The sequence below is a fragment of the Podarcis muralis genome, chromosome 3, assembly GCF_964188315.1.
Source record: "Podarcis muralis chromosome 3, rPodMur119.hap1.1, whole genome shotgun sequence".
NCBI classification, from domain to species: Eukaryota; Metazoa; Chordata; class Lepidosauria; order Squamata; family Lacertidae; genus Podarcis; species Podarcis muralis.
Window position 1 is genome coordinate 43,934,409 of NC_135657.1, and position 217,912 is coordinate 44,152,320.

Consider the following 217,912-nt stretch of genomic DNA (forward strand, 5'->3'; position numbering starts at 1 on the left):
AGGATTCTCTGTCGCCACAGGCAGAAAAATGTCTCAGGCCCAACAAAATGTGTGGGAGCCAGTCTGCATGGCTTCATAAGAAGAGGAGACACATTCATGGAGGGGATGGTTACCAATGGCTACCAGCCAGGTTGGCTCTGCTCTGTGATGCTTCTGAATGCCAGTTGCTGGGAACCGCAGGAAGGGAAAGGGCTGCTCCTGTGCTCAGATCCTGCTTGCAGGTTTCCCAAAAGGGGCATCTGGTTGGTCACTGTGAGAACAGGATGCTGGACTAGATGAGCCACTGGCTTGATCCAGCAGCAGGCTCTTCTGTTGTATGTATGGTATTTTGGTTGCTATTTTACCCCTAGAAAAGGGAAGGAGCAGGGAAGGTGATGATGGCCACAGAATACAAAACCCTGAACTGACCAGGCGTATTCTGGCATGGAGGTGTTAGTTTTACAACAGTACCTTATCACTTTATCAAGGTCACTTTCCCAGGAAACACCACTTCCTGTAGTTTCCCTCCAGCCCGGTTACCCATTACACGTATACAAATTAAAATAAAATCCAAATTTCCAATTAACATTCAAAATACGCAAATATTTACATTAAAAAGAACACACACAAAAACAACAACAGAATGTCCAGAAAGTGTAAGTAATGACTTATTTTCCCAGGGAAGAGTAGATAGTTCTCACTCATCCAATTCTCTTGAAATGTCTATGAGGAGTTGCAAACAATTGAAGATCCTTATAGTTTCTCTTTTCAGCAAAATATAGACATGTGCAGTCCTTTTGATGTTTCAACCTCTCTGACCTTTTCCAAACTTTGAAGTTTCAGTTTATCTCTCCAAGCATTTTTATAAGCACACCCGGCTTCCAACTTTAAGAAGGTGGCGTCTGGGCTCTGACATGCTGGCACCAACTTCCTAGCGATCTTTGTAGAAATAGTTTCTCCTTTCAAAAAGACACAGGCATATCCAGTCCTTATCAATATTTCAGCTTCCCTAGCCCGTTCCAAACTTTAAAATTCCAACTTATCTATAAGAATATGTACTTTATACATACTTTGAAAACAAACTCAATCTTTTTTAAACCACTCCAGCCAAGGTGTATTCATAATCCACAATTAAGAATCCAGTTGAAGGTAATAAAGAATGAGTTTCAGTTAATTTTTAGTCTCAATGTCACATTAACAGGCAAATATACCATTTATGCCTGCACGTTTATAACACATAAACTGATTTTTTTTTACTGATTGCAGCTGAGTCCAAAGACCATGTAAGACTATACTCAAATCAAGTTACAAAACTCAGGAAGAGATGAAAACTAAGGGTTTAATTTGATAAAAGCTTCATGAGTTAGAGGTGGGGATTAATATAACTGTTCTGGGAGGTAGTTATGAGCATTAGGGGACAGATATTCCTGCTGAGATAGACTGTAAGCAGCATGATCAGAAAGAAATGAAATGTCATGTGCTGGGGCAACCTCTATATACACATATACACACACATATACGTGTGCCCCCCCCCAAAAATCTGGCCCCTTAATACTGTAGAGTAAAAACAATTGTATGATAGAAGCTGCTCAAACGTCTCCTCCCCTTTCTAGAACTCCTTTATTCCACACCCCACACAGATGACCAAGATCACGCTCCAGAAGCAAGCATTTCATATTTAAATGGGAAAGGCAGGTTTATTTTTTTGGTGGGAGGGTAGGATCTGTTCCTAGGGAGTTTTTCCTCCGGGACAAGGCACAAAGAGCACACGGCGCTCCCCCTGTGCAAAGCAAGTTTTGTGAGGCAGGCCATTTTACTATTTCCTCTTATTGCCCCCCACAACGTGTAAACCCATTGGCTGCCCAGCGGAGGGCCTTAGACACTGTAGCTCGAGACTGCCCAGTCTGCTCGGGCACAGGAAGTAGTGAGTCTTCATAACACCAACACACACACACACACCCAACGCCCCAAAATACATAGCGATGTGGTTTTTGTGATTATTTTTAATCCATTCTCTGCACAGCACCTCCATCTATTGCAAGGGGGAGACACAGCCCTGATGCACAGGATTTGGGAGTGGAGGAGGAGGAGGAAGGGGGTTGCTGCTGTGTTGTGGGTTTGGGTGGGGGTCTTTTTGGAGGGGTTGGGGAGGTGTTGAGCTCGTGTCTTTTTAAACGGGAGTGTGCAGGGAGCCGAGCCTGGCTGCTGGAGCCGGCCACGGGGTTGAGGATGGAGCTGCCCACACCTCTGCAGCACCTGCCCAAGGCTGTGGAGCCGAGCCAGGTAGGGAGCGAGATGGGAAGCCGCTTTGTAGCGAGCAGAGGGATTCTCTGCTTCCGGCTGCAGCAGTGGCCAGCGCCAGCATCACGCGGCGCAGCTGTTCCCAGACTCCCGTTGCTGGGCGCCTGAGCCCAGTGACCCTGTTGGGCAGGCGCTGTGGCGCAGGGTGCCACTAAGCCAAATAGAGAAGACGGCCCTGTACAGGGAAGTAGGCAGAGGGCCTTCTCGGTAGTTGCGCCTGCCCTGTGGGCAGGAAATAAACAACTACCTAACTTTTAGAAGATATCTGAAGGCAGCCCTGTATATGGAAATTTTTAATGTTTGATTTTTACCGTGGCTTTACAACCTACTGCCACTACTTCTTGTTAACCAGAATCCTGTGGCCTGCTTTTTCACAACAGGACTTAATTGCAGGACGAGAGACCCGTTTGCAAATTTCATTTCAGAAATTATACACTGGGCATTAGCGGATAAATATTTATGTCTAATCCAATCAAAGCAGAAGTAACTGGCAAAATGATGACACGTCGTGCTGAACAGCAGCAGAATACACAAAAGGTTTCCTTCAAACTTTTTTCCTTAAGGCTTTTTTAATGGCTAAATGGTTTAGCTATATATAGATGCAATGCAACACCACTGATCATTACATGGCCCCAAGGCTAACAAAAAGCAGAGAGTACTAAAAAGAACAAAATGTCACTTCATAAATAGGCAGGTAAGAAGTTCAAGATTTTTCTTTTCTGCCATAGAATAGATGCCACGGAGAATCAGGGTCACTGGTTGATCACGATTTTGCAGAAGTCACAACAGAGCTGAAAAGCCAGTTTGATCTGGTTGCTCTGGAGCTAAAAAAACAACAACCACCCTCTAGCAATATCTCATTTTCTTCCTCCTTGAGTCTTAGTTTATATAGCAAATGCTTTGTTAGAATATGTGAAATCTAAAGTGGTTTTAAATGAAATTTATTTTGAAATAAAGCTAAGGCAACAAAAAGGAAGAACACACATAACAATACTCTTTTAAAAATACTAATAAAGGGAAAGGAAACTTGCCGATGATAGTCCTTGGTAGGTAAACATGTGGTGCACTTGCGAGCAAAACAGTCCAAGGAAAAATTTGTTGTGTTTCAATGTGTAACTAATGTAGCCAAATCATAGTCAGGAAAAACAATTACTGTATACAAGTGCATTTGATTAGAATGTGAACAGAAGCTAGGGACTTCTCCACAGGGGATAAACAGAAACCAGGACACAGTGTCAACTGTTTTAGAAATAGTATTCCTTGCTTTCTGCGTTTGCTGAGTAGTTTTGTAATATCCTCCACTTGAGTTCATCCCCAGTGAAAGTTTTGGGGGGATTAATATTAGTGACATTCAGGTGCAACTAATTTTGAAGAAACTTTCAGGGATGTGCTTCTCTTAAGATGAGGAAGCCAGAGATTTTTAAAAACCAAACCAGGACAAAATGCTTTGCTGCCACTTCAAGCAAAATGATGACGTAGAATGATGACGTCTTTCTCTCTCCAGGAACCCCTCTGGAAATTATGTTATGTCATGACATAGTGCTATTTCCACGGGACATTGTCTACGATTACATTGTCTACGATTACAGAGAGAATGTCACCAGACTACTGTGGGCAGCCAAGCCCAATGGGATAGTGAAGCTGGTGGGCGGAGGCAGTGGCTTTTTCCCAGTGGCAGCACTGTGCTTGTTGGGTTGGGAATGAGGTGACAAGGTCAGGAGAACTCCAGGTTGGTAATGCTGGCCATACGCAGAGCTGTGGTGCTGCCACCACAGAGCTTCCCTGACCTTGCTGACTCCTTGCTCCGTTCCAAAGAGCACACCTCAGCTGGGAAGCACCTCCATTCCCCCACCCCCAGGTAAACAGGGAAGGGCAGCTGGCAAATGAAGTTACACTTTCTTTCTCCTTTGACGTCTCGGAAGTACCACCCTACCCAAACTTTCAATTTTTAAAGAAACCGTGCAGCATTAATTGATTGACCTGTAGTAGTACAGACACAAAGCTGGCAGATTGTATTTATGCAGGCGACCCTGCATAGCTACGTGGAAAAGGAATGTTAAGCTCTGCCTTGCATACAGATAGCACGGCTGTGTTCACACTCCTGTTTACTGTGCACTCGCTGCATTTCTAGTGCTGGGTTTTTAATCTGTATTAACACCTTATCTAATATGGGCAAGTAGCCCGTTTTTTGTTATAAAATACTTGATGCATTGCTTCTCAAACCAGCTTCACACCAGTAAGTCCTTAAGCCGTTCCTAATGTGTCTCTACCCAAGATTTCACCACCTTTGCATAGGGTAGATGAAATATACTTGGAGTCAAGAGTGGATTTCATGCTCTTTATTCAGCTCTGATGTGTACATAAACAGGAATGAATCTGACACGAATGAAGTCGTGTTGATGTGAACAGCTAGGGTAGAAGAGCTGTGAAAAGCACGGGGGGGGGGATAACTTCATTGTGCTCTAAGGTGGTATTGTGAACACTTGCTGGACTTTAGAAGTTGTGAAAGCTTGCTGGACTTTAGAAGTTGAACGGGACCTTGGCACTTTTCCAAATTATTTGTTAGCATCAGAACTTTTAAAAAGAGTGAGCGGGCTTTGGGGATTTATAGCTTCCTCTACCCATAAACTTTATAGCCTGTCTTTTCTGCTAGTCTGGTGGTGTGATTCACAATCGACAACAAATCTGCAGGAAAGGCAGCTGGCTCAACCCAGAGACAAATTCTCCTATGCACATTTCAGTGAGCTAAACAGGGCAGTTCACAACATAAAAATACAAGATAAACACACAAAAGACAAAAACGAGAACAAGAAGCACAAGGACAGGGACAACAACCAACACAAACCAGTAACTCCCACAAACACTTTTAAAGGGGTACTAGTGAAAAGACAGGTGGCAATGCAGCAGTAGCAGCAGCCTAACACTTCAGTTTTTGAAACACTTTTCACCTGTTTGAATGGCTGCAAATACTTGCATTGCAAAATGAATTCTGTTCTGAATCAAAGCAAGAAATACTGTGCCATAAAGAATGCATGAAGTGTCAATCATAGCCTTTCTCTGTCTACTTCCCTAGATCGTAAGGCATTTTGATTTAATACTACCCCAGTCCTCATTCTGCATGTCTGAGGCACTGTATGTGAACAGTTGCTCTGCAGCACAAACCTTTGTATTCACTTTGAGCTACTAATGCACTTGCATTTACATGATGTTCAGATGTTGAAATGAGCAAAAGGATGGCCAGGAGCTGCAAATTAGGGATCCTTTTTTGGCTATATAAATGCAGTACTGATCTCTCGTACAGGAAGTGATCTCTGAGGAAGAAACTCTAGATAACTGCTCAGGATAAATGGCTGAAATATTCCAAAATCTAGAAAGAGAACTGCTGCCCAGGATAGTAACCTTGAGAGAACCATGTCTTGATACTGACTGTATGGGTAAGCCCTGTAAGGACACTTCTGTCTAAATTTACATTCAGATGCCCAATCCCTTGAGTAATCACGTTTTCAGCAAAACTCATAAATATTAAGCCACACATTAAAGGAATTCTGACGTGGTGTGCTACTTTGAGCATTCTACCATGTTATTCCACATAAATAATGAAACAAAAGATGTGTTTCATATCATATCCCAAAGCAAGGCAAAAAGGATCAATTCAATTTACCTCTATCTGGTACAAATTAGTTGGGTTTTTCTTCCCTCTGCTTCTTCTCACAAATAAATCACAAAGATAATGAGTATTGCAAACAAGGCCTTACAGAAGTGAAACTAATCCATATGCATTCCTCATGGGAAATTTAAGATGAGGAAACAGTGCAAGACTAGATTCTGTGGACCAGTCAATGGTGGGCACATTTCAAAGAAGGGCTCCATGTGCTTAAGCCCATGGAAATCAATGACAAATCCCATCTAATTCTCAGTTTGTGGCCATGTTCTTCAGGTCATAGTCTCATAGAGTGATGAGAATAACGGAGGACAAAGCAAGTTGCCTTCCTAATTCAGAGTCTAGAAAATCTCACAACGGCATCCTAAAATTGCAGATCACCCCCACAACATTATTATCTGATTTCATCCTTCAACCTGCACTAACTGCTATGAATGAAATTAGAATGATCCATCCTGTTTTTAAAAAATATAATCATAGGAAGGAAACACATTCATCTAGAACAGGCATCCCCAAACTCGGCCCTCCAGATGTTTTGGGACTACAACTCCCATCAACCCTAGCTAACAGGACCAGTGGTCAGGGATGATGGGAGTTATAGTCCCAAAACATCTGGAGGGCCGAGTTTGGGGATGCCTGATCTAGAATGTTAAGATTTGCTACAGATGTGCAAAATACTCAAATTTTGTGTCTTCTGGAGATGTTCTTGTAGTGTTTACATACATAAATGTTGTAGAACACACCCCAATCCAGTTTTTAAAAGGTGGTCAAGCTGGCTTGTTTAATAACAAAACAAAGTTGTTAAAAACCAATAAAAATAGATCCCCCTGAAAGACAGAATGAAACAGATATGAAACACCAGAGAAGTGGTAGAATGCAGAATACTTTGCTGACAGGTGCTTTGTGGAATGAACACTATGGGAATTTTCAGGCTTGACAGGAGCCTATTTGTGAAAGTTGTGGAATATGTGTGCTATATAAATGGCTATTATCTTATGAAAAACTGCAAGTTATCTAACTACCGTATTTTTCGCTCTATAAGACGCACCAGACCACAAGATGCACCTAGTTTTTGGAGGAGGAAAACAAGAAAAAAAAATATTCTGAATCTCAGAAGCCAGAACAGCAAGAAGAATTGCTGCGCAGTGAAAGCAGCAATCCCTCTTCCTGTTTTGGCTTCTGGGATAGCTGTGCAGCCTGCATTCGCTCCATAAGACGCACACACATTTCCCCTTACTTTTTAGGAGGGAAAAAGTGAGTCTTATAGAGCAAAAAATACGGTAAATCATATGCAGAGTGGACCCATTGGAATCAGTTGTATTGAGTTATTTGTCTTGATTTCAATAGGTCTTTTCTGAGTTTGACTAATGTTGGATATCACCCTGTATAAATACCCCCCCCCCCAAGAAATAAAGATATGGAGGGTTTTATAAACCCCTAGATTTGTACAGAGAGTACCTGCCCTGGCCCTTGGTTGGTTGACTGGCTTCCTTCAAAGTTGACTTTCATGTGTTTTATTTCATATGGAAATAAAACACATTTGCTTGTAGGGTTCTGAATCCTGCTTAGTCAGAGGAAAACAATAAAGTGCAGAGCTCATAGCAGGAACATAAGAGGCTGCCCTATACTGAATCAGAACACTGGTCCATTAAGTTTGGGAATTGTCTACACTGACTGGAAGAGATTATCCAGGGTTTCACTCTGGGGATATTCTCTACCTGAACATACTGGGGATGGAACATGGGGAAATGTTCTGCCACTGAGCTATGACACTTCCCCAATTAACTAGAAACACATTTTAAAGGTTAGATCCCTGAACTGCAATGAATCTTCTAGAAAGACATATGGCTAACTTACCAAAAGAAAACTAAAAATCAATTATTGGTATTCCAAATCATCAATCTTCCCCATGAGAAATTAAGCAATGTGTGTGCTGTGATTTGAGTGTTCAATCACGGAACAGTGAGAAGTTTAGAATATTTCACAAAGCACAACAGACCATCCATACTAATAATAAGTGTTTCAATAACATTTTGTGGTTTTTTTTTTTAATCAAGATATTGCTGTGTGTGTGTACCCAACTCTTCTCTTTGAAACAAGAAGACTCTGTTCAGAAAACATGCGGCACAGATACACATGGAACTCATTAAAATGAAAGCTAATGTAAATTAATCCAGCTGCCTGCTGAGAGCGCAGAGAGGAGAGAATTTGTTTATTTTGCTAATTGGGAAGTATTACAACTTTCCAGGACCTTGGCAAGGACCCAAAGAGCTATTTAGGCATGCCTAAGGGCTTAAATGCCCAGTGAAGTTTTGGACTTTTTTTTTTTTTAAAGAAAACTTCTAATGCAAGGTTGATTAGAAATATGATGCGGTGCGGTGATGTATAAGAGGCACAAACCTAAAGCCCCCTTAACCATGTGATCCTTTGACCACTGAACTTTAAAGCAGCGATCCTACACACTGACATTGGAGTAAATCCCATTAAACTTGATGGAGATTGCTTCTGAGTAGATGTGAATAAGATTACACTGCCAAGGGCATCCAATGACATAGCTATCGTTATCATTATTTACATTTAGACAATTTCCAAAGTCACAACTTGTCAAAAACAAGCAAACCCCATCTTAGGCAGATTATTCATCCTACTTTGTGATTTATGCATTTGTTCAGACACTACCATCAGGTAATCGTTTGTATGAATCAACACAGAAAGAACTTTTGTATCACCCAATGTATTTGGCAGAGTCATCAAGCATAGGGCAATTCAGGTGATGTACACGCAGCATGATTCATCATTGCCTCCATTATCAATGTTCAAAGACGAGTGTCATTCACAAAAGAGGCAACAGCAGGCTTGGGGAAGTATGAAACCTCCCAAAAAGAGCTCAATGAAGATTGAGAGCAGCCATGAATTGAGGAGGGCAAAGTTATGGAATGGCTGGAATTCTGAACAGGAACACTCTACACTGTAACATTTTGTTGCAGTTTTGTGTTCAAATGTGTGTTATAAAATGTGTGCAGGCGTGTTAGTTTGTTTTCTATCTGCCTCTCACTCCAATCAAGTTACACATTTCCCCCTTTTTAGGATCACTGGATAACAGGTGGGGCATAAATCTTCAAAACAAACAAACAAAGTTAAAGAACTGCAAATTACAGGCAATTCCATTGTTCAAAGGCAAATGAGCAATAAATAGTTATAGCTTAGCTAGTTTAATGATGAAATATAGGGTTGAAAAACTGCTCACTGACATCTAACAGTTACAGTGGTGCCCCGCAAGACGAAATTAATTCGTTCCGCAATTTTTGTCGTCTAGCGAATTTTTCGTCTTGCGAAGCACGAAATCCCATAGGAATGCATTGAAAATCAATTAATGCGTTCCTATGGTCAAAAAAAGTCCAAACAAAGCCAAATTTGGTACAACAACAGTTTATTAACTGCTCTTTAAAGTCACATATACTGTAAAGAGCAGTTCAAAAATTGAAGGGAAAATAAATTAACTTTATAAACAAAACATGTCTTTGTTTTTAGACAAAGAAAACAAAGTCGCGAGACGTTTTCGTCTTGCGAAGCAAGCCCATAGGGGAAATTCGTCTTGCGAGGCAAATCGAAAACGGAAAAACCTTTCGTCTAGCGAGTTTTTTGTCTTGCGAGGCATTCGTCTTGCGAGGTACCACTGTATTATGGATTCGTACATCCCAGCACCATGCCTGTTGACTCAAGGAATAAGGCTCAGAGTTCAGAAGCATACACAATGCCTTGATCTTTATAACCTACATAGCAATATTAGGACAGATAAACGAACACACTACGTGTCACATTTATACAAGCCGAGTCACCCTTAATACTTGATAGGAGCAATTCTCTACATACTTGGAAGTCAGCTCCAGCAAGTTGGCTACCAACTTATATGGCTTTAAAAGAAGATTAGACAAATTCATGGAGAAGGCTCTTGATGGCTACTAGCCATGGTGCCTATGCTCTGCCTAGACAGGCTTCTGGTTGGTTACTGTGAGAACAAGATGCAGGACTAGATTCAGTAAGCTCTTATTTCCTAATAGCAGCAGCTACTGCTTCTGATGGCTGCTTCAAGACCAGAGGAAGCTGACTACCAGCTGCTGATAAGAAGGGACAGTGCTATCTTTGTTGTCCTTAGGTCTTTATGTAGAGACTCCCTACAAGGTAAGTGAATGGTTTAACAAAAGTTACTTCTCATGAGGCCCGAGAGCCTGCATAGAATAGCAACAAACCTCTCCAGCCAGGCTACACCTCTCAGTCAGCTCTCCTGGGGCTGGTCTCCTGGGTCGTGTTTCTCTTCAATATAGTGCACTATTGTTGTTGTTTAGTCATGTCCGACTATTCGTGACCCCATGGACCAGAGCACGCCTGGCACTTCTGTCTTCCACAGCCTCCCGCAGTTTAGTCAAACTCATGCTGGTAGCTTCGAGAACACTATCCAACCATCTCATCCTCTGTCATCCCCTTCTCCTTGTGCCCTCAATCTTTCCCAACATCAGGGTCTTTTCCAGGGAGTCTTCTCTTCTCATGAGGTGGCCAAAGTATTGGAGCCTCAGCTTCATGATCTGCCCTTCCAGTGAGCACCCAGGGCTGATTTCCTTAAGAATGGATAGGTTTGATCTTCTTGCAGTCCATGGGACTCTCAAGAGTCTCCTCCAGCACCATAATTCAAAAACATCAATTCTTCGGTGATCAGCCTTCTTTATGGTCCAGCTCTCACTTCCATACATCACTACAGTGGTACCTCGGGTTAAGAACTTAATTCGTTCTGGAGGTCTGTTCTTAACCTGAAACTGTTCTTAGCTTGAAGCACCACTTTAGCTAATGGGGCCTCCTGTTGCCACTGTGCTGCCGCTGCACAATTTCTGCTCTCATCCTGAAGCAAAGTTCTTAACCCAAGGTAATATTTCTGGGTTAGTGGAGTCTGCAACCTGAAGCATATGTAACCCAAGGTACCACTGTACTGGGAAAACCATAACTTTAACTATACGGACCTTTGTCGGGAAGGTGATGTCTCTGCTTTTTAAGATGCTGTCTAGGTTTGTCATTGCTTTTCTCCCAAGAAGCAGGTGTCTTTTAATTTCGTGACTGCTGTCACCATCTGCAGAGATCATGGAGCCCAAGAAAGTAAAATCTCTCACTGCCTCCATTTCTTCCCCTTCTATTTGCCAGGAGGTGATGGGACCAGTGGCCATGATCTTAGTTTTTTTGACGTTGAACTTCAGACCATATTTTGCGCTCTCCTCTTTCACCCTCATTAAAAGGTTCTTTAATTCCCCCTCAGTTTCTGCCAATATAGTGCATACGTTACACAATTGTCCTCATCTACCTTGTGGACTTTCCAGGTTAACTCCTGTGGGCAACAGGGTGTTGGTTGGGCAGATCCAGCCCAGTTCTTCTTGGGTCAAGAGTGCATTAAATGGCAGCATTAAAAAAAAAGTCACCTCCAAACAATCCACCCAGGGATTATTCATCATATATTGCTTGCTTGTCAGCTCCCGAGGGAATATTTAATATAACCTTTAAAAAAAGAGTAGTTCTCCTTTTTATGGATAGGAGCCCAACGCAAAATACAGTATTAACTTTCCAGACAGAGGGCAAGCAACCAGTCTTTCGGCCCATTTACTTCCACACAAACACACCCAGTGCCTGATTTACATATGAACTAAACAAGCTATAGCTTAGGACCCCACTGTCTTGGGGTAAGCTAAACAAGCTATAGATTGGGACCCTACTGTCTTGGGGGCCCCCAAAAAAATTAAAAGAAAAAAACGATGTACATTTCTTAAATATAAGATAAAAAACTAATAAAATAAAACCTACATACAGCAACAGTGTTTTGTGTTGTGTAGGCTCCTATTTGTTATGTGCAAATGGCTTTAGATACCTATTAGGTCCATAAATTACCATATAGCATATATTCAACACAGGAAACAGTGGCAATTTGTTGTTGACAAAGGACAGCTGGACATATAAAGGGCCCCATTACTTTCAGTAGTTTAGGGCCTCATCAAACCTAAATCCGGCCCTAAATACCACCCTTCCCTAACTCGAATTAAATTCTCTCAGGATCGGACTTAAACTCCGACGGCCTGTCGCGCGTGAGAAGAGGAGCTCCTTGGAGTTCTCCCCGCTGAGTTCCCAGCTTCCCGCGCTTCGCCTTCTCCGTGGGGAAACAGTACTAGGCGACTCCACGCGGCGCGCTGGCCCTTCCGAGGAAGGCGCCTCCCGACGCCCCTCGCCAGCTTCTCTTCAGGCGGGCGGGCGGGCGGGCCGGAGGCGGGCCCAGGCCCATGGCCCCTCCCTTCCCCGCCCTTGTGGCGCCAAGAGCGGCCGCGGCGGGAGCGCTTCTTCTGCTGGCTCTCGCACGGACTCGGGCGCGCTCGCAAGAGCCGGGCGCTGCTGCGGAGGCTTCGCGGCGGCGGTGACAGTGGTGGTTGTGGCGACATGTGAGCGGAGTTTTTTGCGCGCCAACGCCGAGCGATGTACTCCGGGAATAGCAGCAGCAGCAGCCTGCAGCTGACGCCGGGGGAGCAGGACTCGGAGCAGCAGCCGGTGCAGCCGCCGGACCCGGCTGCGGGGCCGCCGTTCAGCGCCAGCACCTACGAGCTGCTGGCGCTGCTGCTGGCCACCATCGGCATCCTGGGCTTGTGCAACAACCTGCTGGTGCTGGTGCTGTACGCCAAGTTCAAGCGGCTCCGCACGCCCACCCACCTCTTCCTGGTCAACATCAGCCTCAGCGACCTGCTCGTGTCGCTCTTCGGCGTCTGCTTCACCTTCCTCTCCTGCCTGCGGAACCGCTGGGTGTGGGACGCCGCCGGCTGCGTGTGGGACGGCTTCAGCAACAGCCTCTTCGGTAAGGGGAGCCGCGGGGGGCGAGGGCGCCTCTGGCCATGTGCAGAGAGACGGGGAGAAGGGTGAAAGAGGAACTCGCTATATGCTCTCTCTTTCTCTCTGTGTGTGATTCCAAGTCTCTGATGTTCCCCAAGGATGCAGATCAACACTTTGGTATTTTCAATAAATGAATACTTAGGAGGAAAGAGAAGGGTGCCGTCCCCCTGGCAGCCCATTTCTCCCACTTGCGCCTCCCGGAATAAGGGACTGCCCTTCCTCCAACCAGCTGGCCTCTCTCCTGTAATCCCTTCAGGTCAAGTCCTGTATGGCCTCCTTTTCTTCCCTCCCTTTCCTCGGATTATAATCACCGGACCCATAATGTGGTTTGAGAGTGAGTGCAATCCCCCTCACGTTCTGTCAAAATTAGATGATGCCTCTGAACACGTGCAGAGTTCTCACAGTGCAGTGCTAGGAAATGGAGCTTCTAAGGAATCGGTAACCTGAACGTTATTCTGGCAATATAGGTGTCTTTTGGCTTGAGCTAGAAACTGCCATAAATGCTGCACATCGCCCCCCACCCCACCCCGTCTTATTTTCCACTTCATGTTTGTGTTCCCTATCTGATTCACTATGCATGCTCATTCCTGGTCCTGCAGGTGGTATCACTTTCATTTCACGCCCAACCTTCTGATATGCAGATTTTCTCCTTTCTCGTCTAGCTTCTTTGGGGTGTCTTCCCATCTCATTAGGAAGGGTGGGGGGTAGTTGTAGATCCATGAAGCAAGAATTGTGTAGACCCAGGACATCTCTCTGCAGAACACTAGCTGAGCGATGGTACCTGATCACTTTGGTCTGCAGTGCTGCATGCATGGTTTTGCTTCTTATTTGTACAAGTGGTACTGAGGGTTGTGCGCCAGTTGCCTAGATCTGCAGAGCTTTCAGGCTTATGTCTTTGTGGAAATGTCCTTACATTCCACTTAATGGGACTGAAAATTATCCCGCACTTCATTTTGCCGTGGAAGGCAATCAGTTTTGTAGGTACGTTAGTAACAAGAAAGGGATGCTGCTTGCAAATACAACATTAGGCAAGTCTGGCGGTTTTGAAGTGCTTAGCCTTGTTTATTAAATAAAATAAAAACAAACGTGCTAAATTAGACCACTCTTTAGGGTACCAGAATATATCCTGATGCAAAGTGAAAATTACCATATGTGAATTTGCATAGGATTTTTTTTTTCTGGGGAAAAATCCAGCTCAATTTTTTTTTCCTTCCAGAAAACCCACATCCCTTCATTCCACACAGTTCAGTGGCTGCTTCCTGTGCCCTTTCTAGACCTCCTGTGTACACAATCCCAGGTGTGGGGAACCTTTGACCCCTCCAGATTCTGTTGAACTAACACTCTCATCAACCCCAGCAAGAGTGGCTGATAGCCATGGATGATAGGAATTGTAGCTTAGCATCCTTCGGAGGGGCAAAGGCTCCCAACACTTGCCATTCCCTGTGCCCCATAGATCTAACATTTCTCTCTGACCATCATTCCATTTTACAAACATCCCCATTTTAGCATTACCCCATGAACACCCATCCTTTCACCATATCTTTATTTTGCCAGGAACACATACCATACTTGTATGTGATCTAGGGCAAAAGTCCCCCAAGGAATAACTCTCACCACATTGATGATACCACTGACTTGCATCTGCCTCAATCTGGTCCCCACCTTCCCCACTTAAGTCTTCATTTGCCCACAGGCACCCATAGTTCCTCTATCAATCAGCTTCCATATCATGCACACTGTTTGTAAGTGACCTCTGCAGCTCCTGCTTGACAGCTGAACTTTTGCTTTCCCTTTAAATCCCTACAAAAGCTCATCTTCTCTATGAGCCTTTTGACTTAATTCCTGATTGCCATTCCTAACTGTAGCTGATACCAAAACTTCCTCTCTACCTTTCTATGGCCAGTTATCTGTATTAGGGTGAAAGTTCCTTGCAAGCAGGTGATTGCCTTCTTGTTACCTATTCTACTCTGGAAGGCCCTTGTGTACACTGATGGTGCTGTGTATATCCTACTAATAACAGACTCAAGCTTTGAGGGTAGATCCTCAAGATCAGGCTTGGGGGAACATCAATATTTCCACAGGTTTTAGATGCTTAAACTTTAGGGGGGGAGCTCTTAAGGGGAAGGGAACCCCAAAACAGCCTAATGCTGACTGACTGAGCATCCTCAGTGGCCATGGAATGCTGATTGACAGAATAAAACGGAAAACCAGGTGGATGGAGCAGGAGTGAGGAACCTGGATCCCACCAGATGCTGCTGGGTGATACTCTCTCCCCCCCCCCCCCCCGGACTATTGACTGTGCTGATGGACCGCTGCTTCCTGACCCCAGGAATAGATGGGATGGCTGGCTGGAACCAGAATAGGATCTACTCCGCATTGCCTCATTTTGTTTTTGGTCCCACTTGTAAATAATTTCAGGGCAAAACCACCTGCATCATTCTCCATTTCTTTTCTAATCTGCTACTTCCTTGGTAATTTCACCTTCATTTTTCTCGTCTTTTCCTCAGACCCATCAGGTACGTTCCCACCTCCTTTCATTCATATTTCCTTGCGTTTCTACAGCACCTAGGATGATTCACAACATCAGCGTTCAATCTATTGAGTACGTATTTCCTCATCTTCAGTTGATTCCCCACCCCCACCCCGAAATGAATCACAGGCTGCAGCTGTTGTGATTCAGGTGTCTCTATGAACCAAAATCACACAATTTTGTTTATATGTTTTCCTTCCCGAAGTGGAAAATGGGTGAAACTGCTGAATAACAAATCAAACAATGCTAGTGGAAATTTGCTTCCCCTTCTCTGAAGCCATTTGCAGAGACATTAAACTTCATTTAAATTGGTGTCTTCGGTAGAACGGAGTATGCCTTTTAATTCATTAAAACGCACACACACTCCCAGGTAAGATAGCTATCCCCAGATTTCTTACATTCACTTGACATGCCAGGAGTCTGTAGCTATTTTTGTAGAAAAGCTAAAGGTACGTGCACAAGGAAGCCATTTGTGATGACACATGTACCACATCGCTGGAAAGCAGTCACAACCTCCTCCTAACTCCTGTGTGTTTCTATGCCTGGCGAATTCCTTTTGAAGGAATTTAGGAGCCAAAGCATTTCCATGAAAAGCAGGGCTGGTTTCACAGAGTGGCCCTCCTGGCCTCAGTGTGTGGGTCCCAGACAACACCCCTAACCAGCTCTGCTTTGCACAATCTCTGAGTGTTTTGGCCTGGCTGAAATGTGTCCTGATGGTGCTTCCAGCTTTCCTGGATGGAAGATAGAGAGAGTTGTGTGTGTAGAATCTAGCTTACTGCACAGAGCTAAAATTAACACTTGATGGTTTGCCCACAGTTGCCTCTGACTTTGGCTGCTGCTGGTAGTGGTGGAGCAAGCCGATCAGGCGTCTGGGGCGGCACGCGTGCCCAGCTGCCTGCAGGGGCAGAGCCAGCCAGGGCAGGACATTCTGCGGGGCCTCCTCCCACTCAGCTGCCCTACAGCTGGGGGGTGGGTAGGCAGCGGGCGGACCATTTGGGCAGTGGGGAGCCTGTGTGCACCCAAGCCACCACATCTTTCCCAGGCTCGGGTGTGATGCAGGCCCCGCGGTGGGTGCCGCCTGGCATTTTGTCACCCCCCTCAGTGGTGACACCCGGGACAGACTGCCCCCACTGCACGCCGCTTCCTCCGCCCCTGGCTGCTGGTGTGCAGCCCCCCAAAGATTGTCCCAGAAAGAAATGCAGCCCTTGGGCTGAAAATGGTTTCCCATTCCTGATGAAAAGCCTTATTTTTTAAAAAAGAATGCCAGCAACATGATGGCTGCATGCACATAATATTGGAGGTTTCCGTACCCATGGAATGGATTCCTACGAGGGCTGTTCACACACAGGTGGGCATCACTTGGTTTCTCTACAGTCAGTTATTCTTGGGAATTCAGAAGCTCCACATGATGCATTTGTTGTTTGTGTGTATAGGGAGTGGGGAACCTGTGGCTCTCCAGATATTGGTGAATGCTAGTTCCCATAAGCCCTGCCAGCATGCTCAGTGGTCAGGGTCCCATTGAAACGAATGTGATTTGCACAGACCATCTTCAAGCTCATGTGCAAATAGGTTCTATGGGCCTGCTAATATAGGAACTTAAAGGTGAAGTCCCTGATTCTCACTAAAGGTTATCTGCCCGGGGAAGGCAGCTCAGCTAAGCCTTGCTCCTTCACTCATTCATAATCTATATTCCCAATCCATGTGTCAGCTGGTGCTCATTCTAGGCAAATGCATTTATGGATGTTGTCTTGGAGTGCTGTTGCTTTTACTGCCTTAATTGGAGTTGTCAGCTTTTAAAAAAATGCGGAATGGTACCTAACACTTTAGCCTCAAAAGGACTCAATCTCTTCTTGTACCATACAGAAAAGCACAAATTGTTCTAACGTGCTATTTTCTGCATTGTGGCAAGAAGCTGTCATCTCCAAGCCACAACTCCCTTTAGAATGCATCTCAACTGCTTTTTGACAGTCATATATCGGAAAGGAATTAAGTCTCTTCTTAGAAATCTCATTTTAGATAGAAATCTGACTTCGGATTGTTGATTGGTTGGGATGCAACATTGGCATCTGCCGGAAGTTCAGTTGCCCACTTAAAAGAGGTGCACTCCTTATAGTCCAGGAACATACCATACAGACTGGTGCAAGTTAAGGCTGCGGTTGTAAACACAGTTGCAAAGGGGGTAAACCCAATGGAATGCAGTGGGAGTTGCTTCCAGGTGAGCAGGTGAAGATTTGTGCTCCTTGCCTTTGGAAAATAAGAAAATAAACTCTCTGACTACAGTAATGATAATGTACAGGGATACTGTGGCAGTGCTTTTATAATGAATGCAATTCATATAAACAACAGTTGCAGTGACCCAAGTTTATTCATCTTTCCTTGGTTCCTGGCACATGACTGGGCATTTAAATAATGTTGATTCTGCTCTCGAATATTTGCCATCCGTCTGATGTCTTTTGAGATTAACTTCAGTAAATAGAAGTGGAGAAACACAGCCGGTTTACTCTTTCAGGATATGCTGCAGGGTGTATGGATACCATATTGAATCATTTTTTTAATGAATCATTTTATATGTAATCAGCCATATTGTAAGATGCAACTTGACGGCCAGTGGAGGGAGACAAAGCTTTCATCTTCACATTGAAGACAATTCAAGGACAGTTTTCACTATTATTTTTTCCTTTGAACTTAACTGACATGGGGAACAGCTTCTGTTTGTTTAAGGAAATGTTAATAATTTGAGTTAAAGAGGACTGCAAGGATCCTAACTATCATCCCCACCCAATCTCTTGTGCTAAGGTGGTATCTTCCATGCTGCACTTCTCCCATTCATTAAGTTCCTCATCTCAACTGTTACTCAATTTCTGCAATTCTAAAATCAGTGATCAGCTGCCCCGTGTCAAATGTGCCTTTCTGGCTCAGGGGTCCATTTAGAAAAGGATCCAGGAAGCATAAGCCAGTAAATTAGGTACTGTTAAATAACCAAGTTCTTTCGTAAGGATATAAAGGCCAGTTTTACGAAGTTGTATTTAGAAAGTAGGTCAGTATGTACACACAGGCACAGTGATGCGTAAAATTAACTTTCCCATAGAATTTTTCACTTAGTTGGTTTTTGCAGAGTGGTAGAGCAGCATCTTTACATTGTAGAACGGAAATAGAAAGGTGGACATAGCTGTTCGCTAAATCCAAAATTGAGTCTCCTGCTTTAATGCATTTTTTCCTACTGCCATACAGCTAGAAAATCACTTCTGTTGTGTCACTCTATTCAGGCTTGACTCTGCAGGAGCAGTAAGCTGAGGTGCTGAGGGAGCTAAAAGGTGTTAGAGGGTTGCACAGGCATGCATCTGACACGGCTTTTGGCCCATGGGCTGCATGGCGCACTTTGCTCTATTTACCAGTTGGACCCAACTATTCCTTCAGCTTCTGCTAATGATGCTGGACCTGTCATATGCAGAATCATACTGTTGGCATTGGCTGGCAGTGACTCTCCAGAGTTGCAGACAGGGGCCTTTTCCAGCCGTACCTGGAGATGCCAGGGATTAACCCCGGAACTTTTTGCAAGCGAAGGAGATGCTCTGCTGCTTTCTGGAATTTGGAGGTGGGTGTGGCAAAGTGCATGCAACGCTACTGAGAGAATGAGGAATTAATAACCGCAAAAGGGTTCCGTTCCAAGGTAGCAGGGGAAAGAAAGATCCCTAGGTGCTGTTTGTGTTGCTTGATAAGGAGGTCTGCATCTCAGTTGTGTTCTGTTTTAAAATAAGCTGTTAAGTTCCTTTAGTAAGTAGTCACATCTGTTCTTACTGGAAGCCTGAGGGTACCTCCAATTCTACCACAGGCTTTTCTTTTTTGAAGGCTTCATTTCCAACTTCCAGGGGTGACTTGGGCTGCACTCACATGGCAGCTTATTCCATTTCCCTCCATTCTAAGTTCTGCACTATATTTGAGCTTTCACGTGAAACAAAATGCACTTGCAGAAATATAGCACAAGTTTAGTGCTCATTGCCATCTTATTTGCTTCCAGAAAAAAAGCTTGTACATAGCATGGAAATGCGTGCTAAACTTGCCCTATGTTGTTGTTGTTTAGTTGTTTAGTCGTGTCCAACTCTTCATGACCCCATGGACCAGAGCACGCCAGACACTTCTGTCTTCCACTGCCTCCCGCAGTTTGATCAAACTCATGCTGGTAGCTTTGAGAACACTATCCAACCATCTCGCCCTCTGTCGTCCCCTTCTCCTTGTGCCCTTCATCTTTCCCAGCATCAGGGAAAGTCTTCTCTTCTCCTGAGGTGACCAAATTATTGGAGCCTCAGCTTCAGGATCTGTCCTTCCAGTAAGCACTCAGGCCTGATTTCCTTAAGAATGGAGAGGTTTGATCTTCTTGCAGTCCATGGGGCTCTCAAGAGTCTCCTCCAGCACCATAATTCAAAAGCATCAATTCTTTGGCGATCAGCCTTCTTTATGGTCCAGCTTTCACTTCCGTACAGCACTACTGGAAACATGCCCGATATTCCACTGTATCTCTGGAAATGGCTTTTTTGTCATGTGAAAGCTCAAATATAATGCAGAAATTAACAGTTTGGGAAACTGGAATAAACTGCTATGTGGATGTAGCCTTGAATTGGCATTTCTTTTTGTGCACTAGACTTCATTTTCCCATTCAGCTTCCAGTCAGCGGATTTAAGGTGGCTTACATGTTTGAGCATATCAGGATGCAGATTACAGCGTGTGGCATATCATTTCTTTGCCATGTATCCGGATTGTGACTGATTTCAAAAAATCTGGGCAGTGGGATTGTTAGTAAAAATCTTTCCCTCAGAATCAGTGGTTACTATTAGTTCCATATAATGGTGAGCCAAGAAAAGGTTGTTGCCTCATTGCCTTACTTCCGTGTTGTTCACTTAATATTTGAAGTGAAAACAACTATTTCAAGTATGATGCATGTTGTTCTTCTCTTCAGTGACATTTGTAACCATTGCATGGTCCCTACTTTGTTCTCTTCTTTTGCTAGCTTTTGTTGTTAATGGATGAGACACTGCTTTATTATTATCATCTGAAGAGTGCTTGGAACCAGCATGGTGTATTAATTAGAGGGTTGGACTAGGACTGTGTGGATGCAGGTTCTGGTCCTCAATCAGCCGTGAAGCTTGCTGGGTGCCCATGGGCCAGTCTCCTCATTTGGACGCAATGTGAAACATTATGCCAGTCCTCCTCCAGCATGGCTACAAGGATGAGTTCAAAAGCTTTTGTTTTCATTTTAGGTTAACCGCAGATTGTGACAGCCTGCATACTAGGAGAAACCTGCTCATCTTAACTCTGGCTTGCTAGAACAAATCCAACTTCAGATCCTAGTTTATGAAGCCAACTTGTTTTAAGATCAACCACAGTTTAGAGTGCAAATGACATACTAAACCACAGTTAATCTAAAACATGCTAAATGATGCTGGAGGAGGAGAGGGCAGAGCTTGTGAGCCCACTGGATGATAAGACAGTTACATCTCCAAGGTAGAATCAAAAGGACTTATTCTCTGTTTTGGCAGTGGAGGAAAACATGCCAGAAAGCACAGAAAGCCCTTTGCCCCCCGCCTATGAGCAAGCACCTTTGAGCAGTTGGAGCTATCTGCAGGAAACAGTTCTCCAGCAATGATTTCTGCAGTCAAGTCACTGTGCACTGTAAATAGCTGCCTGGTTACTCTTAAGGACAAGGTGTATTGCAGTTAGAAACTGTTCAGTCTAACGATTTTTGCTTGCAGGAATCAAGTGAAAAGATAACCTATGGAACTAGGCCTGTTTGTCCACTGTATGTAGGGCAGTATTGCAGCCATATGCAGAAATGGATTTCTGTGTGTCCTTTACCCAGGTACTCTGCAGAGGCCTAAGCCATAGCATTAATATGGGGGGGGGGGGAGTAAAGGGATTTCAGAAAAGCCAGGGAAGTCCAGAAGCCAAAGGTAGTGCTCAGTTCTTGACGTACGGAATTTAATTGGGCATGGCTTTCATTGAAGCCTGTAGAGCGCTGCTTGTGTTGGAAGACTGGGCTATATTTAGCTCTGGCATCTCTAAGCCTTGGGAAGCTTTGGAGCATTAAGAGAGGTGCTGGCAGCAAGCCTTGTGCAGCCTTCAATCTTTAAACTAAATGAGCACTGCTCCACCAAGAAGAGGACACTGAGCTCCCCCAAACAAGTGCCAGCTTCTTTTTCTTGGTCGTGATACATATCTAGTTATTCAAACCTTAAGCTAGAGCTCCACATTTCCTAATAATAATTTCAGGCATTTCATAGAATGATAGAGTTGGAAGGGACCCCGAGGAACATCTAGTTCAACTCCCTGTAATGCAGGAATATGCAGCTGTCCCTTATGGGGATCAAACTTGTGACCTTGGCATTGTCAGCAGCACCACATGCTAACCGACTGAGCTGTCCACGGGAGAAAAGCGGTGGGCGAGAGATGATGATTCTTAGCCTTTCCCCCATCTTCTGGTTCTCTCAGGCAACCCCACTGTTTCCCCACTCCTAATCTTGGAATGAGTGTTCTTTGTGATAGTTGTAGGTGGAATAGGGAGAAGTGTCCAGAGGGTGGGGTAGGGGAGGAGAATTGGTGCATGGCGGAATGATTATTCACATCCCGCCATGGCTGCTCCATGCTGGATACAGCAGCAGCTGCTGAATCTCTCTCTGCCATGCATTATTCGAAAGCACTGAAACCAGAGAGGACAGAGATGGCAACACGCAGAGGCAGAGCTGGATGCTTTTTAGGCAACAGCAGGCAGAGTGTGTGGAGCACCCATGGCTTCTCAACGCTGTTGCTTACTGAGAGCTTACTCAACACGGTGTTAGGCACAGCAGCGGAGCCAGTTTGACGCTGCCTCTCGCTTCCTCTCGGTAGGAAGCCAGGTGAACCTGTCTCCAGATTTTGGGCTGGGGAGTTATAAAAACTTGAATACAATCCATAAAGCCACACCTGGACTGCCCTCAATTTTACCCTAACCTTGCCCTCCACCCAATCTTTTAAGAAAAGTTGTAAGTAGCTAAGGGGGCCAGCACTAAAGGCATGGGGGCTTGGAGAGGCAAAGGAAGTACCAAGGGCACTGTTTTGAGACTTGGACTCCCCCTCCCTCCCTTTCTTGCTTCTGTAAGGTGTTTTGCCCTAGCAGCCACAGAGCTGATATTTGTGGTGGGTGCTAGCATCTGGCTATCTATGACAGAATTTTTGTAAGAGTTCTGGGAAGATGCCTTCTTGTCCTTCCAGTTTGCCCTAACAATCTGGCCCTGCACCAAACGGCACCCAGCTAAGATTCATTTTTGGTGCCCCTCCACCCCCAAAGTTGTTCAGCTTTTCAATTTTGTATCACAGTTGTCGCCTATTTCGTGACTTTGGTTTTCCATTTTGTGTGTGTGACTTATCTTTGTCATAGAAGATGATGAACCTGCATGCCGGTATCTGAAATTCTGTGTTTATTCATACCACATGAGCTGTTTGTGCTGCTTCTTTCAGCTGGCGAGTGGAGGGTTGAGTTGATAGACCATGACAGATGCTTCCAAGCATGGGGCTACAGGCAGTCACCTGCCCCTGTGCACTCACCCATGCACAGGGCTAGTTCAGCACATACGAATGAACTGAGAAAAGATGACTCATCTTGACTTCAGCATGTAAAAAGTGGCTGTTTGCATTTGCCTTTACTTAAATTTGAATGCCTGCTTCGTCAAGTGTGCCTTAATCGACTCATGAGCTCCCTACTGGGGCAAGGGGGGGGGGGGGAGAATGTGCATCTTTCCTCATGTAGCAGATGATGCACATGCTTTGAAAACAGAACTTTGGGTTATTTTTTCACATGTTAACATGTTACTGATAGCAAGCAGGCTGCACTGGTTCATGTAGCTGCTTCATGTAAAGTTGGGAAACGGCCCAGACCCGGGGTGCACAACCTTTTCAGCCATGACATTTGATGCTGGCTTGTGTGCATGAGCATGCACACACACACACACACACACACACACACACACACTCCCACTGCGCATGCAGGGATGCCACCATCACTTGCCTCCTCTCAACTCCCCAGGTGGGAGTTGCTAGCAGTTGTGCTTGCCAGGAAAACATGGGGTGGAGCAAGCTAGACAGAGAAGCAGTGGGTGGGGGGACAACTGTGGTCTGAACAATGTTTGCTGTCTAGAACGATCTTTCTATTGACTGGAAGTGCTGTGTTCAAAGAAGGCATCAATAACAGGCACTCTGGTGGTTTTGTTCCATCTGGATCTTATTGCGAGTCCATCAGACTGTCGTGGGACTCCTGCTGAATTCATGCTTCCCTTTTGACTTCCCTTTTACCGTCTGCTGAATAAGCCTTTTCAAAGTGTGTGTGTGTGTAGCAGTAGTGGGTGTCATCACGACAGAGCTTGTCTGAGACTGCTTGTAATCTAATGCCTTTTCTGAATTTGATTATAAGGGGTAATGGTTCTAACATAAGGTTACTGGGTTTTTTGTTTAGTTGTTTTTTTAGCTAACAGGTTATAAGTGATAGGTATTCTTTGACTACTAATAGACCTGTCACCAGCAATAGTTTTCAATGTTTGATGATTTGCTGTGTTTTTATTATTTTGCAAGTCACCTGGAGTGGCTGGGGCAACCCATTCAGATGGGTTGGGTATAAGTAATAAATTACTACTATTATTATTATTAACATAAATTATTTGCTTATTCCGTCAATTGGATGACCATATAGAACTAGGTATACAGAGCAATGAAACAAGCCCCACAAATCACAAGGCTGCATGCAAAACCAGAAAACGTATATTTATTGGCTAGGAAATTCTTATGGAATACTCTCCCTAAGGAAGCTCTCCTGGTAATCTATTCTGTACTAAGTGAAGATGTATTTGTTTTTCCAGGTATTTGGATGTGCACTATTAGTTTGCCTTATAATAGTGATATTTGGTTTTTGTTCCTATTGGGGTGTGTGTGTGTGTTTATTTTTTAAAGTGGTTTTTTGTGGGGGGGAGGGATGAATGATTTTAGCTTAATTGTGTTTTTCTACAAAGTACCGGTACTTTGTTATTACAAAATGCATCTGTGTATTGGGGATAATTTAATAATCTAAACTAAACTTCTTATTTATGTCTCCCTGCAGGAATCGTTTCCATTATTACTCTCACTGTCCTGGCCTACGAACGCTACCTTAGAGTAGTCCATGCAAGAGTGATTGATTTCGCGTGGTCTTGGAGGGCAATCACATATATCTGGCTGTATTCCTTAGCTTGGACAGGAGCACCTCTCCTAGGCTGGAATCACTACACTCTAGAAATTCATGGATTAGGTTGTTCAGTGGACTGGAGGTCAAAAGAGCCCAGCGATTCTTCCTATGTCCTCTTCTTCTTTCTTGGCTGTCTTGTCACACCAGTTGGGATCATGGCTTACTGCTATGGACATATTCTTTATGCGATACGAATGGTGAGTTAATTAAAGCAGTAGCTTTTCTCTAGAATTCAAATGGGCAAATGCAGAGTGATCAAAATGTGATTTATGTGGATAATAATAATGTATTATTTATACCCCGCCCATCTGGCTGGCTTTCCCCAGTCACACTGGGCAGCTCTGAACAGAGTATTAAAAACTCTATAAAACATCAAACATCAAAAACTTGCCTAAACAGGGCTGCCTTCAGTTGTCTTCTAAAAGTCAGATAGTTGTTTATTTCCTTGACATCTGATGGAAGGGTGTTCCACAGGGCAGGCGCCACTACCGAGAAGGCCCTCTGCCTGGTTCCCTGTAACCTCACTTTTCACAGTAAGGGAAGTGCCAGAAGGCCCTCGGTGCTGGACCTCAGTGTCCAGGCAGAATGATGGGGGTGGAGATGTGCTCCTTCAGGTATACTGGGTAGACGCTGTTTAGGGCTTTAAAGGTCAGCACCAACATTTTGAATTGTGCTCGGAAACATACTGGGAGCCAATGCAGATCTCTCAGGACCGGTGTTATATGGTCTCGGCGGCCACTCCCAGTCACCAGTCTAGCTGCCACATTCTGGATTAGTTGTAGTTTCCGGGTCACCTTCAAAGGTAGCACCACATAGAGTGTATTGCAGTAGTCCAAGCGGGAGATAACTAGAGCATGCACCACTCTGGCAAGACAGTCTGTGGTCAGGTAGGGTCTTAGCTGTCGTACCATATATTGATAAGCTGACTGTACACATATTTTCACATCTTGCCTTACTTTTCCTGACAACATTCTCTCGGAAATAGTGCCTCTTATACATGTGGGCAAAATGTAGCAGCTGAATTTGATATCCTTGACTCGAAGGAGCTTTACCTAGTGCACACACATAATCTAGTTTTCATATTTTTCCTAGTAACAGTGTGCAGTGTTACTCTCCTAAAGGGAAATGGAACAAGTCATTGGGCTGTGAATAATGTTGAGGATTTGGGTGGCTGCGCATAATGACCTTGAAACAATTTAATAGGTACTTCTTGCATGTGTCTTCTATAAGATCAGCCCAGTATTGTACTGTTAGGAATAATGTGGTTCCAAGAAAGGCTTAAGAATTGCTATCATTCAGTTCACTTAAAAAAATGCTATCCAAGTAAGCCTGTGAATACGAAGGATATTTACAAAGGAATACATAAAATCAAAATTGATGGAACTTATTTCCAAGTAAGCATGCTTAGTATTGAATTGTTAAACCATTGAAATAGATTGTTCAAGAATTAATAATACAATATTATTACATACTTGTTTGAATAATGCAGAAAGTCACACTAGGTAATTTTACATGTATACAATCACATGTATATGTGTGATTGTAAATAAAATCAATAAATCTATAAAAAATTCTAGTATCGGTAATTACAGGGACTCTATAGGGATTGACATAAAATCATCGCTGTAGCTCAGTACATAGTGAGTTTCTGTTTTTAATGTTTTTGTTGGTGTAACTGAACAATAACGGATAACAAAATGAAGGCTCTGTGGCACCTTATAGACATAACAATTATTATGGCATACATTTTCATGGACAGGAGGTAACTTAATCAGTAGTCTTCAAAATTATTCCATAGATCTGTTAGTCACAAGACCCTGATTTTGCTGCAATGGATTAACACAGCTATTTTTCCAGAAGTCAGGGCATCATCAGAAATCTTATTTAAATGAAGCTGGTGAGAAGGATGATGCTTTGATAATTTTTGAAACGTGGTTAGCTGTCAAATAATAAGACCACTTACAACAACATTCTTCTCTCTGAAGGATTTGGAACTGAATGCTCTTTAAAATATGTGCTGTTTGATTGTTTTTCATTATTTTTCTTTGCAGCTTCGTTGTGTTGAAGATTTGCACACTGTCCAAGTGATCAAGATCTTGAGATACGAAAAGAAAGTAGCTAAAATGTGTTTTTTAATGATGACCACCTTTCTTATCTGTTGGATGCCTTATGCAGTGGTCTCCCTTTTAGTAGCCTATGGGTATGGCCACCTTGTCACTCCAACAGTGGCTATTATCCCATCTTTATTTGCCAAGTCAAGCACTGCCTACAATCCAGTTATCTATATCTTCATGAGCAGAAAGGTAAGCAGCTGAAAAGCAGAGTTACTTACTGAGGCCGAAAGGATCGCATCTAATGCATTACGCAATAGAGGTGGCCTTCCTCCCGACATAAGCACAACATGACAGAAATTACACATAGTATTATCTTGCATCTATGGGAAAATAGGCAAGAAAGGCACAGAAGGCAAGACTGACAGAATTTCTTTGGGGGAGAAAAGGAACAGTGAAACTTGACCAGCATAAAGCTTCCTAGTAACTTAACAACTTTACCACTTGCACCATATATAGGCTCAAAGCATGTCTGGTGGATGTCCTAGTTGCCGTCCTTGCATCCAGGGCACTGATTCATGAGGATGAAGAGGATGTTCTAGGGAACACCTGGAATTGTAAGTCTAGTGTGAGCATACAAGGGAGCCACCCTAGTTATTTGGGTTTCCACCAATTTCAACTCAGGAACATGAAATGAAGCTGAATCACTGGAAGGTTCAGAATGGTAGACAAAAGTGCTTTTTTGCATAGCACATAGTTAAACTTCAGGATTCATTCCAACAGCAGGTAGTGATGTCCATGGATAACTTTAAAAGGGGATTAGAAAACTTAATGGAGGCTAAGGCTATCAGTGGGACGCGGATGGCGCTGTGGGTAAGAGCCTCAGCGCCTAGGGCTTGCCGATCGAAAGGTCGGCGGTTCGAATCCCCGCGGCGGGGTGCGCTCCCGTTGTTCGGTCCCAGCGCCTGCCAACCTAGCAGTTCGAAAGCACCCCCGGGTGCAAGTAGATAAATAGGGACCGCTTACTGGCGGGAAGGTAAACGGCGTTTCCGTGTGCTGTGCTGGCTTGCCAGATGCAGCTTTGTCACGCTGGCCACGTGACCCGGAAGTGTCTGCGGACAGCGCTGGCCCTCGGCCTCTTGAGTGAGATGGGCGCACAACCCTAGAGTCTGTCAAGACTGGCCCGTACGGGCAGGGGTACCTTTACCTTACCTTAAGGCTATCAGTGGGTACTAGCCACAATGGCTATGTTCCGCCCCAACTGTTGGAGGCCATATTCCTCCTTGGATACCAGTTGCTGGAAACTGCAGGAGGGCCAAACTGCCTTGCAAAGCCCACTCTTATGTGAAGTGTGTTACAGTAGTAAAGTCTGGAGGTGACAAGGGCATGGACAACCAAGGCAAGATCTGACTTCTTTAGGAAGGGTTGTGGGTGATTCAAGCTAGTAAAAGGCACTCCTGGCTACCTGCAGCACCCAAACTTCCATTCAGTCCTGTTGTGAAAACAGCAGCACCCCCAAACTTTATCCAGTTCTGTGAAGGACAAGATGAGCACCTCTGCACAGGCTTGCAGGTTCTCCCACCACTACTTCTGCTTTGTCTGGATTAACCTTCAGGTTGTTGTTCTTGTCTAATCCAAAATAGCCTCCTACTACCCGTTTAGAAGTCCACAGGCTATCAGTAGGAAAGAGGTAAAGCTGAATCCCATCTGCATGCTGATGAACCTTCAGCCCAAACTTCTGGATGACTTCTAGCAAGTTCATGTAGATATTAAGTAGCATAAGGGACAGGATGGAACATGTGAAACAGCTAAATGGGATGGAGGCACCCCGTAGACAACTGACAGTGTAGCAGAACCAGTGACAGAAGTTTTCTGGAATATTATGCTATGTACAGATTAGGATAAATTGTGTTGAGGAATTTTCATTGCAAAATTTTTGGCTGCCCTGGGGAGTAATCTAATTTAGCATGTTTATTATACTTCAATTTAGTAAACAAAGTTTAAAAAACTTTGAAATTGCCAGGCTTGCTCCATGACACTTGCCTAATATTGTATTTGCAATTGGCATTCATTCATTGCTGTGAAAGAGTGTACAAAGTTGAAAACTTTCTGTGGAAAAGTAGACCACCAGAAAATATTTCACCCTACACCACTGGGTGGAACAAAAGTCTCTCAATATGACTGTTAGGGTGCCTCTGATCCTTAATGGATTGTCAGTCCCTATCACTTTGCCTCCTAAGCTCAGCCCATGGAGTACAGGAGTATACCATGGCAATTCAGAATTAGATATATAGTAGTGACTTTAGGTGGGCTTTATAAAAGCTACTGAAATATGAGCATGCTAATTCATTCATGGGGATTAAAGAGCGGAGTTTTCCTTTAATAAAATGAAGCAATCATTTTGGCTGTTATCTGTTCTGTTCTGCGCCTGGATCTTGCATTAGCTGCTATTGAAGTCTAAATAGGTTAATAGAAGCAGCTGAAATTCATTATGACTGATGAAGTGCTGTAGATTCCCCCTCCCCGCCCGCCGGCGGATGGTATTATATATGCTAGATATGATCTAATCCATCCTAAGTCAAAGAGAGGCCAGTTTGCATTAATGCTTTTGCACCCATTGAAAAGAAATTCCTTTTGGGGAGCTTTCTTGCTCACCCTTCACCATATGGTTGGTTGATGCAGTGGCCAAACATATGGAATTATCCTATAGTGCAGAAGTAAGAAACCTCTGGATCTCCAGATGTTTTTGGACTCCGACTCCCATTGTCTCTTACCACTGGCCATGGTCAGATGGGATTCGAGATCCATTACCTGGAGGATCACTGGTTCCACCCCATTCCTGTTCTAATGTGTTGGTGCAAATCAAGATTGTCACACGTGCAGATACCTGGTCTGCTGCCAGCATGAAAACTGAAAGTACAGCTTTTCCATGTATGTCTGGGAACCTATTGAAGGAGAGTTATCAAGCCACTGTACTCTAGTGTATCACATGAGTGTAACACTCAGCAGGCTCTGACAACTGATTTTATGTGGCACCTATGTCATTCTGGTATAGGTAGTGTGAAAGTGTCGCTTTCGGAATGACGGGTTTTCACTGCAATTTGCTTCCCTTGCAGTTTCGGCGATGCCTCATGCAGCTCTTCTGTGTCCGCCTCCTGAGGTTCCAGAGGCGCTTGAAAGAAAAGCCAGCAGTAGGGAACGAGAAACCGATAAGGCCCATTGTTGTGTCCCAGAAGGCAGGCGACAGGCCAAAGAAGAAAGTGACTTTCAGCTCTTCCTCAATCATTTTTATTATCACCAGCGACGACACACAGCAGATAGACCACAGCACGAAATACAAGGGCACAAAAATAAATGTAATCCAAGTGAAGCCACTATAGGGGCTCCTGGGATTCGAGCGGACTTCTGCTAACCAAACTGTTAGACTATCTTTGTGGCACAATTAGGAAGAGCAAGCACCGTCTTTCAGAAGCAAGATGTGGAAGTAATTCAGACTGCAATCCTTCGCTTGTGCACCTGAGAATAAGTCCCATTGAAATCATTGGGGACTACTTCCGAGAAGAAAAGTGTAAGATTGCCCTGCCGCCAGCCTCAAGCTCTCTGTAACATGTTAATTGTTGTGGCAGTACTGAAACAATGACACATGGCGGATGGGCGGGTTTTTATTTTATTTTACTTAGAATATTTATTTTTCCATATCATGTCTTGATCACCTACCTACCTATCCCTTGCTGCACTGTACACGAACCAGGGAAATAAAGGAGCTTCTAAAGTAGGCCATAGTTCCTTCAGCAAGGCCTCGCTGATTTCTTTTTAAGCAATGTCTGGTGCTGTATTTTAATATGGTGTGATGTCGCAAGCCGGTTTGAGCCCGTTTGGCAGCCTCAAGCACTTGTCTTGAATTCAGTGTAGGGGTACATATAGGCAGTGGCGGGTTGTTTTTTTTTTGGGGGGGGGGGTTGCAGGCCAAGCTTCCGCCTCAGGTCTGAACAGGTGGCAGCTCAAAAGCAAAATAAATTGGCTCCTAAAGGAAATTGTATCTTAGTGGTGTGGCATTCCCTGCCCCCCCCCCTTAAAAACGGAACTGATTATCTTTGCGAGAGCTGAGATAGTTAGCAACTTGCATCTCCCTTACAGCTGCCCATAAGAAGTGCTTGCGCTGAATATATTTAAGCAGAGAGTGGTAGCGCTTCAGGCAACTGCGAATTCCAAAAGGTGCGTGAACATTTGTTACAAGATGTGGATGATGCTGTAGTGGATCTTCTCTGAGGCGGGCGCAGAAGTTCAAAACGAATGAATGTTTCAAAAGGGCAAACAGTCAAAAGGGCCTAAGGGCCAAACTATATGTGAAGCTGGATTCATGACTGAAATGCTGTGTTTTTATTTTATTACTAACAGTTGGGAGGGGGGATTAACCCTTCTCCCACTGCATTCCCAACAAAAATCATAGTGAGTCCACTATGAGGAGAGGCTGCAGTACTCGTGGTTTCTTTATTTAGAGAAAAGGTGAGTCAGAGATTACATAGCAGACACATATAAAATTATGCATGGTGTGGAGAAAAAGGACAGCAAAAGGTTTTTCTCCCTCATAACCCTAGGATTCATGGACATCCAATGAAGTGCTTGAAATACTGTATACTTACATTACTAGTTTGTATAACTACATACTGAATACAATTAAATAAGGCTAAATATTTAACATAGGAAATAATAAGCAAAAATATATACATTAAAGGAAGGCTACTATAAATATAGCACCCCTTTGCAATAGTCTCTAACACTTGTCATTCTAATGCAGAGAAGTGAGTGGATGGAGGACTTGGTAGTATTGCAAAGCCTTTACTGTGGTGTTTATATATATATAGTTGGAAGCTGCCCAGAGTGGTTGGGAAAACCCTATCAGATGGGCAACATATAAAATTATTATTATTATCTATTATTATCTATTATCTATTATTATTATTATTATTATTATTATTATTATTATTATTATTATTATTAATTATTTATTTTATTTTATTCGGCTTCTAGAAACATTGCATCCTCTCTGCAGGATTCCTATGAGTGAAGTTGAGGCCATACACTGTTGGGTGGAAGGCAAGTTTGCTGTCACCGTAATAGTGCCCCCCAATCACATTGTTTTCCTAACAGGACTGGCTGGCAGTCAGTTACATAGGACAAAGTAAAGGGTGCGCTGGGATGGGAGCAAAGCCTGCTTCCTGTCTCTGGTCACCTCAGCGACTGGGGTCCCAGACACCCTTCTATGTCTTTATCTCTCTGCTGGGTTCTAGCTCTTGGAAAACGGAATCTTGGTAAATGAAAATGTATCTTGTCCTTTACTAACTTTGGTGTTCAGGTTGTGCACATCATTGCTTAGGTAGGCAAACAGCCTACACAACCACAAACACAAGGTCTCAGCAGGCTTGGGAGAACCTCAATGACTGTAGATTTATTTGTTTGTTTATTATATTTATTTATATCCTGCCTTTTTCCTTTACACTGACTCAAGGTGACCTGCAGATGATGATGATGATGATGATAATATAGCAGAGGGAAATTAATCTGAGCCTACTCCCATGCCAAAGTGACAATTATGGCAACTGTACCATACCAGCTCCCTGACATATGTGTGAATTTATAGGGAAAGAGAATCCAAATTAACTGGAAGAAACTAGAATGATGGGAACACAAAGGATCCAGAGTGCTGTTGCTCAAACCACATAAATAAATAGTGCACTGCCTATGTGGGTTAGTTCCTGTGGCTTTGTGGGGAGAAAGTTGATGTATACCACCATCTGCTGGACACCATGAGATAATTAACCCACCCACAGTCTCCTTGTCCTGTGTGGAATATACAGAAACAAGTGAAACCTGCAACGAAATGCTGCAGCGTGTTCTCCTGTTCCAGATATTCCTTTCCTTTCCCTCCTTGTTCTCCAATGCCCTCCCCCAAGTAATCAGCATTCTGTAGCTTCTGAACACACTCAAACTACACTGGGCTGGTTTTTTGTGCTGGCTGTTGACATCCGTCTGTCTCGAGAGACAATGGAGTGCACTTCTGGAAGCAAAGCCAACCACTGGGGAATCACAGCACCTGCTGTGGCTGCAGAGACTGGTAACTTGCATTTGCCACCTTCCACGTTGTTTTTGCTGCGTTGGCAGCACCGAAATGACCTCTCCAGGGGGCAAGCCTGGGCAATGTGTGTATGGAGGTCCTGGGCTGGCCAGATGACAAGACTCCCCTCTTGATCTCACTGATGTGGTCTAAAGGAAAGCAGAGCAATACATTTGGCACCAGCTTGGCTGCAAGAGTTGCTGGAAGGAGGTGTACAAGGTGCCATCCAACCGCCTTTTCTTCTATAAAAATATTTTCCACTTCTTGGGAACCTTGAGGGATTACTCCCCCTGACCCTGCTGAGACCTCCCTTGTATGCCTGGATGGTGCAGTTTGGGCTAGCAGGGATTAGAAGAAGAAGAAGAGTTTGAATTTGATATCCCGCCTTTCACTCCCCTTCAGGAGTGTCAAAGCGGCTAGCATTCTCCTTTCCCTTCCTCCCCCACAACAAACACTCTGTGAGGTGAGTGGGGCTGAGAGACTTCAGAGAAGTGTGACTGGCCCAAGGTCACCCAGCAGCTGTATGTGGAGGAGCGGAGACGTGAACCCAGTTCCCCAGATTACGAGACTAGTACTTGAAGAATTACTATTAGTATGTATTGGAGTAACCAACATTGAGCGCTTCGGCCCTTCATCATCCCTGACCACTGGTAATGCTTCTTGGGAGTCCATACACATTCTGACAGGTTTAGCCACCTCTGCAGAATGCCTCATAATATTACTTACTGGGGATTCAAAGTAGGAGAGGCTGATATAACCTGCTTGCGTGCTTCCCATGGACACCTGGTTGGCCACTGGCAGAACATAACATTGGATGAGATTGGCCTTTAGTCTGATCCAGCAAGGCCCTTCTTATGTCCTTATGGGAGTCTGCAGGAGGGAAGAGTACAGAGACTGGGCCACCAATCACAATAGTCATATCAATAACATCCATATTATATCCCATATAGCCAGCTCCCCTCAAAAAAAGCAACAACAAACATTTGCAGGCTTGCAGACACTTGTGGACTTCTGGGAAAGTTTTGTGGGTGCCAGTCACAAAATGGTTGCAGTGGGGCATTGGAAAAGTAAGAACTCCAGAGTTGAAAAGAAAAAGATCCTCTTCTATTTGCATGATATTAATATGGGATTTCTCCCTTCAAATGTAGGTCTCCAAAAATCATAGCTCTAGCACGTTTGCACCACCATGGCACAAAACATGGATCTCTGGGTTTTTACAATGCACCCCCCCACCAACAAATTAAAGTTAACTTTGATGTCTCTGCCTGACATTATAAAAATTACCAATCCAGTATTTACCAGATCTGCTGTGACACAAAAGCATGGAGCAGGAAGCATGGATCCCGATGGATCTTTGTGTCTTTGCATGGGCCCCTCTCCCGCAAACCAAAGAAGACATCTGTGGACACAGACATGACCTGTGTTTTGATGGCAGTGTTCAGGGTTTCCTTGTAAAAACAATGAAGGTCCATGAGGTTCTGTGCATGTATGAGGCTGAGAGACTGGCTCAAGGTGAACATTCTGGCTAAATGAGGATTTGAACCTTGTCTCCTGGGTCCAAGACTTGAACCAGCCTTTGCCAACCTGGTGCCCTCCAGCTGTTTTGAACTACAACCCCCAGCAGTCCCAGCCAGCAACTAGGATTGATGGGAGTTGTAGTCTGGTGTGTGTGTGTGTGTGTCAGGGCAGAGAAGTGGATGGCGTCAGAATGGTGATGGCTGCTCTCACCACCACGTCACACTAGTTGAATACGGTGCATTTTAAAATTAAACTGGTTTTGAATAGGTGAAAGAAGACAGCGAAGAGGAAAGATACTCTAAAGAAGAGAATCAGTCAATTGTCTGTGGCCTCTGTGCTTAAGGAGGAATTGGAGCAGTTCTCTAAAATGGACGGTGTTCTTTTAGTACACGTGGCATTAGTTAAATCTGTATATTTATTTATTTAGATTGCATTTACATCCTGCCTTTTGCTCTAGGGGAGCTTGAGGTGGTGTCCATGGTTCTCCCCTTCCTCACTGAATGCCCACAACAACCCTGTGAGGTAGGTTTGGCTGTGAGTGACTGACTGGCCCAAGGTCACTCAGTGAGCTTCATGGCTGAGAGGGGATTTGAACCCTGGTCTCCCAGGCCCTAGTCTGGCACTCTAACCACTACAGTACAGTGGCTCTGTAAGGACGTCTGTATGCAGGATTACTGCATTGCAGGGGGTTGGGTATTATTATTATTATTATTATTATTATTATTATTATTATTCCCTGCCCATCTGGCTGGGCTTCCCCAGCCACCCTCAAGGTCCCTTCCAATTCTATGATTCTAAGTATTATCTGTGGAAAATAAATATTACCAGGACTTTTCATGTTCCATAAGTATTTAATTTGATTTAAATTACAGCTGACTAGCAGGACATTTGCAAGAGACATTGGGAAGTTTCTGCACCTTAGTTAATGGTATTTTATCATCTTTTGCTGAGAAACGAATTCTTATAAGGAATGCTTCAGCAAATAACCTTCTGTACTGTGTGCATAAGTAAACTACAGAGAGAGAACTGTTTCTCTCTCTGCCCTCCTCTGGTTCCTGCAGCTCCGCTATAGTCCACACAGACACCTGCGATAACCGCAAGAATGCTATTAAATGTGAATAGTAACAAATTACATCAGATTCCTAGCATGCCGCAGAGTTTACTAAAGTGCAGGATCTCCCTCTAGTGGCAAATGGATCTCATTATAGTAAGCAACAAAATGTGTGACAGGAAGAAAACAAATAAGGTGACCTGCATATTGATTTTCTCACACAAAGCTTGCTCTGATGTTAGACTATACGCAGTCATGTGGTTAGGTTATACAACACTTAGTTTGCTTGTGTGGAGTTCACACATCTTTCCATTAAGTATTTGTTCATCCCACAAATTTCAGTGCCTTTCCCCACTACTCTGCTAACCACAGAAAATGATGTTGTTGCACTAGGGTGACTGGGCACTTTAATCCGTTTTAATTGTGCATATCTAAATGTCTGGTATGCACTTGAATCCCTCCCACAGAATACTGACAGTCTGGAGGCATCAAAGAAGATATCTTTTATTTAGTCATAATTTTCTGGTTTAACACTTTGGATATGTTGGTTTACAGAGGGTGATCTATTTTACTGGTTGGTTTCTAAGTTAGAATATGCTGAAAGTCTAGATACTGTTAAATCCAGCACCAATAACAAATATCATCCCTACTTACAGGCATGTCTAGTCTACCAGTTTCCTGCCGGTCTGAGTCACATATATGATGCATTGGCAAAATTAGAAGAATCTCAAAACCAAGTCCAAATCAACAGCTATCAGAGGATAGTAAGGTAAAGGTACCCCTGCCCATACGGGCCAGTCTTGACAGACTCTAGGGTTGTGCGCCCATCTCACTCAAGAGGCCGGGGGCCAGCGCTGTCTGGAGACACTTCCAGGTCACGTGGCCAGCGTGAAATCGCTGCTCTGGCGAGCCAGAGCCGCACACGGAAATGCCGTTTACCTTCCCGCTAGTAAGCGGTCCCTATTTATCTACTTGCACTCGAAGGTGCTTTCGAACTGCTAGGTTGGCAGGTGCTGGGACCGAGCAACGGGAGCGCGCCCCGCCACGGGGATTCGAACCGCCGACCTTTCGATCGGCAAGCCCTAGGCGCTGAGGCTTTTACCCACAGCGCCACCCGCGTCCCTATCAGAGGATACCAACTGTGAAATAAAAGGTAAAGGTACCCCTGCCCGTACGGGCCAGTCGTGTCCGACTCTAGGGTTGTGCGCCCATCTCACTTAAGAGGCCGGGGGCCAGCGCTGTCCGGAGACACTTCTGGGTCACGTGGCCAGCGTGACAAAGCTGCTCTGGCAAACCGGCACCAGAGCAGCACACGGAAACGCCGTTTACCTTCCCGCTATAAAGCGGTACCTATTTATCTACTTGCACTTAAGGGTGCTTTCGAACTGCTAGGTGGGCAGGAGCTGGGACCGAACGACGGGAGCTCACCCCGTCGCGGGGATTTGAACCACCGACCATATGATCGGCAATGAGAGACAAAAATCAGAACACACTATCTCCATTGAAAATATAGTTTATCATCCATGAAATGGCAAGGCCTGGACTGAATATTGCCAGTGTTCACAGGTATGCATTTATAAGCACATGTAGTGCATCCATCATCACCTCCCTCAGAAAATTAACTTCTGGAGATCTTGACATGGAAACTAAACCCTGCAAAATTACAGCTCTAGCAACTCACACTGGTAACTTTCAATAACCATGCATACCCAAAAGGGAAAAATATGGACGCTATGTGGATAGTGTCATTATATGGTTTAATCACTAGGTGGCACTGGACTTAGTTGTATCTGGGTGGTTGTCAAAGGTTTCCTGTTGCTGTTCTGTTTTTGTTACAGACAATAAAGTTCTCATCTCGCTTTCTGGCTGGTGTGTGGCCTTTATGCCGCAGCTGGTGAATGTTTGGCCCTCTTGATGTTGCTGGACTACAACTCTCAGATTTCCTGACATTGGCCATGCTAATTAGGGCTGATGGAAGTTGGAGTCCAACAACATCTAGCGGACCACCAGTTCCTCACCACAACTCTAAGCCTTCCATGACAGTGATTTACCATGAATAATAACAAGCATGGTAACTTGGGAAATTGAGCATTTGCCTTAGGAAACATGCATCAGAATCACATTATTAGCGTCTCTGTAAATACAACCAAAGTTAGGTGAACCAGGCAGAAACCTTCTGGATTTTCTTCCCTTGCAATATGGGAACACAGGTTTCCTTTACCAGACGTTTTGGCTTCCAAAAAGGCAACAGCTGCTGAATTAAATAAGGATTATGGGCTCGATCCAAAGAGTAGTTTAGTCATTATAAAGCTAGCAGGAGCTGTGTGTGTGTGTGTGTGCGCGCGCTATTGTTTAAAACATCAGAACTATAAATCATTCCTCCTTCAGTGCTAACTAGCAAGCTTCCCATAGGAACAGATTGTCCAATAAAAGCCAATGCTGGCTCCGTGAGCTGGGATGAAGAAGCATTGTTAATTGCCAAACACTCTTTCCTTGCATACCAAAAGGTATTAGGTTCCCCAACCTGGTTTATTTTGTTTTTGTTTCCTGACACTTTTATAAATTCAACAAAATCAATGAATTCTCATGGGACATGTAAAAAAAATAGGCAAGCAAAATGACTGAGGGGATGGAGAGGCTCCCCCATGAAGAAAGATTGCAGCCCCTTCAAGGTAAACTTGTTGAACTGGTCAAACCATTCCCTTTCTTAAGAGGAAACAGTCCTAACTTGCCCATCTCCGTAACTGAAGGGCTGACCATGTTGCCATAGTGACCACTAAGCGATGGTGCTCTCCAGGAGGAGGGGTAGTCATTTCTGTACCCCCTCACCTGACTGGAGATGACATTATCTTGTAAGCAGAAGAACAGCAGTCAGAGCATTTTTTGTGGGAGTTTTTGGCTGGGATAGAAGCTGGACATAATGACTGGGCTTTCCCTGTGGGCTGAATCCAAAGCTATGGCTTTGCTGGGGGTTCTTCCCTGGAAACTTAATGCAGAGGCAAGATCTGCTGGAATGCTAATGCTGTGAGTCTTTTCCTTCCTTCCTTCCTTCCTTCCTTCCTTCCTTCCTTCCTTCCTTCCTTCCTTCCTTCCTTCCTTCCTTCCTTCCTGTACTTAGCTTGTATATAAAGGTAAAGGTACCCCTGCCCATACGGGCCAGTCTTGCCAGACTCTAGGGTTGTGCGCTCATCTCACTCTATAGGCCGGGAGCCAGCGCTGTCCGCAGACACTTCCGGGTCACGTGGCCAGCGTGACAAGCTGCATCTGGCGAGCCAGCGCAGCACACAGAATGCCGTTTACCTTCCCACTGGTAAGAGGTCCCTATTTATCTACTTGCACCCGGAGGTGCTTTCGAACTGCTAGGTTGGCAGGTGCTGGGACCGAACGACGGGAGCGCACCCCGCCGCGGGGATTCGAACCGCCGACCATGTGATCGGCAAGTCCTAGGCGCTGAGGCTTTAACCCACAGCGCCACCCGCGTCCCCTCTTGTACTCTAGATTCAGCACTGAAATCCCTGGAGTCTCTTTGACCAGAGTTTGGGCTGCGTGCATGCCACAGTATCAACGATACGATAATCTTTATTGTCATTGTCCTATACAGAACAACGAAATTGAAAAATCTACATAAGACATTCAAAACCCAACAAGCCTGCTATCCCAGCTATCCCAACCTGGTTAGCTCCCTAAAAACTCTGATACCCCATTTTTAAATACAATATACTCTCATACAGACTCCTTACAATGCGTTTAAAACCAAAATCACATTTGGGTAGAAACTGTTTCTCAGGCATTATCAACCATAACATATGAGATAAAGTGACATGGAAAAGCAACACACACACACACACACACACACACACACACACACACCCTAGGAACACGAATTTGTGAACAGACTCTTATAACCCTGCATGTTTGAGTTCAGTGGGTTCTCCCTCCCCAACATGTGATTATTTTAGTTACCCCATTTTGTGCTCTCTCCAAAGCTGCTTGATTCCCCACTCTCACCCCCTGGCAGGTCTTTTAGAGGACATAAATAGGGCAGAGTTGGGCAAGCATAGTCTACCACTGGGAAATCATTGTCAAGCCCTCTCCTGTTGAGGAAACTGTTCATTGGAAGTGATGGATTTGACACTTATCACATTGCACATTTGTGTGTCACTTTGTGGCACATGCTAATAGGTATTACATATGCAAAGCTTTTGAATAGCTCTATTGGGTAACAGTCCACGTTCCTTGGGATCCCAGTTTTGCTTCATAACAAATCAAGGAAGATTGGCTCCGTCATTGCAAAAGAAAAGAAAAGAAAGTTATTTTGTAGCAGCTGCGCTTTGCTTCACGGAAGGTCTCTAAAATCCTGCTGGAATTAAACATTACAAAATTAAAACTCATCCCAGTAATGAAAAGCAGTGTTTTCTCACACAGACCCAGGCAGTGTGTTGATAGACGCATCTATATAATTGAGCCTTGGAGAAATGGATGTCAATATTCAATTCTGTTTCCGCCCCCTCAGAGACAAAAAAGAATTGTGCCAGCAGAGGTTCCTTCACAGCTCTTGCCATTGTTTTAAAAACTGGTGTGTGTTTTCATTTTCACTTCAAGGACAACCAGGGGCCCACAGCTCTCAAAGATGACCTTTAATATACACAAACCACAATAGACAAGCTACACAGAAAATGCATTATTCAGCCAAGTCCCTATGATCTGCTGTTGACAACCATTTGAAACTTCATAAACCCTCTCCTCCCTTCTCCCTCCTCCATCCATTCACCAACACCAATTCAAAGATCCTGGCTTGTATTAAGCCAAAAAATACCCCATTATGGATCACTGCCTTGCCGTGGCGAAGGGGCTTGAAGAACTCAGAGAAGCTATGAACTATGCCGAGCAGGGCACCCAAGATGAACAGGTCATAGTGGAGAGTTTTGACCAAACATGATCCACCTGGAGGAGGAACCGGCAAGCCACCCAAGTATCCCTGCCAAGAAAACTCCATGGACAAAGACAACAGGCTGTATTTTGTCTCCCTGCTTATTTAACTTATATGCAGAATTCATCATGCGAAAGACTCGGCTGGATGAATCCAGAACTAGCCGGAATTAAGATTGCTGGAAGAAATATCAACAACCTCAGATATGCAGATAACACAACCTTGATGGCAGAAAGTGAGGAGGAATTAAAGAACCTTTTATTGAGGGTGAAAGAGGAGAGCGCAAAATATGGTCTGAAGCTCAACATCAAAAAAACGAAGATCATGGCCACTGGGCCCATCACCTCCTGGCAAATAGAAGGGGAAGAAATGGAGGCAGTGAGAGATTTTACTTTCTTGGGCTCCATGATCTCTGCAGATGGTGACAGCAGCCACGAAATTAAGAGACGCCTGCTTCTTGGGAGGAAAGCAATGACAAACCTAGACAGCATCTTAAAAAGTAGAGATATCACCTTGCCAACAAAGGTCCATATAGTAAAAGCTATGGTTTTCCCAGTAGTGATGTATGAAGTGAGAGCTGGACCATAAAGAAGGCTGATGGCCGAAGAATTGATGCTTTTGAATTATGGTGCTGGAGGAGACTCTTGAGAGTCCCATGGACTGCAAGAAGATCAAACCTATCCATTCTTAAGGAAATCAGCCCTGAGTGCTCACTGGACGGACAGATCGTGAAGCTGAGGCTCCAATACTTTGGCCACCTCATGAGAAGAGAAGACTCCCTGGAAAAGACCCTGATGTTGGGAAAGATTGAGGGCACAAGGAGAAGGGGACGACAGAGGACGAGATGGTTGGATAGTGTCTTCGAAGCTACCAGCATGAGTTTGACCAAACTGCGGGAGGCAGTGGAAGACAGAAGTGCCTGGCGTGCTCTGGTCCATGGGGTAATGAAGAGTCAGACATGACTAAACGACTAAACAACAACAAACCCTCTCCTCCCTCCTCCCTCCTCCATCCATTCACCAACACCAATTCAAAGATCCTGGCTTGTATTAAGCCAAAAAATACCCCATTATAATGTAACATCTGGTTTGATGCCACCTAACAAACCAGGAAAATTTGCTGAGATCAAATCCTGGCTTTTTTCCCTGGTTTTTTGTTTTTTTGTTTTTTAACCCACATGAAGCCAGAATTCATGGAATGCATTCCTTAACACAGATGCTACAGGTAAAAATCATTACTTTTAAAATGTCGTAGTCCTTTTAGTCCTACCCAAAGATACTTTTGCCACAAGATACCTTGATCTTAAATACAGTACAATAAAATAAAGTTGAAACCAGTTATTTCCACCTTATTTTGTCCAACCAGTAATGCAGTCCTATGCATGAAAGAAAATGAGGTTTCACTCTTATGTACAATGGCAACAGAAGCAACTTAGCCCGAAAAAGCCTTACCCTCTCTCCTTCTGTATGCTTTTGGGATTTGAAAAACCAGGTGGCGGGAGTTGGGATACATGAATGATGAGACAAATGCTGCAGGGAATTGAGACTGGTGGTTACAGTAAAGACCACTGTATTAATCGTAGCGGTATAACCTTAGGACATTACCGCTTACTCCACATCCAGCGCACTCCCTCTGCTAGCTTTTGAAGTTGTATTGGCATGATGTTAACCAGAGACAGTGTGGTGTAGGGGTTAGAGAGCTTATCTTGACCTTGGGTCCTCAGATGTTCTTGAACTACAACTGGCCATGATGGCTAGGAATGATGAGAGACTGAGAAATGCTGGGTTAGAGTGTTGGGCTAAGACCTGGGAGCCCAGGGTTCAAATCTCCACTCAATCATGAAGCTCATTCAGTGACCTTGGGCCAGTCACTGCCCCTCAGTCTAACCTACCTTAAAAGGTTGTTGTGGAAAGGAGGAGAACTATATAACACCACATTGAGCTCCTTGGAAGAAAAGTGTGATATAAATAAGATTATTTTTATTATTATTAGATCCTGTAGTTTTTTGACAAATACTGCAAATACCTGTTTCAGTGCTACTAGAAAACTTAAGCCACATTCACTTTGTAGTTAAGAATGGAGCAGATTTTTTGAGACAACTGTTACCCATGTGCAGATGAGCACTCATGCACAATGACAGCTTCATGCGTAGGAGCTGTGTCTGCATGTGAGAGTGACAGAGTTGCAGGGGTGGCAAAACAAAACAAAAAGGTCATCCCAGTCTGGTGAAGACATCTGAAGGCAGCCCTGTTTAGGGAAGCTTTTAATATTTGATGAATCGTTGTATTTTAATATTCTGCTGGAAGCAGTCCAGAGTGGCTGGGGAAACCCAGCCAGATGGACGGGGTATAAATAATAATAACAATTAATAATAATTTTATATATATATATATATATATATATAATCCCCTCTCTGACGTGAACAACACTGCAACACATTGCGAGGAAATGACCATGCAGTCAGGTACTCTGCATGTGGAAGTAAATCCCATTTTCATAAGTGGGAAGAGGTGAAAGAAAACCAAACTCAATGGCCTTTTGGTCTCATCAAGCCTTACAATCAAACTGTTGTATAAATCACCATAGCAATGAATCGGTCATCCCTCTGGGGGAACATTCATAAATCATTGCACCTATAAGGAAGTAAGGAATTTTGACTCATTACCTGCAAGTCACTCCGAAACCTTATCTGCAGCAAATATTTTTGTTGATAAGCAGAGAGTGCAACCAGCAATTCAGTGTAATGCATATGCGTTAAACAAATACACAGACAAAGCAGAAGTGAGGAAGTGGGTTAGGACAGGGAGGAATTGAGAAAGAAGTGTTTTCTTTTATTTTAACAATTTCTGTACCACTTAACTACTATTGTCTCTAAGTGGTGTACAAGGAATACAATTCAGAACAAGTAAAAACCCATTAAAACTTGAAAACCAGGTTTCAGTTAAAATGCCTGCTGGATTAAAAAAAAGTTTTCAGTAGGTGCCAGAATTTCAGCAGGGAGAAGAGCTGTCTGTCTTCAGCTGGAAGGTTGTACCTTAAAACATGCCAGTAGGTTGCAGGATATCAACAGAGGAAAAGCAGCCACCCACAGAGCAGCAGTGGGTGTAGCTCTCCAGATGTTGCTGGACCCAAACTCCCATCAGCTCCAGTCAGTACAGCTAATGGTCAGGGATAATGGGAGTTGTAGCCCAACCAACATCAGGGGACCCACAGGCTCCACATCCCTGCTGTAAGCCAAACCAGGAGCTTTGTGCAGAATAGAACTGGCTCCTGGCCTGTTCTACAGGGTTGGCTTATCCACAAAAGTAAAGGAATTCATTACAAGAAAATTACTGTTGTTGTTTCTTATCTGAACATCCTCTCTCTCTCTCTCTCTCTCTCTCTCTCTCTCTCTCTCTCTCTCTCTCTCTTTCTTTCTTTCCATCCTTCCTCTGCTCACCATGTTGCTAAAACCATAAATGCCTTGCACATTGACTGAAATGGGGGAGTATGCATATACTGTATCACAAATAGAGAAATGTTTTAAATGCAGATCTTTATTCCTAAGTCTCATGAAAAACTACAGGCGTCTCCCCACTTATGCGAGGGTTACATTTCCAGGCACCATAAAGGTAAAGGGGCCCCTGACCATGAGGTGCAGTCATGACCACTCTGGGGTTGTGGTGCTTATCTCGCTTTATTGGCCGAGGGAGCCGGTGTACAGCTTCCGGGTCATGTGGCCAGCATGACTAAGCCGCTTCTGGTGAACCAGAGCAGCACACGGAAATGCCATTTACATTCCCGCCGGAGCGGTACCTGTTTATCTACTTGCACTTTGACGTGCTTTTGAACTGCTAGGACATATATGCAAAATCACATATAGTGGGGAGCACCATCTAAAAAGCCTCTAAACATCATCTAAACCTCCGGAAACCCACAAAAATCCACCAGGCTCCACCATAATCACTCCCTTCAAACCTCCTTTCTCAAACTCCAACTCTCCACAGGCCTCAAAGCTCAGTTCAAAGGCTCCCAGCGCCTTTTCTCACTCTCCCCCCCACTGCTTTTGCAGTTCCCCTGCTCATTTCAGACTATTTTTGAAGGTTAAATTCATACATTTAATTATTTCCCTGCACCACGCTTATATGCGGTCATGCACGAGTCAAAGACATATAAGTGAAGGAACGCCTGTAATTAGGTTTAGAGCTTGTCTGACTGAACTTACTGAAAACCCATGAAGTTATTCTCAACAGAAGACATCAGCATACAGCTTTGCAGTGCTTCCTGGTTTTTGCTACCTTGTCCTCAGGTGCTGCTCTGCCCACAAAGGATATTGGTTAGGTGCTTGCAAAATATGTCAATGAGGAGTTAACACGGAATACCTAACTTACATATTTATGTTAGTAAATGCCCATTACTGTTATCTGCAGCTAAGCATGCTCACAAAGTGTACCTTTCATGTAAGAGGTAAAAAGGCTTGTGGGATTAAGCCCTGCACGCTGCTTGATCATTTTGTTAGCTTTAAGGTTACCACTTTTGTTGAAAAAAAGATTTCCCGAAAGCACTTGCTTTCAGACAGTGTTCTGGAGAACCCCAGGCTCCCTTTGAAGCTCATTGACAAAAGCTCTCTCAAAGACAAGATCACCTTGGTTGGACAATCTGCCTCAAAGGAATGCTTGTTCCGAACAATCAGCCTTCAAGGACCGACCTGAAATTGATCAGAAAATGATTTTCTGAATGTTTTCTTTTTCAAGCTCCTCCAGAACTGTTGGGGAAATTCAGTTCTTATTTGGGAGGAAGCCTCCCCATATTTGCAGTCTGTGAATTTTAGGTGTGACTGCAGATCCAGGGTTAATATTTTCTGGGGAGGCTATTTTAGCTCAGCCCTACAGTCATTCCCTGTTCTGTGCAGCTGCTGGAGAAGGATCATTGTGTTCCAGGATGAGCACTCAGTTACAATAATTGTTTAAAGAACGGAAGGGGACTTTCAAGATCATCTGGCCCACCCCCCCTTCTCAATGCAGGATTTAAAATGCAGCTACAGCAACCCTGACAGATGGCCATTCATTCATCCTTTGCCTAAATAGCTCCAGGGAAAGAGAGACCATCACTTCCCAAGGCGGTCTGTTCCACTCTCAAACAGCTTGGGCCATTCAGAAGTTTCTCCTAATCCTGGACCAAAACCTGCTTCACTATGCCTGTTTCTACCCACACAGGGAATTAGAAGTCCCAATAGGCTTGAACATCACACTTGATGAACCCCGTAGTGTATTCCAGAACAGGGATGGAGAACATTTTGCAGCCCGAGGACCATGTTCCTTTCTGGGCAACATTCTGAGAGCCACATGCCATTGGTGGGTGGAGCCAAGGCAAAAGTGGGCAAGGATCCTGATGCGAATTTTACCTTTACACCCCCTCCCTCCCTCCCTCTGTGTGTGTGTCCTCCATCCAGGGAAGCAAAAAGCATGATCAGAGTTCAGTGACAAATTCCAGAAAGGCATAAAAACTCAAGAGGACTGGTGAGGGATGTGGCCTGGGAAAAGTCTTGAGGACCAGGCAGGAAGGTTTGGAGGGTCAAATTTGGCCTCTGCATCTGAGGTTCCAGAACATTCTCTAACTGTGAGGGAAACATCACTTTCATTTTATTTAGTTAGGGCATTTCCAGCCCACCTTTCCAGTTGTCACAAAGTCCCTCTTTGTTTTGAACAGGGGAGGAGAGCATTTGAAAGCTTCTCGTTCTGTTGAAAAGCTACATTGGAAAGAAGCCACACAACTGGATTCTTATCATTAGGTGGCGCTAGTTTTATTCCTGTGGGAGAGTATCTAACTGATGCTCTCCTAACTGCAATGGCACGTCTCACCTCTGGTAACATCTATTGTTTGGTTTTATTCCACAGACGGGAGCTACTTATCCTGAAAATAATTATACATTTTTCTTGTCCTCTAAAATTCATTCTAAACCGATGTATTTTCTGTGTTTAAATCAGCACTCCGACATCATCGGTAAATGAAATGTTTTGCTTGACTCTTCTCACTCATTGACTTCAGTTGTTTCACATGAATTCTAGCTGGGCAGCCACTACATTTTGTGGGCAAATGTACTTAGGAAAGGCAAGCGGAAAGCAAAACCTGATTCACAAGGCTGCATCAGCTCTTTTTCTCAAAGACTGGTTCAAAATTATGTCTGCCTCCATAGGAAAGCTTTTGGACCAATCCTGGGGTCTTAAGCACTTGGGAAATGTTCTGTGTCAGAGCTACAAGAAACATTTATGAGCAGGATACTGGTTTGAGCAGGCTGCTGATAATGGATCTTTCCTTTAAATAAATGCATATGTCCTGTTCATTCTAACATTATTATGAGGAAGCTTCCTTAAGTACTTTGGAACTCCCTGCCTACTGAAACCAGGCAGGCGCCTTCACTGTATTCATTTTGGCACCAGCTGAATACATTCCTATTTAGGCAAGCCTACCCAGAAGTTCATGGGACATGGGTGGCGCTGTGGTCTAAACCACAGAGCCTAGGGCTTGCCGATCGACAGGGTGAGCTGCCGTTGCTCGGTCCCTGCTCCTGCCCACCTAGCAGTTCAAAAGCACATCAAAGTGCAAGTAGATAAATAGGTACCGCCCTGGCAGGAAGGTAAACGGCGTTTCCGTGCGCTGCTCTGGTTTGCCAGAAGTGGCTTAGTCATGCTGGCCACATGACCCGGAAGCTATCTGCAGAAGAACGCCGGCTCCCTTGGCCTATAGAGCGAGATGAGCGTGCAACCCCAGAGTCATCTACGACTGGACCTAACGGTCAGGGGTACCTTTACTTTTACCTTTACCCAGAAGTTCAGGAAAAAAACCCGTGAGTTGTAATTTATTTTAATCTATTCTGTTGTGGTTTTAACTTTCTTTACGCTTTAAACTATAGTTGTAAAATTTTTAGCGGTTCTGTTATTATGTTATCTTTTTTGTAAACTGCTTTGAGGTTTGTTCTGCAACCAGGCGTTATATAAATTTCATGAAGTAAATAAAGAAATCACAAATAGGAATAATTCCAAAAGCACTTCCCCTAGACCTAAAGACAGTGATTTTTTCTGAGGGGACACAGGGGTAGGCATACTCCTAAACATTTTGTTAATCTTTGTACTTTTGTCCATTTACTGTATTTATTTTTTCCAATGTGAACTATAAAATGGTGATTTTCTTGAGTCAAAATGAGAGTACCCCTAAACATTTTTTTTTAGAAAAAAAAGCACTGCCTAAGGAGATAGGTCGGCCACTGCCCTTTGACTTTCTGATACACACATGGAAAATAAACACTGTTGTTTATGTTTATATAACATGCCTCATGCCTCACTCATGTAGTTGCCTTTCTGGAGCACACCTGAAAGTGTCATGTGATTCTCTGAGCATTGATATGAAATGCCTCTTCAAGTACAAGCTTGTCCATGGCATACAAAATTAAAAACAGAACTGTAAATTCAAAGTGTGTGATATCTTTCCTGCTTATGAACACCTTTGGAAGACTACTTTTCTCACTTTCACCATAGAGTGGTACCTTGGGTTACAGATGCTTCAGGTTACAGACACTTCAGGTTACAGACTCCACTAACCCAGAAATAATACCTCAGGTTAAGAACTTCGCTTCAGGATGATAACAGAAATCAAGCAGAGGTGGTGGTGTGGCAGCAGTGGGAGGCCCCATTAGCTAAAGTGGTACCTCAGGTTAAGAACAGTTTCAGGTTACGGACCTCCAGAATGAATTAAGTTCTTAACCTGAGGTACCACTGTACTTTGAAATAAAACTTAGGAGGGCCATCAGCAGCCCGATCATTTGTTCTATGGGTAAGATCCAGCAGCAGATGGGTGGCCAGCCAGCCTTACGCCAAAATGAAACAGAAGCAGCAGGAATGTGCTTTTGTGCATCAACACGAGAGCAAATGGAAGAAAGTGCATGGTGTGTAGATCAGAGCAATCTGGGTTCCCTGCATGAACTGGCTGTTTGTATCCTATGGATTTGAAAATCTGTCATAAATACAGGCTTGAGATAGATGCCACTCTTGTACTAGGATTTATGAGGTTCCCGAGACTGCCGTTAAGTCAGAAATATATAATCTGCTCCTCAAGTGATTCAATAAAGTGCTTCAATAAAATTCTCCTTGGACAATTCAGTGGACGGAATGTGTTTTGATTGCTCTGGAGGCAGCATGAGAGAGAGCAGGAAGTGGTAGAGGCAAGCTGGACACCATGATCTCTTCATCTCATCCGTCTGTGATTGTATGAGCTCCCTCCCCAAAGGGAAAAGAAAGCCAAGAAAGGGGGTGGGGAGAATATGGAAGCATTAAAAAAAGAACCCACCTCCAATACTGAAATGAGTGCTTGTAAATTATTAAAGCTGAAAGAACTGTGAAATTCCGTTTTTCACAGCTTCATACTGTTTTTTAAGAGCCTTGGGCTTGAAAAATGGAAATCAATGAAGTCAAGTTTGCACTTTTCCTTGTAGTGTCAAAGTGTCAGGGAAGAGCTGTATTGGTTGAAAACCCCTTGGATCCACTTCTCAATTATACCGTGGTTCCTTTATGCTGATGTGTCAGAGACCTTACAGGCAGAAATAAATGACAATGGTATTGATTCTTATATCCCCCACCTTTCTGACAACTGGAGCTGCCTTTGAAAGTTCTGCTTTGGTGGGTGAGAGAAGTGTATGCTTTGCCTTGCTCGTGAAAGTGGGTCATTGCTGGTTAGACTACTGCAATGTATCGTATGTAGCTTTTACCATGACCATTTTTTACTATTGTTAAGTTGTGGGCGAACATATCAGACGACACAGCGATTCTTCCAAAGCAGCTCTTTATTTGTAAGCTGGAACAGAACTGAACTGAGGAGCTCAGTCAGCCTGCTTATATAGAGCTCCACTAGAATGCAACGGTAACCATTTTCTGTAACTAGCCAATCACTGAACGACACATTCGATCCTTCATTTGCATACAAACTATCCAATCACTGAACGTCACTTTCGATCCTTCATTTGCATAACTATCTACAGTATCCCCCTGCTGGCCCAGGGTGAGAACTTCAGTACATAACAAATATGATCATTGGTTTTTTTTTTTACTATGACCATTTTTTACTATGACCATTATGTACTAGCTGGAACAATAAGTACCAGTTGGAGCTAGCTGGAACATTAAGTACTAGCTGGAACTAGTTGGAACATAAAAATTGGCTGCAGGGATAAGGGGTTCAGGATTCAAGGACACAATTTAAGCACTTCTGCTGGCTGTGCAGGTCTGTTTTGCCAGTGTATTCCCTGCATGGTTGATGAGCAGAGGGTTCGGTCCTGCTGGCTGCAGGGGGAACATGCTGGTCCCCGCCCACCAGCTGACACCACCCAAAGGTATTAACTGATGGACAGGTGAGTGTGGTTTGGGGAAAATGGTCCTTTGGGCCAACGTGGACACCATGGCAGGTGTAGATTGTCCCATGGGCTAGAGGTTCCCAACTCCCAATTTAAAGAAAAGCAAGACTCTAGCTACCTAGCCATATTATTGGATTAATAAGCAGACACCTTTGGTGAACTTGGGATGTTCTGAAATCAAGGGTGTGCATCGCAACCAATGCAACTGCAGTATAAAGGGAAATATTACCATGGTTTAAACAAAAAGAGCCCTTTGGCAGCCTTTATCCAGGGCAAGGACAGAATCCACTTGAGTCTACATCAAGTCAAAGGCAAGAGTTGAAATATATTGCAGGTTTTGCAGAAAACGTCCTCTAACCCTCTCTACACTTTATTGTCTAGTGCCCAACCATGATTAATCCTCTGTTTCTCGCCTTGGTATTTTAAACAGAATATGAGAAGGCTGAGCCGGATGTCCAAAACACCAGGCGACAGGAAGACACCAAAAAGCAGCTGTTGTTTGGAATACTTACACGAGAACAGTGTGACCAGGCAGTTAAGCTGAAAAGAAATAATTGGTCCTTCAGACCCCATTTTTAGCAGGAACAGTTGAAATCTCTGGGGAAGAGTGAAGTTGTTTCACACGTTTTTTTCTGACTTGTTGCCCTGGGCCTTCCTCCCTAAGCAGGCTATTTTAATTTATTTATTACATTTTAGATCTCACCTTTCCTTCAAGGAGTTCAAGACGGCATACATCTCACCCCCCCACCCCATATTATCATAACAACCCTGTTGGTTGTAAATCCTTTTGGGCAAGATAAAGTAATTATATATATATATGTCAGGCGGAGACTTGGTGGCTGGCCCAAGGTCACTCAGTAAGCTACATGGCCAAATGGGGATTTGAACCCTGGTCTCCCATGTCCTAGTCTGATGCTCTAGCCACTACACCACACCCAATAGCTCCAGGATGCCAGAAGGATGGCCTTCTCCCTCATGTGTGCCCACATCAGAAGAGGAATCTCTGATCTTCTGCATACCTTGAATTTTGGAAACAGGGCTGGTGGGTACAAGGGGGAATGGGTTCTGTGGAGGAGTATCTGCTTTCCATACAGAAGCTCCTAAGTTCATTCCCCAGTAGTTGGGAAATATTCCTGCGTTGCAGGGAGTTGGACTAGATGATCCTCAGGATCCCTTCCAACGCTATGATTCTATGATGCCACGGCCTCCATTAGGTGAGAGCCAAGAAGCCATCGGCCATCTAGGCTCTTTATCTGGTGTGGTTTCGATGTTCAAAAAATTCACACCTTGTGCACCGGTGCAGAAATGTGCAGTTTCTAGCCATGCCTGCTAGTGTCAATGGAGTGTATCCAAGGTTGGCACCAGGGTTGAAAGGGCACAGGTGGGCATCCCCAGGGCACACAAAGTGAACCTACCAGTGGTGGGCAGTTTGAGGAAGGTGGGAGAATCTGGGAACAGGTGGCAGCACTCAACCCAGGGCTATACATGGAAGTAAGAAGAGGAATTTCTGCCACCATCACATTCATTGCACCAGAACACCTTTGGGCCCTGCCATAATGGCAGCTGCTGCTCACTACAGAGCCAGGCTAAGAACGCCCCCCCCCCTTGAGCCACATTGAGCCTCTGGGGTCAGATGTCCATGCCCCATTCTAGGTGCTGGCACTGGGCCTGAGTGGGTTATGGTGGTTGCAAGTAAAGGTAAAGCACCCTTGGACGGTTAAGTCTAGTCAAAGGCGACTCTGTGGTTGCAGCGCTCATCTCGCTTCAGGCCGAGGGAGCCGGCGTTTGTCCACAGACAGCTTTCTGGGTCATGTGGCCAGCAGGACTAAACTGCTTCTGGTGCAATGGAACACCATGACGGAAGCCAGAGTGCACGGAAATGCCATTTACTTTCCCACCGCAGCGGTCCCTATTTATCTACTTGCACTGGTATGCTTTTGAACTGCTAGGTTGGCAGGAGCTGGGACAGAGCAATGGGAGCTCACCCCATTGTGAGGATTTGAACCGCAGACCTTCCAATCAGCAAGCCCAAGAGGCTCAGTAGTTTAGGTACTGTACATGTGCAGCCGGCATGAGTAACCCCTTTGTGGGGAAGGAGCTCCCTGGCATCTCTAGGTAGGGCTGGGACAAGCTCCTACCTGAAACCCTCAAGAGAGACTGCCAGTCACTGTAGAGAAGAAGAAGAAGAAGAAGAAGAAGAAGAAGAAGAAGAAGAGGAGGAGGAGGAGGAGGAGGAGGAGGAGGAGGAGGAGGAGGAGGAAGAAGAAGAGGAGTTTGGACTTAATATCCCGCCTTTCACTCCCCTTAAGGAGTCTCAAAGCGGCTAACAATCTCCTTTCCCTTCCTCTCCCACAACAAACACTCTGTGAGGTGAGTGGGGCTGAGAGACTTCAGAGAAGTGTGACTGGCCCAAGGTCACCCAGCAGCTGCATGTGGAGGAGCGGAGACGTGAACCCGGTTCACCAGATTACGAGTCTACCACTCTTAACCACTACACCACACTGGCCAATGGTCTGGCTTGGTCTGACATTCACCTCGCTACTCACCACTGCTGTCCTTGCACAAGGTGCTACTTGGCATCCTCAAAACAAAACTCACCAGGGAGGAATGACAAATGTTTGTGATTACTGCAATTCAAAAGCTCTAGTGCTTGCCTCAAACTCCACATGTGCGCTGAGGAATGTCCCATCTACAGAACTCAGTGTTTGCACTGGGGACCACTTCATGTGCCTCAGAACCCTGGATTGAGGTGGACATAAATACGGTACAGTGGTACCTCGGGTTACAGACGCTTCAGGTTACAGACTCCGCTAACCCAGAAATAGTACCTCAGGTTTGCTGAAGAACTTTGCTTCAGGATGAGAACAGAAATCACGTGGTGGTGTTGCGGCAGCAGCAGGAGGCCCCATTAGCTAAAGTGGTACCCCAGGTTAAGAACAGTTTCAGGTTAAGAATGGACCTCCAGAATGAATTAAGTTCTTAACCTGAGGTACCACTGTACTTAACAAGTAATTTACAGAAAGAAGTCTATATTGGCTTAGAAAAGAATGAGCTCTATCTCCTGTTAAGTGAACTGAGCATACTTTCTTGCATGAAGCTCCAATATCACACACTGAATTTCCTGTATGTGCAGGAGGGCTGCCGAATCAGGGATGTTCTCATTAGCGTATTTACCAAAAATCCCCTTTTCAGAAGCAAAACTGTGATGAATCATCGAAAATTACATGCTTTCGCACTGATTAGCCAACGTAAAATCCTGGAACTGCAATTTAAACCTCTCTGCTTCAGCAGAAGCTTGTATAAAAAAATAGATAAATTACTGCAAACATACATGGATCCTTTGCAAGTTTTTTCTAATGATGGGCAAATAGTCTAATTTGACACATTTGCATAAACCATGCACTTGTGTTGGCTGCTTAGTAGTGCTTTTTAAATTTGTCTTCCAGCATTTTTCCTGATTGCTTTGACATCGGGATAAATTATCTATTATTGGGGGAGGGTACCTTTTAGTGGAGTATTACAAATGAGGTTTTAATTGCTTGAAAGCCAGGAAACTCCAGAATAAGCGACACAGCAAATGGAGACAGGGTGCCTTTTAATGTACACAACATTCTGTAGTCACCAGAAGAAAAAAATCAGTGTTGTTTCCAGGAATTGTTACATAGCTCCAGTTACAAGAGGACAAGAAGACATACCAATTGGATAAATTTGTTTCAGTTATTTAGTTTGGTTATTTATTCATTACAAAGAAACTGATTATAAATTTCCCAAGGCAGTTTAGAACTTCATTTAAAAGCAACACCCACACAATATAAAATGTAACTAATCAGTTTTTAACCTACTCACCAGGAATGCCAGCTGGGCCCGGTGAATGTGGGTGCCAGGGGCAATGGGTGCAATGGGTGCATGGCCCTGTTGCTGAAATTTGTGGGTGCCCGGCCCCTTCATGGGGAATTTTGTGGGGCCCAGGGAGCCAGGACTTCTGCTACTCACCTAAAACATTTAGTAGCGGATACATTCTGTGTACCAGGTAATCATTTGGTAATTTCTTACACTTCAACTGCATATATTCGACAAGTTTCTTGCTTTTTTTAAAAAAATCCAGTGGTGCCCCATGCACAGATTCATTTCTGGATTGGCACTTGCATGCCAACCTGGATCACTGTGGCATCATCATTTTTTAATTTGTATACTGTCTTTCTATCTTACAATACTCAAGGCGGTTAACAACAACAACAACAACAACAACAACAACAACAACAATTTATTTATACCCCGCCCATCTGGCTGGGTTTCCCCAGTCACTCTGGGCGGCTTCCAACAAAACACTAAAATACAATAACCTATTAAACATTAAAAGCTTCCCTAAACAGGGCTGCCTTCAGATGTTTACAACCTCACAGTTCTTCCTCCTGGACCTGCTCCCTTATGAGGACTCCTAGGGTCAGAGGATGGGGCAAGGCAGGTGGAAAGAGCTCTTGCCTGATGGAGTCTCTCCCCTCACAGAACCAGGATGCATGATGGTGTAGGGTGAGAAAATTGTGACCACTCCACTCTTCCCTGCTCCTGTTGCTCTAGCAGGAGCTCCGGCATGGTTTGGCTTAGCTTTACATCCAAACCTGAACTTGTAGCTTCCTTCCCCAAAACAAACCATGACCTGTAAGCTAAGAACAAACCTTTGTTACAGCTGATGGCTGAGCTTTCAGCCATGGCTTAGCTCGGGCTTCCTCAACCTCGGTCCTCCAGATGTTTTTGGCCTACAACTCCCATGATCCCTAGCTAACAGGACCAGTGGTCAGGGAGGATGGGAATTGTGGTCCAAAACATCTGGAGGGCTGATGTTTGGGGATGCCTGGCTTAGCTCCTGGTGGCAGGAGACAGCCACAGTTTTCTCATTGTGCACAGTCCAGCTTAGTATTATGTGCAAACCATGCCATTGTCTTCTGCTGGATCTTCATTCCCACCTAGCATTCCATATGTGCTGGATATTTCCATGTTCTTCTGAACCAGCCACGACACCCAAAACCTGTTACGGATGGATAAGTAATAAGTTTACACTTCTTTTAGCAATCACTATGGCACCTGACTTTGAGAACTAAGCTCCTCGATTAGGTACACATTCTTTCGGATCTCATTTCTTTGCAGGGGCGGGGGGGGGGGATATACCTCTTTCACCAAAATGCCAGTTCACAGAAACAGCAAATGAAGTGATAAAATTGTAGCTGTTCAGAACAAAAGAATAATAACAACAACAAAAAACCCTGCACAACTGAATGTTCTTCCATATACGTAAAAACATAGGAAGTTGGAGTGTCGGGGAGCAGTTGTAGCTGACCCTTCTCCCTGAGACACTTCTTTTTTACATGCAGGAAGTATTTTTTTCCCAGGGAGAAACATTCCATAATATGTTTCTGCATATGCAAGCTGAAGTGCCATGGTCTGGGACTAGACATGCAATGGCAAAAAGAAGAACTGCATAGACATGACTGCAAAGCAATTTCCCCAAACCATAGCACATTTTTTTGCATGCTGTTTTGACTAACATACACATCTTTGCTCACACCTTATCTCGATATATGCATTTGTCCACAAATATGTCCTCTCCATAGAGCCAATGGTGTGTCTGGCCCTGAGGATGGGGAGCGTCATTCCAGCCCCCCTCCCCACGTGTCACATGGCCACCTCTTTCACGTGGTTAAAATAAGGTTACCAGATTTATTTTCAGTGAATCCAGGGACACTTTTCAACTTCAGTCGAATTCGGTGGATTTTGTCAGGGGACTGATTTGTAAATCCGGGAACTGTCCCTGGGAAACGGGGACGTCTGGTAAGCTTAGGATAAAATGCAAAAGGAGTGCAGCTGTTCCTCGCTATTCGCCTGCAACAGTGCCATGGGCCAAGAGTTAGCTTCGCCTGCTGAACAGCAGCCTGAAGGGGGAAGCATCCTGCAGCTGATCAGCCTTCACAGAGGAGAAGGCACTGGTGAGAATCAGCTCTCAGCAGCAGTCAGATGCTGGAAACTACACCTGTGGTTCCCAGCTCCGTCTTGCTGCTGCTTGCTCTCCACCTGGACTCTTGGCTCTGTGATCATCTGGATTCCCTGATCTCTGGACTGTCTGACTTTGCATGTAAATTCTGCTCTCAGGCAAGTGTTCTTCAGAGACTCCTAGCCCCTGCTTGCTCAGCAGCGGGACTCGGACGGGGCTACAACAAAAAGAAGAAATGGCAGAAAGCCTGTATTTGGCTGAAAGCATACCCTCCAACGTTTCTCTGATGAAAATAGAGACGCCCTATTCCATAATGATAATTTTACTATTCATACCCCACACATCTTATTGGGTTGCCCCAGCCGCTCTGGGCAGCTTCCAACATATATAAAAACATAATAAAACATTAAAACAAACTTCCCTATGCAGGATTGCCTTCAGATGGTTCGGCTAACTCCATACCCTCCAACATTTCTCCAATGAAAATAGAAACATCCTAAAGAAAAGTGGGACATTCCAAGATCAAATCAGAAACTGGGATGGCTTCTCTAAATCGGGGACGTCCCTGGAAATTAGGGACACTTAGAGCATCACATGAAATCAATCAGGCCTGGTGACAGAGGTCAGACGGGTCAGGCACCAGCAAAGAGTCACAGAGGCTTAGACGGTGGGGGCAAGAAATGGTAACTGGAGTCCAACATCTGATGGACCACAGGGTCTTCACCCCTGGGGATGCCAATGTAATAAGCAAGTTGAAAATAGTTACAATTTCTCATGCTGCTGGAGTCTGCCAACAGACTGCTGCCAACACAAATTATGAAAGTGCTAATATTAATTAAAATCTATTTTCAAGTATATTTCACAGTTTTGAACATGGCAGGAGGAAGTGCCTGTTATTCGTGTGAAGTGTCACACTGTACTCTGGAAAACAGGCAGGTTTTTTTTAAAAGAAACATTTTAAAAAAGAATCTAAGAGTGAGAAAGGATGCCCAGATTGACAAATTAAATACTTGCATTCATTGGAATCCATTCAGAGCAGCTTAGCACTGCTTCCCAAGGGGGTCTCTCTTCCTTATTCAGCTTCCAGGTCCAGGCCTGCCCAGCTTCTGCAGAAGAACAACAGGATGGTCATTTTAATTTATTTGCAACATTTTTGTTCCACAAAAGGTTCTCCAGGCAGTGGCCAGCATTCCCCTCCCGCTGCTTTTACACCAAAATTTACAAAACATACCATGGGATGAAATCAGAAAAAGAAATTGACACATCAGAATAAAAATAAAGGAAAACCAGGAACAGATAAAACAGGAATGCCAATGATTTACAAAGGCTGGGAACTGATTAAAATGCTGCATTTAGAGAATATTGGGGAGAGGGAAAAGACACAGATGGGCCAGAGGATGTTCAAACATGACTTCCCCATGAATCCCATCATGATTTCCCAATGAATCTGAAGAAGATATAATGCATTTTTGTGTTTTTATAATATAAACTGCCCTTTGATTATTGGATGAAGGGTGGTGTATAAATTTAATAAAACAAAATAATTCACAACCCTGCACAAAGTTGGAATTTTGATGGTTTGTCTCCACTGCATAGAGCTGTATTCTAAGCAGGGTTGGGCAATGTGAGCAAATCCAGACAGGCAGCCCTGTGATCTGTTGTAATGTGTGTTGGTCTTTCCACAGGGTGACTCAGAATGGACCCTAATTTAACACATAATTCCAGTGCACAGTTCATAGTAAACTCAGACAGCTGCAATTTGTCTCTGACTGCGGGACAGTGTAGGCAGAGCTTAAGATCAATGCCTGATTCACAGTTATTAACTCAACATCTTACCATAATCCTAGCATCAGGATGTAAGAGAAAGACATCGTTTGAGGGAGAGAAGAATCAAACAGCTTCACAACAGCATTCTTGCAACTGTGACCAATAAATAAATAAATACAGATTGCACACTGAACCGTATGAAATTACGGGTTTCAAAGAGAACAAATGGTTTCTCTTACACTTGTGGTGTGGCAGCAGTGTCAAGCTAGCAGTTATGCCCAACCGTTCCCTGTTTATCTTCTCTAAAATCCTTGCCAGAAAAGGAACCAAGTTGCTCGATATAGAACAAAAGAACTAAGAGGGCAATTAAGCCTATAACCCAAGGACTGCCAATGTGGTACCTCTGGGTGGCACATGTCTTCACAGTGTCCCCATGCCCACTGAAAGTAGGTTTGAAGAACCATTCCACTGTATCCAATAAAAAGGTTGCCATCTGTTTGAATAGCATGTGCGGTGCCTGCAACCAGGGGTTATTTTTATCCAGAACTTGCCAGAACTCAGTTCTGGCACCTCTTGGGTGGATGCCAGAACAAGGGAGGTGTTCATGGTGAGTTCCAGCACCTCTGTTCCTAGACAAATATCACTGCCTACAACAATGGAAGAGGGATGCAGGTGGTGCGGTGGTCTAAACCACAGAGCCTAGGGCTTGCCGAACAGAAGGTTGGCAGTTCGAATCCATGTGACGGGGTGAGCTCCCGTTGCCTTGTCCCTGCTCCTGCCCACCTAGCAGTTCAAAAGCATGTCAAGTGCAAGTAGATAAATAGGTACCGCTCCGGTGGGAAGGTAAACGGCGTTTCCGTGTGCTGCTCTGGTTCGCCAGAAGCGGCTTAGTCATGCTGGCCACATGACCCGGAAGCTGTATGCCGGCTCCCTTGGCCTATAGAGTGAGATGAGCGCGCAACCCCAGAATCATCCGCAGCTGGACCTAACGGTCAGGGGTCCCTTTACCTTTACCTTTACAGCAATGCAAATGTGCTCATGGTTCCCCCCAAATTGTCAACCTCTGCTTTATACACTTATTTGGGACAATGGGGGAGCGTGCCTTTGGCGGTGAAGTCCAACTGTTGGAAGGTTGCAGCATCTGCTGTGGTTGTCAAGACTGGCACTGGAGAGAGATGTTTTGTTGCAGCTGGGGCAGACAAAGGCACCCAGTTGTGCTGCTGCAGATGAGCCACAAGGTTTCTTCTCTCTGCGCTCCTCCCAGAAGTCATTTCTCCTCTGGTCACTGCTATGGATACACGACTTGACTGCCTGTCTCCACGCACTGCAGTCGACTGCAAGGAATTCCCATACGCAGGGCTGGATTTAGGTTTGATGAAGCCCTAAGCTACTGAAGGTAATGGGGCCCTTTATATGTCCAGCTGTTCTTTGTCAACAACAAATTGTTGCTGGTTTTTTGTGTTGAATATATGCTATATGGTAATTTATGGACCTAATAGGCATCTAAAGCCATTTGCACATAACAAATTATGTATTTTATCAAAGTAATTGTTGAACTGAAATACAATTAAGAAGAAGTATATTAATAGTGAAATACAAATAATTATTAAGCTCTAACTTAAAATGATTTTTTATTCATAACAAACTTAATAATGCATTTGGCAATAACAAAAGTTCCTTTAGAAACACAATTTACAAAGACTCATAATTTTTTGGGGGCCCCCAAGAGAGTGGAGCCTTAAGCTATAGTTTGTTTAGCATATACAGTGGTACCTCAGGTTACAGATGCTTCAGGTTACAAACTCTGCTAACCCAGAAATATTACCTCGGGTTAAGAACTTTGTTTCAGGATGAGAACAGAAATCGTGTTCTGGCGGCATGGCAGCAGCAGGAGGCCCCATTAGCTAAAGTGGTACCTCAGGTTAAGTACAGTTTCAGGTTAAGAACGGACCTCCAGAACGAATTAAGTTCTTAACCCGAGGTACCACTGTACATAAATCCGGCACAGCAGGGTTGATGTTTCCAGCCTTCATGCAGACATCTTTGTGACACAGAATTGGTCTGCCATAGGAGTCAACTCCAGGGGGCTGTGGGTATTTGGACACCCATTATAATATAATTTTGGAGGCTAGGCACCCACAAAGCCAGAGAGAGGCAGCCAGCCAGCCTCTGCAGTGCTGCCTTTGAGAAAGAAGCAGTTCAGCTCCATCCTCCGCAGATAGACAGCGAGTCACCCTTTTCCAGGGACAGCTGCAGTCCTAGGGCACTCTTACTTGTAAGTTCTTTGAATTCAGCGAGACTTACTTTGGAGTAAGCATACTTATTGCAGAGGGCTGGTTTTTGTCATCAACTTTACAGAATCATTGCGATGAGGCTGGAGCTGTTTAAAAGGAAGCCCAGGTAAATGACACAAGGTGGGACTGGAAGATAAGATCACTCTGTTCCATTTGGAACAGTTGTATCTTATAATGGTAATGATTTTATCTGGGGGAGTGTTAAATTGTATTTGCAGTTGCTGTAACTCACGTTGGAACCTTATGGTGAAGGTTGGATAAGAAATCTTATTCAATAGATAAATAAGATCAGAGGGGTGGAAGGAGTTGTTTCTGCTTTATATACCACAGAGAAAGAGGGTGAAAGGAGGACAGAGGGCAGGGCAGGGAAAAGCAAAATTTTAATTTTTAAAAAAAGCTAAGCAAAAATTAATGGGAATGCTGTCCTCAATGCTGTCTGATGGTGAGCTGGGACTCTGAGGCCCAAGAATGGCTCTTTCCTCTCACATAAGAGAGGGATGAGAAGGCTCAGATGGTTGTGGCCTTGTGAAGGGTACAACAGAAATGATATAAAGAGTCTATTTAGTACAAGTAATACAACGATTCATATCTCTCTCTCTCTCTCTCTCTCTCTCTCTCTCTCTCTCTCTCCATAAAATGGCTACCACAAGCAACAAAAGGGGTTGGAATGACAAAGTTGAGAGATTTCACTGACAATGCTGAATTTTATAAAGTGATTTGCCGTCTTGCTTACCCACAAATGGATCTTCCATTATGATGCACCGTAGGGTTTTCTTCCAAACATCTAATGATATTCAGGCCTTTTCCCAGCAGTATGGAGTATCAGTACCATTTTTGCTGCACATGGAAGCCATTTGGTGCTGGCACCTCTAGCACTTTTGTCAATGTGAGTATAAGCACCTTTCCTTTCCTTTCCTTTCCTTTCCTTTCCTTTCCTTTCCTTTCCTTTCCTTCCCTTCCCTTCCCTTCCCTTTCCCCTTTCCCCTTTCCCCTTTCCCCTTTCCCCTTTCCCCTTTCCCCTTTCCCCATTCCATTCCATTCCATTCCATTCCATTCCATATAAAAGCACTGATGGCACAAGTGACTAGATAATTATCACCTTTTAAAAAGCACTTAATCAGTACAATGGATGGCCACTGGTACCGGGAATTCCCAAAGCAGATTTTGCTACACCGTCAACATGTCAAGAAGGTGCTTACACCTCTACGCACATTCAATGTTAAAGCACATTCAATAAGATGACGTCTGCCCCAGCGAATTTGTAAGTCCTACTTGGTTGTAGGACACTATCCAGCATAAGCTCTCTATAGATGGGAGCAGCCCTTGCACATTTCCCTTTCATTTCAGTGGCCCAGATTCAATTAACCAGGCATGCTAGCGAAAGACAGCACAAAGGCTCCCACTAGCACAAGGCTTTCTTCCTCTGTCAGGAGAACCACCACATCTGTACTCGGGTGTGGGTGGGTGTCATCTAATCTGCTTGTGATGGCAGAATGATCCAAAGAGTGCAACGTTGGCTTCCTCCCAATGGGATCTGTATAGACCTTTCCACTGAATTGTGCCCCTAGTAAATATGCTTACTTGCTTGTGCTGTCTGCGCCAGATACTATAGCCTGTCCAGATACAATTTTCATCTTCATTTCAATTAATCCCTTGAGTGGCAAGAGAACTGCTGATTCATAAACTGAGATTTATTTGGTTTAGCTCCTAGATAGCATCAAGAAAGCAGTAAATTGGCAACTATGTTTGAAACCCAGCTGAACATATGTACACAGGAAACGCTCTTGGTAAGTCTTAAAAGATATGAATAATCATGAGGACTTCTTCTCTAATTATAATTTGTTTAGCTCTTGAATGCATTTACTTTGATCTAAGGCATTTATCAGTGAATGAAATTATCCAGTTGTCCTCAGGATGGAAAGCTCTGAACTTTTTCAAATGCCTCATGTTTCTCCCAGCCACCTTCTGCCAAAAAGTAGGGGAGAAAAGCCAATAAATTAACTAAATAGAAAGGCTTAGAATTTAAAACATTTTAAAGATGAATGTAAGTACTGTATTTTTCGTCCTGTAGGGCGCACCGGCCCATAGGACGCACCTCGTTGTTTTTTTTTTTTTTTGGGGGGGGGGGGAATTAATAAAAAAAAATTATTCCCCCCCCAGCCGCGGCTGCCGCCCCAAGCCTTACGCACACCTGCCCGAAGCACGGGGCGCCCTCCGGAGGGCTCCCCGTGCTTTGGGCGGCAGGTTGCCGCCCCAAGCCTCGCACACCCGGCAGGACCTCCCACCGGGCGCGCAAGGCTTGCGGACACCCACCCGAAGCACGGGGTGCCCTCTGGAGGGCTCCCCATGCTTCGGGCTGCAGGCTGCTGCCCGCAAGCCTTGTGAGCCCGCGGGAACTCCCGCTGGGCTTGCAAGGCTTGCTGATAGCTACCTGAAGCCTGGAGAGCGAGAGGGGTCGGTGCGCACCGATGCCTCTCGCTCTCCAGGCTTCAGCGAAAGCCTGCATTCGCCCCAAAGGACGCACACAGATTTCCCCTTCATTTTTGGAGGGGAAAAAGTGCGTCCTATGGGGCAAAAAATACGGTATTTGTGTACCACTGGATCTGAAATCGTATATATCTGAATAGTTTTAGTTTTCTTCAATGAATTATTTTCAGTGTTTTTATATACAGCATAAATTGCTTTGAGATGTTTCATAGGAAAGTGGTTAAAAAAGAGAATAAATTCCAATATGCCTACTACAATGTTCCTTGCTGCAGCCAGAAGAAACCCCTCCCTCAAATTCATGGAATCATAGAATTGGAAGGGACAAGGGTCATCTGGTTCAACCCTCTGCAATGCAAGAATCTTTTGCCCAATGTCTCTGAGATTAAAAGGTCTCATGCTCTACCAACTGAGCTATCTCACTTACACACAGAACAATCATAGATACATGGGGGAATAGGCTCATATTGCTGGCCCCGTCCCCAATGCCCCATTCCCAATCTTAGCAAGGATGTCTGCAAAGTGATGTTTTCTGTGCAGGAATATACCACATTTCCCCATGTATAAGACGACCCCTATTTTTTTTAACCCCAAAATTAAGTTGTTTAGCTTTTTTGGGGGTGGGGGAGGTAACTTCCACCAATCGCTGACCCGCCTGCCCGTCACTGCCGATCGATTGCCGCAGCCACTGCCGATCGCACACCTTGTCGCAGCCACCAATTGTCTGCCTGCTCGCTGCCACCAACAGCCCACTTGCCCACTTGCCACAGCTGCCAATCGCCTGTCCAATTGCCGCAGCCAATCACCAGCAGGCCTTGCCGCAGCCGCCAATTACCTGCCCCATCACCGCTGCCAATCTCCTGTTTGCTGCTGCCATTAATTGCACGTCCCCCCTCTGCATTCACTATCCGTGTATAAGATGACACCCAATTTTTGCCTAGTTTTTTAAAGCAAAAAGCATTGTCTTATTCACAGAAAAAATATAGTATATATGTGGACAGCTCTCTGAAAAGTGTTTCTTGGGTGACACAGAATCCGCCACTTCATCCTGTGCCCCTGGTCTCTCTTTGCAGCAGTGGAATGGATGTTTGTATCTGGAGACTTGAGGGAGACAAGACAAGGGTTGTTGTTATTAGTCTGTCCTTTTCTTTTTGTCCCCCCTTGCTATTTGGTGCTTATTTGTGCAAAATGCTCCATCAGAACAAAGGTATCACTATCCACTATGATCATGTACTGTATCTTTAAGTTCCCATCAGGAGAAGAGGATTTAGTAGTGATCTAAAAAAAGAATTAACTTGAGGGTAGGATTGCACCGAGGGTGTCTTGCTTGAGGATCAACACCTGCTTGTAAACCTTGATTTTTACCAGGTTCGAGGATATATCGGTAGGTTGGAGGGATTTGCACGAAAGCCACATACCTGCTGTTTCCTTCCAATGTCTGTGTTTGTGCATGTTGCCAATGAGTCCTTTTTATTAAGTGTCAAGAGAGAGGATGGAGGAAGCACTAATAAAACCATTTTACAGGGAAGTTTATTGACCATGTTGCACTGTAAAAAGAAAAAGAAAAAAACAAGGTAAACCTAGTCAAAATCACACATAAAAAGGAAACAGAGTGGAAAGGTCTCTACCTCCACCTCAGGCCTTCAGCTGGCAAAACCAATATTAACTTTCCGTTCACAGGTGGGAACAAATGCACACTAGCTGCACCCCACCCCATAAAACCTTTATGTCAATCTTCTGCAACACCATATTCCAGTCAGCTATGATGAGGTATAGCCTGCCATGCAGTGGTTTCTCCCAAATCCTTTATTTAGTGGTGGTGATGATGATAAGTGTTCACTCTTTTGACTTTTGGGTTTGATTTACCCTGCTTGAATGACTAAGGAAACCCCCACATTTTGTTTCTTCAGATTATAACCTTGCTTGTGAACCAGCAAAATTCCTTTTTTTTATCATGGCTATCATTTTGTGCAAATTGTTCAAAATCCAGCTTTTGGGAGCCCCAAGATACCAAATGGATCTGCAAGTGTTTGAAGCAACTTGCACCCTCACTGCAAGTGGTTACTCTTAATGGCAATTCCCAGTCAAGGACATTTCATAGAAAGATCTTCACAAAATGTGTTATTCAGGGCTGCTCTCAACACTTCCAGAGGACATCGTCACATATTTCTTTCCTTCTGTGATGCTGCTACAGATCACACACCCATAGGAACAAATAAGAACTTCAGATAGAGTACCTCTTAAGTACCGTATTTTTTGCTTTATAAGACTCATGTTTTCCCTCCTAAAAAGTAAGGGGAAATGTGTGTGCATCTTATGGAGCGAATGCAGGCTGCGCAGCTATCCAAGAAGCCAGAACAGCAAGAGGGATTGCTGAGCAGCGATCCCTCTTGTTGTTCTGGCTTCTGAGATTCAGAATTTTTTCCTCTTGTTTTCCTCCTCCAAAAACTAGGTGTGTCTTATGGTCTGGTGCGTGCTATAGAGCGAAAAATACGGTATAAATAACATTGGATATCACCTGGTGAATTTAGATTAAGTGGCTTAACAGTAAAAGCATTGTTCCGGTCGGTATTGTGAAATTATTCAGCATTTAAGAACTGCAGTGTTTTAAAACTATTCTGAAAGTGCCAGCAGACTGACTTGGGTACTGCAGTGATTCCTTGATTTTATTTTACTTAAAAAAACAATGTTTTTTATGGAAGTCTATATATACACACACTCTTGAGTACAATTCCCTGTCTTCATCTAAAAGTATGAAAGTGGCTAATAAAATCTTTACTGAGTGCACAGGTCCTTTCCTTTCCTCTCCTTTTTTCTTGGTCTCAGAGTGTGCCCTCATTCTGTGAAGGTAGTGCATGCCATATATTATGCCATTATATTCTTTCAGAACCCCATTAGCAGAGTCCAGAATCATTGTTGGTATGTCTTGTACACCCCCCCCGAAAGAGAGAGAGAGAGAGAGAGAGAGAGAGAGAGAGAGAGAGAGAGAGAGAGAGATGGGTTAGGGATGTGCTATTCTATTATCATTCCTCAGTGGGATCCTTCATCCCTTTTCACAGGAAAAGGAATTAGTAATGTTGGCCTCTCTTTGAAGGTCTTTTCTAGCTGCCAATAATTAGCTCTATAGCATTATGTTTCATATATATGTCTCATTTTCCTTTCAACAAAAAAAAATATAGGTAAAGTTTTATGAGCTGTGTAGATAATAATTCAAGATACATAGCCAAACTATTGAGAGGGAAAGATCACTATTAATAGTGAAAGATCATAGGGATAAGTCCTTCTTATGTTATTTCAGATTTCACTATGCAGATTTTACTCTCATGCCTCTTCCTAGGGGAAACTGATATGCAGCTCTGATCCTCCGCTTCAGGGGTGGCCAGCTCACAGCCCATAGATTGAATCCAGCCTGCCAGGGCACAGCAAGTCCCTCAACAGTCCCTGCAGCTTTATCTCACTACACGCTTTGGAGAATGTTCTCTAAAAGACCAGTACTGTACCGTGGTACCTCGGGTTACATATGCTTCAGGTTACAGACTCCACAGCAGCAGTGGGAGGCCCCATTAGCTAAAGTGGTGCTTCAGGTTAAGAACAGTTTCAGGTTAAGAACAGACCTCCAGAACGAATTAAGTTCTTAACCCAAGGTACCACTGTATCTCTCAGCCAGAGGATAAAAAGACTCCTCACTGCCTGGGTGGAGAGCCTCCAGCTACTAGGCCAAATTTGCCCAGCACAGATTCCATTTTGTTTTTGTTTTTTTATTTATAGATATTTTTTATTGCGTTTCTTTTCATAGTTTTGTATATTCCAAACAGTACAGAAAAAACCAAGTACAAGAAACTTTTTTTTTGTTTTTTTTTTAACAAAAGAAAAAGAAAAAACCTTAATAAGGTTATAGATATATAAAAGTTCCACTTTCCGTAAATCCCCATTGGACTTCCCCACACCTTCCAGATCTGCGTTCTTTGTAATAACAATATCAGCAATTTGTTACCTTATTTCAAACCTTATTACAACTTTCAATTATTATGTCTCCGTGTTCAATATATTGTATCTCAATTTTGATACCTTTAAAATAAACATAATATGTTTGGTTCACTTTATCTTCTTTTCTCATTTATCACTTGTTTTACCATTTGCTTAATCATATTTGCTAAAGCATAACATTTCCAATAACATGCACTATCTTAAGATTCATACAACTTATAATATTTTTGCAAATAGTCTTTAAATTTTTTCCAATCCCCCTCAACTGATTCTTCATCCAAATCTCGGATTCTGCCGGTCATTTCAGCTAGTTCCATGTAGTCCATCAACTGCGTCTGCCATTCCTCCAACGTGGGTAAATCTTGTGTCTTCCAGTTCTTTGCAATGAGTATTCTTGCTGCTGTGCTAGCATACATAAACAAAGTTCTGTCTTTCTTTGACACTTTCTGGTCTACCATGCCCAGCAGGAAGGCCTCTGGTTTCTTAGGGAAGGTATACCTAAATACCTTTTTCAATTCATTATAAATCATTTCCCAGAAGGCCTTAACTTTTGGGCAGGTCCACCAGAGATGAAAGAATGTCCCTTCTGCCTCCTTACATTTCCAGCATTTATTATCAGACAGGTGATATATCTTAGCTAGCTTGACTGGGGTCATGTACCACCGGTATATCATTTTCATAATATTTTCTTTCAGGGCACTACATGCCGTGAATTTTATTCCGGTGTTCCATAACCTTTCCCAGTCTTCAAACATAATGTTATGTCCCACATCCTGTGCCCATTTTATCATGGCAGATTTAACTGTCTCATCCTGTGTATTCCACTTAAGCAGCAAGTTATACATTCTCGATAGTATCTTAGTTTTTGGTTCTAGCAGTTCTGTCTCCAATTTCGATTTTTCCACTTGGAAACCAACTTTTTTATCCATTTTAAAAACCTCTTGAATTTGAGCATAATGTAACCAGTCTCGCACCTTATTTTTTAGTTTGTCCTGACTCTGCAGCTTCCAATTGTCTCCAATTTTTTCAATTATTTCCCAATATTTCGGCCATTGGGCCTCCGTATTGGGCCTTTTTCGAGCCTTGGCCTCCATCGGTGATAGCCACCTCGGGGTTTTACTCTCTAATAAGTCTTTGTATTTCATCCAGACTGCAAAAATTGCTTTTCTCACAATATGGTTTTTGAACAATTTATGAACTTTAACCTTGTCGTACCATAGGTATGCATGCCAGCCAAAAGCATTATCAAAGCCTTCCAGATCTAGGACATCAGTGTTTTCTAACAAAAACCAATCTTTCAACCAGCAGAAGGCTGCAGATTCATAATATAGCCTCAAGTCCGGCAGGGCAAACCCCCCTCTTTCTTTCGAGTCAGTTAGTATTTTAAACTTTATTCGGGGCTTTTTGCCCTGCCAGACAAACCTAGATATATCCTTCTGCCATTTTCCGAAGCATTCCACTCTGTCCACGATCTGTAGGGTTTGGAATAAAAATAACATTTTCGGCAATACATTCATTTTTATAGCTGCAATTCTACCTAACAAGGAAAGTTTCAATCTTGACCAAATTTCTAAATCCTTTTTAATTTCCAACCAACATTTTTCATAGTTATCTTTAAATAAATTCAAGTTTTTGGAAGACAAATAAATCCCTAGGTATTTCACTTTTTTAACCACATTTAATTCTGTTTCTCTCTGGAACCCCTCTGTTTCTGTAGATGTCAGATTTTTGGTCAAAACCTTAGTTTTTTGTTTGTTCAACTTAAATCCCGCAACCCGACCAAACTCTGCTATAAGTTCTAACACTCTTTTTGTACTGGGTTCTGGCTCCTGTAGTGTCAAAACTAAATCATCTGCAAAAGCTTTCAATTTATATTGTTTCACTCCGACCTCTATCCCTTGTACCAACCGGTCCTCCCTAATCATGTTCAGCAGCACCTCCAGGACTGAAATAAATAAGAGAGGGGATAGAGGGCACCCTTGTCGTGTTCCTTTTTCAATTTTAAACTCTTCTGTCACCACATTGTTAACTATCAGTTTAGCTTTTTGCTCTGAATAAATTGCCTCTATTCCATTTTCAAACCCCCGTCCCACTCCCATCCCTTCCAGGTTTTTTTTCATAAACATCCAAGAAATGTTGTCAAAGGCCTTCTCCGCATCAATAAAAATTAACACTGCTCTTGTGTTAAGGTTAGTTTGCAAGAGTTCCAAAATGTCAATGATGTTTCTAGTGTTTTCATATAAATGTCTACCAGGGAGAAAGCCTGCTTGGTCCTTGTGAATTACTTCATTTAAGACCTTTTTAAGTCTACTTGCCAAAATGTCTGCAAATATTTTGTAATCCACATTCAGGAGTGAGATGGGACGGTAGTTCTTAAGCTGGGTCTTTTCAGATTCTGACTTAGGTATCAATGTGATGAAAGCTTCTTTCCACGTTTCTTGTGCCCTCTTCCCATCCATGATCTGGTTGCATACCTCCATCAACGGTTGTATCAAGTAGTCCTTCAGAGTCTTATAATATTTGGAGGTAAGCCCATCCGGGCCTGGAGATTTGCCTAGTTGCATACTTTGAATGGCACCTTCAATTTCCTGTGGAGTTATTTTAGAGTTCAAGATTGATCTTTTATCTTGAGTTATTTTTGATAATCCATTTGTCTTTAGGAATTGGTCTATCTCAAGTTCTTTCTGAGGCCCCTGTGCGTAAAGTTCTTTGAAATATCTGTGGAAACACTTCCTAATTTCTTCTGGTTTCTGAACCATTCTCCCTTCAATCTCTAGATTTGTAACTGTGTTTAACTTTTGTCTTTTTTTCAGCTGCCAAGCTAGCAGCTTTCCACACTTATTTGCTGATTCAAACGATCTTTGCTTCATCTGTTTAATTTTCCATTCGATTTCTTGATTTATCAATTTAGAATATTGTGCTTGATGGAATTTGATTTCTCTCAGCACCTCTTTTGACTTTGGGTTGGTTCTCAATTTTTTCTCTCCCTGATGTATCTTCTCCAGTATTTTCTCCTTCTTTCCATTCCAGAGCTTTTTCTTGATTGTGTTTTGTTGTATGAGAAACCCTCTCATAACAGCTTTGCTAGCGTCCCAGATCATTCTTTTTTCTACTGTAGTGTTCAAATTTATCTCAAAGTAGTCCTTTAACGTTTTTTGGGCCTTTTTCACAATCTCTTGGTCTCTTAAAAGGGTGTCATTCATTCTCCATCTGAAGGAACCGGTTTGAGTAAGTCTGAATTCTAATTTCAAAGCGTTGTGGTCAGAGCATGTTTTTGGGCAGATTTCCACCTTTCTGGTCTTGGGTGCCAGCCCTCTAGACGTCCAAATTTGGTCGATCCTTGTCCAAGACAGGTGGGTCTCAGAGAAGAAAGTTCCTTCTTTACCTAGGGGGTTCTTTGTCCTCCATATATCAATCAGATCCAAATTGTCAATCAGTTCAAAAAAGGTTTTCGGCAGTCTGCCATCTGATGTTAGGTTTTGATTTTGAGACTTATCCATATGTGTAGACACCACTCCATTCATATCTCCCATCATTATGATGTTGTTATAGTCCATATAGTCCAGCATAGTCTCATGCAGCTTCTTGAAAAATTCTGATTTCCCGTCGTTTGGCGCATATATTCCTAATATCAAATTTTTTCTCCTTGTGTCTGAATTTCAATCGCCAGAATTCTTCCTTGTTCATCTTTAAATACAAATTTTGGTGCCAGGCTCTCCTTGGCATATATCACCACGCCTCTTTTCTTGACCTTGTCTGATGAAATAAATTCTTGGCCTAGTCTTTTGTTGACTAAGACTTTCCTGTGGAGCCTGGTCACATGGGTTTCTTGTAAACAAATAATGTCCAGTTGTTCTTTCTTCAATATGTGAAATATTTTCCTTCTTTTTTCCGGGGAATTTCCGCCGTTTATATTCCAACTAAGTAGCTGCAGAGACATCCTGTACTATTTTGTTGCACCTAGAGTGGTGTATCTTCTTTATCCTCTGATCCCGAGGGTGTAGAGCCTGGTCCACCTCCAGGCGGTATCCCAGATTGTGGTAGAGGCCAATGTGCTGCTGCTTCTTTTTGGAGATCTTCTCCGTGGTCATGCAGGAACTTTTGTAAGTCCTCTGGTGTTCTTATTTTTACCTTCTTCTGCTTATAAGTAAATGATAGTCCTTGTGGGAACTCCCACCTGTAACGAATTGAGTTGAGTCTCAGCAATCTTGCCAGTTCTGAGTAGGTGGCTCTCAAGTCCAATAACTGTTTTGGTATATCTCTGTAAATTTCCACCCTTCTGTCCTGTATCTCCAGTGAATTTGCAAAGTGTAGGCCTAATATTTTGTCTCTCTCTTCCCTTGATCTCAAAATTATCAAACAATCTCTGGATCTGTCCTTCCTTACCAATCTTCCCAGTCGAAAAGCTGAAACTATTTTAAAATCACTTTCTTCCTTTATGTCCCAGAATTTTGAAAATTCTGTTGTCAAGAATCCAATCAAATCTTCTTGTTCAATTTCTGGAATTGCCCTCAATCTGAGGTTATTCTGATGATTTTTCAGTTCCACCATAGAGAGATAGGCTTGCTGTTCACCAATTTGTTTGTGCAGAGGCAGCACAGATTCCATTTTGGCCCAGGAGGTCACTTTCCTCAAACCACACCGTCCTCAAACTACACCTAGCACATGTGGTATCAGGTGTGGGGCAGGTAGAGGGGCTGGATCAGCTGTGCAACTGAGATCCCCGTGGGGATTTCATGCAGCTGATCTTTGCAGAAAGCGGGGTTGGAATATTTGATTCAGCTGGATTGGCTTAGCAACTGTATTGCGAAGCACTGAGCACAGGACTTGCAAAGTGCTTTGTGCAGCGCTTCCCAGCAGCCAGTTGGTTGCCAAGTGCTTGGGAAACGCTTTGCAAGCCCTGTGCTCAGCACATACCAAGCATAAGGCTGGCAAAGCCCCTCGGATGCTGGGAGGTTGGGAAGTGCTGTGCAAGGAAATTTGACAGGTGGGTGGGACAGTCTACCTGTCAGTCAGCAAGTGGGTTGTTCTGCCCACCTGTCAAAGTTGGCTGCAGGGGTGAGGACAGATAAGGATCTGGCCTGCTGGCCCCAAACATGTTCCCTTTAGGATCTCTAAAGAGCAGGCAGAGGAATTTTTATCTCTGATCTTAGCACTCAGGACACTACAAAGTTGCTGTGGCTTGGTTTTAGCTGCATGGCCAGAAATGATGCCTTGTCAGTACATTTCATTTCTGGTAGGATGGGGGCAGAGGAGAGGCAGACTCTCTTACTGGATAGGCATCACCTTTGCTCCCCTTAGCAATGATTTTTGTGATGGTTGGGAGAGCAGCAACTGAGAGAACTGTCAAGCATTTGGTACTTCCTGGCCCAAGAGACAAAATGAAAATTGGGATAAATGAGCATGTAGTTCAGGCAAACAGGATAAAACAAATAAGAAAACTCCTGGCATACAAATTAATTCTCAAAGGTTGTTGTTGTTGTTGATGATGATGATGAAGTTGTTGTTAATTACTTGCCCTTCACCCTAAGGTCCCTGGATGGGTTACAGTGATTAAATCACAATGTTATAATTTTATAAATACATACATACTGGTTAGTTGGACTAATGGTTGGAGTAGGATCAAGGAGACCTGAGTTCAACTCCTCATTTAATTTGGGCCTCATTTAATTTACATCCTTGTTTAAATTAAATTGCATTGTGTGAAGGCACATGAGGCTAATGCCTTGTTGAAACAAGGTGGTGATCTAGTCAGTGCCTGGATGGGTGGAGGCCTGGAAACTCATGTGCCTTCGATTCCACCATGGAAGAAAGGCGGGATATAATGAAAAAACAGGAATGTCAGTCCATCTCTCTTAGCCCAAACTCCCTCACAGGCTGAAGGCAAAAGGTAACTTGTTACTAATTGGTTTCTTGGTGGAAGGCTGGGACAATAGTGCGATAAATAAATTATCAAGGCATTTAAGAGAAAGAGGTACATCTACATCCTGCTTGGTCATATGCCGCTTCCTCTGAAATATATTGTTTCAAATGCTGAAGAAAAATCAGCAGCCCAGGATTTCCAAACCTCTCAGAGCTGTGGTCATCTAAAAGGTGGTGATTTCTAGGAAAAGAAATGATGTCGATGTCTATTAAAAATAACTGCCTTGTGAAGGGCAACCTTGAAATGTACTCTGATCATTAGACTCCAAACACTTGTAACCTTTCTTAAAGGGCAGAAGGTTATCTGTGTATCTAGTGCAGCTTCCCAGGGCTTCTGACTGTTGCATGCTGGGTGGGATGGGGTGTGTGTGAGAGAAGCAGAACAAACCAGCCCATTTGTTCTTTTAGCTTTTGATGTTGCACCGAAAGAAGCCTCTCAGTCCACACGAAAGTATGATTTCAACTACTTATTTTATCACCATGCCATCTCTTCTTCCTCAGAAGGAGCAGCAGCACAGATACTTTGCCTACAAGGACCACTCAGTCAGTGCTGATAACACCTAGGTCACAAGTTTGATCCCCAACTGGGACATAGTCCTGCATTGCAGGGGGTTGGACTAGATGACTAGATGTGTCCCTTCCAAATCTACAATCTATGATTCTGTGAAAGGTAGTGGAGGTGGTGGCTGTTTGTCAACATATGTTCAAGAAAGTGTTCACTGTTAACAACTCAAATAAAAGCATTCAGCTTGCATGTGTTGTGTGTTACTACCACATGCATCAGGGGTCAGTGAACTTTTTCAGCAGGGGGGCCGGCCCACTGTCCCTCAGACCTTGTGGTGGGCTGGACTATCTATCTATCTATCTATCTATCTATCTATCTATCTATCTATCTATCTATCTATCTATCTATCTATCATCTATCTATCTATATCTATCTATCTATCTATCTATCATCTATCTATCTATCTATCTATCTATCTATCTATCATCTATCTATCTATCTATCATCTATCTATCATCTATCATCTATCTATCATCTATCTATATCTATCTATCTATCTATCTATCTATCTATCTATCTATCTATCTATCATCTATCTATCTATCATCTATCTATCTATCTCTATCTATCTATCATCTATCATCTATCTATCTATCTATCTATCTATCATCTATCTATCATCTATCTATCTATCTATCTATCTATCTATCTATCTATCTACTGTATCTATCTATATCTATCTATCTATCTATCTATCATCTATCTATCTATCTATCTATCTATCATCTATCATCTATCTATCTATCTATCTCTATCTATCTATCTATCTATCTATCTATCTATCTATCTATCTATCTATCTATCATCTATCTATCTATCTATCTATCTATCTATATCTATCATCTATCTATCTATCAGGGGGGATCACCAAATTCCTATGCCCCACAAATAACCCAGAGATGCATTTTAAATAAAAGGACACATTCTACTCATGTAAAAACATGCTGATTCCCAGACTGTCTGCAGGCCAGAATTAGAAGGCGATTGGGCTGCATTGCAGCCTCCGGGCCTTAGTTTGCCTACCCATGACATGCATGCTGTTGTTGTTGTGTATACATTACTGTTGGCTGTGGTGGAGGGAGAAGAGAAAAGGTGGTAGAAATACAAGTTGATCTATCCATCTTCACACAAGACACATTATTTTAGGAGGTGCCTTATTCAAGTGTCTAATATCTATTTATAGATAAGGATTTTCTGCTCATGGCATAGTGCAGCCATATGCAGGTAATCGTAGTTTTAGGTGACATATTCAAGATAAAATGGATTATTTTTCACTTGCCTAATCTGAACCAAGCATTTGCACACAAAATCAATGCAGTTAAAAGAGCTTATGCTTCCCTCCTGTTTCCCCAGTGCTTTTTGCATTGAGTTGGGATTCTTACCCAGGTCCATAGTGACTCAGAGCAACCTGCCCAGAAGATGTGGGGGGGGGGGTAATATGGGGAAACAGTTACATGTTACTAGCAAAGGTGAGCTGTCGTCTGACACCTTAAATAATTGGAAGCCAAGATAAATTTCTAGATTTTCAATCTCAAAGCTCTGTTGTGGCTTCTTGAAGGGTTGACATATCTGCTGTCAATCATTAGCAGATGTCTACATATGGGTACTGCCTCCAAAACAGATGGCTTCCAATGATTGGCTTCTTGAATAGCAGAACCAGAGTGCTCCCATTTGTACTTGATGCCATCTGTCACAATCCTTGAAGTGACAATGTGGTAGAACCTAAGTCTATTCCAGGGTAATGTCTGGGGCTAACACCGTGCTGGTGGATGAAGGTCAGATTCCATGTTGGAGATAGCTGGTGTGTTTGTATCTCCTATGCAAGGAACCTTCAGTTTTGGGGTGGTGTGTAGTCTTTAGCTCCTCCATGGAGTCTGTGCATCAGGCCATTGCTTTGTCCCTGCCAACCTAGCAGTTCAAAAGCACACCAGTGCAAGTAGATAAATAGGTACTGCTGCGGTGGGAAGGTAAACAGAGTTTCCATGCTCTCTGGCTTCTGTCACGGTGTTCCATTGCACCAGAAGTGGTTTAGTCCTGCTGGCCACATGACCCGGAAAGCTGTCTGTGGATGAACGCCAGTTCCCTCGGCCTGAAACGAGATGAGCGCTACAACCCCATAGTCGCCTTTGACTGGACCTAACCATCCAGGGGTCCTTTACCTTTACCTATATCCTGCTCTCTCCAGGCATATCCCTGTTTGTTGGATGCTTAACCATGCAGAGCTCTTTTGCTGGTGTACAGATCACATTCAGAACAGCAATCCACACTCAAGACTGTCTCCCAATGGGGTGGATCTCCCTTGCTATATCGCATTATTTGTCTTTGCCCAACAAAAGGGGCCCCTGCTGAGCTTGATTGGAAGAAAGTCTTTATTGTCTGTAAACCTAAATATTTTCTTAAGGGTGTCAAAAAATGGGCAATTAGTTTTTGAATGAAATATAATAACATGATTAAAATGCTTATTGGCTCTGGGAACAGTAATTTTTAACAGCATGAATAATTATTGTTTTAAGTGCACACTGCAAGCAATAACATGTCCCTGCTAACATCATCTGGATTAAAATCTAGACCCAAATAATGTTAACTATATATTTTTATATTGCTGCTTGTTTTAACAAGACAGATGTATAAAACTGAAGAAAAACTTTATAGGCAAAAGATTTCAAGGATCTTGTTTTTCTGTGAGAGCAAAAAACAGAATCAGGACCAATTCAAATTCTTAAAGGATCCTTTTAAAAAATCCTATTGGAGAATGAAGTTTTCATTTTAAAACTTTAGCAAGAATTCTATGCATTTTATCCTTCTATAAACATACATATGATATTTATCATATTGATACAACTACATTTAGTAGTTGTAGCAATATTATAATTTGTCCAATCATAAAAATAGGACATAAGAACAAGCATTTGATGGGAATAATATTTCGCTCCAGTAAAAGGCATCCATTTTGGCAGAAGTAATTCTGGATTAAATGTCTTTTACTCTTTAGATCAATAAAAATAAATAGGGTGCTGATGCAACTGCAGTTAAACAGTTTTAATTCCCATTGATTAAATTGGAGGTGTTAAGGCTTGAAATCAAATGGATTTATAAGTTCTCTTGTAGCTGGACCACGCTCTGTATTTGACACCATTGATTTGTAATTATGTTTGTCATAATGTCAGAGAATGGCAGTCATGTGTTTTGGCAGTAGCTGCATGTCATATTTATTTACAACCTGTATTATGGGGGAAATTATTTTTGTGTCAATCATAACTTGTAAGTTTTCCTTTAATTTGAGGGCTATAGTTTAACTTTGTGAGCTAAATATATTTGACCTTGTTTTGGGATTGTCATGCTTTCACAAAACCCCAAAATCCAATTCTCATAACCTTTTTGTATCAACATATCCATGGCAAGCAAATTTGGACCTTGACGCTGGGGGAGATTGAGTAAAGGAACGTCCACATTACAGTGAGTTACACCATAGGGATTTTTAAATTGTGTATATTTTCCCCAAATTAAATGATAGCTCCCTTCTCCATCACCAATATGACCTTGTAATTAGATTGTATGATATTCTGATTCTGGTCTATCATGACTCAACTCACTTTGTAAAGGTTTTCAACAATATGATGAGCTGTATTCATGGCACATAGTAGAATATTTACTGGCCTGTTACCATACAGTCTGCACCCCAGGAAGGAAACTTATTCTTTTCTTATATAGCAGCTATGATCAAGAAATGGTATGTTAACTGGCCCTAAATTATGTCCAACAAAACAGAGGTGAAGAACAGAAGGAAATATCTCTACACCATTATGGATGCTAGCCAAATAAATTATTTTGTGGTGTGGCATCTCTTTCCATTTCTGTAGTTCTTTGGGTGCAAAAAAATGTCACATTGTGCTCAAGTAATTATATACCATATATTTAGAGCTAAGAATACAAATATATATCAGAAGGTATTCTTCTGAGAAAAATTGACCTTTCCCTTTTCCTCATGCCTAACGTCACTTTGCAGAATTTTCTTCAATAGTCCCCGGCACCCCACCCCCTGCAGTTGCCATTTCCCACCCATAATGCCCTGGAACCAGGCTAGATCTTGAGCATTGGGGAGGAGGCAGAATGGTGGTTGGGTTGCCAACATAGTCACTTCTGCCATTTGCTTGGGGGCTGGATCCTTAGAAGAAAACAGAAGTTGTGTCACTGCTAGTGGTGAATCCCAACACTGAAAAATTGCTGGGGAAGTCCCCCTTTGCCAGGAGAAACCACTCCCCCCCCCAGCCCCCAGTTTCTCTGCCAACCAATACAGTGGAGAATGTTGAGGAGGCATTTAGACACAACTCTGCTTTGTTTGCCTTAGTCAGCAGGTGGATATTTTATTAGGCCACTCTAAACTGAAATCATGCAAAAACAAGCATACTTCCCCCTCCTAGTTTCTCTCTTGTATTAGACTATATTCAGAGAGATCTACAGAACAGCACAGTGTTGTATATGACATCATCTGGCATTCTGGCATAGAATCAGGTGGTTTTTTTGCAAACCCTGAGGATCAGGTTTCAGTTACAGAATAGAGGAGCTTCTAACCCTCCTATCACATTCAGAGTTTTTGTTGAAAGCCTCAGAAGAAAGGGTGGGTCTTCGCTTGTTTACTCTTAGAATGGACCCTACCCAGCTTCAAAAATAAAAACAACACATTTCCCCCCCCCCCCCATTTCGACATCAGCTGAAAGCAACATAGCTGTCAGCATCAAACTCTTACAACATTACAACCTGAACAAGTGGAGCAAATAAGATAATTGGATGCACTAGATCTGACAGACTACTAAAACGTTATCACACCACGCGTTTGCTGCGTTCCTCAATTATTAGCTAGCAACAAGTTTGGCAAAACTCCTCAGCATTTGCGCCTGGAGTAAAGCGCCAACGTGGAAGATTGAACTGAAGAACTCCCCCTCTACTCCCCAGTGCCAGGCTTGGCAACAGCTTAGTGGGGCTGCTGCAGCCACAGGGAAAGGGAGTGCCTCTGGGCACGCACAGAATGTCAACAACAACAAAAGGCGAGATGTCCCCCCCCCCCCACATTTCGGGGATTGCAGAAGGGCTTTCTGAAGAAAAGGCATCGGAGTCGCGCCTTGAAGTTTCAGCAGCCCGTGCAGCGCACGCCACGGATGCAAAGCGACCTCCTTTCCCACTGCAGCGCCTTCGCAGCTTGGGCTGCTTTAACGCAATTCTACCCCCCCCCCCCGCCGCCCCTTGCTCCGTTCTCCGGGTCCTCATCCTGCCGAAGTCCCCGTCAAGGTTATTGCCCGACCCGCGGGCAATTGCAGGCGCTAGTAGGCGCTCAGTGAGCGCGCGCGCGCGCTTCCCGCTGGGGAGAGAGAGGCGCGCAGCCGCTGCTGGGGAAGCAGCTTGTGCGGCGGAGCAGCAGCAGCACCATTGACGTTCCATTCCCCCACGTGACCGGCGGCCTCGCTCCATTCCAGGGAGGGAGCCTGGCTGCTGCTGCTGCTGCTGCAGAAGCTCTGGGGGAGCCGCAAGCTGTGGAGCAGCGCTGGCGGCCCCAGCCCCCCGGAGCAGCCGCGCCGCCCGCCTTGTTTGTGTGATGAACGAGCCTGGCTCTTGGCCGTCCGCTGCCGGCTGACAGAGACCGCCTCGGGGGCCAGGCAGGCAGGCAGGCGACGAGGAGAGAGCCGCCGCTGCCGCGTGTGACCTTGGCCCAGGAGGTAAAGAGCCCAAGGCGGCGGCTAGCGAGGGAATGTGGGGGGCTGTGTGTGTGCGTGTGCGCGCGTGCCCGCGTTGTGTGTGGAGCCGGGCGCGGGAGGCGCTGTCCGCGGTGCTGAAATCACGCGCCCAGCCTCGGCTCCTCACTGCAGGGCAAAACAAGCCCGCCTGCCATTTGCAGCCATCCGCCCGCTGGCGGGGAAGGCTAGGGGCGCCCGAGCCGGGCTAGTGCCGAGGCCGGAGGGCTGAAGGCGGAACAGTCCTTTTTATTTTTATTCAAGTCTCTGCCATCTCTGAACGGGGTCGCATTCTTCCACGCAGAGTGAGGCAGCGCACGCTCTTCTCGCCGCTGTAGCATTGTAGAGTGGCGAGGGACACCCCCAGGGTCATCTAGTCCGACCCGCTGCAATGCAGGGATGGGTTTCCCGTTGGAGACTCGAACCCACGACCCTGAGGTTCAGAGTCTCGTGCACTACCAGCTGAGCTCTCCCTCCAGTCCAGCAACTGTTTCATGGGGGGGGGGGAGGCACCGGATGGATCCTGCTGGGGAGAGAGAGATGCGCGCACGGCGGCGGGAGGGGGGGAGGATGTTCGACAGGCAGACACGTGTGTGTGCCCGCCTGCGTGTCGCAGAGGGAACGGTTTGCGTTTAATGAGGCACAGAAGGAGCTTCGCCTCCGAGCGAGCAATTAGGAACGGCTGGAGCGGAGGCTGTTCGCTCCTTGACTCCCGGAGCAAAAGGTGGCGGCCAAGTGGCCTGCTTTGGACGGGAGTCGAGGGACCGGCGCTCGCTAGAAGGGTGCCTGCATCGCCTTGGTTCTCCTTAGCACACTGCTGTAGCCTTTCAAAAAATAAAATAAAATAATAATACTCTAAACAGCATTGGAAAAGTGTAGGGTTGCCTTATTTATAGGCAGAGGGGGAAAGGATGAACTGGGTGGCCAAGGGGAAAGGGCTACTTTCCCTCAAGGCAGCAACTGGGGCAAGGTCACAGGGGTGAGTGAAGGTGGCACTTGGAAGTACTCTCTTGGGAAGTCAGAGCTCTTAATCGTCAGCATCCGGAAGGGACCCGCCAAAATCTCTGACTGAGATCACTTTCATTTTCAACAGAGGCAAATTGCACTGCAGAAGACTTGCCAGCAGACCAAACCATTCAGACATGGCACAAGGAAATAATTATGGACAGAGCAGCAATGGGGTGGCTGATGAATCCCCAAATATGTTGGTGTACAGAAAGGTAGGAAGCTTTTAAATATATATATATGTAGAAATAGAGAGAAAGAGACTTGGAGTTTGTGTGTGTGTGTGTGTGTATATATATATATATATATATATATATATATATATGGCACTTAGGCATGCTTTTGCTCTTGATTCCCCCCCCCCCCCCCGCAATGAAACTGGTATTATATAGTGTGAGAGCAAAGCCATGTTGTATAACAATCACTTGATAGCAGTTTTTCAAGTGTAGCTGCTTAACCGTTTGGCATCAAGTTTATTCCAGTGTTGTTTACAGTGAAAAGAGCTTGTTGTATATAGTGGAAAGAGTTATGTGGAAACCCATAATCCCACTCATTCATCATCCATTTTTATGCTATGAAATGACAGCAGTTTGTGGTGGAAGCTTATAAATAATTTGAATATGTGAAAGTGCTCAAGATTACAAAAAAATATACTTATCATTCCTTGCAGATTGGATTCATTTTGCTAGAAGTACTGAAATATCTCTCCAGTTTTAGGTTATTTTTTAATTTGCAAACTTTAGACATATTGCATGGGAAGAACTTCCAGAGCGGTTGTCGAATTAGTTTCTTGAAGTCAAAAGAGCAAGATCTCACCACACCTTATATAGAATTTAAAATATTAAGTCTTTTATTTCCAACAAATCTTAATTTCTGATGCAAAAAAGAAAATGACTAAAAGAGGAAACACCTGTGGTATGTAGCTAGTTGTTATTATTGTATATCTTACATTTCTCCCAACTTGGGTGCCTGACATAAGTTTCCTATTCAAGCTGAGGGGGCATAACATCCATGAAAGACAGCTTAAATTCATTAAATTATCTAACTGCTTTTTGAATACTTCACCTGATACTGGTTACAATCTTTATAAATGAAAATGTCCATGCATAGTTATAGTCAGTGGTTGTTTTTTTTTTAATGTTTAGGGGTACTCTCATTTTGACTCAAGAAAATCACCATTTTATAGTTCAAATTGGTAAAAATAAATACAGTAAATGGACAAAAGTACAAAGATTCACAAAATGTTTAGGGGTGTGCGTCCCCCTGTGTCCCCCCAGAAAAAAACACTGGTTATAGTTTACAAGTAGGTATGGAAACACAGGCAAAATATTATCCAACATTGCTTGGTTCCAAATTTGTAAAGCAACACTGAATGTACACAGGGGGTATGGTGGGTACAAGCAGAGCATTATTTCATTTCTGAAACACTCAAAAGATTAAACAGCAAAAGAGCATGGCAAAATGAAGGTTTAGAAGCAATTTTGCCTTAAGAACATAAGAAGAGCCCTGCTGGATTAGACCAAAGCCCCATCTAGTCCAGCATTCTGTTCTTGCAATAAACCGCAAGATGCCTATGGGAAGCCTACTGCGGAGCAGGAGTCTCCCCAGCTGTGCCCCCCACTGATATTCAGAGGTGCATTACCTCCAATCCCCATCCTAGTTGATAGTCATTACTACAACTTGTAGTAGCAACTGCCCTAGTTTTAACTATGGACTGTGTGAAGAGGTAGTTAACTTTTGTCTGCCTTGAATTTTCCACCATTCAGTTTCGCTGGATGGCCCTGGGTTTTCAGATTATGAGAGAGGGAGAGAAACTTTTCTCTGTCCACTTTCTCCATGCTGTGTATAATTCAACACACTACTGTCACATCTTCCCATAGTCATATCCCCCCCAAACCCCACACCCCTAAAAAGCCTCTAATGTTGTAACCTTTTTCATAGAGGAGGTCCTGCAACCCCTCAGCCATTTTGGTTGCCCTTTTCTAACCTTCTCCAACTCCTTTTCAAGGTGTTGTGACCAAAACTGTACACAGTATTCCAAGTGTGGTTGCATCATTGATTTCTATGACATTATGAAATTGGGAGCTCTCTTTTCAATTATTTGCCTAATGATTCCTAGCCTAGGGTTCACTTTTGTTCACAGCTGCCACACACTGGGTCTATACCTTCATCAGTCTATCCACACAGAGGCCCTGAGGTCTCATTCTCAGTCATTCACTGCTAGCTCAAACCCCCTTAGTGTATATGTTAGATTAGGATTTTTGTCCCAATGATGAGCATCCCTTTACACTTCCTTACATTGAATTACATTTGCAAGTTTAATTTTTAAGAGATCCCTTTTTGTTTTAATGACCATGAACAGTTTAGTATCATCAGCAAACCTGGCCAGCTCACTGCTCAGCCCTAACCCTAGTTCAGATGTGCACAAGTTAAAAAGCACAGGTCCAAATACTGACCCTTGGAAGACTCCACTTTCTATATCCCTCCACCGGGAGAGCTGTCCATTTTTCCTTGCTCTCTGCTTCTGTTCCTCAGTCAGCTACTGATCCACAAGAGGAGCTGTTTTCTTATATCATGACTGCTAAGATTACTGATGAGTCTTTGGTGAGAGATTTTATCAAAAGCTTTTTGAAAGTCTAAGTACACAGTGTCCATTATGCTGCATGACTTTAAAGCTAGGTGCTTTGTGGCAATATTTTTTCCTTATACCGCTACATTTTTGCATACGTTTGGTTCTGCTTCATTGTTGAATCTCTTCCAGAAATGTCTGATGTATTGGAAAGCACAATTATACAGTTCATTTAATAGTTTTCTGGTATGATTTCCAAGAATACACAGCTAACATCAGTGTTTTGATATAACCTTTCACTTCCCTCTGCAATTGCCATTTAATTCCTGTAGATAGAAGGAATTCTTTTTAGAAATACCTCATGACGCACCTGAATATTTGTGGTGATAGAAGGTCTCTGTAAAGGTTTGATGGTTTCATTTATGTTTTAAAAGCACATAGTTTATGACAAAGTACAAATATGATATGGCTGTTGGTATGATAAGATGAAGCTAAGAATATAAGAGGAGAGAGCTGGAGTCAATCTACTTATTCTGCAGAATGAACTAAACCGAACCACAAGTGGGAAGGTCATGTGCTTGAATGCTCCCTCTTATTTTTTAAGTACCCTCTTGTAAAACAAATAGAAAAGATTCCCACTTTCGTGTAGCCATCTCTCTGATGTCCTAGTTCACAGGATGCAGAGAGCTGGTTACATGGGGGCAACATGGGGGCAAAATCACAGTCCCCCCACCAACCTGCTGTCCAAATTTCTACCATCTTATTCTGTGTACGGTGTAGAATAGCTCCTAAAGGACAAACGATTGCACTCTCTCTGTATTTTTGAAAGGTTACAAAATGCTTATTTCAATCATCTCGGCTATGTGTTGCATTTTGTAACTGCAAGGAAAGCCTTCTCTGGTTTCAAAAGTTTAACAAAAAAATGTGCACACCTTATAATTTATCATTGTGCTTAGTGAAAATTTTTTATCGGATCACACTCTGTATTTACAAATGACTATTTATTAATTTAAAATAATTCTACCCCGCCATGTTTTCAAAGGAAATTTAAGGTGGTCAACAGATGAGCATGAGGTTGGTGGTGGTACAATATATATATATATATATATATATATATATATATATATATATATATATCTCCAAACTAAATCCAGTGCAATATAGCATGAATTAAGAAATCCACCAGTCAGTTAAAATAAACAGAGCCTAAGCCAGCACAAAGTTCTTTAATCATCCAAAAGCCTTGTTAATAAAACATGCCTATTTGAGATGCCTGAAAGAATACAATGAAGAGGCCTGAGACATCTTTATTGGCAGAAGGGCTTCCATGGGTGGGCACCCCAGCGGAAGTAGTGCGAAGTCTAGTGGACACCAAACCCACCTCATGAGGTGAGGGGAAAGACAAGAGGAGGTTTCCAATGATGGTAGTCCTTTCCCTTGTAGAAAAATAGCAAGGGGCGCAGTTGAAATGACCCCCCCCCCAGTATCACCCCAAATCTCCCAAACCAGTGGGCACACCTGCACTTCTCTTAGGTATCTCTTGGATGTTGCAGAGAGCAGTTCTAGTCCTGGGCCTGTAGCTGGGGGTGAATGGGATGGGACTGATTACTGCTTGATTCCTGCTCCATGAACACAAAGAGCTGGCCAGCGTCACTTTGGAGCCCCATGTTCTAAGAATTTAGACTGGATTTTTTTAAATGCCTAGACAAGAAGATGAAAACACGCACTAGCATGGTTTCTATGAGCAACTCTCTCAGCTACCCCTTCATAACATGTGTTGACAACTATGTATGGGTTTACATGAGTTCCTCATTCCTAGTGTGATGTTATTTGGGCAAAAAACCAACAACCATATGTCAGTCAATCGTTATGAAATTTCTTCCAAGCTGTTTCCTTCCTTTATCTTCCCGCTTCCTGCCTGCATCTGAGTTCTTAAGTGAAAACCCTCACTTTGGAAAATGGCACATTGCATAGACTTTTCTTCCAGATACTTGCATGCCAGGATACTTGTGCCTTGAGGGTAAGCTCTGTCTTTTAATAGAATGCCAGCTGCATCACTCTCTTAAGATGCCATCCTCATTATAAAATAACAAAAAAAATCATCACATAGTTGTTTTAGGAGAAAACATATGTTCTCTGCTTGCAGTTTGTGACTGGTATGAACAAAATTTTAGAAGTATTTATTTAGTGTTTCAATTATTTTTTTTAAATCCCCCCCACTCCCTGTCAGTAACAGGGAAGAATCTATCTGGATTACTGTAAGACTTTTGTTTAATTGCTTCCAGGCAAATCTTTATTGTATTTTATTCTCTAGCGTTGGTTTAAAGTAGCATGTCAAAAATTATGAACTCTGGCTTTATAGCGTTGTTTCCTGATCTATCAGCTATTCAAGCTTCTCCAATCAAGCTTCTTCAACCTTATCAATTGCAGGATAATGACTCATTAATGGCAACATTGTTAATTTTGACCTTGGTTCACAGTGTTTGGTGCTACCATTCAATACTTGGGCCACAAAACAGCAAAGAACAAGGCACATTTAAATCGACAGAAATCAGCAGGCCCAAGCAGACTTTTATATCACTGCTAAGAGTCTGAATTACAATGGCCAAATGTTTTCATATGTGCAGAGCCAACGCTAGACTGCATGTGTCTCTATATATGAATGGTGTTTGAAATCTGCTGATCTTTCCCCTGTGATAGCACCAGTGGGCTATTTAAGCCCATTGAAGCCAGGGTGGGATCAGAATTATTTCAACCCATAGGAATGTGGGGCTCAAAGCAGGAACTGTGTGAGTCTGGCTTGAGTTCCCTGCTTCCTTTGCCACCAGGACATATAAGGGAAGTGTTAGTGATTTGATGTGGGACACTAGTGTTACAGTCCATAGTGCTTCTGGTTCTGGGAATACCAGATCGTCAATCACAGGAGTCAATCCTGGGAACAGTCATAGCTCAGTGGTAGAGGTCCGTATAGTTAAAGCCATGGTTTTCCCAGTAGTGATGTATGGAAGTGAGAGCTGGACCATAAAGAAGGCCGATCGCCGAAGAATTGCTGCTTTTGAATTATGGTGCTGGAGGAGACTCTTGAGAGTCCCATGGACTGCAAGAAGATCAAACGCATCCATTCTTAAGGAAATCAGACCTGAGTGCTCACTGGAAGGACAGATCGTGAAGTTGAGGCTCCAATACTTTGGCCACCTCATGAGAAGAGAAGACTCCCTGGAAAAGACCCTGATGTTGGGAAAGATGGAGGGCACAAGGAGAAGGGGACGACAGAGGATGAGATGGATGGATAGTGTTCTCGAAGCTACAAACATGAGCCTGACCAAACTGCGGGAGGCGGTGGAAGACAGGAGTGCCTGGCGTGCTCTGGTCCATGGGGTCACGAAGAGTCGGACACGACTAAACGACTAAACAACCAAAAGAGTATATGCTCACATGCAGAATGTTCAGCTCCTCATATCTCAGCCAAAATTTTTGTTTGAACCCTTGGAGAGCTACTGCCAGTCAGTGTAGAGTAGATTATACTGAGCTAGTTGGACCAATGTTCTGAGTCAGGAGAAGGCAACTTCCTGTGTCCCTAAGGGGCACAACATTCTCAGTTCAGCTGCACCCCTTTTGTTTGAGCATCCCATCACAGATGCCAGGCTACGCTGCTTGTCTGCTGCAGCTACTTACTAGCCTTGCACCTGGATGTTTGATATTCTAGGGTATTCACCCCCCACCCCAGTTTTACTTTCTTATGTGCTTCTTATTAGGCACTTGCATATGGTATCCCTCTGGTTATTGTTTCAGTTCCTTGAGCTGACTCAAGTATTTTGTGTATGAAGAAAGCAGGAGGTGAGCCCAATTTTTTGGCAGCTGCTAATCTATACCATCCTGGTCAGCCAAAGATTGGCATTCTTGACTGAAGGAGATCTTCTTTATTTAAGAAATCAATGCAAGTTAGCTTAATGAAGGTATAGTGGGATGGCTGAGGAAACCTGAATGTGTTTACTGAACTTTCAGAATGGATATAAATCTAGATTTTCCGTATTCAGCATCAACCCAACCATCTTCATGGTGAGTGTTATTCGTAGCTGATTAAATTAGTGGGAAATTAGGTCAATGCTAAGTTAAAAGAAAACAAACTTATGTTCCCAGTCAGTAGCTTAGGGGAATTTTAAAAAATGTTTATTTGTGTGTGTGTGTTTTTTTAAAAAAAATACTGCCCTTTGATTTTTAAAAAAGCCAGGGTTGTTTACAATACATCATCAAACAAAAGAAAACAACAAGAGGAGAACAGTTGACAGGCAGTGCTAAAAACAGAAATAAAACAACAGAAATAAAAATATATAGGAAATACATCAAAGTCTGGCAGAAGAAAATATCTTGGCTGGTGCCTCACTGGCTGTGAGTTGTATTGAATGCTGAGTGAGCGGAGTTCCACTCATGCAGTGGGCTTTCCCTTCCTCTTCTTTGCTTGTACAGCCCTTAAGTATGTTCCTGAGGGGTCCCCCAGAGATCTGGAGCAGATTTTGAGGGTGCAGAGGAGGCTGCAGGGGAGAGGAACAGGAAGTTCCATCACATAAGTAGAAGTCTATTGTGTAAGCAGAACTGCAGTGTTGGGTATAAGCCAGTATTTTAGGTGTCAGGTGAACCTTCCTGAGGGTGGAACAAGTTCCACCCTTTTCCCTTGAGACCTGCTCTGTTCAGTGGTGCAGTAGGCAATTTTAGACCTTGGACTTGATAGTCTTTCTCTCCTTTTAGATGGCAAAAGCCATGTGTATTATGTCAGTTGTCAAAGCACCCAACAAGCATTTATCTTCTGCCCAATGCCCGCTGCTAATGCATACTTCTCAATTGCTTCTGCATTCCTGATATGCTAGAGCAAAAAGAACAGCCACAAAACAGTTTGCCAGCCCCGATTAAAAATAAACAAAAACACTCTGAGCATGTTAAACTCACTCAGATCATGGCACCATTGTGGCAGTAGGAATAAAATAAAGTTTGCTTCTAATACCTTCATGCAACAATTTTGGGAATAAGCTTCGCTGGGAATGAGCACCATTTTGTTGCAGAAAAGAATATGCATATTTCAAAAGTAAAAATTATAAAATGAACATTTGTAACCATGCATGAGCCTGGCCACCTGAGTATGATTTTTAAAAAAAAGAAATAATAAGAAAGATAAGATGCGGTTGCCACCAGTATTAGCCTTAGTGGGCCCCAGGATGTTCATGCCATCCCAGGTACAGATGTCAGTCCTATTTGCCACTGCCCACACACTCTGGACAGTCATTTGGGGGCCCTTTAGATTGTGGGGCCCTATACATGGGCCCCTGTGGTTCAGCCATAGCTGCAACGCTGGTGTCATGCGCAGGAAAACAAAGTCAATGGACTTTGCCTAGTTCTGCCTAGTTGTGGCCTATAGCTTTGTAGTATTTCAAGGGCAATGACTGGAAATAGTGTTATCACAGATGGCTTTCCACCTCCATGGTCGAATGATAGCAATGGCCTGCTCCTAGGAGCTATTAAAAATGGTGAAGTGTGTCAGATCACTTGCAAAGACTACTCTAACATGTGCAATGTTATGACTTGGGCAGGTAGACTATGATAGGAGCCAATCCAATACACTGCACAGCACAGCAATGTAGGCCAGTGCTCTTGTACCAGCAAGTGGCACAGCAATAAGTAGACTAGATGATGGTAGATGGTGGATAAGAGCAGAAGGTGAGAATGGCTCATCTGTGCCAACTGGTGGCTTTTTGACTGCAAGAGCATTGGCACTGGGGCTGTGATTGCTTTTGACAGCTACCATACGTTTATGAACTTCTTGCACTTGTAGCCATTTAAACATAAGCAACTGCATGCACAATCAAGGCTATACATAGCTAATATTTATAATGGCAGAGGTGTAATTTTGGTATTATGGTATTATTTCACAGTGACTTTGATATGGAGAAGTAGTTTCCGGGTGCTGTGCAATTGTATCTTATAATTTCATATGGTTAACATGTTACAGCTAGCGTAATAAGTTACTTACCCAAAGTGTTATTTGTATGCGTGTTTATTTTTTGAGGTGGAGTGAGGTTCATGCCATGGAAACATTGACGATCTTGGTAATTGATTATTGCTGTTGTTACTATTAGTTAGATTAATTGCCCGTCTTTCACCATGGGGGTCCCAAGGAGTGCTACAATGATTTAAAAATACAATGTTAAAAATACAGTATAGTTATTCTGCAGTCTGCAGTTATTCATTCATTTCACTGCAACTTGAATTATGTAGCATTCTTTGTGTTCTACAGGATTTTTTCCGTTGTACACACACACACACACACACACACACACACACACACCCCATGTGATGAACCTCTATATTCTGATGTGTCATCCAAAGTATCAAGGACTTTGCACACCTCCTGAGAAAGCAATGTCTTGGGTATTTCTTTTCATTCCACATTCCTAGCATAACCCTTTTCCCACAAAGGTCATTGAGGCAGAACTAGCTAGCTCTTTAACAATGTATGTGCAGAGTCAGTGGAGAGATGAATCTAGTCTGAAAACAAACAAACAAACAAATGGATTGGCCATATAGACCATTGACATTTTAGCTGGTTATTATCTCACTACAGTACTGCACAAAACAGTATCTCTGAAATGAGTACAGATTTTACTGATTTCAGATTCACATAAAAACATAAGGCTTTGCTCTTAGGCTGTGTATTCTGCATACAGTGTGATCCCACTACTGCTGTAGAAAGCAGTGCACGCACAGTGTTAGCCACAATTCGTATCTCTCGTGTTGCTATTATTATTAGTTTATTTAATTTATATACCACCCTTCATCAAGAGACCACAGGGTGGTTTATAACACAAAATGCATAATATAATAATAGTAATAGGGGGTGGAGACAGTGCCCCCCCAGAGCAGTTTCAAACTTAACTGAGAGAAAAATATGACCTAGCTGCACTTTACACTGGTAATAAGTACTCAGCCTTAGTCTTTGTCGCTTGCAACAATCCAGTTAGGTGGCCACAGATGCTGTCCCTCAGAATTTCTCCTCTGCAATGCACTCTGCATTTGCTGTTAACATTTCAATCAGCCAAAGACCTGGTTGAAGAGAAACATTTTTGCCTGGCACCTAAGGGTGTATGACGAAGGCACCAGTCAAACCTCCCTGGGGAGAGCATTCCACAAGGATGCATAAGGTATGACATTTCTGGGCTTTAGGAACATAAACCCCAAATGCCTTCCTTTTGATTTTGCCCTAGCACTAGGCTGAAGAGAAGAATCCTTGGCAGTAGAGATTAGAGTTCCCAAGCAGCTGTACAGCATAGCTGTAGGCATGTCAGGAAGTTTAGCTTGGCTAGTGGCAGCCTACTGTGATTTTATTTGGGTCAAACCCTTATTGAAAAAGAGGCTCCACCAATAAGGAAAAGTCTCCACCACCATTCCTTAGAGATCCTTCATATAGGAGCACATAGAAATATAGAGAATTATCTGTAAAGTGCTGGTGGAATAAAACAAAATCGTCCTCAATCAAATTAACACTTCAAGTTTATAAGTCAATGTTTAATTTTAAAGATCCTATGAGGAGGAGGCAACTGTAAGTTAGAAATCTGCCATGTTAATTGTATATTTGTTTGATCTATTGTCCTCTCAAAATGACCGCTTGCCTCTTCATCTAAACTGTAAATCAGGTATAATAGAAAACCTAGCAATCTAGTATCTTAGCAAGTTCATCCAGTTGTTCCACAAATAGCTCACAAGTTTATTCTTCCATATATATCGCTCTGAGAACTTTTCAGTCCCTAGTGTGGTTATATTGGCATGCTTCCATGGTTAGCTAATATTTTTAGACTGAAATATATATATAGGATTCCCCTCCCCACTTCAGAAAGGTGATGCCTTTTTATCAACAAAATAATCTTGGAATGTGGAGAGAAGCCAAGTGTGTTCAGATGAGGGGATGTAGTTCTTGCCATTATAATGATATCCACAGTCCTGTGAACTTTGGTCTTCCTTTTAAGGATAGTTTTGAGTGACTATTGTCTAAATATGAAAGAATTCTAAAACAGTGATCCACTGTTTCCAACACATTAAAGACAATCCCTGCCCCCATCCGGGGTATCAGTTGGTATGATTTGAGAGGTTTGATGGCAAAAATATGTTAGGAAGCATCCACAACTTTTCCTCTCATATGCAATTTTGTCTGTCTGTCTGTCTGTAGTGTATATATTTCTAGCCAACGGTGTGATTTTTAGCAGAAATTTTACTTGTGGAAGGGAAGTGGAGCCAGGGGTCAATAGGGAAAAGATAAGCAACAGTGTGGACACAGAGGCTTGGTTGGTACCTAGGTTTGGTTACAGGACAGCAAAGGAGCTCATGGTTAGACTAAAGACATCACTGAAAAGGTTTTCTTTGAGGAGTGAGGATTGTGGCATCATGCAGTTTGTTCTGGAAGATGGAGCTGGAAGGACAGAGTCTTATGATGAAGCAGGAGACTTTCAGATAGCTAAAGGTGGTGGAACTGGAGGTGCAAAGTCCATCGGTAGGTATGTTATTAGGATTTAAAGGTAGAGATATAAGCAGGGGAGGCTATAGAGACCACTGAAAGTAAGAATAAGGAACTGAAGGGCATAAGAAGAGCCTTGCTGGATCAAACCAAAGGCTCCTTTAGTTAAGCATGCTGTTTTCACAGTGGCCAACCAGGGGTCTTTGGGAAGCCAACAAGTATAACTTGAGCACATTCACACTCTCCCCACTTTTGATTTCCAGCAACTGGTATTCAGAAGGTAGAGCATAGCCATTATGGCTAAGTAGACTTCACCTCCTTGAATTTGTCTAATCCTCATTGAAAGCCATCCAAGTTGGTGCCCATCTCTGCATCTTGTAGGAGCAAATATGTGTTTCTTTTTGGCTTTATGGAACATACCTTTGTATGTGATAACATGGACAGAATCTAATTAGCATATATGAAATGACTGGCAGACTCTCAGAACTGACTCCATTGGAAAGTACTGTGTTTACATCATGTAAGACAAAATGAATGTGGTTTGAGGCCCATATAGTTGTGATGGCCTTTTAATGCATATAAGCCATTACTTCATTATGAGTCATCATTAATAGCCAAGATTCATTCTGTTATATTGTAAATGAAGTTCCTTTCCAGGCCCAGGACTTTGGTTTAATGTGAGGCTCAGTTAATTCATTTTGCCTAGTGTGGTTGATGTTGCTTCATGAGGTAGAAATTAAAATGATCCAAGTGCCTAAAATTTATTGTAATCTAAAATGTATTTCTGCCTCATAAGAATATTCATTTGGCAAACCCAGGTTCCTTGTATGCTGATGGTTAATGAGTCACAATTAGCCATAATTTAATCATCATGAAAATAAATGTATGCTTTATAGTGCATTTGCATTTAATGAAGTCTGTATCCCAGCCAGAGTGATTGTTATCGTGAAGTATGCCATTCATGAGTTAAATTCTATCCTGATTGTAATTTTTCTCTCATATAAACCACACTATTATTCCTGGAACTTGTAGATTTAATTTTCAACAATAAAACATCTGAAATAGTAGATGTAGAATTTAACCAGATATTATCGCTTGTGAAGCTGGTGTTTGTTCCCTCAACTATATATATTGTATAATCTCATTCTGTTTGTTCCCTCAACTATATATATTGTATAATCAGAATGAACAAATGACTAATTGTTTTTGAGAAATGGGGAACACTAAGAGCCAATCCATTTCCCCTCCAGTCTTCCTAGAAATCACCAAAGCTGAACAGATAGCCATGATAGCTATGCACAATCTCTGGTATCAGAGGCACTAGGCAGTATTTATGCCTATGAATATCAGGCCCCATCTGCACTTTTCATTTAAAGCATTATCAAACATTTTTAAATTCATGGCTTCTCCCAAAGAATCCTGGGAACCATTGCTCATTAAGACCGCCGAGAGTTGGTAGGAGACCCCCTCATAGAGATACAATTCCCTGAGTTCCCTGGGAAAGAAAGATTGATTGTTAAACTACTTTGGAAATTCCAGCTCTTTGTGGAGAACCATTTCTTTCTTTTTCTTTTTTAAAAAGTTGTCTCAGTTAGTGGCCATCACTACTTCTTGTGGCAGCAACTTCTACAATTTAAGTATACATCATGTGGCCAAATATTTTCTTTTGTCTTCCCTGGACATAGTTCAGGATTCACAGTCCCAGTCAATTTCATTGGCTCAGCCAGAGTGCTAGTGTTTCTCTCAATCAATTCTTCCATTCATTTTGTACTTTTTGGTTCCCCCAGTTAGCTCCCCCCCCCCCCGGAAGAAAAAGCTGCAAAACGCTTTAGCCTTGCTGATAGGGTTGGGTAGCTATTCTTTCTTTCTTTCTTTCTTTCTTTCTTTCTTTCTTTCTTTCTTTCTTTCTTTCTTTCTTTCTTTCTGCCAGTGTGGTGTAGTGGTTAAGAGCGGTAGTCTCGTAATCTGGGGAACCGGGTTCGCGTCTCTGCTCCTCCACATGCAGCTGCTGGGTGACCTTGGGCCAGTCACACTTCTTTGAAGTCTCTCAGCCCCACTCACCTCACAGAGTGTTTGTTGTGGGGGAGGAAGGGAAAGGAGAATGTTAGCCGCTTTGAGACTCCTGAAGGGGAGTGAAAGGCGGGATATCAAATCCAAACTCTTCTTCTTCTTCTTTCTTTCTTTCCTTCCCACCTTTTTCCCTAACAGGGGACTTAAGGGGGCTTACAGACAAAATAAGAACAGCTAAAACATAGGGGGAAATCATTAAAGAACAATTAACCATTAATAGAATTATATATATATTCTATTAAAAGTGTACAGAGAGATACATAAAGAAGATAACTAACTTCTTTGCTAATTTTAAATGCCCTTTTATGTTCTTTTTTCCAAATTTACAATAATCCTTTAGAGACATGAGAGTCAAAAGATCTTTACAAGTATTTGAAATGTGGCAGCTGTAAAGGCTTAAATAATGGGACTATGAGGCTTGGCACTATAAATAGCACCATATTTTCAATGAGAACGTGCTCATAATTCAGTCCCTATGCAGTGATAATAAGGTTTAGTTTTACAGTTCTACTTGTGGGTCATGGGCAGTTTCTAGATACCCGTGCCTAGAGAATATGTTGGTGTTTACATCTTCTGCATGCAAAGACAGACTCCATTGAATTGAGTCCACCTACCACAAAACTGATGAAAACATTTAAATATTATTTAATCATTGCTTATAATATAGTCAGTTGCCACATTTTTTTATATAGAGTTCTATAGCCAGTAATTTGTAAATAAACCATCATTCTGGCACTTCATCATAGTAGGTCTGCATTCATCATCCTATTCATCCACACTTTTACAATGTAATTCTATGTGCGTCTACTTAAAAGTAAGTCTTGTTGAGTTCCGTGGGACTTCCTATCTTGCGAGTGTATAGCGGATTGCAATTTAAGTGAAACATTCTGATCAGAGAGCTATTTTTGCACAGTGGGCATAATTATGGGATAAAACATTTTCTGGTTTGCATTTTGCAGGTTGGGGGACAAAGACTTGCTTGCACTTGGAAATACAGCATGTCAAGGACGCAGCTGGGCTTGCTTCCTATGTGCAGAGACTTTTCAGAGGGAGCAACATTCTAGCTTGCATCCCCACCTATAGCTTTAATTTTTTTAAAAAATAGTCTAGTAGAAAGAATGATAAAATGAGATAGTGTAAGACAATGCAACTCTTGTGGGTGTCAGTGGGGACTGTTTGATATGTGAAGAAAGCACACTATTTGCCGTTGTAGTCTCTGTGTCTTTCTCTGCTTCAAATTCCTCCGTGAGGAAAGATGGTGAGAAAAACTGCAGGATACAAGACCCACAGTACAGACCCATCTGCGAAAGCCAGATGGCATCTGCATCCATTTCCCCAGTGCTTTGGTTATTAACACCCCCCTCCCAGCAACACACACTCCATTTCCTCCCAATCACCAAGGGAAAACTCATATGCTGAAATAAGAAAGTACAAGACAGGCACTGACCTTTATTGATGCAATGAAAGTTTTCTTTCTCACACATACTCCCCTCTCCCCAATTTCCACAAATGCTGCCATTCAGATTAAAAGCTTTTGTGAGGATAACCTCCCCTCCCCCCAAATTAAGGATGTCATGAAATACTTTGTTCAGCACTATCAAGTAAAGTCTAGGCTCTGGATTCTGCAACAGATCTAAAAAACCTATTCTTCTCCCCCGCTCCCAACTGAGAAATTTTATATTAAAAGCATGAACAAATCTTTAGAATTTTGTTACATTTTATTCTTATGGGTAGATTTTGGTGCAAATCATTTTGAATAAATGTTTATAGCAGATTAATGCATGAATAGTAGGGGCTTGTGCCTTTTGTTAGCCCAGTTCTACAAATATCATCCATTTTTGAACTTGTTATATAAACTGCTATAAATGGTGGGTGGAAGGGATAGAAGGATCTCTCAGTTTCTCATTTTTCCAATCTTGAATTCAGTTCTTTACATTTCTGCTGCAACGTGTGAATTAATCCCCCCCTTCACTTATCCTTTGTTTGTTTGAATTCTTTTTAGAGAAGCTACCCTGATCCAGTTAGGGGCCATATCCACATATAAGAAGGTTTCTGTAGGTTTTCTGAAGTTACAAACAACTGTTGATTGTGTAGTCCAAAAGCCTTATCCATCAGCCATGACATAGACTTGCCCTGTTCAGTCAATGTTAATTTTGAAAACATACCTAGAGAAAACAAAGTCTGTGATAAAATTCTCATCTCAAGCAAATCCCCTTGTGCCAGATCCTGGACCCTTAGAGGGTAGGACAGATTAAGATTGCTACTAGCACAGCATAGCAACTCATGGGATAGGGCTTTAAGTTTTTATACACTTTCAGCTGCAATATCTCAAGTAACATTCCATGACTTTTTACTCAAAAGTAAGGCTTACAGAGCTCTGTGAATCTTATTTCCTATTGAATGTGTGTAGCCTTGTTAAACCTACTAAACCTTGTCTAAGCAGTGTGTATGTATTTATATACAGCTTAATATTTTTTAAAAATAGTAAGAAAACAACAATGCAACAATATTATAAAAGCACATAAAAATGAGTAAAGGGTCAGATCATATGAATCAGGGAAAGCCTAGGTAAAAACTTACTACAAGGAAGTAAGCTCAGTAGGTCTTCTTGCCCATTAAGTTAAACATGCATACTGCAGAGGATTGCACTCACATCTAATCCTCTGTTTCTTATAATGTGTTTTGAATGTGGTCACTTTCTATTTTTGCTTCAGTTTCTTTTGGCGTCACAGCTGAGGCTCACTCTTCTGTAAAACACAGTCGCTTTCCATAAAAGGGTCCTGTATTCCATGCTGTTTTGCACATGTCAGTTTTTCATCAGAAGAAACAATCTGAAATGTTGTGTTGGTGTTTCCTCCGCTCCAGCATCTGTGATACTTTATTAACATCCTTATGAAATGTTGCATGGCGATCTCTGGGATTTTGATAGCTTAGGCCCAGCCTTTTGAACAACACTGCTGCAAAAAGTTATCTCACTAATGAAATTATTCCAGCAGAGATGCTGATAAGGGTTCTGTTGCACTGCCAGCTCTTTCTAGCTATTGTTGGGAGGCAAAGGCATTCAAACTCCTGACTGCAAATTAAGCCAGCTATGTTTTTCTAAGATGGAGAAGGAAGTTTCAAAAGGAGCATAAGGTGAACCTCTTGCGGTTCAGCTCTAAAATGACCAACTGCTTAGGTTTACAGTACAGTGGTACCTTGGGTTACATACACTTCAGGTTACATACGCTTCAAGTTACAGACTCCGCTAACCCAGAAATAGTGCTTCAGGTTAAGAACTTTGCTTCAGGATGAGAACAGAAATCGTGCTCTGGTGGCGTGGTGGCAGCAGGAGGCCTCATTAGCTAAAGTGGTGCTTCAGGTTAAGAACAGTTTCAGGTTAAGAACAGACCCCCGGAACGAATTAAGTACTTAACCTGAGGTACCACTGTACTAGTCTTTCTTTTCTGTTTGCTTCTGTGCATTTAACACAGAGTTTGACATTTAGCAGGTGAACTTTTTCCTGCAATGGAGTTACTTTGATAGGGAGAAATTGGGCTGCTTATTTTTTGCCTTTTGGATCAGTCACAAGTACAGACCAGGAAAAGATCACTGTTTTCTTGCTAAACTTTTAAGCTGTATGCAATTAAAACAGCATTCTTATTTGTATTTTTTCTCTAGACCAGGTTTCCAGTCCTCAAGAAAATAAGTAAGATTTTGTACCTTTATCTGCTTGAGATAGTTGATATGCTATGTGATATTTCAGTGAGATATAATTAAAGTGTAGAGAAGCACCATTTCTTTACTCAGGAATAAAGCTCACAAATGTAATCTGCAACATGATTTTATGAAAGGCAAACCAGTATCATAAGAGGAAAGAGAGAGGCTGTTTCGAATTGGCTCATGCCCATTTCCTTCCTGAGCTTCTGAAATCTTCATCCTTGAGTGTTTTGTAGGCATGTGCAGTTATTAGAGAGTGGAAGCACTATATCTGGGATAAGAATGCTGAGGTAGAAAAAAAATGAATTTTCAGCCCTGGTATGAAGAAATATGTGTAAGAAATGGGGTCAGGAAAAGCTTAGGAAGAGTGGTTTGTTTACAAAGGTGATCTGATGCTATATGACAGAGATATAAATGTTGTTAGACTTCATCAGCACCAGTTAGCATCACCAATGATCAGGGATGATGGAAGTTGTAGTCCTGCAGCATTGGAAGGACATGACATTGACTATCCCTAATGCAGGGGATAGGAATGTTGTGGTATTATAAGCCTTGTAAAAAGGGGGATGTGGAGATTGTAGCTTCAGAGAAGCTTCTGTTCTTTCGAATAAAAAAAAGAATTGTGAATTTAACCAGGTCTGTGGCTATTTTTGAACCTCAGCAACTGCAGCATTTAGAGCGGTAGCCGTTGTCAACAGCAAAAATAAATCAAGTGCCTGCCCTGGACAAAAAGAAAATAAAAGCAGACTCAGATGCAGCAGCGGGGAAGCCAATGCTACCTCTCTCCCAGCCATAGCTTTTGTGTTGGTGTGTTTGGAGATGTAGCTGAAGAGACTGTCGCAATACATGTGTCATTAGTTCTTAAGGGGCAGATGAATGAAGAGTTGGTCACGAGCCACTGTAATTCATTTTTTCAAGGTTGGGTGTCCAGCTGCCACTGCGAGGAGAAAGCAATGTTTATGTTCATTAACTAAGCAGTAGATCTTTGAGGAATTGCAAAGCACTATTTTCAGAATAGCAGAACAGCAGCATTAGCAGGTAAAGGAGGGGAGCTGGCTGTCTTCCACCCACTAATCAGTACTTGCTGATCTACCAAGAGACACAGCAAGGAGATGAGTCTCCCCTCTAAAGACTTTTAATAAATGCAACACTTCATTTCTGGGCAACACCGTTTCCTTTTTTGGTCCTAGAATAGGCACTAGCTGTTGCCATTAACACTGAATAAAAGTCCCTTGATTGGGGTTCTAGCAGAAGAAATGGAAACGGTCCCCCCTGCTCCAGCCTCATGGCCTTACGAGTGCTGATTTCCTTTACTGAGCCTTTTCAGTTCTCATCATTAGACAAAGTATTATAATATGCTTTGATGTCCTGTTAATTCACTGTATCTATTTTGGGGCACTTTCCGAAATGGACAAACTATTGAATTGCATTATATAGCTCTTGCCGCCTGAAAGCTGCCTTTGAAAACGAGCTGTTTCTAGTTATAAGGTTGTGGGGAAGTCAGACACATGAATAAACATTGGCCAGGCTGTCCATCCAAATGTAGAAATCCCTGGAGGATGCCATGAAGGTGGAGCAGGTCACTCACAGCCAAGCAGGCTCACTGAGCAAGTACACAGGCAGGGCTGGCTGCTAAGGAGGTTATTTGTTCTGACAGCAGTTTGGTATTCCTTACGGTAGTGATGTCAGCACATTTAGATTGTGTGGAGCTTGGTGGATGCCCCACCCACAATGGGAGATGAGTTGGCCTGAGAGCTGGTGACTAGCCTAACCTCACACATGAGCTTCATGGCCAAGTAGGGATTTGAACCCTAGTATTTCAGGTTCTAGCAGGGCTAGGCAAAGGCATTTTGGCACTTTTGTGTGCTCACCTCACCAGTGAAGAAGGGGTGAGTGACGATCTACATTAGGAACAAGTGGGGAGTGAAGATCTATATTGGGAACAAGGGGTGGGGTGAGGTGAGGAATCAAAGCAACTTTAACTGATGGTTGAAGTGGGATTCAAAGGCCGTCATGAGGCTGGGTAGGGGGAATGGGCCTGCTCTGAATCTACTTGGGTGTGTGCAGAGCCCAGGAGATCCCAGAGGGCAGCCTCTGCCATTTCCTCCCTAGGGTTGGAGGAGACCAGCAGTGCCTCCTATTTGCCAAGAGGTAGCAAGGGGGGAGGGGCTGCCAAGGAGGTGGCAGATGTGGCCCCCAAGGAGTGGACCACAGCAACTGCTGTGACAATCAGATTCTCTTGACCCTACTGAGAACTAGCTGAAGTTTCCAAGCTGACTTCAAAGGCGGCCCGACATAGACCACGTTAAAGGTGCCAGGTGCTTCTTATGGGAAGGGAGTTTCACAACCTAGGGGCTGCCACAGAGAATGCTCTCTCCCAGGTGATCACCTGCTGAGCTTCTGAGAGTGATGGAACAACCAAGAGGACACCCTCCAGTCTTAGCGCACAAGAGGGTCTGTAGGGAAGGAGGCACTCTTTTAGGTATTTGGGGCCTGAGTCTACATCTGTGGAACATCTTAAGCCTATGACCATGAAGGTAGAGAATTCCCCCAGCACCACCCTTCTTAAAACTCCCATCAAGGAAGGACAGAAACTACTGTAAAACTGTGGTTCCTCAAACCAACCCAGACAGGTGATCCAGGATACAATTATTGATGGTATTCATAGGTGTTGAGAAGTTCAGGAGAACTAATAGAGTCATCTCCCTCCGCCCACCTCCATTCTCTAGCACTAGACAACCTAGGCTGTTTCCATCCAAAGAGCAGACCTGAAACTGGATAGAAATGGAGCCAAGTAATTGGCCTCTTTTCAAGACCACCTTGGAAGAGGTCATGACTCACTCTAACCACTTGCCTGAAAAAGGCATGTTTGAGACTGGGCAGTAGTTGTCCAAATTAGTCTTCAGAATCAGGCTTCTTCAAAAGTAATGGCAGGAAACCCTTCCTGTTCTGCCCCATCTAATATTGTTTCAAAAGAACACCTTGTCTGCAGATTGCTAGAAAATATCTATACTTCTGGGACTATGTGGCTGCAATATAGATGGCAATCAAAATTGGTTTTCTCCACTGCTTAGTACAACTGAAATGTTGCAGTGCAAATAGCTTTTGGAGCACCCTAACAGGCATAACAGTTCAGCAATAGCAGCTTGCATCACTGCTGGGAGGGATTGGCAGTGCCCCCCGTGTTGAACTTTTTATATTAAAGTAAGAGTTCTGAGCACAGTTGTGACACAGATCTGGCAAGGTTTACCGGATGACGAATGCAGGCATTAAGTGCAGTGTGTAAGGATGTGGGTTGGTGCTGGATTCATTAGTCTCCTTCTGGAATGCTTTTACCATGACAAGAAGGCAATGAAGCAAACTGGGGGTGGTGGATAGATGCTCTTTAGTTCATGTAAAGATGATCTGTTGTTGATTGCTTGCACTTTTAGCAAAAATATTATTTCCTGCTATTTGGTTATGCCATTGCACTTTTTTTCTTTAAAGAAAAGCTCACCTTATTAACTAGGAAGTACATTTGTTCAAGGGACACGGGTGGCACTGTGGTCTAAACCATTGAGCCTCTTAGGCTTGCTGATTGTAAGGTCAGCAGTTCAAATCATTGCAATGGGGTGAGCTCCTGTTGCTTTGCCCCAGCTCCTGCCAACCTAGCAGTTTGAAAGCATACTAGCATGAGTAGATAAAAGTACTGCTGTGGTGGGAAGGTAAATGGCATTTCCGTGAGCTCTGGCACTTGTCACGGTGTCCTGTTGTGCCAGAAGCAGTTTAGTCATGCTGGTCACATGACCTGGAAAGCTGTCTTTGAAAAAACGCCGGCTCCCTTGGCCTTAAAGCAGAGATGAGCGCAGCATGCCATAGCCGAATTCAACTGGACTTAACCACTCAGGGGTCCTTTTTACATTTATTCTCATTGGGGGTGCTCTAATCCTGCAACTACCAGCTATTTGGAAATGGGAGCATCTTTGCCATTGATAATAAAATTATTACTATCATTCTTATTCATTGATTAATTTACATACTGCTCAATGCCAAAATATGGTTTCTAAGTGGTTAAGTGGTTTGAAAGTATAAAAACCAATCATGCAAACATTTAAATACAAACCTCCATAATTAAACTACACAATAAAACAATCCCATTAAAACATAAACATCCATAATTTAAAAATGCAATGAAACAATCTCATTAAAACAGAAGACTTGGGTTGAGAGATCCAGGGAATGCTTGTATCAACAGATGCATTTTCAAAGGCCTGCAGAATGCTGATACAGATGGGGCCTTTTGCATTTTAGCAGGGAGTGCATTCCATGTCACTGTCACCACTGAAAAATCACACCTCTACATCACTGCAAGCCATCACAGGATTAACCAGATTCTATTTGCTGAGGGATGTATTATCTTTCAGGTAACTTAGTCTGGAGGTGTTTAGGGCTTTACATGTAAGTAACAAGACCTTAAAACTGGCCCATTGATTAATAGGCAGCCAGTGCAGATCCTTTGGAACAGCCATGATATATGATATATGTACTGTAAATATATGTTGCGAGTGCTCCAATTGGAGAACAGCCTTTACCAAAGATGTCGTGGACTTTGAAGAAGCACGAACTCAGGGTGAAAAGGAGAAACGAGCTAAGAGGAAGGCACATTTGGCAAACCCTCCCTGTGATCAACTCCCACCTGGAAACCTATGTCCCCACTGTTAAAACAAAAAAAAATTCCTTCCAGTAGCACCTTAAAGACCAACTAAGTTAGTTCTTGGTATGAGCTTTCGTGTGCATGCACACTTCTTCAGATAGCATGCACACGAAAGCTCATACCAAGAACAAACTTAGTTGGTCTTTAAGGTGCTACTGGAAGGAATTTTTTTTGTTTTGACTATGGCAGACCAACACGGCTACCTATCTGTAACCCACTGTTAAAGAATGTGTGGATCCAGAATTGGCCTCCACAGTCACTTACAGATTCACTGTTAAGACCGTTTTCATGACTTGGCTACGAGTGATCACCAAAGAAAAAGACTTTAAGTCCATGTTGAGATAGTTTTTAACCCTGTCACGTTCAGGAACCTTTTTTAGGAGTCAGCAGCTGGAGTACTACTGAAGAACATTCCCAACCCCAAATCTGCTGCTGAGGGACAATATTTGCTGATAATTCACTTTGAGGAGATGGGGTGGTCTAACACACCACTCTACATCACATCCTCAGTGTTTCTTCAGCATTTCTTCCGCTTAGAACTAGTTACTCTCTCCTAGGTTTATGTATATACCAGCAGCGGCTGCCTGTGTCAGGTCCATTATACCACCGGTCAACCTCACTGGTTTCAACTGAACTTCTTATACCCATGTTCGTCATGTGCTTTGATAGTGACCTGCAGGAATCTCTAGCATTCTGGTTCGGCTCAGAGCTTGGGGAAAGCTCTCGGAATATTTATGTAACCCTTAAGCATGAGAGAACTGAAGTGTATTTCTGTGTACATTAGTCAAAGCTGCATTCAAACATGAATTGAAATTAACACTAAAATACTGAAAATTTTTCATACGGATTTTTTCTTTTTTTGCTGTAGAAATGTGGATAACTTAATTTAAGATGAGAAAAATGTAGAACTGAGAAAACCAAAACTGACAGATCTCCCAATCCCTAGATTTTATTAATGTAGGGAACTTGGTTGCCATGTGAGTTTTGATAACTGACCTAAATTTGTTTTTATTACATATTTTCTTGTGTAAAACAAATAAACATGGAAAAGTACATATAGCATCTCCATTTTCCATTCATAGAGTCGTTTTCACAATCTGTTTACATTCGGTATGATACACTGTTGACATAGACATTATGCAGTTGGGGGAAGAGATAGGAGAGAGGTGGAAGGAATAATGATCTTTCGTTCTGATTTAGAACTACCTGTCTCCAAAACTGAGGCCTCTCAGAAGGGAGTGTCTGTGTGTGTGTTTCCTGCCTGCCAATCATCAGGATTCTTCTTGGCCTCTGAAGAGTTTAGCTGTTATTTCCAAGGCTATCTTGAAATTAACTTCAGTAAGCTCAGTTTGTTCTGTCCACTTTAATCAGGAAAAGCTATATTAAATGGTATCTGCTGAAATAGCCAAAAAAGTCAAAGCCGAGAGATTTCTAAAGTAGGACTCTAGAAAAACAAAAACAACCCTTGAAATTTATTTAATCAGGAAGTTGTGTCACACACAATACTTTGTATATTTATTGAGGATAAACTGGCCTTGCTTTTAGGACAGAACATTAAATGGCAGATGCTTACAATTCTAATACCAGATGCCGGTGATGGCAAGGATTTATGACCTAAATACGTTAAAATAATTTCTTCCTTTAAATGCACATTCACGTGACTTCATTGATCTGGGTGACTGGGATGGGGCTTACTGTCTCTGAGTATATTCTGAGTCTTCACTTATATTTTCACTATGAGCAACACAATTGATGAAGATAAATAATCAGATTCTCTCACTTTCTGTAGTTGAGGGGTTTAATCTTCTTTTCACTAAAAAAATTCTTCACTTTTCAAAGGCTACTAGTTAATTACACTGGGTTTATTAAAAAAATGTATGTAACTGTGAGAAAACAGTCTTCATCATAAACTAAACAGATTCAGACACATCAATTTAGTTAGAAATGCTGTTGTGGTAATCAATGTATAATAGGAATTTATCCATCAGGCCAAGATAGAATGACCAGGAAATAAGATAGTACATGGTGGGGCAGGAGGAGAAAGTCCTGTTGTACAAGTGGAAGTTGCTCTGCTCACACAGTTATTTAATTGATGTCATCCTTTATTATGGAGGATAAAAAGAGAGAGTGTGCAACTTTTATTTTAAAAAGCTTTTTGCAGTAGCACACATCAGTATTTAAGACAAAGATTCCCGAAAGGTGGTGGTATGACCCAGGGCTCAGACTCCCCATTCTTGTGGGAAATGGCTATTTGATGTCCCTTTGATGTCCTGTCCTCCTTAGAATTTCCAGCACCAGAGGAACCCAGAAGGCTAACACCTCCCTCGCCTGAAGAGGTTGTGTTGCCCTATTCAGACTTCTAGGACTCCAGCTTAAAAGGCAGCATCAACGTCTTCCACACCACCTGAGTCCAAAGGCTGACTCCCTTTAAGAATAGAGACTCCACTCATCAGGGATGGCTACAAAAAAGGAAGCTTCAGATATCCATCTAGGTGCAACTTGGAGCTTTCCAGGGTGCTGCCCACCTTGTTTCTTTGTCTTTCGGAAGTTGACTTTTGATTTGTCTAACCTTCCTGATTTAGATTCAGGTAGGTAGCTGTGTTGGTCTGACACAGTTGTAATAAAAATAAAAAAAAATAAAAAATTATCCAGTAGCACCTCATAGACCAACTAAGTTTGTTCTGATATAAGCTTCCGTGTCTATAAGGTGCTACTGGACAATTTCTTCTTCTTCTTCCTGATTTAGACTTTTATGTGTTGACTTTCCCTTTGCTGGAACTTGGCCTGTGTTTGACATGACTCTGCTCTGTGGACCAGGACCTGGTGCTAATGTTATCTGACCTGGTGTCCCTGGACTCAGTGTCTAGCACTAGCCCCCACTTGGCTAGGACCCCATCACTCAGCTGGGACAGAAAAGGTTATTGGCCTAAACAAATAAGTGAAGATTGAGCTTCCATAGATATGTCATTGGAGCAGAGCAAAGAACCATGTTAGAGAAATATACAAGTTAAAGAGACAGCAGGCCCATGGCTGCTGCTATTATTTATTTAGGTTTTTTGTTTGTCATTCACCATGAGGTTGCAACAATATAAAAATACAATGTTAAAACAAATGACAGTTGAGAAAATAGGGTGGGTCAGATGTCATTTACATGGCTATACCTGTCTTCTTGGCTCCCTAGTGCCTCTCCCAGCACCTTCCTCTTCCATCCATCCATCCATCCATCCATCCATCCATCCATCCATCCATCCATCCATCCTCCTCCCCCTGGGTCTTGTGTGAGATGCACAGGCACTTTATATGACTGGTTTCTTCAGTTAAATGAAATATTCATATAAGATGAATATTTTATCTTCTGGGCTCTTGACTTCTGGAATAACCCTGTAATTTCTCCTGTGGTAACTGAGGTGCTCAATTCTGCTGATGTACTCTGTTTCCAAGAATGAACTTGGATCAAAGCAGACAAGCCTTGAAAACACTACTTCATCAAAAAAACCCTCTTATGCATATGGTCAGGTGTGCCTCAGTTCTCCAGGCAGTGAAAACTCCAGGGAACACAGAGCATACCCAGGTTCTGTTTCACTAGAGGCTCATGGTGTTTTTGTGATAAATGGTTTTATATGTATGTAGGAGTATATAAACACACACATAAGTGAGCATAAGTGATGTTCCAAATTCACTGGTTCCTATTAGGTTTTTAAGAGCACCACCAGCAGCATAGGATTCTCGCAGAGAGAAACTCAGCTCTCTGTGGGCCTCTCCAGACATCCTTTTCATCACACATTCATTTGTGCTCATGATGCTACCAGGTCAATCACATGCGACCCTGCTTTCAATACTGTTTACATCTGCAAAGGTATTGGGGCACTTGGACTGCTTCATTTCCAATCAATTTGTATTCCATAACTCCCTTCTGAAATCCCATAATTTTTTTTATACCACAAATGTTCTGGCTTATTTTTGTCCTGCTTTTGCTGCACTGTAGCTGCTCTGTGCAGCAATAATGTGGTCACACTGGAGAAGCATCTCCGTACAAACTAAAGCAAAATAAATCCAGCGTGTTGCAAATCACAGTGCACAATACAGCTGCAATCAAGCTCCAGTCTGGAGGGAGCTTTAGTGTCTCCTCACCCAGCCTTCCACTTAGTCTGAATTCAAATCTGCAGACTTATTTTGCATACTTCCCCTTGGGCAGGTGGTGCACCAAAGGATGAGACATCTTCCCACCTTTCTGGACCATTCACAAGTGTAGCAGATGAGCTGATAATGATTAGTTAACAAAGGAACATGTCCTAGCAAAGATCCTTCACTCTCTTACAGTCAGATCTTTTACAGCCTATCACTGGATTCCAAGAGATCCTGTGAGACCCTCCAGACCCATCCCAAGACCTGTAACAATATTGCATGCAATGCACTAATCTGTCTTGGTTCAAAGAATAACCTTTGTAGCTGGAATTGTAGCAACTATGAATAAGGTTTTTCAGTTCTTCCTGACTCAGCATTTCCAGACTCTTAAAGTACTTATTTTTCAAAGGAGCCCCCAGTTAGAGCAGACAAAAACCATACACCAGTCTGTAAATTTTGTCCCCTCATTTGCAGCTTGCCCAAGAGAGCATTATCAAATCTAAGAGGCAGCATTTTAATAATACCTGTTTAAACAAAAGTGCTGTAGCAGGTGAGCAAACACTGATATGATTGCAGTAAGATTCTGTAGGTTGGGTTACAAATATTATCATGTAATGCTTGAGGGGTGTGTTAAAGTCAATTATCTGAAAAGAAATTCTCTGGAAATAGGAACTGCTTCTATCTTTGTGTAACTTTCTCCCCCTCTTTTTTTTAAATAGGAAAAAACGCCTTTTTGTTCTTTCTTCTACTACTTATAGTTACTCTTGATCATAAAAGAAAACTTTGTAGGAGAAACAGGTTTGATGTGGGGTTTAACAGATGAAGGAGGTATGAAAGCAGCAAGGGGGAGAATTGCAGGTGTGAACTGGTGGGCTAGAGTTAGAGGCACTTTGAAGGATTGGTAGATGCTGGACACCTTCCTTCTACACACATTCATGTGCTGCTTATCATTTACATCTTGTTTCCTGTAAACAAAAATGGAAAGTTATGGGTTTTTTGGTGTTTTTTTGTACCTCAGGCAAGTTTATTATATTGATGTAAAAAAAGAAGAAGAAGTCCCATGTGGATTTTCAAGCAAAAAAACAACAACAAAAACTGATTCAGGAAAACAGATTAAAGTGCTTTTCTCCTGACGCTACACACATGGCTTGTTTTGGGACACTGCACTAGCCCAAGGTACAATGGAATTCAACTTGGGGTTGAAAATACCCAGTGAAATTGCCTGTGTCCGTCTCTTTGTTTTTCTTGCAAGTTAAAATTGGTTGCTAGACTGGGCAGCCTAAAATGGAAAATGTAACCAAGTGAGAGAAGTAGGAGCTGGAGGGTAAAGGAAACAGGACAGTCTTGTCTGGGTAACAATAAAAGTAGACTTTGAGGAAGAAGTCATAAGGACCTTAGAGCAGTGTTTCCCAACCTTGTGCCTCCAGCTGTTTTTGAACTACAACTCCCATCATCCCTGACTAGCAAGACCAGTGGCAAGGGATGATGGGAATTGTAGTCCAAAAACAGCTGGAGGCACAAGGTTGGGAAACACTGTCTTAGAGCATAAGAAGATCCCGACTGGATCAGGTCAAGAGGTCTATTTGACCCTGCAATCTATTCCCACAGTGGCTAGTTGGATCCTTATAGGTAGCTCACAAAGCAGTACATGAGCTCAATAGCACTTTCCACACTTGTGGTTCCCAGCAGTGATATTCAGAAGCATGCTACCTTTAACAGGGAGTTAAGGTGTGGTTAAAAAATAAGGAAAGCCACAAATTGAAATAGTCTATCACTTGATTCATTCTCGGGTTTAGAAAGCAATAGAGAGATAAATGTACTGAGCTCCAATAATACATTTTTGCCAGAGCCAACCCTGACAACATTGTGCCTCTGGCTGCCTTTCAAGTTTAGAGTAAAATGGCTCATTGCCTACATGCATATGGATTCCAGGTTTTGCCAAACTGGCTTGTGAAGGATAGGAATAGAAACACCCCACAAAGCTTCATTTTGTGAAGCTGCCAGATGAGTTCTACCATAGATGCTTGCAAAGGACTGCTTTATGAATAGTGATAGCACTGATACAAACTACTCTGGGCTGGAGTTTGTTGCAGTCATTGCTCACTTGGTTACTCATCAAGGCCTTTTCTTTGCTCACTCCTCTTCAAGGTCACCCAGTACATTGTAAGTGCCTGGACATGTCAGTATATCAACTGGTCAGGTTATGACTGGGATCGGCAACCTGGAACCTGCAAAGTCTCTTGTTGGTGCCATGGGGAGGTGCCCTGGACACTCTGAGCTTTCATCTTTAAAAAAGCAAGACACACTTTGTTTGGAAGGAAGTTGTGTGTGTGTGGGGGGGGGGAATGCGTAGGTCTCTTATAAGCAATTTCTGTGAAATGAGAGTGAGTGTGATGTGGCCACCTTCTAGATCAGGAGTTGTCAACCTGGTCTCTACCGCCCACAAGTGGGCGTTTCAGGATTCTAGTTGGGCTCTATGGGGTTCTACGGCACGAGCTAAATCCTCCTTCCATTGAGCACTGGTGGGCAGTAAGGAAATTTTACCATCACGAAAGATGCATTAGTAGATGGTAGGTATAAAAAGGTTGACTACCCCTGTTCTAGATGTTTCCTGGTACTGAATAATTCTCCCTGTTGCTATAAAACAGCACCAGCACCAATGTGTGTGTGTGTGTGTGTGTGTGTGAGAGAGAGAGAGAGAGAGAGAGAGAGAGAGAGAGAGAGAGAAAGAAAGAGTGTAAAATAAATATGTGATCTCCACAATCAAGACCTGGCAGGAGTCTTGTTTCTCCTTCATTCAGAAAAGTGACATAGCAATCTGAAAACGACTAAATTACAACATCATGGGTGCCTTCATTTGGTAAAGACACGGTTGAAGTCTCTGAGCCAGCTCAAAATGCAAAACAGTTGTTCACTAACTCAGTTTCTAAGCAATGTGCAGAGATCAAAGTGGCAATTTTCTCATTTCAGACTCTTAAGCGTCCTATAAGTGACTGCAAGCCCATTTTGGGGCAATTCCTAACCATAGTGAAGTGTATAATGACAGCTCCTATAGCCATGACACCATCAAAAATCCAGAGTCATGCCACTAGGTTTCTGTATATCTTCCTTATCCAACACACTGTTTAAAACTCCACCTTAAAAACACAGAAATACAAAACAAACTACTAATAAAAGGCCACAAGTAAGTTTATGGGGCATGACTGCAATCCTGTGCATTATCTGGGAGTAAGTTCCACTGAACTCAGCAGTGCTTATTTCTACTGTGTAGGTTCAGTTGCCATGTACATTTGCCCCATTTAGCAGAGAAGACAGCTTGGACAACTGCATGGTAGAAGTGCTTCCTTTTTACTTGAGAAGCCATTTTGGATCAAAGCTTCATGTGCAATCTTGTTTATGGATGTTTGGAAGAGGAACGTTTATGTCATTTGCTGCTGAGCAACATATGTCATAATATGTTCCATCTGTTACAAAATCATAAGTGAGCCGCTCGTAGGTTCTATTCCAAGTATCTTGGTATTGCCATCCTGGCTTTCCTTTCGCGTTTGGCGCGCTAATGTTTGAGGCCTCTCGCTCTCCCTCAGCTAAGTTTTCTGCCAAGGAAATTGTAGCAGAGAATCCTCTTGGCGGCTTCATGAGCAATAGGGTGCTGGGCTACTGGTGGCACTCACCTGACCTTCAGCAGCTAAGTTGCTGCTGCTTACCAGAAAGGAGAGCAGGTCAGCCGAAATAGTGGGGAAATTGGCATGGTGCAAATGCACTGGCAGGAGTGCCAGATTGGCTCTGCCACTGCATTTGCGCTGTGCTGGCCTCCCTGCCACCTTGCCCCTCTACCTCCTGGTAAGTAGCAGCCAATCAGCTGCTGGAGGTGAGGTGAGCACCCCCACCCACCACACTGCCGCTACTGTCCATGAGAACAAACATTTAAATTCTGCAGATCTTTTAGATGAGTTGCTCACATTTTCTTGTGGAAAATCGATTTCTATGATGAGGAAAGCCCTGGATCTGGATAACTTGACATGAAGGCAAGTGACTTCTTCATTAATCCTGGCACATGAATCATATACATGCTGCTTTCCTTCAGTGATAAAGCCATGAATCAGAATATGCAATGGTTAACATATACCATGGCAGTAAAAGCAGTAAATCAAAGGTCAGAACATCTAAGTGGTGCTTAATCTTATCAGATAAAAGGTCTTCAACATGGCCTGGAGCTAATTACAGCATATGGTTATTTTATCGATTTGAAACAATGACAGGTCGATATCACAACAAGAAAATACACAGTGTTAAAAAAATTAATTAAATTGGTAGCTGCTATCTGTTTCCTCCTTAGAAAGCTCCCTTCTTGAGGTACTGGGTAGCTGTGATATTCAGTTAAAATCATTTCCTAAATATCCCCGTTGCTATAGCAGCCGGTGCTGATGATGACATTAACATGCAGCGCACTCAGTGGAAAAAGATTTGCTAGCAAGTCATGGAAAATGGTCAAGTTTGTCAGCTTGTTCTCAGCCCACCTACAAAACAGCTCATTATGCAAGATTTTTAAGAAGCAAGGGATTTGTTGTAGCTGGCACAGCCAGAGCTGTGAGAAGGGATGAAAAAGAAGAGGAGAAAGCTACCAAGTGCCTTTACCTCAGGGCAGATTTGCACACATTCTCCCAAGGACTTGTCTTTCTCAGGATGCTGCTGCCCAGCACACAGGCAGGCAACACATGTGCAACGCAAGGTACCATGGCTAGTATCTTAACTCTCACACCTCCTTTTGCTATAGGAGTAGTAGTAGTAGTAGTAATAATAATAATAATAATAATAATAATAATAATAATAATAATAATAAATTTATTATTTATATCCCGCCCATCTGGCTGGGTTTCTCCAGCCACTATGGGCGGCTCCCAACAGAATATTAAAAACACAATAAAACATCAGCCATTAAAAATTTCCCAATTCAGGGCTGCCTTCAGATGTCTTCTAAAAGTCAGATAGTTGTTTATTTCCTTGACATCTGATGGGAGGGTGTTCCTCAGGGTGGGTCCCACTACCGAGAAGGCCCTCTGCCTCGTTCCCTGTAACCTCACTTCTCGCAGTGAGGGAACCACTAGAAGACCCTCGGAGCTGGACCTCAGTGTCTGGGCAGAATGATGGGGGTAGAGATGCTCCTTCAGGTACACTGGGCCAAGGCTGTTTAGGGCTTGAAAGGTCAATACCAACATTTTGATTTGTACTCGGAAATGTACTGGGAGTCAATGTAGGCAGTGTTATATGATCTCGGTGGCCACTCCCAGTCACCAGTCTAGCTGCCGCATTCTGGATTAGTTGTAGTTTCTGACTCACCTTCAAAGGTAGCCCCACATAGAGCACATTGCAGTAGTCCAAGCGGGAGATAACCAGAGCATGCACCACTCTGGTGAGAAAGTCTGTGGGCAGGTAGGATCTTAGCCTGCGTACCAGATGGAGCTGGTAGACAACTGCCCTGGACTTGCACCTCCATGGACAGCTGTGAATCCAAAATGACTCCCAGGCTGTGTACCTGGTCCTTCAGAGGCACAGTTACCCTATTCAGGACCAGGTAGTCCTCCACACCTGCCCACCCCCTGTTCCCCAAAAACAGTACTTCTCTTTTGTCAGGATTCAAGCTCAATCTGTTAGCCGCCATCCATCCTCCAACTGCCTCCAGGCACTCACACAGGACATTCACCGCCTTCACTGGTTCTGATTTAAAAGAGAGGTATCATCTGCATACTGATGAACACCCAGCCCAACTCCCCTGATGATCTCTCCCAGTGGCTTCATATAAATGTTAAAAAGCATGGGGGAGAGGACAGAACCTTGAGGGACCCCACAACTGAGAGCTCAGGGATCTGAACACTCACCACAACACCGTTTTCTGGACACGACCCAGGAGGAAGGAGCGGAACAACTGTATAACAGTGCCCCCAGCTCCCAGCCCCTCTAAATGGTCCAGAAGGATGGTATCAAAGGCCGCTGAGAGATCCAGCAGAACTAGGAAACAGCTTTCACCTTTGTCTCTAGCCCACCAGAGATCATTGAACAGTGCGACCAAGGCAGTTTCAGTCCCATGATGAGGCCTGAATCCCGACTGGAAGGGATCCAAATGGTCTGCATCCTCCAGGTGTGCTTGGAATTGTTCAGCAATCTCCGACATGGTGGGAAGAAACTAGAGCTGCTGTATTAAGCTGCGTAATCAAATGAAGGCTTCAGTCCTTTGCACCACCTCCCCTAGCCCTTGCAGCTTCTCATTTGAGTTGCTGAGGACTGAGATCTTCTACATTGCAAAGCCTATGGCATACTGGTGATTTGCAGCTTATGCTTTTAGAGACAGCTGTAATTCTCCTAAGAAAATTGTACTTTGGCTGAATCTGGTTTGCCAGAGTGTGTACAAACAGATCTGCAGTTGTGCTGTGACTTCTCCCCATGCTATCCAGAGCTTTACAGCAGCTGGAATTGCATCTTCAATGAAGTGACTGAAAAGGTGACCTTTGAGTCTTCTGGTCTGTGTGCCAAGGTGAGCAAGAAGCACATTCATGAACCAGCAGCTTCTAAGGCGAGAGGAAGCCCAAGAGCATTTTTACTGTAAACGTCCATTAACATCCCTCAGCAGGGAAGTAAACATTGCTTGACTGAGCCTTTTACTAGGTCAGAGCAGAGTACGAGGGAGTTTGTGCTCTGCCACCAAAGAACTGTAGTAATTTCTGGAGAAAGCATCAGGGCACACGCCATTTAGGAAAAGAGAAAATAAACATTTAAAAAACCCTCATTTTGTTATCCAGCCACACCTGTTAATTGTCATTTGCCTTTCCTTACTGTATCTGATGTTCAGTGTAACATTAATAAAGAGAGCATAGAGATTAATTAGTTTATGAGAATTTACTCACAGGAAATTAAACACATTTTTGAACTCCATTCTCAAAGATGGTTTCCCATCCTTTTATAGATTAGAGTTGATTTCATTTTAGAAAATACAGTCAGAACTTTGATGCTTGCTGCTCATTATAAAGTTTGATTTTCAAGGAAATGCACCGGCAGTTGATATTTAAGATCTAGATATCCTGTATTGTGTTACACTTCTGAAGGCTCTTTTCTTTTTTTGAAGAACTATACAAATATGGATCAGGGTTTCTCGTAGCTGTGAGAATGTTTAAATGTTTAAGAGATATAGTGTATTGAATAGTCCTAAAGGAATAGGACACTAAATCCAATTCCTTACCTTATCCCTGAAGTTTACAAGGTGACATAGGACTCGGTGTCTCTCAGGCTAACCTACCTCACAGGGTTGTTGTTGTTGTGAGGAGAAAATGAAAAGAAAAAGTATGTTACAAATGTAATGTAATAATTAAAATTCATCTTTACACCTCAGCTCTGCTTGATCATGTGGTAAATCACTGTTGGTGGTGTTATTTATTGATGTATTTTATTTCAGGCATTTATATGCTCCTTAAGACTTAGCATTTCTAAGTGGCATGCATTAAAAATGAGCCATACAGAGAATTAAACAATAAAACCACTTGGGCCCCAAAGAGGAGGTGTGATCTAGTGGATGCACATTCCTCACAGGGTTGCTGTGCTGCCAAAGGAACAGCTGAACTGGGCTTCATTCTCCACAAGACAGCAGTAAACTTCTAGTTATACTGTAGCTATCGCCAGCCTATTCAGAGGCCTAAAAAGTTCTTAATCAGAACATAGGAAGGAATTGAGTATTTTAAAAACATGCTTAGCGGACTAAAGCAGTAATGCCTAGTAAATAATCATAGGTCCTCAGCGCAAAATGGTTGTTTTGCTTAGAGGGACACAATAATGATAACTTTGAACTGAAATATTTGAATGGTGATCACTCTTGCTGCCATGCTGTTCACTTGGTTTGTTATTATTATATTTTGAAATACTGCTTTGTACAAGTACCATATGAAAAATCATAGAAACTGTTTGAAATGGCTGTCCCCCCCTCAAAGTAATAATAATAATAATAGAAACTGTTAGCAGAATTGTATAGTGACTCTCATTGCAAGAGTTTTACTGTAGCACCTATGGTTGCAGAGGAGGCTGCAGTCCTATACCTTCTTACCTGGGAGTAAACCCTACTGCATTTCAGAGAGATGACTTCTGAGTAGACATATCCAGGACTGCAGTGTCAGGGATTTCTTTCTGTTTGAAGTTAACCACTTTCTCTAGTGATCAGTTCAGAGTGTGTCTCTTTTTTTCTTGGTTCATATGTCTATGGAAGACATATAATTGTATGACAGAAAGCAAATTATGTGAAATTTATATATTTATTATTATGCAAATAAAATCCTGCCAAATCTTCATAATACTCTACAAAATAAATCCAATGTTCCACAACCACCGTTTTCTGATTACTACCACTATGTATTACATCAGTTTGTCCATGTCTGTGAGCTGTGGATTTTTCCAGCGAAGAGCCCACACAATTCTGGCCATAATTTATTTAACTTATTTTATTAAATTTACATCATCCCCTTCCTCCCAAAGGAGCCCAGGGGAGCAATTAATAATTAGAAGTTTTCAGGTTATGAAAGCTAATTTATTTTCTTTTTAACATAAATGTATTGTGTATTTCAGGGTTTATGCACTTAGCGTGTAGCACCATATTTCAGGAGGAGGAAGTAAATGAGGGGAATAAAATATAGATAAAGCCACACGGTATCACGTCTTCCTTTTCTCTGCATCAAAAATCCATTCATCTATCAAACCTATTAGAGGAGAACGTTGCTGATTATAGAGGCAGTGTTTTGCAATTTTCCTTGGGACTTGTTTGTTCTTCAGTGTTAACATCTTTTTAACAGATTAAGAGTGCAGCCATAATCCCATGATATAGATAGCTGGCGATGGGAGGGGGAGGTTGTACAATGTCATGTAGTCATATTTCTACCAACCTCTCCCAGTGGACCGGAGTGTTATGAGTGGTGAGGAACTCTACCCTGGTGCATGGGCAGTTTCCCTGTTAGCAGTAGCCAGGAGAGAACCCTGAAACAGGGCATTTGGAGTGGGGTACCAGGATCTTCAAATCCCCTAGGAGATCTGATCCTTCGGCTCCAGCCAGGCTTACTGAATCTTTCACATTTTTGTTTTGTGGATTTCCTCTTGATCGATTCTCCTCTAAATTATATTGGATATTTTTAAGCAGTGAAAAACATTGGTAGCATTGTAATAACATTTGTAATGTGAAATTGACTATGATAAAATAGGGATACATAATAGCTGGGAAAATGATAATATGCAAAACAAACAAACAAAAACTTTTAATTTAAGAACCCATGGGAGGGAGGGAAGGAAGTAGGAAGGTTCAGGGAACCTTGTAATTGGATATATGTAAAGGATAATATGTATAAAAATGTGAAAACTAATAAAAATTTATTTTTTTAAAAAAAAATTAATTGTATTGGATATCTCTGTTTTCAAGGTCTTTGGGGATGTTATGCTCTTGTAACTATGAATTGTATGTTTTGATTAATTGTTTAATGGACCGTTACCTGATATTTTTATATTTGGGTGGTGTGGTGTTATTGAGATGTGTTAACTATTGAGATGTTACCAGCTTATTATTATATTATTTTTTATATTGTAATTTTTGTGTCAGTTTGATGTAAAGCACATTGAGTATATTTGGAAAGGCGGAAATAAATAAAATTGACAATAGACTGATAATTAATTTAGGTGATATTTGTTTATGTATTTATACCATGTTGTTGTATTCCAACTCCTATCAGCTAGTGTTCAAGGATGATGGGAGTTGTAGTGCAGCAACATATGCAACCCCCAAACAAGTTAGACAGCCCTTCGTTATGCAAACATTTCCTTGGTGGCAGACAGACTAATGATGTATTTCTTTAGAAAATGCAATTACTTTCGAACTAGCACAGGTGGAATTAACCAGGTGTACATTCTCAGTGAGAGAAAATGAAGAGCAAACTGAGACAAGTCAAGGTAGCCCCAGGTCTTATTCCGCTAGGAAATCAAAGATTTGCTGTTGGGTACCGAAGCTAATAAGAATCTGGGCTGATCAGATTGATAGTAAATGGGAGGGAAGAGAGCAAATTAAGGCAAAGCACACATGCAGATGGTCTATGGAAGCTGAACCTGCCAGTTCTAATGAAACTCTGCAAAATAGTTTGCATATCCTTTTTGTGTGTCTCTTGCTGTTCCGCAAAATGGTTAACAACAGTTTCAGTGCTGGGGGCTTTGGAGAATCTCTTTGCTCTTAGTATAGCAATGTTATTTAGGCATTCGTCACACATCCTGCTTTTCAAATAGGCCTTAATTTCTGCAGACATAAAACTGTTAGTTCACATTCAGCACTTGATGGAGGTATCGTGGTGGCAATGGCATACAATCTGTAGAGTTTATTGAAAAACATTTTCAGTTTTTCAGAAAGATAAAGCACTTGGTTCATTGTAGCAATTTGTATTTGTGTCTCTCATTTTTATATCTCTTCTCAAAATAGTCCAAGTTTTGCTTCAGATCCATCATAGTACTTCAGTGATGAGGTTTTTTTTCTGGATCAAGAAAGTAATGGCTTTGGGGACTGAAAGGACCAACCCTATTCAAAACATTGTAGTTGGCTGCAAATCTTAAAATCAATGCAATTGACAATAGATAAAAACACCTTAACTTTAAAAATATGGAGTAGTATTCAACAGAGTAGATCCATTGCTTCAATGATTTCCACTTGCGCAACAGAACTACCCTGCCTCTTCTCTCCCTGTATGACCCCAAATCTCTTCTGGGGTTTCCCCTAACCCACCAGAAATATTTGGCAAGGGTGTATGGGGCACAGAGAAGGAGGGGAAGTTGTGTTGTGCAAGTAGAAATCCTTGTGCAAGCTGATCTACTTAGCTGGCTGTTACCCATGATCTGTTTTTGGATACATACATTCTGCTGTGTTCAATAGCAAAGCTTTAGCAGTTTTGGGATGCAATAGACTCTCTTTTATTCAGTTGGCATATTGATGTGATTTCCCCCCTGTTATAATCTCTACATCAGCCATGGTTTTGCTGAAATTCTTCTCCTAATCCTTCAGATGCTCCAGTTTTCTAAGAAAGCAAACATGAGCCACATTGTAATCTGACTTCTGCAAATAATCTGCAACCACTTTAAATTCAAGTTGCACTTCATTAAAAAGATTCAGGCAGAATGTAAAGCCTGTCGATCTGGTGTAGACTACCCCATGCCTCTTCACTCCTTTGCTGAGGCAATACAATTCAGAGGCAATACAATTAATTACAGGCTATGTTGCTTTAACGGCTAAACAACCATGTGTCTTTGGTGAGTGGGACCGACTTCTCAATTCAGCAATTCTGCCTGCTATTTCTCTTTGTAGTGAAATTTAAATGCACCTAAGTATGGGGTACAATTACGTATAGTTGTCGAGAAGACTGAATAAGTTTGCTACAATATCTATACATACTGTATTCTTACAGAGAATTAGATTAATTCTACCTCCTGTAATTCCCTGTGGAAAGAGAAAGGCTTTGGAGCAGGCAAATCAATCCATCCTTTCTAGGTGAGGCCTGCAGAGCAAGAAGATAGAAGTGGGGGCAAAGGGAGAAGGCCTCATAGGCTGGCCTGAAGAGGTGGCTCTGGGTACCTAAAAGAGGCAACTCTGATGGACCTCTTCCCTGGAACACTATCCCTTTGCAGGAGAGCCTAAGGGTGGAGAGATGGACTCAGTCAGGTGAGCACTGAGTGTATGCAGGTGTATAAGCAGCTTTCTTTTTCATTAGCACCAACACTCATCCATTCTTGTAACACACCCGGTGTGACTAAATGACACCACACCAGTATCAGGCGGGAACTGGACTCTTCCATTAAAGATACATTTCCACATACCACAGGCCTTTTCCATGGCCTCCTCTTTTTCTCTCTGCCCCATCCCATTTCATGCTGTTCACAAGCAGTCATTGGCAGTGGCGTAGTGTGGGTTGTCAGCACCCGGGGCAAGGCAAGTAATTTGCGCCCCCTAACCCGTGGATTTGCGCCCCCTAACCTGTGGATTTGCCCTAACCCCAGATGTTGCGCCCGGTGCGGCCGGCCCCCCCTGCACCCCCCACGCTACGCCACTGGTCATTGGCAGCCAGCGACTCTCTCCTCTTTTGCAAGCTGTCCACACTTCTGAGCTGCTTCTGCCTCCTCTATCTTGATGCTGCTTCTGAAATCTTCCCCACCTCCTGCCTCCTGCATGCCAGCTATGCCTTTCCCATTGCACCTCTCTTCTGTACTGCCCAAGGGCTATAGCTCAGTGGTAAGAGCAACTCCCTTACATGCAGAAGGTCCCAGGGACAATCATTGGCTTCTCCAGCGAGGACTTGGAAGGACTGGAGAGCTGCTGCCCATCAGTGCAGACAATACTAAACTAGATGGCATGTCTTGATACAGTGCTGCTTCCCTGATGCTTCCCCCATGGCTCTTAGCTCAGATTATTACGGCACAAACAAGAGAATGCTTTTCTTTTGGTTATGGCATGCATTGACACAGCGTCCTATCATTTAGGCTCTCTGTTAAACAAGGCTATGGAAAGAGCTACCTGCCTGATACCCGGTTTTGCTCATGGAAAAAGATAGGTCTTCTGCCTTTTAAATGGGTATCAAATAATGAGGCTTTCCTTGAACGGTAAACCCCTTGGCTGATCTGGGCACAGCTCCAGTTATCTAAAGTCCTCAGATCAAAAGAAGCTGACTTATGACTCAGACATTAGTGCATTAATGTGTGTAGAGGGGATGCCTCTGGAGAGCTAATGTGCATCCTAAAAAGAGAGTTCAACTCCACACTGGCAGAAGCTGGATCTATAAACAGCAGCAGAATGAATTCTTCAATGTCCTGAGGTTGTACAGGGTGCTGTCCTGTTTCAGACAGAATCTCACATTTTTAAAATTCTGTCCCATATTAAAACAAAACAAATCAAATCAAAGCTTGCCAGTACGCTGGTACCAAGAGTTACAAACACCTCGGGTCACAAACATTTCAGGTTACAGAATCCACTAAACTGGAAGTAGTACCTCAGGTTAAGAACTTTACCTCAGGATGAGAACAGAAATTGTATGGCGATGGTGTGGCAGCAGCAGCAGGAGGCCCCATTAGCTAACGTGGTACCTCAGGTTAAGAACAGTTTCAGGTTAAGAACGAATTAAGTCCGTAACCAGAGGTACCACTGTATGTATAAAAGGCCAGGGTACAATCTTTATCCCTGACCTGCTGGTTTTCTACTTGCAGGTGTGTCCCCCTCTCTTCTTTCACACGAGGAAGCATTCAGAATGGTGCAGTCTCTTGTATTCTCCAGTGGAACAGTCTGTTTTACCACCTCATGGCAGCCATCTCATTCTTCTGCATGTATAAACAATCCTTAAATCCCTCACAGGGATACAGTGTGGCCATTGACCAGAATGGTATCAGCCCCAAAGTATCTCTTAACAATGTTGACATTTCTGTAATGTTTATGATTAGTCCGTAATCTCAAGGCACGTAGTACTTTTTAAAGTGGATATAAAGATGTAGGACAATCAGCACAAGGAAAGTGAAAGGAATAGTCCCTAAAGCAGTATGCCCTCTTTAGATTGCAAAAGCAATTTATATTTTATTTTTTTCCAGCTCTTTTAACTTTTCCCAGTAGATGCACCAATACGACTCCAATGATGGCTCCATGCAAATCTCACAGCATTTTATAAAGATCGGTGAAATAAAAATCCAGAAGCTGTCACTGAGATGTAGAATATTTCTTTTAACTTTATGGATCCTGAATCGTGGTGGGGGGCATATATTGCAATATAGATTTTATCTTTTTAACCCATCAGCATTTACTGATGCTTTAGTGATGTCTTTAACGATGTGTTTATGGGTACATTTTGTTGATTTTGTTCTTATATGTTGTATATTGCCTTGATTTTTTTTTTAATGAAATTGCAGATGACAAACAAACACATCTCTAGGAAGGACCGGGAGAGAACTCCGCCAGTCAATTTAGACAATAATGAGCCAGCTGTACCAGTGGTCTGAGTCATTATAAGCCAGCTTCCTATATTCCTAGCTGATGACTGCTGTTCGTCAAAGCGGGGTTTTAAAATGTTGTTGTTCTTGGCTCGCAAGTGTGTTTGTGTGTAATGGTATCCTCAAGAAATTTCACATCTGAGATGTGTCGTTCAAATGGCACATGGAGCAGGGATGGGGGGATGTCAGCAGCATGCACAATACCACCTAAGTTGTGACAAAGCAAGAGTTGTGGAAAGTGGCAGAGCCCACAGCCAGCTGCCTTCCATAAACACTGGAGCACTTGTGACAAATGGGCCCCTAAAGAGTTGTGAAGCATAAGATGCAGCCAGCTATGAACAGACATAAAACTGGTTCTTCATCTCAGTGGCTCTAGAATGCCTCACTGATCATTTTTAATGAATTACATAAACGGTCTTTTGTAATGCTGTGCCTGCGCTGTCAGCGGAGGTTAATAGTATTCCTTGCAACTTCCATTAGACTAAAATGATATACATCAGTGGCCAGTCCACAACAACTGTTTTACGGGAAATGCAGTTTTTAAGTGAAAGCTTTGTATAATATTATTCAGCTTTTGTTTTTATTGGGGGTTTCAAGGATGTCGTCATAGTCGCTTGTCTGATGTATGTGTATATTGTCAGAATTAGGAAAAGATCTCTCTCTCTCTCTCTCTCTCTCTCTCTCTCTCTCTCTCTCACACACACACACACACACACACACACACACACAATGGCATACATCAGTCTTTGACAACCTGGTGGCCTCCATATGTTATATGGTGGGAATTGTAGTTCAGAACCATCTAGAGGCTACCAGGTTGTCAAAAATGTCCGACAGTTTTTCTTAATGTCACCACAGTTTATTTAGTACATTCTGACTCCTGTATCACTGGTAGCATTATGACACTTAGCACACATATAACCACCATTTCTCACTTTAAATAAAATCATTGGGGGGAAAGAACACACATTTGCTTGAAATATTTATGGATATTTAAGTTCTGGATATTTAACTTCACAGTCTCCTTCCAATAGTCATTTCTGGCATGGTTTCCTAGTTTATTTCCTGCTCTGTGCTTATGTGGGTTAATCTTTTTTTTATTTGTGTATGTATAGTATTTATGTATTGTAAATTTAGGGGGGGTTGACCCCTGACAGGATTACGGTTAAAAGCCTTCCAGTCCCAGCCATATGGCTTCCCCTCACTCCACCTCAAATCCAGTAATAATAAAAGCATTTGTTAATTCCCGAAACAGTGTGGAAGGGTTGGTTTAAAACAGTTTCCTCCAGATGGTTGTGACTACACCTGCCATCAGTCTCTGCCAGCCTGGCCAAACTGACTGGGGCTGATGGGAGTTGTAGTCACAAAACATATGGAGAGCACAAGGTGGGCAAAAACTGGTTTAAGGGAACAGAGTAAAAAGCTCAGATAGGCTTTGGCTGTTCAGCCTATTGATTTTCATTGTATTAAGCAACCAAAATGTGTGCTTCATCATCTCATGCTACCTGTAATGACCTCAAGCATTTGGAAAGTATCTGTTATGAGCAAGGAAGACCTCTCTGGCAATTTGGTACTCTGCCTATACAGTGGTACCTCTGGTTAAGAACTTAATTCATTCTGGAGGTCTGTTCTTAACCTGAAACTGTTCTTAACCTGAGGTACCACTTTAGCTAATGGGGCCTCCTGCTGCCGCCACACCGCCGTCGCACGATTTTTGTTCTCATCCTGAAGCAATGTTCTTAACCCAAGGTACTATTTCTGTCTCAGTAACCTGAAGCGTCTGTAACCCGAGGTACCACTGTATTAGATACCTCACCAGTCACAAGTAGCTCAAATTCTGGTGGCAGTTTAGAAACTCGGCATCAGGTATCCACCGCAACCAGCAGACACTTTATAACAAAAATATTAGCAAGCTCTAGCAAACAACTATTAGGGCAGCAACAAATGCTATGCAACAAGAACATTGGCTTTATTTTTCTCTTCATGAAGAGCAGCGAGAAAAATCAATAAAAATGCTATATAACCGCTGGCAGTTCAACCGGTCCTCCGTGTAGCACAATCCAGAATTCTCAACCTGGAAGGAATATTTCTTTTATGGAACCTATTTATATATTATGCTTAGCCTCAAGGTTCCCTGGTGTTTAATTTAAATATGTTGTTGTTTGTTGTTGTAGTAGTAGTTGTTGTTGTTATTGTTTTTTACATTTGTATACCACCCTGTACCTGTAGATCTCAGGGCAGTTATCATATAAATGCCGTGGAGGATAGGATTGCAGCCTATGTTGCCTACCCTTCAGGCATTTGTAGAGAGAGAAAGTAAGGTGAGCTTCATAGGGGGGTGAGACTGGTGGAGATGATGGATTGCAGTCAATGCTGCACTAGCAGGTTTCCACTGGTACAACAGGACTTCCCTTTCCTCTCTGCCCTCTGCTCTGGAGCGTCGCCCAACCCTCCAGAGCTGATTTTGAGTGAATGTGGGTGGTGGAGGCAGCTCTGTAGCAGAGCACAGAAGTCCATTGTGGCAGCGAACTTGTCGTGTTGGATACAGCCCATTGTCCTGCCGTATAACCATAAAATTAGGCACTACCTTGCACTTTTAAAGGCAAAAATGAATGTGGACTTTCAGAGCTTTGACCAATTACAAGGAAGGAAATTCCGACAAAGCATCAGGGAGGACTTTCTGACAGTAAGTGCTTTTCAACAGTGGAATGGTTTCCCTCGGGAGGCGGAGGTTGGGGAGGGAGGGCACCTGTCATGGATGCTTTAGCATTGCAGGGGGTTGGTCCCTTCTAACTTTACAATTCCATGATTTGAATTTAAACTCTCCCTTTTAAAACGAAGGTTTCATACAGTATTTGGAATAATGGCATGAATGCGACTTGTCTGGAATTATAAATCCTCCCTCGGGTGTTCTGCTTGGGAAATATAAGGTATTAATTGTGATGGGAGTGTTTTCAGAGCACTCTACAGACTTCAATATTCAAGACTTTGTGAAGAGTGTTTTTATTTAATTCAGGGGTGGCTAACCTGCGCGCCTCCAGAGGCTACTGAATTGCATCTCTGTCACCCTGGGGCATTTGGCATGCTGGTTGAGGCGGGTGGGAGTTGTGTTGAGCAGCAACACCCAGAGAGCAATAGGTTAGGTAAAGGTAAAGGGACCCCTGACCATTAGGTCCAGCCGTCACCGACTCTGGGGTTGCGGCACTCATCTCGCTTTATTGGCCGAGGGAGCCAGCGTACAGCTTCCGGGTCATGCATGACTAAGCCGCTTCTGGCAAACCAGAGCAGCGCACGGAAACTCCGTTTACCTTCCCGCTGGAGCGGTACCTATTTATCTACTTGCACTTTGACGTGCTTTCGAACTGCTAGGTGGGCAGGAGCAGGGACCGAGCAACGGGAGCTCACCCCGTTGTGGGGATTCGAACCGCCAACCTTCTGATCGGCAAGTCCTAGGCTCTAGGACCCACAGTGCCACCCACGTACCTTAGGTTAGCCACCCCTGATTTAATTCATTAATTGCATATCATTTAAGATGATAAACAAGCAAAATATTATGTATTTAAATATTTATAAACTACACTTTCGTATGAAATATCACAAGGCGGTATACAGCCTAAGTAAAAATACAAATTCCACAGAGCAGATTTAATGTCTAGATCTCTGAAGCACCCTATTGTGTGATGTTTTGCAAAGAAGCAAGAAAAATGTTCTGGCTGCTTCTCAGAGCCTAGCAAATGGTGCTTTCATTCTTAGCAGGAAATGTTCTGAGACTAGAACACATCAATTACGGATAATAAACTTGAAATCAAGGCATTTCTAATATACAGACAAAAAGTTCTGGCATAGACGTTGCTTGAGCTAAATTGCTCTTTCAATATTTTGCTGGTGTACCTATTCAACAGTTTTTATGTATTACAGACTTGTCCAATTGTCTCCAGATAATTGTACTAGCTCACCCCCACCCACTTAATAATCATTCTCTACAGGCAGATGGTATTTGGTACCAGTATTTATGATAATAATTTACCTTTCTGAATAATTTGCTCTGAGGCATTGAAAAAGCAAAAGCATCTCAATTTGCTGATTTTGTCAAATGCTGAAGGAACAAATTAGCAAAATGGAACTTTCTCTCTGTGTCATAGTGTGTATGAATCTATGGGGTTCAATCTAGACTTGGAACTCTACTCAGTGGGACTTAAGTAATTTGGAGTTGCCCACATTCACATTCCCTAACTTAGTCAAGGGCTATAAGTGCATTTCATGAATTTCCTATAGTTTGTGGATTCCCTAGTTTTCTGAAGCACCAGTGCAATTTAGAAATTTCTCATTATGATTTTTTTATTCATTTATTTTTTAAAAATTCTACCTCACCTCTCTTCTGTCATAGAACCCAAGGCAGCACACTAGTGGTTCCCAGGCAGTCTCCTATCCTAGCACTGAGCAGGTCCAGCAAGCTGATAGCCTCATATGCTTTCAGACACTACTCTGGTACCATTTAATAGGTTAATAACTTAATGGGAACATTTAATACATTGCAATCCGAGATTATAGCTGTTCTCTTTCCATCTCATAGGATTCACCCCCCTCCCTTTCAGTTAACATTGCTCTTTATAATTTTAGTATTGCATACTTTAAACTGTCTAACTCAGTAATGGGATAGTAGAAACAGTTCCATCTTTTGTACTGGTCTATTATGAGGGACACGGGTGGCGCTGTGGGTAAAACCTCAGTGCCTAGGGCTTGCCGATCGCATGGTCGGCGGTTCGAATCCCCGCGACGGGGTGAGCTCCCGTCTTTCGGTCCCAGCTCCTGCCCACCTAGCAGTTCGAAAGCACCCCCGGGTGCAAGTAGATAAATAGGGACTGCTTACTAGCGGGAAGGTAAACGGCGTTCCGTGTGCGGCTCTGGCTCGCCAGATGCAGCTTTGACACGCTGGCCATGTGACCCGGAAGTGTCTCCGGACAGCGCTGGCCCCCGGCCTATAGAGTGAGATGGGCGCACAACCCCAGAGTCTGGCAAGACTGGCCCGTACGGGCAGGGGTACCTTTACCTTTTATTGGTGTCTAACTTTGGGGGCACATACTGTGTGGCCATATTCTATAACTTTGTATTTTAAATAAAGAAATAAAATTCCAAATACTGTACGTGCATCAGCATGATGCATGCCTTAGAATGCATGGGGAATTGTGGATGTAAATGGAGGCTGCCATGTACAGTTTGCCTTCTTGATCCAATAACGTACGTCTCTCTCTCTGTGTGTGTGTGTGGCAGCTGTCCCTCCCTCTTCCACTAAACAGCTGATGGGTCAGGTGGGTTTTGAAAAAAGGCACAGTCCCAGCTGCTGCATATGCATCCTCTTTTTTTGGCTTGGAGCCTGTGTGTGTGTGTGTGTGTGTGTGTGTGTGTCTTCGAACAGCCATCTGTTTCTGCCTTGTACTGCATGCCACCGCTTGTGTCTCAGGCCTAGTTCATGTCATGCAAACAGCAGGGGCAGAATGGTGGATTTCAGAGGATAAAATGAGCAACCTTATGTGTTCTGCACCGAGCTTCCTGGAGAAAGGTGAGATACAAATGTAATAAATAGGTAATTAAAATAATATTAGCTTATAAGGTAATAGAGTTGGTTGTTTCACCTTTAAATAGAAATTGCATTTTATACACCCCAGAAGGAATTGCCAAATAAGTGCTAGAGTAGATGGTTAATAACTGGAATGCCTGCTAGCATTTTTCATAGAATAACCTTTCACTTTTCCTATGAAATGTCTTAGAGCAGGCATGGGGAAGTTTTGGCCCGCCAGATGTTCCTGAACTACAATTCCCACAATCTGTGGCCATTAGCCATGCTTGCTGGAGCTGATGGGAGCTGTAGCTCAGCAACACCTGGAGAGCTATAGGTTCTCCACGCCTGGCTTAAGAGTCTTTCAGTGCAACACACAGTATGAAATCCTTCTGAAAACATCCACCACAAAACAAGCATTTCTTTTACTGTAAGCATGTCATCTTTTTCAAGGTTGTAGAAAATTCATTGACTATGCTGAAAGGATAGCCAGTTAGTTTTGGTGTGATACCTGCTGCATATTCTTAGAAAAGAGTGTTTATATGTGTGTTGCTGTTTTCAAATGGTAGTGTTGCATTCTGTTATTATAGCAGCAACAAAATTATTAGGTATTGCCAAGCGGGGGTGGGGTGGGTGGTGGGTGGAACCGGGACCAGAAGAACAAGCTGATTGTCATTCAGCTAATGTCATTCATGTTAATGTACTTCTTGACTAGGAAATGTATCTCTCTGTGTGTGTGTTTGTGTGTCTTCAACCTCGGCCCTCCAGATGTTTTTGGCCTACAACTCCCATGATCCCTAGCTAGCAGGACCAGGGATCAGGGAGATGATGGGAATTGCAGTCTCAAACATCTGGAGGGACGAGGTTGAGGAAGCCTGGTTAAGACTACCATACATTGTTTTCACCTTCCATTGAATCATGGAACCTTGTGGAGAGGCACTTACACTTAATTGCCTTTCTTGGAACATCTAAAACTACAACCACCAGCTGCCATTTTTTCCCTCTTTTCTTTATGACTATTATGCTCTGTTTTACTTGCATAGGTATGCTTTGTTACTTGAAATTAAAAATCAATTTTTTAAAAAACAACTACAAGATAGCTCCACATCGTGGTTAATGTCATGTGCACACATGCTCAAGAGCCATTGGTGGGAGCGCACTGGAGGCAGAGTAAATGGTAATTTACAGACTGTAGAAGGTAAAAGATGGGATGTTCAACCTGGGGTAAAAAATTGAGCAGTTTTCTCAACTATGTGAAGGAGCTTTACCTGAATATCTGTAAAAACAGAGGGATGCTCTCAGCCTTTTGATACAGATAGAGAGATTTTCCAAATATGGAATGACAGTGGGGGCAGTTCTGAAAGGAGTTGTAGACTAAGGCATCTGAGGAGACTAGACTGGGTAAGGTTGAAGAGTGTGAAGAAAACACAAAGCTCAAACCACATATTACGGTAATCTCTGTTTTGAGCTTGCTGCACTTTGCTGCTCTGCCTACCTTAGCATGAGGGTTGCACTTCGGCAGGAAGAATGTCTTGAACCCTTTCCTGTTTGCAGAAATCCTGCATACCTGTGTGTGAGTCTTGAGCCTGCTTCTTGCCTCTAGAGACTACTCTACTTCATCGTTCCCCTGGAAAACAACAATTTGGAAAGGCCATAAAAAGGAATTACAGTAGTCAATCGTCAAGTAATTTCATCGATCCTCACGCCCACAACAACAGTCCACTGCTCTCTTTCTGAACATTGAGATTGATTCTCTTTTCTGTGCTGTGTAAAAGTCACCATTATGGAAGAGCGTCTGTGGCAGAGGATGTAGAAAAAATAGCTCATCTTCTTTTGCAAATGCATGTCTTGTAGGGCATGGAGCATTTCTGTTGACTTCAAGGGCTAATGGAAGCTTCACTACTATATATTTATTTCTCTTTATTATTAAGACTTATACCCCACTATTAAGTAGTGGGTGGACATAGCAGACAACACAGAGATTTCTCCAAGTAGTTCTTTATAAGTAAGCTGTAACTGAACTGAACAGCAAACAGCTCAGCCGGCCTGCTTTTATAGGCAGCTGGCTGTCAACCAGGGTTTAGCCCAGGGTTTAGCCCAGGGTTTCCCGCCTAAATTAACTTATGTGGACCTGAGTGAAAACTATATATACAATACCCCCTGGTGTCCAGGGTGAGAACTTCCATACACAACACTCACCATTTTAATACACATATATTACTCAGGGCTGCTTTAACAATAATTAAAGTCACAAAAGTAAGTCACAACAATAGTAAAGCAGAGACAGCCATGGCAGATAAAACACAGTCTTCCATAAAGTTGCTTCAGCCAGGCAAATTGTCATCACCCTGCACTAAAATAACAAGACTGCAAGACCCATCAGGCTGGATCAGAGCATTTAGTTTAGTGTTCTGTTTCCAACGGTGACGAGGCTAGATGTCTCTTGATACCCACAAGCAGACCATGTATCCATTCATTACACTCTGACAGCAGTGGTGCATGTGAGAAGGGGTGGAGTGAGGCAGTGTCAAGGTTGGGGGAACTTCATGTTGGCAGTAGCCTAGAGTTTCTCCAACTTCCGTCCTGCCACACCCCCGCCTTGGGTCATGCAGTGCTGCTGCCACCAGGACCATCACTCCTCCGTCACGCTATCATTCCTCCAGCACCGTCACCTATGCACTGTTGCTGCATTCTGAATGCTTAAAAGTTGGTTGTACAGCCTTTTCATAAATATACAGTCCTCTTCATAACTAGGTAATTATTTTGTGATATGTAATGACTTAACAACGTTGAACAAACAATGCAAAATTTGAACAAATCTTTCCAGTTGTGCCCTTGTCTAAGTCACTGATGAGCCATTCCTATGACTTATGGGAGTTTTCTGTCCACTGTTGGGTTCCTGCACATGCATAGGATGGTAGCCATGGGGGCTTGTGCCCTGCCCCCCTTAGTGATGTTCCAGAAACAGTCCCCTGACATTTCACCTTTCCTTACAAAAAATATCCAAAACATCTGATTTATTTATTTTTTTGCTTGTGGAGCTATGAAGAATTACAGGCACACAATACTCTCCTCAACTGCCCACTAATAAATTAATGAAACCATATAACTAAACATGTTAAGCTGCCTGTTGTTGTTGTTTAGTCGTGTCCGACTCTTCGTGGCCCCATGTACCAGAGCACGCCAGGCACTCCTGTCTTCCACTGCCTCCCGCAGTTTGGTCAAACTCATGCTGGTAGCTTCAAGAACACTGTCCAACCATCTCGTCCTCTGTCGTCCCCTTCTCCTTGTGCCCTCCATCTTTCCCAACATCAGGGTCTTTGCCAGGGTGTCTTCTCTTCTCATAAGGTGGCCAAAGTATTGGAGCCTCAGCTTCAGGATCTGTCCTTCCAGTGAGCACTCAGGGCTGATTTCCTTCAGATGAATTGATATAGGTAGTCCATATTTCCGAAGAAGTATCCAAACCATTTTATAAGCTATACATTCAAATGTAGAAAGGGCAATGAGACTTGTTTAACTCCCCTGGCCATAACATTTTTAGCTTTGAGTGTGCACATGTCAAAGCTTACTCAGGATTGAGCTTTCACGCAATCCACTTCGTATTGCATGGTACTTGCAGCAATTTCGTGAGAAACATATTTCTACCCCATGCAAGTCCAGTGAAGCAGACAGAGGGAAATAACATTAAAAGCAGTTACATGAATTGGGCTCCAAGCTGAATGTTCAGCCCTTGTACTTCATACCACCTGACCATTATGTGAATTAGATGTTTGACTTACTCCAAAGAGAGAGACTGGTTACAATTCACTGATTGTTTGGCTGCGTATGGGGAAATAAGTTTTGTGAACCAACGTGACTGAAGGAACGACGTGACTGAAGCCAGGAGACTTACTAGAAAAGCAACAGTTCATTCCCCACCTCCCCCCACCCCACTTTTAAGGTGCCACCCTAAAAAGGTGGGGAAGGAACTGTTGCTTTTCCGGTAAGTCTCCTGTCCCCCAATTTACCCATCCCACATCCCCATTTTCACTAAAATAAATAAATATAAATTAGATAGATTATAAATTTGATAAAGCTTTCAGCTCAGCTCTAGTTACAAGTTAAAACAGTTCATTAAGAAAACAGGCAAAGGGTCCATTTTATAAACACATACAAAAGCATTTCAGCAGAGGAGATTTAGGTTCGGGGTTTGCAATATATGTAGCTTGTTTTGGAATTCAAGAAGCTGGTATGCACGTCTCCCAATAGTATCCTGGCTGTGCTGCACAGCAAGTTGTTTGCAAGTTATCCTAAGTTAAACAACAGCAACAATTTAAGCACTGAGGTTAGTTTAAGGGATATGTGTACACACACTGTTTGGAGAAGAAGGAGAAAAAACTCTATGGAGCTAAGTGGAGGATTTGCTGGATCATAATCATAATTATTTTCTTCATTGTCATAATGGGAATGTGTGCATGTGCACAATAATATTGTTACCTTTGTTGAGCCAGAGTACACAGAATGATATACAAGATCATTTGTAAATCTCTTGCTCTAGAGTTAAATCTCATTGAACGGAATGGGGCTTCCTTATAAGTAGGCGTGTATAGCATTGCATCGTAAATGTCCAGCTGAACTGGGAGAAAGAATAACAATCTGTTTTGCTTCTGGACACTCATTCCTTCCATGATCAAGTCTTCCATCCCCACCCCTCCTCTGTATGCTGCTTACCTGGAGTTCTGCTTATCATGGATGGCATGACCCTGGAGAGGAATGGGTGAGAGGACCACAGAGGAGATGTTGATGCTTTTTCTCTCAGTCCAACTGGAGATTTAAAGGGTAATTGGCAGCTGAGATTTTCTTTATGGGTTATGTATTTTTGCTGGGCATAAATAAGCTATGACATAGGCATTGTATTTCTTAATTTTTTAAATGAAGATATAAAAATGAAACATCTGCTCTCATAATGCCTGGCCAACCTCTGTCTATTTTATTCATAGACGCCTTTTGGCACTCTAGCAACTGAAAGATCAGGATGTCCATAATTCAGCTGAGCGAAAAGAATAACTATGATTAAAAATGAAAACTGACTTGAATACGAAATATGAGACAAAGCCGTAGAGGAATAGTTGCGTTATTCAATCTTAGAATAGAACATCTGAATGAATGGGAGCATCCCTGGCTTCTAAATGTTTACTTCTCCCTTGGATATTCTCCAACGGATCTTATGTTGTCAAACAGTTGTTCACATATCTACCGTTTGTTTGGGGGCAGGATATGCAAGGCTGTATAAAAAGTGCCATTAAGGTTCTTGTTTGCCATGTCCTCGGCTTTGCCCTTTGTACACCAAGGTCTGTCACATTGTCACAGAAGAAAATTAAGGCTGACACTATCATTGCTGAGCATTTGTTATTTCTCATGCACTCCCACATTGGCTGGAACACTCAAAGGATCAGAAGGATATTGGGTTTGAAAATGTCCTCTGTATTTAGGTGGTCATTAGCTGGATCGGCTCCTGTATGAATCTGGATGAGTACCTGTTCTCTTCTGCTAAGATGATAGGCCACACATTAGCAGCTTCCCTTCTCAAATGTAAAGTCGAAAAGATAGCTAGAGCTTCTGGCTTCTTTTGTTGTAATAAGTTGTAATAAGTATATTATTTATTAACATTATTTATATGCTGCCTGATAACAAACTATAAACAATGGAGTATTAGAAATAATTAAACTAATAAGATTTTAACATTATGAGATGAAGAGCAATGCTGTGCTACACTTGATCCAGTATTTCTAATGCATTCATTTTATCAGCAATACATTTTTCTTTTTGTGAAATGGGTTGCATTCATTTCCAGGCAGGCTTGGGAGAGACCCTTGTCTGAAATACCGCCAGTGAGCACATATACATCAGTGAGATTGATTGATCAGATATCTGCTTCCAGATAAGGCACCTTCTTCATCCCTGTGAAATAGCTTTCACTGGCCATTGTTAATGGAATAAGAAAATGCAAAGGGTGCTCTTGGTAGTTGGGTTTTGTAGGCAAATTTGCAAGAGCATAAGACTTGCTAGGTTGGCATGATTACAACCATTCCTTTGGGAAATTTGTGTCAAAAATGGTCTACCTTGATACGGGACCTTCTTTTACTAGACACTGCTTTTCTTTTTTTGCTCTTGCAGTTTGAAAACTAAACCTCGCAGCTGGCAGCACGATAAAATCCCAAGCCAGCATAGCCTAGTTTGCAAGAGATCTGAGCTGGAGTTATGAATAACTTGGAGGGTTTTCTTTTTTTGCCATATTCAAGTTATTAAAATTTAAATGGATAGAAACGCACGTAAACACATAGGCAATCAAAAGGGGAGAAATATATGGGCAAGCAACTTCAAAGTGTCGTGAAATTATTGTGTCACATATTGCGCTACTTTGGCATTAGCCAACTACTAACTGGCGTGACAAATCCCCAGCATGTGTTTGGCTGGAACTGGAAGCTTCCACTGATATGACAACTCAGGCAAGCTGCTTTTAACATTCTGATCACAACTGTGGAAGGCGACAGTGGTGCCGTTTGGACTAGACCATTGCAGGGACGGGTGGAGATGAAAGTCCAAGCCTTGCTTATGATCAAAATCAGTTTCCTCCCATCCCATTTGGAAAAACCCAAGAAGCCTTCCTTGTTGCACCTGCTCAGCTCAAGCCCATTAAGTGAAATGGTCATGTAGCTGAAGATACAACCTAGTTGAGTAGACTGGCTTTGATCCAGAGAAGAGTTTAGAGCAATAAATATGGCAAGTCCTTTCTGTCTTCTGTGCTGATGAGGCTTCTGAATTTCAATACCCTGTTCTTGTTTTTAAGACAGATTTTGATGCACTGTAGGGGGAAAGATTTTTGGAGGATGCTGTCTTTGACATATGTTTGTGTGAAGGAGTTGTGTGGATTGTGGCCAAAGATGAAATCTCAGGGGGAATCCCGTTAAACTAGGGACTGGATGCTAGTCAAGTGGGTGATAAAACTGACTGATCAGTTGTGGCATTGTCTACATCTGAGACAAATATTGTCAAATATTCCATGAAGCCTAAAGTCTGAAAGAGCAGTATAGGAGCACCTGCTGAGTTTCCTTCCAATATTTATGGAAGAAGCCATGGCTGTTATGTAAGTGTTAAGAGAATGACAGCTGATCCTCACTTTTGCAAGATAGTATGTTTTGCCCTCAGCTAGCCATAGCTCTGCTGTCTGGTCTGGGATTGAGTTTGTACACATAACCTAAGAACCCAAAAGACTTTGAAGTTATACCCATTTTACAGCTCTGAACATAACTTGACTTGAGTCCTTGGTAGAGGTTGGGTTGGAATCCTGATGCCTTGTGTCCAAGGACTCAGCTAGATTGAAAAGAAAAAGCAATTTATATGTGTTGTCCCGTCCCCCCCCCACCTGTTTTCCTTGTTTTAATTTACAATGCATTTAACTGAAACGCTTATTTGATGTGTCAAGATCCAGCCCAGGTCTTAACACCTCAGTCACTAAATATCAAAATTAATTTGAAATAAGAAAAGAAGAAATGTAATTTCATATTGCATTATGCTACTCAGTTATCTTTTGATTTTTCAAATGTTGTCCTAACTAACAGAGCGTTCCTAAGGGAGGGGTGATAAAAGACAAACTGATTACTGCTTGATATCTTCTGTCATCATATCTTTGATTATAACAACCTCTTCTGTGCTGCTGAAGTCTTGTTTTGTTAATCAGTAGCTATATAGCATTGTGCTTTTCAAACCACTATGCACGGGTGCTTTCAACAAACAGATTTCCCTCCTATGTACATTATTCTCAAGAATAAGTGTTATAAACATGGTTATCCCACCATATATCCCTCTGAGAGTGCCATATGTAACACACTTAACACACTGGCACTCATGTGCACATATACAGGTAGGAACCCCCCAAGAGTATTTATATTCTTATGTTGAAAGAGTTTAATGTAGGGATAGCTAACCTATGTAAAAAAAAATGACTTTATTTCCTATCAACGCCAGTCAGCATGGCCAATTATCAAGGATTATGAGATTGTATTCCAGCAACATGTGGAGGGCCACTGGTTACCCCTGCCTCCTCCCCCCACTGCCTTTATCAGATGGAGGATAAGTACATATATTGCTTCATTTGTGTGCACAAATCACATTTTTTTTTTAAAAAAAGTATTCTAGAATTGTTCAAACAATACCAATAGTTAAATGAGATGCTATTGTAAACACTTCAAAACAACAGCTCCCAGTGCACATATAATTCCGACCTGCCAATGTGAACTTTTGTAGGGGAAAATGGTGCATAAATATTGTAAATAAATTTTAAGGCTATATAGGTCAAACACACACACACACACACACACACAGAGAGAGAGAGAGAGAGAGAGAGAGAGAGAGAGAGAGAGAGAGAGATTCAAGGAAAAAGAATAGTATCTGGTAATCCACCATATATTATTTCTCACTGACCTCCTGAAATAACAGATTTTTTAAAATGTGTAGCCTAGCTTTCCTTCCAAGGAGGTCAAGTTAGTGTACGTAATAGCCCCATTTTATTCTCACAACAACCCTGTGAGGTAGGTTAGGTTGAGATTTGGTGGCTGCCCCAAGGTTACCCAGGGAACTTCATGGCTGAGTGAGGATTTGAATCTGAGCCACTCCAAGGGCTGGAAAATGTATTGATACGTCGTCCAAAATTGGTTTTAAGTCCACATTGTGATAACGGTTTCATAATATTTGACATGGCGATATATCACAAATCACAATGTGTGTGTGTGTGTGTGTGTGTGCTCTATGTAAAAAATTGTGATATGGGAAAAACTGTGAGGCCAGTCATCACTTCTCTTATGATATTTGCTGCCCCATTGCTCTGTACTATAAAATAACAGTTGTAACAATTCGTTAAAGGTTTTTTCTTAAATTGTATCAGTTATAGATGCCTGAGTAGTAGTGGTTGCCAGCACATTACCCCATTCACATTCTGATTTCAGACATGGTGATATTTTGGTATGATGTTTAGCTGGTGATATATTGCAATATTGAAAACCAGTCCTAATCCAACATTTTAACATCCAGTAAACATCACATCCAGATTTTCTGACATTTACTGGAAACATAGGTGTCCTTCATCTGTATGTCTATGTCTGCTAATTTCTGTTGCAGCTCTGTGGTGCAAACAGCAAGTTGCTTATTTGTCGCAGATCTCTCTCTCTCTCTCTCTCTCTCCTTTAATCTCAGCAGCTATTTTGCTCCTTGCACACATGAAGGATTTGTAGCCTTCTGAAAAGAAAGGTTCAGACTGAAATGCTCTGCTGCATTGTGAGAGCTGGTCTGGTTTAAACAGATAAGGAGATAAATGAACCACAAGAGGCTAAATGCCAAGGCAAAGCAAAAGGAGCTTATCCTTTACAGTGGAGTTTAGGAAGCGAACAGCGGCATATCAGTAAGGGAGGAAATTTATGCCAGGGAACAGCTGCCACTCCCCAGATTAGACTACTTGATCAAAACTAGAAGAAGATTTCATTGGATTGCCCCAATTAAGCTATTACACATGTTCCATTGTTCTAGGCACTGAGTGGTGGAGAAGAGATTTGGGATACAGGCAGGAGGGCATAATGTTTTGCAGAAGAAATTAATGCATGTTTGTAAAGTAGAAAACACAGAAACTGGGATTGTGCATGATGGAAATAGAGCTGTGAGCCAAAAGGTACTCGGTTCAATGGGAACATATTCCCCAGCTAAGCATGCAGCCTCCATTTTGTAAAATAAGATCAATTCAATGCCAGGAAAATCCTATTATACAGCATTAATAGGGAGATACGTGCTCTCCTAGCCATGTGACTTATAGTGAGGGTGATATTTGATGTGACCTTGAACAGAGAATGGTGGGCAGAGATTTTGTTGGTTCACCATTGATGTGGGTTTCTCTTTCCTGGTTTTTCCTAACCATTGATATGTTGTAATATACACAAATGTGGGACAGTTAGTCAGTGGCTGCTGGTTTCATTTTTCAAACCTCTCAACTTCTTCCCAGGCTGAAGACTCGGGCTGCTTTCAAGGGAAGCAAGGCTAAGCCCTTATATGGGGACTTAGGGGGTAGGTAGGCAGTTACTGAAGGTTTTTTAGGCTGAGGTATGTGGCAGAGCTTCATGCTCCGGCACCGGAGGGCGGAGAGCAGGCAGGGTGTGGCCTGAAGTGAATGCTCCATCTACAACTGTCTTCATGTGGAAGGCAACAGCTGGGAGACAAGACAAGCCTCCCTAACCTACACTTTCTGAAACAATATGAGAACTGAAACACAGCCATACTTTGAAATGTGCAATTCTCCAAAATTTGCACTTCTTCAGCCACAAGTAGTGTACAGAGTGTATATATTATTTATGATCGTTGTTAATGATTGAATCCATACCCTGTCCTTCCTCCCCAAGGAGCCCTTTGCTAGGACAAAGTGTGTGTGAAAATACATATATTAGTAAAAAAAAAAAAAAGGGTATACAAAAATGGTTTGTTTTATACGGAATTGTTTTGCAAACTTGTGTATAGTAGGCACAATTGCATAGAAACATTAGGAGAAAGTCACATTAAAATACAGATGAATTTTCAAAACAACTTTAAAAAATGCACCCTGATGTAGAAGTGTGGGGAACTGAAGTTAAGATTGGAAAAATGAGACACTGAGAGTAACCACAATTGACAGATTTATCCATATATAGTTCCTACATATATTTAAACAGGATGGGGAGTGGGGAGCTGAAATTCTAAATCAAGTTTTTATCTGTGTAGCAATCTGATACATATTTTGTCATTACTTTTTGGCTTATATTCTTTTTTTATTCTGTTGTGCTTAAGAGAAAGAATGAGTTGGAATGAGTCAGGCACCAGTGAACTTTCTCCAAAACTCACACAGAACAACATATAGCAGAGCTCAGTAATGTTTCTGGGTAAACCAACCGTCACAAAAATTAAAGCATACAATTGTTTGAACTGTCTTAAAAGATACAAATCTTATTTCACATTCTCCCCTTCTTTTCAGAGTATGATGGCCATGCACAACAGGCTGCTTTCTGTGTAAAAAGCTATGTTTTCATGTGAAATGTCTTATCTGAGAACCGTTGGTGACAGATTGGGACTCCATGACCCTCCCCCAAATTACTAATCTATCTAATTTATGTGGACTAGGCAAGCCTTTAATCAGAAAGTTGAGGTTTAGATTTTCCAGGTTCCATACTATCACAAATGCTGTCCTTGAACATGAGAAATTTCAGCGAAGTTTTCAGTGCTTTGAAACCAAATGTTTGGTTTTAGAAACCAGCCCTTAAAGCAGCTAACACTGGACTACTACTTTTATAAATGACTTAATAAATGTTTTGTATTATTACATTGCTCAGCTCCAATCACCTCATAGGGGACATGTTCTTTATGGACAGTGTGTGTGTGTGTGTGTGTGTGTGTGTGTGTGTAGTGGGGGGGTTTACTTGCAACTGCTGTTAGTTGGAAGACAGAAAGTGGTGGTGGACACACAGTGATTCTTGAGCAAAAAGTATTGGTTTGGCAGTTCCTTAGGCTCTGTCCCTGACTTTCCCTTCAGTTCAGAGCTATGTCAGAACCAATTTAGTGTGAGTTGCTGTGAGTCTTTTTGTACTTGGATGAGACTACTCTAGTATAAAATACATAAGTGGTACATCAGGTATGTATCAAACTGCTATATTCCATTCTCCTTAAAATATAGAGTGCATGTATTTTAAGGATGATGAAGGATAATAAGCATAATTCATGTGCGCATCCGCTGTGTATTTTGTACCTGGGCATTCATCTCTGATAGGAACTAATCCTCAAAAGTCCACTATCCAGAGGAATACTTCAGCCATAGCCAAGACTTTGCATGTGAAGACAGTGGATCTTTATGCTGATAACAAGCTGCTCTGAAAACTCTACTAATCTTAAAAGTGGGGAACACCGAAATACCCGCACAAAACCTTACTAGGCTCCTGGAGCTAGTCATAGTGGATGGTCACTAGACAGTGTCACCTTTGTTCCTCTGAACCTGCAAGGCCCTGGGTGACTGAAAGAAACTTGCTCTTGTAGAAGCTGTGGGAGAGATTTCTTGTTTTGTTGTATAGTTTTTCACCATTTCATCATACTGAACTTTTCATAAACTTCACCTATCGGATATCTCATTAGAAACAAATGTAATCTTCAGGTGCTGGTTCTTTTTTTCTGAGAAAATCAGTTACGTCTCTTCACATGGTAATTGCAGTGATGCAATTTGTTTGTTTTCTTTCTTTCTCTTTTGCCCAGATGGAAGATGTCATAGCTCGTATGCAAGATGAGAAAAACGGGATTCTCATTCGTACAGTCAAAAGTTTTCTTTCCAAGATTCCCAGTGTCTTCTCTGGTAAGGTTCAAAATGTACCTTATGTCCTGTTGGAAATGCATTGGCCGTAACAGATATATGTGGACGATGATAGCTCAAACACCAAGATAAAACACAAAGCAAGCAAGGAAGTCATTAGCTCCATGATTCTGGAACCATCTGTTGAGCTGTGAGCGTTGTTATGTGTATTCAATTAAATAAAATCAAGAGAAGATGGCATTGCCACCATTCAGGAGTTCCAGGGGACAGGCACAGCTTGTTGATGTAGAGCAAAGAGTCCCAGATGTGGGTGGGCAGATTAAGGACATTAATGGAGCGTCTGCACCTGACAAACTGGGAGATAAGGCCCAAGGAGGGTGTGGATCCCAAGCAGGAAAAATAAGGAGAAGACAAAGCAGAAAGTGAAGGAGTTGGAGGAAGAAAGCTTTCCCTGCTGGGCTGCTGGATATTCTTCAGCAATGGGTGCTGCCGCCGCTTTTGAACTTGAGTCAAGCTCAGCTCCTATCCACCCTTCCCTTCTGTCATTGGGGAAGTTGGGAGCATAAATGAAACTGTACCAAGAGCCCCCCCCCCCAATATATATATAGCAGAGGCCCCAATTGAGCTCCCCATACATTGCATGCTGTGGTAGTGCATTATCTTAACATCTGAGCATCTGAAGCGGGGTCTTTGGGAATACAGGAGCAAAAGCCTTGTACATTTTATGTGTAATGTGCTTTAAAGAAAGAGAAGTAGGGGGGACCAGAGAGGCTTGCGGATGCAAAGAAGTGAAGGGGAAGTGATGAGTTTTTATGTGCGGGTATGAACAACTGTTGAGAGGGGAAGGAGGAGTGAAATTGATTCACGTTATTTGGTTGCTTTTGTCTCTTTAACTCAAAGCATTTGAGTTAATAAAAATTGTCACTCCTTGATGCCAAGGTGTCTGGAAGAGCTAAGGCTTTGACAAGAAAATGACTTGCAAAATCAGATAAAATAAACTAATGTTTATTTTCTCCCAAGATATTTGGCGGAAGGAAAATAATCCTTTTAAGATTAAGCCTCCTCAACTGCCTGCTGTTAGATCCAATGATGGGATTCCCTCTGGGGACAAGTCCTCCAATCCTATATCTATTGATAAAATTGATAAAAGTGTTTATATGCCCTTGAAACACAATTCTCCTGTTGTACAGATATCCCTGCGCAAATTCTTAATGACTGATAATTAAATTAGCATTCCTGACAAAAATCCTGCCTACAGCTTCTCTTCTAAATACATTTATAACTAAACCCTAATTATTCAAAGTGAAACTATGATGGAAATAATGTTTTCATTTGATGTTAATGGTACCCTAGAGTTGAATTTCCAAATCTACCCAGCTTTAGTTCTAAGTACTTTGGAGCCAATTCAGAATCTACTGATGAAATGCACTTTGCATCTTTGTTTTGGTGACCTAAATTTCAATCCTACTCATTGCCCAGGTGGTTAATCTAAATGTCTAAGCAAATGTCTACTTTGTTTGCTCAGTTTCTTATAGGATTTTTGTCGTTTATTCATGGTAGGATAGTTATACCACAGCAAGCTCAAAAAAGTAAGATCAGGGGTGGAGAATCTGGGCTCTCCTGATGTTGTTGGACTTTTAACTCCCATCAGCTCCAAACAGCATGGTCAGTGGTCAGTTGGTCATCATAGTCAATGTTTGATGTTTTATCGTGTTTTTAATATTCTGTTGGGAGCTGCCCAGAGTGGCTGGGGAAACCCAGCCAAATGGGTGGGGTATAAATAATAAAATTATTATTATGGGCATTGTTGTCAATCAACATCTGGAGAGTCACAGGGATCCTGGGGGAACATATCCCAGATTTTGCTGGTAGCAAACATGAGGGGAAATGTATCACTTTCACATTTTTCACGACCTACCTAGGATAGAAGCTGCTTCACTTATCTCAAAACAAAAAAAATTCCTTCCAGTAGCACCTTAAAGACCAACTAAGTTAGTTCTTGGTTTGAGCTTTCGTGTGCATGCACACTTCTTCAGATACACATGAAATTTCGTGCATGCACACGAAAGCTCATACCAAGAACTAACTTAGTTGGTCTTTAAGGTGCTACTGGAAGGAATTTTTTTTGTTTTGACTATGGAAGACCAACACGGCTACCTATCTGTCACTTATCTCAAAATGTTTCATTTCTAGTTTGTCAATTTATTGGCAAGATGGTTATAATGGATGGAAATTACCACAGGATTTCCCTGCTAGACAGACTTCATCAGTAAACTGAGGATGTGACTTCTTCATTTACTCATTAGAGAGGCTTGTTAATGTTAAAATGAATGACTGGCCGTAGTCTCATCTTGGGATCTTTCCCTTTATATCCATTGCAAAGTTAGCATCTAGGCCGTGAAGCAAACATGTCCATGGGACTGGCATTCCTTAATTCTCGAGAGCAGCTGACAGGAAAGCGGCCATTTAATACCTTAATCACATGAAACAATCAACAGAGATAATCACACTGATGAGTTTAGGTGTCTTCTTGTCTGGTGCTGATTAGAATATCAGTAATAAGAGGAGGCACTTGATTTATGCAGTCCAGGTTTCATTTTCGGAGCTGTGATTGCAGGCAGAATGGCTTGAACTAATGATAAGTGAAGGAAACCTGATATATTAATCAAAGAAATGATGTATAATAGCTTTCTATGCTTGATATTGTTAGATAATGTACTGTAGAGCATTGCTTAAAAAAATATTCCAAAGCTCTTTAAATGCATGTTAGACACCATGGGCTGGATCCAGACTTGTGCCCCATCTGCAGTATACATCACAGCACTTTAAATAGTCATGGCAAAGAATTCTAGAAAATGTGGTTTTTGAGGGTGCAGAGTGGTTTAACAATTATCAATCCCCTTTCCCAGGAAACTCTGGGAATTGCAGCTCTCTTGGGGTCTTCTAACAACTCTCAGCACTACAGTTAAACTACAGTTTCCAAGATCTTTGGGGGAAGCCATGGCTGTTTAAAGTGGTATGGTAAAGGTAAAGGGACCCCTGACCATTAGGTCCAGTTGTGCCGACTCTGGGGTTGCGGCGCTCATCTCGCTTTACTGGCCAAGGCAGCCAGCGTACAGCTTCTGGGTCATGTGGCCAGCATGACTCAGCCGCTTCTGGCGAACCAGAGCAGTGCACGGAAACGCCGTTTACCTTCCTGCCGCAGTGGTACCTATTTATCTACTTGCACTGGCGTGCTTTTGAACTGCTAGGTTGGCAGGAGCAGGGACCGAGCAACGGGAGCTCACCCCTTTGCGGGGATTTAAACCGCCGACCTTCCGATCAGCAAGTCCTAGGCTCTGTGGTTTAACCCACAGCGCCACCTAAATGTTTAGTGCCATTGGGACCTTAGTGATACTTTACATCCCATTGATTACGGTGGATCTGCTCTAATCATGACCAAGCCTAGATCCAAATTAGCATAGCAAGCTGCCTGATACAAAAGCACACCATTGGTCTCTCCAACACAATGAGCTATTCAGTACCTTGACCAGCAGTGACTTTCCAGGTGTTATGAGTTTGGGGGTGCCAGACACCTATAATCCAGCAAGTGTTAGAAATTAATCAAGACCTGGAGTGTTAAACTGGGTGCCAGACACGGAACCCCTGGATTTAGCAAATGTTAAAATATAACAGGCTAGCCTCCTAATGAGGTAAATGCCTGGTGTGATGAGCCATTTAAAAAACAAAGGAAAAGTGATGTCCCATTAAGAAAGCTATGGAGAGGGGGCTCTGTGCCAAAGACAAATGGATGGGACCCCTTCTCCTGCCAGAGTTCAGAGTAGAGTTTCCTGTGATGCGACCTAAGGGGGAGGTGATAGGCTGGAAAAGGCCAAGAGAGAGAGAGAGCGCGCGCATAAGAGCACACATTGTTTGATTTCCGCTCAAATCCAAGGCTGTGGCTATGGGAGAAGCAAGATCTTCTTGGGGTTTGAATGCTGTGAGCCCCTCCATCATAGGTTCAGGTTGTATATACGTGTAAATAAACCATATATTATAAAGACACTGCAGTCTCCACTGTGCCTCATTTTGAAAGGAAAACATAGTCCCTGGGTAAGTGCCTGGAACCCCTGGAATCTCGCACCACTCAGAGATTGGGGTGGCATGCAATACAGGGTATCAGGCGGGGATCTTATGGGGATTGAACCAGGGATTTGCTTTCAAAGCAGATGGTCTACCACCAAGCTAGGGTCCTCACCCTCACCCAATCCAATAGTTTATATATCTATTTTTCTGATGGGTTTTATATAGATATATATATTAATTTAAATGAGGTTTCACAGTTCAGCACAACGCAAAAACAAATCACCAAAGCAGGGGGAGGTGAGTGGGGAGTTATTGTGGTGTGGCTGGTCCTTCAAAGCAATCTGGATTAATTAAACATTTGTGTTTATGATCCCATTTTGTTAAATTAAATTATGCACTCTGATTCGATTTAACCCCAGTCTTTTGTTGAGAGAAATTTCCTGGATCTTCTTACAGATGAGACAGGGGTTAATGACCATTAATGGGGGCATTTGTCAGCTGAGGGCTTTGAAGACTAGAGAGTGTAAATTTGAATTAAATGATTCAGACATATTCAATATGGATTAATTGATCTGTAATGAAGTCACATTTCCAATTAATGCAGATTCATTCCTCCTGTGCCTACACAGCCTTGGATATCGCTTCTGGAAATTATACTGTGAAAACTGTTTTTGCTAATTGAAGGGCTGAATAGAGAGACCCAGGCATGCACTGGGCCTTCCCAGGCTCCCCCTCCTGATGCCCCCCCTGTGCCCCCCCCAAGCTGAGGGGGAGCTGCATATAGCAAGTTGCTTATTGGATGATCCCACTCCCACGCTTGCGGTCACAGCTGAAGCAATAACAGGGAAACCATCAAGCAATTGTCAACATGGGTTTAATTCAGTCATTTGACATTCCATTTGCAAGTTTGTTGGTAGGGCAAATAACACCACGCAACACTGAGATTTGGGAGTAAATTCAAGAGGGGACGTTGCATTAGTCTGTTGCAGCAGAAACATTAAAACGTTTTGGCATGAGCTGTTGTGATCTAAGAGATGCCACCTCTTAGTACCTGGAATACCTATTGTAAGAAATTTGGTGGCGTTTCAGATCTCCAGTGGTCTGTCGTACAAATATAATTCAGTAGATGGTAACATGCTCCGATTCTGGCTTAGTCTTTGGTTTCTTATGCACTAGAATTGTAAGCTTCATCCATCATGCACCACTTTCTGGTAAAAAGAGATGTCAGTAAATCCGTAGTGACATGTTAGAATGCTGTTTACGCTTGTGCTTATGGGAAACATATGTTGCATGATTTTCCCCCAAGTGCTGTGTAATTTATATCTTGTAAAGGCAAACAACATCCATTCATGCAGATCTGTGATATTTATTCAAGGGCCATTGAGGAATATTCTCTCAAAGCTTTGATTGGCCTGGTTAAAGTTTGCCACAAAATGTTTGCCCCCCCTTTTATAACAGTCATTGCTTTTGTTCTCTTCAGTTTGAGCCCCCAAGTTGGAACTCTTAGATCTCACAATAAGTTTTGTTTCGCTTGCTTGTGTTGCAGAAAAGTACATTTTTTGTATCTCCCTAAGATTGCTGAGTAAATGTACATGAAGTGCTTTGAACGCTTAAACAAAGTAATATATAAATTGTTGTCATAACAACCTAAGGGTACAATCAAAAAGCTTAAAATCACTATTTTGGGGTTAGGTTTTCCCAAAAGCTCAATTATTTGGGTTTGTTCCGAAAAAGAGCTTAACAATTCTGGGGCCTTCCTAAACTTTGCGGGTGTTTTACTTTTTGGCAACCCTAGTTGGTACTATGGGACGCGGGTGGCGCTGTGGGTAAAAGCCTCAGCGCCTAGGGCTTGCCGATCGAAAGGCCGGCGGTTCGAATCCCCGCGGCGGGGTGTGCTCCCGTTGCTCGGTCCCAGCGCCTGCCAACCTAGCAGTTCGAAAGCACCCCCGGGTGCAAGTAGATAAATAGGGACCGCTTACTGGTGGGAAGGTAAACGGCGTTTCCGTGTGCTGTGCTGGCTTGCCAGATGCAGCTTTGTCACGCTGGCCACGTGACCCGGAAGTGTCTCCGGACAGCACTGGCCCTCGGCCTCTTGAGTGAGATGGGCGCACAACCCTAGAGTCTGTCAAGACTGGCCCGTACGGGCAGGGGTACCTTTACCTTTACCTTAGTTGGTACTATATAACAAGCAGTGATGACAGAGGTAGCAATATAGCTCAGTCAGTAGAGCTTGATGCTCTTAATCTGAGGGTTGTGGGCTCAAGCCCCACATTGGGCAAAAAACTCTTACACCACAGGGGCTTGAATTTAATGACCCTTGTGGTCCCTTCCATCTCTATAGTTCCATGATTCTGTGACAGGACACAATTACTATTTTTTAGAAGATAAGTTTAGATTTCACCCTACAATCTCAGTGTGTCCCTGGTGGGAAGACTTTCTGGCCTGTGATTAATAATAGCTGAATACTGCTTTCATTAAGTGAAAAGCCTTCCTTTAAACAACGTTAGCATTCAGAGATGATTTGGCTCTCCCAATTTCATTTTTAAAGAGTGGACATAAATTAGCATTGACCCTTTAATAGTTTACTTCAAAGCCAGAAACTAGTCAAGATCAAGGGTCACCTGTGTTTTCAGAGAAACCAAATGAAAATTGTGCACGTTGGGGTGGGCACACCAAATCTCATTAAAAGGTTTTGTTTGAGTTTGCAATTCTTCATTTCTTATGATTACTTTCCAATCCAGCGGATTGAGCCATCTGGAGCATTAGCAGAGCAGGCAGAGCAAATAAACTAATGGAAGTCTGTGACAATTTTGCAGAATTGTCATCACAGACTTAAATGTAACTTATTAAAAATGTCCTTTTAAAGTATTCTGATGGGAAGACATCCATCTCTACTGTTAGTACCCATTAAGACGATATATGCCCCACTTTACTGTTGGTAGCAGCAGCAAATTAACCCTAGTGTGTAGTGGCGCAATGGGTCATTGTGTCTACCTGTTAACCAGAAGGTTGATGGTTCAAGCTCACCTAGGAACGGCCGTGGGCAGGATTCTATGACAAAATGAATCTTGAAGCCTGCTGGTCTGCCATTGACTAGAAGAAAACTGCAGATAGACTATGTGAATGATTTGTGGCGTGCTTCATTGAGAAATGTGCAGTTTGAATCACAATTTCTGCCCAGAAAGCTGTCTGTGGACAAATGCCGGCTTACTCAGCCTGAAAAGCAAGATGAGCACCACACCCCATAGTTGCTGTTGACTGGACTTAACCATCCAGAGGTCCTTTACCTTTTCCTGAGTGAAGCCTTTTGGCTCAGATTGTTCCCATGGACATGAGTGCAGTTCTAGAATATCATTATGTGCATGTGTGCGCGCACACACACATTTTCTGTTACTATTTTACACAGGCAAGCAAGCATGTTGTTGGATTAAATGACCCTCATCATTTATGTTGTTGTTGTTGTTATTTTAGTTTGTAGAAAGACTGACCATTAAAAGATGGTGTTGATTTCCCTCTCCCTGCCTTGTCTCTGGCTCTTGAACATTCCCAAGTGCAGTGAAGGGGGAACCATCTTCTTTTCCACCCCTGAATTGCAACCTTTCATGCTGTTGGCCCATAAATAGTATAGGTCTACAACTAGATTTATTCAAGTTATCTCTCCTCTTTAAAATCACCATGAATTAATGCTTGCTCTGTGCTCTGAAGAAGAAGAATAAAAAACACGAGGACCTTGTGAGTCAGCCACTGATGCACAGGCACATTTAATGTTTCTAGGTAAATGGTATCTGTGTCTCTCAGCCATCTGTTCTCTATATTATGACGTATGCAAGGCTGACTGATCTTGTTGGCTGAGTCATCTTGTTGATGCTGCCCCTGTAGTTCCAGGTTGTTTCAGTCTGATAAGTGCTTCACACATTGAGCTGGTGGCATGCAGTCATTTCAACACCGGGGCAGGCTCCAATGGTGAGAGTCTTCTCCCTGCCCCACAATAACCAGCCCTGGTGCGAGTTAAAAAGGTCTGCGGGTCTTTGAAGGGCACTGCAGTTGCAGTTCTAAGTTCCTGCACTCAGATAGACTGCTCCTGCTGGATCCTCCCATCCAATGTTGCTGCTCAGTATTATTTGTCTCCTTTGCCACAAGCAACATGAAATGTTGGACCTCAGGCATGGGGGCTACTTTGAAGCCACAATGGTCCTTCACCTGGTGCTTAGGAAAATAATAATGTTACATGAGAACCCAGGGCAAAAGAAGTAGCCTTTGCTCATCTAGCTCAATGTTCATTTACAATGGCTGGCAGCGGTTCTCCTGGATTTCAGACAGGGAGTCTTATCCCAGCCCTACCTGGGGATTGAACCTTATACATGCAGAGCAGACACTCTACCACTGAGCTATGACCCTTCCCCAGTGGATGATGATTGTGGTTGAGCACAGTCACCTTCAAGACCTATGTTAGTTCACAACCGAACCCAAGGTGGGTCCCTGCTGCAGCTGTCCCATTGCCTAAGTGCTGGGTGACTCATGATTCTGCCACCATGGCAACAGGGACACAAATGTCTTACAACTGGATGGATTACTCTGCTGAGCATGTATGGCTTTACAGCACCGTTTGCAAAGCAAGTGCTCTATTACTGAGCCTGGCTGGTGCAAATGCCATGAACCCGTGGTTCTGGTTAGCTCCTGGTGCCTCCATACCAATCATATGCTTGTGAGATGCTGCATACACACTTCTGTATACATCTGCTAAATTGCTTGGTGACTCACTATGTATCAAATATCAATTAATGTATCAAATGTATCAATTAAGTGCACCTTTAAAGCTGAATCTATCCAATCTGCACTTTGTGAAACACCAAAGTACCACCATCCTTCAAAATTAATGTACCCCTGAAATTTGCAGTGCAGTTCTCCAGCCCACCAACATGTGCAAAAAGGCATATATTAGAGGAAAGTGTGACAGGAAATTGCTTTGCAGAAAGGTGTATTGCAAAAAGGCCGACTGCATACAAAAATGTGTATTTTGAGAGAAATTTGCACTAAAGCGTGTCCTCCCTCAAAGAGGGCACATGTTGCGGTGAAACCTGGAGACTGACCTCCTGTGTTGTGGGTGGGCATATTGGACAAGCCACAACACCCGATTGGTAGGTCCCTCGTTGCTGGGTTTAATCTGGCCAATGGGGTGTAGCCTAAATGGATTGAGGGACCTATATATGCCTATGCATGTGACCCAGGACTTCCTCTTTCGGCACATGCATCGGAACACCCGCCCATCTCTCCCTATATTTAGCGTATTTTGCGATTGACGTTGCTATGCCGTCATGTGTCGTCTGTTGTTGGGATAGGGGCATGGCAGGAATTTTCCCCACTTGGCTGATTGGCTGTTGCCATTTGGGTTTCGCCTGCCACGTAGCAAATTGTAAGGTTGCGGATAGGCACTGGTTCAGGTGATAGGAATGGGAGAACGGTCTCGCCATCCCTATGTGAAGGGTATTCCATTAAATGAATCCAGGGACTCAACTTGGTTTGGTCAACCCCCCAGAGGGGGTTGTGCCCGTGCTTGAGTCCAGGGGAGCATCTGGGGAGTGGACATTCCCGGGCTTTCCGCCTACCTCAGGTGTTCACCCTTGGCTGACCTATGATAGAGCTCTGGGTCAGTGCTACCTGCAAGGGTGCAGGGAGCTAGTTGAACCAGAGCCTATGCAACCACTCACTTTCTGTAATCAATAAAGTTGTGGCCTAAATTCTGCCAAAAACCAAAACTAAAATTTGAGTCAAATGTGTCTTTATTTAGTGGGGAGGTCTCTGGGTCTGAACACGCAAATTCATAAGAATTTAATTATTGTTATTATAAATTGCTGCAGGATTGTGGGGAACTGAATTTAATATGGGGAAATGAGAAATTGAGAGAATTAAAACTGACAAATCCAGCCCTGTTGTCAATGAACTCATAAATTGAACAAATAATGTAGCCCCATCAAGGGTGATAAGGGAGACAAGAAAAGCTCTGATCTTTTCTCTGTCTTATGAAGAATGAGACTTAAATATTTGAAGGCCTTTGGCCCTAGAGACCCAGGTTCTAGACCCTTTGTTACTTGGTCTATAGCAGTCTAAATGGACACCCCCAATGTTTTGGACTGCAACTCACATCAGCCGCAGATAATAATAATAGTTGTTGTTGTTGTTTAGTCGTTTAGTTGTGTCCGACTCTTCGTGACCCCATGGACCAGAGCACACCAGGCACTCCTGTCTTCCACTGCCTCCCACAGTTTGGTCAAACTCATGCTGGTAGCTTCAAGAACACTGTCCAACCATCTTGTCCTCTGTCGTCCCCTTCTCCTTGTGCCCTCCATCTTTCCCAACATCAGGGTATTTTCCAGTGAGTCTTCTCTTCTCATGAGGTGGCCAAAGTATTGGAGTCTCAGCTTCAGGATCCGTCCTTCCAGTGAGCACTCAGGGCTGATTTCCTTAAGAATGGATAGGTTTGATCTTCTTGCAGTCCACGGGACTCTCAAGAGTCTCCTTCAACAACATAATTCAAAAGCATCAATTCTTTGGCGATCAGCCTTCTTTATGGTCCATCTCTCACTTCCATACATCACTACTGGGAAAACCATAGCTTTAACTATATGGACCTTTGTTGGCAAGGTGATGTCTCTGCTTTTTAAGATGCTGTCTAGGATTATCTAGGTAATAATAGTAATAACAATACTAATTTAGTTACACCCCGCCCATCTGGCTGGGCTTCCCCAGTATTCTGCTGGAGTGCACCAGGTCAATTAAGGCTGGTTGATAGGGTTACCTTTGGCTAGTCATCTTTTCCCTGAGCCTAAGCTACCTCACAATGTTGTGTGAATAAGTTATTTGGTGGTGGTGAGGTGCTCTCCTGAACTCCTTGCTGGGGGAGCAAAATAAAAACAGCAAATCTTTCTCATTCCACAGGATTATTCTTTATGTGTCTAGAAGTGGAACATAAGTTCTGCTGCTTGAGACCAGCAGCACGGCTAAGCCCATTCTTTCTACTTTCCCATATCATTCTGCTTTGCTTCTTGTATGTTCGGTAATGCACAATTCTTTTCACTTTTGCATTCCGTTCCCTGTGATTTTGTTCCATCTATTTATCCTGCCTACCCACCCACCCACTACTTGCCATCAACCATGTGCACTCTTTCACGCCCCCTCTCTGTGTGCAAATTTCAAGATGATCTGCGTTTGCGTAGTCGCTTGAGAGCTAGTCATTAGGGACTCAGCCATCCGCCTCACCATTTAAGCTAAGGCATAAAGCTGGCCTACAGAACTTGTGATTCAGGAAGCTGCATGCACCAACCATGTTGGTGAGCTACATGATAGCTGCACTTTTTTCTGGTCCCCAGCAAACTGCAAAAAACAAGAGTTGTTGATGGGCCATCATAGATGTCTGGAGCTTGGTAGGTCACAAGTTCTGTACGCCTGGCTTGGAGCCAAGGGGCCTAAAGCTTCTAATGACAGTGGAAGCTTGCAGGAACTGCCTTATACTTCCATACCACTTGCTCCAAATTTTTGTTTGGCATGATATATTTTTCCATATAGCTCTCAGCAGGGCTCACCACAAGCTGTGAATTGGAATAACCATTCTTAATTATATACTTGATGTAAAGCACCCCCAATACAGTAAAGCAGGGATGGCTAATCTACAACCCTCCAGCTGTTACTAGATTACATCATTTACCATCCCTGACCAGGAGTCGTGACAGCTCAGGCTGAAGGGAGCTAGAATCCACCCTAGCAGTAAGGAGTGCTGTGTGAAGGTCACACTTGAAGAGCCAGACTCTTTGCCTGAATATAAATTGATAGCCCTGAAATGTTAAGCACTTCAACTGGGATGCTTCATTTTGGAGACATGGCCCTATGTTTTATAACAGTGACTATCAATGATACATAAATGATGTGCAAATAATTCCTTGCTGTTATAAGAAATCACGAGCAAATAGATCACCGGATTAGTTAAGCCTAGTTATCAAACTTTAAATTGTTATATTTCAATCAAGTGTTGTGAGAAATTAATCTCTTGGTGGTAATTAGGTTGAAAAAATTATCAGTCTTGATGTGACTGTGCACTTAGGCCCTGGAGATAGAAGTATTATTAATGCCAGCCAAACTTACAAACAGTGAAATGCACGCAGATGGTAATTTCCAGGCTCCTGCAATTTCGTGTGATTGTGCCTAGTACAACGGAGGACAAGGAATAGCTGCTTGACTCCTATGCTCTTCAATCTGCCATAGCAACAGGATTGTTTAAACAACATTGCCCAGGATTGGCAGAACAATTCAAGGTGCAGCAGAACAGAACAAAATGTCTTGGAACGGGAACGCTCCCCCCCTTTTGCCTTTCCATTTTGTCGCTGACCTCCATTGTACACTCACAGACAAAACAGGTTGGGGAAGTATTAGCTATGTGAATTTGGTGACCAACCAATGAAGAAAATGGATTGCACTGAGAAATCAAACAACAAGGTGTCATATGCTCCAGTTTTAACTGGATAGACCACCCTGGTAAAGTGGGGGCTGCTGTCAGATGCATGTCTGCTCTCTCGCCTGTGTACAATGTAGGTTTTGAGGCATTATCTTTCAATGTAAAATAGGACCAGAACTATGAATATCTAGGATAACTATAAAAATCTAATAACCCTTTGCTGTGCTTGTCTGATCCTGCATTCCGTCTTTGACAGCAACTAGCCTACACAGCTCACAAACAGTGCTTTGATGTGCTTTGAAGGTACATTGTGTATGGAGGCTAGATCTTGCCCAAGCTGGACTTCCCAGGTACTGGCTTGGTGACCCCCACCCAAATGGACCAGGCCTCCACTAACTTCATTCATGGTGTAGTAGAAATGAAGTGTGGCAACAGCACATTACAATGCTAGAATACTAAATACTGGACTACAACAATAGCAATTCATCATTTTTAGTCACGTTTCAAATGTATCCTCTCAGTGATGTATGCTAATAATTTGGTGGGCCATCAGCTGCAGGGCCCCCCAATTCTTGCATATTGCACTTACCTTTAATCCGCCACTGGGTGCAATATGCAAGAACCAGGTCTACAGCCAACAGTCTCTAGCCCAGAACTTTCCAGACTGTCACAACACCTTAGTGTGTCAGAGGGGAATTTATGGAAGGTCTAAAAATATACCAGGTTAATCATCACTTTAATTCTGTGCATCAAATCTTTTTTGTTGTTGTTTAGTCCTGTCCGACTCTTCATGACCCCATCGACTAGAGCACGCCAGGCACTCCTGTCTTCCACTGCCTCCCACAGCTTGGTCAGACTCGTTTGTAGCTTCGAAAACACTGTCCAACCATCTCGTCCTCTGTCATCCTTCTTCTTCTGCCCTCCATCTTTCCCAACATCAGAGTCTTTTCCAGAGAGTCCTCTCTTCTCATGAGGTGGCCAAAGTATTGGAGCCTCAGCTTCACGATCTGTCCTTCCAGTGAGCACTCAGGGCTGATTTCCTTAAGAATGGATAGGTTTGATGATCTTGCAGTCCATGGGACTCTCAAGAGTCTCCTCCAGCACCATAATTCAAAAGCATAAATTCTTCGGTGATCAGCCTTCTTTATGGTCCAGCTCTCACTTCCATACATCACTACTGGGAAAAGCATAGCTTTAACTATAAGGACCTTTGTCAAATCTTAGAAAGCATTTTATTATTCGATGCTCAAAGGGGGAAAAGACTGATTAATATGCTAACCCTGGGGAATAATATAGTGTCACCATTAGGACTTAAGAGAAGGTTACAGATCAGCATTTGTGGCCAGTCAACGATCTACCATCGAATCTGACATTGCAAAACAAACAAAAAACAGATCAGCATACGAGGGCATATCCATTTTCTTTGGGCAAACAACTACCATAAATGGACATGCATATTAGATGACCCACTAGTCTCGTCCTTTGTCGCTGATAAAGAAATCAGGCAAACTGGATTGCAAATACTCAGCGCACTGGTGGTGTATATTGGATCTCCACCATCATGATTGCTACCAGTGTTCAAAGCACCAAGGGGAGGGGCATTTTCAGGGAAGAATTAGTGGGCTGGAGTGCTTGACCCTTCCCCTGTCTATCATTTCTGCTTTGCAACCCCTATCCAATTTTGCCTCAGAACATGCATGACAGCAGGAGTTGGGAGTGGGGAATGGCTGGGGGAAATGGGATGGAAGGCGTAAAGTGCTCTTATGGTCCATTCTTTCTTCATTGCAAATTCCTCAACCACTACTTCCTCATTAGTGACAAATATAGGTCTGAGAATCCTATACTTGCTGCCATGTGTCCAGTTCTGCCCTGGTAGTAGTGAGAACTGGGGAAAACCCTGGACCAAACCACAGCTGCTGCTGGTGCTCATTCCAAGATTTCCAGCACCTTGGGTAATTATTAGAGATATCCTCACTCTGTTTCTCATTTTCCCAATCTTAAGTTCTTCACATTTCCACATCAGTTTGATTTTTCTTTTCTTTTTAAGTCCTCATGAAAATTCACCAGTGATTTATTGTGAATTTCTGCTAAGAAACACATTTTTGTATGAATTCGTTCCTAATATGCATACATTTATTTGCAAAGCAATTTCCCTTAATATAATGTTGTTTTGGTACTATTTTCAATGAATGCACGCTTTACCTTAGCATAGGCATTTTTCTTTGGCTGGAGAATTGCATTGAAAAATTAAGAGAAGCGTGAATTTCAAAGGATGAGTGTGTTTCGGTTCGCGTATCATTCTGAAAAGTGCGAGTTAGGTTCACCTTTAAATGCAAACTAAATTGATTTCCTCCCCCATCCCTAGTAAGTATGGCTTACTATTAGTAAGTTTTGCTCAGAACAGTGTAAATGAACTAACCCACTCAAAAAGGAAAAACAAAAAGCAAGCATGTAGCCAAAATCAATCCTATGTGCGTATGCCAGGCCCATTGTCGTCAGTACTGCACAAGCTCTTCTTATGTCACAATTTTGCCCTTTAAACATCTATGCTTGAGTGCAAGATTGCTAAGAATAAAATCTCAAATGCTTTATCAAACATTTCCCTTAACCTTTACAAGCAAACAGGTTTTCAAATGGTCTTGAGGAATCTTGCAAATGGATATATTTAAAAATATGTGCAATAGATTATTAAGCCTGGAAACTAATATAAACTGTGATTAGCTTAATTACACAGCAAAATGTGTGGCAGAAAGAGAAAACAAGCCAAGTTTACATCAAATGTGTTGTGAAATGAAATTCAGGTCTGCTTTTCTGTAGCTCTTTCCAGACAATAAATAACCATTGTCTTATTCTTAGCCATTACTCACACTCATCTTGGTCTATCTGTAGTAGCTAGATGTATAAGAGTTGCACAACAGCTCAGATGTGACCTAACATGTTTTCATCTGATGTCTTCCAAGTACATATTCCATGGGGGACAATAAACTAAAAGGTAGCATGTCTAAAAATAGATGCGAGCAAATGACCATCTTGTAAAAGATACAAATAATGGCCTAATAACAACTAACCTATTAATACTATATAACACAAACTGCACATTCAATAAATAAACAATTAGACTGCAATCCTAAAGGAAGAGAGAGCTGAATAGTAGATAGACCACATCATCCAGTGATAAACTGTGAGGGAAGAGTGGCGCTCTTGTGCTCCTCCACAAGAATTAAAAATATTCTTCCATCTAGTAATCTGAGTGTTGCCAGGGATAGTATCCTTCAGCCTGGGTAAACAGAAACATTTTCAAAATCATCTTGAAAGTTAATAATGATGGAGACAGACACACCCCACCAGGGAAGGCACTCCAAAAATGGGGAACCACCACTGAAAAGGCCCTGTCACAGGTCAACACCAATTGGGTAAATCTCAGTGTCAGGAGCACCAACATCTCCTCATAGCATGGAGTCTGTGGCTCTCTCTTTTTGTGTTTCTGGAATGAAAAATTGACAGATATAAAACTGCTGTAGTGACAGGGCAAGCTCACTTTGTGGAGGTTTAAATAATCACGTAGCACAGAGGAGAAAGGAGGTTCAGCCAGGAAAGTACAGAGTGGAGTACAGAGTGCATGGAGTTTGCCCTCCGCTCAGACATTTGCTGTACCGTGACAAAAATATCTTGAACTACATCTCTAAAAATAGAGGAACTTCAGAAGATTCTGTTAACAAAAGCTACAGAAAGAACATTCTCAGATTCTCTCGACTGCCCTGTTGAGAGTAACATTATAAAATTCAGAAGGGTCAAAATAAGCTAAGCTAAGGTCTCAGAATGAGAAGAAAATTCCATATCAGTCTGTTGAAGCACAAAAACAACAAAGCTTTCGGGCATCTTCAAGACTAAAAAATGTATTCTGGCATGTGCTATTGTATGCCAGTGTCCACTTCGTCAGATGCATGAAGTCTTGTATAAGGGACTAACCAGGGCTGCAGTTGGACATGAGGTTTATTGAGTAAGTTTTCCTAGTTATAATGCTAGCACTTCTGTACTGACTTCCAACACTGCTTTTTACACTGCAGTAAAAAGCATGAAATTATAATGGAAAACTCCCATGATTTTTTGAGTTAACAGAATTGCAAACTGATTCCCCCCCCTGAAAATAATATGGGGATGGAAATAGAATGCTAAATGTCCAGTATATTCCACTAGATATCCAGGGGTGGCCTTTACATCATGTGGAAGATAAGAAAATGCACAGTTCTGAGTCAGAAAATTACAAGTGCCACTGATAATCCTTTAAATATATCAGAAATATCAAACTTTCTGAAGTCTTCCAATGGTTTTTCAGAGTAAGTCCTGTACACACTTACATGGGAGTCAGAACTATTGAACTCAGTGGGTCATACTGCTGTGTAGGAATGTGTCAGATTGCATTGTTAGGCACTTTTTGAGTTTTATCTCACTTCAACTGCTGAAGGAGAAAGGTGCCATTTAAATGTATTTAATAAAACCTGAACACTTATTCAATGTGTTTCAAACCTTAATCAGGGAAGCAAACTGTTATTAAGAAGATGCTTTGCTACAGTATTCTAGATTTCACTGGGGAATAGCCAAATAGCCTTGAAATGTGTCATGTAATCAGTAAGGATTTATTATGATTTGTGCCTTGGGGCTTGTCACTTTTGTTTTCTCAAATCATCCCTCAGCCACAAACTCACAAGATGGTATTAACCAAGCCAGTATCCTCTCAGCCTCTTTTCCCCACCTGCCACCTGGGGATAAAAATACAGGTCTACCTTACAGAGCTGTTGTAAGCATTGCTGCAATAATATACCCAGATCAGTTTGCAATGTCAAAAAACAGCAATAACACCATATTATTAAAAGGAATTTTGTGCCACAGTCTTAATTCATTTCTTTTGTTACTTGGGGGTTAGCCCAGCAAGGCTTTAAAGAAATTGTCTTCCGGGTAATTACATTTAGGGACACAGGATTAAGGTGGAATGTTGGGATGTTGTTTCGACCATAATAGTTCAAGTTTACAGTATATTCTTGTAACTTATGATATTGTGAGCTGACCAAAATGCTATCTAGTGTTGCTTGGATGAGTTGGCACCACTGTCTTTGTCGTTTGGTGTTATTGCCAAATAATCACTGCAGCATTATAATGGATGGTGAAGGACAAGTTGCCCTGAAGGCATTTTGATTACTACCATAGTTAATAATAAACATTTAACAATGGGACGGGACCTTAGCTCAATGGTATAGCACATGCTTTGAATGAAGAAGGTCTTAGGTACAAGATTTGACATCTCCTGGAAGGTCTGGGGGAGTGTCCTGTCTGAAACCTTTGAGAACCAGTCAGTCAGTCTGTGTAGATACAATACTGACCTGGATAGACCAACTGTCTAACTCAGGATAAAGTAGCTTCCTACATTCCTAACAGTAATAGCAACCTTCTTATAGCAACAGTAATATGTTAATATATGGTCCCAAATGGTTACGGTTGTATGGGGATTGACAAACAGCTGAGGGAAACTAGTGCAAGAAGTGACTAGGGTGACACTACAGTACAAATATAACCTTAATTATCAGAGATGCTCATATATTTTTTTAGAATTTGTTCTCAAGGATCATAGTGCTTGGTGTCGGAAAGACAGCATGTTCTTACAGTTTAGGGCCATCAGGTTTATAGTGACAGGGTTTGCTCTTTTAGGTGGCACTTTCGAAATCCGGCATAACAAATTTCAGATGATAGATAGTCTTGGTTAGTGCATTCACATGAATGAATATGAGACCAAAACAAGGTTTTGCTACAAACTAACATCTGTTCATCAGAGGTAACACTGCAACAATCCTAGTGGCTGCAACCAACTTCCCAGATTTTTAGATTCATAGATTTCCAGGTCAGGTCAGTTGCAGGTTTCGTAAGTCTTACTCTAAGGTTATGTCAGCAGCAGTCTGATGTTAAATAGAGATCCACATAGAACAGTTCACACATTAATGAGAACATGAATGACAATTCTCACAACTTATTTAATCTGGTTCTTATTTAACCTAATGATATAAATGGGTAACTGTGGCAAATGTAATATTCTAATTGTAGGTGTGTGGGAGCAGGAAATGTAGAATGGGACACCAGCTTGTACAGAAAGTCTGATTAGCTGTCAAACTATAATAACACGGATAGATGGATGACATGTTCTTCTTTCACAGAAAAGTCTTGCAAGTATGAAATCATCTTGGCTAACCTTGCTTCTTTGTTCATATTAATATTTGCATGTAAACAGGCTGATAAAAAGTCATTCAGGCTGCTTTCCAGATAGTGAGTAAACAAGGAAACTGGCTCAAGTTCATTTTATGTAGCATGAAAATTGGCTAATTTAAGCAAATTTGCTATGCAAAAACTTCATCCATTGTCCCACTGACCTCTTGCAGAGCATTGCAGTGTTTCAGAGACAGGAAAACAACAGGTGCTTTGTTTAATAAGTATGTCAACCATGTTGTTAGTGAAGAGCCCCATTGAGGGGACTTGAAGCTGAGGAGACTTATTGTACTTTAGCTGTTAAGGTACTCTTGTACCTTGAAACAGAAAGGCCACCCCACACATTGAAACAGACTTATGCATGCAAATTGTTTGCACTAGGCTGGAAGTCTTAGTCAGCTAAGCACAATGGAGTTGGAGCACAATAGGATAGATACTGAAGGAGAAGCTCAGGTTGTAGCCTAGTCGACAATGGGAGAATTTGCACAAAATGTTAAGTTATGTTTTGGTGTTACAAGGATGAGCCACAGTTTACATGCTGCCTCCCTACACTTCCTCCATTGTGGTCCCAAGGAGGAGACTGGAAGCTTCCACTTCCATGTTAGATTAGAGGTTGGATGAAACATTAAAGTGTGACTAAACTGTGGTTAAACCTAACCGGCTTGTGGACACAAACCAATTTCTTATCCTACGGTTTTAAGTTGACTTGTTTCAGTAACCTGTAGTTAAAGTTAACCACCATTTGTTGGGTCCAAGGAGATGGCAAGTTGTGTGTAATCAAAAATGGAAATGAAAGCTTCTGAACTTCTCATCTTGGCCGTGTCAGGGGAGGAGGGGAAGCATGCAAGTCCAAGGCTTACCTAGGCTTGTTCTTGTATTGCTAAACTGTGACTAACAGTCACAAGCAGCTGTTACTGTTTTATGGGGGAGGTTATTGATGTGCAAATTGCAGAGTGTTACTGATGCTTTTTAGAGAAAAGGATTAGTTCAGCTTTTGCGTGGAATATAACTTGAGAAGAAAGGAGATGATGTGAAAACATGGCTCTGTTGTGACACCGTTAATGAAGGCTAATCGAATAGCCCCTGTAACTGAGCCTGCTGCTGTGCTTCCCAGTCTCCCCCTTCTTTTATGAGTTTCTTGCAACTGAGCTGTGAAAATTTGCACTCAGTTCACACACAAGAGCTGAACCGCCTCCAGGGAACAAAGAAGCTTCTTCACATATTTTTAAAATAGTAACCATATAAATACTTGGAACTACTTAAAGTGGCTTAACATTAGATTGGGTAGTGGTGGGGAAACAGACTAGTTCTTCACTTCTTTTAAGAACGTTCAGCCAAAGAAAATCATATTGTTCTTTTGTAGAGGCAACAGAAGTTTCATACCTGTTCTTAAGAAATTATTGTTCCTCCTTTAGTGTTCTCAGCAGCAACAGAGAGGTGATCAAATCAAGCAAGGCTCCTTTTCAGAACAATCCTTGCAGGAGGAGTTGAGCTTACTGTGAAACAAGTTCAGTTCAAGTACACTTGATAAGAGTCAGATGATGCTTGTGGAAAAATATTGCTCTCTTTCTAGTATATAGAGGAGGGCAGCCACCATTTACATTGCTACAAATCTCAGGGTAAGTATTAGGGTCTAACCACAGGTGCCATTAAGGGAGTTGTTATGAAGTGCACAGTGTGCGTGGAAGTCTGCAGTTGCAGGCCAAGGCTTCGGGCTGCCTCTGTCTCCACCGACTAGATTGAATGAGGACACAGCACACTTGTCCTGATCCCCTGGCATGCTACTTGGCAGACACTGTGCCAAGACGAAGTTCCGCGCCCAGAAGCCAATTGACACAACGAAGTTCGATTTCCCAAAAGCCAATCCATACGACAAAGTTCCAAGTCCAGAAGCCAATCCATTCAGGCCAAGTCCAAAGATCTGGGGTCAGTCCAAGTAAGCCAAGACAGTAGTTCAGCAGTTAGTCTCGCAGTAGAAACCCATGAAGCTCCAAGGAAAATCCCAGGCGAGGTCCCCCAGCACGGGCAGTTGAGCAGACACAATACCTCAGCTCTGCTGCTTTCTTATACTGTAGCATCTGGGCTTCATGAGGCATGTGACCTTCACCTGCTCTCAGCTTGCCCCAGCTGAGGAGTCACATGACTCCTTCCCCACCTGGCCAGCTAGTGAACTAGGCTGCAGGCCCTGGCCTGCCTCTGCTTCCTGGAGTGCCCTGTCCACTGTTCCCTACGCCTTAGGACCCAATGTATTCATGGGGATGGAGGTCTCTCTGGCTCTGGTGATGGGTCCCGCTGCTTGGATTCCTGTGCACCAGCCTCTGCCCTCTCATCATCCTCTGTCACCCTGCGATTATTGTCTACTATGACCTCTCCTTCCCCACCCCCAGCTTGTTCCCATGTGACCCACTCCCAGCTGCACCCCTCACCAGGATCCTCTTCCTCCTCCCTGAAATCCGGCCAGTTCATGGCAACACTTGACCAGGACCCGATAAGGAAAACCAGGTAGGAGTTCCAAGTGCAGGTTGTTTAAATGCATCAGCAGCACACCTGAGGGAAGCCTGTCTGCTTCATCAGTCCTGCCCCCAAAGCCAGCCCTGCATCCAAGCTTGCCTGCCATTGGCCAATCCAGCACCTGATAGGTGGAGAGAGGATTACACCCCCCCACCTGCTCCTGTAGGATCCCAACACCCAGAACTCCCTTGTCGGGTCCTGTGGTCACATGCCACTGGATCTAGGTGCACGTGGATTAATGTGGTCAAGGAAAATAAAATAAATTTCAAATAATTCTATTGCATTCAAAGGGAAGTAGCAGACTTATTAAAAATAGGTCTCCATAGAATTAATTGGCACATGTTTGTATAAACAACACACTAACAACATAGCCTAGTTTTAGAAGAGTTCACAAAAAAGTTAATAATCATCATACAAGTTATCCGTTCTAAGAACATGTGCTAATACACATAGTACAGCTAGAATGCGGTGAAATCAATCAGGGGAAAAAGGAAGAGAAAGAAATTTGCTGAGACTAGGCAGTGGTGACTGGCACCCACTGGGATTTAAGCCAACAGTAGGGGGACCTGGTAGAAGTTCGTGGAGACAGCACAGGCAAGGAAGTCTGTATAATTTATGATGGGGGTAGATTATATTGGTGTAACTCACCCCACCCCAGACTGTGCTTAGGAGCTGGGCTACAGCTGCCTGAGCTGGCCTCAGCCTGAGAGAGGGAAATGAAGCTTTAAAATATAGTTTGTCTTACACCGCCCCTTTTTGCCTGTGTAATTTCTGCTGGGTTGCTAGGTCATTTGACTGGGCTGAACGGAGTTTGGAATAGCACTGATTCTTCTGCTGCCCCCCCCCCCTTTTCTGGACTTACCCTGTTCTGAGCTCATAAGTTGGCTGAGCTGGGATGGAGGACTTACACTTGTACACTGACATATCTCTGACTGATCCAGGAGGAGGGACATATTTTGTTTCTGTGAAGGTGCCTGAAACACTTATAAAAGCCCCGTTGAATTCCAAGGCGGAATTCTTTTTGGCTTTTCAAATGCTCCAAGTGAAAAGTATATTTATATTCTATACACAGCATTAGGATCCTCACATATATACAATTCTATGATTCTATGATCACATTTTGTAAAAATAGATGTATTTCTGGCGTGCCAATTTCCTTGACTGCTAGGTAACTCTTGATTTGCAATGACAAAAATTAAAGCAGATCTTTTTATTATTGACATTTAACTGTAATGGAAGGGTGTACTGATGATGCAAGAATAAATATTTTCTCTGCATGAGGGATAACTGTAAGACCTATATAATTTAGGAATCTTGTCTTGCTAGATAATTTTGCATAATCATTTTAGTTCTATGTAGATGCGCATTAATGTTGTAAAATACAGTATAAGCTTAGTGGAATCGTTTGGTGGAACAGATTTGCTGATCATAATCATCCATAATAGCAAACCCAAGAAAAATGAACCTTGTTTTTCCCATGATGTCTGTATTTTTAAAAAAGTCAAGTGAAATTGTGACTAAAAACATGCCTCCTATATAGGCAACTGCCATACAATATACTGTTAAATCCACATATAACCAGACATGCATAATGCTGATGAGTTTTTAAACTGTCTTAGTTTATCACTGATTTTAATTTTTTTTAATGTTTTAAATAGTTGTTTTAAGTTTTTTTTAGCAATTTTAAATTGTTTTATTATTTTTGTAAACTGCTTTTACAAACTAAGCAGTGCATAAATTTTATGAAACAACAGTAATAAAATATGAAACACGTAAGATACTGTAATGCACTTAGTGAAGTCTGCATTGTACCTCTGATGTTAAGCTGGAGTACTTGAATTTCTTTAGCTCTTCTGAAGTCACTATGATTAAACTGCTTTAAATACATGAACAGGAGATTAACTGATCTGTGTACTTTAATTTGACTTGCCAACAGCTTTGACCAAAATATTCTCTCCCTAGGTTCATATCTGAAATGTTCTGATTTGAGTATCTACTTTGTTAAATCCACATATAACCAGACATGCATAACGCTGATGAGTTTTTAAACTGTGGTAAAAGTGGCCCCTGAAGCTGACTTAGTAATTTTCTAACATGTACCTTCCCGCCATCTTTCCATTGTGTAATACATCGTCTGAAAAGTACAACAGAAATTTGATTCTGTGGCCACCACAGAAATGATAAGCCCAAAAATACTGAGGATAAAGGAGATGTCTCGTGTGTGTGCATTATGCCTTTAAGGGGAAGGTGGTGTCACCTCTGCTGTGAAGTGGGTGGACAAGTTTGTGGCGACTTAATAACCATCTTTGGTATTGCCTGTATTCCTTATTCACAACACAGGGTTATGCAACTGAAGTTCTAATTGGAATTTGCAATTAGAAGAGAATTTTCGAGCTTTTTTGCTTAGCCAAAGTTTTGCTGTACATTTAGTTCATGAACTACCCCCCCCCCCCCAATTATATAAGTTGCTAATGTATGTGCAGGAGCTGAGAAACATTGCATGGAGGGGGTACCAAATGGAGCAATGACTGAGAAAACTTCAGGACACATGCAAAAAGTTGCTCTCTACACCACCCACCCTATACATTTAAAGTGCATGGCTTCCCCCAAGCAATCATGGCAACAGGAGTTTGCCCTTCAAAGAGCTACAATTCCTTAGCAAACTACAGTTTCCAGGATTCTTTGGGAGAAGCTGTGTGTTTAAAATGTTTGGTGTAGATGGGACAGAAGAGTGCAAGAAACACATAGCAGGCCTCAGAGGTAAAGACAATGCACAACAGGAAAATCCATGAGCCAAGTTCAATAGCTAGATAGGAACATAGATGAGATTTTTTGGATTTTAATCTTTTTTTATGTCAAAGTGCAAGTAGATAAATAGGTACCGCTCTGGCGGGAAGGTAAACAGCATTTCCGTGCGCTGTTCTGGTTCGCCAGAAGCAGCTTAGTCATGCTGGCCACATGATCCAGAAAAACTGTCTGCGGACAAATGCCGGCTTCCTCGGCCGATAAAGTGAGATGAGCGCCGCAACCCCAGAGTCGGCCATGACTGGACCTAATGGTCAGGGGTCCCTTTACCTTTACCTTTAACAAATAAATAAATCAGGAATGTAGAATAAAATGCTGGACTGCAAAGGCAAATCTGTCAATTTAAGTTTTTCTCTTTCTCATTTTTCCAGTCTTAAGTTCAGTTCCCCATTTCCACAGCAGTTTGCAATTTTTTAGTTTTTTATTTAAACAATAATTAAAGTGAAAGCCCACATCAACATGTGTGCAATAAGGTCAGTGTGGTACGAGGGCCTCATTGTGACCACAGTGTCCATGACTGTTCTTTGACAATGGGACTATTGTTCTTTGACAATGGGAAACAGACCATGTCCAGTTCTACATTTTTCATTTTGTATTCCATGGAGCTTACTCCAAGGAAAGTGCAGATTGTCGCAGATTTAGGCAGCTTAATAAAAATGGGCACTTTTGGGGAAGCAAACTTTTCTTTTCTAGAATGTCATACATGTTTAAAATATGGCAGCTGCATTTTAATTATTTTTCACATTTTTTTCTAGGTTCCGACATCGTTCAGTGGTTAACAAAGAATTTGTCTATAGAAGACCCAGGTAAATATATTGTTTTTGTTCATTGAACGCTATCCCCTTTGTACTTTTGGAAAGCTGTCTAAGCTTCCTGTTGTTCCCATTATAATCATAACACCATGGAAGGTGGTTTCAGAGAGTTAGAGGATTCCAAAAACTGTGATCACAGAAGGTTTTTAAGAAGTGGCACTCTGTTCTTGGAAACCTCTGTAGGAGTCTTTACCTTGAAATATTGAGTCACATGATAGTTTTCCACAGGATTATCAGACCATTTTTGCAGGTTCCATGGATGGTTGGAAGGGGTTTATGAAAACTTTGCACCCCTGTGAATTGAACTGACTTTTAGGCTCCCTTCCCTTCAGTGTTTGCAAGTGTGATGTTTACACACAAAGATGTGGACTTCTCACATGCAGTCCTGATCATGTGTTTAGGATCTTTGAACATCAAGCACTGAGTGTTCCCATAAACAAGTATCTGCAGTCTTAACAGAATCATGAGATAGCCCAGGTAAATTCTTTAAGCAAGTTTATTACATCAAAACCATAATTAGAATATATTTTAAAAATGTGTTCCTTGAAACAAACTTTCACAAGCAACCTGTAATTTATTGATTTATTGAGTTAATCTTTCACGCTAACAGTAAGAGTACATAGAAATAAAATATAGACTGACAAATGCAGAGTGATGACACATTTTATAGATGCATATACAAATAACTCCACCTTTAAAAATACCTTAACAGAAAAAGAAATCTGTTTTATCTCACCACAAGTCGTTTCAATGCAACTGGTCTTGCCTTAAGTAACTTTATATATGTATTCTCTTGGGGGCAAGAAAAACACTTGAAAATATAGAAACTGAACAGGGCAAGGAGAATTTTATATAGCAATACTACAAAAAGGAAAATGTTGCAAATCTCAGTGAGGTGAAGAGAAAAAAGAATGAGCTTTAATATCTGAAGCGTCATATCTAACAATATTGGGCTGGTCCCAAAGGTTTCCTTTTATTAATGGAAGTAGCCTCCAGTAATGAAAGAAACTTTCACAAATGGGAGGAATCTTGTGAGTGGAAGACTCTCTCTGTAAGTTGACTCAATTTTTCTGCTCATATTTTTTCTGTTGTTTGACAGGAAGCCTAAATTCATTTATTCAATAATAAGTAAGGAACAATAGGTCAGTGCATTTGGCTGCTAAACAGAAGGTTGGTGGTACCTGGCTGACTGACCGAACCCAAAGGGTGCTCATCAATGGTTCCTCTTCATCCTGGAGAAGAGTGACTAGTGGGGTGCCACAGGGTTCTGTCTTGGGCCCGGTCTTATTCAACATCTTTATCAACGACTTGGATGATGGACTCAAGGGCATCCTGATCAAATTTGCAGATGACACCAAACTGGGAGGGGTGGCTAACACCCCAGAGGACAGGATCACACTTCAAAACGACCTTGACAGATTAGAGAACTGGGCCAAAACAAACAAGATGAACTTTAACAGGGAGAAATGTAAAGTATTGCACTTGGGCAAAAAAAATGAGAGGCACAAATACAAGATGGGTGACACCTGGCTTGAGAGCAGTACATGTGAAAAGGATCTAGGAGTCTTGGTTGACCACAAACTTATCATGAGCCAACAGTGTGATGCGGCAGCTAAAAAAGCCAATGCAATTCTGGGCTGCATCAATAGGAGTATAGCATCTAGATCAAGGGAAGTAATAGTGCCACTGTATTCTGCTCTGGTCAGACCTCACCTGGAGTACTGTGTCCAGTTCTGGGCACCACAGTTCAAGAAGGACACTGACAAACTGGAACGTGTCCAGAGGAAGGCAACCAAAATGGTCAAAGGCCTGGAAACGATGCCTTATGAGGAACGGCTAAGGGAGCTGGGCATGTTTAGCCCAGAGAAGATGAGGTTAAGGGGTGATATGATAGCCATGTTCAAATATATAAAAGGATGTCATATAGAGGAGGGAGAAAGGTTGTTTTCTGCTGCTCCAGAGAAGCAGACACGGAGCAATGGATCCAAACTACAAGAAAGAAGATTCCACCTAAACATTAGGAAGAACTTCCTGACAGTAAGAGCTGTTCGACAGTGGAATTTGCTGCCAAGGAGTGTGGTGGAGTCTCCTTCTTTGGAGGTCTTTAAGCAGAGGCTTGACAACCATATGTCAGGAGTGCTCTGATGGTGTTTCCTGCTTGGCAGGGGGTTGGACTCAATGGCCCTTGTGGTCTCTTCCAACTCTATGATTCTATGGTTCAAGCTCACCCAGGATTCCTACATTGCAGGGGGCTGGATTTGATGATTCCCGGGGTTATTTCCAACACTACAATTCTATGATTCTACCTTTGGCTCATTTGATGCAGATGAATGGCATAAAAATGGTCTTCTCAGGGGGACAAGTTGTTCTGGGGAGCAGACATCTTTTTAATGCATCTGTTTGTTTGTTCCATTTATGAATCATGCCATATAAAACATCTTGAAGTGATTTAATGAAGGAAACATCAATGAAACATAGATAAAGCAATTATGCATATAAAAATAATTTTTACTAACAGTGCCACTGGAAACAATGCCATCCTATGACTTAGTCCTGTTTCCATGGGGCGATTCTGATACCAATGAGGACAGCTGCTGGTCTGCTGCTTATTGTGGTTCCAGCACCATGTGGTGGCAAAACATTTTTTTGAGTAAAAGAGAGACTGTGAAAGCTTCTGCTGCCTTGTGGAACATGGTAAGCCCGTGCCCTTGAGAAACCTTAGAGTTTCCCCCAACTTACTACAAAAGTCTCCAATTCCCCCTGCCAGCTAATGGCCCTGTGGAAGTGGAGAGGCAAAGTTTCAGACCATCAGAAATTATAATATGAATGGAACAAATGGTTTTGCAGTACCTTAAGGACTAAGTATTCTAAACGACTATGATTGTCTACCATGGCTTAGTCCTAAATGCTCCTGCAGCTGAGTAGTGTCCCCATTTTCACCTTTGAAATGGTTGAGAAAATGTGTGCAGCTTGGTTTAGAACTTTTGTTAGCTTCTGTAATCCCACATAATCTCTGGTAAGCACAGGTATAAATCCTTCCCACTTTATTTCATTTTTGTCGTGAGAGTGATTTGCAGAAGTGCGCATATAATGCAGGAAGCTGAAGTTATTTGTTACATGTGAGCTCTTGCTATTCTTAGGACTGCCTACCTGTGACTCCCTGTGCAATTTGACATCCATTTTCTCTCAGATTAAAGTAAATGGGAAATCCAATTGGAATTTAGCAAAGGGAATGCAAAACGTGAATGCTATTTGCCACTGCTCTCTTTTGCTGCGATGACCTCCTCCTCCTCCTCAACCAGCAGAGCTGGTTCTGAGTATAGAAAAGCCTTCAGCTGGGAATTCACTAGTGGGTGGCAATGAGAATTGACTTTGCTATTACAGGATCTGAGGGTACATTGGATGCCATGGTGGTGCTTATAAAGCCAGCTGTGCTGTGAACATGGACCAGGTACTAATGGCACCAGTACAGAGTTTATTTCTAGATGGCACATGTTCCTAAATGGGAAGCATTGCCTGGGTGTGGACAAGCTATCAGTTAAAACACTGCTTTTCTATCACTCATTCCTAGCCCATCCATAATCCTGCCTCATTTTCCACCTCCTTTGCCACTGTATAAAGTAAGTGCTACATAGATATAGTTATGGCAGGGAAGTTTTAAAATGCAACACAAACATTATCTGGCCATATTTATTCTGTTGCCTTTTTAGCCTGTGCAAAAATGCTTCCTCAAATCCTTTGCAGAGGCATCTAGCAATTGAGCAGCAAGGACCTTTTCAATGCCCAGGCTATATACTGCTTCACAGCTTTCTGCCGAGAATGGAGAGATCTCATCTTCACACTGCTGAGATTCAGTGGTTTTGTGTTAATGTGTTAGCAGCCATGAATAGCTGTTACTATTCATACAGCTGACATTTGTTTTATTTAACCTAAAATGATGGTGTTCCTCCTTTCATTTAGGAAGTATTTGCAATAGAATACTTTTATTATTATTTCTTAAGGAGTATGGAAGTTCAAGCCATATTTTTCACTCGAGTTTCTTACTTGGTTCCACAGTGCCTTGCACTCAACAGTACCTGGATATGTTTGATGCACCACCCACTTTCCTAGATTGAGAGTGGCTAAACTATATCACCATTGAAGAAGTGCCAAAACCACTCCCACTTGGTGCATGTTGTGCTATCCTGTCATAGATAATCCAGAACCAAGTTTCTTGTTAACACACTTTGAGGTATTGCAGAGCTGTGGCTTTATTAGCGTGAACCAAAGCCAAGTTTCTAAGCGCTAATGGCCATTAGTTCCCCCACAAGATTTTATACAAGAACTAAAGTGCTCAGGTTTGTTCTGATAACTAGGATTAACTTGAATGCTTGCACAGAGATTGCGGTTCCATATCGTGCCAATAATTCCAATAAAATTTGTCGGCCTTTTCCCGTTCCCACCATAAACTGCTGTAGAGCCATCAAAGAACGTGGATGGCTGAATTTCAACAATTCATAAGCTGGAGTTTGCTTCCAAGTCTTTGAAGTAAACTTTAGTCAGACTTTATGAGATTTTTCCTGGAGTGAAGTGTTAGAAATTTTAAAATGAAAGCCTGGTCTGGTGCCGGCCTACCATGGGGTTCCAAAGGACATACGTCATTACCGACGATTTCCTCACTCTGATTTTTTCTCTCCCTGCGTAGGCCTCAACTGCACAACACTACAAAAATTAAATGCTTTCTGTCTTCCAAGTTACCAGTATTATGGCATCTTTGTTGTTGTAATGAAGGCTGTCTTTGTGTATCTTTTTTGTCTTAAAGGAGCTCATGGTGGAAAACATGAAATTATTTCATATTTTCTTCACTACACTTCTGCGCGAAGTGTTTTGAACACGGGTTTTCCCCTTGCAAATATACTAGCCTTTATATTGACTTCCAGCCACCAGTACATAGCAGTCAATGGAATCCAAACACAAAAAACAAGGAAGGGAGCACTTGATGAGGGTGCCACGCGTGATCAGGCTACCCTTGGTCTCAGATATTGATGCATGTGTTGGCCACACCCACCTCCAGCGCATGTACAATCCATGTCAGCCAGGAGGAGGCACTGTGTGAGTAGGATCCAAATTTAGCACCGTTGTTCTCCAACCAAACATTGTTTACAAAAATGCATATATTAGGTGGAAATGTGTATAAAAATGAATATATTAGCGAAAAGAACATACAAAACGGCATTCTATTAAGAGAAGCTACTTGCAAAAAAGAAGTATATGTTGGTCATAGTAGCATAGAATTGTAAAGTTGGGACACCAAGGGTCATCTAGTCCAACTATCTGCAAAGCAGGAAACTCAACTAAAGCATCCGTGACAGATGGCCATCCAACCTCTGCTTAAAAACCTCCAAGGAAGGAGAGTCAACCACCTCCCAAGGGAGACTGTGCCAAAACGGTAGACAAGAATGTGGCTATTAGAAGAAATTCACTGAAGAATTTTCACCCGTTTTTTAAAAATAAATAAATTGCAAATTGCTGCAGAAACATGGAGAAATGAATCCAAGATGGGGAAAATGATAAAGACTCTCCTCCCCGAAGGGGAGGGGAGGGGTTGTGGTCGGGGCTCGAGCTCCGGCTAGCAGGGGGCGTGGCCCCCTGCTGCCCACTCACCTGGCTGGCGCTCACGCCCCCTCGGTGGCCATCCAACCGGGGGCCACGGTGGGGGCGTGTTCAGCAGCATTTTGCTGCAGCGCCAGCCTTCCCCCGGCCTCATTCTTCCTCCTTCGCCCCTCGCGAGTCACCCACCCTCCACTCCCTTTAGTTAGGGCTCAGGGTTTCGGCCTTGCTATGGACCTTAGGTTGGTCGCCCTGGTTGGCTGGGGGGCCTGGTAGGAGTTTTTCCATTTGGCACTAGGCTAATTGGTTTTTTCGCCTACCTCGTAGCAATCGTCACAACTTTTGTGGTATTGGTGGGTAGGTTAGGCATTGGAATAATGTGTTGCGCTGTGTGGAAGTGCTAGGTGTGGCCATCGCCTATGCCTTCAATTTTTAGGGGTATTCCGTTAAAGGAATCTGGGGGTCGTGTATTCCGTCCGATGCCTGCTTGGCGGGAGGCCTTGGCACGACCCTCGGTGACAGCAGGGGTGAGCCTATAGTCGGATTGGCATCGACAGGCTCCACCTACTGGTGAAGAACCCACTTATTTCGATCCAATGCCTAAGCCAATACCTTTTCAAATACTGTAACCAATAAAGTTGTGGCCTTTTCCTAGCCCATTAACCTTATATCACGTGTCCTTGTGTCTTCATTTCACTTCACCGGGGTCGGGTCCTCGAACCACAAACTGAGAGAACTGAAATTGACTTCCAGCCACCAGTACATAGCAGTCAATGGAATCCAAACACAAAAAACAAGGAAGGGAGCACTTGATGAGGGTGCCACGCGTGATCAGGCTACCCTTGGTCTCAGATATTGATGCATGTGTTGGCCACACCCACCTCCAGCACATGTACAATCCATGTCAGCCAGGAGGAGGCACTGTGTGAGTAGGATCCAAATTTAGCACCGTTGTTCTCCAACCAAACATTGTTTACAAAAATGCATATATTAGGTGGAAATGTGTATAAAAATGAATATATTAGCGAAAAGAACATACAAAACGGCATTCTATTAAGAGAAGCTACTTGCAAAAAAGAAGTATATGTTGGTCATAGTAGCATAGAATTGTAAAGTTGGGACACCAAGGGTCATCTAGTCCAACTATCTGCAAAGCAGGAAACTCAACTAAAGCATCCGTGACAGATGGCCATCCAACCTCTGCTTAAAAACCTCCAAGGAAGGAGAGTCAACCACCTCCCAAGGGAGACTGTGCCAAAACGGTAGACAAGAATGTGGCTATTAGAAGAAATTCACTGAAGAATTTTCACCCGTTTTTTAAAAATAAATAAATTGCAAATTGCTGCAGAAACATGGAGAAATGAATCCAAGATGGGGAAAATGATAAACTGAGAGAACTGAAATAGACAGATCCTTCCATCCCTATGCATGAAAGCCGCATCACATGTTCATGTTGTTGTTGTTTAGTCATGTCGTCATGTCCGACTCTTCATGACCCCATGGATCAGAGCACGCCAGGCACTCCTGTCTTCCACTGCCTCCTGCAGTTCCGTCAAACTCATGCTGGTAGCTTCAAGAACACTGTCCAACCATCTCGTCCTCTATCGTCCCCTTCTCCTTGTGCCCTCAATCTTTCCCACCATCAGGGGCTTTTCCAGGGATCACTGCCTTGTTGTGGCGAAAGGGCTTGAATAACTCAGAGGAGCTAGGAGCTATGCCATGCAGGGCCACCCAAGATGGATAGGTCATAGTGGAGAATTTTGACTAAACGTGATCCACCTGGAGCAGGAACTGGCAAGCCACTCCAGTATCCCTGCCAAGAAAACTCAATGGACAAAGATATGTTCATACTGAATGCCTAAAGATGTGCTTCCTAAGGCAGTGATGGAATAACCAATTCCTAAGGTTCCAGCAGCTGTTTTTACCTATTTACCATGTATGCACAGACTTCTGAGATACTGGTGGATGAATGCCATGACCCTTTTATCTGCTGGTACCAGAAGCATCAGCTGTGACATCAACTGTACGGATTGTGGTATTCATCATTTTAAAAATATCATCCCATTAAACTTTCAGTTCTAATTATATGCTAATACTAGTTTTAAAAAAATGTTCTTATGTCAGCTTGTGACAGAACTGGAGCAATGACTGAGAGATTCAAACCTAGGGAGTCTTTGAAAAATATACTATTTTAAGACAGCAATATTCTGGTTCTAAATATCATGGACAATTGCATACTGGCTAGATTTTTTTAAAATTAGATAACTTTAAAGTAACTGTCAACTTTTAACTAAATTTCAAGGAAGATTTCTAGCTCACCTTGAGAAACCACCTTCCTCAAAGCAAGGCAGAGAGAAGGAAGCCTCTACATTAGCAAGAGAAACATTGTCTTGTGTGGTACCATGGGTTGTTGCCAGCAAAGTTTCCCTGTTAATGCTAGAGCAAAACCCCTAGAGCAAATTGGAGGGGGCCATAGGAGAAGAGGTTCTGTTATGCTAACAGGATGACTTTGTGGGGCACTAGCCCATGTCTTGCAGAGGCCCAGCGTACTGCTTTTTTCCATCCTTCTGTGTCCCACATGCCTTTTCCTCAGACTTCCCTTTCCAGTTCATATCCATGATATTCAAAATGGAACCATGTCCATTTCCACCCCTTCTATATTTCCTAGCTTCCTCTATCTTCTGTCTTCCTATCTAGGATTTCTAGAAGTACTACAGACCTAGAAAGTGCCTAGAAAGAGTTCAGAAACCAAGAGATCAGAAACCAATGCATAACATGTTTACATTTAGCTTATCCCTTTTTAAGTTTTTTAGTTCCTATGAGCAATATGTGTGTGTGTGTCTCTCTGTGTGTGTCTCTCTGTGTGTAAATATATAAACAAAACACTTTTCTTTATCAGTTCTATATGTTATGAGTACTATAACTGCCCTAGTGAGTTATTAACAATTTTACTGTAGTTATGCATTATTTAAAAGTGACCATCAATTTGCAAGAAGCAACCACAGCTTCTGGGCCAAAACTTTCCACTGAAGGAAGGAAAAGAGTCCATTGTGAAAGGGGGCAAAACTGCCTTCCCTTTTGGGGGCAGCAGGGAACATTCACTAAATACCCCTGCAACCTCCCTTTGGCTAGTGACAACCATTGGAGTCCCATTTATCCTCATGTGGAATGATACCATGTCATGACATAGCTATGTTCTCAGCTAGCATCAGAAAATAAAAATAAGGCCTGATAAACTGGGAGGGGCAGCAGTGAGTTTCATGCCTCCATGCCCTCTTGGAACCCCAAATGGAGAAAAGGGGCACATTGTCTATGAGCCCTAGGATTCAGCAATAATAATGGAGAACACTAGTTTGATAAGGCAGAAGGAACCAGGTGGCAAAAGTAAGAGTCAAGAACACTAACCTTGCTGTGAATAGGCACACTTCCCTCTGTACTCCAGGAACTCCCAGTTCTCTGTTCTAGTTTTGCCTTATAACAACCAAATACCACGTACACCCTATTAACTGAAACAACCCTCAATAAAGAGTATGTCTGCCATAACCCTGAACTAAAGTTTTGTGATAAATCCCCTAAGCCAGCCATCCTGGCTGCCAATGAAAACTCCACACACAGCTCCTATGATGTCAGTGTTTCCAGCTGTGATTCCACTCAGCTAGATTAGCTCTGTGGTGGTTTGAGGGAATAGCGAAAACAGAAACACAAGTTTGGTATTGATTTGTCTTCTACAGGCATATTTATGAGTGTTCTTCTAGAGGACCATGGCTTTTAGTAATGGATCATTCTGGTTGTTTCCTTCAAAACACTTTTCAACCCTGGCACTCTTCTCCTTCCATTTTCTTAAATCTCTCTCCTCCCCCCACCCCCACAATGCCTTTTATTGGCATGTTTGTCCACAGGCCCATTTTCTGCAAAATCTCACAGATGAAATATGCATGATTTGCTGAGGCTGGGGTAGATTCTGGCAAGCCTCTTTTGTGGCCTCATGAATAATGGTTGTCCATTGCAAGACAGAAGCGGGAACTAAAAATGCACAAAGCAGATATTCCAGATGGGGAAAACTCCCATCAAAGCCAGCCACATAATACACAGCAAGTCAAACTAATAAAAGCCACATATATCTACATGTTGCATTCATACCGGAGGATATTTGTGCCATTTGATAGATGAGAAACACTGAGGAGTCACTTCCAGTAAAGTGGTTAAATACACAGGTGTGTGCAGGACAACTCATTAGAGTGTGTACCCAGGGTTTTAATCTGTTTATTTCAATGAAAGAAGACAGAAGGGTGGACAACAACACAAACAAATATGGACAAGGAAGAGGTGAAGGGGCAAAAAGCTTATAGAACAATCACAAGAAGAGTGGTCAAGGAGCCAAAACAGGAGATTTTTTTCCTGCAGAGAAAAAGACCTGTGCCAAGCTGACCAGAAGAAGGCAGAAGTGGGCAGCACCAAAAGCAGGATGGCTCCTCCTCTGCCTTGCTTGTGTGCCACAAGAGCAGTCCCTCATCCTCACAGATCTCTCTTCACAAAAGGTGACGAGCAGAGCTCAGATAGAGGCATGAGATAGAGACAGGTGCAGGCAGATGAAAAAAGCTGGAATGGACCTGAAGCTTTTGCCTGCGGAGGAAGAGTTCCTGCTCCTTCCTTACTACCACTGCTGGAGCCAATCATCCCACTTCTGCTTCTAGAAACAGGCAGGGCAGAAGCTACAGATGCATTTTAGAAAAAATCCAGCCTTTTTCTTCTTCCTGTGTCTCTCTCTGTCTATTTCCTTTGATCCCACCATACATGCAGCTCATGTAACGTGATGGGGTTTTTTCTTTTCTCTGTGAACGAAACTTTGAGCCTAAACATGACTGAGCAGAAGATGTATACAGAACTGGATCGATGCCGACAACCAGCAAGTAAATAACACCTCCTCAGGCCAACTGCCATATCTCAAAACCATCTTTCCCAACTCGTACAACAACCTCCTTATAAATTTCAATCTTCCTTAAATGCTAAGCAAGCAAATTTATGCAGAAAAAGTAGAGCTTGAGAAGCCAAGGGGGAAATGTTTCATTGTCCTATGATAAAAAAATCCCTGAGTTATGTCTCAGTAATGGGAACCACTACCATCCTTGTGCAGTAAAGGTAAATAAATGCCCAATAATCTCACTTGCTTGGGTTGTTGGAAGTACACATTAATGAAACATCTGCTCCAGTTTGTCCCTGGCAAATTGAAAGCTTCTATTCATGAAATGCAGATCAAAGGAAATTTCTGACATGTAGCTTTCAGCAGCTATAGTAACTATGAAGCAAATGCTATATTTGTATTTTGGAAGTGGAAGCTATATTTATATTTCTAAAAATCATTATTTAGAATATGTTCCATTATGCTCAGAATATCATTCTGGAATGGCAATTGTAGATTGCTATTCAAGTATTTATTATCTGAATTTAAATATGAAAAGAGTCTGTCCTATCTCCAGTTCCAGGTGTTCCTTATGTAATTTGTTAGTAGGAAATTATATTTAAAAATGACCTTCCAGCCTCATATTAGTTCCCCTTCCTGAATGAGTGGTGTGTATGCTATTCTGCAGAAACAAGTAGGATGCCTGTGGTATATTGGTATAGTAATTGGTTGCTTGCACTGCTTTGTAGTTTATGTACATTGTTTAGGATGCATGCATAGAAAAGCAAGTAATAAATACTTTAAATAAATGACTGATCAATGGTAGGGTGTCTATAACAAGATTCACAAGGGGGTGGAATGAGCTGCAGAGAGTTTAGGTGATAGTCAACTAAGTTTTACTCAGAGTACTGTAATATGAAGTTACACAGATGCAAATCTTGCTGAGATTTCAAGATCACTGGGCCATATGTTGGATTGCTTTGCTTGTGTATGCATGAACATCTTAGTTTGAATATCTATCTATCTATCACCTATATTTTGGTAGTGGCTGTAAGCAGCCATTGCATTAGCAGCTTAAGGATATTCATGAAAATGGTAGCCTTACTCGTTGCTTTTTTCTGGGGGGGCGCAGGGGTACATATACCCCTAAACATTTTGTGAATCTAAGTTTGGCCTCATTGAGGGGCAGTATTTCAATATGAGAAGGAAAATGAGAGTACCCCTAAACATTTTTTAAGAAAAAAGCACTGGCCTTACCCATTTGTTTTCTGATAATTGGATGTATGCTGTCTTAATGAGGTGCATAATTTCATCTTCTTTTCCTCTCTCTGATTTATATATATTTTCCCAGTCTAAATTGTCACCAGCTGGTGAAATTTCTCTCAGAAGAATAAATGTCCAAACACTTCACCATGAAGTTTTTTTTAAATTTTTTAAGTGTTAATTGCTTTTGTTTCCCTCTGGCACAGTGGAAGCTCTTCATCTGGGAACATTAATGGCAGCCCATGGTTATTTCTTTCCTATCTCAGACCATGTTTTAACGCTGAAAGATGATGGCACCTTTTACCGGTTCCAAGTAAGTATTCCTGCTTTATTTCATTGACTTGACATGTAATAGCAAGGGATTTCTTCATTGTCAATACAGCAGACTTCTGTTCATGAGGTGGTCCAGTATCAGCAGCAGCTACTGAAAGGGCATCTCTTCCCCAGCCACATACATAAAATACAAGCATTTGTGCGGGGAGTGGGGGAGAGGTGCCCTGATATAGCTAGTGGCTATACAAGTAGCCATCTGCAAACACATCCCAAAGGAATAGCGCACAGACAGATCCACATTCAGTTTCTGGCAGTGTTATGTGCAGAGCTTTGTTAGAAAAGCAATAATTGGAGTAGTTTAAGAAGGTAGCCAAAGGAAGAGGAGGGATAATTTATGGATACTTAGGAGAAGGGCAATAGCTCAGTGATAAAGTATTTGCTCTGCGTGTAGTCAGTCCTTGTTTCAGTGCTTCACATCTCCAGATAGGGATTAGAATCTGATTAGGAATGAACTGAGGCAATAGGAGAAGATATATTACGGTATTTAGCTATTATCCTTCCTTGCTCATATGAGTGAGATCAGCAGAGTACCATCCTTTGCAGCTTTAAACTTGAAAGCTAAGGCAAGACTGAATCACCTTCTAGAAACAATGATCCAGGATGCTTTAAGGCAGACTGGATTTTCCTAGTATGACTCCTTCCTCCCCCTCACTAAAAATATTAACCACACATGCATTGCTTTGTGAAGAAGTAAAAGTATTATTTACTTACATAATCAAGGTCTCAAGCTGCAGTTAAATAGCAAAATGAAGGCAGGTTTATAACTTCTATCTAAGTTACAAAAGTACAAGAGATTCTGAGTGGCCCAAGGCTGAGGTATAGCCCGGTTCCTAGCTAGTCACTGCAAAGATGCTCTGAAGCAATCCATTGCGCCATAAATTGGCACCATACTTGCATTGGTTTCTCCTGCAAAGAAGAAGTGGTGAGTGTTTTCAGAAAAATATAGATAATTGCCCAACCTTATAAGAAACACTTGATTCTATGCACAAAGTTATAACAACATTATTTGGAGTATCAATTTTTCTTTGCTGTATGGCATTTAAATATGTTCAATCGATACTGCTAGCCACTCCCCAGACAGTTAATTTTAGAAGTCAAAGGAAATGTAGTATGCATGTTTATATTTTGTCAGACATAAATTCCTACATTCTTCCATTTTTGTTTTATTTTGCAGACACCCTATTTTTGGCCATCCAATTGTTGGGAGCCGGAAAACACAGATTATGGTCAGTGTGGATCTCTCTTCTCTTTCACTCCGGAGTCTTGCATTGTATGGATGAAAGTCTCATAATCGTCTTTTGCATTTAATCCGTCTTTTTCACTAAACCACTCCTGGCTTTACTTTTCAAACCCAGGTCAAGAACTGCTAATGCTGAGCTCAAGATTGGCTTTGGTTTACAAAGTTTACTAAGGCAGAGGTCAAATCTGCACACAACATGGGAATACAAAAATAGCATTATTTTTGCCACTTTGTAAATGTGCTGACTCAGAAATTAATTCAAAGGCAGGGTTGGCACCAGATGTAGGCATTGTTGGGCACCACCCAAGGCCCACTCCCCAGAAAGGGTCCTACGGATAACCCCTAGGTCAGCCTGGTGCTTTTGCTCCTCCTCTGTCTTGCTGTTACTGCCTGGTCACTGTTCAGCTATCCTGAGCACACAAGCAGCAACAAGAGAGAGGAGGAGATGAAGCTGCATTTCCCATTTGCCTTCTGCTCTCCCTTTGGATGGTTGTACAGTTTTGTCCCAGACTGAGATTGATTTGTGAACTGACAGTGGTGGCAACAGGAAGGAGGAGGTGGACCCACTCAAAGCATCTTGGCCAAGGGTTCTCCAAAGCCCAAAGCTGACACTGTTCACCGGTAGTGAATTTGACATTTGTATTTGGTTGAAACAACAGCCAGCGATCAACTTAAGAATGCCCAAAGCTAAGAACTAATTCAGACTAGGTCACAGAGATGTGAATCTGTGCATGACCACCATCCCATGGCCACATTTGCTAATATCTTTCTAACATACATTAGGTGTAAAACAGGTATAGGCAAACTCCGGCCCTCCAGATGTTTGGGACCACATTTCCCATCATCCCTGACCACTGGTCCTGTTAGCCATGGATGATGGGAATTGTAGTCCAAAAATTCTGCAGGGCTGGAGTTTGCTTATGCCTGATGTAAAATGTTACTTAGATGTACTTTTATTTCAATTTCTGCCCCATAAACAAAGCATAGGGGATCATTAGGTGACCTCTTGTAGTATTCTTGTGAAAGACAGCAAGAGTTCGAGAAGTTCACTGTTAAGTGGTCCATTACATTTCTCTTTGACATAAGGTTACGTTCCTTTTTGATATTTATGCCATGTATTATGCATGCAGGGCTTAAAAATTAAACTTAACATTAAATTTGAAACACATTCAACACATTTCAAAATGAAGCACCTTATTCATTCCACAAAATGAATATATAAATGTAAATAGGCACTGTCAAAAAACAACAACCCTGGCTATGGACATTTATTGTTTTGTACTGTGCCCAATCTATTATTGTGTTGGATTGTTGCCCCATTGTTCTTTCCTGCTTCACTTATAATTTTCTGGACTATATACATGGCATGAAAGGAGCAAGTGGTTTTGGTTATAGTCTTAAAATTAATACTGCAGAATTGACAAAGTGTGTGCATAGTGACTGAGTGGAAATTTGAAAGGTAGATGGAAACAAGGAATCAACTTTTTAAATAAAGAAGTTTGGCTTTGGCGCACTTAAAAATGATATGTTCACCAGGTTGTCAACATTATTTTTGGACGTTAGAAGTTTGTTCTTGCCTATGACCTGGGAGCTTAAATTTAAGGGGTTATTGAAATTTTTTCGTGCCTATCTCAGGTTCGCACAGCTCAGCTGTGAAATGCAAAGTCCCGGGACTGAAGCTCAGCTAAACAAATAGTTTTTCATTCCAAAGCAGAAATAGAAAACCTATGGCCCTCAATAAGTTGTTGAACTCAAAGTCTCATCAGCTGTGTCAGCATAGTCAACAGTGAGGAATGGTGGAAGGTGTAGCCTATCCCTGCGGTAAAGCTAAAGTTGTATTAGTACTTTTGTGCCAGATCACCTTTTCAGAAGGCAGATTATATCATAGCTTCAGCATCAGATGCAGTCCAACTGAGGCCCCATCTGCGCTATTTAAAGCAGTATCATACCAATCATGGCTTTTCTGAAATAATCCTGGGAACTGTAGTTTGTTAAGAGTGCTGAGTCTTGTTAGGAGACCTCTGTTTACCTCACAGAGCTGCAATTCCCAGAGTGGTTTAACAATCAATCCCTCTTCTCAGGGACTTAAGAGAATGGCAGCTCTGTGAGGTGAAGAGGGGGTTTCCTAACAACATTCACAAGAGTGTGCAATGCACCAGTATGCATACTCAAAACATACCACCTGGTCACTGAAGAAAGTTAGCTTTTCAGACTACGCAGTTTACACTCGTTCTATATCTGCCCCTGTTTGCCATCATGAGGGTACCAGTTTATTATAGGTCTTGTTCCTGTGCTTTTAACAATAGCAATTGACTCCCCCACTCCATCACTTTATCTCTATGTCAGGAAAAACTTCACCTGCTAAATTCCCAGAGGAGTAGTTGGTCTCTTTCAATAGAGTCTCATGACCTTAAAGGCCAATTCATGTATGAGCTTTCATGAACTACCCACAGTCCCTTTATTTGATAACTGGAATTTAGTTCACAAAGACTTAGGCCATAATAAATCTTTGAAATTCTTGCATAGTTTTAAGTTTGAATGTATTATAGAATGATGCAGTCTGGTTATTTGTGGTGTGTGGGAAACGATAGGCTGTGTATTTAGAGAGAAATTCATAACACTAGGATAGGATTTCCTTGCCTTTTCAGAATTCACCCCCAAAAGCACGTTTCAGAATAATCCTCTGGAATATTTCAGAATAATTTCAGAATAATCCTACTTAAAATGTAAGGAACAATTCTCACCAAGTATTCAAACTGCTGTAGTAACACTTTTGCTATCGTGGTTTATATACTTGGTGAGATGTGCTATTTAAAACATTCCCCTAAAGAAGTTTATCCCAAGATGCATCAGGCTTCGTATTAAGCCCCTCCCCGCCCCCACCTCCAAGCAGCTAGAGTTTGGTTTGGGTTTTCTTCTGGCTAGTGATTTTCTGGTCAGTAGCCATTTTAGAACATTGAGAATGTGAAACAGTGGTATTGAATATCAAAGCTGTGAGCACATTTGCATGAGGACTTGGTTTTCAAAGTGAGAGGTGTAAAGTTTGCCGGCTGGTTTGGGCATAAACACAGATAGCTGTAACCAGGAGGAGATATCTTCTGACCATACAATGTACATTTGAAGCTTCCTTGGTGTTTTGTTTTAATAACATGAAATATAAATATATTAAATAAAATAAATGACATTTTAAACGCTTGTCAGATAGACAAAAAAGTTAGTAAATTATTTCCCATTTTAATAATAATAATAATAATAATAATAATAATAATAATAATAATAATAATATTTGAAATATTTTTAGGCTGCTTTACTTGGCAAAAGCAGAACAAAAATACAAACAGCGCAAAGTTTTAAAAATACAAACTGTAAAACTTAACAGCTACTTAAAACTTCAAAAGTCGGTGCTGTTTAAGTGCAGTTTAGCTGAGTCAGTTGTTGCAACAGAGCTAAATATATGGAAATCTGTGGGTTTCCTACTAAATAAAAGTATGCAAAGTATAATTAGTCCACTTGCTTGTTTCTAGTTTGAAACCTCATAATTATCTGGTCTCTCCTGACCAAAAACAAAAACATATGGGATTTCCAGTGAGGTACAATTAAGCTGCTGACAGAGGAGGCGTGAGGAACCTTAAACATTTCCAAATAAAAACCTGAAAGGGGACTGTTATATTGGAGCAAATTTGTAATCTGCTGCTAGGAAAGGAAGGACCAAGAATCTCCCTTGCATATGGTCATGTGGAGGGATTCCTCTTAACAGAGAAATTTATAATCCACTGCAACATAACCCTGTGTGATCATTTTAATGGGGTGCCCCAATATAGCATGTACATTACCCATACAGGAGGAATCTAGAGTACACAGAACAGCTGCTGTATGTGTGAGCACCTTCAAATCAATCTACCATGCATGGAGGGAAATAGGGTAATCCTGCTTGTCCACTGGATGCCGTTAAAGGAGCTAACCCAGTCTACTTGTGCAAAAAGGGGGCAGATCAGGGGGAGCCAAATGTGCCTCCACTTGTTTATGTCCAGGTATTGCCCTCACTCCTGCATCCATCCATTCCTCAGTGTAGAAAGAAATGTATACCTGCGCACCACACCTTGGGGCCATGCATTACTTATTTAAATTCCCAAATAAATTATTATCGCAAAGAAAATGATGACATTTGTATTGGCTTTCTCTTTCCACTGAAAACACACACACACACACACACACACACTCACACTGTGGGCGCAGTCCTTTGATGCAGCCCATATGTGCTGGCTGCTTTTCAAAATTAAAACATCATCTGGCACTTAAGGAGAATCCATTTATTTTTATTCCAGTGAGCACAGAACCCCCTTGAGCGTTTTGAATGAGGTTTTGAGAATAAGGGACCTACCATTCTGCTTCCACCAGAATCAAAGGAAGCGGATTCTGCTTGCGATCTGGATAACATGTTCTCACAAATGCCTACAGGAAACCCACAAACAGGGCATGGATATGAATGCCTAATAACAATAACAATATTTGTATGCCGCCCATCTGACTGGGTTGCCCCAGCTGCTCTGGGCGGCTTTCCCCACTTGTGATTCCCAACAACTGGTATTCTGAGGAATATGGCCTTCATCACTGCAGGTAGTGTGTGCTGAAAGGAAATGAGAAGGCAAACATTACCACTCTGATATTATTATTTCCCCTGGTACTTAAATCAGTGCTTTTGCTGGTGGTACACAGTACCGGCACCTTCCCCCCCACAAATCAGAGCTTCGTGCCTCCTTCCCAAAGCCTAGGAAGCTTCTGCCAAGCTTCAGGAGGGAAGCGTGGTACTGTGGCAGGGTCTGAGAGCCCTCTTGCCTCCTTCCCCAAGTGCTTTCCGGCTTAGGGAAGGAGGCAGGAGGACTGCAGGATTCTGTAAGAGTCTCGTGCTTCCTTCCCAAAGCCCAGGAAGTTGAACGCAGAGCAACGGAAGGCAAATTTGTGTGCAGAAAAAAGCAGGGAGGGTGATTTGGGGTGAACCCTTCCCCCCTTTTTCTGTCCCAGATTCTGTTCATCTTGCAAAGGCATGAGATGCTCCTAACAGACTCAAGGGGGACATCTTGGTGCCCATTTGGAGGAGATCTGTTCATCTTGCAAAGGCATGAGATGCTCCTAACAGACTCAAGGGGGACATCTTGGTGCCCATTTGGAGGAGATCAGCAGGAGGAACACAAGGCTGGGATCAGCCTGCACAGAACGTCCTCAAAAGGATACCTTGTTGCTTCTACCCACAAGTGCCTTTTGGCAGGTGCCCACCCAGCCCCTGTGCCAAACAGCACCTTCCTTGGCTGGACTGCTCCGACAGCCAAGAAGGAGTCTTTTGCTCCTCTTGTGAAATCTCTCCACAGTTAAAACCCCACTCAAGGTGGACTACAGCAGGAAAAGATTTGTGCCATGTTCATTGCAAGATCTGAGAAGAGGCCCTACATATGCAGCTGCTTAGAGGTTAGGCATCCATGATCTCACTCCCTGCTTCACATGCCCATTTAACTACTGAAAGGGGCTGTGGTCTGGATAGCACATGGACCAATATATTTTGAATGCTTTGACCCTGTCTGAAGGTCACTTGGCACTTTTACGTTCACTGGTGTATATCCCAAATGGAGAACTGTGAAACAGATGGACTCTTTTATTCATTTAGATGCCCTTAACTGTTTGGAGGAATTTGTGACACCAAAAGGATGTGCTCTGAAAGGATAGGGGCTGAAGATTAGCACCTGCAAGCACTTGCATTTATTATGCTATCACAAGGAATTCATTATTTCTTGCACTTACAATGAAGGTGGCCAAGGTGTGGTAAATGTGTTAGCTTTTCTCTCTCCCTTTCATATATGGTGCTCCAACATAATTAATAACTCCACAGTGCCAATCCAGGCCACAGTCCATAGTTTCCATTCTTCAGGAGAGGGGCATTTTCTCTTGATTAAATGGCAGAAACAAAGTCAATAAAAAGAATAAAAATTCTAAAAACTTCTCAATCATTTACTCTCATCATAATCATGCACAGCCGTAGAAATCACTGAATCATTACTTTTGACATCCACTGTATCTTGGGTGGAATCTACACACACATAAAAACCGTTCTGAAAATACTCTTTAAAAAGCGTTTTTAAAAATACATTGAATTTTCCATAAGGCTCACCATCGCCATCTAGTGTCACATTGTATACTGCACTTCAAACACAAAACATTTTATTTGCAGCTGTATAGTGAAAAATAGCCCTGTTTGGATAAACCCTAACCTTTGAAACTGAAACATAGGATGGAGACACATTGCTCAGGAACCTCTGGTTGAATGGAAAGCATATTAAGCCTTTAGATCTTGATGTCTGGGGTTTTAGATAGCAAGAAATGATTGATTATTTTTTGTGTTCCAGCGGTTTACCTCTGCAAGCGAACAATGCAAAACAAAGCACGGCTTGAGCTAGCAGACTATGAAGCAGTAAGTACCTGAGGCCTTTCCTGGAACTGTCAGATAAATGAGACTCTGAAACTTAGTAGTGTGTGCAGGGAACAAGACAACATAGCACTGTTATCGTCATTGATTTTTTTACCCGCTCCTAAAAAATACAGGTTCAGGAACTGTAACCCACATACAGGTACTTCAGTGGTACTTTAGTGTTTTGAAAATCCTGCAGAGAACTGCAAAATCTGCAGCATTACATTAGAGATAGGAGTGTGACAAAAACAGAGATGATTTAATTTGAGCTTCCACAGTGTTGTTATAGTCTAGGTCTCTTAGAGGCTGCAAGTTCAGCAATATACAAGGCTTTCAGTTGTACACGCAGTAGATCCCCAGGCTGGTCTGTGTTGATCCTGAATCAAAAAGCTGCATCACAAGACAGAATTAGGTTCACTTAAAGTATTGTTTAAAGTGGAGGGTGAATTGGTTTGTAGGTACACAGGTTGGAAAGCCGATGTACACGTTGGCTTAATGCCAACCTGTATATGAGCTGGGGGTGAAAAATGCACCTTACTTCAAACAATACATGATTGTGTTTTTCCCCCTATGTAAATATTCACTGCTCATATTTTTATAAAATTATATTGATCATATAATTATTATTTTTTAAGTATCCTCACTACAGACAATATTTTTTTTTTACTATTCCGCAAAGCTAAATACTAAAACGACCCTTTCTTAGTACAGTGGAACCTCGGTTTTCGAACGTAATCCGTTTCGGAAGACCGTTCGACTTCCAAGACGTTTGAAAACCGAAAATCAAAGGGCTGTCAGCAATTTTAATGGGGGGAAAAGAGAAATGCACCTCAGAAGCCGTTCGAGTTCCGAAAAATGTTTAAAAATTGAAGCATTCACTTCTGGGTTTTCAGCGTTCGGCTTCCAAAACGTTCAGCACCCGAGACATTTGAAAATCAAGGTTCCACCATATTCTCCTGTGAGAGCAACTACACTTCAGGCTAGATTTTTAATACCATTTCATAGACAGATTCCTTTTCATTAGCCCCAATATGAAAGCTCACCGGAGGCTTGCAGCACAATCCTATGCATGTTTTACTCAGAAGTAAGCACCACCATGTTAAGTAGCGCTTCCTTCCCAGTAATTGTGTGTAGGTTTGCTGCTAACGTGTACAGGCCCAATTCTACTTTCAGCTCCAGGAGAAGAGCCTGCTTGTAGCTACAGTGCTGCATCCTGAACATCTCAGGCTCACCTTCTGCACTACACTTTTAATTTTACAAGTTCCCCCAGCAGTTATGCCCGGATCTAAACATGTAAGGCTCATTTATCTACAATTTACTTCTGAAACAGGACAGAAGTGCTGACTCTTTCTTGGAAATAGATCAGCATATGAATTTCAACATTTATTTATGTTACAACTTTTAGATGTAGGACTGACCTATGGGGGAAAGCCACCTAGAAACTTGTCTTGTGACCCAGCTATCCATTGTCAGCATGGAGGCTGCAGTGCACATTGAGAGCTTTCCCATCCAGTTCTGTGGAAGTGAAAGTTCTGGGCTGCAAAGCAATGCCAGGGGAATGGAGGATATAAGAGTCTCTGGATTAAACAAAGGCCCTTGATATTGCATCTTACCCCATTAACAGGAAATCCTGCAAAATCAGAGGGGAGTTAGGATGTTTCGGATGTGTACTTAAACAAGGAAGAAAACTGCTCAAGATAAATTTATCTTAGGAACATTTCATGCTCCCCAAAGATCTCTCCCCAGGATCTTTCTCCTACAGTCATGAGAAGAGGCATCTAATAAGAATTGCACACACCCACCACCGCCAGTATATCCAGTAGCTTGCGCACAACACGGCAGGGACTCACAGAGTGGATGAGTGAGAATGTCTCAGCTAGAGCCGGCTGCCCTGTGGAACAGTCCGCCTGAAAATCCTATAGAAAGTCTTTAAAAGGCTACTACCCGAGGAACTTGCTAATATGTGGTATGTTTTCAGGAGAGCTTGGCCAGGTTACAGCGAGCATTTGCACGGAAATGGGAGTTCATTTTTATGCAAGCAGAAGCACAAGCCAAGTGAGTTCCACTGACGTTTTGTTGCTGGATTTGTCACCCACCATCTTAAGAGGTATTTCAATTTACATTCTTTGTGTTACATATCTACCTCACCATCAACAGAGTGGACAAGAAAAGGGACAAGATAGAGAGGAAAATCCTCGATAGCCAAGAGAGAGCATTTTGGGATGTACACCGGCCAGTGGTATGTAAACAAATGGATACTTGTAAGGTGGAGCATCAACGTCTGTCTAGGATTTGGAGGAATATTATTTCTTCCTTGTTTATTTGTTTTTTGCTGACTTTGCTAGTTCAGACATTATACTTTTTGCTTAGCGAGCTGCTTGATCTACTCTCACATACTCATTCTTATGCACAAACATGGCATGTTATTGGTTAGCTGTGAGGTCTCACTTTCCAGCTGGTAAGAACTTCTGAGATCATTCGGGTGTAAAAATATGTCCATGAGATTATAGATGGTTTGTTAGGTCATGAATCACAGTGTCCTGTTTTACTCTTTAACTTTCCTCACAATTGGGGTCAGCAAAAAAAAAATTGTAGCATCTAAAGCAGCCAGGAATCTATCAGTTTCCAGTATAAAAACTACATTTTCACTTTTGTGGATATGTGATTTAGCTGAGGAAAACAATATTTGTGGAAATTGCCTGGGATGTTTTTCACACCCCTGTTCCTAACTTAAATTTAGACTATTTTCACACTGCCCTTTACCAAGGAACAATGGCCATTTACAGAGGGACTTTATATCTTCATGGATATAAAGTTAAATGACTATGCTTGCAAACATGTAACTTTTTGTAATTTTTCGTTTTATAAAAATCTCCATGTCATTGAATATTTTGGTGAGAAGAATTTGTTTGGGGTGTATTAAGAGAAGTACATGAAGCAGGAAGCTGACACAGATGGTGAGTGGAGTTTATGAGAGCATCAGAACAGAGCAGTGTTTTCTGAGCTTGGCGAAGAGCCCAAAGGGTGGGAAATTAGACCAAAGAAATACCCTGCAGAAGTGGCACAGGTGGAAATTTGTTATCTCTAACCTGCCTCACAGGATAAATAAAACAATTGTGATGCATTAGGAGTGCTTGAAGGTGCTATCTTAGTGAACAATAATGAGCCCCATGCTTTTAAGTGCATGCGTGCAGGCAAATCAAATCTGTATGGCATGGAGGAAAGGTATAATGGCCTTGATCTTTAATGATGCTGGACATGGCAAGAACTGGAATCATTTCATGAGAATTTGCGTCAGGAATAAGATGCGCATCAACAATAAGGTGTGGAGATTCATGGTCAGACAGTTTGCCTGTGCCCATTTGGCAAGTTCAAAACCTTGTGTAAGTGGAAGCTGGGCTCCTGAGATGCCCCCTTTGCTCACAGACAGCAACCAGGCCCCAGTCAGGGTCTGCTTTTTGTTTTACACAGGTCACGCAGTAAAGAAAATCCATGAAAGGGTAGATCAGAAGGATTTAAAACCACACTTCTGTATAATGTCCCTGCGAACAAGCACATGATCTTCAGGAATCATCTGAGGTAGCATGCAGAACGCACGTTTTAGCACATTATCTCCAAAAATGTCTCAAATCCATTTTAAGAACAGCAGTACAAATTTAGCTTGTTTCTAGAACATATATAAAGGGTACATTCATGCTAGTGAATAGAAATTTGATATAAAAATAAAAAAGAAGGCTCCAGAAGGAAAGGAGGTATGCCTTGTTTGAGGTATGCCTTGGACTGGGTGAACATGAAATAGAAGTCAATATAGGTTTAGAGATTTTACAGGCCATTTTATGACATTTTTCAATTCTAACAGGTTTTTAATTTTATTAGCAGCAATGAAACATCAAGTCAACTTAGTTTATCCACAGCATCTGTTTCCCACAATTTGCATTCATCTTGCAAGACTGGCAAGCCCAATTAGAATGAGTGAGATGGCAGCAGTCCAGGAAGATGTGCTAATCCCAATAAAGTTTGTCCCCATAAAAGTAAATTACAGTGCAGTTAAATAGCTAAAACCATGCATTAACCCTTATTTTCCAAAACACTACGTTCTTTTAACTTGGCTGCTTTCTGTGATGGCAAACAGAGTGTATCACAGAATGTCAGGTATCTTGATTTCTGCATACCCTGGGTAAATGTCAGTTATATGCCACCTTGGTTTCAACGACAAAGAAAAGGTGGGCTATTAGCCTCATAAATAAATAAATAAATAAATAAATAAATCTGCTTCAAGAAACAAGATTATTGGATTGTTCTTGTTTTATTTTTTATTAGGTATTTTATTATTGTGATTTTATCTTGTGAACTGCCCTGAGACCTGTGGGTATAGGGCGGTATAATAAGAAACAAACAAACAAGCACAATTTGTTGAAGGAGAGTGACAAAGTCAAATAGACATGGGTCAACCATTAATTGACCATTTTGTTCTGATGATGGAAGAATTATTGGATTATGTTATATTGGGAGTTCAAATGCTTTTAAGAAAGAAGGGATGACTTCAAAGCAGAACAGGCTGCTTTCATGTCATTTCATGTCAGCTTTCTCACATTGATCAAGTTTGCTCTATTTAACTTCCCATGCAAGTTTTACCAAAAAAAGCCCAATGTTACCAAGAAGAAGTGTGGGGGCAGGCGGGTGGGGGGGGGAGGAGGACTGTCTTCTGAAGTTCTTGGAAGACAGAGAGTGTCCAAAGTTCCTTTGAGAACACTTCCTAATCTAGCTAAGCAGACCCTCCATCTGGATGGTGAAAAAGCATGAATGCCCATGCTCTCTCACTGCATTTAACCACAAAGTCTGACAGAGCTAAAAAGTGTGGATGATCTGTATGGTCCTGCCTCCCCAACCCATAGTCTTGAGAGAATATTGTTTGAATCATCTGTAGATATGGCTGCATTGCATGTTACATCCAAGGTGAGAGGATCCTCATCTTTGATAGCTCAGCGGTGAAACACATCCTTTACATATAAAGGGTTCCAGATTAAATCATTGTCTCTCTGTATTAGCCTTCGGCCAACCTGATGTCTTTAGACTACAGTTCCCATCTGCACCAGCCAACCCAGCCATACTGGCTGGGTTTGAAGGGAGTAGTACGCCTAAACAGCTGGAGGGCACCAGGTTGGTGAAGGCTGCTGTAGACTGAAGAACCTTGGGTAGTCAGGCAGGAAAAGATCAGGGAAGGCAGTGATATATACCAAGGGCCATTATTAACAAAAACTAGCATGGTGTGCTTAAAGAAGAAGTGCAGAAGGAAGACCAGCTGGTTTTAATTGCCCCTTAACACTTAACTAGTATGGTAAAGGAGGCACTAGCCTAAAATAAGAAAGTGCCCAGGGTATTTAATTGTCCCACAATGTATCTCAATTAGTATGAGAGATTTTCCTGTGAAAGATCAGCAATTGCAACTAGAAGGATTTATTATTATTATTATTATTATTATTATTATTATTATTATTATTATTATTATTCATGGTTAGAGGTTGAGCCAAGAATGATTGGCTGGTGTGTGTGTGTTTTCACAATTTGATTATGGTGCTTAGCTAATAAATCTTAACTTATTGTCCTACAGTGTAAGTGATTTTTTCAAAAAAAATGATATATCAGATTTCTATAATCTAGTCAGCCCAAGCGACAGCAGTGGTTAATTTGGACTGGGGCAGTGAGCTGATAAATGAAGCCAACCTTCCTTAACTCAAAGCCAAATTAATTAGCTATATATGAAGCCATCACATTTACATATTGATTTTGTGTTTTTCTTTTAGCCTGGATGTGTAAATACTACTGAAGTGGACATTAAAAAGTCTTCTAGAATGAAAAATCCTCACAAAACAAGAAAGGTATGTCCTAGTCTCTGGTTACCATTTACCATTTGTTCCTTTCCTTATAATGAAAAAACTCATTTTAATATTTCTGGGCATATATAGTGCCAAGAAGCTATTTCTAAAATGAAAGTAACTCTAAACGCTTATTTTAACAAAATAGCAAGGATTCTTATGGCATGATTCTTTCCCCTGGATTTCTGTTATGGCATGAAAAGTATGATTTTGCCCATCCCCATGAGATGTAATAAATATCGGCTAGGTGTAGATAATAGTTTAGCCAACTGAACCCCTTTAACTGTAATATAGAGCAAATAATTGCCCCAGATGTTCAAAGTGGTAAACATATACTGTCCTACTCTCATTAAGAGCAGCTGTAGTGGTGTGGTTCTGAGCATGTTATTTGACCTGTGACAACTCTCTGTCCTGCTGACCAAGGATAAAGGTAAAGGTAAAGGTACCCCTGACCATTAGGTCCAGTCGTGACCGACTCTGGGGTTGTGCGCTCATCTCGCTTTACAGGCCGAGGGAGCCGGCATTTGTCCGCAGACACCTTCCAGGTCATGTGGCCAGCATGACTAAGCCGCTTCTGGCGAACCAGAGCAGCGCACGGAAACGCCGTTTACCTTCCTGCCGGAGCGGTACCTATTTATCTACTTGCACTTTTGACGTGCTTTCGAACTGCTAGGTTGGCAGGAGCAGGGACCGAGCAACGGAAGCTCACCCCGTCGTGGGGATTCAAACCGCCGACCTCTGTGGTTTAACCCACAGCGCCACCCGCATCCCCCTTCTGACCAAGGATAGGATAATATTTATTCTGCAGTGGTGGACTCCACCGGTGAAAACTTTATATCCTGGTATAAGAAAGTGTGGGAGATTGCCTTATTAGAGTGGCCAGAGGAAAAAGCAAAACAAACAATTTTGCAATTCAGTATAGGTTATTAAATATGTTAATGATGATTCACACAATTTAAATCTGCAACCAACATTTAAAAGAATTTGATTGATTCATTCATTATGTCACACCTTCCTCTCTCCTCTCCCTCCTCAAAATTCTACATTTTCTACTGTATAAATATGCTCTCCATCAGTATCCATTAGTTTATCTATTTTTAATAATCTTATTATTTATTTTCTTTGTCAATGTAATGTGTGTGTGTGTAAAATATACTATATTTTGTACATGCAAAATTAATTTTTTAAGTTATTTACAAAACAAAAGAAAGGAGAGGTCCTGGTTCTGTTCCTGACATCTCAAGGAAGGATTGGGAAAGACTTTCTGAAACTCTGGAGAGTCACAGTGTAGACAGTTATGAGCTGGAGAGACCAATGGTCTAACTTCTTATAAGGCTGCTTTCTACTGTGTGTGATAAAGTCCCCCTTAGCACTCAGCAGAATAATACAGAAGATCAAGCTATATCATCGTGAGAGAACTCAGCAGAGAGTCGGTGGGTCATCTGCATAACCTCATTATCCTACTATGTCACAAGTTCATGCATGGCGTGCCAATTTAAAATATTGAAATGGGTCCTTGTAAAATGAATGTACTAAATGTTTCCTATACATTTATGCATAATTAGTCCATTTATGCCTACCAAAGCAGCACCAACATATCAATTTCTCTCTTTCTGTGTTTACATATAGTCTGTTTACGGATTACAGAATGACATTCGAAGTCACAGCCCTACACACACACCAGCGCCAGAAACTAAACCACCCACAGAAGAGGAATTGCAACAAGAGGTTTGCTGCGCCCTTATTTTAAACGAGGTCTCTTTAAATTCACCAGAGGTGGACCACATATTGCTTTCCATTACAGTATATGGGGATTCAGTTCTGACATAAATCAGAGCTAAGGTGAACAGATCCAGAGGGCAATGAAGTTGGTGCTCGATGCACAGAATTGCATAGGCGAACAGAACTGTGTACATGAGCATAGATTTGTGCATGCAGGACAGGGGCCTGCAATGAGGGGGGTCATTGGAAGGGGACATGTATAGGAGCAAGAGGGAAGTAAGTCCTTGAGAATGACATTGTATCACATCAAACCCCAAAGTATTTTCCTGCTTAGTATTAAAAGGGTGTTTCCCTAAAACAGTGTTTCCCAACCTTTTTTGGGCAAAGGCACACTTGTTTCATGAAAAAAATCTCGAGGCACACCACCATTAGAAAATGTTTAAAAAATTAACTCTGTGCCTATATTGACTACCGTATTTTTCGCCCTATAGGACGCACCGGCCCATAGGACGCACCTAGATTTTGGGGAGGGAAATAAAGGGGAAAAAATTATCCCCCCCCCCAGACGCGGGGCTGGGGCGGGAGAAGCCCGAGCTTCCCCCGACCCCAGCCCCCAGAATGGGAGCCAGAGTGGCTCCCGGAGCTTGCGGGACTGGGGGTGGGGGAAGCCCGAGTTTCCCCCGCCCCCAGCCCCCAGAAAGGGTCCGAGAGCGATGGCAAAGGTGAGCGCACCTTCGCCATCACTCCCAGAGCTTGCGGGGCTGGAGGTGGGGGAAGCCAGAGCTTCCCCCACCCCCAGCCCCCAGAAAGGGTCCGAGAGCGATGGCGAAGGTGAGCGCACCTTTGCCATTGCTCCCGGAGCTTGCAGGAGCTGGGGGTGGTGGAAGCCCGAGCTTCCCCTGCCCCCAGCCGCCAGAGCAGGTCAGAGAGCGATGGCGAAGGTGTGCGCACCTTCGGCATCGCTCTGGGACCTTGCACGGGCTGGGGGCGGGGGAAGCCGGAGCTTCTCCCGTCCCCAGCCCCCAGAGCGGGGCGGAGAGCGATGGCGAAGGTGCGCGCACCTTCGGCATCGCTCTGGGACCTTGCGCGGGCTGGGGGCGGGGGAAGCTGGAGCTTCTCCCGTCCCCAGCCCCCAGAGCGGGTCAGAGAGCGATGGCGAAGGTGTGTGCACCTTCGGCATCGCTCTGGGACCTTGCGCGGGCTGGGAGCGGGGAAGCCGGAGCTTCTCCCGTCCCCAGCCCCCAGAGCGGGGCGGAGAGCGATGGCGAAGGTGCGCGCACCTTCGCCATCGCTCTGGGACCTTGCGCGGGCTGGGGGCGGGGGAAGCCGGAGCTTCTCCCGTCCCCAGCCCCCAGAGCGGGTCGGAGAGCGATGGCGAAGGTGCTCGCAGCTTTGGCATCGCTCTGGGAGCTTGCGCGGCTGGGGGGATAGCTTCCTTAAGCCTGGAGAGCAAGAGGGGTCAGTGCGCACCGACCCCTCTCGCTCTCCAGGCTTCAGCGAAACCTGCATTCGCGGCGATGGGATGTGGGAGGGAGCTCGCTCGCCGCCCCGCGTGTGCTCGCCGCCGCCGCCCCGCCTCTCGCCGCCCGACTCGCCCGCCTCCCTCCCACGGCACACTAGGCAACGTCTCACGGCACACTAGTGTGCCACGCAACACCGGTTGGGAAACACTGCCCTAAAATACATAACAATCATTATTATTTGCAAAGAACATTATCAATTGTTTACAGGAATCTGCTGCCTATCACTTACATAAGAATCTGTGGAATTTATAGAAGCCGTGAATCCATGTGTGTGCAGACTTAAGCTTGAGCATTCATAAACTGGAAGTGAGGCATCTTTGCATGCCCAGTTGCAAGGGGAGTCCTGATGGGCAGCGGGGGTCAACGGTACACACAAGGGCCCAGAACATATGCAGATTCCCAATTTATCTTAGAGTCCAAATGAAATTCTACTTACTCGCACCTGACAAAGACAACTGAGCAATTATCCTCTTACCTTGGTCTTCTGTTTTTGCATTTTGTAGATAAAGTATTGGCAAATACAGCTAGATAGACACCGGTTAAAAATGTCAAAAGTTGCAGAAAGGTATGTATTACCTTCAAATCTACCAAGTTCTTTAGCAGGTACTAGGTTGTATTGACATAAGAGTGCTGGGAGGCGTTATAATTTTCTAAAAGATAAAACAAAATAACAGAGAGTAAGTTGCGCTATGCAAACAAGGTATTAGCAGTAATAGTAACAATTCTGTTGTGAAAATGTCAGGTTGTTTTTGTTTTTCTAGTTTATTGTCTTATACTGAGCAGTATGTGGAATACGACCCATTTCTGACACCACCCGACCCATCTAATCCTTGGTTGTCGGATGATACTTCTTTCTGGGAAGCAGAAGCAAGGTATGTTGTATGTGATTTGGACCCAGGCCTTATTTTCAGGTAAATTGTTCTTCTGCAGCTAGGCTTGCTTAAAAAAAAAAAGTCAGTTTCCTAACAGAGATGGGGAAATAATATTTTTCAAGTTGAATCCCTATTCAGCTTCCCCTACCCCTGATGAAGGAGAAATCAAGGGTTAGGGTTTGGACACCAGTGCTTGTCACACAACACAGGGCAGTCACATAACACAAAAAGGAAGTCTCTGAAGCAAGAAATGGGGAAAGGTGGCCTGGGGGAGGAGTCATGGGTGGATCCTAAAAATATTGCAGCTTCCATGGAACAATCTCCATACAAATGTACAGTGGTACCTCGGGTTACATATGCGTCAGGTTACAGACTCCGCTAACCCAGAAATAGTACCTCGGGTTAAGAACTTTGCTTCAGGATGAGAACAGAAATCGTGCTCCGGCGGCATGGCAGCAGCAGGAGGCCCCATTAGCTAAAGTGGTGCTTCAGGTTAAGAACAGTTTCAGGTTAAGAACGGACCTCCAGAACAAATTAAGTACTTAACCTGAGGTACCACTGTACTGGTAACGAAGCACAGAAACAGTGGAACTGAAAGCAGCACACTTGAGCACTTTGCTAGGTCAAGAAGCTGAGCTGATTCTACTTCATGAACCGCCTCTCTTCATGAACCGTCACTATTTTTATCTTCAGAAAAAGATCATTAGTCACCAGCCTGCTCTACAGTTGCAGTCTTGGGGTGTGTTTACTGCTTTTTACACATCATTAAATTAGCTTCAAGCCTAGTTACCCTTTAGGGCTACTTCACATGGCATGCATCACCTTTCCCCAAAATAAACCCAGCAACAAACACTCATTTCTGAGGGTGTATCCCTGCTTTTCTAGATAGAAATGATGGGGGGATGAAGGGGGATAAATGTTTGTAGCAGTCCCTAGACTAATCTCTCACAATTTGCTGTAAAATGCTGTCTTGGATAATAGAAAACTGAAGAAACCATTAAAAAAAATAACTGAAGCCTTTTGCCTCTGAAAAACCTTCCCCCCTTTTCAGTAAAGAGCCAAACCAGCAAAGAGTAAAGCGATGGGGATTTGGCATGGATGAAGCCCTGAAAGATCCTGTGGGGAGAGAGCAGTTCCTCAAATTCCTGGAGTCTGAATTTAGCTCAGAGAATTTAAGGTAAGAAGGTTTTTGCATCCATTTATTCTCCCTTTCTTGATTTGTTCCATTACAAGCATAGAACTTAGAAACTAATCTTTCTGTCAGGACTAATTCAACCTTCCTGAGAATCTGGCCAGATTATTTTGCCAGAAATTGCAGTCAAATTATCCTATTAGTCATCCTTGTTCATAAGGTATTTCCCCCCATGTTCAAATGGCATTTAAGACACTAAATTGGAAAAGGGGGGGGGGGGGTAGAAGCTTTGCATCCATGTTTACAAGATTTAGTTAGCAGGATTTGAAATGTAGCTTCACAACTAATGTTTCCACATTTTCCTGTACAGGTTCTGGTTAGCTGTAGAAGATTTGAAGAAGAGACCGATGAGGGAAGTCCCTGCCAGAGTGCAGGAAATCTGGCTAGAATTTCTTGCCCCCGGAGCACCGAGTGCCATTAACGTAGATTCAAAAAGTTATGACAAAACCACACAGAATGTAAAAGAACCAGGGCGGCATACATTTGGCGATGCTCAGGTTAGCAGGATCCATTCATATAGATATATCCAAAGAAACTGCTGGCTAGGGAGATGTATAGCTGTGGAAACCTATGGACAGTTCTTCAGTCCATTTCCACTTTTCTAAATGTACCATTGGCAGAGTGTTCAGTATTCACATAACATGCCATATACCTGATGTACACCATTTAAGGTCCATGAGGTCTGCTTTAATTATTCATTCACTTGCTGATTTTAAAAATGGGCACAATTCAGTCAAGCATAAATATATTCCTAGGCTTATAAATACTTAGCTTTTGCCCCATTCTTTCCAGGCACAGGTCTCTGTTTAAAAGCTCCATGTGGTTTCCTTTAACTGAGCTTTCCCCACGAAAACCCACTCTTTAGCGTTCAATCGGAGCAAATGTTTCCCAGTGCAACTGGAATTAACACTATGGAGATGGACCTGAGTGGGAACCCCTCAGGTCCACCTCCAAACCCATGCCTACTAGACCGGCCAAGATTGGAAGAACCGAAATATAATTTTGCTGGGATGTCCCAGAAGACCCTGCGTCCCGCCAAGGCTGTCAGTGCTACTCGTAGTCATTCTCTCACGGCTGTGCCAGGCCACACTTGCCGCCACCGACAAAACAGAAAGCTGTCTTTTGGTTAGAGGAAAGGCAAGTGGGGACCTGATACAGGTGTATAAAATTATACACGATGTGGCAAAAGTGGATAGAGGAAAGTTTCCCTCCCTCATAACATTTGACATCCAATGAAGCTCAGTGTTACAAGATTCAGGACAGACAAAACAATATACTTCACTGGTTGAGTCTGCAATCCTATCTCTTCCTCCAAGAGCAAAGAAAGAGAGGTCTGACCTTGGAGGGGGGATCTGACCTCAAACCCCCTCTCAGCTGCTCCAGAAATGTCTGCAGCCCTTGCCTTATTGATGTTGGAGAGACAACAGTAGACCTGCTGGCAGTAGGTCAGGGGAAGGCTTTGGGAAGGATCCACAGTCTTTCATTCCCCCTACATAAACCCTAAAATGATGTTTGTGTGGCATGGGATATGTCAGTCCTGGATAAAGTACCTCTATTTTCTGTCCCACTGGAAAATGTGGGAGGGAAATAGCTTTAAAAAGCAACCCCAAAGACTGTAAAGGGGCAGGGAAGAGGGAAAGATGCCATTTCCCCCTCCTGTCTGTCCTGTGTCAAGCAGGGCTCTATAGCTGGCAGTTCATTTGCTTTGGGTTCTCCTTACTCCCCCTTGTGGATTGTTCTGTAAATAAATAAATAAAATATGTCAGCATTTTTTAACAGAGTCAACGATTGCCTAACAACCAGAGTTAGGAGAAGATTGACGGTGCAATCCTATATATATACATGCACATATATGACACACACACACTAAATCCTATTGAGTTCAGAGGTACTGGAAGACAAATGGATTTAACAAGACTTGCAGTAAGATTTACACTTTTGCTCACATTTTGAATGCTATGCAGCTGTCTGCTCACGAGCATCTCCAGTGTAGTTGGAAAGGAGTTCAGGTGACTCCATACGCATGGTAAAGGTAAAGGTAAAGGGACCCCTGACCATTAGGTCCAGTCGTGACCGACTCTGGGGTTGCGGCGCTCATCTTGCTTTATTGGCCGAGGGAGCCGGCATACAGCTTCCAGGTCATGTGGCCAGCATGACTAAGACACTTCTGGTGAACCAAAGCAGCGCACGGAAACGCCATTTACCTTCCTGTCGGAGCGGTACCTATTTATCTACTTGCACTTTGACGTGCTTTCAAACTGCTAGGTTGGCAGGAGCAGGGACCGAGCAATGGGAGCTCACCCTGTCACGGGGATTCAAACTGCCGACCTTCTGATCGGCAAGTCTTAGGCTCTGTGGTTTAACCCACAGCGCCACCCGCGTCCCCATATGCATAGTACTACATGCTAAACTAGCAGAGTCTCATACTTTGAAATGAATCTGAGACATGGTGGTGGTTGTTTTTTAAAAATAAGGGTGGTTACTACGTCTGCTTAATTTCATCACAATTTACAGACAGAAATATTTTCTTGGTTGGAAGTAATTCCAGTTTTCGTACATAGAATGCTATAATGCATTTCAGAACTCAAATCTACATAGCAAATACTATTTTTATGCCACTAGATGGCTGTCTGTAGTCATGTTTTTCACAGAAGCATTCTTAATTGGCCTTATTGTGGGTGGCAGGTAGGCAGGGGATTGTAAAGGTGTTTTTGGTGTAAGGGATTGTTCTATATTTGCTTACAGGCCATATAGTTAAGATAGTTGATGGCACTGAGATGAACAGTTTTGCTTATTAAAAAGTAAATTCAGTTCACTTGCTGTGGTAGATCTACTTAGTTAGAAATGAAAAATTGCAACAATCAACTAACTAGAGATAAGAGTTGCCTAAATACAAGTGATCCCTTTTTTAGATACAATTTCACCTCTCACAGACTCTGTGCCCTTAGCTTTAAGTTCTCTGTTGCCTTGTTCCACCCTGTCTCTTGCCCTTTGTTATATCCCCAATCCTCCAATGCCGCTACCCTCAGCTTTCCAAGGGTGTCTTGTTTTCTAGCAATAATCTGCCCATTCCCTGTTGGTATTCACTACATGCGAAACTTCATCCTTAAACATGGATGGTCTCGCTTCAAACCCCTCCTTTCCTTCAAGGCCTTATCCTTATTCCCATAATCTCTATTTCTATCATGCACACTAATGGTGCACTTTCGGGGGCGGGGCATGCCCCAAAGTTCAGAATACCTATTTACATAGATCCTTTTCTGAGCAGAACAACTTGGCCTTTGATCATATAAATTTTCCCCCATTGCTATTGACAATGGCATTCTAAGGATCTGGAGTTCTAGATACAAAGATGCTTGAGATGGACTGAGCGACTCAGTCATCCTGCACATCTGGAAATCCACTACACGATAACCCTTTCTTATATGTGTATGCTGGAACTCCAGGCACATTTCCACATGTGGAAGTCAGAGCAATGGATTATGTTTAGAGTTATCCCATAGTTGTTCCAGAATAGCAATATCCCTACTTAGCAAACAAGAGGAATACTGAATTGGGATCACTGTTGTTTATAGCCTATAGAAGGATACCCACATTATTATAAACACCACATGTCAATTACATGCTAGTGCCCTATTCTCCCCATTGCCCTTTGCGAGTCTGTCCTAATCTACAAACAGAAAAGGATCTAGATCTCTCCCAATGAACACCTCCCTCGTTCTCTTTTAATGGCAACCGTGCCCACCTGAGCGGGGCTGGAACTGAATACCAGAGAGTTCTGGCTGGAAAAAAAAGCCCTGCTACCAACCATCACCTCTCATTGAATAATTTTCAACCACCCATTCTGAGCTTTTGACATTCCTTTGTCCAATCCCATCTGTGCTCCTCTAGCATTGCTTGAGAGCAAGCTCATAACAATAGTCCCAGACACAGCAATAAGGCAGCACAATATATTTTCATCATGCAGTCAGTCAGTGTTAAGGAAATCAGCCACCAAGCACCAACTCAGTCCTATGCCCTCCTGAAGCTCTTGGACAGCAAGTGCTTGTTTCCTGCAACAGCCACAGTATGAGCAAGTTGGGTGAGCTGCCAATCAAACTCCCTACAGGAAATATTTCCCATGTCTTTTGCTGGAACAACACTTCTGTCCATGCTGGGCGGATGAGACCATTCCCATTCGACTGGGAATGCTTTTATACATCCACGAAACTTTTATTCACATTGACATGCATACAATCAACTGCAGTATCTCTTTTCTGTGTCCTGTCGAAAACAATCTCGTTGTGATTTAAAGTTTCCTATATTCCTTTAAATATTTTAGGAGCACATTTACAAATTGATGAAAAGTGATTCATATCCTCGTTTTCTACGATCCAGTGCCTACCAGGAACTGCTACAGGCCAAGAAGAAGGTATTGGTCCATCTTGTCTATGTCTTTCCAACTATTTCAGTGGTGGTTTCTCCTTGCAACCATATTGGCTACTTTTTCGCCTTGGGTAAGGTGCATATCTGGTAGGTGAAAAGTTAAGTTTGAGCATCACTGAAGGGATCCAGGCATATATCTGTTTTGCACTTTTGCATGACTGAATAAGTTACACTAACCAATTCCATGTTGACATTCACATTGTCAAATTCCTCTAGTAACCAAAGGGCTAAATCAGGAAAATAGCTTTTAAGTAGGCCAAATATCTCTAGAAACAGTGTTTCAGAATAGTGATTTTTTCCACCTTTTTATATCTTATGAAACGATTTACCTTAAATGTATTTAAGACCCTACGGTGCATGCTTACTTGGAAGTTAGTCCTAAGTGTGCTAGGATTGCAGCGTCATAAGCCTTTTATTCTCGGTTGACAGGAAATTCTGTTTCTTTTTTTCTATCAGATCAATTGCTATATTCTTGTTAAAAATGTATCATCTAGACCTAGTGCATGTTCATAGGGAGACTCCCTTGTGTAAACCCCATTGAAATGAATCTTGATACTATAAGGACAGGAAACAAATGATTTAGATCAACCGAAATCAATTTAGTGGCTTTTGATGTTCATTGATGTTTTGCTTTAGAAGACTCCCAAACTATATGCGATGCCAAACACATTAGATTGTGAACTGTATATCTTTTTTGAAAAATCTAAATAGCAGATGGGGGAAAGCAATCGGAATTGGGACGTTGGGGGTGCATTTTAACCCTTTCCTTCCCCACTATATTCCTGCCTTTTGAAGCTGCGATACACCATGGGAGAAAAGTTCCTCTCAACTTCAGTGGGCTAATTGCCGTTTCAAGGACACTTTTCTTGGAATAATGGTGGGAAGGAAAGAGCTATACCAGAACCACAGTCCCAGTACTGATTGGGGCTGCCATCCCTGCTATTCAGAGCAAGATATATGGAACAATGTTACATGTACTTTAGTTCTTACATTTAATAGCCTGCCTACAGAACAGCCTAAAACCAAACGACCTTTCCTCACCCATTCCAGTTACGTTGCTATTTGCATATCAAATAAGCGAAGATGTAAAACAAGCCAGAAATTCTCTAATTTGGGTGGTTTTCTCATTTCTGTAAATGTCTTGCCATTTAATCAGCATCTCGTTGTTTTGCTTTAATTTTATGTGTTCGCGCGTGTGTATATAAATATATATAAAATGCCAGTTTGATCCACTTGCCAGAAATTTCTAACCAAAGGCACAGATCCCAAGATTATTGCATACACCTGTGCGCCACCTCCCAGGTGATCAGCACTGGCAAAGTTGACTGGGCCATCCATCGGTTTAGTGGTGCAGAAACTGTGCGGGAGTACTGGGTGTGATTTCCACACCCACACCCCCCCTGCATCCAAGCCACACTCAGTTGCTTGTGTGGGTTCCCATTCCGAAGGGACGTCTGGTCCTGTAAGCCTGCTTCTGCATCCAGATTGCCCTTCCCAGATCAGGTGAAACATTACAAAGCTTTCCTGTTATTTATTTCTCTATACGCTTTTACATCTTCTCCTACATTTGCGTTTGCTTTGTGATTTGTACATGAGCTTTGTGTTTTAGCAGCCCATTGTTTCTTTCTCCTCATCCCCCCATGTCTGTTCTTTTCGGCTTCTTTTGTTTCCTTTCCCCTTTTTATTTCTTTTCTTTCACTTTAAGTTTGGAAACACAATGGACCGTCGAACATCTTTTGAGAAATTCACACGCAGTGTGGTAAGTTCATAACCTTGTAAGCCTTTCCGGTTAACAGACTTTCCTCAGGTGGTATTTAGGTGACAACCTGCTCATGTCACCAAGCACTGCTTTAAACACAGTCCCAGCCGAAATTATTTGGAATAGTTTTAAGTCTGCCTTACGCAACCTGCTTCCTTCCAGATGTTGTTGGATTCCAGCTGCCATCAACCACAGCCAGCATGGGGCCAAAGACTGGTGATTATGGGAGTTGTAATCCAGCAACTTCTAGAAGGCACCAGATTGGGGAAGGCTGGTTTAAATGGCAGGAGCAGCTTAAGCAGGCAACATGGCCACACCGCTTTTCTGGAAACAAAATCCCATTCATTTCCTTTTAAAAAAGAGAGAGATTGCTAAATTTTAAAGCAGTTGGGTTTATTACATTTCACTCTGCATTTTTTAAAATCATGAGCCACTCCCACCCCCAAATGTTGTGTTTGTTTTGGAGGGCTGTTTTTTTTTAATATGCCAATGACTTTGGATCAATTTTTCAACATTGTGCAAGTTCAAACTAAAGCATTCAACACATTTATTTTTGTAGGGCAGAAACATCCCAATTTTCCCATGCCATAAAAACTGTACACCAACACTGAGGGCGAGCACTAACCTGTTATGAAAAGAGGTAGAAGAACTTGAATTATACTTCAGTTTGTTGATACTGTCTGCTGAATCACGTGCATTTCATGTGTGCGAGTGTGTGTGTGCATAAGCGTACCGTATTATTGTAGCTTTTGCTGTGACAGCCAGTTGATGAAACCATGTATGCTGAAGTGATTGTTTGTACTGAACATCAGCAAAGATCATGGTTTTTGTTTTCAGTTGCTTCCTAAGAGATCAACCAGCAGCATGCTCCAATCAATATCTTTAATAACTCCCAAATAACAAGGCTTAAAATACAACCTAAAGTAGATTTAATGTCATGACAATGTAGCAAGTGGAGTTCATGGATCACATTATCTTGAGTAGCTTTTGTGAGCTAAAAATAAAGATTTGGGGGGTGGAGGAGGTTTGGATATTGATATTTAGGGGAAACATATATGCTACACAGTAATAACAGAGTACAGTATACGTTTAAGAATTCAACTGGATTTGGAATTTTTCATGCTCTCTTCCAGATCCTTTTCATTTCAATGGGCCTTGCACACTAAGATGTCTTTGTGTATTGTGCCAGCCACACCAAAATAAATCATTAGTGGGGAGTTTGAAACAAAAACCCCTATTTTTGCATGGTGGTTTTCCCACAGCATGTTATTCTGTGAATTCTGTATCGTCTGGGGTGGGGTGGGGGGGGGGGGAAAGGGTCTATAAAGCCAGCATTATAATAAATTGAGATGTGTGATTGAAACTCACTTTTATAATTATAGGTAAACTGTTGAACAAAATCTGAGATGGATACAACATTATCATAAATTATAATATGGAATCATATTATTATGGTTTATTCATATGCCGCTTCTTGGCCCAAAGGCCAGCCAAGTGGTGAACAGCAGATTAAAACAACATATAAATTACAATGCCATCAGTCAATCAAAATCAAAACATAGGAGGACCAGAAGGCATAGGATTAGAGAGTGAACCTCTGAGCTGTGGAGATTTCCTTTCTTGCAGTGACTATGAGGATGTAACTAATGGAATTAAACAGTAGGCTCACCCGGAATATAGACAGAGAGGGGATGTCTCACTTTATAGCCAGCTAGGACCAGTGATGGTGGGAGTCCAGCAATAACTGGAAGGCTTTTTGTTGGCTACCCCAGAAACAAGTATGGCCCAAAGTCCACCAAATACACAGTCACCCTGTTGTGTCTGGCTGGAGCAGTTCAGGCCTTGGAGGTCTGGTATCCAGAGCCTACGTAAATCTTGGGTTGGCCAGGGTTTGGCTGTCCACCCTGGCATGAGAGTGAGTTGGGGAAATTGCATCAGCACAGCACAGCAGGTTTGTCAGACATATTGCAGAGGGCAGAGGGGCTTCTCGGTAGTGGCGCCTGCCCTGTGGAATGTCCTCCCATCAGCTGTCAGGGAAATAAACAACTGTCTGACTTTTAGAACACATCTGAAGGCAACCCTGTTTAGGGAAGTTTTTAATGTTTGATGTTTTATCGTGTTTTTAATATTCTGTTGGGAGCTGCTCAGAGTGGCTGGGGAAACCCAGCCAGATGGGCAGGGTATCAATAATAAATTATTTTTATTATTATTATTATATCTTCATGGTACTGATGCTATGGAGGAATAAACTTGGTAACAACTGTTCCAGTTCATATTCAAGGTCACAACTTTCAGCACATTTTCCTTCAATATATGCTAGCTTTTATCTCCTTTACTGAATTCCAGTGAGTCATTATGAAAAGTGGTGAGTGAAACTGTACTGAGGTATACGAGAAAAATGCTACTTAACCCCACTGCTATCAGCAACTATGCTGCAGGATGTCAAGAAAGAGGTGGTGGCCTTTAAGAAACAAACAAAATATGGTGCCTTTTCTCTCTAACCCAAGGTAACTTCAGCCACACTCCTGCCTTTTATGAGGCATGCTTGCAGAGTAGAACAGTACTTGTTGGTCAAGGCCTTAAAACAGTGTCTCACCTCTGGCCTTCCACACCCTGAGCCAGTTGCCTTCCATGACAAATCCAAATACTCAATTACAGCAGCATCCAGTTTGCCAGATGATGTTGTAAGCTGCTGTGGCATGACAATAGTGGGTGCAGAGGGTGTCCACCAGGAGACAACATGGAGAGGGGTGTATGTGTTCTGCACCCAGCAGCATGGTGGCACCCAGTTGCTGGATGCCAGCAGCCTGTGTCTGCACTGGGTCACCCATCCACTCAGCAACTGTGTACTGGCTGCAGCACCCTGCCTCTGCCACCATCTCCTAGTGAGAAAGGTAAGGGAGCCGGGTGTGTGTGTGTGTCTACCTCTATGGAGCCATGCCATGGCCACCAGCCATTACTCAGTACACAATGCATGCAAAGGACATAAAGCACTGCAATACCTTTGTTCAGTCTGTCCCTATTATCTAAATAATCAGACTGAGATATGGGGGTGTTTGTTGGGACATCTGGCCAGTGCAATTTGTCATAATCTTGAAAAGCAGTTTGTGGTAGCCAGGGCCGTCTTTACCCAGGGGTGCAAGGGGTGTGGGGCACCCAGGCGCTGAATTCTGGGGGGCGCCGGGCGCCCACTGCTGAAGCTGCCTAAGAGTATTGTATTGAGTTGCTATGCAGCAGTGGGGTCAGCAACACCTTTAACACGACTGATCTTGCGCCACCTGCCTGCCAGGAGGGGGGGGGGTGACAGGAAAGAGGGAGAGACAGAGAGAAAGAGAACGCGCCTATCTAGCGATGGGAGCGCATGCATGGAGTCTTTACACCGACTCCCAATGTGTTCTTTGTCTTCTTTAGGAAAGCTGGTTTTAAACAAAAACACAAAAAACTCCTTTTTGAGCCGTGCAGGCATGAGCACTATTTATCAAATGATAATAGTGACATAAGGCATAATAAAAGTTAATTTGGGGGCTAAACTAAATTTGGGGGTGCTGGGTGGATCTTTGCACCCTGGTGGCGCATATGCTAAAGACGGTCCTGTTGGCAGCAGTAAATCAAATAGTAGCTTGATTTGTTTCAGCAATTCGCTCTGTGGCTTCAAGTCTTTAACTTATATTGCCGAACACACTGCAGGGAAAATGTTAGGTAGTTTTTATGGTATCAAGTGAATACAGACAGAGTGAAAACTGAAAAGCATGATGTCAGGGCTGCCAAAACCATCTTCTCTCAAGAATTCCAATCTCTGAAGTCTTTTGTTTGCTTGCTGATAACTAATGAATTCAATAGGATAAATTTCAATTGGATAGCTACAAATGGGTACAATGTGTGGCATGCTAAATGAAAAACCAAGCTGCTTTTACCACTAGACTTAGATTTATTCAGAGTGTTCAGGTACAGATCCAGACATCCGTATATGTCACTTGAGTACCTTGAAATTGATTATGGTACACTTGGTGATTTGGCAGCTGAACCAATTCAATGGAAGGCTTGCATCTAAGGTGATAAGGAACTTCCATCGATGACCTTTATCTGTGATGGCCAATTCAGACATGCATGTCATCTCTTGATATCAGCAGTCATCAAATGTTTAACCATTTGTTGTGAAACAGCCCATACAGGGTTCCTGTAAAATGTATTGATGTTACCTACAGTAAGGTGGGTGCTTCGCGATGAACTGGGTTTGCAGTGATCATGCCTCTATTTTCTGTTTTCTTTTGTTTGTCTGTTTTTTTATCTTATCCTCAGGGGAAATCGCTCACATCAAAGAGATTAACCAGTCTAGTGCAGTCCTACTAAAAGGATCACCTTATAGCATGGAAGCAGACTCAATCATTATACATACTTTGTAGCTCACTAATTGCCTGAAGACAGAGGACAGTAGAACAAGATGTTGCATGAGCAAAGGACATGACTCGTTTTCTTTTGTGTATATCAAGGCATTACAGACTCCAAGGGACTCGCTAACCTTTCGATGCCTCCATTTTGAAAAACTCTCTGCTCACTTTCGCCTTCATATCAAGCTGGATCTGTGTCTTTTTGTTTCCTGCAAGCTGAAGTACAGTGAAAAAAGCTTCTGTTAGGCAGAGTTTATTCACAATACTGTCAGTCGCAAACTGGAAGAAATGTAAAAAAAAACCCCTAAAAATAAAAAATTGAATATATTCATAAATATACCTACTATGACATCACGGCTATTGCACAATAAATTAGCACAGAAAGTTCCATCTCACCGATGTAGTCACATCGAGAAAGAAAGTCTGTGTCTTTGTCTGTTGTCTGTATATTCTATGTTAATGTTTCTTGCATTTATTTTTATACCATATTTTAAGACAAAAAGAACACCTTTTACTCCAAATGTATTAAAGCTGATCCTTTCTCTGTAAATTTGTGTATGTTTATATTGTTGTTTTATCTTTCATTAAAATATGCAGAATCTCTTCCACCTGGTAAGTTTAAGTTCATCGGACTAGCAGGGGCAGCAACATGGTTTTTACTTCCTTTCTGTTTGGAGATGTGCACATCGTCTAAACCCACAGCTAAACTGCACTAGACAGGAAAGGCAAAGAACAGTTATGAAACTGTGCAGCAGGCAGAAAAAACAGTATAAACATTTTATTGGTTTACTTGAAGCAATGATGGGGGAAACTGGCACCTGTTTCTGTATGCCTCTTAATGAAGCTTTTAAAGGCAAATGTACTCTATCTGGGGGAATGGGGGGGGGGGAATTAATAACATTGATTTAAAAAACATAGTGACAGGATTCCGGTACCAGATCTGAGAAGAACAGCCTTTGCCCAGCAGTTAATAAAACAGAGCCATTCAAAAGCAGTTAACATCAAGATCACACTGACTTGTTTTGTTTGCTTCAGAAAGGTGATACCCCCTGCATTTTATTATAAACATTTCACGGACAAGTATTACTCAGCCATTGATAAAAGCAGGGCTGGACCAACTCCACCAGCCCCACAAGTAGTTGCTATGGGCAATGTTCTTCAACCTCTGGAAAGCAATAATGTGGTACTAAATCTACCACTAATGCACTTTTCTTGTGTCAAGAACATGTTGCAAAATACACCCGCAATAAAGCACCAGGCCCTGGCTGGCCTTGTTACCTAAGGGCTGGGAGGAGTGATATTTTTGCGTGTCCCTTCCTCATCTTGTGGATGGCGTCTTTTTTGTTAATTTCTCCCAAATGGTCTTATAAGCGGGATGTTTCTCTTAAATCCTGCTGGATAAACTTCAGAGGTTGTAGTCAACAATCGTATGTGACAATTTCCAGATGTTCCAAAGATCAGAGTAATCTAAGTTCTAAAGGAAAATACTAGCAAACAAATAGATGGGCTGATTGGATGTTTGGGGGGTTAAGCGCAGGGTCACATTGAAAGGTTTTGTACCACTGCAGAAAAATGTTTAATGCTAGTAAGAATCTAGCAAGCTAAAAATCAAGCTACCATGACCCAGCTCCTCGTTTGATGCTTGTCTTTTTCAAGTCGTTTGTAAGATAGCACAGGACTACTGCACATGGGACTATAACATGTTTGAGGACATGACAACCACATGTTTGAGGACATGCATATCACATGCTCAGGCATCAGGGAGACAAAACTGACTGGCCTTGTATAGAAGGCAGCAAGTGCACAGTTGATGCTGCATTATTATTATTATTATCATTATTTATACCAGCCACTCTGGGTGGCTCCCAACAGAATTTTAAAAACACGATAAAACATCAGACATTAAATTAAACATCAAACACTGCTCCATGACGTGGAGTGCAGCAGCCACCTTGGTGGAGAAACGAGATCTCGTGAGATTTTGGTGAGATCTTGTGACATCTCAATGGAAATTGGTGCAGATGCCAGCGCCATTTCTTTGCTGATGGCGGAGGCCGTGCAGAGGTGGTGTGGCAAAGCCCTGACATGAGGCCTTAGAAGCACCACCTGAAGACTGGTTTTCAAGCACCTCCCAGCTAATAGTCTGCTCCCAGATTTTTATGCTGGGTTAGCCTGGATTAATGTCTCTCCTTCCTCAATTCTATGGCTGGGCGTGTACCCTCATTCCCAGCAGAGAAAGTAATCTCTGAATGTGCTGAGGCAGCCATTTCAACCACCCTCTGGACCTTTTGCCACTAGCACTAAATGTGCTCCTACTCCTCCTTGATTCTTTCTGCCCGCTACTTTTGCTTGCTAGATCTGTACCATGCAAGTGACTCTTCTTCAGATTCCCTCCCTTTACTTAACTTTCAGCCTGACACTATACATGCCTACTCAAGAGGAAGCCCCACTGAGATGGTGCTGTTATTAAAAAATACTGGAGATAAATAATAAAAAAGGTTTGCATGAAAGCAACTCTTTAGCAGAGGATATAATAGGGCTCCTTGTGCAGAAGCAGGAGTTCATTGGATTGTACCTCTGGCCTTCAACTTTGGCTATACCTAAAATGAAAGGCACAGTCTATAGGTGGATTTCCCCCTCCCTCAACCAGCCACTGACGCCATCTTTGTAGAATCACAATAGTTGCAAATTCAAGATTGCATTTGAAGTTTTTTGTAGGGAGTGGGGAGCAAACTACTTGGAGCAAATAGCCAATGTGTGTGTTGAATCAAAGACAGCACTTTAGTCCCTCTCAGGGTTCCTCTTCACTGTCATCTGGAAAGAGAATTTCTTCCCCTACAGATGCTGAAAGCTCACTGTTTGACTACTGTGCTACAGAAACTATATCATCCTCCGGGTTGCCTGCTGACTGGCAATTCAGTCCTGCTGTGACCCAAAAGTATGTTCACAGCTTGGAGCAAAGATGTTGTAATGAGTCTCACTATGAAATCTTGAAAGTTATCTTCAAAATATATGAGATGTTGCCAAAAGCCCCATTAACGGATATTCTGCCATCTCCTAACTTACGGGTGGTGGGCAGGTTATAAGTGTTTAAGGAAGATGCAGGAGAATATGGGTCACCAGACAAGTACAAGGAAACAGGCAAGATGGAGAAGAGAAGAGTGAAAAGAGGGTTCAGAGCCATTCACTGGGATCTGAAGAAAAAAGCTGCCAAATTCTCAAATGGTACCCGACACAGTGATTTAGATAATACAGCCTTCCACATTTTTTGTCTCCTAGATGCACTGAGGAAATTTGACACTGGTGATAAACATCTTAGCGCCAGGTACAATATTTCATTTTATTTGCTACAAGTGTAATCAAGAAACTTGATTCAGTTGCTAACTCTGTACATGCCATGAAACTATGTGTATAATTTGGCTCTGTTCCGAGCAGTGAGTATGGGTTGTTGTTTAGTCGTGTCCGACTCTTCGTGACCCCATGGACCAGAGCACGCCAGGCATCTCTGTCCTCCACTACCTCCCGCAGTTTGGTCAAAGTGAGTATGGGTGCCATTGTGATAAAGAGAGAACAAGCTGATTCAAGGCCCGACACAACTGGGAATCAGTTGCATATGTCTGATTGAATCCCCGGAACTCAATGCCATATTCAATGGGATTTCCAAACTGTGGCCCACAAACCAACAGTGATCTGCAAGCTTCATTCAGGTCACTCATGGCGTGTCTGTGGATGAGAGACTTCACATTGTATGTTCATATACTGTGTTTTAAGTGGATTTTTATTGCTTCTTTTATTTCTTATATTGTATCTTTAGTATTGCAATCTGAATTCTGTAGCAATCAAACAGTGTCTAGAACAGCTCATCACAATTGCTACAACAGGCAGAAAAATAATTGAGTGGACCCCCAGCAATTTTCAAGTGGTTGGGGCCAGGGAGGGAACTTGGGAAACCACTGAAGTGCATTAACCACATTACGTATGTGGTTTGGTATATGTTTAGTTCAGGAAATGACAAATGACTGGCCCTGTTAGAGTGGCTACATAAAAGGAGGACAGGGTTCCTATACCTCACCACCCTAGGTTGTGTTATTTGTTTATTATTATATTTATATTCTGCCCTTCCTCCCAAACGAGCCCAGGACAGCAGACAAGCAATAAAACAATAACATCTTAGAAACATCTTAAAGGTTCTAAACACATAAGCTAATTTTCTTTTCTGAGAAGATAAATTAGAATTATGTGTTTGTGTGTGTGCACACCAGGAAGAAATGTGCTCTGAAATATTTCTTCTGTTTTGGCATGAGTACCATTGAGTTTTGTGACCATTAAAGGATTTGAGGGCAAAAATCCTGCTCCCAGAGGGACTTGTAAGAAGCAGGCCAATCCGGCAGATGGCAGCATTGGGTTGTTTTACCCTCAATCAGGCTTGGGGCCTAATGTTTCATTGAAAGAACATGTCTTTAGGTGAAAGGGAACATCTTTAAATTTGTGCATCCCCTTCCCCTTCTGTTCTTTCACTTTTCTGTGCCATTAAAAATGAACGGCCACATGAAGAAAACGCGAAGGGGAAGCTATGCAGCAGCAGCTATAACGGTATAGATAGCATCTTTGTATTACAGGAGGACCATATCTTGGCTCCCATGCCGGCTGGCAGTCGGGGTGTGGCAGCATCTGGGGTGAACAGTAGTGGGTTCAAGAGCCATTTCCCTCTTCTATGTAAGAAAATATGCTTGGGTGGGAGCTGTTATGTATCTGTGTTTGCTTGAGCTTGAGTCTGGACTAAGGATTCTGAGCCCCTGTGTTCCGATTCGTTACATGATATCCAATCACAGAACATTTCAGGATTTGGGCCTCTGCTATTGGCCCTTAAACGTTGAGTTATGATTTGCAGATTGGAAGTTTAGACAGCCAATCATGTTGGGAGTGGGCGTGGCCCAGGCCTTCAGAAATGTATATAAGCAGTTGCTTTGCCCCTGTTGTCTAGTTCTGTTAATTCAATAAAGGTTCTTGCTGTTATCACTATGTCTTGCCTCGTGGGAACCCACCTACACTTCAGGAGCCTTGGTTTGCAGTTGCATACCACCTACTTGAATACAATAACTTCCAGTAGTGACTGGCATTTGGGGATCAGCCATTACACATATTAATTCCAGAGAGAGAGAGAGAGAGGGAACGTACATATTGCTTGCCACTCTCTGAGGCACACCCTATCAGTGGCATCAGCTGACACATTCGGCTGAGAGGCGCATGCCATGCAAACAAATATAGGAGTTTTCCCTCTGTTAGTCTCTTTCCTTCTAAGCGGAATAGGCTAAGCTCTCTCAAAGGCTTAGTAAGATAAAACCTGTATCTTAATAAGACAATTGCCCATGGTCACTTTTGTTCTTCTTTGCATAAAAAGTCATCCCCCTGAAACAAGGATCTTTTCTAAGGTATGGCTCCAGTTTTCAGCCCTCTTAAAGGCATTTTTGTAGTGTGTGACTAGTTGCCATCTAGCTGCTTTGCAAGTACATTCTCAGTACTATTGCTGTTTATTACTACAGCTGCTATTATTTCGATTTGTTTTAAACTATTAATACATTATATCAATGATTCTCAAAGGGTGTGCCACACCAAAGAGGTGTGATAGGACAGGATGACAAGTTTAATGGTTATTATATTGGTTTAAAAAACAATTATTATTTTTTGTTTTTTAATTTTTTTTTTTTAAGATTTCAGGGTAGTATAGTATCAACAAAAATTTTTTTATATACAACCAGAAACAGTATCCCCACCTTTCTTCAAGAGGCTATTATTCTACAGTTCTCCACGACGTATTGTTGTGAGCAGGGATTATCACCTCTGACAAATATGAAAGATCCGAAAAGAGGAAGGCCTCTTTGTGTTGGATGAGGAGATGAGAGTTTGTTTGTCTCAAATTAGACCTAATATACATGAGATCACTCAGCAAAAGCAAGCACACGCCTCTCATTGAGTTTGTATACATACTTAAGGTACATATGTAAGAGGCTCGTTTATAATTATATTTTGGGAAAGATTCATGTTCTTTTGGAGCTACATTGATTTATACTTTCTGGATGTCGCACAATCATATTATAAAGTAGCTGTGTTCTATGTTGTAAATCAAGCACTGCTCGGGGTTGTTTCTTTTTGTTTTCCAATGTATTTCTTATCAATAAAAATTTTGGTGTGGCATGAGCAAATTTTTATTCTTAAAGTGTGGCCCAGAGAAAAAAGTTTTAAGAAACACTGCATTATACCATAGAACGAAAACAATCCCCGTAACAGCTACAGGGAAACTTTAGCAGCACACTAATAACACAAGATCTGTCTAGCAAAAGACCCGGAGAAAAAGGTAAGCCTTTAGCTGGTGCCAAAAAGATAGAGGCACCAGGTGGACCTTGCTGGGAAGAGCATTTCACAAATGCAGAGCCACAACTCAAAAGGCCCTTCCCCTGTCAGCACCCTCTGAGCTGCCCACAGAGGGTGGGGGGCCTGGAGAAGATCTAAGGATCCAGCAGCTTCACCCTGGGAGAGGCATTCCAGAAGATATTGGGTTCCTGAGCTGTAGACAGCTTTATCAGCCAAAACCAGAACTTTGCATTGGGCTCAGACACATACAGGCAGCCAGTACAGTTGTAACGAAATTGGTTTCATCTGATCTGTTTGCCTGGAACCTGTCAAAAGGCAGGCACATTCTGCACTGATTGAAGCTTCTGAACCATTTTCAAAGGCAGCTCCATGGAAAGCACATTGCAACTGTCCAACCTTGAATTTACCAGAGCATGGATTACTGTAGTCATGTTATCCCTGTCCAGATAGGGTTGTAGTTGGGCCACTGAAGGCTGCCCTGCATATTATGTTCCCTGGGTGCAATCAGGTCTGTTCTGTCACTTCCTGCCAACTTCTATCTCTGCCACTTCCCTTTTGTGTTTTTCTTTCTCTTCACCGGCACCTAGCCGGCTTCCAGGGGAGAGGCAGGTCGCTCTAGCCAGATGGTTTAACTGTTCAATTGCAAAGGGCTTTTGAAATCAGGCTTGGAGCTGCATGTAGGGCACGCAGGTTGCCCATCCTTGCCCTTCAGGATATTTTCCCTGGGATGGGCCAGTTTGGTTTCTGATTTGCAGAAGAATGCTTTCTGACCAACACAGCAGCAGTACACAAAACAGTCCTTTCAGAAGTAGATAGCCTGCACTAGTTTCTACTGATGCAAAAATTAGCAAATGATACTATGTTTGCATTGGTTTTAAATCAGAGATGTCTTGAGGAAATGAAATTCTTCCTTTATACAATCCTTTATACAATCAATCTTCTAATGACGTCACGTTTGAAGATTGCAGCCAATGCTCTGCATTTCTCATATTTCAGGTCAAAGAACTGTGTAAACATTTTCACAATCAAAGTGAATTGAAGAAGAAAAAATTGGCTTGTTCTTAAACCGGTCTGCTTTTAATTTTACCTTAAATATTTACAGATTTCACAACCCTGAACCCGTTTTTTGTTGTTTTTTTTAGAATATCCATAGCGCTGAAATCTGAACATCAATTCAAAGACATAAATAGAAACAAGTAATATTCCAAAAGGGAGGTAGACCTTTGTGTTGGAGGTCAAGCAATTCTATAGATGGGGAAAATTATGTGTCATGTCATGTCAGAAATAAACATGGTCCCAACACAAAGTGGAGATTTACTTGGTACAGAACAAACTGTGGTTCAGAGTTAGCTTACTATACAAAGTTTCTGCAACACACAAACATATTTATTTGTAAAGATTATAGCACAAGGCCCAGATTCAACGAACTCATAGCACTGGTGGAGGAACGGGAGTGCCCAGGGAGCAGACCGCCCCTGGCACCACTATTCCAGTAGGGTGCCATCGCGGTGCCCCCTGACACACGCTGCGCCCCTCCCACGTGCCAGGCGCCATGCCCCCACAGGCGGTGCACTACACCCCCAGAATGCAGGCCATGCCCTCACGGGCTGCGTGCCATGTCCCCGGGGTGCGCGCCACACTCCTGGGGGGGGGGCGCCAGCCACGCCCCCACCTGCTCTCCGCTCCTGGTAGCAGAGCATGCAGCTTTGCCACTGACTCCTAGCAGAAGCCAATGTTCCCACTAGTCCAATGGGGCTTGCCGCCCCCCACCTCCCCCAAATCCATTGTGGAGGATCAGCAAAAACCCCAGAACAGTGTTCAAGGGGAGGAGAGGGGTGGTTGTTCTGTTTGGTGAGCAGAAATGCTTGCACTGATGGAACGATCAGAAGAGGACGACATTGAATTCCTCCCAATGAGTAGAAAATACCCTATCATAATTGTCTAGTAGAGCATTTAATACACACAGATTTTCCCAGCTGATAGTGTGCTTGTGGTTATATAATAACTGTATTCTGCTGTCTGAACGCATGCTAGAGTCTGGGGTTTACCAGCCAGTAATGATCCTTGACCTCCTATAAAACAATATTTTTAGTGGACCACACTTTTCAATTCTGACAGCCTGACAGCCATTTGCATGGCTTCTGCAGACCCGGTTCAGAAATCACTGGCCACTGCCACTCTTAAGGGTGTTGAGAGGTGTTGGGAGACCCCAGTTCCCCAATGCCCAGACTTGAGTTCCCTGGGGAAAGGGTTTGATTGTTCAACCACTCTGGCAATTGTAGTCATGAGGCAACAAAGAAAGAAGACAAGCTTGAGTTGATTGGCGAGCGGTTTATGTGCTGGGAGTCTTGTGGGTGTTTAAAATTGAATTATTCCATTGTTGTTTCACAATTATATATGTAGCCCTGACGCAGCCCTTTGGAGGCCATAGCTAAGAACAAAACAAGAGCCAATGGCCTATCTAGTCCACCATCCTGTTCTCACAATGGCCAACCAGATGCCTGTGGGAACCCCATATGCAGGATCCAAGCACAAGAGCCCTCTCCCCTCCTGTACTTTCCAGCAACTGATATTCAGAAGCAGTGTATTTCGACAAAAAACCAAATAGAGATATTTAGCCACTAACTTGGTGAGCTCCTGATCATTCCCCAGTAAGAGAGAATGTATGACCTCCGACTCTGGTTTTCATTTGGGGATACAGAGTTGATCTAGAAATTGCTGACGGAGATCAGCATATAGTTAACAATTGAGAACCATATGTGTAAGGGTTTCCACCAGGTGGTCTTCACATGGGCAAGTTCTTTCTCCTTCCACCCTGCCTGAGAACCTTCCCCAAAGGAGGTTTGATGGATTTGAATTAAATCTGGCCAGCGAAAATGCCCTTCTTTCTTGAGGGTTAAGCAGAAATTCAAGGCAATTGTGGTTATTTTCATGTGCCCAAGAAAGTTGAAAATAAAGAGGGGAACATGTTTTCTCTGCTGCTACTGTTAGTTCTTGGCGTTCAATATCCCACAACCTAGTTTTTATTATAGCCTTGGCAGATGGTAGGGACATCGATCGCAGAAGTTCCACTGACAGCCCAAGTTGCTGTACCTTCTTGTTAAACTGTTGTAGCCCTGAGGAAAGAAAGGGGTCTAACCAAACTTCGCTGAGGAGAGGATCTTTGTCAGATGTAAGGCAGATATTTAACCAGCACAGAAGAAATCTCGCCCAGGCGATAGTCTCTACCTTGTTTTGACCTCCCTCTAGACACAAGGCTGCATAGGGTACACAGTGTGGGACAGCAAAAATCTTGAAGAGCAAAGCTGCCTGGACTCATTCTACCAACTGGGTAAACCCTGGCAGCCAGACTGGAATACCATAGAGCAATTGAGCTATAATTTTGGCATTGAAGACCTCCTTTCTTTTAGTAAATGTTTTGTGCCACTGGGGAAGTGGTAATTCTTTATTGATTTGTTTTTGATGTTTGTATGTGATGCCAATAAAAGGATTGATGATGATGATATTCAGAAGCATTGCTGCCTCCACCTGTGTAGGCAGAGCATAGCCATCATGACCAGTAGTCGTCAGTCATTAGCTGATGCCAAGGCAAACACACCTGCCCTCTCTGACTCATCATTGGAATTTTTTCCCCATTTTAGTCCATTTATTAATTTCCTGTAGAACACATTTTGTTTCAGAAAGGACAAAAATGGATAATATAGAACCAATTTTTGAAAAACCAAAGCTATCTGAGTATATTCAAAATCTCTGTAGCCTCACCTTTAAGCTTTTTTATTATTATGTTTGTGGGGAGGTGGCTGTAAAGTGACCTATATGTCCATTTAATAAAGCCAGCAAATACCCAGGGAAATGAAACAGTCTTAACTTTCTGAGAGTTAAAACAGAACGACGGGTAGAGCAACAACTTTTTAAAGAACGCAGTTGCAACCATTAATTTGTATGCTCTCCTTTTTGTTTCTGTTTTAAATTTTGAATGAACGTTCTGAACAGGGATTATTATGGTTATTGCAAACATGGCATTGCCAGTGGGTAAATACAACCAAACGGGCAGCAATTGTTCAGCATCATACAGTGGAACATTTGACCACTTACACTGGAGACAAATTCTGTGCATTACAGAAAACATCACTTGCTGATTGGCAAGTGACTACGTCATTTGCTATTATATGCTAGAACTCAGCTATGTCAGACCAGCTAACTATCCACAGAAATAAATATGGTCCCTATACTGTACCTATACTGTATTCCTTGAGAGAAAACCATTTATACCTTAGTTATTATAAGGCAGCCACCACTAACCTGGTGCTCTCAAGCAAGCTGTACGGGCTGAAGCTGATGGGGAGCTGCTGTCCAGGGGTGTAGCATAAGGGGTGCTGGGATGGGAGCACAATTTTTGAGGGGGCACGAACCAGGCACCCCCCCACAGGTGACCCCAGTGAGGCCCACCCCGATTCTTCTCTCCACCCCCCAAGGACCATGTCAGCTGACTGGGCTGTCCCTGAATGGGTGGGCAGGTGGTTCAGCGTGGCTTCGCTTTTCTCTGGTGGGGGTGGGGTCACTGGCGCCCCCCCCTGGCATGCATGCGCCCCTCCTCTTTTATAAGTAGCAGGAGATGTTGGTTTCTGTGTGTTGCCACTGTGCAGTGCTTTGGAGTCACAAGACTCTGGTTACATTCCAGGGATTCCAGGCCATTGGAAGTCTCATGGGAGACAGGAGACGGATGTGATGTTTGCTGGTTTCCTGTTCCTTTGTTGCTCAGTTGCTCTCTGCTCTCACAGAGAGAGGATGTTTCTTTTTGGTCTGCATAGTTAGGAATATAACGCTCTTTAGGCATGTAGCTCATACTATCTCGTCCTTCCCTGCATGCTGGATACTCTGTGTAATGGGGAAACGTGCTTGGAGCCTTATCAAAGGCTCAGGTCGTTAATCACGTTGGAGGAGCTCGGAGGAGCTCAGTCGAATGCAAGTCCGACAGGAGAGTCATTTCCTATCAGAAGAAGATTGAATACTACCACCAGTACTCCAATGGGACATAGTACACACACCCTCCACAGTCCTGAGAAGAACCCTTAATCCCGATTTTATTTTATCGTGGTAGATTTACACACACCAATAAATAAGATTTAGAAAGAGGCAATATTAGATGCAGACGCACAATGCATTATTTTAAATCAAGACTTCTTGTGCTCTGCTCTGCTCCCCCTTTCTTCCTGCCCAGGGTGGCCTTGCCTTCTGCCTGCCCCTCAGTGCCAGAGCATCGCACAGGGCTGGACATCTGTGGTAACAGCCTCTCCTCCTCCTCCTGGAATGCTCTCCAGCGGCTACTATGAGCTGCCCAAGGCAGGAGGCCAGCAGCAGCACCCTGGAGAGGTCATGGGATGCTCCCTTGTAGCTGCAGCTGCCGTTTAGGACAAGCTTGGTGGTGGTGGTGGGGAAATAGGGACATTCTGGGATCAAATCGGAAGCCAGGATGGCTTTCATTATTCCAGGGCTGTCCTTGGAAATTGGGACACTTAGAAGGTATGGAGCCCTTGTTCAGGGTTTCCATGTGTCCCCAGAACCAACTTATATCCAAGCAGAACAAAATGTTCAGATATCACCAGGGAGGTTATTTTGACCGATACGTTCTTTCTATTTAAAGTTTATTCTGTTGTACTATCATTGTGTCTTTTTTAAAATGAGACTTCATGCGATGCTTCGTGATTTGGGGTGGTGGTCTAATGAGGACCAGCTCTGTGGTGAGACGCATCAAAGACAATTTGTTGGCTTCTTTTCACTTCACTAACTCTGAACATCCCCTCTCCCCCCTACTAAATATATCAGAGAAAAATATTGGTGGGTGAGAGCACTCTGTCTCATTCACATATATATATATATGTGTGTGTGTGTGTGTGTGTGTGTGTGTGTATATATGAGAAACCATTTAGTGTAACCACTAGATGGCAATAAGCAGGAACAGATCTCGTAGTACGACAGTGGTCTATTTTTATCCGCAACCTGTATATATTTTCTGGCTCAGTCTGTGTGGCTCTTCCTCTGCCTCTTCTCTTCCTTCAGAGACATGGTTGTTTAAGCCAATCTACTGGTTGCTGATTCAGTCTGAAACACTGGAGAGCTTCTGTCAGTGAGTGTAGACAATACTGAGCAAGATGAGCCCGTGGCCTGACTCAGTGTAAGGCATGCTCACTACTAACTCACTAAGCTCTAATCTTCATAAGGCCAGCAAAACAAAAACATTAAAAAGACTTGAACTGAGCAGGCTCCAGCTTCAACAGTATGAAATGGTGCTTACATCTAGCCCAACGCCCTGCAAGGCAGGAATAGGCAGGGATCAAACAGGGATCAAATCTGAAACCTTGGAGTTATCAGTACCATACTCTAACCAGCTGAGCTATCCATGAATCTTCAGATCATCAATGCCAAATTTGTTTTCCTGATTAAAAAAATCATTTTAAAACTTACAATGAATGTATTTAGATGCACCATTTGGTGCCTATTCTGCTAGCGGCAGGTGACTTTGAGATGATTTAATTCAATTTTACTTTTCAATTTGAATGCAAGTTGTGTCAGATGGTGGCGAATTCACAGCACAATTCGAGCACTGCAATTATACAGTACAAATTAGCCAATGGTTTAAATTTAAATTTATTTTTAACAAAATCATTTTATCCCACAACTGGTTCTATGGCTTCCCCCCTTCATCTCTTCACTTCTATCAATTCAGAAAGAAAACATATGGACCTCAGGGTTTCTAATTAAATTCTGAATGCACACAGACATAACAATATAATGTGATAAACATGTGCTTTGGTTCCAAGAGACTGTAAAGACTGTGCTCTAATGGAACTCTGGAAAAAAATTAATGCTCATGTTTCATATGGTTTTATCACAATTCCAATGCCCTAGAATAATAAGTATGAACTGTATGCATACTGTTTGTCAGCCATCCACCCCCAACCTGGTGCCTTCCTGATGTTTTAGACTACAGCTCCCATCAACCTCAGCCACCCCCTTCCTGTGAAGGTGGAATTTGCATGTGGAGGATATTCCCCACTGCAACAATGGGTGGTCTATCTCCTAAAAATTAGCTTTGTACGAAGGAATTTCCTCAGGACTGCAGCAGGGGAGGAAAGGGTTAAAGCCCCTGCTGACCAGCTGCAATTTCAGTCGATAGGGGCACCTAAGCTGCTCCTAATTGCATTTTTAAAAACCCGAACATTTAATGAAAAGGTGCATTCAACATCACATATTATGTCATGTTAGTGGGTATTTTGTCACGACCTATTAGTAAGCTGCATGCTTGGTTTAATGTTTACATATGTTAAATGGACAAGTAATGGTTGATTATTATTTTTTTAGTGTTAAGTTTAGTGATATTATATATATTCTTATGTATTGTCATTGTATTACCGCACTGAGAATTTGATTTTTCTGTGAACTGCTTTGAGCCCAGATTTACTATGGAAAATATGGTACATAAATAAGATGCCAATGACAATGCCAACATGTTCATGGTTTTAAATTAGAATTTCTGAGTGGGGTTCTAATGCCTAGGAGCTAAGACCCAAAGAGCTGCACCAACTACTGCTGCATGGTCAAGAGGTCTTTGGGTTTCTGCTTTTCCAAGGGCAGATTATCTCCATGCCGTATGGCTCTTGGACAGCAGGGGCTTTTGAAAGCAATCTGTGATATAGTAGAAGGCTCTGCGATGGAAAAAGGGAAAGTTCAAAATCATGCCAAGTCCTGTCTTTGAAATAAGAGCAGTTCACATGTGGCATGGATGTTGATCATTGTATGAGCACCCAGTTCTTATTATTCACCAAGCACTTGTGTGAACTAGGTGTGAACTTAAAACACCAACCTGAAATATAGCTGGTCAGGAATCTGGTTAGCATAGTGTAAGTAACTGTAGGGATGCGGGTGGCGCTGTGGGTTAAACCACAGAGCCTAGGACTTGCCAATCAGAAGGTCGGCGGTTCGAATCCCCACAACGGGGTGAGCTCCCATTGCTCGGTCCCTGCTCCTGCCAACCTAGAAGTTCAAAAGCACGTCAAAGTGCAAGTAGATAAATAGGTACCACTCTGGCAGGAAGGTAAACGGCGTTTCCGTGCACTGCTCTGGTTCACCA

At 42.6% G+C, this 217,912-nt stretch overlaps 2 protein-coding genes across 7 annotated transcripts; both read left to right on the forward strand.

Moving 5' to 3' along the window:
• Positions 1 to 12,255: 12,255 nt before the first annotated feature.
• On the forward strand, positions 12,256 to 30,463 carry OPN3 (opsin 3). The gene is made up of 4 exons (XM_028724114.2): positions 12,256 to 12,815; positions 24,499 to 24,818; positions 26,673 to 26,924; positions 29,789 to 30,463. The coding sequence occupies exons 1-4, from the start codon at positions 12,443 to 12,445 to the stop codon at positions 30,050 to 30,052; spliced, it is 1,209 nt and encodes a 402-aa protein (XP_028579947.2). The 5' UTR covers positions 12,256 to 12,442; the 3' UTR covers positions 30,053 to 30,463.
• Positions 30,464 to 78,071: 47,608 nt separating this feature from the next.
• RGS7 (regulator of G protein signaling 7) lies at positions 78,072 to 204,012 on the forward strand. Of its 6 annotated transcripts, XM_028724109.2 has the most exons (19): positions 78,072 to 78,384; positions 79,493 to 79,619; positions 136,925 to 137,021; positions 161,814 to 161,864; positions 173,829 to 173,935; positions 175,130 to 175,181; positions 181,591 to 181,655; positions 183,631 to 183,707; positions 183,810 to 183,891; positions 187,457 to 187,531; positions 189,158 to 189,256; positions 191,277 to 191,338; positions 191,535 to 191,645; positions 192,697 to 192,822; positions 193,148 to 193,334; positions 197,159 to 197,248; positions 198,968 to 199,021; positions 199,581 to 199,661; positions 203,321 to 204,012. In XM_028724109.2, exons 2-18 carry the CDS (start codon positions 79,542 to 79,544, stop codon positions 199,653 to 199,655), a joined length of 1,488 nt encoding a protein of 495 aa, XP_028579942.2. In that variant the 5' UTR covers positions 78,072 to 78,384; positions 79,493 to 79,541; the 3' UTR covers positions 199,656 to 199,661; positions 203,321 to 204,012. The 6 variants fall into 6 exon arrangements, with proteins under 6 accessions (XP_028579942.2, XP_077781874.1, XP_028579944.2 ...); XM_077925748.1 differs by having other exon boundaries at positions 199,581 to 204,012; XM_028724111.2 differs by lacking the exon at positions 199,581 to 199,661.
• The last annotated feature ends 13,900 nt before the right edge of the window (positions 204,013 to 217,912 follow it).

What these genes read in the sequence shown, in the direction of transcription:
- OPN3 (XM_028724114.2), top strand. Translation starts at nt 12,443, where the DNA reads ATGTACTCCGGGAATAGCAGCAGCAGCAGCCTGCAGCTGACGCCGGGG. An exon ending in TTCTTTATGCGATACGAATG is followed by an intron (nt 24,819 to 26,672) that starts GTGAGTTAATTA and finishes TTTTCTTTGCAG; the next exon opens with CTTCGTTGTGTTGAAGATTT. An exon ending in ATATCTTCATGAGCAGAAAG is followed by an intron (nt 26,925 to 29,788) that starts GTAAGCAGCTGA and finishes CTTCCCTTGCAG; the next exon opens with TTTCGGCGATGCCTCATGCA.
- RGS7 (XM_077925748.1), top strand. Translation starts at nt 79,542, where the DNA reads ATGGCACAAGGAAATAATTATGGACAGAGCAGCAATGGGGTGGCTGAT. An exon ending in ATATGTTGGTGTACAGAAAG is followed by an intron (nt 79,620 to 136,924) that starts GTAGGAAGCTTT and finishes TCTTTTGCCCAG; the next exon opens with ATGGAAGATGTCATAGCTCG. An exon ending in AGAAATTCACACGCAGTGTG is followed by an intron (nt 199,022 to 199,580) that starts GTAAGTTCATAA and finishes TTATTTTTGTAG; the next exon opens with GGCAGAAACATCCCAATTTT.